General features: G+C 45.1%; 3 protein-coding genes across 5 annotated transcripts; 1 reads left to right on the top strand and 2 right to left on the bottom strand.

Annotated features, from left to right (window-relative positions):
• The first annotated feature begins 6,242 nt into the window (after window positions 1-6,242).
• Window positions 6,243-26,123, top strand: PRDM4 (PR/SET domain 4). Its single transcript, XM_082310730.1, has 11 exons — window positions 6,243-6,319; window positions 7,951-8,084; window positions 8,732-8,917; window positions 10,990-11,784; window positions 14,874-15,023; window positions 16,251-16,369; window positions 17,133-17,218; window positions 18,395-18,522; window positions 19,084-19,398; window positions 21,953-22,121; window positions 23,550-26,123. The coding sequence occupies exons 1-11, from the start codon at window positions 6,309-6,311 to the stop codon at window positions 23,857-23,859; spliced, it is 2,403 nt and encodes an 800-aa protein (XP_082166856.1). The 5' UTR covers window positions 6,243-6,308; the 3' UTR covers window positions 23,860-26,123.
• A 113-nt stretch (window positions 26,124-26,236) lies between these two features.
• Window positions 26,237-45,268, bottom strand: PWP1 (PWP1 homolog, endonuclein). 3 transcript variants are annotated; one of them, XM_082310731.1, is made up of 15 exons: window positions 45,129-45,268; window positions 44,986-45,044; window positions 42,483-42,637; window positions 41,965-42,050; window positions 39,484-39,580; window positions 37,833-37,943; window positions 36,947-37,077; window positions 35,495-35,568; window positions 33,299-33,395; window positions 32,339-32,400; window positions 30,425-30,536; window positions 29,296-29,386; window positions 28,338-28,459; window positions 27,761-27,866; window positions 26,237-27,036 (listed from the first exon to the last, which is right to left on the bottom strand). In XM_082310731.1, exons 1-15 carry the CDS (start codon window positions 45,192-45,194, stop codon window positions 26,921-26,923), a joined length of 1,485 nt encoding a protein of 494 aa, XP_082166857.1. In that variant the 5' UTR covers window positions 45,195-45,268; the 3' UTR covers window positions 26,237-26,920. The 3 variants fall into 3 exon arrangements, with proteins under 3 accessions (XP_082166857.1, XP_082166858.1, XP_082166859.1); XM_082310732.1 differs by lacking the exons at window positions 44,986-45,044; window positions 45,129-45,268 and adding an exon at window positions 44,393-44,879; XM_082310733.1 differs by lacking the exons at window positions 41,965-42,050; window positions 42,483-42,637; window positions 44,986-45,044; window positions 45,129-45,268 and adding an exon at window positions 41,266-41,434 and having other exon boundaries at window positions 26,243-27,036.
• Window positions 45,269-64,361: 19,093 nt separating this feature from the next.
• Window positions 64,362-242,306, bottom strand: ABTB3 (ankyrin repeat and BTB domain containing 3). Its single transcript, XM_082311354.1, has 17 exons — window positions 241,201-242,306; window positions 139,945-140,094; window positions 126,001-126,205; window positions 114,049-114,201; window positions 99,966-100,131; window positions 96,505-96,594; window positions 93,215-93,316; window positions 92,010-92,103; window positions 91,765-91,900; window positions 89,889-90,109; window positions 88,261-88,439; window positions 76,240-76,345; window positions 75,323-75,425; window positions 73,470-73,551; window positions 72,388-72,456; window positions 69,546-69,659; window positions 64,362-65,686 (listed from the first exon to the last, which is right to left on the bottom strand). Exons 1-17 carry the CDS (start codon window positions 242,153-242,155, stop codon window positions 65,477-65,479), a joined length of 3,135 nt encoding a protein of 1,044 aa, XP_082167480.1. The 5' UTR covers window positions 242,156-242,306; the 3' UTR covers window positions 64,362-65,476.
• Window positions 242,307-247,350: the final 5,044 nt, after the last annotated feature.

Below are 247,350 nucleotides of genomic sequence, written 5' to 3'. Positions count from 1 at the left end.
GGAAAACTGCTTTCTTCGCCCCAAGAGAGGCTTTTTCAAGAAGTGTTTCACAAATTGAACATGAGCATTTTCAAAAAATCTTCAACATTTTGCGTGTTTCTGCTCATTGCAGGAATGTTCTGGCCATCACTACGAGCACCTGCCTCAGATAAACAAATATAACGGTGACGCCCTGATTGCCCCCTGTGTAGCTATTACTAGATGTTATTGGCTTACCTGATGGACCCGACACACTGCTTTAATTGGGGAGCTGAAAATCCCTCTTGGCTGTGCCAGATCTGTGCTGCATCCTCCAGTTTGCCTGCAGCTTGCCGAGGAGAAGAGGTGGACACAAGACAAGGCCTTTTGGCGATATAACGACATAATGTTCTCATCCATGCCTTTCCTCTACAATATCCTCTTGTGTTAGGATCTTCTTCTGCAGCAACTGGAGGGTCTTTGACTTTTCCCACGTTGGTGTTCAAAAGCTCCATAGCTATATTTTTTTCTGAAAACGCATCTTCACAGTTAACTGAACTTCTTTTTTTTGCCACCAACAGTTTGGTGAGTTGAACGTTTGGCCTGGGAGAGCTGTGGGAAGGGACAGACATGAAAAGGTACAGGCACGTAGGCTCTATTAAAACTGTTCTTTTGCTCAAAGTGAAAGTTTCCGCCCTGTTCAGTCTCTCATGCCAAACTGCCTCAGAAGCATGAGTAACTGTAACAACATCCTCCACTCCGAGAAACACATCTATGTCTCTGCTGAGTCAGAAACCAGCAGCAACGATGTCAGCGTGCATTTTCAAGTCAGCCTTTCTATCTTTGCTGGCCTATTCCGCAGCTGCGAAAAACAACGGTAATCTTCAAAGTATGATGAACGTACAGGCAGAGCATTCCAGACAGACATGAGCGAGAACAATCCTGGACCCTGGTGTATGCCAGGGGCAGGATCAGCACCAAAATGGCTCAAAAGCCAGGGCAACTATCCATCTACTTTCGCCGCCGTCACTGACATTGCCTAGCTAGAGCTGGTGTTTGAAGCTGAAGGTTTTGTAGCATTACCTAAGAGTTAGCTAACGCATTTCATGAGGGGTTGAGATCTTTTCCAGTCACAACTAAATGACTTTCTAAAATATGTGCCATAGCTCAGATGGAAGGTATGGGTGTGAGGCAAGAATTACTGGGGAACGCCCCATGGTATGTACAACTCATTTCAGATCAAATAATCAGGAGAGCCTTTCTGCCTTTTACAAAATCTTTGGAAATGGTAGAACAGTATGGGCTTTTCAATATCACTTGCACTATAAGCTTTGCTGTCAGAAAGGTCTCAAAGTAGAAATGTTTTCAGAAATGAATGCTTAAATGAAAATAGCTCATTCACTGTAGCACTGAGGTAGGCCAGGACTTAAAGTTTTCTTAAAACAAAGAGGATGTTGGCCTGTAAGCAAATACCTGAAGTAGGATAAGGACATTTGATTTGTGTCATCATTAGATTTAAAACACTATTCTCTGGCGGTATTCCTATAAGGAAATGGAAGCATGCCTCTTGGGGGGTCTCAAGTGCCAGAATGTTTCACAGCTCTCCATGACCTTGCCAGAAATCTAGCCATGTTCAAAAGGCAGGGTTACGTTTCAGTTCTGTCATGCAAATGCACTACTCCCTGCCGCCAGACCTCTTTTCTATGTTTACTGTAAATGCAGGTCCCTGGCACTTCCCAGAGTGTCAGAATTGCACCTGTGCTAAACAGACATCTGCTCTTCCTACAGAAAAATCCATGTTGTTAATCCTTTAGAGAAATACCTGAAGAAAAATTACAAGTAAATGTTATTTGTTAATCTGAGTGATTGAAGCTGATCTCATATCAAATGGATTCTGCAGTCTGATTTTGTTTCTGTGCAAGAGAAATAAGAAAATATGCCACAGGCTTTTGTTGAACGTTCTATCTTGTTGACAATCTAATGTCACTTGATCGGAAAGGGCTTTGCCCCTGGGCAGGGAGCCAGCACAAGGCCAACACACCATCCGTCTCACTGAAGGTCCTTGTTGAGAGCACGAGCAGAATTAAAGCAATGTATCGTTCTCCTGCCAACCTCTGCACAAAGCAGACCCTTCTCAACCTGTCTGCACATGCAGACTCAGTGAAAGTAGCACGACTAGCCCACCAAAGGGTAAGGCTAATACACATTCTTTTTAATTTTAAGAGTAAGTTAAGACTACATGGATAATGTCCCTCTTCTAAGAAAAGCCTTTGATCTTCTTTCTTACACTGTTTCTCCAATTAACTCCTCGTCACACCTTTGCCCAGATGATGCTTTGACTCCAGAATGCAATATCCTCCATGCTGATAAGAAGCAGATGGCCTGGTTTACTTTCCAGGTGGTACAAATCAGGTGTTATTCGCTGCTCTACAATGGCAGAGAAGTCCTGCTTCAAAACTATTGCAAGAGGATATTCAGGCTCTGAGGTTCTGGAAGTTGTGCTGTTTCTATTTATATTGTATGTTTTGCTTTGGTTTTTTTTTTTTTTAATACAAAGTTTAAATGGGGACTCTGGGACATTCCTTACATACTCGAATGCCTGTGGCATTCAAACAGGTTCCCTTCCTTCTCTCCTTCCTTTTACTTCACTGTACGCACTTAATTACCCAGCCAAAACTAACAGAAAATATTTCTAACATACCTAATAATAAACCATTGAGGCATCTTCTTTCCAGATATAACTTAGTTGTGGTTTTAATTGCATATATCCTAACACAATATCTACAAGAATGTAATCTTTGTACAAAAGAACCCCCAACTTGTTCACGCTCCCACAAGAATCATGAATAACACTACTGACATTACACAGTGCTTGCTTCGAATTACTTTGAATTACTCAAAGCCACAGATTGTCCTTGACACTGTGTCCCTCTGCATCTGAAATAAAAGTAATCAGTGGAAATATTCTAGTAGAAACACGAGAGTCAGCTGAACACATGCAAGCCCACCTATTTCCCAAGAGATGATGTCTCAAGTATTTTCTCTGTGAACACATTACTGAGAAGGAAGAAGAAGAAAATACATCAGGACTTTAAAAAGAAACCCTCACAACATTTTGCATTTATTATATTTTACTGTGCTGTAATTATACTAAATTCTAGTATTTATTATACATATCATAGTTCGTCTCGGCTGTTGCGATTTATTAACAGATATGAAGTTGTGAAATTAACAGTTTCTCATGTTAACTGCATACGACAGAATTACAGTAATAACTGCAATTTAGACTGAGATTCAGGAACACAAGATTGAACAGTTTTGTGCCTCTCTAATCCTGTTTTATCCCTTAGCATGGGCCACCACTCTCCAACTCTATAGCTACAAGTGAGAGCTGCATCTAACCTACCCAGGTTTCATACTGTGACTATCACCAAAATATGGGCCTGCGAAGTGCTGACAAGTCAATAAAAGGTGGTGAGAAATGTGGATTTTTGGTGTTGGCTTCAACCATTGTTTTTTGCATAATCTTCGTCCAGTGTAATTCTGCTCGCTCTGAGAAAGAGCCCAAGGGCAGGTTTGCGATAGCAGAAGAGAGCTAATGGTGTCGAGATGCGGGCATGGCCCGGCGGGGACTGCCGCGCATGCTACAGAGAAGGACTAAGCGTGCTTACTGCATCTCTTTCCCCTGTGGTTTCATAAGTCTCCCTTATCTTTCAGTACGTCTCTAGGATCTGAAGATAACTTGAAAAATAGCTCTGTAATTTGTTCCTCACGCAGCAAGTGCCGCTATAAATGTCAATAAACTAAGCTTTCAGGGGTCATAGTGCAGTTGTCTTATCAAAACACTTCACATATAATAAAAGTGTTTGGTATATAAAAAATATCTTCCCTTGCAGAAGAAACAGTTCTCAAACGTGTTTTATCACAATACCTTGGGTGTGCAGAGTACATCTCTGTAGACTCAGATTAATTTCTCATTCGGTGACACTTCATATTATCACTGGCTTCCTTTGATACTTGTGCTTTAAACTGGTAGTTAAGATATCACTCGTTCAAGGGAGTAAAGTGACTACAAAAAAAGCTGGAATCTCGGAGGACTCATGTTTGACAGTAGGAGAAAAGACTCTTATCTGCGTATGACTACATCCAATCTGGTTCATAGGCTCAAAGTATTACTTTCAGCTCAGATAGTTGAAATAGCGCAAGGATTTCAGCGCCAGGGCAATTCTGCGGTAGAATTACACTATCATAATTGGCATTAAGACAAGCTGAGGGCTTGGGATAACCTAGTGTTTCAAGACAGAACTGAAATGTACTGATTATAACTGCAAAGTTGTAATGATGACAACTGAAAATGTAAGGTCTCCAGTCATCTCCTATGTATTAGGGAATGCAATGTGAAGAGAGAGACTTTTGGGCTTGTAGTCATTCGCTGGAGTTTATAGGAAAGATGCAAAGTATTAGCAGCAATGATGTGACTATGTGGTACTACACACATCCAAATGAAGCACAGATAACCTTCCCCATCACAAGCTTAGCAGTCCTGAGGGCTTGAGTTTTTTCTTGACTTGATGAAATAATGTTTGTGGTCCTATTCAGATATACTTGGTCATGGTTAGAGTAAGGATTATCTGGCTTAGTGGAGAACAGGAGAGGTTGTGGGATACGTGGTAAACTAAATGAGGTCATTCTTTTGGTCACGAATGACAGAGACCTGGATTTACTTTGCCTAAATGTAGTTCTCTAGAAGTTATATATTTAGATTAAACTAATTACGCAGGTCCCAGTTACAGGCCGTAGACACAGAGAGGCAGCTCCAAAGGGGATTCTTCTCAGACACCTCCCTCAGGGTGGAATGAAGCACTCTCTGTGGTAGACTTGTCCTCTCCTTCAGCTACAGAGAGAGCTTGAAGAACCACCATATACAGGGTGTCTAACTTTCTGACAGCTAAAGCCAAATGAGGAGAGCCTGTTTCCACCCCTAGAAGAACCGATGGGTTTGTACTGAACTGAAACGATGCTTCCAGATCCTACATTTAGGCTCTTTAGATCAAAAGGGAGCGGGCCGAAAAATACCGTAAGTTTCCTCCTGTGCAGACATCTTATCAAGGGAGGTCTCATTAAATGAGGCATCGTTTAAGTGTCAGACACGATCAAACTACAGAAGCACATTGCGGTGTTTGAGGAAACGGCTGTTCACCCCAGCACTTAAGGAACTTGTAGATTGATCTGAGCAGCGTATGTGATGAATATCCACGTGTCACGGGCAAAAGCGAGCTACAAAACTACTTGTGCACATGAAGAGATTCCTTTGCAACGTAGCCTTAGCCAGAATTGTACATATAAGCCGTAGGTAGCTGGGTAGAAGGTGGCTGGGGAGTATGGGCTGATGGTACCAGAGGCCGTGAAACACAGCCCTCTAATGACAGCACATACAAGGGCGCGATGAGAAAGCAGGGAGGTAGCTGGGACAACCGCGTGGAAAACCAGGAGCAGCCGTTGCGCCCTTCTGAGAGAAGCGGTATGCGAAACCACGGGCCGAACGGCAAGGGCTGTCGGGCAAGGGCTGTCGGTCGGCCGGTCAAGGGCTGCAGGCCGGCCGGCCAAGCCGGGGATGACGCCTTAGGACCGGAGAGTGCCAAATGCGAGGCTCCTCCGACGAGGGAGAACCGCCGCGTACCCGGGCAGCTCCCGGGCTAGAAATAACGCGGAAATGCGGCGGGGAGGTGGCGGTGAAAGGGGCCGAAAGGCTGCCGAGGTTCAGCGAAGCAGGCCGACCCGGCCTCCAGCGCGGCGGCGGGTGCCGAGCCCGGACAGGCAGCTGGCAAGGGCAGCGGGGCCGGGGAGCCTGCCAGGCGGCCAGGGATGGCCCGGCCCGACAGGGAACCGGGCGGACGCCACAGGCACCCCCGGCGGCCCCTCCGCGCCAGCACGGCGGAGGCGGCCGGGCTCGGGCCGGCGCCCAGAGCCGGGCCCGTGGCGGAGCCCGGCGGCGGCAGGCGGGAAGCGGCCGAGCCCCGGGGCGGTGGCGCCGCTTCCTGGATGTAGCGCGCGGCGGCGGAAGCAGCCCCCGTCCCCTCCCGCCGCCGCCGCCGCCGCCGCCATCACCGCCGGCCGCCGCCTCCTCCTCCTCCTCCTCCGCGCTCCCCCGCCCGCGGCCGGGCCCGCGCCGCTCGGGGCCCCGCCCATGAGGCGGCGGCGGCGGCGGTGGTTGCGGCCGGGCCGTGGCTGGGGCCGAGGCCGGGGCCGGGGGCAGGCGCCTGCCCGAGGGGCGGTGGCGGGCCGGGGCTGAGGGCCCTGATGCGGCTGCAGCCGCGGCCGCTCCGCCGCCGGGAGAGGCGCTGGGCCCCATGCACCCCAGGTGAGCCCCGGGAGAACGGGGGGCCGCGCGAGGCGGGCGGGACCGCGGCCGGGCGGAGCGGAGCCCGGGTACCTCGGGCCTTGCGACGGCGGCGGGCACCCCGGCCGAGGGCGAGGAGGGGAGGGGGTCCCTAAAGCGTTCAGCGCCCCCCGCAGGGCCCGAGGCTTGGCCCCGGTGCTTCGCCACCCCTCGGTCCCGGGGCGAGGGTGGTGGATCGCTCCCTCGGGCATCACCTCCCTCCCGCATCAGCCGTTGGGGCCGGGGAGGCGGGGGATGCCCCCTGCCCCGACGGGTGGCCGGACCCCTTGGCGTCGTCCCTGCGAAGCCGTCCCTGGCGGCAAGCGGGGCGGCTGGCGAGGGTAGGAGAGCGCGCGAGGCAAAAACTGGGCAGAAGCGAGAGGCAGGTCGGCGACTCTGTTTGCGTGGCGCAGACCTTGGGGTTAACTTGCGTGAGTTTCGTGTATTTGGCCGTTTTTCCAGGGTGAGCGGTACCTTTCCTTACCTTACCGGAGTGGCAATCCAAGCTCCAGCTCTCCGTCAGTACCGCAGAGCTCGGGCCTGCTGCATGCAAAGGGCACATGAGAGGCTTGGGCCAGTGTGGAGACTGTTCAGTCTTGTTGCCAGGCTTGTGACCACCATGGGGGCAACCGGTCTTTCTGGCCCTACGAACCGCTGCTTAGAGCTGACGTGTGGGCAGGAGTGCCAGGGTGGGCAGAGCGAAGGCCGGGCAGAGCTTGCAAAGTTGTTGACAAGTGGGAGGTGACCGTGTCTCCTTGGTGTCCCCACCCCCATGGACTGGACCCCAGAGGATGGATGTGCCCCAAGCTGGCATGTTTCTCCCACCGCTGGGGTTTTGGGTTGTTCAGCAGCCTGGCAGTTTCCACAGCTCTGCAGCCACTCGTGTGGTATGTGCCCGCTTGAGTAGCTTGAGAGGTGCGGGCACTCAAGAGCTACTGGTTGATCGCTCTGAAATAACATGTCATCCACGGTGCCAGTTTTTTATGTGATAGGAGCATGTGCCATGTCTGTAGAACCAGACTGAGGCAACCTGTTAAAACTCTATACAATGGCTGTTCCGCAGAGGTGACTCTTGTCACTATTGGCCTGGTTCAAATGGGTGGTGAATTAGATGTTTTGTGTCCATTACCAGTTTTAAGTGATCTTTCCCCCTCCTCTCCCCTGACTTTGGTTTTTGAACATGAATGTGGTGCCCAGAAGTCATGAAATATAGATCAGATGCCGTTGTCTGAGTAAATTGTGACATTCAGCTTGCAAATCGATCTGTGTTCACAGTACTTTAATTGCAGTGGCTTTGACTACAAGGAGTGAGACTTTGTTTTCTGGATGGCAAGGAAAAAGCTATGGTCTGGTTGGTTTTTTTGAACTGGCTTTCTAATCCTGGTTATTGCTATCCAATATGATCAATATGTATTGATCATGATGTGATCACAGTGTGAGTGATTGATGTGCTTTGTGCTTAGCTTTCTAAGGCAGAGTTTTTATGTGTAAACATCTGATTTTGAGTTTGTTTACTCAGCCCTTCCTCACCACAGTACAGTCAGTAATCAGGAATGCTCTTGCTTCTGTTTCTCTTTCTTTTTCCCCTCCCCTCTCTGTTCCCTGCTCCTCAGAATGAATGAAATGAACTTGAGTCCTGTAGGGATGGACCAGCTGACCTCATCCGCTGTGAGCAATGCCCTGCCGGTCTCAGGGAGTCACTTGGGGTTGGCAGCGTCACCCACTCACAACGCCATACCAGCAGCAGGTAATGGGGAAAGCTCCGACAAAGGGTATTGCAGCTCACACTCTGTGTTTTACTATCACAGGAATGTTTGTAACTGGGTAGCAGTGCTTCTTCTGATAGCAAGTCATGTTTTTAGCAGGTAATGAGGTGATGTAGAATTGGGGAAGGGTAGACCATAAACCGTTGCTTATGGGGGCAAAGCAAAAGGGATGTGTACTTACCAGGTTTATGCCTTAATGGGAGTCACATTTTGTTCTAATGGGGTGGTTTGCACTGTGGTGGTAGGGTGGTAGGAGAATCCTTTGAAATACTGACTGTAGCTGCAAATCTGTCTCCATCTATGTCCATCTTCACTCAAAAAAAAGTAAAGCAAAACTGTTTTCCTAGCTCTTTTTTTTCAGGGGGCTACACAGACAAAAGTCCATTACAATTGTAAAGTACAAGCAGGCCCTACGTAATGTATCCAGAAAAGATCTAGCCACATTCAGGCATGCCTCTCGGTGCTGTGATAACTGTGATCCTTTCTTTGAAGCTTGCCACCTTACTTTGGCAGTATCATATTGTACTTCCATAGGGAGCTCCTGAGGAATTAGTAACTTCTTTGTTAGCTTGTGTGTTCATAAGCTCAAGTAGTTCCATTGAAGTTAAATGGGCACTTTCTTTTGCAGGCTTGCCTGTTGCAATTCCAAACTTGGGCCCCTCCTTGAGTTCCTTGCCCTCTGCTCTGTCTCTGATGCTCCCAATGGGTATTGGGGATCGAGGAGTGATGTGTGGTATACCAGAGAGAAACTACACCCTACCTCCGCCACCATACCCTCACCTGGAGAGCAGCTATTTCAGACACATTCTACCTGGTAAGTGGTCTGGTGCTGATGGATGGGAACAGAGAGAGAAATTGTTCTAAGAGCCACCTGTTTCTGCCCTGAAGCAGGCAAGACTGACTCTTTTGCAGCGCTGTAAATTCCTGGAGTTTGTCTGGAGTCTGTTGTGTTTTTTACACACCTTTATTTTCAGGTCTCTGTTTCTATGTATGTATATGAAAAAGAATTGCAGGGTATTTTCTGCTTAAACCAAACCTCTAGTCACTCCTCCTGCTGATTTGTTTTTAAGGTTAACAGAAAACAAAGCGTGTCAGGTTTCTGTCTCAAATCACTTTAGTTCGAAAACGGCTGCTTTTTTTTCTCCTGTAGTCTGAAGCAGTACTTGATATGTGCATGATGGTAGGTTACAGTAGTTCAAGGCTCAAAAAGAGCAAACCATCAGCTGAGGAGTTTGGGCTCTTTCCCACCCCTTTAGCCCATGGCATAGGTTTTCTTCATTTTTGTTCAAGGTTGGTTTCCGAAGTTACATACTGATTTCTATCTTGATTCCTCTCTCTCTCGTGTATTTTAGGGTATAAATGTAGAATTTTACATGTTAGTATATGAAGACACAGAAATTTGAGCTTTAAATGTAGTCCTTGTTTTGTTTTGTCGCTAAGATTGACAGGGTGGAAGGGGGTAGATAAACTTCTTCAAGGTCACACAGTGAGTGTTGTTGGTTCAGCCTAGCTTAGGGAAAGAAATATAGCAGCCCAGATCTTGTCAACTACCTGATGACTAGTGGCTGAACTTGCCAGCTGCTCAGGAGTAACCTTTCCTACTGCATTACATGCCTGTCCATTTTGTGGGCAAAAAGTAGAGGAGGAGACAGTGCATTTGAGGACTAAAAGTATTTGCCATTCTTCTGAGCTGGAATAATTTATGCAGAAATGTACTTTTTCTTTCTAGGCTGCTTGATGTTTAGCCTGATGTTTCATAGGACTCTTCTGTCAGTCATCTTACTGCCTTCAAGGATCCTCCTTGTTCAAGCCACAGGGCAGCATAGCATGCCGAAATATTTGATGCAGCTTAGCCATTTTTAATGGGATTATGCTGCAGAAAGAGTATCCATGCTTGCATGCTTGTAATAACGGACATGTTTGAATGGAAAACTTTTACAGAACAAATGGCTTATAGGGTTCAAGGCCAAAAAGAAGCATGCTGACTCAGATCTTGCAGAATCTGCAAAAATCTGTCTCTGCTGGAAGTACTGTTTACTTGAATGTGCTGATGTATTTCCTCTAAAGATTGTTTTTTTTAGCTTTGTCCAACAAGAGAAGTTGGTAGTATGTAAATACAGTTTAATATTTCTTTGCATCTTAAGTTCCAAGGTTGTTTGACATAGATGATCTTTCCAGAACTACCAGAAAAGATGTTAGCGTTTCTGATTTAAATTTAACTGGGCTATTGTTTTAGGAGAAACAAGATACTTTTCATCTAAGGAAAGAGAGCAGATGACTCACGATACCTTTGAGAGACCTTATCTTGGTCCTTCAGAATTGCAGTTGATGATCTCTGAGATGGACAGTTGTGTCACTTAGTCTTAGAGGAAGGAAGTAGTCATTGTTAAAACTAAAATACCGAAGCAAAAAGGGTGTATCCTGGAGAACTGTTTCTGCTTCTCCTAGCAAACATGAATGAGGGATTATCAAATGTTAGGTTCCACTAGCAGTCCTTCATCCTTTGTGAGCTATTTCTTGAGAATGAAAAATTATGCCTAAAATGTGAAGAACCTCTTTCTGATTCAGTCTCTGTACTGAGGAGCCTAGGTTAGATGCTGCCAGAAACTTGGCTGTTCAGAGTTTGACAAATAACTGGAGATTTGCTTTGTTGGATGGAAGCTCTGCATTTGTTGTCAAATGATACTTTGACAAGAGTGCTGGGTTGGCATATGTTTGTGAGCCATGTTTTGGAATTAGTGGTTTTTAATTGGGCATAATGTAAAGAGCGTGTCTTCAGGGATCTAGGTCTTAATGTACTATGCCACGATGATCGGGTATTTTTGTTCAAGATTTGAAAAATGACGTCATCTCACTCTCTCCTCTTTCCCCCTCTCATTCTATCAGGTATCTTATCTTACTTGGCTGACAGACCGCCACCTCAGTACATCCATCCCAACACTATAAATGTTGATAGCAATCCGGCATTGTCAGTCTCCAGCAATCCCTCGGCCCTAGATCCCTACCAGCCCAGTGGAACCGTGGGGCTGGAGCCAGGGATTGTCTCCATGGACGCCCGCACAGTGAACACGCATGGTGCTCAAAATCTGCATCCTAGTGACGGCCACGACGTAGCGCTGGATACTACAATCACTATGGAGAGCGTTTCGAGGGTAACCAGCCCCATCTCTACAGATGGGATGACAGAGGAGCTTACGATGGATGACGTAGCCGGGGATCATTCGCAGATCCCGAATGGCTCCCGGAGCCACGAACCTTTAGCCGTAGACACGGTGGGGAGTAACTTGACATCGGACGCTGTGGGACATGGTGGTGTCATTCCCATTCACGGTAGCACTTTGGAACTCCCTGTCGTCATGGAGCCCGACCACATCGCCGGGCGGGTGACAGGAATATCGGACAGCACACTAAATGACTCCATTCATACTGTGGCCATGAGCACCAACTCCGTGAGTGTGGCGCTCTCTACCTCACACAACCTAGCTTCCCTGGACTCGGTAGCCTTGCACGAAGTGGGCCTCAGCCTCGAGCCGGTGGCAGTGTCTTCCATAAATCAGGAAGTAGCCATGGGGCCAAGTCACGTGGATGTGTCTGCAGACAATCTTGCCTTCGTACCATCCTCTCTGCAAATGGAAGACTCCAATTCGAACAAGGAGAATATGGCAACCTTGTTTACCATATGTGAGTGGGCATTTCCTACTTTCTTGGGGTAGGGTTTGTTACGTAGCTGTTGTCTGGTGGATGACAGGACTCTTGTTGCTAGTCTTACAGATTTCTGGTGAAAGAAACTTAGTTATTTAACAAGTCCATGAAAGTTGGAACATTTGTAGTGGCAGATAAACCTCGCTGAAACAATACTAGTAAACATAATAGGATGTTTTAGCATTGTTCTCTTTGTATCCATCTCCCATGTTTCCTTGAGGTTGGCAGCTGAGTTCTTTTACGAACCTCTTGCTTTTTGTGGATATGCTGATGTTATACTTTGCAATGAGACTTTTGTTTTTTAAAGTGACATCACAAATGACTCTTCTTGCTCCACTAAAAAAAAAAAAAAGGCAAAAAACACCACCACAAGCCATACATTTCATTGAGTGGGTATAGTTGTTGAGTATGACGTTATGCGATTTTGCAAGATTTTTATTAAGCTGCGAACAGTCATCATGAAAATGTCCTCAAGAGGACCTGCTGGGAAAAATGAGCAGAGAAGGAGGGAAGTTTTTAGTATTTCTAATTATTCTCATCAAAGGACTTCAGTCCAGAGGCTCGTTGATCTCCTAGGAAGAGAGGAGCACTCTGTCAATCCTGTCATCATTCAGGGAGTGGTGTTTGAAAGCTATGAAGTTCTCATTTGCTGGGACAGAGATTTGAACTTCCACCCACAGCACGTCTGGCTTCCCACCACTGAAGTGCATGGCCGGCTTTTATATTGCTGAGCGCTGCTCTTGCATGCAATCTGGCCCTACAACTGCCAGAGCCTTATGACAAGCTTTGCCTGCAGAAAATTTTTTAAGAAATGGAAAGAAATAGTGCCTTGGTTAGCAATGGGAGAGGTGCAGTTTAGTGCAAAGTGCCTAGTCAGACATTTGAATTGAAACTTTTATTCTGGGGGATAAAATATAACTTAAAATCAGATGGGTGTAGAACTATGATGAATTTACATCTCCTAGAGGAAGAGTTTTACAGTTGATGCACTCAGAAGTTCTTACAAGCATCTGTTGCATGTTGAACAAATAATGATCAAAATACTATGATATCCAACATGCTCGTGGTGAAATCACTTCTCTTACTCACCTAAGTGAGATTTGATGTGCCAGCTTATTGTCACTATACTTAAAGTAGTCCTCAACTGTTTCCCAGGTGATGTTCCCCATTGGTAGGATGTTATAATGGCTATTGCATGCCTAGTGCTTTCATGTGATTTGCAAAAAAGATCTTTGACTTGGGAAGGTTAAAATTTTAACTTTTTGTTGTCGTTTTTAAACTTCTCCTGAATAAAACATGAATTTATGTTCAGACAGGTGAGAGCAAGGAGGAGGTGGTGTTTGAGACTCTTGGTGGCTTCTCCTCACTGAGATGGCGGGAATCAGGGCCTTTTTCAGAAAACTTTTTACACTGGTCCTAAGCGGGAAGAAAAAAGTGTGCCTTTGCTACAGTCTTAAGTGTTTGTGGAACTTTTAAGTAGCCCTTTTTGTGATCATCTTTGCTTACAATTCTGGGTACCCAAATCAGAGAAGTAATCACTGTGATTCCCCCCCCCCCCATTATTTGGCAAGGACAGAAATGGAAAGGAAATGGTATATTTCGCTTCCTGTAGAATGTAGGATTTTTTTTTCAGCTTCTTAAAAACGTATGAATCCCTAAACCTTTCCAAGTGGTAGTGTCACATGCCTAGAACTTGCTTTTCTTCCTCTTTGCCTCTCCTTGGGGTTAGTCCACAGACCTGTAGTGGTGTGTGCTAGGCAGTGCTTAAAAACAACTGTTTATTCTAAATAGTGTTTCTCGTTACTCAGGTCTGGTTGTTGTTGCTGTACTCCTACATGTCATCTGTGCACATCAAGCAATTCTTATATAGGCTCTACCTAATAATTTTCTAAGTACCTTCCTACCTGTAATTGTGTAGTTGCTTAAACTGTATTTTGTATGGGGTCAGATTCTGGTACCTTGGTGTATGAAAAGAGTGTACCAAAAATCTCTTCAAACAAATAGGAAAGGAGCTGCTGTTAATGCCTGCTGAAGACTACTTCTATCTCTTATACTGGAGTTGGGCCATCAAGAGGCCAAAGAAGGTCTTTGTGGAGATTGTGCTTAATTAGCTGAGCATCTTTCTTCAGAAGAAGAATGATTTATCAGGAGGGTGGTTGCTGAGTAGGTGTTGGTTGCTCCATTCATAGAAAATTAAAATGATGTAGTTTTTCTAGATGAGAGCATTTTATGCTGTACTTTTTCCTGAATTTATTAGACTGAAGACTTTCAGTGGTTTGTTTTTCAGCAGTACTTGTGCTGAATGACAGATTGGGAAAGTGATGCTACTGATTCTTCTTGGGCTTTTGGTTTTGTTCCATTCAGTGGCATCCCATAGAGGTGTACCCTATGAGTTTATTGCAGTAGGTCCTTCAAAAGCAGCAGTGAGGTCAGGTTTTTGCTGCCGTGAAGATTTGCAAATTGTCTGAATTTAAATGGAGATAAGGGGATTTGTGGGTTCAAATTAGAAAAATTTTAGAAAGAAGACCTTACTGCTCCTTTGCATTAATATCCTTGAGGTTCTACATGCAAGAAAACTCTTGTGTTCCTGGTAAATTCCAAAAACGTAACCAGTTAGAAAGTGTTTGGTTTGGTATGGCTTGGATTTTTCTGCCAATAAATGTCATTTCACTTGTGATCAGAGAGAAAATGGTTCTTCCATCATCAGCATTACTGCCAGCTCTGGGGAGACTACCATCAGTTTTGCAGTAGATTTGATGAAGAGTGGACTCTGTCCCATTGATAGGTTGCCCCTGTAGGGATAGTCTAGAGCCTAAACAATTGAGTTACCATCAGGAAGGCAGGTGGAGATCCTCATATTTGATCTGAATTGGATAGGAACTGTACGTTGGTGCCAATCTGACTGTATCGTTCGTATTCTTCTGAGTAAAACCTAGTAAAGCGGATCAGTTAAACCACATAGAAGCAGCCTTTGCCAGGAGCTGAGCTGAAACATCGGTAGGGAGCTGATTGCACCATGGGGGCTGTTGCATCTTTTTAATCTGTGTTGTCCCTTCCCCTCTCTGCAGGGTGCACACTGTGTGACAAGGCATATCCATCGGACTGCCCAGATCATGGGCCCGTCACCTTTGTCCCTGACACCCCGATAGAGAGCCGAGCCAGGCTTTCTCTCCCTAAGCAGCTTGTCCTCCGGCAATCTATCATGGGAGCTGAAGCGGGTAAGAATCAGATTACTATGTATTTCTATGCAGCAGTTTAAAATACACTCATTGCCTGAAATCAAAAACCGTAGGGAATATAATGCGGGAAAGAAACACTGAAATAAAGAGGTGGTTCCCTCTTCTGTAATCACCCTGACTTACATTGTGCAAGAGCTTCTTGTCCTCTGGTTACTGCTTAGACTTCAGCTAGACTCTAGGACTCTGCTGCCACAGAGCGTTACTGAAACACTTGGTATGGTCAAGCACAAGCAAGGTATGGTGTTTATTTTTATTGTGTGCTAAACAGCCCAGGCACAGTTTTGATAAGGAAATGTTACAGCAATTGGAGTTTGGGGGAAGATAACAATTAGAAATAATGGAGGAGATTTCTGTCTGCTTGTTCATCAGCTTGGTTTGCCACCTGTGGGTCTTCTGGATACTCTCACTGGAGAACTGATCACGAATGCCTCTTTTCCTCCCCTCCCACCCCCATTTACATGTGGCATGTAGACTCCGACCTTGTCATTGGATGTGGACGTTGTTACTGTATTTCACACCATTGTCACCTGGAAATCGAAGAGTACAGTGCAATACCCGAAGGATCTGAAGGCTAGAGAAGAATGTGATTATTGGCTTGCTTAGCAATGCTGCTTTTTGAGAGCAGATTACATCTGTTCTTTTCAAGCTGCACTAGTTTCCAGTTTATTCCTAAAAGTTATTCAGTGTATTCATGTAGACCTATATATATATAACTGTTTAATAATAAATAATATACACGCAGGAATCCCTCTGCCCATGACAGAAATACAGCTGCCTCTGGGGAGAAATGCAGAAGCTGCTTAACAATGCCCAGCAACAATTCTGGAAATGCCTGGGGATTAGGTAGGCGAAATGTAGTTACTGAAACTAGTATTTTCTGCTTCTGCAGAAAGTGCCATGAAAACTTTAACTGGTACAAGTGGCTAGGATCTTAGTTTTATAGCTTACTAAAAAGTAAATTACTTGCTTTTGACAGACAAAATAAATATTTGTAATTAAAACAAAGCGGCTCCCAATAGTGTCATGTGGTGGTGGTGGTTCTTGTCTCTGCCTTGGGTGTGTTTTACATGTGAAGTAGAAGCTTTGATGATCTTTTGCCTAGATATTACCCCTGGAGCATTATCTCATAAACCTCCCACCTCTTTGTTATGCATGATTAGTTCTTAAAATAAATGATTTCTGCAGATTTTGGTCTTCTACTGATAGGTGTGTGGACACGAGAAACCATTCCTGTAAGGACTTGTTTTGGACCTTTGATCGGGCAGCAGAGCCATTCTCTGGAGGTGGCTGACTGGACAGACAAAGCAGCTAGTCACATCTGGAAGGTCAGTGGATGTTACGGCTCACAGAGTCCGCAGGCATGCCTTTATCTGGTGAAAGCCACTGCATGACACAGCAGCTTTAACGTTATCATCCTTGCCAAAAATCAAAATTAATGCAGTTTGATTGTTTAATACTTAATATCAGCCTAGCAGAGCTGTATACCATGTAATATGCTGATAATCAATCCTGACTTACAATGAACTTCTTTAATGCCTTTTCTTCTCAAGGGCTCTATGTGGTTTCCTGTATTTGTGTGGAGTTGCAGTGGAGATGATAGATTGTATATGAATTACTAGGCAGCACTTGTTTGTTTGTTTTGTATCATTGTTTATCGAAAGTTCCCCCAGGTGATGAATGATTTGTTTTAGGAAAGCTGCTTTAAAGCTTTCTTTTTCACATCATTTCATGTTCAGAAAGTAAAATTGATCTCTATAAATAAAACATGTACTGTTTGCCCAGATATTATTATTCACAAGAGTTGATTTGTAAGAAAAGCAGCCAAATGCATTTCTGCTGGGAACTAAAGGTGGTGTGTGGGAAAGATGCTGATAAACAGTTTTTCTAGCCTCCTGGGTAGCAGAGAGGTCAAGATTCCTGTGTGAAGGGGAAGGTAAGGAGTAAGAACAGAGCTGTGGTCTTGGTAATGGCAATGGAGGCCTCCTGGCTTCTTCTAGATAAATACATCCTATGTTAAAGAAAGAAGCTGGCTTTCACTGCATTTGTTGCTGTGTTTTGTCCTAAGATTGCATTTGTTTTTCCTGGTAGATCTATCACAATGGCGTCCTGGAGTTCTGCATCATTACAACTGATGAAAATGAATGTAACTGGATGATGTTTGTACGCAAAGCCAGGTGAGAACCACCTGTACTGTGCTAAGTAGCTTGGAGTCTGAGCTGCAGGCTCATAGGAGGCCGTGCTGGAGGATGTGCACTGCTGTCCTGACTGCCCAGATGGGTAATGACCTCGGGACCAAGGGACCTTCAGGAGTTACCTAGGCATCTTGGACTGGTGGGGAGAATGAAACAGAGCACCCAGTGGAGAACGTTACAGAGAAACCAGTATGCATGCTGTAGTAAAACAGCCCCAAACCTGCCCACATACTTTGTTTCCCTTGTTCTGAAGCTTTAAACCAGGTTCTTTTTGCGTTAGCTTACTGTGTATTAGTTTGTTATTGCCTTCCCTCTGCCCCATTCTTTTTGGATGCAACTGTGAAGATGACATTGATTGTCTTTTTGATTTTAATACTTTATTAGCAAAGTGTCCCTGGGTTCTTTTGGCCAAGTTCCAAGCTCTTACAGCTCACAAGAGCTGTCCTTTTCAGTCCTTCTGGAGCCTGTGATGAAAACTGTCCAGACTGGCTTCAGTATTGCTCCATGCATGGTCCACTGAGAAGGCTGAACCTTTCCTATTGCTCTGTGACACAAAGTAGGTTTCTCCTGCAATTAATTTCATTGTTCCCGTATGCAGAAGTCAAGAAGTTATTGCTTGATCTCCCACTGCAGTGGGGCAGAGCTTTTGCTGGTTTCAGATACTGGGAACAAACATATGCAAGATACAGCTTCAGAAGATGAATTATCTCGTCTTGGAAATGCTTTTCAAGAGTTATTTTTGAAGATAATTTTGCTTTAAGACTTTACTGATATTTGTTTCTCCCTCATGTGTTCTCTATTTCTTAAGGGGGTTAATATGAAAAATATATATATTTTTGTAGTTTCTTAAGAGATCATAAACTCTCTTCTCTCAGCCCACTCCAATGTCTATTAATAATTTTCTCAGCAAGATATTGCAGTGGTGTGAAGAATGTATCATTTGGTGGAGCAGATTGGCTCTCAAGGTCCAGTTCTCCTTTCCTTTCCTTTAATAAAGAAGGACAGAAGTGACAGACATGAAAGTTTTTATAATGTGCTGACAAGCATTGAGGTTGTCTCATTACCTATTTATAGGAATTTCCTTCTTTTTTTTTTCCTCTCTCAAGAAGTCATTATTTCTTGAGGGCTTTTTTTTCATAACTCTCGTTATTGCTATAGGAACCGGGAAGAGCAGAATCTGGTAGCTTATCCACATGATGGAAAAATTTACTTTTGCACCTCTCGGGACATCCCGCCTGAACACGAGCTTCTCTTTTATTACAGTCGGGACTATGCACGACAGCTTGGTAAGTAAGCGCTCATCTTTGTTGGCTTTGCAGAGAGTACTCAGCTTGAATTCTCTTTTAGTGGAGTCTCTGGGCATGGTGACATGGGAGGGCATTATGTTCCTTCTCAGTTCCTAGTGGCGCATGTCATAGTTTCCTTTTACATCTCATGACTGCAGGAGTACCATCGCATAAAAGAAACATTTCACTATCTAATTCCACTGATCAGGAGTAAAAGATCGCAGTTTCAAAGAAAAAGGGTTGGTTTTCTTCTGTTCACCCATCTGGTGCTAAGAGAGTTTTGCTAGCTGAAGATGTTCCTATCCTCCCCCACCTTTCTTTGTGATAATTTAGGTTTGTTGGAGTTGTGCTCAAAACCATGCCAAAGTTTGGCCCCCAAAACATTTGAAATGGCCTACAGAAAAGAGCTGAAAAGCAAGCACTGGAGCTGAAAGGAACGGAGGTGAAAACCTCTGCAGCTGGCTTTGCTACCACAGACAAAGCGTTTTTCCACATGGATCATGCTCACGCTCTGTTAGGCCTTGCTGTGCCTCATTAAAAGTGATGCTTTTGTGCCCAAAGGTGTCCCTGAACATCCGGACGTGCACATCTGCCACTGCGGAAAGGAATGCGCTTCCTACGCGGACTTCAAGGCCCACCTGAGCAGCCATATTCACAACCACCTCCCCAGTCAGGGGCACAGCAGCAGCCATGGGCCGGGCCACGGCAAGGAGAGGAAGTGGAAGTGCTCCATGTGCCCCCAGGCTTTCATCTCCCCTTCCAAGCTCCACGTCCACTTCATGGGGCACATGGGCATGAAGCCGCACAAGTGCGATTTCTGTAGCAAAGCTTTCAGTGATCCTAGCAACTTACGGACACACCTCAAGATACACACAGGTAAGGGCTGGGGACTTCATAGAGATGCCTGTGCTAGTAAAACATTGGGGCAGGACCTGCTCTCTCTGATCCCTTGGCCAGCTGGCAGGGCATAGCTTGTGTCCATAAATCTGTGTTTCTAAGAGCTTAGAATCGTACAATGTTTTGGGTTGGAAGGGACCTTTAAAAATCATCTAGTCCCATCCCCCTGCCATGGGCAGGGACATCTTTCACTAGATCAGGTCACCCAAAGCCCCATCCAACCTGACCTTGAACACTTCCAATGGTGGGGCATCCACAGCTTCTCTGGGCAACCTGTTCCAGTGCCTCACCACCCTCATTGTAAAAACATTTCTTCTTTATGTCCAATCTAAATCTATCCTCTTTCAGTTTAAAACTGTTGCCCCTTGTCCTGTCACTACAGGCCTTGGTAAAAAGTCTCTCTCCATCTTTCTTATAAGCCCCCTTTAAATACTTGAAAGGCTGCAATAAGGTCTCCCCGGAGCCTTCTCTTCTCCAGGCTGAACAACCCCAACTCTCTCAGCCTTACCTCAAAGGAGAGGTGACCCAGCCCTCTGATCGTTTTTGTGGCCCTCCGCTGGACCCGCTCCAACAGGCCCATGTCCTTCCTGTGCTGAGGGCTCCAGAGCTGGACGCAGGGCTCCAGGTGGGGTCTCACCAGAGCAGAGTAGAGGGGGAGAATCCCCTCCCTCGACCTGCCTTTCTAAGAATGGCAGCATCCTGACCATCTATAGGAATGATCTCCAGTCCATGCCGACCCCAACTAATGCCTGGGCACTGCCTGAGAGAGCGCTGGTTGGCGTGGGACAGGACCGTGCTGGGTTCAGTGGTGTGGGTGCTTACAGAACAGTATGTAGACCTGTGTTCTCTCTGATTGTGCCATGTCTAAAAGCATTTGATGAGTTGGAGTTGATTACAGTGGGGAAGAAGTGTTGGCCTTCGCATGGGAGACAGAAACCCTTTGTTTCCACACAGCAGATCCAGTGCTGGCAGCTGTGATAAAACAAGGGTTCCCTTCTGCTCATGAGAAAAAGCCAGCTGGGTTTGAGAGCTTGTAATGTGGACAGTTGTCCACTTAAATATGGAGCTGAGATCTTTCTCCTCTTTCCTACTTGAATTGTTTTTCATCTTAAGGAAATGGCACAAGACTGAAGTTGCTGACTGTGGGGTCAGACTGATGTGGATAAGGCTCAGCTCTGCCACTTCTCAGAACTGAAGTCTGAACATGCTGTTGACTTCTGTAGGCGTTTGGGTATCACTAGAGGCTTTGGGGATAAACGGAGAATTGCCAGCAGATCAGTGAATGAGAGCTAAAAGTGGAAAACAAAATAGTGAAAAGTAAGTTTTTCAGCTGTGTAAGAAGAGTGGAAATAGGAAAAGGCATGGATTTAACACAGAGCGAGGATAGGGGAGAGGGTGAAGGTCAAGTACAGGCCAGCAATAGACAGTGTGGATATTTTTGCTTCTTTTTTTTTCAGTAAGGTTGAACTAGCTATTGGGAATCACTGAATGCAAATCACAAAGCTGGAAAGGGAATACAACTAGGAGTTCAGTGCACGTGAGCCAAGCGTAGGAAGCTGTGGGCCCAGTAGTGAGGAGTTGTAATAAACTGGTCAAAAGTACAAATGTGGTATACACGACTACAGAATACTCAGTGGGACAGGGATTCAAGTGGTAGTCAAACTTAGTCTGAAGTCAGTGGCGGGCAGGGGTTTTGAACTATTTCTGACAAAGAATAATGGAAGAACTACAGACAAGTGGAAAAATGCGGTAGAACATTCATAAAAGTTATCAGAGAGCCAGTGAGCTTTGTACCTGTGTGTTTGTTAGATAAGAGAACTTGTTTTTCTAGACAAAGGCAATGCAGTGCATCAGATATGATTGGGCTCCGGTAAGGCATCAGATACAGTTCCTGTGGGAAATTAGTGGCAATGGGGACGTACTAATGTACAGTAACGAGATGGCTACCATGGTTACTATTAAAATGGAGGCTACCATTATTTTTACTCAAGAATTCATCTTGGATAAGCCTAGTCTTGTTAAGTGTTTGCCTGAATCTCTTTGCTGCAAAATTTACAAGTCTACTGGTGATGTTTTGATATGCAGAACAGGGAGCTACAGTTGGTGTAGACAAGAAGCAGAAAGTCTGTCTTACAGGAGAGGCTGACTGACCACAAGCATGGGAGGAAGAGGAATGAGTGGTGCTTAGAAGGACAAAGTGCAGAACCGTGCATCACATGAAGGGTTCAGTGGTTCGAAAACGTAGCATGAAGTGGGTTTTTTGGCTTGGGGGCATGGGGTGGGGAATGAAAAGATTTGGGAATGATGACGTGAAGTCAGATGCCTGTTTTTTGCATAGCTAAATCTAGACTGTAACTAGGTAGGCCTTTATGCTGAGTTTGAAGGAACTGGAGGAGAAAACTAGTCCTGTTCACAAGGAATCTGCCTTTCTTCAGGGTAAAATTTTATTTTTCAGAAGTGGTCAGGCTTGTTTGCTTACTGTATTTCTTGGGGCACTGACTGTCAATTTGTGGGTGTACGTATGTAATCCTAGGTCAGAAGAATTATCGCTGTACCCTCTGCGACAAATCGTTCACCCAGAAGGCTCACCTGGAATCGCACATGGTCATCCACACCGGGGAGAAGAATCTGAAGTGCGATTACTGCGAAAAGCTGTTCATGCGGAGGCAGGACCTCAAGCAGCATGTACTCACTCACACGCAGTAAGTGATCTCGCAGCATGCGTTGCACTGGCCAGTGCAATAAATAACGAAGCTCAACAGCCCAAGAGAGAATCTCTAGTTTGCAAGTAGTTTGGCCTAGGGAATACAGGTTCATCCTCTAAAATGACAGAGAAGTCAGTCTGGACAAATTCCTTGTTACTGGCTGAAGTTGTCCTATTCTAGTGTTTGCGATATTTTAATGACACAGTAAATTCCAGGTGTGCACCTTGTCTTGTGAAATGGCATTCTGGAGTGGTCATGATTTTGAAGAGAGAGGGGGTTAGTTGATTTACCTTTAGTTCTTGGCTGAGAACTGTTTCCACATCCCAACATGACCGTGAAAAATCATAAACTCCTCAGTGTGCCTCTCACCGAGTAGCTTGCTAGTGAAGTCTCCCTCTCTGCTTGCCCCAGGGGTGGGGTGCAGCCACTCCCAGCTCTCACCTCCCCCCAGGTCTCATTCCTGCACTTGGTCTCCTGCTCCTCCTGCAGGGAGATGCCCACCCCCAGGTCCTCCTCCGGTTATCCAACCCGTGTCTCTCCCAGCCCCTCAGCTCGCTGCAAGGCCAGAGCTTTCCTTTTGCTGTGAGAATCTCTCCATCCTGTTCAGTTACTCCCAATCCAAGGTCCTTCCTTCAAGGCTGCTTGCCCAAAGCTAGTCCCTCTGCTTATTTCGTTTTCAGCATCTGGTTCTTGTACTCACTTGGAATTGATGGCCACTTCTGTCATGCTGTCTAGGAGACAGCATAGTGCAGCTAGCATGAGCAAGAGAGAGGCAGACAGACAGACTTGCTTTGCTGCTTGTTCTTACGGCCAGAGCCAGGAGCACTACTGCTGGGAGGTGTTTTGCACAGTCATCTGCAGAATTTGACTGTTGCAGTCTGGTAAGCCTCTGCTTAGCATTTACAGACTGAGGGTTATTAACACTCAGCAGCTTTGTTTTTCTTTTTTGTTCTTTTTTTTTTCCTCCCGTTTATGCAGGGTGGGAAGCAGGGAGACTAACCTTTCCACCACCGCAACATCTCTGCCCCTGCCAAAACGGGGAGCTTAACCAGAGTTTGGTCTTCCTCAAAAAAATAAACAAACAACCCTTGTAGAATTCTTTCTTCTTTAATTTATCATCAGGAAAGAAAAACAGTTGCTTGCAAGCTAGCAGTTAATCCAAAAAGCCTGACTTTTGCCAGTGATGTTGGGGGGGGGGGGGGGCGGGGAGCAGAGAAGAGGGGCTTTGCTTATGTACCATGTGAGAGAAAACCGAGCAGTATTTACACTGAAGTACACTTCTGATCTGCTTCTCCTTCACCCACACTGAAAGATTTAGGAGTAAGACTGACCCTTTCACCCTTCCTGTCACCACCACCCCACCATTTAATAAAGTATCAGCCGCCTTGCGGCAGGAGCAAACTGTAACCTTCCCGTGTCTTGCAGAGAACGGCAGATCAAGTGCCCCAAGTGTGACAAGCTGTTTCTGAGGACAAATCACCTGAAGAAGCATCTCAATTCACATGAAGGAAAGAGGGACTATGTCTGTGAAAAATGCTCCAAGGCTTATCTAACCAAATATCACCTCACTCGCCACTTAAAAATATGTAAAGGCCCCACATCCAGCCTGTCAGCCCCAGAGGAGGAAGAGGAGGAGGATTCAGAGGAGGAATTAATAGACTCTGTGAGGACTGAAGACTGTAGGATTAACAATGGAGTCTATTCAACAGGTGATGCCCTCTCTGGACACAAATGAAGAGAAGAGAGAGGGAACTTTTCTTGGATGTTAAAACTGGGGAAGGAAAAAAACCTCTTCCTTGTTTTCCCCGTCAGCAGCGTATGTCAAATGAGGAGTTTTCCTTCTGTTTTGGTCTCCGCACTACCACCGCTTAATAAACTCTGTAGCCAAAACACTGAATAAGAATGGATCATGCACGTACAAGTGAACAGTTGCTAAGAAGGAAATATGAGGCAAGGAGATTTTTTTCACGCTCACTGTGCATACTTCTTTTCCAAATCACTCAAATTAATCCATCCAGCGCGGGGATACATGACACACCTTGCATAGCCCTTTGAGTTAAGAGCCACAAACCAGAAATGTAGTCAAATGATTGCCGTGACCTGTAAGCCAACTCTCCTTAACTGCCAAAGCCGTGACAATAAGAAAAGCAAACAAGAAAAATGGTGGTGGCAGTCGATGCATTTTTCTTTTTAGTACTTTTTAATTGAAGGATGTAGTTTGGCACAGAGCAAAGACTGTCAATGCTCAGGTTTCCTTCTAAAATTAAAATAAAAAAAAAAGCTTTTGTTAAAAAAAAAAAAAAGCCAGTGAAATGAGCATTTGCAGACAAAGCAATTACCCCACCACAGAACATCAAAAATTGGCTTTTGGAGAACAGTTGTTGCCTCTTCTCACTCTAGTTCACTAGAACACGTAAGCAGGTGAAGAGGTGAAGACTGTATAGGCTCAGTAAGGAAGAGGCTTACAGCTGATCAGACAGTGTTTACAGTATCTATTACTTCTTGTGCTGTAGACCTTTTGCCACCTAGAGTGATGGGAGGGTTTGCTGCTAATACTATTTATGGAATCAAGATGTATTTCATTCTGTTGTTTTCTTTTAAAAAAAATTAAAAATGTGGCTCTTTTCTAATGTTCTTTTTTAATATTCACACATTCTGGGAAAAAAAAGGTTTCCTCTTTCCGATACCGATGCTAAGAGAAATAACACCCCTTTTTCATCCTCTGCCTCTCCCAAGCTTTCCTGGGATGAGGTATGGGTAGGAGCACCTCCACGAACAGGTGCAGCGAAGAACTTGTCTTTAAACATTGCAGATTTGCTGTGTAGCGCCTCCAGCTCTGCTGTAGAAGAACAGTAAGCTGAGCTCTGTTCTCTGACAAGGTAGCTGGAGGGTCACTTGTTCAAGAGGCTCCAGTTCTTGCCCCAGAAGGCCCAAGTTCAGCTGTACTGCTCCCTGTATGTTGTATTTCTGAGAGAGCTCCCTGGGTTCTTCAAACCTGAAAATACACAATGCCTGCCCTCCGACACCAGTATGTGAATAGAAAGCTCCAGAAAGACAGGATGAGGGATTTTGTTTAGTCAAGGGAAAGATGTGTTGCTTGCAGTAACGCAATTTCTTCCTAAAACAAAAAGCAACTTCTGGAGCTACAGTGCCAATTAATACTAGAGGTAGAGATAACAGAAATTACTACCCTCAAAGAGCTTAACACAGAGCACTTACTTATTTCAAATTAAAGCCCTGAAAATCTTGTGGCTTTTCAGTGGCGAGCACTTGAACAGGTGGTTCTGGCCCTTTCACCTTCTTAAGCTTCACAAAAGCAGTTGTTTGTTTGTTGTCCACACCGTGTTCACTATTGCTTGGCAGAGAGTGGGTTGAGCCAGGAATCCCAACACATGTAAAATTTTCTTGGTTCCTGCAGAGCCATGCTAAACACCTGTCACCAGACTGAGAAACAGCTAAATTGGATTTAGAAGCAGCCACTTAACTTCAAGGGATGGGAAGGAAACCTGCAGCCCTGCCTCTTCCCCATCCGCAGCTTGTACTGATAGAATTTATCATCTGCTTTACCTCACCAGAAGGAGTTACAGTGAGCTGGGGTGGAAAGCTGTGGTACGATCTCGTCGGCTACATGCGCTGACACGTACAGCTGCTTTGATACCAGTTGCCTTAATACCCAGGGCATTTTTGCAGCAGCAGCAGCACTTTTGACACCTTCCAGCACGTGGAGAGGGAAGCATTTCACAGGAGGACAAGAGTAACTTCTGGCCTGGGGTAAGGCACTTGGGTGTTCATTTTAAACATGAGGAAATTGAGTCACATTCCTTGACCAGGTTCCTGATGCTATAAACGAAGCGTTTAAGTCAGTGTTAGGCTGATGATACTCAGAATGTTCCTCTCTGCCTTCAGGTTCCAGGCAGCAATGCCTGGGAGGAGTGAAGAACATGAGTACGTAACGTGGACACCTCTCACCAGTGACCAGCTGAGATCCCTACCCTCGCTTTGTGTCCTGACAGCCTCTCCTCCTCTCCCGAGTAGTAGCTCCTTATTTCAGTTCAAATTCTCTTTATATATATTACCTTTGGAGCCTGAAGAAAAACCCAATACAAAGGCAACATCCATAAGCTCCAGTGCTGTGGAACCAGGAAGAAGAAACCCTTGATCTGATGGGATACAGCTGGGATATTTCTGGTTTGATACTGGTGATCTGAGGAGTTACAGATACATTTCAAGATTCTACTCAGGGACTCCAACTTACTGCCCAAGAAATACTCTTAAGACTTAAAAAAGTTACACAGAAGAACTTTTAAAATCTGTATTAGAAATCTGTAAATCTAGCCCTAAATTAAGGATAAATTCTCTATTTAGACTTGTCATTTCATTCAGCTTTTGTTTATTTATTACACAACTGTTGTCTGAAGTATTTTTCCTTATGCCTTTAGAAGATATTTACCTTCTTTGCAGTATTCAGCAAACTTCTGGTAGGAGCAGGATGCTTTTCTAGTGACTATTTCATTTTATATATCAACTTTGCACATAGTAGCCCCTGTTTCAGGGATGATAATCTCAGGCAAAAGTAAGTGACTTTTAATCTTTCAAAGGCAGTAACAGAGGCAGGAACTTCGAACTGCTGACTTAGAGCTTAACCACGTCACCGTGTTTCTTTGTCTGAGATGAAGAAGCCGGCAGATTGCAAGACACTAGAGTCATTTCTATGAACTCTCACCAAACAGAAGGATTTGTAGAACGTACATGGTCGCAGTCCCATTAATTGCTTTGATTTTGTGATGTTTGGTCCATCATGATTCCATTGCTGTCTCCGAATCGTTGCTGCTACTGCCGGCCACGGAGCTGCCAGCCACAGAACTGGCACTAGCCAGAACAAGTCTCTCTCTGTTTCCAAAAACTTCATTCACTGCAACAGAGAGGGGATTGCTTACATGTTATCGTTCCAGAGACAAGAGTGGTACAGCAGGTACAGCATGGCGAACATCACGGAACGGGATGCAGTTTTAAAGCCTTACCCCGAGTAGGGAGTTGAAGTTTACACGTCAGAACAACCTCCCACATATGATCCTTAAATTACAAGTCCTGTTATTTCTCCTCCAGAGCATCTCTAGAGGTTTCCCTGTGCATAACTGCTGTACCTAAGTACTGTGAAATGGATGAGTTTTGTAGAGCAAAACATTAAGTTTAAATAATTTATGTCTGGTTTTAGTCTCTCTGGTTTCCACCAAGCTCTTAAAAGCCTTCTGCAAAAATTCAGGCCATTTAGTTACACATAGCTACAACACTGATCAAAACCAGTCCTCACTTATATTCCTATAGGTCCTCAAGAATGTAATACTTGATTACACCAGGAACATTAAGAAAAAAGTAAAACAGGTATTTTAAGAAATCAGGTATTATACTTCAGCTACAAGAAAATAAATCATGTGGCAAACAGTTCTCCAAGTTAGAAAAAAACCCACATTTTTTGAAGCTGAAAACTTTAACACATATGCAGTCTTGAGGTATTTAAAAATATTTAAAAATATTAACCTACGGTTTCTCTCAAAGCCACAATACATTACTGAATATACAAATACACCCTGGGGGCAAGAGGAGAGCCACAAGATTCAAAGAAATGAGAATGTTACCTGCAGAAATCTTGCTTATATCCCAAACACGCAGCCCTTGTCGCTCTCCTCCAAAGGCAAACACAAACGGGAAGTCAGGGCAGCAAGCTGCACAGAAGAGAACACCCTGGGAGGGAGGCAGAAAGAGGAGGATTTTTTTTTTTTTAAATATCATTCTAAAATGAATTTGTCATCTGAAAATACTTTCACCAAGCAAGTTTTGACAATGTAAGCTCTGTAAGTTTCCTGACACTTGCTTTGTAAAGACACAGAATTAAAGTCAAGAGCTGCTAACTACAAACAGTAAATCACATCTTTGTCTTGAACCTGGCAGATACGCGTTGGAGTACCTGAAGTACTGCTTAGAACATTGTATCTGGTATTCAGGTCTGAGGCTTTGAAGCGGTCTGCCAATTACATGTTGAATTGAATACTGCACTGTAATGAGCATGATTTACCCAGAATACACAGGTGTGATTTTTTTTTTTTTCCTAAATGATGTTACATTATGTAAAACAAAATTCAAGTTAGACAAAAATTAAGCAGACATAGTTTATATATAAACCTTCCTGGAATCAAGAAATGAATATTACTCTACCATTTTCATATTCCTGGAATGGATTAAACTTGGTCTTTCTCCCAGGATATCCCAAATTTTCACATATTTGTCAGCAGATGATGTCACAAGGCACCCTTTGATCTGACTGCTTAGTTGTAGCCCTGGAAGATGAAGAGTGCAGCAGTGTGAGAGCACCAGGTAACCACTGTTTCACAGAGATGAAGATAGATACATTTTGAAGTGAAGTCATGAGAGCAAACTTAATATTCTCCTCACACTAAACTGTTCCAGCACAAAGCAGCAAAAACTTAATTTTAAGTTTCATGCTGCCACTGCTCCCTGTAGCGAGAGCAAACTGACTTCAGGTAGGCCTGGTTTGTCTCTCAGTCCAACAACAGTAACAGTGCAAAAGGTGCTATTGTTCTGCTTCTTACTTCACACAACCTGGCTTCCCCAGGTAGTTTTCTTCATTCATTTGCCAAAGACCATCTCTTTTGCTATCCAAGACGACCTCATTTTAGACTCCTCATCAAGTGCTTCAAGTCGCTATTTAGAAGCTCCTACACTGATCAAATAATTAAAGTAGCCTCAAGGAGGCAGCGTGAAAACCTTCCCATGTGCCATACCTAAACCATCTCCAGACTGAATGTCAGTATAAAATAATTATGGCTAGAGGAGGTAAAAATGATCATGGACCAGATTGCATGGTTTTTGTTCTTCCTCACCCAAAAAACCACAGGGAGTGTGGCCCAAGTGAACAGATCTGTTTTGACACGCTTATTCATGATATTCACTGAGAAAGTTCACTGTTGTTAAAATACTTTGCTTACAGTGGCTCCTCAGCAGAGATCCGTTTCATGCGCCAGCTGCCCATGATTAATACGCACAACTCTGATCTGCTAAGCAAGGAACCACCACCACCCCACTTCTATCGGTTTAAGACACCTTCCAACCGTGCCTCGCCACTGGGGACAAACACAACACACGCACAATTTACCTGACACCTCTTCATCGTGAGCTTTCAAAGTAAACAGTGGCTTATCAGAACGAGCATCCAGACAGTACACAAAGCCATCCTCTGTGCTTGCCTAAGGAAACCACAACATTTTAAAAACAAACCGCCGTAGTCATTCATTTGGAAAAAAGCTCCTATGAAATAATACCCACCCTCTATTAGATCCCTGTGATTGGAGACAGACTTACACTACTTCTCAGCAGGGCACATTACACAGCGCACACAGCTCTGCATCCCCACAGGTAGACTCCATCCAGCTGGTGCCCGACCTATTCTACGTACCTGAACTATGCTGCAGGGATTTACATAGGAGTCTTAATCCTGTGCAAATTTCTTAAATTGTATTTTGAAGATGGTTGCACTACTAAGCTTGGCTTTCTTGTTAGGCAATGAAATACAGAGCCTTTAGTCTCTTAACTGTCAGTCCAAAGTGTCTGGAGCCATCCTGTGGCTGCATAATAGCCCTGTGCAAAGCTAAGTGTGATTATGCTGAGAGATCAACATCGTAAACCCAACAGAACTGAGCAACTGCTTTTGTCGGCTGTATACACAAAGCAACAGAGAACTAGACAGCCATTGAGATAATAAAAAAGATCTGTTTTTAAATTCTGTTTAAAAGTTTTATAATAAAAATCTCGATAAAACCAAGGTATTTTTACTCTACACCAGACAGGAGGATAGTGCCCTCTAGCGCTGATTTAAAACACTGACTTAATATTCAGGATCTTGGTTCTAATCAGCTACTTCTCAGCTGCAATTGCCTCATTACATGGAACACAACAGCAACTATGCAAAGGAAAATATATCCCAGCCACTGAATGCTCTAACAACATGGCAAAGAAGCCACCTCTGGAGTAAAAACACATCAGCATCAATTTCTTTTCTACTGTCATAATGAAGATACCAAGTAAGTAGCTGGTCTCAATATACTTGTTGAAAAAACTGCTTAAAAACCATCCTCCCACACACTCCATTTTTAAAATACGTAATGCCAACAGTCCAACTGTCCATCAGGTCCATTATATGATTCAGAAACATTATGAACACAAAAATACGGGTTAAATGAAATGGCAACAGTCAACAGACCAAGAACAGAAGAGCATGTACTCACTAAGAAATTACAAGGTGAAAAATGATTCCAGGTTACTCTTTCAACCTGACCACTAAACCGCCACATGCGATGGTTATCTTGTGGGTTTCTGCAATCATACAGCACAGCTGATCTACGGGAAAAAGTGATAGGAAATTAAGAAAAAAAAAAAAAAAATGGCAGAATACTTCATGAAGTTTGTTTTACCACTGGCACCTACAGAAGGTCCATGTGAACTATAGTTCAAAAATTAAAATGGAAACAACTTCACTATTTAGTCTTCCAACTCAATTACAGATGAAAACGTCTGAGATAAGCACAAGCTTTTTCTATATGCTTCAAAGTTTCATCTTGGTTACAAACAGCCGTTCTATTTAAGCAAAGAGAGCTCCAATTTGCTCAATACATAAAGATACTTATCATACAGGAGACCATAATTATGCAAATATATCACTTAATTATGAACAGACTTCAGTAAAGTCAAGTAATGACTGTTCAAAATAATGCACTAATTAGGAAATCAATTTGCAATACATATATAAACATTTTCAAATATGCTTTAATTAAAAAAAAAAAATCTCTTTACAAGTGGTTAGGGAAATGCTACTCCAAAGAGAGAAAGAGCAGATAAGAGTTAGTGGGTCCTTTGGGATTCTTTACAGGCTTGTGCTCAGCCCAGTGGCGGCAGAACCTGTCCCAACTCAAAAAGCTCCTGGACGCAAATGCAAGAAAGCAGTGATGATGTCACTCTCACAACATCTCACCACAATTTACATCCACAATGTAACCCACTCCCACTCTATCCTATAATTAAAGCCAAAGAAATGCGATCTAGATTTCTCAGCTCTTTTACCAGGCATTTTGCAACAATGGGTTTAGTACATATGCAATTTTTAACGGTCTGACTTTCAGGTTACGAAGGCATCTGCCAATAATTATTGACTAGCCTGTGGTCCTGGGAAGCTTTACAGGAAAAACCCACGAAGGCAGTCTGCTAGTTCATAGACAGCGGACTGGCTTAGAGGTGCCCATGGGCTCAAAGGGCTAGCTAAAAAGGGATCGAGAAGCTGGTCTCAGTGTTTGGACTTTTTTCTTATTTTTATGGAAGGAAGTCAAGGGGGACGAAAGTGGACAGAAGCAGGTTACTAACAACAATAAAGGGTTTTTATCCGACACTTTTACTTAAGCAGATGTAGCAAGAGCATAATACAAGCCAGAGAACATAAAGCTTGGCTAAAGATTGACAAGTCTTGAAATACTTTAACACAAGGACAAAGTCTTAAAAGCAGAATAAAAAAATTGATATATATAAAAAAATCATGGTTATAGAACAAAATTAAAAAGTTACCCCTAGGAGACAGGAGAAGAGAGGGGAAGTTTTTTGGCTGGCAGGGCTTATATAAACTAGCAGTTACAGCACTAGTCCAAGTGCCCAGACACAAACCATTTCACAGCATCTCCAAGCTGCAGTCACAGGAGATGGCCTGTTAAACTTTGGCTATGGCATGCCCATCAGTAGAGGCTGTAGGGAGCGGACTGGGATTTTAAAGTCCCTCATGCCCCCACCCTGGTCTTGCAGTTTGGCAAAACCTTGCCGAGTTTTCACAGGAAGGACCAGTGACACATTCCCGATGCAGAAAATGCCATAAGGCCAAATTAAGAAATAAATTCAATTTGGAGCAGATACCTGGCACAGAAAATGTCAGTCCAGATGGTTAAAGGATTTGGCTAGTCCTGAGAAAGAGGTAAGGAAAACTACATTTTGGCCACATACAAATCTGGTTACCTTACTGGAAAACAAATAATAGTATTACTCAAATTTGGCACAGTTATAAGCAAATCAAAAGGAAAACATGAGGCAACTTAACGGGCTTAATTCAATACTAATACCCTCCGTACGTGTAACACTTGAAAATATTACCCTGACGTACGTACTTATCATAAGATCCAGAAATAAGGGTCTGAGTTTCAAATGGATGAAATTGCACTGTCTGGACCTAGATAACAGAAGATTTTATTTTAAAAAATAAGCATTGAGATATAATACACATATACAGGAATTTTCTTTGAACAAACAGAGCACAACCCCCCCACCCAAAACCAGAACATTTCCCCGGAAAAAACCCTCCTATTAAGCTTGTTGATACTCAGATTTCTCATAAAACAGTCCAAGAGATGCACATTATTTTTATTTCAAACACCCCCACCCAATGGAAACAAGATATTTTCCAATATAATTTAACTGAATGGAACCACATGCCCCCTTTTCTGCCCTAGATATTAAAAAAAAATAAGCTGGAGGAGGTAAAAGAACAGCTGCTTCCAGTTTGGCAAAAAATGCAGATGTTAGCAAAAAATTAAAATCAGGAGTTTGCCAAGGGCAGCGACTTTGTTAACAGCAAAATAAGGTTACAGCTATTAATAACTTTCACATTTTAATTACTATGAGATGAATTTGTTTCTGAAGTACCCATTACTATGGTATTTTAGTATCATTTATTTTAAACCTTTCTTACCTACAACAAACTGTAACTGACACTCATTGCTTCCTTTAAGAGAGAGTTACAATTTGACCTATGCTCAGAGATCTACTTTTTGTAGCTTATACCAGCACTATTAGTTTCCTAACCATCACGGCTTTCACACAAAAGGCATTTTAAAAACTGCTGTAAATCTCTGCAAACTTTCTAAAGGGTAAGTTAAATGACATTTTTAAAAGCAAATACGGCGTTGTTCACCAAAGCAGCTAATTCAGAAATTTAAAGAATTCTGCACAGTTGTTAGAAAATTACAGAATTGTTGTTCTAAAGGTTCACTACCAAGCAGCTAATGAAAAACTGAGGTTATTTTTTCTCTGTATTTTACAGTGGAAGAAACATAGCAATTATTACATACCTTGTCTGTATGTAGCATCAGGCTGGCTGCTGGCTTACCCACAGACATATCCCACAGAATCACAGTATTGTCAGCAGACGCGCTTGCTAAAACATTCCTGATAACGGATCAAAAAATAAGGTTTAAAAATCTTTATACAGATACAAATAAATAACGGTCAAAAATCCAAAATACGTACAGAGCCTGATTCTGAGATCAAGTACACTCTGGTCTATAGACTATATATCTCAAGCCTGAGGGATACCTCCCTGAAGGTAATTCTAAGTTACAAGTAAAGACTACAAACAAGCTGTATTACATTATATTAGTACAACACTTATTATTATAAGTGACAGTTTTGCTTGGATCCCCGCTCCCCGACTTAAAATATCATTACTGGAAGATTTCTTGAACAAAACAAAGCAAGAAAGGCTTTTAAGCACTTCCATTCCTTTGACATTAAGATAGTATTTTTAAACACTACCTATGCAACTTAGTTTTATTTGCATATGCATACAGCCAAGAGCCAGACAAACCTGTTTTTAAAGTATTTTGCTCTCCAATATCTGAGTGTTTATATCACTACTGAAGACCCAACACTACATCCTTCATAGAATGCTGAAAGGAACTGCTAATATTTTAGTTAGTTTACAGACCCCACATTTCAACTTAAATTTGACCAATTGTGTTAAAGCAATAAACACACAGTTTAGAAGTTTAATCAGAAAAAACCTCAAAACATTCCCAAAGGCCTGTCAAATACAGAGTACAATTGCTACCATTGCTCTTAAAAACAGATCCATTACCTCAACATGCTGTTTCTGATTGAAACCGCTCTGCCCACACCTTTTTCTTTTTTTTTTTCTTTCCCCCCTAATACTAACCAAGTGTTTCTGACTGAAAGAGCTAACATTCTTCTGGAAACACTGTTCTCCCAAACAACGTTAGAAGGGAAAGTTAAGAAAATGCATAGTGAAGGCTATGAGAACATTTTACAGTAACATCATTATGACCTCCAGGCAGAAAGTTATTTATAGAGAGCTGTCACAGTATGTCTTGCTTAAAAAAAACATCATCAAAACATTTAAATATAGCTGCTCCAAGGAGCTCCTTGTTTTGCCCCTGAACTTCCCACTTCAAGGCTGTTTTTATTTCCTGAAAGATCATCCAGTATCAATGAGTTCGTAACTCAGCACATTACAGAATTATGCATTCCAGACACTTAACTATTGCAGCCGTAATTTTTGTGACTTGTTTCTGTATTATCACCAGACAACCGTTTCTAGGTAGATGAAAGCTACTCTTTTGTAACATTGATGGAATGATCGCTACCACACTCTGTGCATATGTATAATTGAAGAACAATAGACAACACTCTGTAAATTAAGAGTGCAATTTATGTACATTTACTGCACGTCTATGTGCGTGTTTCCTTCTTCAGTATCTAGATAACAAGCATTTTAAGTGAAGGCTTACACCTGCTCATCAGGAGTATGCGGACTTGACTATGCATATCTTCAGAGACATTTACGACAGCAGGAAAAAAAAATTTTTAAAAAAATCAGCCCATGTCTGACTGGAACAGTTTCAAGGCCCATGCTGAGGATCCTCTGACAGCTGAACTGTTAAAAAAGACCTAAGCGATAAAAAGCAGCAGCATCGTCGCTAGTTCATTCAGGCAACAGGGAATTCTCTGTGCCTAGGATAACCCAAAGGTCAGAGGCATTTCTATAACTGTGCTATCAAGGCTTTTACACTCTCTTTTCTGTTCACAGCACTGGGGAAAAAGCCAGAGGGAAAAAAACAGCGTAGCAAGGACTTCCTTCTATAAATCTACTTCTATCTGTTGAAATGGTGTTTTAGGTCATTGGCAGATTGGCACGGATCAGGGCAGCCCTTCTGCTTCTCCAATTTGTGCATCTAACTTAAATGTAGCCTATATATCAAATGGCTTAGACCCACCTTAGCCCCGCCCTCATCTGGACAGCTTGCAAATAAAAAGTGATCTGCAGCAATATATAGGTTTTTAAAAAAATAAATCAAGACTTCTAGTTGAAAAAAAAAGGGGGGGGGTGTATTTTTGAGAATTGATTCATTTCAGCACTGCTTTCAAGTTCAATGTTATACTACACAAGATTTTGGATTTGTGTGAAAAATGTATGCCTAATTAAGTATACAAATTTGTAACCGTCCATTGTTATTCAAGTATTCTTTTACCTGCTTTGTTTATTCCATGAAAGATCAAGCACCGCATCAGTATGTCCTTTCACTGTCTCTTCTGAAGATAAACTCTGTGTATGCAGACACAACATACTTTTGAAAATTACAGCTTCAACAGAAATCAAGCATTACAACACAGTAGTATGAACTCCTTAATGCCTTCACAAACAACTTCATGTTTTAAATTATTCTCACTTGCTGCAACAAGGCTTTTGATAGAACTGTCTCTGCAGTACCTGCACCTCGCCTCCTAGCCCAGATCTCAGATTCCTCCATTCACAGCTGGTGGGCTTACAGAACTGGTTACTCCTTTCAGGCTAGTAGAAGAAATTTCATTGTCTCCAGCTAATGTGCAGCTTCTTCAGCTTCTTTCTAAACACTCCTGGAAGTTCCCTCTCCCTTCTCTCAATTAACTGAGCTTTAGGTCCTTGTAACTGCCAGCTCCCACAAATTCTAATTTAAAATGGTTAAGCTTCAAAGTTCCCTGGGACAGCAACTGGAAGCCATCCATAAGCCACCCCATTCCTCTTCTGTTCTTAATTCCAGGCTTTAATTATCCATACAGAGAACAATTAGCATTTCAAATTGAGGTAACATTTATGAATGGTTTCTTCAACAGCAATTCTGATAACTCAGTGATTTTCAGAAGCAAGTTTCACAGAACGAATTCCCCTTCCAAGGATATTTTTTCTATTGTTTTTAAAACCAGGTCTGAGAGCTCAACAAGTAAACCCCCTTCACAACTACACAGAGTGGTTCTTTAGCTGACTAATACTGCAGTACTCCTTTATTTGGGAAACCAAGATTAGCTATATACCCAGTGTTCACCTTCCCTATTTACTCTAGTGAGTCTTTAAGCACTTCCTGAAGCATCTACTATAAGCAAAATCCAGAAAATTTAAGTTATGTTATCTTCCACGCTTGTTTTACATACCAAAGAATTTGGACAAATCATAACAACACATTCAGGCATACAACGAAGGTCAGATTCATCTCATGTAATTTAGCATCCAGTCTAAACCTCAGTCTTCCTCTTTGGTAGTTAAGGTTTTCTCTGCAGTCCACTGAAAGAAACTCAGCCATTCTCTGGGGGTGTCTCTATGCATTCACCTTAGACAATCTCAATGACTAGCTTTTTATCTATTTTAGATAGATAAAGCTAACAGAGGTGAATCCTGAGTGAACGTATTTTGTTAGTGTCAACCTTGTCCTGTATTGCTCAGTGCCTTTTTAACTCTCTGAGTCACAGGAAAATACTAATTTTAAGCTATTGCAGACGACCATGACATTATCTTCTGTAACCTGTCTAAACACTATCTGTCAACATGACAGGCGGAATTAAACTAGATTATCTATTCTTTTTTCAGTGTAGGAAAAAAAGGAATAACGACATTATCCTTGCTCTAAGTTTCCTCCATCCAACCAGATAAACCATTCTGCAATACTTACTTTCTTTCCTTTCTTTTTCTTCTTTTTCTCTTTCTTGCCTCCAAGAGAAAAGACTGGTTCTAAGGATTCTACTATATCAAGGTCCCAAATGTCAATAACTGGGGTCATGTTACCCACTGCAACATAATTTCCTACAAGCAGAAACCCAAATGCAACCACATTTAGAGTTATGAAACAGCGTATTTGGCAATCCAGCTGTTGCTTATTTCTTTGATTAAGTAAAACTTATACTTATGTGCCAGAATCTTCTATTTGGCCATCCTTGATGATTATAACTGACAAGGAGCAATTTAAAAATATCAACTGACAGCAGATGTTGCCAGAAAAAAAATGTACTTGCTCTCCAGTACACTTCTGCTTCAGTACAAGTAACTGTTCAAAGAAGCTGTATAAAGTTCCACGTTTTGTTTGCTTTTATAAGGAAAGAAAAAAAAAACAGATTCCCTGTGCTATGGGGGGAAAAAAAAAAATAATCTGTAAAACACAGGAAAAAAGGTTACTAAATACATAAATATATATAAACTTTGCTGTGTTTTACAGTTAATCAACTGCATTGGCCATAATGACTTTGAACAAAAGCAACCTTTCATTTGCAAATGCAAAATAAAGCAGATTAGGGAAGAGCTTGCTCTGGTCTGTAATTGACAATAACTTAATTATTTGTAATAAAACCAGTGTTTTAGTCAAATCACTTGTTATGGCAGCATCACTAAGATGACTGTATCACCAAACCAAAAAAACTGATATTCAGTTTTTCCATCTTAATATCTTGGTTGTATTTCTGTTCATACCACTGGAGGAAATTATTTAGTGACAACATTACATTTATATACTTTTCAAGCAAAAAATATTTAACTGGACATTTACAGTATCCTTCGTAATTTACCTAGTGATTCATCAGGACTAGGATCAAAATTCAACCACTCCAGACTTAGAGGGTAAGCAGGCAAGATAATATCATGATGTACGTAAAATGAGTTCTCTTCATGATTATAAACTGAAAAAGAATTGAAGATATACAAAACATCAGCGAAGAGGAAAAGCAAGCACCTATAAACAGTTCATTTCTGCAAAAGGCAGATGTGGCCTCCAAGTAGTAATGTTATGCCTCACAGAATTACACAAAACAAACATGCTCCTGTGTACTTTAGATAAAGAAGTGGCACGTTCAGCAAAGCTTAGACACTTTATTCCAAGCATACTTCGCTACTTTGTTTGTAAGATCACTTCAAAATACTTTCTACATCAGGATACATTAATGAGGGTTTAGACATTCATTTTACAGCATCAGCAGGTTAAAAAAAAAAAAAAAAAAGAAATAATTCCAGATGCAATCAAAGGGGAAATTAAGGTAAAAGAAAAACAGTTTTCAAATTAGAGGAAGCTGAAGAAGTCTGATGAAGTTGCCTTAAGCAGGTTGTAACTGAGATACAGTAAGAGTTTTGGTAAAGCAGCCATATACTAAACACAGCATTCCCTTTAGCCAGCTATTTTTCTCCTTATAATAAAAGAATTTACTAACTGGATAGCAGATAAAACCCATTAATTATTTTAATAAAATGGTATCATCACACGCACAAAATCACTGTGCCGTTTTTAAGTGCACGTGACAGATGTTCAGATACTAACCACTCTTCAGTTAACTAAGTAGTCTTAGTAATTAACTCACAGGGCTACCCAATGTTATAAACTGCAGAAGCCTGTGCTATTGTTTTATAAGTTTATACAGGGAAAATAACACAGTTAATAAAATTTCTAAACACCTCCAGATACAGAAAATGCCAGATGCTGGTATCTGAAGAGATGCCTTCAAACACTTTGGTCTTGCTGTTTTCTTACAACAGAATACTTTGCTTGCAGAAACATGTACCATGGCAGAAGTAGCCAGAAACGTTCCCCCAAAGAACCACCGTAAGAAAAGATGGTATCTTCAGCACACTCAGTAGTACTCCTTGCTGCAACAGAAAAATCCTTTACAAAGTAAAGCTAAACCCATCTCTAGAACAAGTGGTATTCAGACCCAATTAAGGTTCATCTCTTCTAAAACTAAGATGATAAAGGCGCTGATTCTTCTACTCCTAGCAGTGGAAAGCACATTTAAAGAAGCAAGGAGAAAGCAAGGAAGAAGAAAAAAAGAAAAAAAAAAAAACAACAAAACAAACCAACAACAAACCACTAGAGGAAGCTTGCATGATATGGAAAGTAAGACTGTTGGGAAGAAAGATCATATGTTCAGAGAATAAAAATCCCAGAGTATTTCTAAGTGTCATTAGGAATAAAATAAGGAAAGAAAATGCTATACAGCCTGATAAAGGCACACTATCCTCTAAATAACAGTAACTGCACATCAAATACTCCAGTTCTGGAAAGTGGCTAAAGCACCATGATGCAGGAAAGACAACAAAACACACAGGGCAGATGGGGAGAAAAAAGACTTTGAAAAAAACACCTCCCCCCTTCTACACAACCATATGGAACAGGATAGGCAAGACATATTCCTGAAGTTCACCGTAAGGAACAAATCCTATGTTACTTACCGTGGACCTCCAAACTACAACAGTCTTTATCAGCTCTGCCACAAAGGACAAGGTTGTCACTGGGCTTAATCAAAAAGTCCTCCTGTTCATATTGATCCTGAACAGCAAAAAGGAGAGACAACGGATGTTGAGCAAAGCACATAAACGCACAAAACTCCACACGTTCAAAAGGCTGAATCAGTAATAACTTCTAACCACAACTGAAAACACTCAAAACCCAACACCCTGCTGCCCACCCACCTAAAACCATCTTATGGTGGTAAACAGAGAAAGACAGGAACCAGACTCGATCATGGGGAGATTGAATAGTTATTGTATAGACTGAAGGACTGTTTCTGTGGACCTAGGTGGATTTAGAGAGATGTTTAATTACCAAATATGAAACCATCTTTTGAGGCTACCATGATGCAGCCCACTGCTGAAAAGAGAATCACCACCAGGAGCCCACATACATAGCTTATTTCCCTTGTGCTCTCAAGCCTTGAGCGTTTATGTGGCGTAACAACTTTTTACACAATAAGCATATTGTAACTGCTTCTCACATGCAGGAAGCAATTCCAAGAGCATTAAAGCATTGTCTACTTTCTGGAAAATATTACCAGAAAAGTACTGCCTACAGCTATACTGGGCATTCAGCTGTACCAGAACAGATGTAACCTCTCATCTAATTTTCATTGTTACTGAGGAATGGAAGGCATTCGGGGAATTTTTGTTAGTGGAAAACTAAGAACCGTACATAAAAGTCAATAGCCTTACGCAAACAGAGTACCATCCTTCAAAAATACAACACATACAAGGCTTTTTGGACTTCCTGTTGCAAGCTTTTAATTTCGTTTTTATTCACTTCAAGCATCTTTTCAATATTTGAATTCTATCAAGTACTGCAGTTCTTTGAATTAATCAACTTAATGCTGCACAGTACTTAGTCTTCAACAGTACTAGTAGTAAATATCAAAAGACAACATAAAATGCATGTTGAAACACTAGAAAGTATTCTCCTTCAGAACTTGAGGAAAGGACTTGAGTGTAGGAAGAAAGGCCTGAGAAAAAGGTGTTCACTTTTTCTACGTCTGGAACAAAGTTAGCTTTTCTGACACAGAATAAATGCAGCTCATATTCTCCCTGAATCCCTGCACAAAAACCTCTTTGACTACAAAAATCACTTTTAAAGCATTTCTCTCCTCTACTGGTACACAGGAGCAAGAAAAATCATCAACCAGCCAGTGGAACACAGAGAAAACATACAGTGCCTCAAAGTGCACGTAGCAAGTGAACTTGTTGTAAAGATAAGACGTATGCCTTCCTCCTTGAGCTTTGTTACGGTATGTGAAGTCACCATAACAACTCCTTGTCTGAGACCACACGTGTTTGACAAAGTCTCCTGACACACAAACTAGATGTTGTGGTAGAAGCCTACAGCTACTCTTTTCTTTCAATCTTACTAGCTTTGTAAAGAATCCAAAATAGGACAGCACCCAGAAAAATCTCAGAATCTTTATGCTTTGAAGAGGCCTCAAAAATTCACCTACTCCATCACCCTGCCCCAGATGATCGTAGTCTCTCCTAGTTGCTCTCTAGATTACATTGTCTCTTCTCACACAACCTCACCTTCTAACTGATTTCTGGAATCTCTCCATGTAAAATAAGTCAATTAAAAGTTGCAATCTATCCTTCTGAACTAAACTGCGGGATATTCTCTGGACTCCCTCCATATCTCTTCTGAAGAAGCACTCAATATTCCAGCTAAGGCAATACCTATGTTAAGTAGAGTAGAAGGATTACCTCATGTCTTGCATGCTGCATCCCTGCTCACCAGAAAAAGACAAACAGGCTGCATAACAGGACAGTGCTGTTGACGCAGTTAGCTTGTGTTAGACTGCAGCCAGAGACTTCTTCACCCCCTGCAGAGCTCCTACAAAGCCAGCTCCTGCAAAGATGTTCCCCATCGGATACTTGGTGGAAACCAACACAGGCAGAAACAGTCAACTACACAGTATGCTGTGCATACACGCTTCATGAACAGGGACATATTTCTTCATGCCGTACCCCTAATCTGACATGTAGCCGGAGTCCACCTCAGCTTGGTTTCTTCCACAAACTGGTGGAAGGTGTAAGTCTTGCAATCTGGGAAGTTTTCTAATTTGGGTCGTTAGTGGCCTCAGATACTGAGATTTGTTATTTCTTCAGGCATTTTCTGGGTCCTGGTAGACAGGTGACAAACCACCTCCACATACAGAAGCATGTGGCTTAAATAACGAGCCAGTTCACCTTAACATCTGACTTAAACGTAAAAAGCACAGGCAGAGAGGACTGCACAAAGCAACTTTAAAAGAAAAGAGTTCCATCTGATCAAAAATCTGGCACACACTTTTCCTTTGGAAAAGGACTGCAAGCACTTACAGACCCTAAGGCAGTGTGGAAAATTTAAATAATTTTTAAGTTTATGCTGTTTAAGATATTTAACATTTTTATGGTACTTACAGTGGTTTTCAGAGTGACGTAAGGATCATGATCATTACTCCCATATACTGCCAGAGTAGCCAAAGAGTCTCCAAGTGCTAGATCACCTAGATGAGAATTTCAGAACATTTTTATACATGTCAATGACAGGTGAAGTTAGAAACTCCTGTACCAATACCTGTATTACAAAATATCAGGAGTAGGCTAAATGAACGTCTAAGTTCCAAACATAAGAACCTCAGTAAGCTAAACTGCTTAGTGCTTTCAGGGACTTCTGCTGCTCTGCTCCAGCACTACGGCAGGGGGAGTGACAGTCTTTCCAACACTACTCTCGGTTCTAGTGTCAGGGAGGGTGACACTGAATCCTTTCACTCACTAAATGACTTCCGAAACTGGGACAAGCAAATAATTAAAAATGTGAATTTCCAGCATTTGAAACATAGCGCTGTGTAGTTTTAGGATACTAATGTCTTAAGTACAACAAGAAGTGAAAAGCTTCTTCACTTACGCTGCATACCTGACATTCAAATTTTTCTTACCTGTGTATTCCTCTTCATCATAATTTTCCAAATCATATTCATCCAGTTCATTATCAGACAGGTCTTCATTTTTATGAGAAGACTTAGCTCTGCCAGGAACGGCTACATTCATGTCACATGCCATCTGGCCTTCATCGCTACCATCAGCGCCATCCCTGTTTAAAGATACACAACCCTGAGAAACTGTGACAGACGTTTAGAATGCTTCCAGGTAACTGCTTAGGGGACTGCTAACAAGATTTCAGCATACAATCCTGACTGTTCACAGGGGTTTCAAGTCTTTAGGCCAATAATTCGGAAATCCATTCACTCCTTTCCTATCCTTTCCCAAAATACAAGGCGCCATTATTCTCAGGCTTCCAGAGAAAGTTTTTCCTTCAAAGTTTTCGTGACAAAACGTGGCACCAATTTTGCTTGACAGAGCTAAACTGTGTGTCTAAATCCCTTTCTCTTACCTTTTTTTTTGTGGATATAATGCTCTCAACCTCACTTCTGTGCATTTGCATGTGTCCAATCCATTCCTTCCTTTTTTTTTTCCCCACCCACAGGCCCTATCATGTGTGATGACTCTTCCATTTCTTCAAGATTTTTAAGAACTTATTTCCTCATACTTCCCATACTTATATTAGGAGAAAAAACAACATCAAATTCACTAGGTAGGGACATACTGTGGATTACTTCTTATGGGGTAAACTATGCAACACCTAGAAAATGCAGAACTTTCGTGGCAACAATTCCATATGCAAGGAATTCAGTAGAAGGAAGTGTACATTAAACACTGGCTGAGGACCTAACCAACACCTCAGATGTCTCAATGGAGAAGGCTCCATAGGAACTCATTACTGCTGAATACACTGTATTTCTGTCCTTCTGCATGCAAAATTCCCAGGCAACAATGAGCCAAGACAGTTCTCACAGACATGTTCTAAAGTACATATCAAAAACCTATTTTTATAATCTGTTCAGTACAATAAACACTTCACGTTACCAGTTTTTACACTAGGAAAAACTGGTAACAAGACAATTAGAGATTCTAAATCTGAGTTTGATTTGTGATCGTTGCCCAGGAAAAAAAGTGACTGATGTTGTAACAAATCCTACAAAGTACCAGATCTTATAAAGAGATCATAAACCCTTTGATTGTTGCGGATGGTCTTTAAATTTCTGTGCTGAGGTTTAACAAAACACATAATTACAAACAAACAGCACCTCAAATCTTTCCATGTTTTTGAAATTGCAAGAGAAAGGAATCCACTCAAAAAAACAAAAGTTCACATGCATAAAGGAGAAACGAGTAACACCACAGATAACAGAAACATTAAACATAATTGGTTAAAAAATTAACATGAAGTAAGAATCTTCCAAACATTTAAGATGAGTTTGGAACTACTGAAAAACAAAACCAGAACAAAACACATTCTGGGACAAAACACTCTGTTCAGCAATAGTCACAGATCCATCTAATAGAAATCGGGTGGATAATATTCACCCAACTATAGAAGCTTTTACTGCTACCTGTTGCATCTGTTCAATCATACGTACTGTGGTATAACCACACACCCTACACAGCTGAAGCAGAAGCCTAAATCTATGAACAGATCTAACTGAAGAAGGCCAGAAAATGGAATAAGACCTCAATACCTCATCTTTTTCTAGACAAAAGAGAGCCATTTCTTTATTGTCATCCATAGATAATGTTTCCTAAGTCCGTCACTTCTGTTATTCTTTTCATAAGTTTATTTACCTTTTGCTTAAAAGCAGAGTGACAAAACTTAACACAACTACACAACTAAGGACTTTGAGTGCTGAGTGGAGAGCCATGATGTCTCCCGTTTCATATGTGAACCATAAACACACCCGAGTGACGTTTTGCCTTTTTTGCCAAAGCATAAATACCAAGTCATTCTGACCTCCACTGCGGCCTCCAGACTCGCTTAGACTGTAACGTCTCACCCTCAGCATCCACTTTTTCACAGACAGTTTGGGACTTCCATCTCGGTTTGCCACACATCCCTGAAGCACCCATGGTTACGAACCCAACTTCTTATTTCCTCAGTCTAGGTGGGAACGGCAACTCCAGCGAGGACCGGGCCCCGAGCGAGCACCTGAAACGCCCAGCCACTCTGACAGCACACGGCTGACAACTGAAGAGCCGCACGGGAACACAACCCATGTTGTCTTATCCTCGACGAAGGCCGGACAGACGCCATCCGACGTTTCTCCTTTCACTCTCCGGACAAACGTCACTCCCGGGACGCCAGACTGACTTGACAGAGCGGCTTCAGGAGGGACTCGTGCTGGCTGCCGCCCGTCTCCACCGCTCGCTGCCGCTTCCCGAGCCGGGCCTTCGCCGAGCCCCGCGGCCTGCGGGGCGGGCTGGTGCCCGCGGGCGCCCCCTCCCCTCCACAGCCCTGTCAGCGGCGAGGCCCGGGGGGCTCCCACCCCCTCCCCGGCCCCGGCCCCGGCGCCGCCCGGCCGCCCCCGCCCCGCTCCCCCGGCTCACCCCAGCCTCTCCTGGGCCTCCTCGATGAGGCCGTTCAGCTCCTCCTCGCTGAGCTGCACCTGCGGGGCGGACACGGAGAGGGGTGAGGGCGGGCGGCGGGGGCGGGCGGGGGTCCCTCAGCCCGGCCCCCACCCCCCACCCACCTTGTCCGGCGTTTCCTTGGCAACGCCGCAGCGCACCCAGGCGGCGCACGTCACGGGGCAGCTCATGGCGGCGGCGGCACGCGAGCGGTGCGGTACGGTGCGGTGCGGTGCGGTGCGGTGCTGCACGTGCGAGCGGCTGAGGCGCGCCACGAGTGACGTGCCCGAGAGGAGCTCCGCCTGCAACAGCGGAAAAAACGGAAGGGGCGGTGACAGAGCCGCGTGAGGTCATCTCCGAGCGCCGGGAAAGCCCGGAAGGAGGGGCGGGGCGTGGCTACAGGGGGTTGGCCTTCAGCGGGGCGGTTGCTATGGGGCGGTGCATGAGGGGGCGGGGCCTGTGGGGGCGGGGCCTGCGCGGCCGTTAAGGGGCGGTGGGCGGGCGACCGTTATCCGCCGGCAGCGTCGCTGCGCCGCACGGGTTGTTTGCACCCCTGAGCCAAGGGGCGGTGAACGCTGGGTTTCTGACTGAGCTGGCTGGAGACCGATTGCCTTCAGCAACAGTTGCTCTGGTTTTCATAAAATTGATTGCGGAAAGGTGCTTAGTTGCTTCTCTTAATTAGCCCAGGCTGTCACACTCGGTGCCCCTGCCATCTTTCGCCGGGGCTGGGGCCAGCTAGAGCTCCAAGACCCATTTAGTAACAGAAATTAATGCTTTGCCATGTAACAGGTCCTTGTGCAACCGCTCCTCCTGGGTGCTCAGGTGAAGCAATGGGCTACCCCATCTCCAGGCTCTTCAAGTCCTTCGCTTCTCGCGCTGGCTCACGGCTTCCCCCACTTGCGGGGAGAGACCTGCCCCGCTGGTGTTCGCTTCCACTTTGGCTCTGAAATATCCCAGCAGCGATCCACCAAAATCAAAGGTTTAGAAAAACCTTTTTGTTACTGCTCTCTAAAATGTATTCAAGGAAAAGAAACCAGCGCGCTGAGCGAACGGCGAGAGGGAGTCGCGGGAAGCTGTGAGGGACTGGCGTCTTCACAGGAGGTGCTGCTTTTTGCCCTCCCAAATGTCAGCGTCATAGACTAGCTGGCTCATTAAATCAGAGAAAATGGATAAAATATCAGCTGGACTATACAGGAAGGTAATCTCTTACTAATATGCAGAGATCACTGCTGTTTCCATCACTGAAATCTTAATTCAGGGGATAACTACAAATTACATGGATGGGAAGCTGAGGTTAGGGGAAGGAACGTTTCTCCTGGTAAAGCTCAAGGACTTGGCAACCGAACTTCAGCTTGGCAGCTAGGATGGCTACATTATTTCATCCGCATGTCACTAGACAGCACCACTGTAGCATTTTTATTATTTAATCCTGATTTTTCTGTGGTTCTGGTGAGAGAGAGAAATAAATATCTGTCAAAATATTGCTACCTCTTATGCCCCCCCTCCCCCCCCCCGTTCATTTCACCCATTTGCTGCATTTTGTCTTCATGTAGACACAAACATACTGAGGCAAAAGCTGTATCTTCCCAGCTATTCCTTGTAGTACCCTGTAGCACAGGCACCCTAGTCCTGCCTGGGTTCTAGATAATTACCAATCTTGCATTTTGGTGTGCTTGTCTTTCTGCTGGGCTGTTATTATTTGCTTTGCTGGTCGCCTTCTCTTACAGTGTTGAAGAAATCCTTCTTGTCCTCCCATGCAGGAGTTGGCTACAGTTTGACTGTCAGTCTCCCTCCAGATTCTGAGGGAAGTTTTGTGTAAGCGGATGCTGTTCCCAAAGGAGAGGCAGAGGCGAGTGTTATGCAGCAAAGTGGAGGAAAGCAAGGTTACTTTTCAGTGACTGTGGTTCCTGGATACGTTTTTTTGCAGATATATACATTTACAGTGTGGAGGTTTGCAGAACAAACACTTGAGCCAGACTTGTTTTTACTGAAGCAATACCCAGAGGGGGCACACATGCTCTACCTTCCCTCCCACCACGTACATAATCACAAAATAGCAGTGTGCCGTGGTGAGGCTCAACAACAGAAGTACCAAAAAAGAAACTTGGAGAAGGACAAAGCAAGGAAGATAGGTAGCAACTGTGCACATGGATATTACAGCTTAGAGAGCTGCAGTTACTGTTAAGAATTTTTCTTCTCTTTTGAGAGACAGTCCATAAATGCTGGGTGATTCCAATACTTCTTTCCATCATACACTTGCTGGGGATGTGGAGCTGGCTCTCAGGGTCTTCTTAAGAAAAGAAAGACCGTTCTATTAAACATATTAGTGTTCCACAGTGCCTTGGCAATCACAGAGATGGGATTGAAAGAGTGGTGCCCCAGGCATGAAGCTCCCTGCAGACACCTGAGATGATAGTAACGATAGCAACTGAGCTCTAGTGCAGCACAGCCCACTCACCCCAAGGAACCATCCAGGACAACTCATAGGTCATAACACACCAGTAAAAAAATGGTCTTCTTGGTATTTAGGGTCCAAAGATGACTCAACCACAGAGGTGTGAGGCTTGGGAAAAAAAGCAGATGTTCAGTTCTTAATTTGGATGGAATTCTGACACAACTGTTGGGGGAATTTTGGGATGAACCCAAAGAGCTGTCCTAATCAGGAACAAGGCTGTATAGCTGACAGAAGTCTCTCTGAATCTCTGCTAGGTGGAAGAAATGGCTGTGAAGAAAGATACGTGCAACAGGAGACAAGGACTTGAATGGCTGTTTCAGGAAGGGTGCGAGGACCAAGTTCGGATCCTGTGGAAATCAAAGGCCTCTGACCAGAAGAATTGTCATCAAACATTCTCATGCCAAAGCCTGTTCCGGACTCGCCTTGGGCCTTTTCTAAAACCAAGCTGCTAAAACTTGAAGGCTTAATTTTTTTTTTCCCCCATTCATCAGAGATCAATCAGATACAGCAGTATTTCTCCTCCAGAGTTGGTTTGTGCCTGGAATCTCTCTTAGACCCATTTCTTATCCTCTGATGAGCAGAGCCGAGTTTCTTTTTCTCCTGAGAGACCTCAGCAAAGTAAGGCAAGACTTGATAGTAGTGATTTTCACTGCTTCAGTTTAGTTACTGATCCTGGTGTCAGAAACTTTTGCCCCTCTGAAGTGAAAAGCACTACAACATTGCTGCTAATTCTGGATCCGCATTTGACCTGTCCCTACATACTGCTTTTCACCTGAGGATGCAAGTGCCAGATAGTTTGCATCAAGAGGAAGTGTGTTCTTGTGTCTTGTTCAAGGTGTCGTCATCCTCATTCCGAAAGGTTCAGCTGGATTAAGTTACCTAGCTAAGCAGAGCAAACTTTTGTTCTGGCGTGGATTTACCAGGTCAAGAAAAGCAGGGTCAGTGGGAAAAGTCAATGGCTCCTCCAAAGGGGTGGGCCAACTTCTTTTTTAGGGGCTGCGTCAAGGTGCCCAGAGAGCTACAGTGTTCCTCTTCACACTAAGTAAGGGTGGAAGAGACAAGAGAGCTGGTTGATGACAGAGTGATGTTGAAGCAGCTGGTGCCAGCAGGCTCTCCAATAACTATTTGAAAACTTGAAGAGCTCCAGCATCCAAGGCTCTGCAGGGACCTTGATATACCTTGAATCATGAAACCGTCAGAGACACTGTAAACATTTCTAATAGGACAGCTGGAAGGTACTACAAGGCCATGAAAAGGTTCATACTGCAAATCATACAGGCTGTAAGCAAGAAAACAAAGGGAATTTTATGTGTTTTGAGAGAAGTTATGCTGTAGGCTTATGGCTGTGGTTCAGCTGACCTCTTCGGATGAGAAGAGGGGAAAGGAACTGATACGCTAGCATGGCATCTCACTCAAAAGAAAATTTCTGTTTTCTCAAATGAGCTGCAAAGTATTAGTGTTGCAGTCCCAGAGATGCTGAACAGCTAATAGCAAAGTCACAACATGAAGAAATCCTCTAACTTAGGAAAGAAAGAAAAGAGTACTTAAGAGTGGCTTTGAAACACCAAGGGCAGCCATAAAAGTCCTCAAGGTTACCTTTTGATTCTCTATTTGCATTCCCTGTGTGTTTCTGTGAAATACCGAGCATGAATAGTGGGAGGAAACCAAAGGAAGATCAGATCTCAGTAGGGCAGCATCTTGTCAAGGGAGAGTACATACCCTGTTTGCACACAGCAGCATAGCCTGGAGGGAAGAACACTTGAACTGCTAGCTAGGCATAAAGTTAAGTTTTCAGGTAGTTGAAACAAGGCTGCTTTGGTTTTCTTTCATCCATCATCTCCTTAAGGAGTTCTCTGGAAGAGCACCAACCTCCTCACTTTAAAAGATAAAACGTCCTTGTGCTAAGGCTTATTCTTCCAGATCTTACGTATTGCTTTTGGTGCTCTTTGCTTAACTTTATGGGATAAACTAGGTCCGTCACTTATCTTTTAACTATGTATGTCTACTAATAAGTGTGATCTCAATGTGAACCAGATACACATTAAAGGCATTAAATCCTTATTGGGATACAGCGAATGTATTATCGGGGCAGAGAGGCATGCTTACAGAGCATCTGCTTCCCCAAAACGTGTGCTGAGAGCTTGGGAGTGAGAATCCCATCACCCCTGCAATGAGAGCTGTCAGATAGTGCTGGAACCAACATAAAGGAAGAGAAAGAAATATCCTCGGTGCCCTCTCAGCAAGCTGGAGAAAAGATGGCTGGATATGGAGAATAGTCACGTTTGCCGCATACAGCCAATAGAGAAAAATAACTTCAAATGCATTGGTCTACCAGGATCCCAGAATAGAGAGTTGAGAGGAAAAGAGGTGTGCGGGAGACGAAGAACCAAGGTGCACATGAAGGCAGGACACAGTCAAGGACCTCGCAAGCTGTTCTTGGCCAACTTACGCAGAGAAAATGAAGGAAGTTGAAAAGCATAGAACGATACAACATGCGAAGGATCTACTAGTAATGGAAAGTCAGTAAACATATGGGTATGGGGAAAAAAAACATCTGGCAGCGTTCCACGTGCTGGGACTCAGCCAAGTTACGCGAGTTCTGCTCCGTAACGCTTGTTCTCACAGCAGGCGGGAAGTGGGGACTGTGTGCCTTCCCCAGACATCGCTACGGCCTCCAGCTCCAGGCTTTGCCAACCGGAGGCCCACAGTGTCAGCGCACACTTGGCTGAGCACCGGGAGAAGCGGCACGTGCGCCTGTGGCAGGGCTGCATCACGCCTCTGAGGGCAGATGGACGCATCAAAACACCTGAAGACTCTCACCCCTCCAGCACCACAGGAGCGATGGGAGACATTAGGACCAGTATTTGTCTCAACGGTGGCACATCTTTATTTCCTCCATATCTAAGTATATTGTTCAATACCGGTTGCTTCAAGTATTCATTATTCCAGGAAAAGACTCCAACTTCTTACACAAGCCACTGGGCTTATAGAGCAGAGGGGCTGATAAGCTCTAGGAAGGTAGCCAGGCAGTAGGGTTGTGCTGGGTACGGCAGCCTCCCAGCCTGCAAGGATACGTGTGCAGGTTCTCAGACATCATTTACCTTGTAGTCTTACATCTTCATAGCAAAGGTTAGAGATAGCCAGCCCACACGCCTACTCTGGAACAACATTTTCCTTGAAACATTCGTTAGACAAAGTGAAAGCCACTGCAGAAATGTTCATTAAAATATAAGGCTCTGTTGACGTGGAAAAATTTAGCTGATACTGCTACACTCTAGAAATATGCCTGTATAAGCCACTATGCAGATTTAAAAAAAAAAATATTATTTCCGAGTGGTCTAAATGTTCCTGTTACTTTCTAAGTAGTTAAACTGAAACATACAATGATCTTTTTTATGTTACACAGATGCCTCTGCTACTGATTCCATCAGTAGACCTACATCAAGTACTTCTGACAGTGCTTTTGCCTCAGAACAGAACCTGAGGCTCCTCTAGGTGAGCTCTAGTGTGTGGCAGTGGTGGTTCAGACATTGCCGCCCATTTCTGCCCTGTAGAGGAGAAAACACAGCAGTGGGCAAAACGGTCTTAAACCTTAATTAGCTCAGCGAACGTGTGTCATAGTCCTCAGTCTCTACATGTTAAGATTGTCCAGAAAAAACTCAAAAAAATTTGAACTGAATGTAGCAAAAGCACAGATGAGTTTACAGAGAACCCAGGGAAACAGTGTTAACAATTATAGCTGAACTTCCCTCTTTTTCTCAGTGAAGAGTTAACTCAGATGCCCAGAAATAATGTTTTTAAATTGTTCTGGTTGGGAAAAGAGAGATTATCCAGTTTGCTACATTTTTTTCCCAGATACTGGGGAGGCAGGCAAGAGGGCCTAGATCTCTTACAAAATTTTGACAACTGTAGGTTCCCTACGAGCTGCTTTTCAAACTCTGCTCCTGGACAGCCGTGTTTGCAGAGCCCAAAGGCACCTGATAGAGCCACGATCCTGGTCTGGACAGTCACCCGGTCTGGTGTGAGCGCCGTCTCACTCGCACGACTCACATACGGGCCATACGTGAAAGGTTATTACCACCTTTTGCCTCCTGGACCACCCTGTTTCTTAATAAGCTGGTACATCATGAAGAAAGGACTTTACTCCAAATCCACTAAAACATACAAGACAGGAAACACTGTAAATTAATTTAGAAATGAAAAAGTAAAAAAAATGCTAAAATAAAAATATTTTTCAAAGCCTGATTTTTACGCTCATGCCCAAGTTAATCGGTTCCCTCTATTTACTTCTGCCTTCTCCTTGAGACACTTATTTGTATGCACTTGCAGCAATGTTGTATAATGAAGAAGCTTCCAGCCTTTCGGGTCTTCATGCATCCAAACTGTCCGGGTACCATGCATTTGCAGATGCTTAATTTTAAGCACCACAGAGCTCCATTCCTGGGTCTTACATGCCCATTTTTTTGCCAGGGCTGAGAGAAAAGTTTTTGGGAACAGCCTCCGTGTCACTTCTTCACACGCACAGCAACTGTGCTGAGGGCAGCGTATGGGGGAAAACAGCACCAGGGCTTCCAGAGGTAAAATGCGTGTGGTTTCTGGGAGATGGTTCTTGGGAGAACCCCAGTCCTGCTGCTGTCTGAAGTACCTTGAGAAACACCTGAAGAGGAGAAGAAACAACAAAAACACTCACAGCAGCCATTTCCTAGGCTAGAAAACAATGGAATTTTTATTGAACAGAGATGGCTCATAAACACGCTCAAAGGAGTTCCACCTGCTGTTCAGCAATATTCATTGCCATCTGATAATAACCTATGGGGGCAGCTGTATAAAATAGGAATAAAATACCAAATTGCTATATTCATTAATAACTTTGCCTTCCAAATACAGAACCGTATGTTATTTCAAGTCTGAAAATAGACCACAATTGTTAGCATTTAAACCAAACCTTTATGATAACAAATATACAAAAAAGGCAGTCAATATATTAAACATTTAAATCAATAGCATACATTTCTCAGAGGTAAACATTGAGCAAACAAAGCCACCAATGATGTTCAGAAATCAGGTAAAAGTTTCAAGGTCAAGCTCCAAACACTGTAGCTTTCCTAAAGCCATAGTGGTATTACACTTTTATCTAGCCCCTAAATTGAAAACTATGTAGCACGGACATTTGAAAATATAACATTGGCTATCCGGCAGGAAAATGGAAGTTTCTTAAGTCCTCATTGTATTTATACCGCAGCACCTGCAGAGACAAAGGGCAGTAGGAGTTAAGCACTTTGTTTTGCAAGGTTGGGGTTTTAGTTCTGTTATAGATGAGGGCAGCAGCGTCCTCATACCAAACATGAATTCCAGCACTGACGAAAGAGAAATATTGGCCTGACAAACTGCATGAAGAATCAGCCTTGCAACTTGCGTTAAACAGAATGGGACTTGTCTACCTGCCTCTTTACTGAAAGCCTGTGCTATTTCTACGGCACAGAAGTCTCCTTCAGTCGTTGATCTAATGCCTGAGTTTGAAAGCTTGGGATACATACCTACGCTCAAAAAGAATGTGACAAATTTACTATCAATAAAAACATATTTTAATGCCAACGACTAATAAAAGTTCATATTGCAATATTGCTCACAACATAAATGTACAATTTGCACAAAACATGGCTCTTCAACATGAATATTTTGCAAGCCACAATATATATATATAATATGTATAATTTCTTTTCTTAAAGAATTATATGCCAGAGTGCATGCAAAGAATTTCAAAGCAGTAACACAACAGGAGCAATCACTTGTTTACAGGTTACTGAAACCATTCAATACAGAAACACCGGGATATCAGATAACAGACAGACAGATAGGTAGATGTATGTACACACTGCTTTTTCGTGGACCTTCCCGCGTTACACCAGAAGTGTGGGTTTCTTATAAGCTCAGGTTCCTATGAAAGACTGATCCAAACAGGGCTCTGAATGTTCTCCACACTCTTTGACCATACATCACTTCTGTTGGAGATGACAGCGAAGGAGGCACTTGTCCTTTAGCCAGGAGCAGAGGCAAGCAATCTTCTCCACAGCCAACATCTCTTCCAGTTCCTGCTCCTTCATTTATAAGCAGTGGGTGGTGAGCGTCCATCCATCCTATCTCTTGGCTGATCCCAAGCAGTCTCCTGCAGCCTTTACAGTTGGAAACCCAAGACTGGAGAACCTGGATCTCCTAAACAGCAGTGCACAGCACCGCCACCGTTCTAGTCAGATATGTACAAAGAATGACACGTAGCCTCTGGTTTAACATTTACATAGAGTATATACAAATAAAGCTATTCTATCAAGGTGCAAGTTTATTATTCTCTGGTGTGTTCCAATGAAGATTTCTTAAAAACCTTTATACAGACGCACCAGGAGAGTTTACACAAAGCTGACATTTTGTCATAGTTCATTACGTAGGCTTCGTTCTGCAAGCTCCATAACGGAAACTCCCATTACTTTCCCTTGGAGTTCTGCCTATGTACAGGACTGGATTTGGTAGACTACAGTCATGTCTAGTATAATTTCCGTGACTTGAATACATTTTTAACTGGGGTGAATTGGCACCATGTGGGTTTTTTTTTCCCAGGAAGTCATCAATCTCTGTGAAATGAAGCAGGACATGTAACTGGACATCGGGGAGTTTGCAGTTCATGTGCCCAGTCCAGCGTTCCTTGCTTTTGGTGGGACTGTGGTATGTGAAGTTTGGCCCTAAGGGTATGTCTGGAAGTCCTTGGCACTATTTTACACTAGCTGACGGCAGGCAATGCCCTCAAACAAACTTAAAAAAAAAAGACCAAGTGTAATTTACTAAACAGTAAACATCAGACTGATCCACTAAACAGATGGATATGGAATGCAACTTGTCTAAAATTAGAATGGTTGATGTTTTCTCAGGCAGGTCTAAATTCATAAAAATCTTTCCCACCCCACGCAGGCCTCATTCTGCAGCATGTCAATATATGATGCTTCTAATAAAGTAATGGGAAATGCAAAGGCTGTGATCAACGAGCAGAAGGAAAGCCTACCCTCTCCCATTTCTCTTCAGCAAAAACCTCAAAATTGTGCAGCTAACTCATGTAACATAAGTACATGTTTATTATCCCTGCTGAAGTAGGGCTGCTGTGTGCAATGACAGCAGGATTTGGCCTTCAGCCTTTATGGTGTACCAACCACAACTGTGCAGATGACTGGATGGGAAATTATATCTGCTAGTGCATTAAAAAAAAAACGTAGAGCCTTGCAGTAACTCCCATTAAAGATTCCCACTGACTTCATGAGAGAGAAAGAGAGAGTAGACTTTTTAACAAGTGCATGTTATCCACCACGGGAGTTAAGTTTTTCAAAAATCTTTCTCCAATACCATTTTCCTCCATTTTGTAACTTGATTATAATGAGGCATTCAGAGCAGAGGCTTTGCACATGTCCTCTCAAGCTAAGGGGAGTATTTCACACTAGAAACAAAGATCCAGTTAATTTTTCTCTTTTTCAGAGTAATACAGTAATAAAAACCCAACTTGCTGGTTCCACATGCTGCCCTGCATTTGCACACTGTTAACAAAATGACATCTAGCAATGACAAATGAATCATAATCTCACTGGAGATTTTAAAAGGATCAGCATCAGACAGAATGGGGTTTAAGATAACCTAAGGTGCACTCAGAGAAGACCGTTTCAGAGTTTTCCCAACATTTATGCTAAAGACCTAATTATGTGATAGAACACGTAAAGCTTTCTGATCTTGCTGGCTGAATACATTATACTCAAGGGAAAATTATGTTCATTTTAGAAACAATAATTAAAAAAAATCGAAAGAAATTAAATACAAACACACATTTTAAAATAATGTTTCAGTTATGGACACAGTGGACAAAACCTGCCGCTTCAAATTATGGCTAAGCTCCTCTATTTTTAATACGTTCCCTTCTGCCTCCTTTCAGAGTGCCCCCAGTTAGTGCCTTCAGTGGCACGGTTTGCTCTGGAACGCTAACGGCACCAAACAGGCAATTTTCAAAAGCATCTGACAGACCTGAGAGACTGACATCTTCCAATGAGCTACAGATGCCTATCTGGCTTTTTGAGGAAAACTAGTTGGTTCCAGAAACATTTTGTTTTTCTTAGCGATACTCATTCTCTGTTGAAAAACATCTGCTATCCTCTTGTCTATACTCTGACTCTCTGCTCTTTTAGAGGTTGAACATTCATAAATGGAAAAGCAAAGGGGAAGAATGTTTCACCTGTGTTGTCAACTGTAGATGACCTCAAACATGCCTGTGAAGTCACAAACCAGTATTTAAGCTGCATCTGTGGGATGGAGGACAATATCTCTCTGTTTGTTGACGATTACTGTTGGGTCGTGTGATCTTTCATTTATTTCTCAATAAAAAATGAAGTGAAACCTTCCCATAAAACCCCAACAACGGAGGGCAGCAAACAAAACTACTCTGCTAGGAAAAAACCCAACAAACTCATAACAATTGTAACAAATGCAAAACAATCATAACCATTCCTGGGTTTATATTACACAAATTAGGAGTCTGCCTAAAAGCTGCAAAAAATCAAGATGAGCTCGATGGTTCTGCACCATTCTAGAAACCATCTTACTTCTAGCACGTTCTTTCCTCTTGTTTTCATTTTTCCCTTCTAGCTTTAACTTCAGAGACACCTCAGAGAGAAGTGGGAGTGGATGTGAAGAGGGAGGAAGGAAAGAAATAGTTGTCCCACAGACAGTGCCAGCTCTTCTGTTTTTTTCAGGATGCTCGCGCTGGGATTTCCCCATTCAGCTGTTGTTTTCAATGGCAAACCTAAAGATACAAGCCCAGCCCTTCAGAAGTGGATGACAGAGGATCTCTTCCCCATTTAAGGATCAAGATTGTGCTTTCTAATTACAGATATGCATTTGGCTCGGAAAGTGTGAGATGCGCAAAGACTTCAAAGGTGACACAGTATGAAAGAGAGATGGAAGACCGACCTAGTCCACAGACTGGAAAATCAATGAAAAGGCTTCCAGCAATTTTAATGGGGCAAATTTCATCCTGCTTTCATGTTTGGTTTGTGAATGTTACAGCACAATTTTAACTTGTGTTTTTCCTAGAATGTTCATATATCCTTCATTTAACATGTAGATTACTTCTTGAGCCTTGTATCAAATATTTATAAATGCTAAACTAGGTACAAAGTGAAACCTGTTTGGGAAAGTGGAGCGGAGGGAGGTTTCGCTGCACTAATGGATATTGCATTAATGCTTAGCATCAAGGAAGGCTGACTGCCATTAACAAGAAATCTCATTACAAACATGATTTCACGCCTCATAACATATCCTGTAGATCTATTTACTGTCCATCTCTCGAACATACAAACACACAAAGATAACTATGGACAGAAAACCCAAAGCATTTTGTATGCTTAACCTTTTCTTCCCAATAAAAAAAACAACACAAACCAAAAAAATCACAAAGCAGCAGAAAATGCACAGCTTGGATGATATGGAACAAAGTTTTTTACAACACCACTTCTGTCCTGAGTGACTTAAGATGCTTTCCAGACTTCAACCTAATCAACAGCCTGCTCTGAGGATAACTAACGCATAAGTGGTATGACAACAAGCTTTCAGATGAGTGGGACTGAAGGACACTGCAGTAACCCACCTATTACCGTGGGGGGTGTGTGTGTGTGTGTGTAGGAGAACGTTATATTTCCTGTGTTTTTTTTCTGCTGCTCTTCATTATATGATGATTCAAAAAATGCAGGATCCGGATCCCTCTGCTGTGTGATAGTTGGCAGAGTGAAGAGAGAGTGGGGGAAAAGAGCGTTGACCTTATCTTGGGGCTGTAAACAGCAGAGCTGCATTATCCAACCTTCCACATAATGCTGAAGAGATCAGTAGAAGGAATGTCCTGCATTGCAAAGAATGGGATTTACTTACTTATTGTATACATAATGCTCAGGGACCTCTGTTCCCCACTGGTAGAGCACATATGGCTGTACAGCAGCCACAACACTCAGAGAAATACGGATAGGAAGCAACATACTGGTCAAAATGTACTGATGGGACTTAAATAGGTCAAGTTTTTCTAGTTTTAATTAGAATTTATCCAGGAGCATGAGGTCAAAAAGCTCCTGGATACTCTCCTTTAGTCCTTGTATACTTCAATGGATAAACATGAACTCACAACTCAGGGAAGACAGCGCATTTTGCCACGTCACCAAACAGCACAATTAAGTCACTGGCTCAATAATTGCAAGGCAAAAATCAGTTCCCAAGTTATGGAACCGACTGTCCCAAATTGGTCTATCCGTGGCGTACCCAGGCTTGACCAGGTTAAGCAGGGTATTTGATCAAGCGAATGCTTTGATGCTGGGGAAGCAGCTTTCACTCCGATGAGACTCCAGTGGCTTCCTGTGCTCCCCTCTTCTGCCCCAGTGAGGCACAGCCAGCGCTGGGGCGCAGGGGGCTTTTGACCATGCTCAGGGAGCAAATCTCAGCCCGCAGATGTGCAGTGGGCTCATTAAAAGCTACACAGAACAGAGAGAACCAGACTTTTGAAAGGCGTATTTGAAAGCCTCTCACACAGTAAGCTATAGGATAGTCAATTTATCCACTGCTGGGAAGGGGAAAGGGTAAGGCTGGACTCTCTTGAACCTGTGGCTTGAACATGTCCAGATGTTTTGAACCACGTTAATCCATCCCTGCCAGAACATATGAGGTGTTAAGGCTTTGACCTTAATTAATTAAAATGACCTCCTAACGCATTGGCTTTTTCTAAGGTGGCTTTTTTTGTGTGTGTGTGTCTGAGCATCTCCATTCTCTAATGTGGCTTATTTTAAACCATGAATGATTTCTGATTGGGTATTTCAGAGAGTTTTTTTCCCTGTCTTTGTTTGCTTTAGAAAGGCAATAAGAAACAAGATTGCCTCTCACTGCGCTGGGCAAAGCCGAGTAATGGAAGTTTTAATGAAAACACAGCAGCAGAGATGATGGGAAGTGGAAAGACCAAAGTTAACCACACACAAAGGGGTTCAGGCAAATTCACTCTTGCAGCTGCGGCAGCGGAGATATTTATAAGGACAAAGAAAAGCTACCAATTGCTACAGCTCCACGGCAATATCTGAGCAGTGGGGCAAATATCTGAGCAAACCCTTTGTGTGGGCACTGAAGAGACCAGAGCCAAATGGGCTGGTTGGGGATGCCAAGCAAGGGGTGGGAGATGGGGCTGCTTCCTCCTCTCCTCCTACCCTGTCTTCTGCCCTCCCCTCCCCTTTGAATGCATGGAAGCTCCGAGTTGGAGAACAAATGAAGCAGGAAATAGGGAACACTATCCCTCTGAAATCCAAGGCAGAGATCTGGGGTTAGACATTCAAATTCTTGTGCCTAATCGTTTTCCCTTACCGAGACCTCTTTGTCAGCGTACCATCCAACAGGAACAGAAACCAGTGCCTACTCTATGCATGCCTGTTCACACAGTGCCATCACCTCTGCAGGTTAAAATAAAAAAAAAAAGAGAGTAAAACTGTAAGCCTGAAGAAGGATAAAAATGCCTCTCCAAAGGAAAACAAACACCAAAATTGCTGTTCTGGTATATCATGTACAATCAGGTGGACAGATTTAGCCAGCTAAACAGAATAGCTTACAAACCTCAAGATGTTTGTAGAATTAAACCTATCTAGCCAATGCAACCTCTCCAGTAAGTTGCTGCTGCGTCTCCTCTGCGTTCTAGTGACAAGTAGTCCAAGCAAAGCACAAAAAGCATCACCTACCGAGTCTACACTAACTTGAGGAGAATGCGAGACACCACATTTGAACCCTCTGCATGCGCCCAAGATAAATACACACTAGGCCACCCATGGCTGTTCCATGCAAGAAGCCTTGAGCCAAGCTGAAAGAACGACAATTTAATGGCAACACAAATAAATTGCATACCCCCTCCCATCCACACTGAGCTTGCTTCCCCAGTTCTAGGCTCACTGGAGGCAGCTGACAAATGCCCATTAGCTTCTGTGGGTTTCCAGATTTCCCCTCTGCTTTGGGCACCGCATTCATTATGTTTTCAGCAGCGGTCGCATTGAACTCACGGACCATTGACTCACAGCTGAAGACTCGGCTTCACTGTTTTTTGCCCTTGGAGGCCAGCTATAAATGGCAGGTCAGGTGCAATCCTACTGAAATGTGATAATCTGGTCAGAGCAGGCAGCCCCAGTTTTCACCCACTGAAGATAACGGGCCTTACCTCAAAATAAATAACATGTTAAAAAATAACAAAACATTAATTTTGCTATAAATGTATGGAAGATGTGATTGGAAGTGCTGTGAGTTAGAGATATAAATGTGCTTACAGGCAGACATCTAAAATTAGCGATGTTCTCATCTATGGGGTTTCAGATACTATTTGAGTGCTATTTCAAGGCTAACTTCCTGCAAGCTAGTTTATGAAACATTAGGACAATTCCTAAGCAGTTTTTTTGATGCTTATGTATTTCAACATCTCTGGGCCAGGGGATGAAAGCAACATCAGGCCCTTCATTTCTGTAAAGCACTTGCAGAGCCTCACACGAAAGACACTTTATCAAACAAACTAACTTCAAGTCTTTGACTTTAGATAACTCTTGTTCATAACGTATCATCCACTGACTTCAGAGGCAGCTTTAGTGAATGCAGGCTTCAGGATGTCATCTTTCAGCAATATTTTTAAGACAGAGCCAGCTCCTGAGGGACACTGAATACCTCCAACTGACTTTGACACGTTCTGCAGGTTCTCAGCTTCTCCTAGGATTTAACCCATAGGCACCAGTACTAGGAACAGCTTTTTCTTTAGGATGGCCTGAGTCTTGCCTCCAGTATACGGATGCCTGAACTTTAACACCACCTGTATTTTTCCTGAACATCAAAAAAAACATTTAAACAGGGTCCTGCATACCGGAGTCCCACAGACCTAGTTGCATTGCATGCCGTAACAGAAATCTCTTCTGATTTTGGACAGGGATGGGAAGGGAAGAAGAGGTGCCCTTTCTTTTTTCTCACCACACCATCTCAGAGCATTTATTTCAGTACAAACTGAGGATTTCCCTTTTTCTTTTAATCTTGGAAAAGCAGCACATCATGCTACGCTCTGAAACAGAACTAGAATTTCCGAAAGCCCCCAGCACACCACGCACTGCAGCCCATCCAGGGCTTGTGCAATGTCTGGTACGAAGCCAGCGGCCAGTGGACAGTCAATACAAAAAGGCTCAGTGTCAAAAGCAGCATGTGGAGGATTCAGCAAGCAGCTCTCATTAGTGCCAATAGGAGCCTGGGTACTAAGCCTTCACACCTCTTTAAAGATGTTTGCTCTGTCTTTAATAGACATTTGCACAAATCTACTCCGAAGCTGAGACCAAGCAGGCAAAAGTTTTAGCTGGGGGAAAAAAGTCTTCGCAGTTCCAAAGCTGGCTCTTTTCCAGAACGGAGAGCATCTGGCCACCAGCTGTGTTTAGAGGACAGCAGGCATAAGGAAGAGATCAGGGGAAAATCTGAGGAACAAGTAGACAGTGCTGAAATTTGTGAAAAGAATACCAGCCTTCCTCTCTGATGTCCAAAACCTTTGCCCTCCGACATTCCCCATCCTTTTCTCTTCCCAGCTCTCAAGCCAATTTTTGGAAAATCACCCATTCAGGAGAACACAGATACCCTTTCCAGGCTCGGGAAGGGATCCAGCAGGGCTCTAGAGTAAAAACCTGGGAAGTGTGGAAACTGGCAGCACGTGAGGTGAAGTGGACATGTGAGGAAATTCTGGAAACTAAGGGAGGACCTCTCCTGCAGAAGGAAAGATCTGCAGTGAGGCAGGGGCAGGATGCCTGTAAGTCCTCAAATATTACAGCAGTGGATTAGTATAAAAGACAGATGGAAAAGAACCAAAACAACCCTTCACTCATTACAGGCTGGAAAGTTACAATTTAAAAAAAAATAAAAAAGAAAAAGAAAATCACAAGTTTTTCTAAGGATGTCGTATTTTTTTCCATTTCACTGAGATTGGGGGCAATATTTTCCCCTCAAAATTTGTAAATTACTGCAACTCATACAAAGACTGAAGAAGCAGAAGGCTTTTTATTTTCTAAGATGATATTATCATCTCTCTAAAAAATGCTAATAAAATGCTCTGCTGGAAAGAGCCTTATCTGATAGGGACGGTATTCATGGGCACCCACTGAAATTCACACTGCTTTTTAGATTAAATTGACAACAGAGCCCTTCCCCCCAGCCCCAGATTAATGGAATGAAGAATCCATGCATGAAGCCACGTATAATAAAGCTTGGAGATTATGAAACAGGCTAGAAGACAGGATCAGAATTGCAATTGATCTTGATGAAGTGGGGAAATTGCCCCAGTTAAAGCAGAACAAATTCAATAAAGACAAGTTGAGAGTGTTACACTTCGGAAGGTGTAGTAAACAAATGCACAAATAAAAATGGGAACTCCTGGGAAAGCAGCAATGAACCACCCAGGAATTATAACAGAAGACAGACTAGATCAAAGTCAGCCATGGGATGTTCTTGTAGAAAATATTCCGGGATACATTTTCTGATATGCTTTACATAAACCACAGGAGACAGTTAGTTACTCCGCTTTGCTTGTTACTGTATAAAACCCCTGCTGGAGTACTGCATTTTGGGGAAACTGGGGAGTCATGAGGGGAATGATAGCACAAATCAGAGACACAGAAAATACTAGCAAAGGAACTAGGAAAGACTATACTAGTGCAGAAAGCAGGATAATTCCTCTCATACACAGAACAACCTTGTAAGAAGATCTTGTAAGATCATCTGTTCTTCCTGTCAATCAGGGCTTGAAGGAAAAGTGGTTCGATTTGCAGTGAAGAAATTCCAAATAGTCTCTTAGGAAAACCTTCTGATCACGGGGGTGGTGAAGATCATGGATCCCCGTCACTGGGCCTTTCAAGAGCCTGCAAGCTGCATGTTGTCTGGCGTGGTTCAGTTAGACCTCACCCAGCCTCATGGCAGGAGAGGTGGACTAAAATCACAGTTTTCAAACTCTGGTCTGTGGATCCACAAAGGTCTGCTGACTGCTTCCAGGAGAAATGAATGCCAGGGTTACACAGGGGCTGGCTCTTCTGCTAGCAGAAGTGATGGGGGTCACAGGTTGAAAAAGAATTGAAAGTTGATTCTTTTTTTTTTTTAAGGTTCCTTTCAGCTATACAGCTATGACTTTGGGATTACCAGTGTTGCAAAGGGCAAAAATTATTCCCTTATAAATCAATAGCCGCAATCCCTTCCTGTAACAGCTTTGAACGACAGCTTCTTGGGGCTTGTTCTCTCCTGCCATTTGCTAGAGACCAGCAAAGAAGATCTGGCGGCAGCGGTGGGTGCCACACGTTCTGTCGTGCTCGGCCATCCAGATTCACAAGCCCCCGAAGGAGCAACGGGACACGCGAATGTGTGGGCCGAGGCAGCTCTGCTGGCAGACCGGCGCAGTGTGTGTTTGGAGGCAGCTGCGCTCTCTCGCTAGAGCCTTTAGCTCGCGTTTGCCTTTGAGTGCCCAAACACGGTGACCACACAGTTCATGTACAGCTACCAAAGGACATATTAAGCCCTTTATCTCTGAAAGAAAACCAGTAAATGTTACCACAGATACTTCCAACTCATCAGAAGAACGACTAGCACACAGTTATCAGCGTTTCCTTCCTAATGAGTCCCAGGCAGGTTCCTACAAATGCTCGAAAGACATCACCTTCCAGGGGCAGCCTGCGCACACAGGACTCTACATCCCCCTACCAAAGCACAGTTAGTATCTGAGCTAGAAACAGGGGCACAACACTTGTGGCTATCGTTACAACATTAGACACCAGACTGCCTATCCACAGGTATACCTGTGGGCATGTTTCACAGAAAAAAGCTACTTTGCCTATGGATATATGCGTATGCAACTCCTGATGACTTCGTTGGGCGCTACGCATGTACCCAAGGGAAGAACTTTAGTATCATGATCATTGTCTGAAAAACTTTGCTATTTTAAAGCATGAAGCCGCAGGGTGAGGTCTTCTCCTATCTAGTTATCATTGGTATGGAAAGATGGGTTTCCATGGATGAGGAGGCACACCAAATGACAACAAGCACCCCTGCATGTTGCTGTTGCATCAACCATGGTCTCGCTTCTCTAAGATCGCAACATTCACACAGAAGTTGCCATTACCTAAATGTTCCAGACAACATCTTATGTGAACATCTACTATGCAGAACAAAAGAAGTCTAATTGTCTGACCTGCTGTGTCTCTGCGGCATTACTGGCAGTTTAGACATTTTTGTAATTTGTTGCAGAAACTGTAGAGGCTTTAAAAGACCAAGCACACAGGAGGATTTACACCTCAGAGTCATAAAACAGCTTCCTACCGTGTTGATAACTAAAGCCAAAACTGTTCTCCGAGCATGCCAAAAGCTATCAACATGGAAGAGCACCCGACGTAGATACTTCAACAAAAGAACAAGAGGTTAACATGCACTGTCAAAATAAAACTTCTAAAGTCTATGAACTGGGCACAGTTTCTGAACGGCATGCTAGAAAATAAATATATTAATGTCACTTTGCCATGGAGAAGGCAACGTCTTTGCCTACTTCTTGCTGTGGTTTTCAGAGACAGAACATCAGGTATGTTGTTGCATGTAGCAGATTTGTCTTGCTAACAATATGCTGCAAAATAAATGAAGCTTTGACGTTAAATCACACCCCCCATCCCACCCTACCCAAACCCTGCGTTGCAGATAACCTATACATTCTCAGGATACAGTGAGAAATCATTCTATAGTACATATTTAATTATAATTTAAAAAAGTCTAACTCAGACACAATCTCTGGCCAGTAGCAAATTATCGACACATTACTTAAGTAAAGACCGGTTATTATCCCTTCACTGTAACAAACAGAAATCAGCATCTCAAGAAGGGTCTCCAGGGGTATCATCACAATCAATCGCACCAAATTAAAAAAAAATATGCTAATTTCACAAATGAAGTTTGACAAGAAGTAACATTGCATTTGTCTTGGCGAAATGAAGCACGAACGTAACATTTCACAGGTACAGTTACCATGCAAATGCATGTTGAGTTTGTCATTGTTTTTAACCCCAAATCACGAGTAGCATGCAGTTCTCCTGCCCCCCCGCCCCCCAACTACTGTATTAGAGATAGTCTGGGTAATGTACCTCTTTGGTGTAACCATAGCCTGTTAGGCAAGATTATACCACCCTAGGAAAGAATACAAGCAGAACTTGATCATATGTATGTTTACACAATGTACATTTTTACCATTTAAAAAAAAAAACAAAACATGTTACATAGATTCTCAAACACAGCTCTGTTGAAAATGAAATTTTAAGCTTAAGAAATAGTTTTTAAACTACAAGGCCACCCCATTTTTTTGTAATGAACAATTTAAAAAGTTCCCACCCCTAAAAATCTGCCAGTATATTTCCTCTGCTGTAACAGTCTTACCCACTCTCTAATACAGTTGATCTTTGCTCAACAGCAGTAACAGTCCTTACATTTCTTAAATGTACTAGATAATGGACTCCGGGATAGATATAGTTCTTAAATGTGTAACACTGGAACAAAACCGCCTTAAATGATTAATCGGGGTATTCCCCGGCACCACCGCTCAGGCAGGGGCTTCTGCTGTTCACTGATGCGAGTGCTGGCTTTTGTTGGCATCGAGCTCCACGACCACGCACGTGCGTTCAGAATTTGAGTACAACAGCGATTCACTGGATGCTCTTGTATCCCGTTTGCTCAAAAACATGGAGGAGCTTTGTTTTCTGTATTCCCTCATCCAAACGGGGCTGCAGCCCCAGTGCAGGACCTTTGGCCAACACAGAACTATTTGGATGTGAAGTAGAATCTTTTAATATTTTGTTTTTGTAGTTGTTTAAGCAACTGCAACGGGTTTAAGCAACTGCAACAGCAGACTTAACTTGCACGGTCTTTATTAGAGGGTTACCGTCTTCCTCAGCTTTATACAATGGAGCCCTTTGAAGAAGACAAATGAATTGACTGAATCCTTGTGGCCAACGTCCTCTGTAAGTCCTGTAGTACATTTTGACCAGACGTTTCTCCGTTCTTGTCATACAACAGCTGTTTGAAAGCTTCGTTTTCAATGAGGACCATCATATTTTTTAGAAAGTAGCCTTCACAATAGGAAGATAGTTCTGTGACTCCGAGAAACTACAAGAAGTGAAATTAGAGAGAGATAACCATTCTGATAAAACCCGCTCAACAAATACAGTGCTTAAGAGCTGCACACAAACAAATTCACAAACTAAGCCTTTGAGACAGGCACAGTAGCACTTCAAGATATATGCGTGGGAGAGGAAGGAGTTAATCAAACAGTATTTTATACTGATGATGCTGATCACAATTCCATGTTATAAGGCAATGGCTGTTAAGGAAACAAACTTCAGGGATGAAGCTTTGCTCCCTTGGAAATGAGTGGGAGTTTTACCACACAGAGTTCACTAGACCCATGATTTCATTCTAGAAGTTACACCCTAAAACTATAGGTTTGGGACAACTTATGACAGACCAAGTTTAATGAATGCCATCCTTAGCAAGGGTCAGACACATGATCTGCCATGCAAAGTTTCATGCTTCAAGGAATCTTTGGAGGAGAAAAGGAGGTTTGCAGAGCATGTGGTTTGGAGCTGTCAGTATCCTCTTACGCTGAACCACGTCTGGGTAATAGGCAGGGATACTGTAATGTGCGAGAAAACCTTAACTGTGTGAGCAAAAATGTATAAGCAAACCTTAAATGACCCATACTGGTCATCTGATGGGTGACCTGTACTGGTCATCACCCACTGGCTAGATCCTGTGGTCATACAAGGAGTATAGCCATGATATTCCACTATAGGTGTAATTCTAAGCCATGCAGGTGTAGAGAGCAGTGCTCAGCCCATCCTCCTGCCCAGGTACACTCCTGCTGGGTCCGAGCTCTGAGTAAAGCAGGAACCTTTGGCTGCGAGGAGAAGCCTGAAGGGCCAGAACTGCTGGGTCATTGCATAGCTTTGGGTCCGGACTGGAACAACTACACAGCAGTGTCGCCCACCACCACCTTAACATCACGTTTGGAACTAAGAATGGAAATTGCTAAATAAATAAATAAAATTAGAGGGGAAAAAAAAAAAACAAACCCAAAACTGATTAGGACTAGGTAGGATCTGTCTTCCCAAGGAAAATGAATGAATTTAACCTGATTTCAAACCATGCGAGTTTTCATCAAATTATGAGTGCATTATTTTGCACCTGGATGTGAGACCATGTGTGAATTTGTATTCTTCTCTGAAACACTATTCATCCCTATTCATTATTTCAATATATTTATGACGTTGAGGAAATAATGTACTTTTCTTTTCTTTTTCAGATTTGTTCTGAGGCCCAGATTGCAATCTGTGCAAGGGCTGACTGTTTTAGGCATGTATTTGAAACTCCAAATGATTTTGTTGGGAGTTCGGGGGCATTCATGTAAAACACATGATTAGTGGTAACTAATCAATCACCATTATAAATCCAATTTTCCCAGTTACTTCATTTCTTTCTGGAAGTAAAGAACAGTGACAAAGGCTTTGAAAACCGAAACCCTTAAAGTGATACTAATCAACTAACTGCCTTTGTAGATGTTGCAATTTTAAGAATGGAAAGCCCATGCCACAGATGATTTTAATACTCTCGATTCAGCTTTTAAATTGTAAATGTGACCAAATCCACACTGTCTAACCTTCCTACCAGCACTTCACCTCTTTAACACAGGGTCTCAATCTCCTGTTCCTACAGCTCCTTTTACACAGCTCACCACCCTGCTAAACACTGTTCTACAACCTAGGCCCCCACCACATACAGCTTTCCAAATCTGTGCTCACTTCGTGCTATGCTTCCACCAAATCATATCTTTCTCCCCATTATGATGACAAAGACTCCATGTGCTCCATGTCTCTCTGGGCCAACCTGCTGCACATCCCCATGTGGAAAAGCAGGTCACAGCATCACCCGAGTTCCTGCAGGTGCAGCTGAGCTTGCAAAACAGCAAGGACTAGAAACGGTACCTACGACAGGAGCAAGTTACTCAAAACCTGCTCCTGGCTGATGTGGCGGTTCCTGGCTTCAGTGCCTCATCATCTTATTCCCATCCTCACTGCAGTCTAACACGAGCTTCTTCCACACTTCAGAGAGCAACATGGAAAGGCAGACGGCTGGCTGGCAAGCTGCGCTCAAACTGCCTGTGAGCTCCCTTGGCTTATCAGGACCATCTGGCCTCTTCTGCCCCATCCCGTTATCTCGTATTCACATAACAAACAAATGAAGCTGCTGTGTGACTGGAGCACTCTGGGCAGAATGATCTGTGCTCAGATGAATCACCTGCACATCACACAAACCGGGAGCAAAAAGATGGAGCATCTTCTCTGCTCTGCAGACAGCGGAAGAGAGAGGTATCTGAACTAGATTTAAATGTGCTAATTCAGGTCCTGCAAACCTTCTATAGCTACAGCAGTATGAAACTTAGCCCTTGTAATTTACTGGAAGCAGGGTAAATTAGTCCATGCAGAGCTCTAGTGTAATGTGGCTTAACTAATTCCAGAAGTCAAGATTACATTCACATCTCGCTTGGCTATCTCTGCAATGCACTTCCCACACCAGTGCAAACATGACTCTGGCCATAAAAGCCTCTCAAGTACACCATTTCCACTGACTCCGCAGGCACTGAGATGCAGGCACAGAAAACTTGCAAACTTGGGCCCTTGCGGGCAAACAAGGAGCTGGATTTAGCCACTGCGTTTGTTCAGTCCCAGCATCGCCAGTGTACAAGTTGCTAAGACAGGTCTAAAGCTCGGTGTAAGAACATTCTTCAGTCAGGATGTAAATAACAGCCACGTTTCACAATTCGAAGAAAACATGTGATTTTTAAAACAAAATTATTCGTTTTGCTTTTAGTAACAGTAATACAAATCAAGAAGTTCCCACATGAGCTAGAAGATAAATCAAATGTTTTTCAAAAGTTTCCTGCACTGCTGATTTTTTTCCCTATTACAATAAATAGACCTGCAGATATACCTCATTTCTTATTCATTTTGTAGGTGGAACTTCATGCTATTTCAAATACTGATTGCACGTTATCTGTACATCAAGACCTAACATTACTACTCTCTGTAGGAAATACCTGGTGATGGGAATGGAGGTCAGATCTGCAGGGGTCTGGAGCAATCTGCAGGATTACTCTGTTCAATCAAACCTCCATGTCACGCTGCACCGTTTTATCTTTCGTGCAGACCATGTAAGTTATAGAAAAAAGTCACCTAAGGAATGCTTTAAAAATATTTCATTGCAACTATTTGTGTATCATTTCCATCTTCCAAGTGAAAGACTAACCACTAAGCACACAAGAGAAGGAGAAAAACTGAAACTAATCAATGTGGCAACCACCTCCATCAATGAGCGAAAATGGGTTTTCTAGGTCAAAAAATGCCGTGCTTTTATGCCTAATGACTTAGGCCCCCTCACAAGCTAAGTAAATAATTTGATTCCAATAAGAAGCTGCAAATCTCACCTCTCCAAGACATAAAATTCTCATTACCATTCTTGCACAGCTCGGAGACGTTGCACTTTGACAACGTGACATTTTTATATATTGACAAGCTGTCACCAGCATTGAGTATATCACCCCAGCGGGCTTCAGGCAGGAGGGAACAGGAAATTGTAAAGGGAAAATGCATCTTGGAAGCTGAAAGAGAGGTCTCATTCAGTTAGGTGATTCCTGTTGAATAACTCAGCAGTTTGGGTTGCCATGATAAGGGATAGGTCTGCCCCGTGGTGGTACGCTCAAATTGAGTTTGAAGCACTTAGAGACGGGGGTGAGCAGTGGCCACAGATGCTCTACATTATTTAGGACTGTCACTATACTAGGTACCTATTAGCCACTCAGTCCCAGTAAATAACAAATCTTAAATAAATAACAAACTCTCACTACTTATAAAACTGACCTACGAGTATGACGACAGACAGATAACATGCAAGCATATGTGGTTATTTTTACCTTGGCATGATTATAAATATCCACGCAGTTTTCTGTATTAATGCTTTTTGCGCAAATGATCTCACAGTGTCGTTGTAAAGCTTCAAGCTGGAAAAATTTAGCAGCAGAGAGAAGCTAAAAAAAAAAATGCAAGGAAAAAAAGTCAAAACCGCTGAGTGATACAGAATTGGAGCTTGCATCTTTACTGTTTCATTATATTTTTTTTCTCTGCCCCTGCTTCAGTTTTCATGTAAGTACTGACAAACAGTCAGAATGAGAAGGCTGCTTGATTGCTTCAACCCTTTGCAGTCCCCTTAGACCGCGCTGTGGGAAGCTGTACATGGAGAGACCACCACAGGCTGCTCAGGTCGATGTGCTGACTTTGGGATGGTGGGGGGTGGCGTGTGAGAGAGAAAAAGGACATGGCAGCTTGGAGAGTCTTTGGTCACTTTGCAAACATGACTCTGCGAGGAGGGATCTGCAATTACATTCCAGGAAAAAAGGGTTCTGCTTCAACCATTCCCCCGGCTCTGCCTGAAACAGAGCACCTGGGCTGGATATGGGGATGCCAGCAGAAGGGCCAGGACCAAGAGTATAGAGGAATTCAAACCAGATGATGACAACCACACTGGGCAGTCTTAAAAATCAAGAGAGGCAATAAACCTCAAATCTGTCACCTCAGCAGGCTCAAGGAAATGGAGTCAGATCTCCATATACTCCTTGCTCCGGTGCGAGGCACTGCCTGGTTAACACTCATGTTAGTGCCATGCGTCTGTATTGTTGCACTACCACAGGTCTCCTGCCATCGGGACTCAAGCTGACCTCCCTCTTTGGTGCTGTGTCCACCCCATGGCTATGCTACCCGGACTGCCACTGCCTTGGGGATCTCTGCAAGCCACTGTACACTGTGGGCATGACCTGAAGCCTGTGGGGTGAAAATAGCTTAAATTTTGAGTTCTCCAACTGATTTCAGTAGTGCTAAGATTTCCCCTATTGCACCCTTTCTGTCCTTTTACAGCTGGGAAAAGGAATTTCATTTTCTGCATTTCCATGGTAGGTAATCATCTCTGGCTCTCTGCTCTGGCTTAGGAAGCACGTTGGGGTTCTTCACTGCTTGATACCTTGCTCTAACCCAGCCATGTCTCTTGGGCTAAGGTGTTTAGGCATTTATACGGCCCTTATCATCTAGGACTGCATGACAAAAAGTTATCCTGTGAATCCCAAAAGGGCTCTCATGCCGCTAGGTACGAGCACTGGGGAGCAAAACCCTGAAACTTTCATGACATTATTTTGACTTCTTCTATGCAGTCCGCTCAAGCTCTGCTTTAATCCCATAAATAAAACCAAGTGCTGGAAATCTGCAGTGCTGATGTGATAGCAACCAGCTGGCCCCAATTATGAATTGCAGCAAAGATTTCTGTGGAGTATTTCTGGTGCTTCTTGTTATCATATTTGTAATAAGGCAAGTTGCTAAATGCAGTTTTGAAAGATAAAGCCAAATCCTATTCCAGCTGCCTCTGTGGCTCAAGCAGTCACGTGCTGGTTTGTAATTACTTTAAACTGTGAGGAACCGTGGCCAGATCTGTTATCAACAGATCAATCAATCAGTCATACATTCTTGAGTCACAGAAGTTTTGAGATGTCACAGAAGTAGAGCAAGCAGCCAGCTGAACTGCAGCACAAGCTTTTTAGCAGCCTAGGTGATAAGACACGCATCTCTATAAAGCCATTGCACTGCTTAGTCTGAGACTCCTTACTTCAGAACGGGTTAGGAATTCAGGAGCTTCTTTCAAAACTATGAGTGAAATAGAGAATCAGTAACCTTCTCCTATAAAGCTCAGAAAGTCAGTGCGCGTACGCTTAGTTAAAAATCCACTGCCTGCACTGAAGAGGGATAATTACAGTCCAGACTAGTACCATCCCCTGGCTGCCAGCAGGGTTGGTTCAGCTGTCCCTGTACCCATCAGAATTGATTCACCCTGGCTACTCGTACCCCAAAGAGTCGCTCCCAGTTTCTTGTTAGCAGTACTTTGGTAAAAGTCAAGCCTTGCACGGACACCCCAGACACAGTGTCATAGGGACAGACTAACTAATGTAGGCAACAATGAAACATCATGGTGGCAGACTACAATCTGTACACTGATGCTTATCAGCTGTTTAAGTAGCTCTGATTTTAGTATTTACTGGCCTGTATTCCTTTTGCTGCCATAATTTGGTGACTGTCAAGAGGAAAAACCCCTGAATGACTATCAAGAATTTGCTCAAATATCGCTAAGTTCTGTATAGCCGGAGTTGTTAGGCTGATCATAGCTGGAAATGACAGCATACAGTATGTGGAAGAGGATGACTTAGCATCCATACAGGTTGTGGATGTGTGGCTACACTGAAGGCTCAGTCAGCTCCAGTTGGCTTGGTCTGGCTTTTGCATCTGGGCGCAATGGCACTGGATGTTTTGCATCCAGTGAGAAAGGGGCAAAGAAGTCTCTGTATCTCAGGGAGCACCTTAAGGTTTTATTCAGAAAATGTGACAGTCGCATGCTTTGCATTTCCTTGAAAGAGCCTCTCAAAGCATCTAACTAAGTATTTTTATTTCGGATTTTTTTTTGCTTGATGATCATAATTTTTCTAGACTTTCTTCCCTGACAGTCAACTTCATACTGGCAAAAGCCACCATAACAGGCGACCGGCAGAGAAGGAGACAGTGTCTCTTGCAGGACTGCGGACAGCCTGGGCACTCTGGGTGAGGCACTGCTGGCTCTTACAGGAGTGCTCATGTCTTGCCCAATGGCCACGTGCCCTTGGGTGAACGGTACAGACATCACTTAGCATTGCTCCCACTGCAATTAAGATAAATGTCTCTTACCTCCATAATTTCATTATTTTTAATCAGGAGTGACTCTGCACCTCCATAATAAAGATACTGCATAACCAGCTGTAATAAAACAAAGGGAGTGTTTATAAAAAGCAATCCAAGACATCAGGGAACATGGGGTGATGTAAAGATGGCAGGCAATACCTGAGGCTCTCCACCACCACCAAGGATTTGTAGATAAAAATGGCCCAAACCTCCTGATTTCAAGATATATTTGGTTACTCTCTCTCTCTCTGCACAGTTCAATGTTTGCTTCTCACAGGTAGTCTAACACCTCAACCCTCACCAGCCACATTGTCTGGACTTTCTGGTGAGCTCCAAACAGTTTGCAGGAAGCTGATTAATTCATTCTGAATTTTCAGTGTATTTCCCAGTATGTTAAATACATCATTGATTCAGGAAAATATAGCATATATAATGGTTATTCCCTTATTCCTTCCCTGGCAATGGCAGCCCCACCTTCACCCAGCTGTGTGTGGGCATGCATGGATGATGAGAAAAGAGTGGGGGAGGCTTTGCACTGCAATACAAGCCAGCTAAGATCCCTCTGCAGTGAGCTTCCAGCAAGCCTAGAGTTATTGTAGGCAGCTGGGAATTATCTGCAGTGGTAACAGTCAATACCTGGAACTGTCTGAGCTCTGGCTCAAATAAAGGGAAGCATATACACGTACACATTACAGATACAGAAAGCAAGCTCTGTATTTTCATGGCAAAAAATTGACTGAACAATACTGCTAAGGAAGGGAATGAACCGTGTCTCTTCTGAGCCTGTCCATTAAATACAGAAAGAGCCAACAAGAGAAAAAAAGAATCCAGTGCTTTACCTTGGCACGCACTGCTTTGTCTGCATACCCCGTGTAAGTGAAATGCACGGTATTGTATCTGGTCGGGCACGGCATTTGCAATCAATAGTACTCCGCACCTTAGTGTATGAACAGAGATGAAGCCTGTGCTCATGAAACCACTACCCTGAGCTATGTGTTTACCAGATACATACGTACTAATTTGGACAGGGCATGTGCGATGTTCCTATTACATGTTCCATTCAAATTCGATGTGAGAACTGACTTTACCTGAAAGATGGGGTACTTCACATAGTTGATCTCAATACAAGCACTATCAGATGAGGGCTTGCTAGACAGCAGTGCTTTAAACCTAAATAAAAAGGAGCAAGATTGAAATACCAGCCCAATTATCTCTGTGAAAAAGTACGGCGAAGTCAAAGGACAGCATCAGCTCTTGCAAAAACAGTATGCTGAAATGAATGGATTTGTCACCGAAAAGCATCAAGAATTAGACACTGACATAAAATAAAGTTCAAACCAAAAGGAAGAAGCCTCTCTTTTAGGAGATTTCAATTTGAAATTTTGGAAAAATACATCTAAGATCACAATAGAATAAAACATACATAGGAAATTCAGACACCATAATGATGCATATTACAAAACCAAAATAATTTTTTTTATGGTTTTTTTTTTTTTTTTTTTTTTTCTTGGAAGCAACATGATCTTTTAGGAAGATCTGCAACATTTAAAAACTGCACACCTTCTTTTTTGAAGGAGATAAATTTTGGCCTATGTCCATTATGCTGCTTTAAAAAAATGTTTTGGAACACAACAATAAAACAACTACACTAAGACTTTTAATGCTTCTATGCAGGCTCAATACAATCGTGTAAGAAGAGGCAGGACAGAAAACTGGATAGGCTGCTATTCTCTGATTATCAAAACCTGAAATTCAGATACAAGTTTCAGGAAAAAAACACATTTTAAGTTAAAAATTGCAGATTTATGTGAGACATATACATACGCAGAAATCTAATTCTCAAAACTAGATACTCCCATTTGATCAGAAGGCAAAAATGGGAAATGCGCTCTCAGGAACATCTGCCCTTGTACTTCATCTTTTTGATAATTCATCTGACCTTCTAGCAGTAGTGTAAAGCTTGGCTTATCTATCAAGACCAGCATTTGCTGGATGGTAACCTTTTCCGTATCACAACTGCATCTTGTTAATTAAAAGATGGGTAACATAGACTTGCTTTTACTAGTGTCAAACTCTACTATGAACACAATTTAGTAGGTTTAAAGCTGGAGTTTGGAACGTGTTTGTACCTCTACCAATACGCTCTAAACCAAAATACCCATTTCTTAATCGAAGGCAGGGTCAGACACTGCAGTTGCTTTATGCAAATCTCTCTACTCTGCGCTGTGGGTTGGCAGCATATCCAGCATCAATTCCCACATTGCTCAAACTACCCAAACTCAGTGGCTTGTCCTTGCCACATCTTGAAATAAGCCCTTATGGAGGCCCAGCTAAATTTGTTTAAAAGCACACCTTTCAATTGTAAAGCTGTGTACAAATAACGTTTGTGAGCAATTTTAAGGTTGGGTTGAGCTGGGTAACCTGCGTCCAGCCTTCTGAGCACAGGGAACAGACTGTAAATACTGCCTTTGGATACAGTATGATACGTTTCATAGTTATTTAATTTTATTTGAAAAATGTCAAATGCTCTCCAGGAACTGTGTGATAGTAGCTTATTTTTCCTGGAGACTGCCTACACTGATGTGAGGCAAGATTTAGCCGCTCACAGGATAAATGATTATTAAGAATCAAAATATTAAGACTTCTCTATGATTAAGAGCTGGATGCAGCAATGAGCTCCATGCAAGTGTGCCTCAGTGGAATGAAATCAGATGCATGGCCAGAAGCATGGATCATTTACTGGGTGGGAATCTAGTGATGGGAGTACTTGTTAAACGTCCTGCAGATCAACCAGAAACAAGCTGTTGACATGTTCTGCCTAGGAACAACTAAGATTGGGCCATTAGCCCTCAAAGAATCTTAACGACGGGGGGGTGGGGGAGCAAAACCACAAAATTAAATTCTACTTTGTTAAAAACCAGAAACATCTCTATATTTTTACCTTGGTGATGCAGTAAATAGCAACACTCTATGTGCATAAAATGGTCTTCCTTCCACCAGAAATGTAACATCTGACATCTCTTTGTTGTTAAGAAAATGGGGATCTAGAATCACAAAAAGAAGGAGAAAAAAAAAAAAAGCCAATAATTTTAGTTTGGAAGAGGTCATGAATGTACAGAATATTTTCCTGTTTTGACAAAAGAAGAGAATAGCATAAAAGGATATCGTTTTTAATGAGTAAAGCTCATAAAGCTATTTTGGACAGCCTGAGACAGAAGCCCCCCAGACAGCCACGTGGAGTTCAGACGAAGGGAATTCAAAGCTTTGAAGTGTGTGAGGACCTTTGCTGAGATGACAGCCAGCCGTCCCCGCCACGCAGAGCTGGCACAACCTCCCAGCTCTGCTACCCAAAGCAAACTGCAGCTGAACGGATGCTGGAGGACCCTACGCTCATTTATACCCTATTACGCCCCTCTCCCTGTGCGGGGAAGTCTTCGTGCCAAGGGTAAGAAGGTCCTGGAAAACCACTCTGGTCTTCTCTCGGTCACATTAAAACAAGCCGGGCTCTGTCAGCAGGGCTGGGAGGGCTGTGCTGCTGCAGCATCACCCACAGCCAGCCATGGCGGTTTAAGATGTGGAAAGAGGTTTGGCTCTGGGCCCCAGGCTCGCATCCCAGCCTAATTAGCAACACAGACAAATCTTTGCAGATTTACAGTACCACTCCAATGCACCTGATGACCCTGCTGATTTCAGCAGGAGTTTCGGGTCAGGCTAAGTTTGGGGCCCTTCCTTTTTCTAGTTCTGCCTTTCAAATTCAGGTTTTTCTCTGACTCGTGCCCCCTCAAGCACCCGGCCAGCAACGCAGACTTCCCACAGCTCTCCTTGGAGAACCAACATGTATCTTCAAGTCACGCTTACCTAGGCGAGAGGTCTGCTTGCGCTTAATTTCAACGAGCTTTGGAATAGGGTAGGGTCCATAGCAATGAGTGAAAATGACAGAGAGCTGCTGGCTGATCACTTCATTCTAAGCAAAAGAAAACAAATATATGCAATGTAAGCTTAGTATGCAAGTTAATATCAGTATGCAAAGGAGATGTTACATTGTTCTCAAGGGTTGCCTCTTTTGAAGCTGAAGAATGTGATTGCTGAAGCTTTATTAAAAATCAGAGCTTAGGATTATCCGTATTTGTTAGAAATTGCAATTCTCATTTACTTGATTGCTATGTCTCCTGTAGGAATCAGTTAAAATGAAAAGTCCTCTCCTTGGACCAGAAGTGGTCTCTTCCTAACAAACCCCACAGCCCTTGTCCCCTCTGTAGAAACAAAGCTCCTTTACAATAGCGATTCCATTTAATTTGCAGACTCACTGTACTGGAAAATGACTTTTTGTTGCTCTTCAGAAAATGGTCATTGGTCATGTTTTAGAAACCCAGAGCTACCAAACAGATATGGGTGCACAGCCTGCGTGCATTTCCTACACACAGCAGTCTCACAAACAGACCCTCCCTTGCAGAGTGACAGAAGCATGACAGCCTGTCCCTGAATCTCCTCATTCAATCCCAAATGTTTCATTAACGTGCCCTTACACCACTGGCACTGGCCTGGGCACTGCTGTCCTGAGGAACCCACCAGACCTTCACAGAACCAGGTCTGGCCCCTGGCCTTACTCATCTCTGCCCAGACTCCAGGGGCAAGGCACCCACAGGACACTTTCCTAAGCGCCTAAGCAACTTGAGTATTCGTACGCCTAAGCTGCAAGGATAGCGAAATGGATTTAGTGCTTAACTACCTAAGTCACAGCTGAAAGCAGGATTTAAAAGCTTTGGCAAATTCTGTCCCACTCTTTGCTGGTAACCGGAGCAGGTCTAGCCAAGTTCAATGGTGCCACATGGCTAATTCATGACGATGTCTTTTAACTACCCTGTTGGCTGGCGATTCCCTTCCACACCAGGAAACTGTGAAAAGGCGAGGCACTTAAATATGAGGGGGTCCAAGGCCAACAATCTTAATATAAAAATTTGAGGATTGTAGATGTTATACTAAAAATATCTCCAGGCTTAAAGAGCAGAAATTGAAGCTTTCTCTGAGCACATTTCAGCCCAGTTCTAACAGCAGTGCTCCTTAAATCCCACAAGGGACGAGGAGGAGTAGCAGAGATCCTGTAATGACTCCCTTACTGCATCTAATCAAATGGGGTGGGAAAGGGTAGAGCTGTGCCCTCACAGGCACACGCTGATGTCAAAGGAAATTACATGCGCTCGCCCACAGGCAGGAGTTGGCTCCTATTACTACGTCAGATGTAGCATTAAAAGAAACACTAAGATAAGAGAAATACTGATACTAAGAGACACCATTTAACACGGCGCAGGGACCAGCCCTCAGAGAGGGGCTCGCCGCTGTCGCTCCAAGACAAGGAGGACGTCCTGCACTGGGAGCATCTCTCTGTTCAGCATCTTCCAGCAGAAGCTCTGCAAAGCGCTTCACAAACGGAGTGAATCACAGGGCAAAGAGAAAAGGAAGATTTAAGGCCAGATTTAAAGAAGGAAGTGACTCAGCCGCCGGGAGGGCTGGGGGGGGAGAGCTCTAGACAGACAGGGCAGAAAGAGCAATTGCTTCTCTGCTCGGAAGGGCTGTGCCAAAGCGCCACGGCCGACTGAGTCAGCCGGGGAGGAGCGCGTCCGGGGGGATGCCGATTACCAGCAGGGCAGCTCCCAGTTGGATCCAGTAGATGCTAAGAAGTCAGTAAATGCAACGGAGGATGGGGATAATTCCGCAGTTCAGAGCGGAGGGAAGCTTCTGGAGAGGAGAGAGGTATAATTGGAAGAGCAACACTCACCTTTACCCGCACTGAATAAAAGCAGAGGAACTGCACTAAAGCACATAGCTACTGGCAGCTCCCTCTCGAATCTGCCAGGGTGCACAGCTCCTGTCTATGCCACTGTGGTTTTAGTGGATCCATGAACTCACCAGTCCCAGCCACAGCTGTGCCTGGGCAATAGCTTTGTAAAAACACACATATAAGTCAATAAAGACAACGCATCTCCTTCTTCCAGGGGTGCCCATGGGAATGCACCGATGGAAAGTCTGGGTCTCGACCTCCCAGTGCTTCATTAGGAGCTGGAGGTCTCACTCACCGGTCCAAGCCATGGCACCGCGTACCGGGACGCCCAGGTGCACCAAGACCAGGGAAGAACGGGCCAACCGCAGGCACACAGGTGCGAGAAGGGGATCCCTGCCCATAACTCCAACCAGCATGATGAACAGGTCACGCACACAGAAACTCCATGGGAGTCTGCCTACACAGGTGAGGTGCTGCCAGCTCCCTGGGTCACCAACGGGGCACGAACCCTGTGGTGTGCAGATACAAGCCCATTGTAAAACCACCTTGCCACTGACTGCCCACAAGCCTGTGAAAAACCTGGTGTAAACTAAGCTCTAATTAGCTCAAGATGTGATACATTCACATGAGAGATGCTTAAAAACCCTAAGAGACAGGACAAAGAGCAAAAAAGCAGCATCAAAGAAAGCAGGGCCATCAAACAGACGGTGGCTCGATGCACTGCAGAGCTTCAGAGCTCCAACACAGGACACTGCTCTCATTTGGCAGAGAGGAGGCTGGAGACCTTTGGCTTCTGTTGATAACATTAAACACTTAGATTGCATGCCACTGGAAGACCAAAAAATCTGCTCAGCTAGAAAGCTGAAGCATGCGCTCATTTAGAGTCATCGCTAACAAACAGCAGCAAGTTTTCTCCCCGAAACACAGGGAGGGGAGCGGTGAGCTATTACAGCAGAGCAAGCTCGCTTCCCACGCCACCCTGCACACAGCCAAGCTCGCAGGGCTGTGGCCCTGGATCTGCGCCCCGCAGAGCCTCTGCTGTCTTTCCCAATAAACCAGGCAGAAAGAAGCAGCAAAGAGGAGAGAGAAAAGGGATGCTTTTGGCTGCAACTGGATGGCTGGGGAAAAAAATTGGCTTTTTTTAAGCCAAATCCTGCTCTTGGAGCAGGCTGAACTGGGCTGCCTGTGAAGTAACTGGGAACAACTGCAAGAGTCCACAACCTGGGGCACCAGTATTGCTCTGGCAGAGAGGAGGACATGTCCAGCCTATTCAGTCTCCCCCTTCGCAAAGTGCCTGTGCCAGGAAGCTCAGTAGCTGCCCTGGTTACCACATCCATCCCTTTTAAGCACCAAGCTGGATAATTCTTCTCTATTTATCCTACCACCCTACCAGCTGACTGTGAAAGAACAGCTGTAAGACTCGCTGCAGCAGTTGTGGGCGGTGATATTAACACTGGAGGAGCAAACTGAAGTTTGTTTTCTTGCTATGGTTTGATGTTGGAAAACATTGTGCCAGGATGTGTGAGACTGAGATCTGGAGCGAGGCCAGCTTCCTTTCAGACATGGGTGATCATTCGCAGTCAAAGGGAGATGATGTGCATCTTCTGCTGTGGGAGGGGGAAGAAAGCTTGGCATAGGATATAATAAAAATATTTACCTAGCCATGGGGTAGTTTACAGATAGGCAAGAGGGAACAAGGAACAACAGTGAATCTTCTGAGGGAGATGGTGCTTCCAGCAGAGAGTTGGTCAGTGAGAAAGCAACTTTGCTTTGTAGATACAAGCAGTCTCCTGACTTAAAAGCATTCTTCAGCAGAGATCTAAAGGAATTCCCTGCTCCTGGTGAGTGCACTTGAACTGTGAGGGGAATTCATACATTCTTTTGAAGCAAAGCTGAAGGTTTTCAAGTTGCTGGAGCAGAGATGACTATGCGATTGATCTGAAAAGAAGTGAAGACCTGGATGGGGAATGCAGAGGTATTTTTTCCTAAATGTCCATCTGATGAAGATCTGTGGCAGGACTCAGGAAAGGCTCCTCCAGACTTTGGCACATACCCTGGGAGAGCTTGCTCCATTCCAGCTTACCCAGTTCAACCCAGGCTAGCCATTCTGGGATGTGATCCTACAAGGTACTGGACACAGCTGGGAAATACATAGCCGGTTTTCTTCAGTAGCTGTGCAAGATACATGTCATCTTGGTGGCTATGCTGCAAACTCTCAAGGGGAAAACTCACATTGGATTCAGCAGTTAGGCTAAGGTTTTGCTCTTCTCTGACCACACTTTGCTTCAGCTGCCTCTTCTTCGTAGGCTCCCCCATTCCCACACCACATCTCTCTGGACTGCTCAGTTCTCCTTACTGGCCTATACATATCCCACCACCTCCACGTGGCTGCCCTCTACAGCGGTAACAAGTAAGGCTGCTTTTCTTTGCCTCTGAAATCCCAAGTAGTACTTTGGCTTTTCCTTCTATTGATGTCACCCTCATCAGCTCAGCCTCATTAATGCTATTTTAACCTAAGCGTGCCAGGCTCTCAAATTCCTCTACCACAAAGCCCCAAAACCAAAAGCTCACCACGTTAGGCAGAAAAGTTAATCTTCTGGGCTCGGTGTCTGCCTGTTAATACACACCTCCCCAGCACACAGAGAACCCATGCTGCTCAGGGAACAGGGGTGCTGGCAAAGGTATCTTTTCTCTCCCTGGTCCTGAGGATGGTGGGGGGGCCCAGCTCTCTACTAAATGCAGAGTGCCAGAAGCGCTCCTTCTAGTCACCCATTTCACACGCGGTCCCCACCAGCAGTTCCAGCAGTGGCAGAGTCTCAGGATACCCCAAGCCCATTGAGGACTCATCCATGAACTTCCTTTCATGACATGCTGGAATACCCTTGAATTATTCCTCTGTTTATGCTCCCCACTTCCCAGAAAGAGACAATAAAGAGTGAAGCAACGCAGAGGGCTTTTCGCAGACCCCCAGGCCAGAGCACTCAAGCTCTATGAGACTTTCTTTGCCATCTCTCTGAACTTTTTCCATCCTTGCCTAGGTGTTTCCATTATGGTCCTCGCATATAATTCACTTTTGCCAGCTGCCTCAAAACTGATTAAATGCCACTTTAGAGGGTCACTCCTAGATGATTAAGCAGCATACACGTAATCAATATTAGTCAACAGTTGCAAAGGTAGGGAAGCCCCAGAGGTTGGAGATACAGTTAGAGGCAGTGAACTGAGTAACAAAATGGGTTTTGTTAGTGCCGGGCTCAAGTCCTTCCACTGCAAATACAAACGGAAAAGAATTAATCACAGGTAAGGCACAAATGGACCCTTCAGTTAGCTTCTGGGAAAGCTGCCAAGCCTCCCTTTCAAAAGGCTCTTTATACCACAGCTGTGCATTGTATGTAAAAAGCTCAGATCCCCGGGCACAGCCTAATCCCTGGGTGACAGCCCAGAAAAGGGCAGGTGTCACATCCATGGCATTTATTTATTGTAAATGAAGAAACAGCTCCTGCCTCTGGCAGGGAAACATTTTAGAAGGCAGACAGAGGGTAGGAAAAAAAAGTCAAACCTGTGTTAGTATGAAGCTGAATCTGTGTTATGAAAACACGAGACAGAGTTAACAGTCTGTTATTAACATGCCACTCGGTACCTGGCGTTCGCATCTCACATGGAGAATGCACGACGTACATGTGTGGATAACTCGCGTCCTGGTTACTCTGAACTGTTTAGACACAGAAGTACTACAAATGACAACAGGCAACATTACAGATCGCTGCAATTACCTGAGAACAGTGAAACCTGCCTTAAGAAATCACTCAAAGTCCCAGACAAAAGATCAATCACAGAGCGCAGGCTGGGCACTAGCTGACACACAGAAGGGCATTAGCCACTCCATGAAACCTATAAGTAGGCACTTTAGCATCCTAGAATGTCTTCAGGGTTATTTTTAGTGCACGTTTGGTGTGCCTGTCTCCTCTGTGGAAAGCCCACATTTTTCTTCAGTTAAAGTATTTCAGTTGTCAGCCAAAATATTCCATTTTCAGGTGTTAATTTTGTCAAGAAAGGTAAAATATTATGTGGAGAACAAATATTCTAATGAAACCTGTTATTATAGTAAAACCTCAATTTTCTGTTGAAAAGCAGTCTAAACAACGAAGTAAAATTTCACACAGCATGGAGGGGTCTTTCCTGATCCATCTCCAGGCCAGAGAAACATACACAGCACTCTCCCAGGGGAGGGCTTTCCCCTAGGAGCTAAGCATGACCCAGTGCCCACCCGTGTGCCATACAGGGTTCACCTCTCCCCTCTAGCCTAAGCCCTTCCTGCAGAACAGGGTAGTCTGGCTTCACACAGCAAAACACATCTTCACTCAAGCCCATCTTAAATATTCATTTCAGCCCATTGTGAAGCAAGGGACAAAAAGGGCAATTTTCTAGCGCCTTCATCTTCCAGTGTCATTTTCTAGATCACGTGCAGACCTAGGGGGAAAGCTGATGTTTGCTGAGCATCATGCTTGGACTTTGTAGAACAGACGCATGAGCCGAGTCTGTTGACATTCTCTGAGGAACCTCACCCGACATTTGTTTTAGAGGAATTAAATCCAGAAAAACCACAGCAATAAAGAAACAGGATACCCATCTCAAGCTTCAGCTTCTGAACATTTTGCTGCAACAGAGCAGTCAGGTGTTTCAGCCTTTCCTGCTGCTTTCTGTTTCTTGGAGATGTGAAAATTCTTTTTCAGTAGTTACTGCATCTGTGACAGAGGCTACATGCTGCTATTTCTGAAAAGATATATTTTAAAAAAACCCAAACTTTACTTTCTAAGAGTTTTGGGATTCTAAGTGGCTCAGTCACTGCTGAAAGAGTACTCTGGCTTTTAAATTACATAGGCCAGGTTTCTCAAGATACCCACAAGCCTGAATCCTCTTCGAATTTTAAAAACTGGTTATTGTTTTGAATTGTTATTCGTTCTCAATAACTGTCAACACCAGATTGATGGCTGCTATTCAAACAGCTCAGCCTTCCAAAAGAGCCTGTGCACTCCCGCAGCTTTTTTCAGCTGCAATTTGTAGACTTTGTGAAACTCTGCAGGAATTTTAAATTCTGAGGAAACATCTTTGCAAAGTAGTTTCCTGCATCTTTCAACAAGCCTGGCTGCACAGTGTGACCAACACCTCACTAATGGGCTAAATTTTAAATAGACTACCTTGTTATTGAGGAAAAGGATGAAGAGAAACCTGCAGAACCCAACTGAGGAAGGGCAATGAAGGACCCCTCCCACGACTTTTCAAGCTGATTTTGTCTTGGACAACACACTAGCAGGAATACTTGTAGTCCTTAGCCAAGTTTTCCTGGTGTGAAGCATCTGTAGTGCCAGGCGGAGCTCCAGACAACGCTTCAGCACATGCGCTCAACGCACACGGAGACTAACGCACACACATTGGCAACGCGTGCCTGCAAAGCATCCAAGGGAACAGCAAATAGCATCTCCTTGCCCACACTATGGGGAGAAAGTTGTAAGAGAAATTATTTGGAATTAGAAGATTGTATTTTTTCTCAAAAAATTAGGCCAAGGACAATCTGATCTAAATTGCTCTTTACACAGAAAAAGCAGTGGATGAAACTGGCTCATAACCTCCTACTACCGGCAACGGTGCTGGCTCGTCTGCATGGATGGAGCTGGGTGATTTTAATGACAATTCAAGCTCATGCTGAGCTCCGGAGTGGAAATCTAAAACCAACCTCCTCCAAAGGCCAGACGTGTTTAACTTCCAAGGTTGTGGTTTTGAGTCTCTCTCTTTTCAGGTTGTGGAAATGTCAAGATCAAACTAAAACAGCTCCAGGATTGTCGTAGACAGGGGACAAAGAAGCATCCCACACGTTCAGCACGTTATCATCAAGAGAACCTCCCTGCAAAAATGGAAGAGCTGACCTGTGAGCCCCACCTTGGGCACCACAAGCCCGCAGATCTAGATGCAGCCTCCACACAGCTCTTTTAAAAGTCTCTATTTAAGAGGGCCCCAATGTCCAAGCCGTGGTCAGCTTTCAAACACATCCACTCCTCAGGCAAACATGGTCCTCCGACACGGGGCAGGAGGGCAATCCAGCTCAGAGCCAAGCTCAAGCAAAGCAAACATCAACCTCAGCTGGAGGCAAAGGAGAGCCTCCAGTGAGAAGTTTGGGGACTTCCCCAGGCCACGAAGGGCACGACACAGATACTAACAGGCAGGAATTTGGCTGCATCTTCCTATCCTTCTTCTGTAGCAAGATCTCCAGTGTCATCTTAGCTTTGAGGGACTCAAATCTGCTCTATGCATCAGCTAAAGTTTAGCTCAGGGCTACTCACTCCCAGAAGTGTCTCTCTGGGTTTCGTCTCATGCAGCCCTGTCCAAACCACTTCTAGCAGGCTATGCTTGTGTGCTTGTCTGCCAAAGAGATTCAATCCATCCCAAAATGGCAGTGCCTTTCCTCCTCATCTGGTGGCCAAAATCCACCACCACCAAGTCATTGACAGTTTTAGTGTCAGAGCTTTCCCAGTTTGAGTTTTGTTTGCTCTTAGGAAAGTGCCTTAAACCAAGCTCTCTGTGCCCTTTCCACTGATGCTGCTTTCTCCAGAGTACCTCGTTTCTGGTCTTTGGTTTGGTAATGACCCAAGCTCACTGCATGACACCAGGATCTGTGGGGGGAGCGAGCACAGAGCAATTCTCTGCCTGTTCTCACAGCTCTGCCTCGCCAGCATGGAAATACTGCCACTTCTTTGCTCTCCATCCAATTCTCAATGGTGCAGCTGATAAAGACATTTAAAGGCATGAAAGGAAATGAAAGCGCTCCGTCCCACTGGAAGCCACCAGGAGCTGGGTATCGAACCTTCATTTGTGCTTTTGGAAGTCTTCCTCCAGGGCTTTAGTGCAGCAGCGAACAACCGATGTGCAATCTATTCACTGTTCTCCCCCGCTTATTTCACAGCTTGAAGAGAGGCGATAAACCTAGGGACACTTCAGCTCAGCCAGTTTTGCCTGATTTGCCAATTTTTGTTGCCGTTCTGTGTTCCAGCATCAGGACTTCTGCAAATTTTATTTTTATTTCTATTGTCAGTGTCCCAGCGCATAAATGGGAGCAGAGTGCCATCCTGCCACCCTGTAGGACACCAGCATCAGTGCTGGCTGGTGGCAGAGCTCCCACATAAACCCTCACCTCTGGACCCTCTAGGAGCAGGCATTTTAAAAAACATCTGTAAGACAAAAGGGATTCTATATATCCGATTGTGTTCTTGTAGGTATTGGTTATTTTTTCTTTAATCTTTTCATTTTTGTACTATCTGGCCTTTTTGCATGGCCTGGGAACCTGCAAGAACATTTTGTCTGACAGTACAAAGTAGAAGGTGGGGGAAGAAGGCGTGCTTCCTACTCTGAGACCTGCCTTATGTTTCTATGTGATTTTTGGAGAGTTTCTCTGGCCAAATTACTCAAATTACAAATTGCCGTCTGGCTTATCCAGGTTGTCACAGCTTCTGAGGCTGAGACTGTCACTCTATGAGGCACTGAAAATCTTCCTGTTTAATTACCTTGGTTTCCCTCTTCGTAAAGGGAAGATAAGGTCTTCTTCCACATCTCAACTCATTAATACTTGTAAATTGTTCTGAGATTATGGGATAGCTGGAACTATTTATAGGAGTGCAAAATGTCATTTCTATTAGGTGCAAGTTGCCATGCACTTAAAATATACTGAGCATCATAATACGTAGCAAATGGGACATCTTGTTTTACATCAGCCAAGAAATACTAAGCGGCTCTGTGCTTCCTAGTTGCTTATTTTATTCTTTTTGCCCTGAAAAACTCATTAAGGAAATGTACTGGGCCAGACTGTGATGTTTAGCAAGAGTCATAATCTCTCTCGAAGTTCCCAGCCTGCAGGGAAAAGGATGTCCATGTGAGCAAATCAAACTCCTCTCCCGACAGCTCTACAAAATGCAGAGCTTTACAATTTGCTGTCAAAAGAGAGGGATGTGAGCCACAGTTACGGTCCTTCTACACCTCTTAAAGGAGATTTCCATTCTGTGGGTATACGTAAAGAACAGTCTCGGCTCTCAGCCCTTCCAGAGAGGGGGAACAGAAGACCCTTTGAATCTCAGCTTTCCTTGGCTGCCTTCTACGGAGTGACCAGGAAGAACTTTTATTGGCTCATTCTCCTACAAATGAATTTATTTTGATTCCTTCCAAAGGGTTGCATAGAGTCTGTCCTCATTTCTGTCTGGGAGACTTTTGTGAGAGGCCATTTGGACAAGGCCGCCGCAATAATTCATGCCATTTGCAGACAATTTGTAAACCCTTACAGTGTCCCAGAATGATTCATTATTTTTCTAAGAATATGAAGCAGTGTATGTGTGTGTGTTTGTGAATATGCATGCTCATGAACAGTGAAGACAGGCAGCTCCCCTAGGCCCAGAGGCAGGAATAAAGATCAGCACCGATTTCTTCTTTGTCGTGTAGGGTTTTTGTGGCATTTCAGTTGTTTCACCCTTCACATTTTAGGTTTTAAATGAACCCAAAGCAGAAGGTAGCAGTCTTATTTGTTTCCGTGTCTCCTCCAAAAGACTCTGGAAGACCCAGTCTACCATGTCCCGAAGGTATAATCCTATGTAAATAACTTACTCTAATGATGATCATTGGCTTTGGCTTCAGCCACCCAGGAGAAGAGCAATTAAAGCCATCCCGCATCCTAGATTACAAGGTCTAAACTTAATCTCCATTAAGTTTTCAATACGATTAGTTTTATATCAGCTTTCAAACCAAACAGCACCTTGATGGTAGTTTCTGGATGAACATACATTAACCCAAGCGAGTTCAGAACAAGGAATCTACAAATCCTAGGATTTGGAATGATTTCCTAAAAGCTATCTCAAATATTCTCCATAAACACCCATCCAATACAAACTAATCCCAAAGGGAAGGCTCGTGGGAGCAAAAATCAGAGCAATTGCCAGAACAAATGTTCAGGATTTGCTTGGGACTGTAGTCCAAGCCCTCTTTTGCAGCAGGATACAAGAAATAAATCCATGTAGGCTTTCCCTAGCTGTACCAAGTCTGGAACCTTTTAGTATTGAGCACCAGAACCTCTTCCCTTTTCACATGATTTAGGTTATTGCTGCAGGTGCTAAAAATTATTTGCTCCCTGCTGTTACACATACAGTTGGGTGAGAAATGTCATGCACTTCCCAGTTAAACAATTAGAAGACCATGCCAACATGTGTTGTGGTGCATGAGAAAAATAACAGCAATCCAATTCTTTTGATGCTTTTCATCACTAAAATGATTTTCTGGCGACAGCAAAGCTGACTGGGCATTCCTTGGGAGCGGCTGACTGTCAGGGGGACCAGTAGAGAAGAGACTGTTGGTTATAACAAGTCTTGAAAGGAAGTACCCAGCCTTCAGTAGGTAAGACATTTTCCTCTCCTTGCCTGCCTCATGATCATCCCCTTTGCTATTATACTTGCATACCCAATGGTACCTCCCTCAAAAGGTTTTCTTAGTCTGATTTTTCTGGCTAAGAAAATGCCAGCTGAAAGAATAAACTTGAGGAGGCTGCAAGTACAAACACTCACACAGAAGATTTTAAAAATTATCCTGTTGTGTGCTTGTAGAAACCAGTCTCCCCACAAGTTTAAGAGTCCAAATCCCACATGAAGGGAGGAGAAAGTCATGTGAGAGGTTAAAGAAATCCAAAGCAAACATGAATATTAGCTTTGTTGTACAGTCCTGCAAAACAAGCTGGGTAAAGTTACTCTTTGGGTTGGTTTGGTTACCGACATCTCTTGCTGTACTGCAGTGACCCTTTTGACTTTAATTTCACCACTATGCATCAGCTTCTGTTGTCTCTCCAGCTTATTGTTAGCATCAGTATTAAGCTGTCCTAACAGGAGATGTGATTAGCTTGTGTGGTTTTAAGCCATGATTCCACAGTGAAAAAAAACTGAGATACAAAATACAAATAATAATAATCCTATATAGTCTAAACAAGCTTTGGGACAGCTGTGCAAAAACAATATTGCAAGCTTTGTGTCTTATGGGATGGGAATGAGGCTGAATTCTTTAAAACACATAATTTATCCTACCTTGCTGGCTTTCAGTATCTCAAACATCAGAGGCAAGCCTTGTGTGATGAGCTCCTCTGTGTACTCTTCTTCCTGAATGGACTTGAATTCCTTTAGCAAGCACTGGATGAGGGGTCGTCGGTGCTGCTGGAAGGACGTGCGCAAGGACTCCAGCCACGTGTGCAGTGTCCAGGGAACACCTACAGATGGGGGACAGAGCTCATTCCCAGCTTCAGAGAAAGATGTGCCCTTCTGCTTTTTTACCTTTGGTTATGTTAAGATTTTAAGCAAAAGCTGCCAAATAACCCTAGAAATCAAATTCCTATTTATCCCTGATTGAGAAGGCTGGTGGTTATCAGGACATCCCAGACCTAATGCACAGAGGCTTTCCTCCAACTGCTAAGAGAAGACTGTGGTCTCTCTGCTCATCTAGCCTTCAGCTTCTCTGCTGAGACTGCCAATTTGTGGTAATTGCTGTGGTGCTCTGTGATGCAAAAACCTTTTGGAAACTAGATTTACATTAGCTCATTTGTTTGAATGTGGCCCTGGAGAGTCATTAAATGGTAAAAAAACCAATTTTGGTCACTACCCACCTGGATTCAAACTGGTGGTCTTGAGATTAAAACTTTCTTTAAGCGCTACCCCATGTCCTCTCCTGATCATTACTATTTTCCCTAAACAGCACTGGGCAAGTTAAGCAGATCAGCCTTTTCAAGTAGTTTGTCAAGGCAGAACCACTCTCCAGGAACTTAAAGGGAACTGCTCCCATGCACTGATCGAGAAAGCACACAGAGCTAATGTACCTCTGCAGGCACTAGGCTGGAGGTGACCTAGTTTCTGCTCTTGCAGAACGGAGTGGGAGGAAACACAAGCGTGGCGTTTGGCTACAAAAGCTTTTTCCTTCCACTTCAGCAAATGTCCAGCACCTGGAGAGCAGCCCCGTTGCTCTCCTCTCCCTTATCGCCCGGTGCTTTGCCTGCTCAGCCCAGCCGGTGAGCCACCGCTCAGACCACTGCATGCCCCAACCCACGGCAGATGTCTCCAGGGCTGGAGCGGTGCACCAGGCAGAGGCGTGCCGGGCACCCAGGTCTCTCTCTGAACGCAGATTAGCAGGGATGGTAAACACACAGTCCAGACTGATTCCCCTCCATGCTACCCAGCCACCCTCCCCACAGGCAGAAGGGACTTCCCAACAGGCTGGTATGATGTTCAAGCTCTGCATTGGCACAGTTAGCACATGGAGGAGCCAATGCCCCGCTCCTGCTCTTTGAGGCTCACAAACCTCAGAAAATAAATATGTTTTCATGGTGGAGTGCTTTACGGTGGAGTGCAAAAGAGGAGCTGTTGGAGGCGGCCTGCGGGAGCTGAACGCTGCCCCAGAGCCTTAGCTAATGCTCTGCCAAGCAGCAGTGAAGATGGCTGCCAGCAGAAACCACTCCATCCTGCAGAAAAGTGCCAGTGGCTCCAGAGTGGGGTATGCTGTGGAGCCAAAATGGGCTGGGAACCTGCCAGGTCCCCCATCACCTTCCGCTTCCACAGGAGCTGAGGAAGATGCAGCTACAGTTGGTTCAAGCAACAGCCCGTCAAGAGAGACGCGTTTCTTTGAGCGGTCCCTCCCCGGAGGGAGAGGAGAGGGCGCCAGGACTGACCTATGCTCCGTATGTCAATGGTCACATCCACGTAGCCGTGCTCGGCGCTGTGGTACATGGCCTCCTTCAGGGCTTTCAGCTTGGCCTTGCTGTTGCGGCTGGCGCAGAGCGGAGCTGCCGCCGAGTCAGGCAAGTCTGTCCCCTCCGCCAGGATCTCCTCCAGCGACAGAATATCGCTCTTCTCCTTCTCCGGCTGAGCAAGCAGCTTACGAAAGACGTTCCTGTCAATCACAGCACGACAGAGAGAGGGAGAGAGGGAAAGAGAGGGTGGGAGAGCAGAGTCAGCGGCTAGGCTTTCGTTGTGCCCGAGATACTTGCTGCGATGTGGCAAGTTAGGGCACCTATCCAGGAATTACTCCAATTAACGGCAGGAGCAGCTGAGAGCAGACCTGAGGCAGTCACCGCTCCTGCTAGCCCACCTGCATTGCCTGGGCCACGTCTGCAAGACGCTGTTGTCGTGACAGGAACCATACAGATGTCGCACGAGTGGCGGCATCTCGTGGGCACAGAGACCCGTGAGCTAAACGTGACTCAAGACTTCTTCCCACAATCAGGGAAGGCCGAGCTTGTCCTGAGGACAAGCTCTCAGGACTTTCACCATGGAGGCCACTTGAGAAAGGAGCTGCCTGGAGCTACCGAAAGCACCACCACTTGATTAACACTCAAAGCAGTCTGGGAAAGCTGGAGCAGCTAGACATTCAACAAGGCCAGTCAGGGCAGGTTCGAGCACATCTGGGACTACTCTGCAAAACCACTGATCCAGCTGGGCCATCAAATAGCAAAGCCCAAACTCAGAGACTCGGTGCCCTCAGGTTCATACCAGCGTAACCTCATTGATCTCAACAGAGTCACTCTTGGTTTCTGCAGATGTGAGAAGAGAAACCAGGGATGGGCTGGCTCCCACCTCAGACCCCAGCGTGGGGTGGCAGCGGGGCATGGCGTGTCCCAAACAAATTTGGGGCAGAGAGGGAAGGAGGAGGGAGCGTGCGTGAGCAGTGTACAGGTAGGAATGCAAGAGCCAGGGCCTGTGACAGGCACAGCCAGCAGCCAAAGCTAAGGAGAGCCCCAGGTCCTCCTCGGGCACGCAGCTCCCGCTCACGCCGGCTGGCAGCAAGGCCAGAGCAGTGAACGTGAGACTCCAATAACCAAACTGTCCTCTCTGTCCCAGGGATCCCTTGCAGGCTCCAGATGGGCAGCGTTGTGCAAACCCGCCCTGACATGCCGTTAGCATGTTGTTAGACTGGCAGCTTGTCTCTAAGCAAACAGACGGTAGGTACTGTCTCTAACCTGTATCTATGTTCCTCTGGATGGCTACAATCAGAAAAGTAGGAACGTGAAGATCATAATACTAATCCATTACACTGCAGTCAACTCCTGAGCGTTGCAAGATCATGCATGCCAGGTGCTCATTTCATTACTTTTTTTTTTTTTTTTTTTTTTTAGATTTGCAGCACACATACAACATTAAGGCACATGGGACTTTACAGTAAACACAGATGCAAAAACTCTGTTCTACGACAATTAAGGTTGCAGCAGTACAGACACAATCCGCCCCAAACCTGAGAAATATGTCAACAAGAAACTCAGAAGGAATGTCTTTGGCATTCCTTCTGCTGTCACATCAGCTACCGTTTAACAAACATCACATTGCAACACACCACGAGGAGTCCCCTTCCTTTTTTTTAAAATCAGCTATCAAAAAGCAGCTTGTACCACCAGCTGGTTAAATTCACATGCTAGCAAAAAGCCTTACATCTCTGCTCAGTTGGTGGCATGTTCAATTGTTCATGCAGAACTTTCACTCCTCTGCTCAAACCGGATGCCCAGGCAAAAAATAAGCACTTGAAGGATGCCACTAGACTTGTTCCCACTCTACCTGTGTCCATGTGCAGCAGCCTGACTGAAAGAGTTCATGTCACCTTGAGGAGTCATGGAAATGCCGTTCCTGTACATTGTTCCTATCATGGGGTCAGCTCCTCGCTCCAACAGCAAACTGACCAGTTCAAAATTTCCTGCAAGTCAAGAGATGTATTTTTACTTCTTTTAAAATCCAGTATTTGCTCACCTAAACCACAGATCCTGACTGAAGAATTCATTACAGTGGAAGGAGAAAGTCCTTACCAGCAGCTGCTGCCAACTGTAAAGGAGTTTCAGAGTAATTTTCCTCTCCATGCTCCAAGGAACCTTCTACCTTTGCTCCAGCATCCAGCAACAGCTAGAAAGAAAATTCACCATTTAGAGCAACTGGGGGTATCACAGCCTTCAGAGTTCATGAACAGTGACGAATGAGAGTCTAATGCTTCTTGTTATCTGCAAACCAGATAGGATGGAAACAAGTGACATGCAAATTCTGCCCATTGTTTCACAGAGGCAAACTGATTCCTTTTTTCGCTCATTTTAAGCTGCCAGACACCAGGAGCACTAGTGTCCAACTTCAGAGCCAAAAAAGTGTAACCCAGTGTTTCTGAATGGGAAATGGGGTAAGGTCAGTGTTAGGAAGTAATGCGCTGAAGATGGAAGTCCTGAAAATCAGCCCGACAAGCATCCTTCCTTCACGGTCTTCTAGAAGCCCAGCACCATCCTAAAATGGATCAGATTTCAATTGCCTCCATCTTTTATATAAAGACACGGCCAAAAGAAAGGCAATTCTTAAGAATCAATCGCAGTCCAAAAGCTGTGATCTCCATCGGGGGACACTTCCACATGAATAACAACAACGCTGAAAACAAAAGTGGCCAAGGAGAGCAGGATGGAGCCTGCGCTCCAGCCCCCTCTTGGCCATTTCTGTCTCGAGGCCTTCACAGTTTTGGCGCTTCATTAACTGTGCCATAGACACAGCTGTTTTGAAGAACGAACCTTCTCGACTTTTGAGATGCCAAAGCACAGAACCAGCATATCCCACGCAACGCCTCACTGGGGTAAGGAGAGCGAGTGCTTCTCCCCCTTGGGAGCAGCGCAAGGGCTGTTGTCCACCTCTCCCCCACCAAGGCAGCGGTTTTGTGTTTGCTAGAATATTATAGTGTAAGAAAGTGTAATGAATGAATAAACAAACATATAAAACAAGTGGTCAGGAAGGAGCACAAGGAGTTGTCAGACTTTCTTTGGTGCAACTTTGCTTTAAAACTGTCCTGTTTAAACCTCATATTGGTTAAGGTTTGAACACCGTATTCGTTATATAATAGGTCTATTATATATCAGTACACTCTAGAAGAAGCAGAAGTAACCAATATGAGTATGACAAGAGGATACTGGTTTGAGATGGATGTAATTAGAACTGAAAAGGAGAAACAAAAGAATGAGATGCAGGTAGGGAAATACAATAATACCTGAACTACAGGAATATGTCCATGCAACACAGCAAATGTCAGAGCTGTCCAATGGCGGGTCTCAGGGTGGACGGATGGGTATTTATGAGCAGTACTGACAACCTACAAACAAATTAAAGTTATTTTTTTTTTTAAAGACCTATACGTAATAAAATTCAACCTGCCTGAAAGCCAGGCATGTGAGGGACTAAGTGAAATAGAAAACCTGGGAAAGGTGCTTTATAAAATGATTGGCTTCATTTTTTTCCTGCAAAAATTTTCTCAATATTAAAACTGTCCATGCTGAGTTGACAGCTTGAATAGAGTTCATACCAAATGAAGTCTTTTTACCAACTACTGTAGCTCCATCTAAACCACTGGCCACCAGATACTTTTGCACAAGGTCAAAACATCCACAGCTGGTTACAGCAGCACACACTGGGGAAGCAGGGATAGATCAGGACGCTCTACAGCTAAGGACCACTCCCACTGACTTCTCCAGACCATGTATCAACAGTCCCGGGTCTTGGGATTGCTCCAGGCCCAAAGAAATTTTTTCCACATAAATCAGTATGACTTTTGTCACTGCCGTCATGAAAGACACAGCACGAGCCCTGCGCTAGAGTTCACAGATCTGCGTCCAGGCTCCTCCTCTCCCACGGGAGTAAAAAGACAGCTGAGAAGTGATGGGGCAGAGTGGTATTTCAGAGATGTTTTACGAAAACTCCTTTTTACTGCTGTCTCCTGTCTGAGTTGAGTTAAAAGAGTGGGGTGGTGACAGTTAAAAGAGATGCAAACTATATCCTTAGAAAACAAAATGGTATTTTTCACATTGCTTGTTCCGTTTTCTAAGCCATAGTGCCTGGTGCCCCTAATGTAGACATTGGGGAAGATGAATAACCACTCTTTGCTTCAGCTTCCCTGTCTTAAAAATGGGGGTATTAATATTGATGAGGTTCACAGAGATGGTAAAATCTAATGAACGTTTGCAATCCGAGACTGCACACTCGGACGGAGTGTGACACTAAAATTCAAAATCTTATTATTGATCTTCAGAGGAGGACTAAAATTAGAGTAAAAGATGCACCATCTCTCTGTCTCATCAGCCAGCCATGCTTTCGCTACCTTGTCTGAAGTACTTTTATCCATGTAGGGGAGCAGGGCCAGTTATTAAATGCTTGGTTGCATTAGCAGCTCACATTTCCAAGCGCCACATGCAGTGTTTTGCTAGAAGTGCATGACCAGGCCCTCAGTCCCAAGGACATGGATGAGGGCAAAATCCGAAAAGCCCATGCAGACCCCCCAGCTTGCCAGAGGAGTGGATCTGCACCAGCACCTGGCTGTTATCGCCCAGATTTGCCAAAAAGAGAGCTCAAAGTGCCAACAGGAGAAGTGTGCCGGTGTCTGAGCACAGGCATGGGGCTTCTTTGTGTCTGGGATTGCTCAGAAGGAAGAGGATTGAGCAGCTTGAGCCTTGGCATTTAGGCGGGGGAGCAAGAGCAGCGGAGGGTGAGGATGGGCAGGGTCCAGAGAACGCATCCAGCTCCTCCTCCAGCACGGATTCCCACCACTGTTCGGGGCAGCTCACAGCAAGCGGCAAAGAAAATGAAGTCATTTTAACTCCTTTGCTCCTTTTTTTTGGTTAAGAGTTCTCTCCAGTCGACACAGTGTTGGCAAAAGACCTGTGGTTGACCAAGCTTTTAAGGCCTCAGCTGAGACTTGCTGAGCAGCTACGGGTCCCACTGACTCCACAGCGAATTGCAGCTTCTCAGCACATCTGGAAATGAGTCCATTTTCGCTAAAGATGGGCAATCAAAAGGGGAGGCACCCAGCATTTGAGGCTACTTTTGGAAACATATATATATATAACCGATTTGCAAAGTGAAAGGGGGAAAATGATGCAGGCACCTGACAGAGTATTTATTTTTGTTCATGGTTGATTTGCCTTTTTTTTGCCATAATTGCCCAATTTGCACAGTTGGTTGTGGTGTGCACAAATCATCTTATAATTGCACACCATAATTATTCACAGTTCTTGTCCCAAAGTGTTTTCATTTGATTTTAGAGCAAACACTCGACAGAAATGAATCAGGGAGGTTCACATTCCTCACTGGAGCTGTTCTCTCGAATGTCAGCAGTTTCACGAAGACAAAACTGTTTAAATTTGCATTTGGTTCAAGTCTGGAAGATTACTGGGGCAATTGGGAGGACTGCTCCTAATGAAAACTTGTCCTAGGAATCAAATAATGCCATCTCACCTCTGAGCCACAGGCAGGGTAAAAGGAGAGATCAGTCTCCACGCCCATCCAGTCTTTGGTGTGCCTATCGAGAGTGCTAACAAGGGTTCGAGTATTCAATTATTGCCAGCTCGAAGGTGGTGTGCTTGAATTTGGGAAGAGGTGAGAGTAGAACTGAAATCATCAGCTGATTTCACATAAGCCACCGACCAGCAATCAGATAGTAACGACTATCAGGTCCTTACAGGTGACATCCATTTCTACTTTTAAATTAGATTTTTTTAAAGCGCAAAACGTCTGGCTGAAAGCAGTGACTACAATTTATCAGCTCGCTCAAATCCAAACAGAACAGATGGAACACAGATAAGTGAAGCAGACAGCTTAATTTACTCATGACCTCAACAAATTGAAACTGGAATCATTAACAAATAGTTCTTCTGCAGATTTTCAAGCGGCTCTTTAAAATGTACATACCTGCATTGCACAGAGTCGGACCACAATCTGCTTGGTGGACAGATTGTGTAAATTTGTGATGTCTATTCATCAAAGAGACATTTATATTCTGGAAGCTTCAAGCTCCTCATCCAACAGTTTTTAGCCCAAGGCACTTTGTAAAACAAAAGAGTGGAACCTACACTGCACTTGTGTGCTGGGGATGCTTAGCTGGAACATCCCAATGCACAGAAATGCTCAAGCTTTGGCAGGTTATCAGATGGGTATTTCTTTTACCCTCTTCATTTTAACTCAGCTGAGATTCAGGGAGTCCTTCCAATATCATTAGAGCTGTGCTCCATGCTGGTGCTAATGCCTGTATTCATTTGCAGTGTGCAAACACAACTAAATCAATATTACCTGTGGGGTAAGTCCAATGACTTGACCTCTTCTGTGCAGTGAATCCCAATGTTAACCTAATGCAGTTTGATTTCACTATTCATTTCAAATGGTGCCGTCCAGGTTAAGACAAATTTATTTTCTTTCTAATTCTTGGGATTTTCCCTCCGCTACAGCTTCAAGGGGTAGTTTAAGATGTAAACAAATAACAGAACAAAGATACAACCAATAAAAAGTCCTCACCTCAGCATTCAGATCTGCTCCAGCATCTAGCAGCATCTGCACCATAGCCTCATCACCCCTGACACAAGCATACATCAGTGGAGTCATGCCCTAGTCATTTTTTGGAGTTAAAAAACAAAGGAATTGACAAATTTAACACAGAACACTCTTTGATTTTTTAAACAATTATTTAAGTATATATCATCAAGACTAACAGTATGTATTTAAAGAAAGCCATTACCTCTGTTACAGACATGCCCCTCAAACTAGCAAAAGCCAACCATTTTTGTAAAATCTCCATTTTTGTTGTCACTTGGGTTGACTGTTTTTGGTTTTGTTTTTTTTTTTTCCATGTTATCCTTGGCATCCTCAGCATGGTGCGTGAAACTAGGCTTGTCAGCCTCACCTCCATCTTCATATATTAAACAAAGCATCTTTGCCTTTGGGGCCCCAGCAGAGAGATGTTTTTATCAAAGAAACTGTATTTCCACTGGTATTTTGAAAAGACAATAATTCTATTCAGTTTTCTATGATCACAGTTTCATAAAATCTAACTTTTTAATTACCAAGACCCTTTAAAAACATCCCAAGCTCCTCTTCAGACAAGTTAGATTCGGGCACAGCTTTTTCAACACAGATACCATAAGGGGCTGGAAATGTAAAGGCTTTGTATAGCACTCCCTAGCAAACAAGGACTTCATTTTAAATGAAATGCCAGACAGCATTGTTCCAAGTTGCTGGCTCTAGGAAAACATGGCCCTGTTTGGAGGAAAAGTAGATTAAGTGACCCTTCACTACAGAACCACCACAATGCAACTTGTATTAATCTGTAATACCTGCTGCGGCTGATCACCATTTCCCTTAAGATAAGTATTACTGTGGCTGTGGTAATGAGTCCAGATGAAACCATGAAAAAATCATTAAATCTACTGTAAATTATAACAGAAAAAGCTGCTTATTAAATACAGTAGGGGGTGTTGATCAACAGCCACCAGTTGTTTTGCAGTAAATCTACCGCAGCACGCAGCTACCTCTAATGCATGTTTATAGCCTACCTTGAGGTCCCCTGATAAATTTGCTGTCAGACGATAGCCTGTTTGCTGTTTAACCTGAGCGCTGCCGTGAAGTGAAATTATTTTCAGGGAAACTGGAGGTGCCCAGCACAGCCAGACACAGAGCCATGACGCTGCTCTTCCTAGCAAGAGCCCAGCATCACTATTTTTGCTGAACTACCCCATTTTTCCTACTTCAATGCAGGGCTAAAGGTAGTGGGTGCTTAGGTATGTAAGGGCTGCCCTTGCAGAGAAAATATGTTAAGGTTTGTCCCTGCAAGGTACTTAGAGCCCCCTTGAAACACACTGAGCATTTCACAGGATCAAATCTGCAGTGTACGTATGGAGATACAGAGTAAGGGAACAGGCATTTGGGGCCTCATGCCATCAGTAAGAAAAAACAAGTTCACCCCAGGCAAGGAGAGTTCTTGGGTGACTTAAAGTTTACTTGCAAAGAGAATTTGAAACTACTTCAGCTACAGTCAGTGGCAAAACATTTCCTTTGGCAGTCAATAAACACTACAGGAACAAACAGGACCATGAGAATTACAAAAAATTATTTTTGGGCCTTGAAAAAGGGGGATGAGATGGCAGCTTAAAATTAAATACATGTTCCTTCAACTATTATTTCAATTTCTGTAAGTGGCGTCATTCGATTATTAAATCAAGTGTTTAGCACAAGGAGTCTAATCAGATCTGAAGAATTTGAAAGCCCCATGCTGGGGCTCCCCCCTGCAAGATGCAGCACGTGGGCAGCTGCAGCGAAGAACCCCACTGCAATGCCCAGAGCAAAGGGTCTGCCTGGGGACCACATGGGACATTTTGGCCCTGCCGAAGCTGAAGGAGGACTTACCACTGACTAAAAGGGGCCCAGAACGCCATGCTGCAGTATCGGGGCTTTAAGGAGTTAAGGAGTTTCTAACCTGCCCTCCCCTTGCACTGCTGCCCCTGCTGCTTTTGCCTCTGCCGGTCCCCCAGCCTTGCGCTGCAGCATTGCTCAGCCCCCCTCTCTTTGTACGTGGGAGGAATGGATTTTTAATAAGCCCATCCTTAGTGTTCAACACACACACAGGAACATGGTAACAACGTGTACAATCAACACTAAGAGCATTTGGGTTTTGGCAAAATAAAAAATGGCTCTTCTTCTTTCAGCCTTGTATCACTTAGGGCTCTGTCCTACAAGATGTGGGATCCTACAAGATGGGGGGTGTTTGATCCAGCGAAGCATTTAAGCACAGGCTTAACTTTCACTCAAATAGGATGTAAGCATATGTTCAGAGTTAAGCATATGATTAGGTACTTTGATGAATCAAGCCAGAAAGTTCCCAGGTTTCAGCCTAGAGGACAGAGGAAATATGCTGTGAAAAGTTTCCAGGTTCAGACTAACTTAAAATAATAATAATTTTAAAAAGTATCATGTATGAACCTTGGAATGAGCTCTCTGATACAATCTTTTGGGGAGGAGTACTGCTCTTTTCTAAAGCTCTTCTCAAAGAAATCCACAATATGGACTCAGACTGAAGCTCGTGAACAGCAACATAACTCACATTCCCACAGCAGCGTTCATCTCAGAGGACCTAAACCCACTTACAACCCAGCTCCTGTCCCAAGCGACCACTTCAGGGGTGGCAGCCACCTGCTTCTTGCCAAAGGGGATGTCACAGCTCTGGGAACGTTCAGTGGCACTTTCACCGGGGGCACCAGAAAATTCAGGGAAACTCCATTTCAAAAGGAAATGGTAAAATCTGTGGCCATCGTTTCCCTCTGGGAAGGGGGAACCACCTCGGTGAGCATCACAGTCCAAGAGACTGCTGCCAGTAGGCAGCCACAGAGGCAGGTTTATTCCCGGACACAACCACCAGCCTCATGGAGATGTAACTCCAGGGAAATTTAGGCTCCTCAGTTGGTGCACATTGGCCACGTTGACTAATGGAGTGGTGACATTGCAGAGAGACTTTCATGTCTAGGTGGTCAGTTCAAACTGGGCTCAACTCAGTTAAAGACTGCCAGCGATTAACTATTTCCTGACAGGGTTTGATGGTGCACATGACAGGCATTGCAGACCCCACGGCAGTGTTAAGTGGAAGGACATTCACCTCACAAGGCCCTGCCCCACACCACTGTTCATGGCACTGAAGCAGTTTTAAGTATTCAGATCAACGCTAAGCTCTCTTGGGATCTCCTTCTGGCTTCAGCCAATTCAGTTCACTGTTAAGATGACTTAAGGGGATACATTCGCCTCACTACTAACAAATCAATACAACTCGAAAAGGCCAAACTTAACATAGATGTTCACCTGGTGGTGCTTTAACTCAATGCAAAGTAATGCAGGGAAAGCATGTTTAGCTGAAAGCTAGGGCTCATTTTCTGTGATAAGCAGGCAAAACTGTCATATTTCACAGTTGCTTCTTTACATTTCTATCTCGTTACCTGTTCACTCATGCTGTTAATCCCATCCGGCCCCAGCAAGGATATAGCTTGTTTAACCAGATCTGTTCGGCCACAGTTGAGCATCCGGAAACCCAGGTCCTGCTTGAACTTCGCTTCAGTAGCAACTGCATCCAGTTTCCGAGACGCACAAAAACAGTCGTCGATTCTGTGGATGTGAGAAATAAACTCCCTCAGAGGACAGTCAGAGGACAGACCTCACTGTCCCTAGGAAAATAACACTTTGCCCTATCTTTGAAGGATGTAGGTCATGCACATACTCATTCTCCTTTGACCTGTATGTTTCAAGGGAAGTGCTGAATGGGAAATGCTAATGCAAGCTAATGGAGATTGCCCTTGGTCTATCTTTCACGGGACAAGCCACACATTTTATAAAAAAATTGGGCAAAAAACCACAGCTTTCACTTGATTTTGCTTCCCTGTTTAAGCAATGCACAACGCATTCTCACCCCAAGTTGTCTCTCTGCATGGCAAGGTGATCCAGTCCCCCTGCTCTCTGAAAAGTTTCAGTGGCTTCAGTAAGCTTTGAACTTACATCAAATGGATGTATAATCACTGACAATACAATAAAGGGAAAACAATGTCACTCCAAACACCTTCAAGAATCTTACCAGCACAGCCCCTGTAATGGGGAAGCCTTTTTGGAGCAGAAAGTGCAAGTCACAGAATCACAGACTGGTTGAGGTTGGAAGGGACCTCTGGAGGTCCTCTGGTCCAACCCTCTTGCTCAAGCAGGGCCACCTGCAGACAAGCAGGGCACCATGCGATCAGGGAGGAAAAGGCAATCTTGCCAGGTAAACGTGGCAAAATGCCACAAATCCTTGCTGGCTGTGCATAACAGATGGGATGTCATTCTTTTAAGGTCTTATTCAAAAGATCCCCAAACTGTAAACTGCTCAAGATATCCATTTCAAATGGAAGAAGGGCTAGGAGTTATTTAGCCAGGATGTGAATCTGCAGCTCCAGAGAGAGCCAGGCAATTGCAATCTGATGTTTATCCAACTCAGTTTCATCTTATTAAAAGACAGATTTGCTTTTGTTTCATGCTGAGGAGTGTCTGGGGCAGAGGGTGGAGTCCAAATCCACAGCACTTTTGGTGTGAACTCAGATAAAGGACTGTTCGGAAAAACATCACTTTCATTGTCCAAAAATGCTAGGTCAGAAAATGAGGGGCTACTTATGAATGAAAAACAAAATAAAGATCAAAAGTGAAAAAGTCAAACATACATCAAATATTTGGTTTCTATTTTATATGTTAAAAAATGCAGCAAACCAAAAGAAAAATATGAACAGTACATCATTATCATTTAAATTTCTTCTTCAAGATGCTTTATCAGAGCTTTATAAAATATATAACACTGCTTAATATTTAACAGCAACAGGCAATGAATATACTGTTTATATAGAAGCAGTGGTATGTAGTAATAGCTACCACCCTTCCTCTTTGAACAGAGGAAGGAAAGTGAGATGAAAAATAGAAAATATTTTGATCAAAGCTTCTGCAGGACTTAGTACTGAAACTGGCATCTGAGCTCAAGCTTGCTCTCTGCTGTGTTGGGCCATGACCAGTCTGGAAGACAACAGATATTTTGTTGATGTTCATTCTGCGTGCTCAGTTTGGGTTTTGACTACTAAAAAGTTGATGTCCTAAGAATGCAAACAAGGTATGCCTGGAGTATCATTACCCAGGGGAACGAGGATGGCGCTTCATGACAACAGTGTGCTGCAAGATTAATGCACAACACTCAGTCACAATAAACACACTGTAACAGCAATAACAGATTCCACACCAGTAATATGCCTACAACAGAGATGAAGAAAACAACGCATAGCAAGGCTGGGTTTTCTGCAGTAGTTTCTGAGCAAGTTTAAGGAAAAAGCAAAAACAGCACAGATATGCAGGGCTGAGCTCAATGACACCAAGATCCACAGGAGCAATTGCGGCTTTAACACGTTCACACCGTACGGCACATTGCTGACACAAGAACTACAGCAACATTTGGTACTTGTTACCCCCATAGCATGAGATGTCAGAGATCATCTGTGCCCTCCTTTACCATACGGCATAGATAAAGCATGCTCAGAAGTTCGGTGGTGGGGGTTTTGGTGCACGGAGAGAGAGTCTGGACCTCCCTGCTCCAGCTGGCCATTTCCAGATGACTCTGGTCTGAAAACGAGCTGGTTCCTCAGCAAAGTGCAGCTATGGAAAGATCTAGACATCCTCTGAGGACTGCAGAAGTGTCTGCTACTATGAATCATTGCCTGTGTTAAGTCACTGCTTCATCATTTGTACTGAGGTATATAACATACACTGAACAAAATGGGTCAAATTCAGCACTGGCAGAAACAGGCAGAGCTTCACTGACGTCAGCCCAGCTTGGTGCATGCAAAACACTAGTTGACTATCTCCTCTTTAAAAAAAGCAAGATTTTGACCTGGGTTGCACAGCCACACAGGGAGGAAGGAGGAACAACGACCTACCTCACCTATCATGTATGGGCTGCCCAGATCTCTACCCTGGCGTGGGTTCAAAAATTACTTCTCCAAGTAACTCCTCCATGAGTTGGCTCTGGTCCCCTAAAAGCACGTCAGTTCACCTGCTTATGGCCAAGGAAGGGGACTCATTAATTACTGCTGATATTGGGCATGAGCAAATTAGTACTCCTTAATCAAGTTGGGGGATAAGGGTCCAAGGGCTCCGGGATGCTACAGCTGTACAAACACTGCAACACCAACACCGATGCAGAGGAGTGCCTGAGCTGCACAGCCACTGGGCAGCACTGACGAAAAGGGATCTAGACCAAGTACCACAAAGCAAGAAACCATAACTTAGTGCCATTACCAGTGGCCCGCTGCCTTTTTATATCCCAAAAAGGACCCATCGTGAGTGAGTTATAGCCCCGATTTACAGGCAAAGGACACGATATGGCAAAATTTGACATAGGTCATTGCTGGTGCCACCACTGTCATATGTTGACAAATAAAATGGATAATGATCTAACTGGGGAGTTCAATAAAACACGAGCATGATGCAAGGAAAAGGAACAGGGGATGCATCAGAAGAGAAAGCATAGCAATGTCTCGAAAAGCCAGAGAGATGAATGAGTAAGGGAAAAGGAGATTTAACATGCACAGGTAAAAAGCAGTGAAGAGACAGATCAAAAGTGATCAGGAACTACAAGTACAGAATAGGAGAACACAGCATCACTTTTAACACTGGAGAAAGCCAACTGGGAAGATGGTATAGCAGACAGACTGAGCAGTCGCATTTCAAAATGAAAGCTGAAAAATAAAAAAAACAGTACCCAAATCCATCAAAAATCAACACTAAGCCACCACAGCACTGCATTTGCTCATAAGTCCTCTTTCATACCATTAACTGCATGATGTTGATTCATAGAATGATAAAATCGTTTAGCTTGGAAAAGACCTTTAAGATCATCAAGTCGAACCGTTAACCTATCACTGCCAAGTCCACCACTAAACCATGTCCCTAAGCACCACATCTACCCATCTTTTAAATACCTCCAGGGATGGGGACTCCATCACTTCCCTGGGCAGCCTGTTCCAGTGCCTGACTACCTTTTCAGTGAAGAAATTTCTCCTCATATCCAATCTAAACCTCCTCTGGCACAACTTGAGGCTGTTTCCTCTTCTCCTATCACTTGTTACTTGGGAGAAGAGACTGACCACCTCCTTTCAGGTAGGTGTAGAGAGCAATAAGGTCTCCCCTGAGCCTCCTTTTCACCAGACTAAACAACCCCAGCTCCTTCAGCCTCTCCAACAGGATTTGAGGATTCCAACAGGAGCAGAGGGTCTTTGCTCCATATTACACTGTATAAGGGGATGCTGCTCCATCACAGACACCATGTAGAATCACAAACACTAAAAGATGCAAGATAAAAAGGAGGAAGGGACTAGACACCCAGGCTTGACTCACTCAAAACTTCTTAACTTTGTACTGCAACAAATACACTGACAAGCTATGAAGAGGTGGGAAAAGGATGGGAAGAAGCTTGAAAAAGAAGGTTGACGAGGAACGGTTAAGTCAGCTAAATATATAGGGTCACTTTTTAGAGTAGTGAAACTGTGCCTGCAAAGCAAGGGAAGGCAGCGTAGGTGCAAACAGAGCTGGAAACCTCCCCAGCTACACAGTCGGTTCACGGCCCTTTTGCCAAAAAGTCTTTGTGATCTTTCCAGTCGCACAGGAGGCTGACACTGGCCTGACGTCCCCTCCAAGGCCACCCTGTTTTTTTGCCAGATTCTGTCGGCTGCCAGTGCTCACACGGGTCGTCCTTTCTCCAAGACCTCACCCTGCAGAAAAGGCACTTTTTTATCGAAGGGGCCACGGGGGGCCAATGCTCTTCTCCCCCGCCTCTCCCTGGGGGCACTCTCAGGATGGCAGGACATCACCACCCTGGATGCTAGCTGCGTCAGGTGACTCTGAGGTCCCCGAGAGGTGATACAGTGACAAAGGCAGGACTGGCCAGCATCCTTCAAGGCTGACAGCCTCTCTCAAAACCATTGAGGCTGATAGCCTCTCTCAAAACATTGAGCCCGTTCTGGATTGCCCTCTTTAGCAACCTGTGGGGCTGGGCAGGCTCCTTGGCACTACCACTGCTGTACACATGCTCCCACTCCCAGAAATGAGAAGTAATATGCTTGAATTAATAACATACACTGATCACACTCCTCGTGCTCAACAGCATACCCAGCCCTCTAATGCAGGGGTTCAGTGACACAGCCTGTAAACTCCCTAACTGGTCCCTCCCTACCTTGAATCAATCAAACAATTGCCTTTATAAGTAAAAGGAAAATTAGAAACAGGTGAAATATTCTTGATTTTGTATTTGTAGCAAAGCTGTGACCACATTTTTTAACTTACAATGCAATATAATTTTCTCCGAGTCCTCTTTTAACTCCTCACAGACATTGCTTCTACAGCGGTTATCTTCAAGATCATTACAGTTGCCACTGCAGATAATTAACTTTACTGTGGCTTTATATGGGGGATGCCATGGTAACATTAATTATTTGCAAATGGTCACTGTCAAATGCTGCACGGTGACCATGACACTCTATCATAGTCCAAAATACTCAAACCTCTGAAAGGAGTCAAAGATAATCTTCTTCATTTATAATGGGATCTAGCAGTACAGCAAATTATCTTTTCCCACACTGACGTTACGAAAACATAATGCAGCACTTCTACAGCAACGGTTTAAATGCAAGGTTTGTTTTGGTTTGGGTTTTTTTCATTTTCACTCGGACTGGCTAAGATAGGGTCTGTGTGGATCTTTAATAAATTACTCATGGATTGAATACACTTGGGAAAACGGATGATTCAAAGGCAAAGTGTTTCCATCGTAGCTGATAGACACAGCAGCTCTCTTATTACATAGCTTTTCAATTATTTGTTCTTTGGGAGGGGATTATTGCTATAGTCAGTAGTAGACAAAAAAAAAAAAAGGCAATGCTCTGTAAATGTTACCAAAAAAAAGTAAGAACATCCTAATCATGTTCTAAGTTCTATGTGCTGGCATAGCACACTAATAGTTGATTTAAAATAAATGGAGCGCAGACTACGATGAGCAGCAGGACAAATGCTCCCCTCCACTGAAAGGCACAGATCATCATCATGATAGCCAAGCACCAAAACCTTGTTTGTCCACCTGGGACTCCATCACCAGCCCTTTCAATTAAAAGAATGATAATCTATTAATTAAATCCATCTTTTTTCTCTGTGGAGTTTATTCAGTCTGTCTCTGTCCTAAATATGAATGAGGTCTCGAGTCAGAAATTATAGTTCAGCTGTTTGGAAGTCTGGAAGGAGTCATATTTTAGACAGCAATATACATGCATTTGCAATGCTGAATTTCTTGGGGTCAGGGATCACAGTTTTGATCTGGGTATGCACAGCCCATAGCACAAAAGGGTCCCGTTCCTTGCCTGGGGCTCTTCAGTGAGACTACAGACACAAACAGCAATAGCAGGAGCGGCAGACGATTTGATTTAAATTTGTGAGCACTCTTTTTTCCAATGTGGTGCTTTAAAAGGGACTATAATGCTGATATTAATAGGACTGCAATCTAAATACTATATTGAGACAATTATTTGCATTTTTAGTTTTGGAGAGAGGGAAACTTAAGCACAAACATGTTGATCAAAGTGATAAAGAACACTGCTTTTTAATACAGACATAAAATATCTCAATTTACTTTAAAAAGGAGCCAAATTAAGACAAGAAAATAAAAATACTCTAGATACTTATTAGCCAACCTCTTATTCTCAAAGGCCTGAGAATAAACTGGTTACAGATCTGGAAAATACATTTTAAAAGTGATGTCACTATCAAATCAAGACCCAAATCTGTATTTCAAAACACTCTTAATATTACAGTCCCATGCATATAGGCCAGCAACCATGTTCAAAATTGAATGTGACTTCAGATTTTGAACAAGGCCAACATATCATAGGGAAATTTCGGTACAGATTCATCTTTCATATGAACAGATAGCACAAGTCTTCACTAATGAGTGGAAGCCAGTATGTTATCTGCACACTGATTATTGTATTCAGGAATGTATATAGAAACAGAGCATATGAAACACTGATGGATTTGCTCGCAATGGAAAAAAACCAAGAAGGCTGGATCCTAAAGCCTGTGAAAAAACAAATATGTTCTGTCCTAAAGGGCAAGGTCCTCCCCTTCAATAATTGTTTTATTACAGTTGTCTTCAAGCAGCCAGTTGGCAGTAGAGGTTGAGATTCACCTCAGGAAACCTGTACTCTACCTTTTAAGTAATAAAATCTCCTTCATCCACTGGCATCATGTGCCCCAAGGGAATGCTGGATTTTGTCAAGTAGCTTGTTTGCTACCACTCGCTCGTTTGGCATTTTTGTGTCTAATTGCGGCAATAGCCACGGCTGGTGTTAAAGGATTAGTGAAAACTTGTGGGAAGAACAAGGACATTCAAGGAGCTAGGCAAACACCAAACGTCCCTCCTTAAAAATGGCTGTATCTAATTAAACAGCAGGATTTCTTCGCAATATTCTACTCCCTCTCCAGACACTCAGCCCCTGACCCAGTGCATTTTAAGGGAGAGCGAAGAGCAGTGGAAATATTTTTCTGCCTTCAAATCTCTATTTATTAAAGTCTATTTATATTTTCATGCTCTAGTACAAGCACAGGATTTCCATAAATAAAGCATTAAATGCAACTCTTCCTCTTTCACTTTCAAGTTACAACTGCTTTTATGTGGTATAGTATTAAGGTGACACGGCAAATGGTATAGACTGCTCGGAAAGAACAAAATAGCACATCTTCCCTTTATGTTGCTGTATTTTTCCTTTGCCACAGTCTTAAGAAAACTCTCTAGAATGAGCCAAGGATGCTCCCATGTTAAATAAGCTTTACTCTTGAGTTCCTTAATCCTGTTTTCCTAGAGAGCCTTCATTAAGAGGGATGGTCCCAGACAGAAAAGCAGACTTAGGTATTCTCAGGCCAAGGCTAATTGGAAATTAGGACTGATTCTCCATTACAGACAGGTTTTCAAAGGCACTCAGACACTGCACTTGCCCGGAGACCTTTCCGGATCAGAGCTGTAAATGCAACTCGGAGCCCTGGGTGAGGCTGCGACAGGGCAGCGGCTGCGGGAGCATATGGGACTGGAGGGTTAACAAACCCAGTCCTATGCTGCAGCAAGGCTCGGATCCATCTACACTTTCAGTTTGAACTTACTCATGACCTGTTAATATCCACATATTCTTGTGTCCACGCTGCCCTTTAAATAGGGCCCTTTAAATGCCCGCAGTGTTTACTCCTGATGTATTCCTAGAAAAGAGTCACACGTTCCCTCAGCACCCGCTTTGCTGCGCTGAATGAGCCCCTTTCTTCTAGTCTTCCTCCATGAGAACATTTTGTCAAAACTCAAATCACCCCAGCCCAGTTCTCTGTACCTGCTCCAATGTGAGTATTTTCTTGATCCGGACACATGATTTGCAATTCCACATCACTTCCTACCGCTTCCACATACAGAGGCACCAGTATTTTCCTACTTCTACTGGAAATTCCTCTCTTGTTGCATCCTCAAAATGCATTTGCTTTTTTCATGGCTAAGGAAAAAGCCACTTCGGTGTTTCACAATCATTCTGAGGTAAAATACTGCTCTACAGTTTTTACCACCACCTTTCCAATACGCAGCTCCCAATACAGTATATATTATACAGTATATATAGTGTATATGCTACATACACACTGCAGTACGTATTTTTCTAATTAATCTCCATGTGTTTGCCTTCCATTTGTGGAAAACCGCATTTCACCCCATTTCTTTTGTCCCAGCCCTCAAGGTCATCCACTTTTTCCTGGATGATTTCCCAAACATCCTCTGTCAGGACAATGCCTCTCAACATTGTGGCATCAGCAAATTTTAGCTTCATGAGCACACTGCCAAGATTTGTGCCAAAGCCCTTTCTGAAAATTAAAAAAGACCAGTTTTTAAGAGGGAGAGCTGAAGATCTCTGCTTGTAACTCCACTGCAGCCAACCCAGCCCTTGCCACCTCACTTGAAGCCAGCCTCTGCTCACTTTCCAATTCCTTTACCAATCCCTATCTTCTCTGGCTTAACTAATAGCTCCCTGCATGGACTGCATCAAATCGTTCACTCAAGTCCAAATAGATGAAATCTACTGAATTTCCTTGGGGTAGAAAATCAGTTATCTTATCAAAAAGTTATTAGATTAGTCTGGCAAGATCTATCTTTAGAAAATCTGTGTCACATTTTATCCCATTTTTCCCTCAACAACATGTCTTTAATCAGTCTTTGCCTGAAAAAACATTCAAAGGCCTTGCACTAACAGCCTGGAATTTTCCTCGGATCGTTTTTCATCCTTTTCAAACGTTGGGCATTACTGTTATTAATCCTTAGAGTTATAGCACCACTCCGGGCTTTGTTAAAAACATTTCCCTCTGACCCTCTGATTTCATGAGGCATTTCTTTCTCATCACTGGGATAGAGGTTATCTGGTCACCCCAATTTGAGTGCATTAAGCTGCATAATTTGTTCTCCTTTTGATTACTGTTTTTCCGTTTTCATAACCTTTTTGCTTTTATTTATTTTTCCTTTTCCCCCAAGGATTTTCTTCCCAAAAACAGAGGCAAAATATTCACTTAAGTTCTTGGCTGATGGCCTCTGTTGGCACTGATGCACACCTTTCACAGGTGCCTCCTCAAGGCCAGGACTTAAAGATACCAACTTTACCTCTGTACTCCTGGAAGAGAGGAGAAAAATGTGTTATGTCCATGGTCAGGAGGAGAGATAGGACCGAGACTCACAGCCAGCCAGAGAAGAAACGGGATATTTGCTGCCCAAAGGGTGAGCCCAGCACCCCTGGGGAACCCAAGGATAACTCAGAAATGCTGCTGAAGTGTATGAGCAAGCAATTAAAGGGGATCAAGTTATGGCTCTCCATCTGTACACAGGCACAAAGCCCTGTCACACTGGCTCCTGCTCCCACCAGCTCTGCCTCCACCAGCAGTGATGCTGCCACCTCCAACTAAATTTGACTGGAACATAATGGGGGGCTCTGACCACACCAGTGGGGTCGGCATGCAAACCCCACCGCCTAGCTCTGTCCTCTGGAGAACAACCCCAATGACCAGGGACTGCAAACAAGGGACTGCGATGCACCCTGGTGGTACCAGAGCCTGAGGGGTCTCCATGGGTTGTACATCAATATGGGATGGGGCAAGAAGAAAACAGATCCCTGAGGAACTCAACCCATGAGGAGCCTGATAGCAAAAATGCCATTTCCAAATGCTGCCCTTTGGGTACAGCTGCCAAAAATGACTTCAGATCTCTTTACAGAATTGTCCTGGGCTCCTCCTGCCAACACCTGCCTCCAGTGAAGCAGCTGTGGCCTGTGGTGGACGGTAATGAATGCCACAGGGAGCTTCTGGTAGTCACTACCAGGAGTGAAGATACTGCCCACCTGATTCCCTTCAGCAGATGGCAGAGCCCTTCTCGGGGGCGAGGGGGCTTCTTGCCAGGCCTGGAAACACCCGGGAAAAGCAGCTTTCCCCAGAGAGGCCAGAAAGTGCATGACTTGGAATTGAAGAGGTCTGAGGCAATGCTGAGGGGAGAAGAGATTATTTCAAATAACACATGGGATTTCCCTTTATGGAGGGCAATTGCAGTCAGGTCTCCAAGACTGCCCCAAAGTGCATTTTTCTTCAAGTTTTACTGATTCTGGATATCCGAATGAACATGTGTGCCTGCACACACACTCACATCCCCGACTATATCCTTCTTTTAACCTCTGACTGGCCAGAAAATAGCCCCTTATCCAGTCAGGTGCAGAAGTGACCATGTGACAGTCCCCAGCATGACATTACCATGTCTCTGAGTTCAGTTTGTTCCAGCATCTTTACATCCTCCAGGATTGCCATGATATATTGCAACCAGAAATGAAGCCACTGACCCTGACAAAAAGCACGGCAGCCTTTGTGCTGAGCAATACAGGATGTTTCTCCCTTGCTCTGTTTCTCTGCCATCAGCCTCCAGGCCCCAGATGTAGTCATCCATTAGCAATCCTCCCCAGCACGTCTAACAGATTGTTATTTTTTTTAAAACAAATGTCCCACAGAATAAAGGAAGAAAAGACACGCAAAGAGCTTCTTGTGTTTAGGTGGAGTAAGTGGAAAGGGACCCCTTGCAGATGCAATGATGAGGAGCACCCAAAACCAGGCATCTGCTTGCAGCCAGCCAGACCCAGTGCAGTCTGAGAAGTGACACTACCTTATTGCAGCAGAAAGGCAGGTCAACACAGTTTTTACGACCATGCCCCTTTTTGGCAACAAATTACCTTCATCCCTGATGCCTTCATTAATAAAAGGTGCAGAGCACCCACCTTCACCAGATTTATGCCAGCAGAGAGCTACTTTGCACACAGTTCTCTACTGACTACATCCAGCTGCCTCAGGTGGCCCAACAGGACCTGGGTACAGGTGAGGCTCTATTTAAGTCTGGTCTCCCATTATGACAAAGAGTATTTTGGACACAACTTGGGCTTCTGTCTCAGCTAGCTGTCGTGCATCCAGCAGTCAATCCATCTGTGAAACCTACCTCCTTGCACAAGGTGGAGACAACGACTCTATTTAAAGCTTCCACTCCTGAGGGAAGGGGAACATTTATATCCCTGCTCATCTCCCAAGGCTGGGGAAAGGGAAGAAACTTTCTGGCATGTCTGCTGCTGTAAAATGAAGAGAGATTAGGAAGGAGACAGTCAGCTCCTGCCTGATTCCAGCTTGCCTCACTCCTCTACCCAGAGCAAGAGCAGCTCCTCTTTCAGGAGATGAAAACATTGCAAGAAATTAAGGCGAAGGATTTTTAAAAAAAGATCAGAAGAGGGGAGAAAGAGAGGAAGTACTGGAATGAAAGGCAGGAAGAAAGCAGAGATCATTTACAAAGCCGCATATCGGGAACCTCACTGCTGGAGTATGTGATTGTGCTGGGAAGTGTCACAGGAATCTGCTGGGAGACCTCCATGCTATAGTTCAGATAAGAAACTGAACATTTGGTTTTTATCCGAACTGATCCTGAACTTCATAGCCTTTGAGATCCTGCCAATCTCTCTCTCTCCCCCTCTCCCCATATGCGTGTATTTCCAGCATGGAAGCTGATTTTGCTTTATGCGTTTGCAATGACAGGTCGTGAATCAACACAGTGGAATGATGCAATATCACATGGGACCATGGGAACTTTTGGGTTCAGGTCTCTATATTTTAGGGACTAAAGGAGACTGCTAAGAAAAGCCTAGAAATTGAACCAGTTTCAAGGTTCTACTTATTAAGCCGTTTCTATAAAAGTCACAAAATATATCAAGCTTACTGCATTTAAAATCCTCCAGCTGTCATCCGTCACACAGCTTATTTTGAAAAGCCATCCCCTGCAAAGTTGTCCCGTTTTTCCCTCCCTCCCAGTGTTTGCATTTATGGAATTGATGCTTGCTGAGGAGTTGGTAGATGGAAACCCTCCCTCCCTAATGGGGAGGCATGAAAGGCTGGTGCTCGGCTTAGTGAAAAATGAGAAGTGCTGAGGGTCTGCACTGAATACAAATAAAAAATTACAAGCTGCACGGTTTCAAATTAACATCCTGATGCTTCACATTATTCTTCAGAAAAGCTCAGTCCTTCCTTTGATCTCAGGATTACAGGCAGCCGGGGCCTGATTCGCAGCTATGCAAAGAACCTGCTGCACTACACTGGCAGTAGGCACAGACCTTAAAATAAAACCCGAAGTACACAGACACTCATTTGTAGACCTCTGCCAGTGCAGTAGAGTGAGATCTTCATTTTGGGACATCGGGGGTGAATCGGGCCCCTGCAGTCAAGTGGGCACATTGCAAAGTCTGGTCTCGCTAAAACCCAGAATTTGTCTCAGGAATGATTTCTCTTTTCACTCCCATCTGATTAATCCCAGGCTCCGCTCTTCAGGTGCGCTCTCCCTTGCAAGACAAGCAGGGCAACAGCTACCACATATATTCTTTATGAAATGAATTCTTGATGGCAACTTTAAACTAAATGCTGATTTGTTCCTCATAATTAATAAATTCTTATGTGGCATAATACAACTCACCCCAACTTCAAATTATTTTGAAACTCATGGAAAATTGTCCAACAGTTGATGGCATATACACACTGACAAAATATAACTTTAAGAATGGTATAGTGTGATTTTTTTAAATCCACAAATCTTTAACTGTATCTACCTTCATTTTTAAGACAGAGGATGTAGAGTAGAAATATTATTGCCTAATTTGCAATCCTTCTTTGCAGTCCTACCTAAATACTGGAACAGGTATTAAATTAATTGTGCCTTTTCAAAACCAAGTGCTAGGTCTTCAGAAAGCACATAGTACCAGTAAGTCCTGACATTTCAGTAGGGATGCAGAACGCTGCACTTCTGGAAATGAGGGCCAAGATGGTCACACCAAAGGGAAGCAATTACAGCCAAGATCTGAAATCTGAAACGCTCAAGATTTCACTTTCGAAATTCAACATCTTTCTTCAATTAAATATTGAATAGCTGCAACTATAAAAAGCCTCTGCAGATCTCGAAGTAAAGTATTATACTCTCTGGTAAAAGAGCATGTCAAGGCCAGAGTCAACAGAAGGCAGCTGCTCCGATGCAGGTTGTCCCCAGCTAATCATGTAGATCATCCCTCTGCTTTCTGTGTTGCAGGAAAGAATGCACCTACTGCTGTATGAAGATGCAAACTGCGGAAAATTGGGTTTTATGTACAAAATTTGTGAAGCAATAGCAGTGAGTAATCTCTACTTTGGCAGATTCAGAATGCCTTTTCATATGAAAATCAAAACCAAATATATTCTTGACTCCAAAAGAGCCCTAGATCATGCTTTTATACCTGTACATAACAATAAGGCAAAACAGATATTAAAAACATATCCTGGCAATAAATACTTTAAGATTTCATTAGAAAACCAAAAGGTCACATCTTATAGACGAAAGAGTCAAATTATCTAGGCTGATATTTACAACTAATTTGAACTGACATTAGCATGAAAAACACAATTTTACTGCAAGAGGTAGTCTTACCTATAAGTTTAAATGTGCCCTTTAAGCATTAATGCTGAAAACAAAGCACTGAAAAATATCTGCAGCCCTGCCAACTACATCTCAGTATTTTATAGCAAAGCAACATGAAGCAGACAATTAGCAGAATATTTCAGCCTCTCATTAGCAAGCAGAGCCTAATAGTAAAAGAAAAAAAACCACCACCATATGAGCTCTGACGAGCAGATTGCGGGCTCGATCCAGCTGTGAGATATTCAGGCACCCATTACCATGCAACCGGCTTATCCATGGATGTGAGCAAATATCAGAAGCCGATTTTGCAACGCACACAGCGGCGAGCCCGAGCATCCATGCACCTCTCAAGGCAGTAACAGAGCCCTCTGCCTGCCTGCCTGCTCGCTCGCTGTCACTAGGAAAGAGAGACACATTTTGCACAAAGCAGCTGATTTTTTTTTTTGTGGACTTACTTTAACTGTCGAGGTTCGCAGTCAACTCCCGGCAGTAAGAGCCTCGCTGCCTGCCGTACGTCATCGCTGTCCACCGAGAAACTGCGACGGTGCCCCGCGTGAGCCACGGCAACCCGTATCCACTCCATCAGGGGAGGCAGCACAATGAACGGCCTGGCAAAGCACACAGACATGAATGCTACAGTACACTAGCATCAAAATAACAGGTATACAGAGAGACAGGGCAGTGGGGGGTGTGTGTGCATGTGTATGTATGTGGGAGAATATATATATACACAGAGAGGGAGAAGGAAACAAGCAAAACGAAAGTATGAGAGAGTGAACTGGCTCAGCAAATTTCAAGCAGGTCTAAATCAAGATGTCTCACCCTGTCTCTGGAGCAGGATTATTTGAAAAATGAGATTCATGACCCACGCTCATTTATGGGGCTCCTCTGAGGTCTGTGCACCCGCCTGGCAAGCTCTGCCCGTCCCCCCGTCCCCCCCCGCCCCATCCTTCACACAGTGTATCCCAAAAAGAGGGCAGGAGCCTGGCACAGGACCACGTCCTGCTCTGTCTGACGCGCTGGGCTCCGTACGCTCCCCAGCCACTTTGCAGTAGGGACAGGAGAACGAACCAGGGCAGAGAGAGGGGATGCCCCCACCCCAGGATGCCAGGGATAGAGAGGTGACGCGTGAGGAGGTCTCCAGCATCTCCTATCAATGCAATGTGCACCTTGTGCTCAGCACTGAAAGTGGGGACCTTTGCAGCTGACCCCGCTGTATTATTGAGGTTATCTGTGAGCAGCATCAGAAATCAGACTGTTTCGTTTCACTTTTAGCAGTATCAAACCACTACACCTTTGGGTACCAGCTCTTCTGCCACTTGAGCAAAAATACACAAAACCACCCCCCCAAAGTGGATGGCGGGACTCTGGGCCACAGCCCCCACTTGAGCAAAGCATGGACACTATCAGAGGCATGGTCCTTCACTCCAGAAGACCTGGACAGCCCCATGTCCTAGCGAGAGCTGCCCAAACCTTAGGTGAAGCACACAGCATACAGTTTGTCCCATCTATGCTAAAAATTATTTGGGGACCAAGAGAAAAATGACAAACCTTAAATGAGAACCATAGCTTCAAGTCCTAGTTTGGAGATAAAAATAATAGAATATCTGCAGCTGAACATCTTGGAAGGTCGCTGCCTGTTAGGTCAAGGTGGACAAAATCCCCAGAGCAATGCAGGCTGCCCAGTGAGTTTTCGTGCCTGCTTCATCTCCTAGCTGGGGTGTCCAAAATGGGTGTCTCCTCCATGGCTGCACACAGCAGACAAAGTCTACGTGGGGAAGGGATGAGGAAGGGTAGAACAAATCATTCTTTATAAAAATATAATATAAAGTTCTAAAAATTGTAAAATCATTAAAAAATAATAAATCTTTCCAAGAGCTACTTGAAAACTACACTGAAAGTCCTGTGTTTACTCAGGGCTGCTGAAAACTATTTAGACACAATGAAACTGTTTAAGGCACAGTGTGAAGTAGATACCATGGCTAAAGGATGTTAACAGTGTTAACAGAGATTGCTATAACACTTAAAAAAAAGAAAGAAAAAGAAAAAAAAATAGAGAGAGAGAAGGAAGCGACAAAACTTGTAAATGACTACTGTCCTGAAGGAATGTCTGTAACTAACCTGCTCTTAACGTCTTCTTCTGAACCTTTTTCTTTTGTCTCATTTCCTATGTGACTCTCTTTCCCCTCCTCTTTAACTGTATATTCCCATATTCCCTCTGTTTATTAGCTCAGTGTATCATCCTAATCCTGGAAATGTTCCTTTTAGCGCAGCAGCATCCCCTACTTTTGATCCCTTCACTTCTCCTGCTCCTTTTAATTTGATATTGCTTTCCCTTGCTTGCCTTCCCTTATGTGCTCCCTTTTCTCGGAGGGAAAAAAACAAACAAACAAAATAAAGTGAAGTCTGGATTAGGTGCCCAGTAGGCAAATAGTTTACATTTTAAATATATAACTTTACCCAAAAAGGATCTACACCCTGAGAAAAACGATTTAAGAGGATGTTGATTCTGGAATATCCTTTTCCTATTTATAGCTCTTTATGCCATTTATTTCTCTTTTGAAGACTTGACTTTACATAGCTCTGATATTAATAGTCTTAAGGAAGGATGATGAATTTCAAGAGCACCGAAGGACAGAGAAGCCCTGAGGCCACTAACTTTCCCTGGGTCGCCGGGTTCCTAAATCTCACGGGCACTTAAAGGAACAACCTCCTTTTGAAATATGACATCTTTGGCTGACTTGCCACTTTCATCATTATTCTATTCAAACACATCGCCATCACCTCAAGACCAGGCTCCGTTTGTTTCCAAGGCTTTTTGCTTTCCCCAGACCTGCCATGGCCACGTAAGGAGGCAGATAAAGACAGAACACCTTCTCCCACAGCTCCTGCAAAACGATTTCCATAACCCAGCTCATCTGTCCTGATGGTGACGGTGGCGGTGGCTAGAGGAGGGAGAGGGGAGAACAGCAGAGGTGTATCTGCTCCTGGAAGGTGACCTGGGAAGCAGGTCACCTGCTCTATGTGTCCTCGGAGCAGAAGGGATCCTCCCTCGTGGCGTTAACTAGCTGGGGACAAGTGATCGGTGGGAGTTGTTTTCATCACTTGCTGAGCAAACAGCGGAAAGGGAGCTGCAAATCACACTAGAAGTGTAAAAATGCATCTAGTTACCCAGAAAACTTGGTGTCAGGAAAACAATTAAAAGGAAACTCAATTCTAGGTTATGGTTTGCATGAGTGAATGTGGTCCGGATCACAGAAATGAAGATAGGCTTGTACAGAGCCTTCCCATAACATCTGCCGGGCGAACAGAAGAGCAGAGGGCCATGTCTGAACAGGGGATTTTGGGGTTCACGCTTCTTCTCCTCTCTCATGCAGGTCAGAAACTCACCCAGCAGAAGATCTGCCCCACCACATTAAGGAGCATAGCAAATAAAATTATTTACAGGAACTGTGATAATCGCACTATAAAATTGCATTTTTTTCCTTTCCTGGTCTTGCAAACTTCAACCGAGAAATAGAAATGAATGTGGCTATTTGGTGCAATAAATCCCGAAAGGGAAGAGAATCGGTGTTTGGCAGAAGCAGGGTGATTTTCTCTAAAGGCCCATTTCAGTCCATACATGAGGACATGGAGTTCACTCAGAATATATTACATTCCTTTTTCCGAGGCAAAAAAAAACCCCAACATTACTGCATTATCTGAGCATGTCAGGGAATTTGTATTTTGAGAAGAGAACCAAATATGGCTGAGTGTAATAGGTTAAAAATACCCTTCAACAGTCTATGCACCACATGAAGGGGATTTGGTTTTTTTTAAATGCTGTTTGTGTGCCAAAGGAGAAAGACGAACACAAAGTTATAGGGAGGTGACAACCCACAAGATGTGACATCAGCAAGACATATTTCACTTCTCAAATGACACTGTGCAAAACCAGGTTAGGCGAATGCACCACATCATTGGCGTATACATTGATTTATCTCCTCTGTACAAAGGCAGGTAACAACCAGGAGAGTTCGGTACTTTTGTGTTCCAGAGCAGACACGTAGCAGGTAAGTCACCTCGTTATATGTTTTGGAAGCATGCACCTTAATTAAATTAATCTAACCATGGTAGGAATGTGCTGGGCTTGACTCTGCCCAAACGATGTGGAAAGTCAGGAGCAACTCAATTGCTGCAGAAGCACCTTACAGGGGTGCGGGTCAGCGAGCACTCTGATCTCCTCCTCCAGCCCATCTCTATCTCTGCTTAACTGTAAATGCATGCTCCCATCCTCTTTAATTCACGCAAGTTCAAAGTTAAGCATGAGCTTAAGTAATGTCCCAAATAAAGTATGGATTTTGGCACAGGCTTGTATTTTCCTGAACTGTCATCTAAGGGAAAAAATGTGCCAGATGGGGATGCAGGGAGAGGTCTCTGCACAGAGCAATGCCCATCCCACGCAAAAGAGCTGGGAGGTGGGGGAAGGATGCCAGCAAAAAGCAGATCCCAAAGGGCTGGACCCTTGTGGGCACTGTCTCCCCAGTCCTTGGCAAGGGGACAGCCAGCTCCTCTTGGAGCATGCCCTCCCCAGTTCCCTACTTGAACAGAAAAGGGAATTATGAGCACCCCACAAACCCTTACACTGCCGGTTCCTCCCTCCACACAGCATCCCTCCCTGTTCCCTCCTGCCACCCAGTGCCCCTCTCACATCTATTTTAGGACAGCTCGGGGACCTGTGAGCTCCTGTGCCTTGCAGACATCTGCAGGCAATACCCAGCAGGGATGACTGCTTGCTTTCCTCTCCCGTCCCAGATAGCACATGTCCTTCTCCACACTGCCCTCAGACATGGCAGCTCCCTGCCAGCACCCACCCACGCCTCTCCCTGGCACGCTCCCCTCCGAAGCAGGGCCAATGATCCCGCCGCACCCAATCGGACCTCAAACCTATCTCAGATTTTGCAGGGCTGATGTCCCTGGGGCACCTGAATTACAAAATGTCTCATCAGGAAAGCAGATGTTATGGGAGGGGACCTAAACATAAGGCATAACCTGCTCCAGTCGTGCCATCTCAACCGCAGAAGGGATTGCCTAAAACCCACGCAGCACTCCAACATGTGCAGCAGTCCTGGGCTGCCCACCATTTCCCTCCTTGGCTTGCTGGCGCAGGGAGATACTAAAAGTCCTGTCAGGCATATACAATAGCTCAGGCTTTTTCATCATCATCATCATCATCATTATTGTTATCAGTGGCAGTGTACCTGTATATAAACAGGAGGAATTTTGGGATGGAAGACCATGAGAAATGAGCACTGTAAAATGCAATAGGGTGCTACACTATTTTTGCGTGTGTCTGTGAGGAGACCAGTGAAGCTCTTTTTGGACACTACCTCCTGCAACGCCAGAGTTGGAAAGCACTACAGCCAGCAGTCCTACAAATCCCAGCTCCCAGTAACCCCTGGCCCTGGTTTTCCCCTGTCCCTACCACCTTTGCAGGTTACAGACTCCCTGCTGCCCACTGACCACAATTTCATGGTCCACCTTGCCACCCTGTCCTTCCAGAGCAGGGCCACCACGCACACCCACCCTCTTCTTCTTGACTTCCCCACAGCTTAAGCAGTTCTTCCTCTCCCCAGTCGCTCCCTCTCCCTTGCAGAGAGTAATCCACCTTTTCGGTGGGACCTCCCTGTCCTGTCTCACTCTCTCCTCCCAGTTCCCGCTATTGGGGTGACACCTCCTGAGCTCCCCTCGGGCGGGTGACTCCTTAATCATTTTTGCCAGGCGATGAGAGTCCCAAACGAGGGATTCTTGCCCGTCACCTTCTCTGGTGTGCAGACTTAAACCACCTTCCCGATGGCATGCTCATCACCTCTGAATGTTCCTCGCCCAGGCTCAGTCCCCCTCCACCGCCGTGGCTCACGAACCCCAGGCAGGCCACCACCCTTCGCTCACGGCAGAGCCTGCAGCACGCACCAGGTGCAGGAGCTCGTCAAGTGCGCACGAGAGATTTCCCCAAATAATCACGGTGCTCAAAGAAAAAAAAATCATCATTTCAAGTGCAGCACAGCAGCCTCTCTATTTCCAGGGGCACTTAACATTGCTCTTCTTCAGACGGTGAGCCCTTGCCCCACCACAGGCACACACTCACTGTATGTATTAAAATCAACCGCTATGGAGAGGACTGGCTTGATGGTCTGTATCACGATGGGAACAGAAAAATTCCTGAGGGCTAATCCTATTCAGATATGAATTCCCACAGCCGCCTCGTGCTCTCCCTCCCTCAGTTTCACCAGCTGTGAAGTGTACGCAGCTGTATAGACCTGATCTCACTTTAACTTAAATACCTTCTTTATGGTTCAATTATTGCAATTGCTTTGAATTATTTCTGTTTGCAGGATCCTTTAGCTACTGAGGAGGATGCTGTTGTGCTACGTGTTGAGTTTCTTCACTCACTCCAGCCAAGGAGAGGTGACTGCAAACCTGCATGGCAATGGCAGCCAAAGTGCTCCACGCAGGTCACTCTTGGTTTACTGATTGCTTTTGCAATTTCAGAGTTAACAGCACTTCTGAGAAGCAGAAGGATGTACTTTTGCAAGAAAAAGCCTATCTAGACAAAGGTAGGGAGATGTTTCTGCTTGCAGATATGAGTCAGCAACTTTAACATCAGGAAAAGACCTTTTCGTTTGTTTGATTTTATGTTTTCATGGGTGGTTTTTAAAGAAAATCCCAGCATACGAATTGAAAAGCATTCTCACTTCTGAAAGTTGTCATTTAGAACATATGACAAAACCATATATGCAATGCTAGTCTGTATTTAGCGTTATTGGAGGATAGAAAAACATGTTTCTTCCAATGTTTAGCATACATTTCAGACGGGTTTCTGGGCTGCAAAACTAATATTTTATATTTACACCGTAAGCTACTTGTCTTCCTGGCGAGGAAATACCTCCTGATGCCTTCAGAAAGCTGCCAGTCCCGCTCCCGCCCAAGGACCCAGCAGCACCAACTGATGCACCATGCGAGCCCACGCAGCTGTCCCACGCGAGGCAGCTCCTCTGCCACCCTAGAAGCCCAGCCATGGGTGACCCAAGTAGCCAGTCTCTGAAAAAGCCAATTCTGCATTTTGTTCAGGCTGAAGGATTAATTCTCCTTGCTCTCACACAAGCCTCAGTGAGACTGGCCTAGGCGGAGGGACGGTTCACCCTCAGGCTTTCATGCACCAAGACATCGGTGCTCCAGAGTCCGCACAAGGGCATCTGCAAGTCACGTTTTTTGAACTTGCATCCAGTGTTCAAATGTGCCTCTCCTGCCTTAAAAACATTAATGGCCAAGACTTGAAACACAACCAAGTCACAGTGATGACTTGGCCAGCAACCACAATGGGGAAATATTTCACAGGCAGCTTTGACATCAGATTTGACATGACTGGCTGTGGCATAAATCCCTGAAGAGACACCAGCGTTGGGAGCGCGGCACAGAACAGCCCGGGTAACAGGCTGTTCATGCAGTGCTGCACGCAATTTTCTCTTTTTAAAAAAATCCTATGGCCATCCCATGGACAGCGTAAGTCTAGCTTGATAAATTGGATGTAGAATACAGCCCCAGCCCAGCACGGATATACCATCTGACAGCCAAGCTACGAATACTGTCTGAACTATTTCTTGTAACGTGCAATCTCACACGCTGCAGGCAGCTGCCAATATAATTTCTGAACAGATTTTTAAAAAGCAAGAAGTTTGATATTTAGGATGCAAATCTAGAGGATTTACCTAAGGATGGATTTGGAATTTCTTTTCAATGGCTCCCAGTGAAATCAGTCCTGGTGTTAACTTTGAGTTCAGCGAGGCCACAGTTTTACCATCTGAAGTTTCCAATTAAGTAGTGGATAAAACTATATAGGGTTACACAGAGTACATCTTAGTGGTACATCAAGCACGTGTAATGACTTCTTCAGATATACGTTGCAAGGTGAATAAGTTTCATAGCAGGACTTCACATTCCCAGTGCTAGCGCTTTATCTGTTCTTCATCAGCATTCCCCATCATTCCCTCCACTCTCTGCTGGCCTTTGCTGGAGACTGCCCTACCCGTGGAGTTTGTACCGCGTAATAATTTAAATCAGCGACATTTCCCTAGTTATCTTCTTACTGAAATTGTTCTACGGGTATAATCTGTACAACAGACACAGCTGTACCAGTTACAAAGGTGCTTTGGATGAGTTCAGGTTATTTTATAGCAGTGGAACATTCCCCCCATTAAGAGGGTTGTATCATATTAATTAGCCAGGTACACTAATCCAAAGCATGAAACAAAATTCAGATGATAACCCAAACCCTTCCCGTTAATCACAAAGGACTACAGGCTATAAATTGCACGTGTGCATATGTGGGGGACAAGTATATCGGGAGGGCGGTGGTGTGGGGGTGGTGGTGCGTGCGTGCAAGGCAGGCAGAAAAATAAAAAGCAAGCAATAGCCTGTGGGAGTTTCCTAAGGGATTGCTCCACATACAGGGAAAAGTAGTGAAGGGAAGTGAAAAGAAGGTTAAAACCAGACGCGTATCCATCAACTCAATTAAGACTCAAGGGGAAAAGCTAAAGGCTGCTGGGCGGTACAGGGAGTTAATGCTCCTCCAAGACGGAGCGGCAGAGGAAATGCTGGAGAAGGAACTTTGCTGCGTGTGAGCAGAATTAATGGGTGGTTCTGGACCGGCTGAGCTGCTGAGCCACCGCTTCTCAATGAGTTGTTAATGGGGAACATGGAGAGTTAGGAAGTAATGAGGACTCTGTCAATACAGCTGTGGATAAAAGTGGGTAAGGAACCACTTAAGGAAAAAAACCATCACACAAATCTGCAACTACAGATTCTGCGCTTTCCGGTGCTTAAGAAATTACTTGCAATAATTTTGGAAGTGTTATAGAGGCCGAGAAACAAAACACAACCACAGGACAGATCCTTTTATTAAACCAGAAGCAGCAAGCAAGCAAGAAATATTGGTAACAGTGGTCTCATGTACAATTCCTTCCTTTTTTTAATTCCCAGGAAAGCAAAAGAATGAACAAACCTAAATAATCTGCAGCCGCCCACAGGTGTAGGCACCAGAGCAGCACTGCTTCATAGGCAACACCCGGCACAATATAAATGTCTCCATCGCATCCCAGCTGGGTCCATTAGGGAAGGGGGACCCCACAAACAGGTCTAAACCCCCTCCTGTACCTCCACGCCTGCCAAAATACCCGTTTACATGGTACCCAGGGCCATTAGATAACCCACTCCAGCAGGACTGGCTTGTGTTGGTGCCAACAACACAGCCAAAAAAATCAGAGGGCTTCTGCCAAAGTGACCCGATTAAAAGAAGAATATGAATTTGGAGTGGGAGGGGTTCACACACCCATCTGATGGTTGGGTTTGCTGGCATTAGGAAGCGGGGAATCTTTTCTAGGTTTTCTGAGCAATCCTCGCCACTTTCCACCTCCTCCCCCTCCCATGAAAGCAGGCCCCCTGCAAGAGCCTCACTGTATAATCATTTTCCCCTTTTATTTTATGTAAAGACAAACACTATTAAAAACACGGGACATTCTTGTTTCTTTACCTCCATGAAGAGCAAACACAGAGAAACGTTCCCTAGAAAATACTCCCTAGAAACAAAGCACCAGATTTATTCAAAGGTAAACATCCCATTTTACGCGTCCCCCAAGACTTTGAGGGAGGTACCGCTTTCTGTGCTAGAAAGTGCTAAGCCAGGCAGGACCGCCACCGTACCAGCTTCCCTCCTGTACCCAACCTGCAAAAGGACACTCCCTAATTCAAACCAGTTCAGAGTCGAAATTCAGGTGGGCTGGAGATGGGCAGGAAGGACAGGAGCTGCTCTCATGGGGCCACCGAGCCCTGCAAGCGCCAGGGGAACTCTCTGGCCACATCCCACAACCCTCTCCACGCTGGCCATGCACGATCAGGGAGGAGGGGGCCAAGACAGTAGCCAAGTTGGCTTCGTGTAAGCCAAGGACAACCCTCATTTCATGGAAATACTGCCTACAGCCAGATCCACGCGGTCCTGGCTTCTCTGCACCAGCTGGGACACAGAGAGGCCAAGGATGGGGAAAGACGCCTGGATCTCCTTGCTTCCTTCTGGGCTTCTTCCAACATAAAAGCAGTTGCTGCAGTTGGAGAAGACGACTGGGAATACGGCACGTAGGTATGGCACAAAGCTTGCAAATATTCTGCATATAAAAATGTCACGTTTAACAAATCCACTCCCCCGCAATGCACAAAAACTGATCATGGAAACTGAAACCACCAGAAATAATTTGCACCACAAAGCATGCTTGCATGTGAAAAAAAGGATGGGAAATAGATAGGAAGGCGCCTCAGAGCACTAAGGAGAAGTCAGCTTCACTGATCTCTTCTCCGGGCAGCACAGGACAGTTGCGTCCAGATGATGAAGCTCCAGAGCACAGCCCCATGGAAATATCTAGGCTCACGCTTAACCCCGCATCGCTCCCACTCCGGCGCTAAGTACTAATGCATGTTTGATTAAGCAACAGGAGGAGTATCTGCTCCTTCCAAAAGTGACCACAAGCTCTTGGCAATAACACTGAGTACTTGCTCTGGCCCTAACCGCACACCGCAGTTGTTAAACTGGCCTGCCAAAGGAAGACGCCTTGCCAGACAGAGTATTCAAAATAAAGCAAAGAAGAACAATCACTTTAAATAATCAGTGTTTCAAGTGCTCTAACGAAGAGAACATGTATTAAGGTAACCTCAGAGAAAGGAAAACCTATTAAAGCAAATGTTAAAAGTGATTTTTCAAGTATTCCTGCCCTTTTCACTTTCCACACGGACGTCTGCAGATATCTTACAAAACCAGAGCCTCAGCTTTATTCACCTTTATATTCCCACTGGTTCCAGTGGCATTACTCCCACAGATGGGGACCACAGATCAGGTGAGGGTTATTTTCTAATTTTGGTTATTTTTTTGTGCATATTAACCACTCTTGGACACAAGTTAGGCCTTCTGCAATAAAAAGGCTGGATGACAAACCATGAAATTAAAAATAATTTAGAAAAATGAGAAAATTCTGGATTCTTATCATCTCCCTTCTGTTTTTGTCATACTTTGGAAACAATAGAGCAAAAAGTGACAAACAGTCCACAGAGCGACCCAAACTTGAAAAGAAACAAAATGCCATCCAAAGGCAAATGGCAAAATTCCCAGTAACATCATTAATGCCAGAGTTTCATCTTGTATGCTTTTCTGTGAATCCATATAAAAGTATTTCATTGAAGATACATTGTATACCATTTATGATTACACATAGGATGAGATTCTCAAATGCTGCTTTTCAGATGCAGACGTCATACTGAAACAATAACCAAGCCCCATATGCACGGCTCCCGGGGCACACGTGCAGATCAGCGTTTGGCTCGCACATACAGCGCGATATATACGTCGGGATGTAACCGTGGAGCCCAGCTTGAAAAAGCAGTTTGCATTTGCACCACCGTGATACCCATCCTAAAAATGAATACCAGCACTTTTCCAAGCACCAGCCACTCCTCTCGTCTCCATATTGGGGAAGCCTGGTTTAGGGCTGGTGAGGAGCATGGCAGGGAAATAGCACAATGTTCCTCAGCACACAAGGGGAGGCTTCTGTTACTAGAGGGTTTGCTGCGCTTTTGACAGGAGATGGCTTTATTTTCTTGGCCAGCAAGCTGTCCCAGTTGCTTTATGCAGTGCCCGGGTGCAGAGCTGCCCTGCGCTGGGCACCCCACCTGCCTGCCGGCATTTGGTAACCCCATCACCGGCTTCAGTGGCATCTCCTTCCCACCTTACAGGCAAACCCTGAGTCAGGACGAGGCCTCAGGCATGCCTCCCCCGCCCTGGCCATCCTTGGAAGGGGGACAACAGCAGCACAGCCATAGCCTGCCACGTCCCCGGCCAGGGCAGCCCCGAGGTTACTGCTGCACCCGGGTACTTGGCACGGCTGAAGCCCAGCATCTTTAACGACGTCTCCTTTCCACACACTACTCTATTCATTTTCCACTTCCCCAATCGCAGCTGTCGAGCCCTATTAATGCGTAGAAAAAACACATTTGAACCCAAACCTGCTAGGCCAGAAATAGAAGTTCTCATTTTCTTTTCCAAAACACAGAAGAGCTGAGCAACAACGAAAGGAAAAGGAAATCTCTCCCGAGTGCACATCTGGAACCAATTTGCTGTATGTAGCCACTGGGTGTCACTTTTGATATATATTGGGTCAGCCACGCAGCACTTCGGCGAGAGAAACGGATTTCAAAAACGTGATCCTAAACCAAACCAGACTGCTCCACGGCCTCTCACGCGCAAGCTGTAATTAGCAATTAGCCAGCCAGGCTGATTTATTAACAAAACGTCTTCACCATGACATTAAGCACCGTGCAGTGGCTCTTACCTCTCAGTCTGCAGCGTGACTTTTGACGGCTCCACGTTGGGGTTTTCCCACTCCATCTGTGGGCAGTGCATGAAGTAGCAGAGGGTGTACAGAGCCTCTGGCTCCCAGTAGAGCGATCCCTGCTTCTGGTGCATCGGCGTCCCGTTCCCGTGCTGCTTGGCATTGAGGGGCTGGAGGTGGTGCATCGCTCGAGACACCAGGTCACCTGGAAAAAAGCAAAAGCTGGGTGAATGCCAGGCTTACAGCTGCCTCTCCCCAAAGTTTTCAAACCAAAAGGCGTGCCAGATTGGTTTTCCCTTCCATTTAACCTCACATATGCAAACAGTAAAGGATAGGACAGGATTCTGTGCACTGCTCGTCACCGCGTTGGGCTTTGCCTGATGGTTTATGCAGCATGGCGTGACAGACCTGGGCTGCAGACAAGCCCCCTATGGCCTGCAGGAGACGGGTTTCTGCAAATATGGTGTGTAGGCAGCGCCAGGCTGGCCCATCTCAGCACCGCCAGGAGAGTCAGTACGCCAGGGCTGGGGTCACAGCCACCTGCAGGCAGCCCCTGCAGGTTGCCAAAACCCCATAGTCCCAAAAATGACCAGCGGCAACAATGAAGAGTGGCACCAAAAGCCACATGCTCCTGGGCAGAGCGCAGCAGGGAAATGCAGCCCCTTGCAATGAGGAAGGAGGCAGTCAGATAATGCACAGAGCACTGCAGGAGAGTGCAAAGGGACACGTGGGTGAAGAAAAAAGGGGACAAAAAGTTGCTAAAAGACGATATCAGAAATGTGCAACCAAAATTACAATTTGTAAGCCCAGGCCAAGCCTGGAAAACTTCATGTTAGCAGAAGAGCGAAATCTGTGAAGTAGGCTGACCCAGCCCCTTGGGTTTCCAGAGCACAGAAAGTGGCCCAAGAGAAAGATGCTTGTCATCTCCCCTGCGCCGACATGGTTGTGGGCACTTCCTCACAGGGCGGGTATGGGAAACCAGCCGCAATATGTAGACCAGGATCAGCAAAACCAGCAAGTGAGATTAGCAGGCAAATACACGGGCAAGCAGCAGTGAGTCTCTTAGCACAATACTCATTGTAACTAATTAACTAAAGCATCTCCCTCCGAGGCAGTGAATTTTACGTTTGTTGACTAGTGACCACTCTATCAAAGGCAGGGAAACAACTGTGGTTATAAACTGCCTGTTTTCACATGTTCAAATCACTCCGAGAGTTCTTTGGGGGGAAATAATGATCTTGGATCAAATCAGATGGTTTGTTTTAAATGAAAATCTGAGCAAGAGCCCTTTGGGTCATTCTTAAGCTACACAAAAGCGAGTGATGGGGAAAAGAGGACATAATTTCCCAGTGTTAAGAAGTCATCACACACTTTCTCTTATTTGCTTTTCCCAAGTGACCACTGAGCACTGAAACTTGGAAGGAAAAGTTGGAAATGTATACCCAGGTAGGAACATGGGGTGGGGGGGGTGAAGCTGAATAATGAACTCCTGGGCAAAGTTAAAGGAGAACCATTTTGACTGTGTGAAAGGCAGAGTACAGGGTTTTTTTGCAAAGTCCCACCCCTGTGAACACATCACAGCACATCACCTCTCTCCAGCCTGACTCGCACAGAAAACGATGATGCTGCTGCTGTGATAATGTGCACCAGGGAGAACAGAAACATCTCATTGAAAAATACTCAGCCCAGTCCTCCAAAAACACAGCCTTAAAACCATGAACAGAAGAAAACCGCTGGCATGAGAAAACTGCCGAGTCCATGATTTCAGGGTTTTGACACAATTTTTTGCTGCACTCTGCAATATTCCTCTGATTCAAAGCTTTCATTTAAAAATAGTTTCTGTCTTTTCCCTCCGCCAGGAAATTGTCATGATAGGACCAATCTTGCAACCCTGCATGCTCATAATTTCCGAGAGAAGCTGTGCATGTGGAAAGCCTGCAGGATCAGGTCCACAGCAGAAACAGATGTGCCTCTAAGACGACTCCCCAGTCCTGCACAAAATTATCTGCAGGCAACCAGAAGCGGCAGTGAAGTCTGGGACCCCCTTCAGTCAGCCCACTCTGTCACAGCAGACGTGCACTGCCAAGCCTAGCACGGGCCAATTTAACTGCTAGCAACCTTGCTGATAGCAAAAGTAAATTCCTCTCTTTTTCTCCAAAAGGCAAAAAAATTGCGTAAAAGTGCTGGCTGCAACATCCAGCCTTAACAATAATAGCAAAAGCAGAGAAAAAGGAGTTATACTAGATTCAGCCTTTTCAGACCCAAGCCACTACAGCACTAAAGCATGTGGTTTAAGTTAAGCACATGACTAGTCTTATTGCAGTGTATTGAGACAGCAGGCACCAGAGAATGCCTCTGACTTCTGTACCGAACGATGAATAAAAACCAGGATGCAATTTAGGCCCAGATTCAGGCAGCAGCATTACTTCATCCCCATTCCTCCCCGAGCGCTGGGGCGATGCAACTTCAGTGACACATCCAGCGCCAGAGGAAGCTGCATGGTGAGTAAGGAGGGAAAGCAGTAGCAAGAATGATGTAGGCAGGGTGGGCAGCTCAGCATCGCTGCTGATGTGAGGCTGGAGGAACTCGAGCCTCATTGAAATCAATGGCAAAGCTCCCATCCATTTCAATATGCCCAGAAGTTCACCATTTTATTCTGTATTTCCTCAACTGTTTCTTAAGAAACCCAAACCAATTCATGCCATTAAAGCTGAATTAATGTTTTTTATGTTTAAGCCTCATTTAATTACATTATATCAAGAACTGATCGGCTTAGATCTTGCTTTTGCCTTTGCTATGTTATCTGTGGTTACATTTTAAATAAGTTCTATATTAACAATTATTATAACATTCCTCTATTAGAGACAACTCAAGGCTTAAATAATCAATACCTATAAAACATCGAGCTTCGCAGAGGACAGTAAGTCAGCATAAAAAGCTGCATTATGATCTTGGTACCCAACAGGCAGAGCACTGGAGGCAGGACAGGAATCTCTGCTATTTCATTCTACAGTGAAACATCAGACAAGCCACTGCATGCCCTGGTGCCCTTTTCCTCCTACAGCTGCATCCAGTTACGGTGCAAATTCTTCAGGGCAGAGACTGCGTCTCAGCTTATCTGTGCACCAGGATCAGTGTCGACAAGGGAGGAGGGTGCCAAAAGGTGCACACACGCACTGTATGGTAGTACTTATGCACACGCTGCAAAACGTAACGTAGTGTAACATCTGGTTCAAGATGCACGTGTGTTGTTTCAATCTCTACCACGCTTTGCTGCCTCTATTCTTCCTCGCTAATATGCTTTTGCTTCTCCATTTTCTTCCACAGAATATCCAAAAAGCTGAAATTCTCTTTGATCCTGGTCAGGGCACTCCAGAGTCCATGGATGTAAAACCAGCTCAATGATGGGACTCACTGATCTGGTCTCCAGCAGTCAGCCAACTCGAGTCTCATCTGGGAAACTCAAGCTACATATGCTCTCCTTGCCAGCTGTAAGCGCCACAGTACATCTCAACACTGAGGGTAACCTTGAATTTGTGGCCAAGCATAGAGAGGGAAACATAACTTTGTGTTAGCCATCTCTGCTCTTATGAGCCGTGTTCAGCTACAGCAATGCTCTGCAAGCTGACGTTACCTGCTCGCAGCATTGCTGGCTCTTCTGCACCTTTTTTGGCCCTGAAAACTTGTCTCAGAATACATCGAGTGAGTGCATCTGGAAGGCCAAGAAATTCCCGAGTGCATCATTGCTCAAAAAAAACCATAAAAAATTAAAATTCCAGCAGTTGACTTGATCCTGTAACTGCAGGGGTGCGGCTCCCGAGGGCTGCAGCATCATGACACAAGGGCTCGGCGGGGATCCCTGCCTCGCCATCCCCCGCGCTCATTCTCGCCCCTGTACCACTGCCTGCAACCCATCTGAGGAGCAGCCTGGGGAGCCGATTTGCCTGACAAAAAACCTTGCCAATTTTATTTTGTTTTTAATTTAAACCAAATAAACACTTCCACAATTTATGCAACCTAAGCCAAACGAGCCAACGCACAAACTGCTCTGCTGGCAGAGCCACGGAGAGGAAGACATCACGTTGTGTGGGGTAGACACAAAATAAATGAACAGCGAGGTGGGAGGATATTTGAGGATATTTTTATTGCCAAAGCTGGGAAGCCAGAACTGGAGGGCAGGCTCCCAGAGGGCAGCAAAGGTGGTGGCAAGCCCCAGGCTGGCACTGCCTTGCAGCCCTGGATTGGGATGGGGAAGAACTCTGGCAAGAAGGCTCCACACTGGAGCTTGTCAGCCCACAGGAGAAACGCCGTGCCTCACGTGCCGGCTAGCAAAGGACCCATGAAACCATCACCACACCGCAGTGTGTGGAGAGCTGCCACTGTAGCTACCAGCATTTCATCCTTTGCATGACTAAAGCAGGGCTTGCCCATCACCGCTGCTGTCAGTTCAGCACAGTTTATGAACGCAAGGTCCACATACATTTGATTTAAAGACTGAAAATATTACGTAATGCACATGTTGTGACATAGGCCTGGTTTCAGGCAATACTAAATATTTAAGGAACAGCGTCACTGACTTCAAGCCAAAGATGTGATGTGACAGGGAAAGTTAAGCGGCGCCAGTCTGTATGGGGGTGGTATATTCAACAACATACTGCACTCAACTGGACAGCTCGAGCCCTCTCCACAGTGACCAGCTAAGCATGTTTTTTTACCATGTTTAGCTTAGGTAAAAGCTATTATCACCACTCTTACTATTTTAGAGCCCAACATTTAAAAAATAACACATCCATTTCCAATTTGGTAACAGAGGAGGGGGAAAAAAGTAGAAAAGCAAAAGTAGGAGAAAGAAAGAGAAAACGATAGATCTCCAGTGCCCACTTCTGAGAAGCTTTCTGAGGGATTTTATGGTCTGTCATGATGGACCTGATCTTGCAAACGTGCCTGTTTAGGAGCAGGCTTGCTGCTTTTAGAGGGATAAACTTCCACAGCCTAAAACATTCAGCTGGGTGTGTGTTTGCACACCCATGACCCAGAGGTGAATGACGCTGAGCCGATCCTTACACGGCCACTCCCTATGACACCAGCCTCAAGTTTTTCTTGTTCCAAAATCATGTCCTAAAACCACAAGAACAACTTAATCATGATATTTTTACACACCGAGAACAAGCCACACAGTTCTTTGGCCTGTGTCTTTCCTTCAAAGCCCAGGGGAGGGACGAGGATCTGTTGGCACCGCAGCCCTCTTCCTGCATGATGCCCTGCTAGGGCACCCTGCGAAGCAGCAGCAGGCCACGTTTCCAGCATGACAGCATCCTGCAGGCAGCACCCATCAGTTTCATAACGCTGGTCTAACCATCCCCCCAGCTGTCCCTGACTCCAGTATGTGTAGCCTGCTCTCGGGAATCATGCCCTGCAGTGGGGCATGTTGACAGCAGCAGTGTTGCAGCTTTGCTTTGCTACCTGGATGAATATTTTCTCCTGCATGAGTGGGACAGAGCCACAGACTGGAGTCACGGTTGTCCTTCAGAGCCCTTAATGTCCTCCTGTGTCCTGTCCAGACCATCACCAGGAGAAGTTTTGGCCAGGGAGCTGCACTCCAGATGACAGCTTCCCCGGCATGGCTGGTAGTTCCCAAAGTTTGCCTCCTTATGAGCACATGAGCCAGGTGCAAAACTCACTTTCTTGACCTGGATTCATTTCACACCTCAGTATAAAAGTCTTGGGTCTACAGCTTTTGCTCAGGACCAGTTCTGGGGAGACTGTATTGAAAACATGAATTATAACCCTGAAAATAAACCAAGGTCTATTCAATCAGACTGCTACCTGGTAGCCATGGCCATCCTGCATCCTTCCCATATGGTAGCTAAGTCTCTCTCCCTTTCTCCCTCCCTGTTGCCTCTGGTTTCTACAGCGAAGCGATGCATTGCTACAGCTCACCCCAGCGTATGCCTGTAAGCACATGAATGTGGGTGAATATGAGTAGTTGAACTGTGTCTCCTGTACCATGGCAGACTGCCTCCAGCCATCCGCTCATTCAGCCGCCTGAGCCATCCCTACACTCTTCATTTCAGCTGCACTGTTCCTCCATGTTTGCTCTGCCTCTGGTGTTGCATCAATCTCTATGTTTCAAAAGTCAGCTGAGCAAAAGCTGCTCGAGCAAAATCTTTCCTGAAATGATTTATTGAAGGTCTTTCTATCGTTAACTCAAGGTGACCCATCTATAGCAGGAACGGAGGGTGCTAGAAGCTAGGGTGGGTGCACACTAGAAAGTGTTTAATATGTATTTCACTGTGCACATGCTCTTAGCACGAAGTATCTTCAAACATAAAGCTATGCTATTCTTGGCATACAGTATATTCCAGATTCAAGAGCCAGCTGCCTCAGGCTGTGGGTGCGCTTGGGGTGCTGTAACCCAGAGTCAGTGAAGCATCCCACTTGCAACAAATTGACTGTTGAGCACACCTTGCAAAAACCTCCCCATCTCTGCCATCTCCGGTTGCCCACGTCATGCCCCTATGTGAATTTGCTAACCCAGGCAACCTTTTCTTCTCCTAACACCCATTCATCTCTCCCACAGAAGAGCAAATGAAGGAGCTGTGGTCCCAAACTCTCAATTCAGCACCAAAAGACAGGATCGGGATAGGAGCAGCCCATTTCCTGACAGTGGCTTCCCTGCGGCCTCCCACAGATCGTTTAACCTTTTATCTCCACTTATCCCACCATCACAAGAAGCTTCTATTTATATTACAGAGTACGTGTTTGTGTGCAATTTAGTGTTTGCAAAGCCTTTGAAGACTGAGAAATTAGGGATTAGATATATCACATAAAAAAGCCACAATAATAATTAAACCTTCTCAAGTTCGCATACATATTATAACAACACTATCACCTTCAAAATCTCCAATCCAATGTGGCAAGCATGATGTTTGTGTTTGATTCCCCTTAAACCACGTCAACTCCAAACAAAACAAGCTTTAACTCGGATGAGCTATTCATCTGCCCACCTAATGCAGAGCCTTCCCTCTGCAGACCGCCACTGCCTTATGGACAACCGTTCCTCGATTTTCTTTGGCCTGACATAGACCCATGTCCTCAAACTCTGAATTTAAGAGTCCCCCATGGCTGAGCAGGCCAGCTGAAGAGTGCTCACCCTGGCCTGACTGATTGCCTGTGCTCTGCACAGCAGGGATGGAGGACTGCAAACCTAAGGAAAGGAAAATGCTGTTTTAACCCCAAGCGTGCTGTGATGCACAGGAGTTCAGGGGTGAATAGGAGTCTGCACCTCAAGCGTGATGTATGCAGGGGAGTCCTGAGCCGATATATTGGTGTATCAGGGAAGGGCAGTGGAGCTCCAGCATCCCCCACCCACCAAGGAGATGCCTTTTGCCTCTAACCATTAAACCTGAGTGGGCTCAAACACACGAGGTAGAAGCCCCAGAGGAACAGAAACACCTGCATGAGGAGAGACGCCAGCTCAGCCCCCAGGAAGGCGAAGGGGGCTGAGTCCCACCCCGTGGGGGAAGCCCCCAAAGGAGCACTGACAGCAGACTGGGACCCTGGTAAGCGATGGCTGCCTCTGTTCTGCCCCTGTAAGCCAAGATAGAAATCCACCCCCCGGTGGATTCACAGGGCAGTGAAAGGGAAGGTGAAAGCTTAGCAGTGTGTAGACTGGTATTTTCAAATTATCCTCCCTCCCGCTTTGTTCCCATTGATAAATAAATGTATTTCTTTATGGTTTATGATAATGGTATCTCAGGGGGAATGGAAGAAAAGCAGGAGTTCGTTTGGGCCTATTAAGTAACCCATAACCCTTCTTGTGCACAGATGCAGACAGCAAGTGGAGGCTCAGGTCCATCACTTGGAGGGGTCTGCAAGGGGAACGGAGTAGCTGCTAGGAGAGCCTGCAACCAGCTAGCACATAATGGAGGCAAGAAACTACCTACCATTTAAGCACTGCATTAATCCTTCTTGTGTTCTCTGCTGGGGGGCGAAGGGGCACCTCAACAACTTCTCTTTTTACCTTTTACAACACAGAGCGGATGACGTGTGGATGGCAGCGAGGAGAAACTGCAAACAGGAGGCCCAGAAAGTGGTGGGAGAGCAAGGACGTAGAGATCTTGTGCAATAACCCAGCAGAGGGCCCTCAAAAACTAGGAAAAGTATCATCACATCTGGAGAGTGCCCACACAGGCTGCCAGTCTATGGCAGTTCCTACACTGAAGGGAGCATGACCATCTGAATTGCAGGTTTCGGCTAGCATCTCCACTTAGCTCAGCACCGCGCTGCCTGAACCAAACCGTTCACAGGGAATAAGCTTTGGCCTTTCTCTGCGGTGCTGCTTAGCCTGAGAAAAATATCTGACAAACAAGACTTTTGTCCTGGCAGTAAATAAGCAGAGCACTTACAACAACCCTCCTTCTGATGCCACCCTTCCAGCAAGCACCTTTACCCTAGCATTTGCTTCTAAGCCCAAGTTTAACCTCTTATTTACAGGACATGAATCCATTTGTACAGCTCCTGCAGTGCTCCTTCCTGTTGGTTGCAGAGGATTGAGACTAGATGAAAAGGCAAGGGAGGAGATGCCGACTTTCATCATCTCCTCAGCTAGGGCTGCGAGGAGAAATGAAAAACAGTATCGGTATGTGCAATCACATTCCTACTTACACTTGAGCAGTAACCCTTCCTTTCATCCCTAAAAGTGTGCCAAGATCTACTGTGAGGCTGTAATTTTGGAAATACATACATTCAGCACTGCGGAGGCAAAGAGAGGATGATGGGGAAGGGTGGCATTTTTCCAATGGCAAAAAGGAAAACCTTACTGAGACCTGAGTGGTGATGTGGAGGAAATACCGACCTAAACATCACATCTGGGAGCTGCTCTAAGTTAAACACTGTTTAAAGGCTAAAAAGCTCTGAGATCAGCAGTGTTAAGTTGCATCTGTATCTTTAGATTATCCTAGTTTAAAATAAAAATGCCTACTTGTGGTTAACACTCAGAGTAATACCACCACCGCTGGTCACCATGTTTTGCACAAGACTGGGTGCCCAACTTCCTACCCAGGAAAGCCATGGCGGATTGGCCATCGTTGGACTCAAAGCAAGCCCCAAACATTCTTCTGCTCTAACCTGAAGACACGTGTGAAGACACGGTTTGAATGACATCCTAAGCCACAGTTTACCCCTCTGTGCAGCTCAAGAGACACAACCCTTCTGCAGCATGGAGTGGTGATCCCAGCTCGGCCCTACACCAACACCTTACGGTCTTCACCCCAAGGCACTGAGGGAGGAATATTTCTTGGTGCCAGGATTGGTGCCCAGTGCCCCCTAGGGCTCTACTCTCCCTTGTTACCACCTATGTGCACACGCAAGAGAAAGAGGGTCCTCCTTCAGCCAGCAAAAACACCAGCAACCTCCAATTGTAAGCTTCATCCCTTCTACATCTGGTCTCCAAGATGGCAGCGGTATTTTTAGATGGGTGATGAATAGGTGTGTTGGAGTGTTATGCAGTTAAATATAATATAAACGTCTGTGGATTGCAAACATGCATATAAAGAAGTTAGGAAAAATATTCAAAGGTCAAAATGCAGTATCATGGGATCTCTCAACAGCTCTCCCTAATATTCCTCTCTTTTTCTATTCAGTCTACGTATTTTTCCCTGTCTGAAGGGGGAGGAAATAAACCAGAACTAAAAATCTAAAAGAATTCCCAAAACTTTTTTGGGGGGGGGAACAACCAAAACAGATCTATTCCTCTTCTCCTCTAGGTCTGGTCTGGAAATACAGGCAATTTTAGGAAAACAAAACAAAACAAAACAAAAACCCAAACAAAAACCAAAATGACACCCCCAAAAAAGTCTTGTGAAATATTTTTCTCTAAGATTAAACAGTGAAATACTGTCAGGCTACTGTCTAAAATCCTATTATTTTTTGCTGTGCTTCAGTTCTTCCCAATGTTCTCTATGTAATAAGCATTTCAAATGAAATTACATTATTTTAAAACACACTGTAGTAGGCAATTACAATTCCTGAATACTAAATGCCAATATAACATAGGCCAAATTTATTGTTGTTCCTTAACTTTGTGCCATGTTCATTATATTTTAATGAATAAGGTTTCACATTAATTTTTCAAGCCTTTTCCTTGGAATCACACATTACCACTGTAATTGTGTTGCAGAATTAGGTCTCTATTTACATTCTCCTCCTAAGACCTGGAGACAAAACCTTGCTTTGATTTTTCCCTTAAGTCAGCAACACCGCCTCTTCTTCCTATTTTCGGGAGAGCACCCCAGGGCCAGCGGCGCTACCTCGCCCGCCGCCGCCAGGCAGGGCAGGGCCGTCCCAGAGACGACCAGCACCCGCTGCCTGCTAAGCCCAGGAGATGTGAGCAGAAGCACCAGGCAAGCAGGGTTTGGGAGGGGACCGGAGCAGCATCCGCGAGCCCGGTTGCACCTGCCCAGTCATGAGGACCCCTCAATGGCAGCCCAGGTTGACCTCCTCTTCTGTAGCATTCCCAGAGGGTGCTGCCCTCTCTCTACGGTTGTGTCCACCATCCCACTTTTCCCCAATTTTCTCTCGCATCTTTCACCCCCCAGGGAGACACAGCTCACCCAAATGCTCTTTTCTAATACACTGGCAGCATTCATGAACAAACAAAGACAGCAAATGAATGAGAGCATCACGTGTAGAGAAAGGTAAAGGTACCACAAGATGCAAGGCTTTTCACCTTGTGAATCTATTTTCCACCTGAGACAAACACAAAGACCATGAAGAAACTAAGAAGATTTGAGCTGAAATACAGGTGCCGGGCAGCAAACGGGTCCTGTTTGCCAGCTGTCATCCTTCACGAAACAGATTCGATTTCCCATCTCAAAGCCTCCAGCAGCTCGGCAGCCGGCCACGTCGCTGCGTGCAAGGATGCTGGGCAGAACTGAGAGCAGGGGAAGCCTTTCCTCCATAAGCAGGCGTTTGTTAATTCTAGTTATTCTGCATACTTGCAACGCTTTAATAATTAATGTTGATAAACTATAGGAAATATCATTCAATTAGAATTGCTTTTTTTTTCCTCTGAGATAAAATTAAATTGCTTTATTGCAAGATCCCTCTTTGCCCTTGTCTTTTGTGCTCTTATAGAATCATAGAATCGTCAAGGTTGGAAAAGACCCTTAAGATCATCGAGTCCAACCGTTAACCTAGCACTGCCCAGTCCATCTATACCATGTCTTCGAGCACCGTATCTATCTGTTCTTTAAATACCTCCAGGGATGGAGACTCAACCACTTCCCTGGGCAGCCTGTTCCAATGCTTGACCACCCTCTCAGTGAAGAAGTTTTTCCTAATATCTAACCTAAACCTCCCCTGGCGTAGCTTGAGGCCGTTTCCTCTCGTCCTATCACTCGTTACTAGGGAGAAGAGACAGATAGAAGAACACAGAAATGAAGTCCTGGCTCCTGGGACATTGCAAGCTGGCGGGACATTGCAGACACATGCTTGGGGACTGCCCACTCTGATGGTCAAGCCTTTGCCCTTGCTACTTACTCCTGGTTGGCATCTCTTCCTCCTCCCTTCACAAGTGCTATGCTCTTAATTCCCTCCTAGTCAAAGAGTCTCCCCCCCCCCATCTTTATTAATCCCCACAAAAGGAGGGGCTTTTACATACCTAACCTTTTCCTCATATCCCACTTTCTCCATATCCTCTTCCCTCTCCACAGCACCACTTCTAAAGCTTTTCATCCCCCTCACACCACCAGGGCAACGATAAATCCTCCTTTGCCTACTCCCTCCCCACCAACGCACCCTGATCCCCAGGTGTTCCCCCCTGGCTTCTCCCCGCTGCTCAGCATTTCTGCCCCCACGCTGTGGTTCCCCAGCCTCCCTCTGCAGCAGAAGCTTTGCTGTAATCTCCAGGTCACAGCCTCCACTGATGCCAGAGACAGATACACAAGCACTGAACAAAGAGAAAACTCTTGTTCTACCCCCACCCCTCCCTTTTCCTTCCATTTTAGGATTTTTTCCCCCAAATCCACAGGGTTCTGCCCACTGACACGCCACACCTCCCTCCACATTTCACAGTTCAGTTTTGAACTCTGCACCGGCGCTGCTCCATGGCAAAGATTTCTACCCAACTGAGTATTGAGCCTTGGAAGCTTTGCCAATTACCACTCCTCCTACTGCTTCTTCCCCAACATGCATCTGCTTGCAGCGGCTGGGGAGGTACCCTCGACGGTTGTCCAGAGGGCTTTCTGGAGGGTTACCAGCATGCTGGAGGTGCCAGCCTCTCTCTGACAGCTGCATCTAACTCCCACTGATGCACTCTTTTCTTTGAGTTGGCCACCCTGAAGAGTGTTTTGCCTGTGTTTGCAGTCAACAGACATACAGAAAGGAAACCCTATCAAACAAGCATTTGAATCTGAGGTAGACCTACTTAGAGATGATAGTTTTCTGGAAATCAAATGGGGGGGGGGGGGGGGGCGGCAGGTAATTAAGGAGTCTGGCTTTTTGGGTTCTGTACAGAGGTTCAAAAAAATCCACAATTTAAAAAAAAAAAAAAATTGAAATATCCACAGATTACTTATTAAAACACAACCATATATACTTGAACAAAGAAGGCTGTATCATGCATAATTTAGTTGGCACACAGACAGTACTGTTGTGTGTTTCATGCGCGTGAAATAAATAAGCATAAATTACTTAATTTGAATAACACCAAACACCTGATTCCAGAGACAGAGCAACACTTCACGCTAAGGCATGTAAGTGCTCTTGGCTTGTTGACGTTTCACCAGAGCAGAGAAAAATTAGCAAGCTGAAAAAAGAAATTCATTTTGTGGCTTGCAGACAAACATCCACGGTGCCTCCACACGGCTCCACACGGCTCATGAACAGCGCCTAAACTAAGCCCTGATGATGTGATGGAGCTACAGAGGAGACTCCCGTTACTACAGAGAAAGCCAGGAAAATGAACATGAGATCCTTAGGCATGTTCTTTACAACCAGAGTTCAGTAATAAGAACAACAATAAGTTGGGCTGCGTGTATCTTCATAGATTTGAGTCTTTCCAATTTCCCCTCAAAATTTCGTAACAGAACTCAGGAAATAAAATACTTGACATTATTTCTGACAGACCTCAGCAAAAAAACCTTTTTTGCCTGAACGTTTCTGTTTTCCCACCCATAGCTTCATATCTCTATACTGTAAACATGTGATTGGAAGGCTTCTCTCTTAATAAAAAAAGATTTTAAAAAGGCACTTCTGGTAACTTTATCTCCATGTCACATGAGGATTCACGTGGCATTTGCCTCCTACAATTTATTTGTGCTGAAACCAAAGCTTTCAGATTTTTAAAGATAGCATAGGTTCTCACATTTCCTAAAAAGTGTTTTGTTTAATAGCAAATAATTTATCTTCCAGGCGCAAACTCCTCTGCTGCAGGTTTGAGTTGCGGTTCTTTCCTCTGCTGGAACTGGAGAAGGAAAGGCAGGGCGAAGGACCCTATCTAACACAGGTGGAACTAGCTCTGCTTTAAATTTGTGATGATATTTCCTTCACTTACTGAAACCTTCAGCTTTTTGCTTGCCCATCTCAAAACAGGCATCCCAGTGAAATGAGACAGGACACCAATACGACAGCTGTTAGCGAGTCTGGCCAAGCCGTGAGGTGCCCTCAAACACAACATAGGGAAGATGAAATAAAGCATGTTTCACCTTCAAAAATGAAAGCAGTGTATGCAAACAAGTCATACGCATTGCTGTGAGACTGCGCGAGACTTCTCTCCTCCTATGGCTTCAGCTTCCAAACTGTCCGTGGAGCATAAGCATGGCTAAATCTGCCCCAACATTACACATGCCCCCTCATCTCTCCTCTGCACAACCAGGCGATGCAATTGACTTTGCTTTACTTCGAGGAAAGAAACCCAAACATTATCAACAGCCTTGTACTTACTGAGTTCAGCAATGCTCCCCACGCGCGTAGCAAGTAAAGACTGCTCGATGGTCCTTAGCTCTGACTGGCTGAACATCTGCACTTCCCCCGGCTTGTTTGACCTTTGCTGGTCTTTGTGAAGGTTCAAGCTGTCCGGCAGGCAGAGAACACCTACAGTGGATAAAAAGAAAGGAGAAGCCCAATGTAATTTCAGCCAGTATGGATGACTTTGCTGCCACCACCACATGGATTTGGGGACATTCCAAGATGCCGCCTATGTGTGCAGAGCTCAAAGACAATCAATATCTATAACCGAATGTCACAGATGACTCGTGCTCTCAGAAGTGACCCTTGTTAACTCTTCTGAATATCCTCAAGTCACTTACGATGTCACTTAGGGATAATTCTTACAGAAAATCCTAGAGAATTGCCCAAGGAGGAGGTCAAGAGGGTTCCAAAGAAGCCTCCTATAAACTACTCCGAACGCATAAATATTTTTTAAAAAATCGTATCTGAGTGACAGAATTCTTAAACATTGGCTTTAAAATTATATATGAGACAGACAATACATTTACAGGATTTTCCTGTAAGGGAACTCCACCAACAATTGCCAAAATAATGGATAGCGTCAAGATGCTCGCGGTGTCATTGATGGACTTACTGAATTTCTTTTGTAAGTACAACTCCTGGCAATTGAACTGTTTGGGCTTCAAAAGCCCATTATTCAGAAGCCCTTACAGCTGTGAATTTTTGTGGGGCAGGGCATAAGTAAAGCTACTGACATAATTTACATACACATTCATTCAGGCACAAAAGTCACTTTCTGCCATGACATCTAAACCCTCAGGAGTGGATAGAGGACACATATTTATTAATCAAAATCACTGTCATGCTAAAAACCAGAACTGATTTACAAGAACAAATGCTGCATTACCATCCTTGGGTAATAGATGCATGGAAGTCCAGCTTGGAGAGCAAGCCCTCCTCCCTTCCCGCGGTCTATAAACAGCCAGCTATGGCCACACTCTCCAGAGCATCACCTTCCCAATCCTGCTGGGACACACACAGGGGGAGACCCGCTGGAGGCAGTGAAATTGTACCTCTTTATAATGACTAGATTTCATCTTATCTCAGATTGTGTGATATGCAATAATTACCTTTGAAAACAAGCCAGAGTAGGAAATGTATTTTTTCCATTAGCTTTTACTATTCCTTCCTTTTAAGCACAGGGAAGAGGTTCTGCCCTATGGGCCAAGCAGACTTTACAAATTACATTAAGGAAGAGGTACGTATTTAGTGTTTTTCTTCACAGGAAAGAACTTAGTTAGTTTCCCAGCTCAGTAAATATATGGCACCTAACTCTACCAATCAATAATTCTGCCAATAGGTATAACATTGGAGGTCCTGGGCAGAACGTCTACCTTAACCCCTGTTTGCTTCAGTTATGAAAGAGCCCCACAGACATCACTGCTCTGGAGCACTGCAAGACCAGGTGACACACCTGAGAGGGGACGTTTCTCAGCCACCTTGTTAGCTCCACCAAACTGCTCTGGATTCCCTCCTCACATCCATCCCTGCAAACAGTTCAGTCTAAAAGTTGTATTTGCAGCACAGACCTGAAAAACATCCCACCCTGGGAGGAGAGAGGCGACGCAGGTTCAGTGAGCACGTTCAAAACAAAAAGCAGGGGTATAAATTGGGAATACCGGGACCAAAGATCTTGTCCACCATGGCCATGAGACAGCAACCTAAACCAGGATCACCCTCTGCACGCAACAGCAACACCAGAACAAATTCCCTAATAGCCTGTTTGAACACTGGAGACAGAGGAGCAGGAGCAGCCATAATCCCAGCCCTGGCTCCGTTCCCAGGGTTGTAACAACCACAGTAAAACCATATGCACGTGTGGAAGGTCACGAGCGAGGAACACGACTCACGAGGAAGCGCCTTGGAGAGAAAGAGCAGGACATCTGACACAGCAACAGGGAGGAAAGAATTAAAAGCAGAAAGGTAAGGGATAAAAAGTGACAACGGCTTATCAAAGAAGCTCTCCAAATTCTCCTGCCGTCGCTCAGTGGCTGACTCGCATAAACACTTGGTGCACTGATCAACATTTATATTCTGGGGATGTAGAGAGCTCAAGAAGTACAACACCTGGATTTAAAATGCAGACTTGCCTGCATATTTTAATAAGTATTCTCTCTTGGAAATCTCTCTCATTTATTTAGATTATTCTTTATAATTTTAATGGATAGAAATTAAGGCAAAATTGGAAGTCTTCCCTGCAGAAAACAGATGTGTAACTGATCTAATACTCGAAGAGATTTCTAAAATCAAGAAATAGAGCACAAACAGCTTTATGGCATCTTTAAAAAAATGAATATCCAACAAGAAAATCTTTTTCATTGAAAACACACCTTAAGTGTGGGAAAAAATACTGTTTTAAGATACCTTTACAAATAACATTCAAATGGTTTAAAATCATAATATGTAGAGGAGATACTTCTCTGAGTGATTAAAACAGTGGGATATAGACATTTTATTCTCTACTTTGTCTATGAGTCCGTTCCCACAGCCGGGCCTTTCCCTAACAAACAGCCCTGATGATTAATTACTCTGTTCTCTAGCGTAGGGAGAGTATTCTTAGGTTCTTGGATGAAAAGTGCAAATGAAATGCAAAATGCGCCATTGTTCAAAAACTTAGCAAATTATAGGATACGTAACGCCAAAGGGTTTTAGTTGGGTTGGAGATTAGTAAAGGCATGCGATAGCCAAACATCTGATATTTATATGCCAGCTTCAAAACTATAATTGACCACAGCGGGTGACCAGTGGGGTGATGGAACATTGTTTATAACTCTCATAATTTTGCTGGATCAGATCTGGTTTTTGCCAGTATGGAGAAAAAGAATTCTATGGCTCAGGCATGCAACTCTGCCAATCTTCTACCTTCAACTGTTTTCCCAAAAAATGATTAAAGAAAAGTGAATAAAGTGCTTTTTAGAAGATAAACCCACTCTCTTTTTGTCAGTATTTGATGTAAAGCTCAAACTCACTTGATGAAAGACTATGGCAGGGAATTGCTCCCTGGCAACAAGAGAGCATGCCAAATCGAGGGAAGGGAAAAAAGGTAAAAACTTTGTGATTATAAATAACTATTTTTACAAATAGAAACATTTAAATAGGCACCACCAGCTTTTACTGGTTGGCTACAGTTCAACTTCCTTATTTTAATTCTCTGCCGACTGGTATTATCCGTTTGCTTTTTCAGCCATGTCTTCAGCTGTACTGTGTTGAACTTGATAAACAGGTGAGGACCTCAGGTTTCCAATGGCCTGAAAAACAGGACGTTTTTTCCCTTGTTTTCTCACTGTCACTGCCAGTGCTATCTGTCATTCCATACCAAAGATTTCTCTGCAGTATCTTCAGAAATGAACGGCAGTATCTGTCTTTTCTCTCGACTGGCACTGTTCAATGTCCTTCCTTTCTGCACGGTTACTCAACCCCATGCACTTCTTTGCCCATTATTTTATCCCACTTCTTCCCTCCGATTCACTGGAGTGGAAATTAAGCAGTCACTTGCTGCCTGATGAATATGGGGCCAGACTCACTCAGTACGCCCCTGGCTGCTCCGTGCCACCCAGAAACGTACAGCAGCCGTACGTTGCATCTATCACTGCTGTGAACCACTGGAGCAAGGTGAGACAACCAAAGCGCTTAAGTGTATTTGGATTTTGTCACCTCTTTCGGTGCTTCCCCTCGTCTGTACCCTCCTTGGGGCAGGGATCTGTTTAGGACTTGTCTACAAGGAGACATACGGGCCATACCTGAAACTGCTTTATTCACTTTGCCCTTGGCCTCAGGGTACCCTGCAGTCTGTAGGTAAACAACTGAAGAGAAACGCAGAGAATACATTTTAAAATCAGCAGGATGCCAAAAAAAATCATAGTGACAAGCTCCTAATGCCCCCCCTCCCAAATCTCTAGAGAAAAAACAACATCATAGGGAAAATCCGATGCACAATTAATACACTCCACATTTTTCCTGCCCTCTGGGCTCAGCTTAAACACGAGCCAAACCTCAATCCCCAAGGACTTAAAAATCCCAAACCAAAGAAGTATTGCACAAAATGACAAAGTGAAGACTGAAGATGCCCAAACTTATAAAAGAAGTAGTTATTTTAAACCTTCATGCAAACTCATCCGAAGCCAGGGGAACCTGGTAACTCTCTTCCAGTTTCCCCACACACATTCCCACCTCTTGGGCTTCGTTGATGTACAGCCCTCCATTGCAAGGCAGATTTTGGCACAAATATACATGCATTCCTGCATACTCATTTCAGAGCTTGCCACGGAGCTGCCCGTGCTGTCCTTTTAGCGTGACAGAAGTGTGCATGCATCACACAAACATCCCAAACTTGGTGCCCGGCAGCAGCCCCAGCAGAACTTGTCCCTGCTACTCAGTGCCTCCCCGGCAAAACAGCCTGAAGGACCTGATGGCCAAGAGTAACTCCAACACTGGACACAGCAGTGGTTGTGTGACCTCTTTGGCTTTCAGGGCAGGAAAAATATGGAGTTTGTAGCCCAAATGTTACCCAAATACAGAGGAATCATTAAAAAAAATCTAAGCCCCCTCCACTGTTCCTCTATTTAGACAGATATCTGTACTTATTTATATACCAGCTGTTGCAAAACATTTGGTTGCTGAAGTGCTGGCACCTACGGTGCCCATGCTCCAGGACTGGCAGTTGGACTCCACTTTCTCTCAGGCATAGGAGGCTGCTGGCTTTCCACAGACCATGTATTGCTGTTGGCACCGCGCAGCTATTTGCATCGTGCAAACGCAGATCAAAGGGCAAACCAGCAAAAAATAAAACAAGCAATCTTTTGTATACCACCATGAATGACTACACAATGTGGAAAGCAATAAAATGGCAAGTCTTTTTATTGGAACGGGCAGTAAAAGTTCTGGGCAAGGCTGTGTTGCACCCTCAAACATCCCATAGTTTGGTCCCAAACCAGCTTTGCCACCTAAAGCAGCATTTCAACAGCGAGTCCATCTCAGCAAAAAGAGAATGAGAGAGATACAGAACTTAAACTTGCAGTTCCAGTTACTGCAGGTCTCAAGTTACTGCTCCAACCTTCCTCTTCTCATCTATTGTAAACATACTTCACTACCACACACCTCCTATATTTGAAGCTTTTATTTGTATTTCAAGGAATTTGAAGACATTTAATCAAGCTATTGTTTGACCATACAGCAAATTCACCAAGACCAAATGATATCTCAAGTGTCACTTAATTCCGTTTTTTTTATATATATATATTTATAGATGTATGTGTGTGTGTGTATATATATATATATGTGTATGTATATAAAAATACACACACACAAAGTGACAGACCAAGGCAAGAAAGGAAAAGTCTGCACTGCCTACATTCATGGGCCTTTAATACCTAATGTCACTCATGTTTTGAATTGTTTGCCTCCTCCCTCTCCTTTAGTATTCAAATCCCATGGTCTAAACCAAAACAAATTTCCAATGGCACTAAATTAATAAAAATGCCCACTGGACAATGTGATTCAAACGATCTGTACTGAGGCATCTAGCAGAAACCCAACACAAATGTGTTTGTTTTGACTAAAAATATAAGTGCTGTAAATACTATAAAACATTCTTTGCACACTTCAGTACTACCATTTGTTCCTTTGGAAAGGGTGCCAGATTTCTCTCTATAAATTAATTTAGAGTCTGGATAGAAGCATGAAGGTTTTGCTGCTCTTGTTATTTTTCTTTAATTAAGGGCTCCTACTTTCGAGAGAAAATAACTCAAAGTATCTTTGACCTCCCTCTTTATCTATCTATTACATCTTAAGCAAACGTACATATCTGGAAAACAGCTTATACTCCCACTGCAAGAGAATAGCTGGATCCTACTAAGAGTTTATAGAAATTAAGTGTGCAGGATAGGTACCAGGCAAATTGCTCTACAAAATGAGCCTGAAAATGGTAGTTAACCCTGAACAGTCCCCAAAACGTGGCACCGCACGTTGCTCAAGTAAACGCTGACCTTACATAGGAGGACATTTAGGAGTAGGAAATCCACTCAATTGTCATAACTTTTTTTATTTTTTTTACACAGGAACATGGGACTAGAAGGTCTCTGGGTCCAACCTCCTGCTCTCATAAAGAATTGTGAAGTTCAAGAGCTCACAACACATCCAATCAAGCAAATCCCTTTTCTTCCACAAGCTCCTGCACCAAAGTATTTCCCAGCACCAGAGAGCATTCTTGAGATCTCAGCATAAAAGCCTACGGGAAAGAAATAAAAGGGTCAAAGGTACTGCCAGCTGCCTTTGCAATAGCAATACACTTCACTACATGCAAACCCCACATGGTTGGTATTCTGACATGCAGAAAAACTCTCCTGACTCCACATTTGGTAATCGTGGCAACCATGCGTATGTGAGGATGATGCTCCATCCAGGTACACACCAGATTTTGAAGCACGGTGTGGGAACACCAGCACCATGAGCTCAGCATCCCGACACCAACACGCAGGAGCTGGTGAATACAAAGTGACAGAAGCCACCACATAGAAGCTCAAACTCGTGGAGAAACCCTATGGCCTCTGTTGTTTGAAGCGACCTGCACTGCGACTCCTTAGCTCAGCCTGTCAACCTGACTGGCAAGACAGATGGAAAACATCTTGACTTCTTACAGAAATGAGACTATGGGGAAAACCTTAATGCTAATCGTATCAGCCAGTGTTTTCAGTTAACGGAAGACCTGGAAAGCATTCAAGGCAAGGAGTGCAAAGTGTCTTCTTTCCACACATTCCAGCCCGGTTAAATAACAGGGAGTGGCTTTGCATGGGGAAAATGCAAAGCGCTTGGGAAAGCTAGGTCGTGATATAAAGTTTCCAGAATCGGAGTCTTAGAGTAGGCAGAGCAGCCCAAATGAGGAAGGGTGGAACAGGCACAGGAATCAGATGCAAGAGACTAAAGGGACATGACTCTGTGTGTCTTCAACACCTACTACCCAAAGACGTTAATAAGCATTACCAGCTTTACGCTTAGCCTCAAGACACTGGCGTTAAGCAGGTAAGGTAATATTCACGTCCAATTTATAGATGAAGTGAAAGTAAAGCACTAGAGAGCTCAGTAACTAACTCAAGGTGAAATAAGAAGTGTCAGAGAAAACCAGGAAAAGAGCATACGGCCTCTACTTATGCAGTTTAACCACAAGAGATCACCCTTTCTCTCCTGGAAAAATCAGTAGAAGAGCAAATGAATAATGCTTGAAAATGAAAGAACTGAGAGCCCAACAAAATCTGCCAAAAAATTATCAACAGCAGCAACCACTGACAAATGACAAACAGAAGTTGTACAAACTCTGCAGATTTTGGGTTCTCACCAGCAGGAACTTCACTTCCAGAACCACTGGAAGAACGATCCTCTGAGCTATGCATGGGCAACTTCTTTTATTTCATCTGGCCAAGTTTGGAGGTTTTGTCTGAGCAGTCTCTGGCTCCTTGCAATTGGAAATTTTAGTAACTGTATATCTGCAGAGCAGTTATTTCCAAAGACATGTGATCGTTTTCAGGGCAGTATCCCAGCTGAGTTGGGTTTGATTTCATCAAAAGGCAGAATGGATGATCATCATCCAAAGCAGAGAGCACCTCTGTGAGATATTAGAGCAGATGTTATAGGAAGAAGAGATAATAGAATTATATTACAACACGCAACTGTGACATCTTTTCTTGTAAGGAGTTTCTTAGCACAACACATTCTACTTAATTAGGACATCCTCCTTATTAGGATCCTTCTAAGGCAATCATTTTAGCCTAATGATAATGAGTGGCAATCACTGCTGCTTAAAATGGCATAGAAGTAACAACAATTCAACTAAATTAGGATATATTCTGCTAGTACCAAGCAGTTAAGTGGTGCACAACCAAGTGGAACGCAGGGTGGGTTTGATTGTTTAGGCTATATACTACAAAACAAAGAAGAACCAGAAGATTAGATCCCACTAAACATAGAAACTAAGCTCCCAAATCACCAGCTACAGCTTTACATTTATTTTTATTAGCATATAGAGAAAGCAAAATCTTGGTCCTGCCAAAATCAATTGCAAAACTTCAAAATCCTCAAAACCACCACAAAGAAATAATACAAAAACAGTGAACGTGAGGCAAGCCAGTCCACAAGCAAGAGAAGGAACGAAGATCCATATCCTCATGGTTATCCCAAGGTCTCTCCCAGTTTCCTGAAGTGGTCTTTGTGGTACTGCTGCCAGGCAAGAAACAGCAGGTGCTGCTTACCGGTGTGCATCCGTGGGCAGGACAGACAACACATGCACTGACGGCACGGCAAGCTGCGCCTGATGCAATGGCTGTATCCCCCTCCCTTTCCCTAGCAAGGGGACTGATGTGCACTGCACGCCTTCACCTACCTGTGATTTTCACCACCTCTCTCCCCATGGATCACGAAGGGGCATTTTATCAACTTCACAACAGGAAAAGTGCTGAACAGCATACTGTGCTCAGCCACGCTATTCCACTGTCACCGTGACCATAAAAGTTTCAGTGCAAGTTGTGATTTTTTTGGCAGAGATGTTTGAGCTGACACCGCGCATTTATTTCACGCCGAGTACCCATCAGCTCGAGATTACCCTGCTCTAAGCTATGCTGCCCCAGAACTAGTGATTTGGAGAAGAAAGGTTTTTTATCACACTCTTTGACAGGAGGCATCTAGATACAGAAAATAAAATTTAAAAATACCAGTATCATCTTCCTTCTCTGCTACACGCAAATAAATAATACATGCAGCAGTCAGTATCCCGATACAAGCAAGAAGCTGATAGATCGTGGGGAATTTGCAGAAAGAAAAGAGCATGATGAACGTGTTGGCAGTACCAGCTAGCGAGGAAGCTTGGAGAAATGTGGATTTGATGATACCCAGTCTAGCCACGAGATGCCTCTTCCAGCTACTGGCAAGTACTCAAGATGGCAGACACATACTCAAGGGGGAAAGGATGTGCACTGGTATAAACATGGACTCTGGGAAAGCACAGGAGTACTAACTCATGCAAAAATGGATTTGGCTAAAAAAAGGCACAATCCCCTATTAGACCGAGAGTTTGCAGAAAGTCTAAGCCTTTTATGTCAGTGAAAACGACAAAGAACGCGTTAACAGGTTTTATTTTACGGAAAAAGGCCTGTCAGCTGATAACAGCACAACAAGAGGATTCGGTGATTCATAGCTTAATATGCTTTCCCAGAGCTTGTAATTTCCTTCATTCATTACCGTCAGCCCCCCGAAATGCCCAGCCGTGACAGACGACTTCCCCTTCAGCAACTGTGACGTGGCCATGGCCCAAAAGCCCAACAGCGCTGAGGTGGCATCTCTCCTAACCCAGTCTGGTCTCCTCCACTATTGGATAAACAAAACACCAGCAGGTAATTAAGCATCATCGGATAGGTATACCCTCAAATCTCTTTTTTATGAGCTGTGAGTTTCTTGTAACGATACTGTTTTGGACTTCTCGAGAAGAGAGACTGAGTGTTTAAATTGCAAATGAATAACCCCATGCAAGCACGTAATCCCCCACTTTTTAAGACCTACTATCCAAACAGGCTCCTGTACCAGGTACTGCAGCTATAGTAAAGTGGTACAAAATGCTTGATCCAAAAGAGCGTTTCTCCCACTGCTTTCTGTGTGCCACCATTCCTTTGGCATAGGCACCATTCATCAAATGCCTTCAAGGGCTGGATCCATCATTTCAAAAATGCCAATGTGCTTACAATTTCTGAGCAGTTGCACTGAATACTATACAACACACTTGGCAAGAATACTTTGACTATCTTAAAAAACACCTCCTCCACTTGCTTCAATATTTGTAAAGATTAGTATGCTTTTTACAGGAGAAGGAATTGTTTGCCAAAATTCCTCCTTCTCCTTTGGAACATCATCAGCTTGTAGAAACCCCATGAATAATAAATACATAGCAGAGCAGACACTCACTGCTCAGACTGAGCACAGGGCATTCCCATCACCGTTACCAACTGTACCCTTCGCATTTCACAGGCGGGCATGGTGGCAGCAGCTGGAAACGGGATGGAGGGGAGTGGGAAGAGGCGTCTGTGGCCTAGGGAGCAATCGCCGCCTTGTGCTTGGGAGCTAGTTATGTATGCAAAAGCTTATGCAAGCCATACGTCAAGGAATGAGGATGGTTTGCAATTCAAACTGGTGAAACACCTGACCTTACAAGGGTGGGGTGACTGGCTGATGGGAGAATAACACCCCTTTCTGGGGAGCTGGGTGCTTGCTGTTTGCTCTCTAAGTCATCTTCCACAAACACCAAAGCCTTGGGCTCTAGCCCAGGGAATGCTGCCCTAATATCAAAAATCAGCTACCAAAACGCATCACCATCCTTCAACTTGGAACGACTAAATCATCAGCCCCAAAGGTTTCTGGGAGGGCACTAGGGTATGCGATTAACTAAAATAATAAATAAATAAAATGACTAAAATCTGCAGTCAGTAGGGCATAAAGCTGAAAACACAGGACATGTAGGGGCTGCAGTGAAGCCCCCGGGACTATAGGACACAGGTGAACAAAACCGCCCTGCTGCCGCATGTTGCCGTGCTTCAGTGGGGAAATGCAGGCAGCCCTGGCAGAACTCCTACTGACTTTGTAAGGGTCGGGATTTTACCCCTGAGCAATGAGTTTTGGGTAAACTGGAGCGTGCGGAGCCCACAGTAAAGGTTAAGTAATTAGAATTTCCTTTCAACTGCTTGCACAGATGAATATCAGATTAGCCACTCCCCCCTCACCATAAAAGCCCGCGCTTAATGAAAGTAAAGAATAAGATGTTTTAGAAACACACGCTTTTATTTACTGGCTTTAGGGCAGCATCCCATCCCATCCAAAGCATTTACTACGCTCCCTCCCACCCTGCTAAACACGGCACTGAGCAGAGCAGGATAAAAACCACCTGCCCTTGAAGACATATGGTACAAGACTACGGCGATCTCCTGAGCTGTTGACAACCGCAGCGCAGGACGTGCCCTACAGCCCCCTGCATTCCCCCCCCGCGCCCTCCCAGCCAGGTTTGGTGCATCATCTGGGGTGTCCCTAGGCAGGCGAGACGTTCTCACCTGCAAACACCTGAGCTCAGGTACTGACAGCTGTGACCTAGGTGGGACCAAGGTACCCAGCTCCCATCTTCAGCAAAGGAATAACCCTCTGTCTTCAGCACACGCTTCAACGGGGTTTTGCCACGTATTTAAAGCCAAATACTCACCTAAAAATTTCACTGAACTGGAAACCCTGGATGCCAGCCAGATGACAGTCCTTTCTAAAAGTAACCTTTACATTCTTCAAAAATTCCACTTGGCTTACTAAATAGAAATGGCTTGTTAATAGCATGTATTTCACCATCCAGACCTTTGATATAGACACCTACAACAATAAATCAGCTCTGACCAGTAAAGGTTAACCTATACACACACACACACACACACATATATATGGTAAAATCATTACAGACAATGAAAAAAATTTACAAGAGACGTTAGACTATGCCGCTAGCATACTTTTATGACCGCTTGCCCTGCAGATTGGCTGGCTGAACCCATTTCAAATAATTCAGGCTTTGCAGAGCTGATGGACATCCTTTTCCCCACCCAGCTATAACACAAACTAACTGTGTTCAAGTGCATGAGCTCTTTTCATGCTACCAGTTTAACTGAAAAAGACTTTTAAAATTACATTACAGAGGTTTAATACTTATTTTTGATTCCTGCAGGCTATCCATTTGTACATTCTTAATTTTATGATACCAAGGGGGAGAGACTCTTTATAAGGGCAGATAGCGATAGGACAAGGGGGAACGGTTTCAAACTGAAAGAGGGGAGATTTAGATTAGATGTTAGGAAAAAATTCTTTACTCAGAGGGTGGTGAGGCACTGGAACAGGTTGCCTGGAGAGGTTGTGGACACCCCGTCCCTGGCAGTGTTCAAGGCCAGGTTGGTCAGGGCCCTGAGCAACCTGGTCTAGCGGGTGGTGTCCCTGCCCATGGCGGGGGGGTGGAGGTAGATGATCTTTAAGGTCCCTTCCAGCCCAAGCCATTCTATAAAAGATACACAGTTTTCTTCCTAAAGTATCTCATTCATTTTTTGAAAACGATGCCCTCTATTACTTTTTCCAGACAGAAAAGGCTGCATATTTATTCTCAGAGCGGTTAAAGGTCAAACCCCGTTTTCATTTATGCATAATCTTCGGATTTGAACCTCTGCATTATTAATCTCCTCTACTTTTTCACCTAGACATTCATGCACAGATCCACAAACACCAAAAACCTTAGAGTAAAGGAATATGATCATCTCTACAGCAGACCGTTCTTCAGCGCACCGAACAGACAGTAGTTAATAAAGAAACAGATGCTCGCTATTTTATCCTTCTGGTTCCATGTAGTCTTTGGCATGACTTTGACACGACCACATCTTATCCATCCTCTGCTTTGAGTAAAGCACGATGCTGTTCCCCATGGGCTCACCGCTTCCCACGGGTGCCCTCAGAGGGACAGAGCCGCATCCCCAGCGGTGCCTCAGCCGCTCCACGGCACTGCTTCACCAGCCCTTCCCCAATACTCAAGCACCAAAACTAGGGTGGGGAGCAAACCGCGGAGCAGCTTTTCCCCCACAGCCTTGGTCTTGGAAATGGCTGAGCCAAATCGGCTGAAATTTAAAAAAAAAAAAGGTATTTTTAAATCATTTTGGGGGAAGCGACTGCCCTAGAAAAAGCTAAATGCAGTTGGAACATATCAGAAGCAACTGAAATCGGGGACATATAATGATCATCAGCAGGTAGCCGTAACAGTAGGCCATGCTAACTGCCTTGCCAGCTGCATCTCATCTGCTGATTTTATTTAGCCTTTTCTCTTTTAAGCAGATTGAAAGAAACCAAACAGTATTTGGAAACTTCCAGACATGGCTTCAGTGGGTCAGCATTACATAACTGAGAAGCTGACTAAGGAGCAATATACGCTATGAAGGACATAGAAATAGACTACAGATAGAGAAGAACCCCCAAATAATAAACCAATACAAAGTAAACTCTTCATCACACTCCATTTTCCCAACAGCCAACTAAACTCCATTTCCATCACTCAGGTACCATCCCCAAACAGCCGCCTGTTCATGACGTCATTTCTTCCCTCATCTCACTTGCATACAGACCTCCACCTCATTTTTCACTGGCTGTGCTCATGACAGCCACCTGCTCCATTCCTCAGCATCTTTTCCAGGGCTACAACAGAGAGATGCCCCGTCCTTTTACTGTGAGCATCATCTTATACCTGCAACAAACCAACCCCATGGTTCAGCCTGGAAGTCCTCGCCGGAGGTGGTTACAGAGACTAAACTGAGTAAAGCTGTACTTAATCCAGTCACATTCGTTGTACATAAGCACAACAAAACACTCCTTGGTTCATATTTCTTAATATTAACAATGATATGAACCAGAAGGAATTATAAAAGTTAGAGAATTATGAAGATCATAATATTTGGAAAAGACAGATTCAATGAGAACTACTATTTCATAGCATAAAAGCACACCATGAAATGTTAATTGCAATGCACAACACTGCAAGACCTACAGGAACTACAAGCAAGTTTTCATCATCTCAGCAGCACGTCATGAGGAAAATGAACAAAAATAGACTAAATTTCTAGTTCAAAAATAAAATAAGTTTGTAATTAATTATTTTAATTATATTCTAGTGAACAGGCAGAACTCTGCAATTTAAATCATTTGTAGATCCATAGCCTCCAGCCATGAGCGGACAACACACTACCACTGACCCTAGCCGCGGGGACTGCTACAGCAGGCCAAGAGTGACCTATGCGCTTCATTGAGAAATTAAATAGAGTTCATATATACATATATATACACACACACACACAATGTGAAATCAAAGTAGGCATTTGCATGCACCGCACTTCCCAGAGAGTACACTCTGCTGGAGAACTGTCACGTGCTTTGAGCTTGTTTGCCTAAAAATATGTAATCAAGAAAGTAATTCTTAACTTGCTGCTAAGAGTTTGAATACGCGTTGGACTTGGCTGTGCAGAGAGATGCCTGCAGGGCCACCTCCACACATAGCCCTCTTGGTGGATGCTTGACAGAGCCAACAGACAACATGCAAAAAAATGAGTTACAATGCCTGTCCCCTGTGTATCTATGCATTCATTTTACCTCAAGAGTTAACAGGTAATAGGATCCGACTCTTCTCCTAAAAGCACCTGTTTTCGTGGGAGGGCTTAGCCACAGCACAGCACTGAGGATGCTGCCGTACAGGCATCTGACAGCTCCTGAACATAACGCACAGAGCGCTAACCCATCAGCAAGAAAATACCGTAATTAAGTAAATCGATGCAATTTCTCTCATTGCTGTGGTCTTTTAAACTAAGTTTTAGTGCATTGAGGGACAAAAATATACTGTCTGACTACAGACTATTCATAGGCAGAGCTAAACTCTTCATTTAAATGGGAAACAATATCATTTTCTCTTGCACTATTATATATATAAGTTACACAGACACAACACTTGAAAGACGTGTTGCATGTGGGTCATCTTTTCTGACACGAGGTTTGCGTAAGGAAGAAAGAGAGTTCTTCTGGCCCAAATACCTCATGTTAATCATGTCTCTAGGTGACTAATGATGGATTTAGTGGACATTCAAAATAGTTTGTTGAGTAAGAAAGTTGCTTCTTACGCTGGCAGAGGTGGAAGCAGCCTCCCTTCTCCCCTTCTCCTGCAGTGGAAGGGTACGGTAACACCAATATTCCAAAATACGCAGGTCACCATGAATGCAACTGCAGTGGGCAAAGCCTTCAGTATGAGAACGGAAAGACCACATTTCATGAAGAGGAATTTTGACAAAACAGGTGAGCTGCTTTTTTTTTTTTTTTTTTTTTTGCATGTGGAAATTGTTATTCTTGGTATTTCCAGAGCACAGCAAAGCACTGAAACTTTTTCATTTATTATATCCATCAGTTCCTTCCTCAGACACTTTCATCTTTGTTCAGCACTCAGGTGGTATTCTTTGTCCACTAAATATAGCTAGGGAATTTGATAATTTTTTATTTAGTTTCCAAAATCAATTGTGCATGTACACCCCACCGGTATTGATTTAGCATATAATCACGGGTTCTTTCCCCACCTCTGCTTAAACAGCCACTACATCCAACTTTGAGTTCCTGACCATTTTTAGTGTCAACTGACAAAAAAAAAAAAAAAAAAAAAAAAAAAGTGTCCAACTTAAATGGTTTAAAGGGATGAGTATAACAATCATGGCAAAATCAATGATGATGTGACAATCTGAAAGTCTTTGAGACCAGTTCTCAAAATTACAAACATTGGGAATTCAGGTTTTACCCTACATTCAACCCCATATACATTAGAAATTCCACCAGTTCACATTTAAGGAACTCCAAGTAGCCTTGACTTTGCCCTGATCATGAAATGAAGGGGACAACTGGAAATTCTGAGACAAGGTTTTCTTCTTCAGATACAGCTGGGAAGAGGAACTGGAAACTGTCCTTTAGTTTTTGTTATGGACTGATCATAAGGCTGCCATTTGCTAAGTCTATCCACCAGAGTTTTTATGCAACAGATGTTTCAGAAGTGATCCGATTGAGAAAGGGCAAGTCCAGCAGCATGGTTTTCCCCAGCACATTCCGAGACAGAGAAACAAGATGAAGACGCAGTCAGACTGCCCTGCACTGGTTTCTCAGGATCCATAGCCTTGATCTTCATCACATGCTTTTGAATCTTTCCAATATGAATTGTTCATACAGCAAAAAAAAAACATTCAGGGATCTCCACATCATGGTGGGGGGAAAGAAAAATATGACTCCTAGAGACACTGCTTGCAGCTCTAAGGAGAAAAACAGTAAAATATTTTTGGGATTACTTCAGAATCATGGGAAATACGTAGGATGAAGCAATGGCTTTCATGGGCAAGTGGAAGTATGATTAAAATGTCCTCATGCACATAACTCAAGAGTCAGCACAGAGCAATATGATGTAGACAAGAGAGATAAGAAGCTTGTGAACGGTGGTTTATCAACAGGACATACAAGATTAATGCAAGCAGCTATCGAGAAGGAAAACAATAAAAACATAAACAATGGAAAATAATCCTCACACTAAGCCATTCTGCATGCTTTTGGGGAATGAACTGACAGCTGAGTGTGCAAATAACATTGATGTGATCTACCATCCTCTTACTTTTTATGAGTTAATGGTAACTGTCTGGTGTGCATGGCAGCAACACGTGAGGACAGCTCTGTTGAAGCAAACGCCAGTTTGCACTTAATTTTAACTGTACAACACACCTTAATGTAGGTGCTTCAAAAGCAGACTAACCAAGAAATGACTCTGAAGCAAAGCAAGGAGAGACATTCAAAAGACGTAATACTAACACAGAGGAAGATTACACATCTTGGGGGCAGCTAGAACATGCGGGTCTTCATCCCAAGAAGACAACGTCCGGGACAAAAAACAAGACAATGTCTTGTCCAAAGACAAGAAATACATTGTTAGAGACGAACCTAGACTAGGTGTAAACAAACACATTTTTGTCACCTCTCAGCTGGATAAGGGCAGTTCATCTACTGATCGTGAAGCCTTCAGGCCCTGGCAAGCCCCAACTCGTGCAGCACATCGCCTCAGCCACGCAGGCTCCTGCAAGCGCCTAAGCCACCACACTTCCCCCAGAACTAACAGTCCCATGGTGTCCCACCACCTTGCAGTCCAGGTGCAAGGTACTTGGCTAATAATAACTACTTATTTGGCTAACATCTTGTTTGGATATCAAATCCAAAGGCCTGTGGGACATGATGGAAAAGCTGCCGCTGAGGCGAGCGGACCAGGGATGTCTGAATGTGGAAGGTGACTCCCGTAGGCATGCAAAATGCCTGCTGTGCCAGAGCTCGGCTGGTGGCAAACACCAATGAGCTGGCTGCCCAGGGAAATCCTGTTCCAGCAACAGCTCCCCACCGGTATGTCTCCGCATGTGCCAACACCCGCTCTTTATTCAATTCCATCCGCTGGTTTATTTTGGCCACCGACCAAATCTCCACATGCCGTAGACCACAGCCAGGAATCCGCGAGGGCGGCAGGGGAACAGCACGGGGGTGGATGGCACAGCCACACCGCTGCCAGCCCGAGAGTGGGGAAGCCAGCACTGCCACCGAGCTGGGCTGGCTCCTCATCGCTTTGGGAGGGCTCTGCAGCGATCACAGCCCATGAGAATGGAGTGACCTCCTTCATCCCGCCAAGGGATGTACGTGACATCTGTAGGTGCTGTGGTTTGCAGGCTGTGGTTGCAAGCAGGCAAGCACGGAAACGGGCTTGTTTTTTTGCAGATCACACGGGCAAGGGCTGCGCGGGCATGCTTGCGTAGCCGTGCTTGCTGGTGAGCATCCTCTGGCTTTGAAGAGCCATCAGCACAAACCAGCCCTGCGTTGGCGGGGGTTTGTAAAGCACATTGCTGGGTTTGCTTTATCACCACAGACTCAACGCTACTGCAGATGACTCTCATAAAATGAGATACATTGCTGTAATAAAGGAAACAATATTTACCAAGATACTTGGAACTTTATTTTCAATATATATCTTCAAAGCAATTAACTAATATTAGGGCATTAATTTTCCTCAGACCTCTGTGATAAGGGTGGGTAAGGTTAGCCCTCTCTTAGTTTACACAATTAAGGTGTAATGCTTCAAATCTGCCGCCCTGAAGGGGAGCAGAGGTACCGGTACCTGCAACGAAACCAGAGCCCAGGTCTTAATGCACCAGCCCAAACCCCCTTCTCTATAAGAAGTGAAAGAGCTGGCAGCAGGGTAAAGCCAGGTGCAAGGCACTCCCTGGGAGAAGCCATCAACGCAAGGCTCACCACCACAACCACCAAGAGCACACAGCACGAACGATGCACCCAGCAAACGTTTTAACATGTAGACCCAATGAAGGTTTGTTAAAGAAGCAATGCTCCACCTCGATGCCACTCAGAGTGGCTTCACCCCAGCGTACGTACGCTGACACTGGGGGCACTGCCCCTTATTTCCATCACTGATGGTCCCAAATCAGCCCAAAACACTCATCATGACAAAGAATGAGGGATATCCAGAGGAGCATGCTGCACAGGCGCAGCGGCATAGGAAGACGAGCTTTGCTCCCAGGGGGAACGTACGCCTTCTACAGGTCTCAGGATCTTCTACAGCGAGCATAAGCCCCCCATAGCACACCTCCAAAATGAGCTGGGAGCCAGGAGTCCCACCTCCAGTCACGGTCTGCCATGGATGCCTGCCTGGCCTCCCTCAACCCCACTGACCTTCGCATGCCCCGGTTTACCCCTCTGTAAAATGGGTGATGCCATGATGACAGCTTGTTTCAAGAACATTTGGAAAGCACCTTGAAAAGTCCTATGCTACATAAACAGCCCCCTCACACCCCCCCCCCCCATGTTTATCGATAAACTAATTCTCAAAAGAAACAGTGAAAATGGGAGCTTCATGGTGGCTTATTTAAACACAGGGGGACGATTTGGCCTTGGTAGCAGAAGGGAGTGCGCTCTGCTCCTCAGGTGCATTTCAAAGACACCTCTGCTATGCAGAGGTGAAAATGAAGTGCTCTCCCTCACCCAACACTGTGGACTTTAATAAATCCAGATGTCTAATATTTCAATTCTTAAACCCGTGCCTTGTTAAAAAAAAACCCAACAACAACAACAAAAACCAAACCCAAAGTCAAAAGAAAAATGCAAGGAGGAAAGCACGGTTTATACTCATTAAAGAGCTCACTGAACTCCACAGCCTTCCTGGGAGAACTGAAGGAAAGCCGGGGGTGGGGGGGGGGGGGGGGCGGGGAACAAACCCAAAAAACCCAAAGTACAGACATTTCAAATTATACAGAGCAAATATTCAAGGGCAGTGAAATGTTATGAGGTAGCTTAGTAGAACTGTTTAACAGTCTCAAAGATACTTTTAAACATTTCATTATCGGGAAATCCAAATGTCAAAAAATCCAGAAATTGGCTTAAAAACAAATACATTTTTATGAGTAAAACTGGAGCTCTTTCAATTGCTGCTTTATTTCCACAACTTTCAGCACACACTTTGCTCTAGTCATGTTGTCAAACTTATCTCTTCAAACAAGGAAAACAGAAATTACATTTTCCTGCATGTCAGAGGAAAAGTTCTCAAGAAAACCCAGCATCCTAAGAGCTGGGGCTTTAGGAAAACCATCAAACAGGCAGAGACCTTTACTGACCACATCAGCCATGGTTCTTAACTGGATCCTCACTAGTATCTTAGCCATTCAGGCTGAGATTTTTAGTAGCACCTTTCATAGATTTACAGGCAATAAATCTATCAAAGCCTTCTGCTTTTCTTTCATCTTTGGGGGGGGAATTATAAAGAAGAATGCCAAAGAAAAGCTCCTGGCATTTGCAAAGGAAAGGGAAGACAATGAAAATAATTCAGTGCTAGGAAAAAGAATCCATATTGATAGAGCTGATAAAAATATGAAATATTACAAATACCCCTTGTCCTGTGACTGTTGCATGAAATATCATTTTTTGGTAAGCTGTCCTGTGACCTTATTATTATTTCTTAAATTGCTCCAACACTTTCAGCTTTGCCAGTATTAACACAGAGAAACGCCTGCAGGTTTGGGGACGGAGGTACAGCCACCAGGGCTGCGGGCCAAGGGCTGGAGCATGGGCCCACCGTCCCTTGCCGCTGGAGCTGGCTGGTGGGACTGGCGAGCTCAAGTGCTTTGCAGAATGAAATAACCCCTATCAAGGTCATGCTTTGAATGCAAACATGCCAGAAGGAACTTAATAGAAATTAATGATTGTGTAAAACATGGTGATTTTAAATTTAATATACAGCATTGCGATTTGAAAATTTAGGCTTGGGTGTCACAGCATTTCCTTGGTTTCAGCTTTTTCTAAGGATGTAAAAGCACCACCTTCTCGTTCTTAAGAGAAAGTTTAATGAAAACGCCAAGGGACAGTGATAAATTACTTTAACTCGACCACTGATTTAGCAGAATATTCTTAACCAGATGAAGCCCACAGGAAACAGGTTTCAAACAAGGCAAAACTCATACGAATTTTATCATCACCACAATAAAGATCAAAGATGGCAGGACTTCTTTATTTGCCAGCTCATCTGCTTTTTGTTTTTTTTAAATCCCACCATAAAAATAATGTACCAGATCAAGCCCTCCATCACTACAGTGAAAAAAGAGAAGTAATGCCAAGAGTCACTAAGACTACAACTGAGCAAAACACTCAGGAAAATCCCGTCCCCTCTCTCATTCTTTTCTGGGTATAACTAGATCTCATCAGCAGCTTGCTAATCACTCACTTCCAAAATCCCAACAGGAAGCGGCGGATGCCAAGGGAGCCGTCCGGAAGGCGCACGGCCCATCCAAACAAGACCTCTTGCTCTACGGCAAAACACACTTATCTCTGCAAAGCTTTTGTTTAGCCACCCCAGCTGAAAACACATGCGGATGACAAGCATTTACAAGTAATTTAACCTAAAATTCGTCGTGGGGTTTGTTAATCTTTGCTGGAAACACCATTTGGCAACCATACCCAGCCTCAGTGACGGGCACTCCCGATAACACGCAACAGAGGCTGGCAACATTTTCCATGGCAAGCTTTCATACAGATTGCTAGTAATTTTTTCAGACATGCTTTTCTCTGTCATTTGATGTAAACTTTACATCAAGTTCAGTAAACTTTTGTTTAGTGAACTCAAGAAACCCACTTTAGTAAAAAACATGAAAGAAAAATATCCATGAAAATCTGAAAGACGAAGGGAGTGAATAATTTGACCTGAAAGCTCATGTGTTGACCAGATTTTCACTGTAAGACTAATCACTGAAGAAAGCACCGAACGGCAAAATTCACTCATCATAAACTTCAGAGATTTCAAGAAAGCACTTGACAGACTCCATCACTATTCACTCTGGAACATCTTGAAATGTTAGGCTTGCCAACAAAAATAATTACATCATCAAGCCTTTATACCAAGCTGCAGCTTGAATACTTAAAAGTAAATGCAGATTTAAGTACAGGGTTCAACATAAAGGCTGGTGTCAGATCAGCAAGAATTCGCTTACTTCTGTAGCTGGGCACTGCAATCGACTTCCCTGGGAAAACAAACATAAACGTAACAATATACGGTTTAACAATAGTCTCATTCAAAATCCAGCCATTGCTGATGTCCCCAAGCCTTCCAAGTGTGTCCTACCCAACACACAAGACTGACAAAGGCCAAGAGCTGGATCCAGCACTGGAGGAAGATGGGGTTAGCAGCCTGCTACAGGAGAAAAAATGTAATTAAACCACAACTCCTTAGAAGAAGTGATGCAGTTTATACAGTAATTGGCCGTAATTCACAGTCATCTGGGATAATTCCACCAACTGAAAAGAGGGTATTTGTGCCTAGCATCTTAAAGAGGATTCACCCATTAAAAAAATGATCTATGGCTCCAACTCTTGAAGACTACAAGTCTTCAACTCAAAATGTTATTCCTGCCTTGACATACAGACAAGAAAGCTGTAAATCTGTGAAGGGTACAGACAAATGCTGTTAGAAGCAAATGTATCAGAAAATCCTGGGTATAGCATAAAATGAATTGATAAGAGATGCAAGGATTTGCTCCAAGGCTGTCTCTTATCTGTAGGGTCATCCAGAAAACGGGGTGGAAACATTTAGCAAGTGTTGTAGGGATGCAACTTGAGCAGAAGAAGGTGGTGGTGGGGGAAGAACCTGGAAAAATGGAAATGACACTGAAAGTTTTGCAAGCACAGGTGGGCTTTCTGAAGTAGTTCCTCCTTGTCTTCAGCTACAGGGGCAGATAAAGAGCTGCATCATTAGATCCTGGCCGAAGCAAGGCAGACACCACAAAGCAGTAATTTTGCTCGTGTAACGGCATCTAGACTCTGGGCTTTTTGCCGGTCAGGCTTTGCCAGCTGGAGGCAGTCACTCTTTGCTGACAGCCGCACCAGCAGGACTCAGCAGCACCAACACGGCCTCAGCCTGCGCTATACCTTGTCCCCAGCAATCGCGGGCTGCCGCTGCGCTCTCACACGTGCAAAAATACAGCCCCATCTTGCACCCTTGAAAACGATAATTCACAGCAAATTGCTTGCTGCCCACAAGCAAGCACACAGGGAATAGCAATAAATCTGTCCCCTCATACAACTGATCTTTGCTGAACTAAAGGTTTTATAGAGCTGCACTACAAAAATGGGGGATACTTAAAAGTCATCGCTTAAGAGACAAGGAGCTTACCAACTAGAAATGAGATGTGATGTGAAGGGATTCCTTCTTTCTGTTCTTACAATTTTAATGTTTCTATAAATGTTTTACATACAGATACTATCTGTCTTTATTGTAAGGTTGTAAACTATGAAGGCTAATTTTAAGAAAAGAGTGAAAGTTTAAAGGAATATAAATCCCCCTAAATGGCAAAGGCAGTCTATACCTTATAATATACTGCACCTACTAGCAATCCACTAGCATTTAACTGACCAGTGTGAGCATGACCTGGACTAAAATTAAACTTCACAGCCCAGTATTACATGGCTGACAAAAATTGCACGTATTTTAACATATGCACCAAAGAATCCTAAAAACTCAAAAAAACCCCACACATGCAGGAAAATGATTGTACTCATTGATATATAGATAACAAAATATAGAGACAAATTAATACTTTTGGGTTGATAATTCACTTACGTTACAACATATATTCCACACACAACTCAATGAGAAAACTTAATTTTTTGGAACAATTTAGTTAACTGTATGCCCAAACCACACCAAAGGAAAGCTAAAGTCACAAAGTCAAGTATTCTAAAATTAGGAATTGCCAGATTAAATTTACTAGTGCAATCATAATTTTATTCTCTTGTGCACGTGCACTACCACACATGGTTTTATTCCACTGCTAGTTTTTTCACAAAACTGACAAGAGACCTGAAAAAACTACTGGAAAGTTGGAAGGACAGTAGAAAGATTACAGCGATTAGTTCCTGATTCTAGAGTAAAACAATAACAAAGAAAGAAAAAGAAACCCAAACACCCACTGCGTTTCCTTCTCCTCGTGTCACTGAGATGGATGGCTTCACATCGACATGTTTCCAGCGTACACTTAGCCACCTTTTCTCTGGCTGAACATCTACAGAGCGGTACCTTCTCCTGGGAGGAAAAAAACCCCAGATTTTCCATCTGTACCAGGTAATACTCCAGGGAATATGGAAACACAGGACAAATATGCTTTTGTGAAATACTGCTCTGCAAGGCCAGAATTTCGTTCACCTTAAGTAGGACAGTCGAACACCCAGTAAAACCCAAAAAAGGAAGCACCTGAAACTACATCTCACCCTTTATTCACTCGCCTTTAAAACGATAACCTCTCATTAGAGGAACATCTCATTAAATAGCCCATCTGGGTCATCGTGCAGGTTCTTTGCTCTAACAGGCAGCACAAAACCCCGGAGAACTCGGGGACGGTTGATGTCCAAGAGTTTTTTCTTTGCTGCACTGAGCAAAGATTTGCCTGGCGTCTCTAAGGACCCTGACGGCAAGGAGGTTGGGAGCCTTCAGTTTGTTCTCTCCATCATTAAATCTCCAAGGGAAAGCGCTGTCTTTCGTTACCACCATCATTAGCACTTCCTGGCGACTGTGAATTCAGTTCCTTGAATCACCTGTCCCAGCTCTACTGGTAAAATCCTCTGGAGGAGCTTGCTGACTCCTTCTAACTCCAGGTAAAAATGTTTGCATTATTACAAGTTATTTAAGAGGATCTTTACAAAGCACAAAGAGCACACGTTTCAAGGACAAGGTTCACCAACAGCATAGGGTGATGAGCATTATGGCACTGTTGCAGTCATTTTTTTAACACCTAAAGAACCACTTGCGGGTCCATACCTCCCAAATCTTATGTTTATTTGAGGTCAGAAGCAGGGGTGACTGAATCAAGAGTGGTGTTTGTGTCCTCAACAGCAATTCTTTGGTCATTCAATGATCCTCTCTGACCTTCCCACACGATCAGTAGTGTAAACTTCACCTTGGTGAAACACCTGATGAACAAATTGAGAAAATCTGAGAAGGTGCAATACAAAAAACAAAGTGTCTTAATGGCATTTCATTCCCTGAATGCCACAGAAAACAGAGCACGGCTTGTAGGCCCAAAGGCAACAGATATTCAACTGCCCTTCTGATCATCTCCCATGTATTTCCATGTGTAGTTGCAAGCTCAGGCACTCTCAGCTAATACTGAAAACAGACTGAGAGAAAATTTAATGCTTCATAACCTTAAGACGGTAAATGCTTCCAGACCAAAAGGATGTAGACTCAAGACTGCTTACACCACAACAGACCCTTACGGATGTTTTTGGAGCATGCACATAGTAAACAAACAGCCTAAATGTCAGAAAACCTGTTGATTTAAGGTAAAGAGAGGATGCAGTTACCCGGCGGGACAGCAGCTGGATGCTGCTGCAATGCTGGCACACTTGGATGAGGACATCAAAAAAAGCCAAACCTGACACCTACAGCTTTGAAAGCAGGAACAAAACAACACCTTCCTTAAACAGACAAGGAAGCATAACTTAAATTCCAGCTTGAGATTCAAAGCATCTTAATAAAGCAGTGCGCACACATGAAAAAGCAAAATGTTTTAAACCTTAGAAAGTGCCTCTTTGAAAACTTGTATTTTGTTTTTGAGAAGATGCACTTTGACGCTCATGTTTTACGCCACCTTAATTTCTTTTGCTGCTTTCTATTTCATTCAGGGAGGACAAAAAGGAACACGAGTGGCTCAGACCTGGAGACAAGTGCCCACACCACTGGTCTTTTTGCACCTTCAACGGTGTGCAAGAGCAAATACCCCAGATATTTTCCAACTCTCCCCCCGGCTGAGACCAGCGAGACGTGCATCCTCTCCTGGCTCCAGCTGTGTCCCTGACACCACGACCACACCAGCCTGTCTCCATCTGCTCATGGCAGCTCCCCAGCTGGAGACAGGGACTCCCCGCAAGCTGCCAGCTGAACCCGACGGAGTCGCCCAGACGCACAAATGGCCAGGTTTTGCAACTGGAGCGGGCCGGGGAGTGGGCAGATGAGCAGGGCGATTGATAGCTCTGCAGGGGGCTGTCATTTTTGGCAAGATGTTGTGAAAGGATCAATGTAGCTGGTGCAGGGAAAGGAGCTCTGCCGACGGTTTGACCCTCTCAGTAGGTAGCCACCACGCTGGCCATGACCGCCTGCATTCATGGGTCCAACGCTCGGTGCCGTTTCCTACTGACCGCACACGGCATTACACCAGGGATGAGGTTGGGCCATGGTACCCGTGCTTCATTAACATCCAAAGCAAAAACTATCCAGAAGCGCAGAACGTTGCGAGTCAGGCCAAATCCTCCAAGTTGAGTGGTGTTTTTCTCGGCTCACAGAAGACTGAGGAGGCCATTCATTAGCTGCAGCCTTCACCCATTAGTTTTGTAATCTGCAAAGGCAAAATACTGCTGAGTACTCACATTAGCAGGAAGTCTTAATGAGGGTAAATGCTGGGAGCGTGCCTCAAGAAAACCAATTTCCTCGCTTAATTTGGACAAGGTGAACCTGACAAGAAGATACTGCAGTTAATACTTACTCCATCACAGAAACTCAGCGCAGATGGAGGCTGCTGGCTTCAAACTCAGGGCTCCTCTTTTAAAAGCAGCCCCCTCCAGGAGACCTCACCCTTTTTTCTGTGGATTAGGTTTATCTGTCCCTCAAATGAAGGTCAGGGAAAGGTGAGGTATGCTACGAGGCACGATCCCACACGAGACACCCTCCCAGAGCAGGTGTGCACTGGGAACATCTTGCTAGGACAGGCAGCTTACAGAAGTGGGCTTTTCTTAACACTTAGACAATTTCAACTGCTTCAGCTAAAGAGCAATTTTACAGTTCCACCTCTCCTTTTTTCCCCCTTGTCCACCTTAAGCAAAATAATTACCCTGACAACAGACATAATTTGCCTTTACATCCGCACTTACACATGGGGCTTCTGCTGGCACAGATAGCCCAGCCAGAGGTAACACAAAGTTTAAGGATCTGGTAAATTTTGCATACAAATGCAGCCAGCACAAGACAGACCAGGCAAAAGTGGTGCAGGGTTTTGAGGAATATGGTCCTGAATGTCTGAGTGCTACCCGTCACACGTCTCCATCATCCCTTGTTTCTTTTTCGTGTACAAAAAAGCAACTTAAATTATCAGGAAACCTGTTTTCCATGCAAACACAAGGCAGATTCACTCATTTAATGAAGAATGGCTTTCAGATTATTTCTGGCTACCAAGAGACATGGACTCTATTCTTAACTTGAATAAGCCCTAAACTTCCAAAATTACCTCAGGAGGAACACACAGGCTTCCGCCCTGAAAACATATGCATATGTATATCTTTGCTTAATTGAACTGTTACTCATACGTATAGATGTTTGCAGAGCTGGGGCCTCCACCTCTTTGTATTCAAGTTGCTTGACAAGTAAAATGCAAATGAGGTAATGTGCTGCAAACGCAAATTATGTACTATTGATAAAAAGTTACAATTCAGCACAGAGGGATTTAAAGAGAAAATATTGAGGCCTATATTGAAAGAGCCGAAAAATTACAGATTTTTTTTTTAATGTTTTACGTTTTCTATTTATTCTATTTATCTCTACCTATTAAACATTTTTCTATTTATTATGCCTTAAAATGGAGCACCTCACCTTGGTTGCCAACTTCAAACTGCATACAGATGCTGAGACACTATTCTGCCTATCAAGACGTGGTTTTCACTACTTTAAATTAAAAAATTCCCACAGAAGGCACCAAATCGGGGCGATGGTGAGAAGGTGAGAGAGGCAGGAGTGACTGCTGTGCTGAAAAGCTCTGTTGTGTTCGGCCACATATTTTTCTCATTTGTTTAGTCTGAAATTCCTCCTTCAGTGACTCTGGATTTGTTACCTTTTCGGAAGGCACCAGGAACATCTGGACTCCATATGGCTCGCACGTACTATGTGCCAAATGAAGCTATATTCTGTTTTCTAAACCCTTTATTTCTCCCAGTATTGCCACCAACGAGGTTTTAAATATCTCCACAACAGACTACAACGTAACCTCAGAATCACTCGGTTTGTTGACACAAATTCCATGGCAGTGCATCAACTGTGACTGGGTTAGCTGGCATTTTTTGCCTTGTCGTCTTCTTTTTTTTTGATTTCTTTTTTTTTGATTTTTTTTTTTTTTTCAAGATTAGGGTAATACAAAGGAATATATAATGAGAAGGCAGTTTAGCAGTAATGTCACCTGCACTCAAGGAAGCTGTCCCACCAAGACAGAGGAGGGAAACAGGTCATCCTGATGGTCCTTGCATGAAGAATTACACTTCTAGATAGAGAGTTCAAATTTTCCTTTGGTCTCCTAATTTCCGGCTCTTGATGGCGCTACCTTGAGTTTTCTTCCAAGAGAGTAACAATTTTTGAAACTCAAATATTGAGGAAAGTGGCATAACCTTGTAAAAGTATTTCCCTCTCCCTTAGCTAAAAAAGAAGAAATATAGCTCTTACTTGCCCCCTCCCTGCTAGACATTTCTGCATCACAGCATCTCCCACAGGTCTCTCTCATATCCACCACTGTTGGAACTCCAGCTACTGGAGAGACAAGGGGCTGAACTGAGGTTTCTGCCAGCCAAACCCACTGATGCAGAGCTTTGTACCACCTTGAACCTTGACAGAGGGTTGTTTCGCTATTCCTCACTCTCCAGGAGGGATGCAGAGACCCAGAAACACTCCACTAATTATTTGGATACTATGCCAAATCCAAATGGGATTTGAAATATTGTCTCCGTTCTAGAATAATTGGCAATCTGTGTATTTTTTTCCTGCTGTACACCAGGTTGATTTGGAGGTGTTAATCTCAGCAAGGAACCCACTCAGGTTCTTTACACTCAAGGAAATATCAAGCCCTGGATCCCAACAACCACTACATTGCATCTGTCAGTGTTAGAGACATCATGGTTTTCCCCGAGTCATTATGTTCTGCTTCGTCATTAACAAAGTCCATCTCGGTATTCAGGCACTAGACTGAAATGGGGAAGACTGGGGTCCACTTCTACAAACTCCTCAAGGGGCCCTGGACAAGACATCTGTGTGAACCTCCAATCTTCTCCTGGCCCTCATCTGCCAACAAGACACTGGGCTTGCAGGGAAAGGAGCTAGTCTTTCACAGTGGAAAAAAAAAAAAAAAAAAAAAAGAAAAAAAGAAAAAAACCCCCACAAACGTGTCTACCGTAATGCAACCAGCAGCAGCAGGACCTTCTGGATAATAATATAATAAAATCAGTGACAGTCACAATAGCACCTAGGTTCATTTGGTAGATGGGCTATTTTCAGTGTTATTCCCTAGGTACAAGGCAAAACCACAACAGCTTATCCCAGTATCCCAAATGCCAACGATTCAAGTAAAACCCACCCTGTGCTCCTGGTGTGAATTTACTACGGCAAATCTTCCTTTTCACAAATATATCTCTGTCACTAAGGTCATATTTAAATTCTGCAATAATCTTTGCATGAATTTACCAATGTACAGAAGACTGCACCTTCCTTTTCTTTCAGGCCAAGTACCTTCAGTGCTATTAACCTCCTTGCCAATAAGGATAACAGTGCTTAAAGATGTGTTTGCACACAAGACTATGTATTTACCCCGAGCTGTCTGCACACGTGTAGCTGTTACACTGTGCAGCACAGCACAAGCACTTGCATCCCCCTGGGCGTTGCGTAGCCCTCCATGCAGTCAGCAGCAATATTAGTTCAGCCTTCACAATGTGATGGGGCAGTCACCCCCCTGCCTTGACGGTGAACCCGGAGGGTAATGCACACCACCACTGTCACAGCAATGCTCCTGCGTGTCACCGGAGCAAAAGCTCGCCCCAGCTGGGATGGTTTCAGTGGCTTTACTCTCCCCTTCCCAGCTCTGCTGCGCACCAGACGTGGGAGCCGGGCTACGGTGCTGCGGGACCGTGCTGCATGGCTGGGTGCACAGGCAAGCAGGGAGGCATAGGGGGCACAGGGGCTGCACCCCCCCTCCGCTGCAGGCTCCTCCTGCCCTGGTCCCATCCAACGAGCAGCCTGACAGGCTCCAGCAGGGCTGCCCGCAGCGTTAAACATCTACAGGACGGAGCCCTTGCTAAGAAGACACAAATGTCCGATGGCCCTTTACCATGTTTACTGCTTACTAGAGGCTGCACAAGAAATGCTGCTTCACCTCCAGTGCTTTCAGCACCCACAGATCTTCTGACCTCTGCTCCTGGGGTTCAGACCTGAAAGGTGCTGAGTAATCAGGCTCTCATCCAGGATGACGCTTAAGGCACCTCCTTGAACTCTCCAACACTATTTGCACCTTATGAGCTTAAAGGCTTTGCTGGGTCAACACTTCCAAGCTCTGACACCAGGTACACCTCTTTGCCACCATCCATGCAAACACAAGCAACGTGCGCTTCTCTCTCGCTCACGTGCCCACGCGCATCCCTGTCCTTCCAAAGCACACAGCAAAACAAAGAGCTGCCCGCGTGCAAACATCCCCGAGAGGAGGAACCATATGTGGCAGATGCTGCTGCATTGCTTAATGCATCATTTAAAGCCTTTTGGGGACTGTACCGCCGTGATGAGTAATTTGGCTAGAGTATTATCCAGAGATCGTACTGTGTGGATTAGGGCACTTTGAAGGTCACTAGCTGGGTCAAAAGCAAGAAAGCCCTGCTAAAACCAGAGCTTACCATCAGTATAGAACCTGCAATGAGAATGAGAGCAGAAATGGGCTCTGCCATGCCAAAATGTTTATTTCTTTCACTACCAAGCCTCCTTATGTACAGCCTATGTATAAAACATACTGCAGATCTGTCTGTCTGAAAGCAGAGGCTGGCAGCACCCTGTCTATTCGCATCCGTATCCGACCCCGGCTTCAACTACTCTGCCAGCTGGGCTGGGTACGAAGTCAAATGCAAGGAGGTTAGCAATCACAAACCACATCTCCACCACCAACACCTTTCAACTGCCCCACGGCAACGCAAACATCACATCTGAAAATGAGATGAGACAATCTTAACTCATCTTTAACAAAAAAGAGTCTCAGGTCAGTGGGGACGGCGACTGCTCAAGTGCCGCCTGGATTTACACAGCTGTAAACCGTGGCCACGCATGAACCCAGGCAGAAAGGCAAGTTCATGAATTATGAACAAATATGGCGTGCCAAAACACATCAATCATCATCAGTCACGGACAAGCCAACCGCCGTCAATTCATAACGTTGACATTTGCACTAAACTTATACAAACAATCAATCCAATCGCATGGCTGACTGGAAAAGGAGATGTCGGGTTTATGTCATTTAACACTGGACTTTTCACTGAACGCGAAATGCTGAAAGTAAAATAAAATTGACGGAGGGTCAGTGCTCTAGTCAAAAGTCAGATAACTGGCCTTTGCCCACTAGAGAAAATAGATTAATTTACCCGTTAATTCTTCTCTTTAGTGCTGCCGGTGAAAGCCAGGCCAGTAGCCACCTCCCCATACACGTGAAAACCTGAAAAGTTTGTTTTACTCAGCAGAAAACCTGCACTCTTCTCACAAGGAAGAGCACGAGAGAAAAAGCTATGAACGTGAACATTTTTAACTAGGTAACGAATGTTTTAAATCAATACAACAAGTCTGTACAAAGGAGCCACAGGTTGCAGGCTGGCACTCCTAAAAGTAGTGGGGCAAACAATGCTTTCGTGAGGACTTTTAGAGAAAAGCTTGCTTATTGGCATGTTGTCTTTAAATTACTATTATCAGCTATTAGACATTATTTAGCCTCCTAATTTCCTTCATTTTAGGACTACTGATTTTTTCACCAGGATGGCTTGCAAAACTATCTAGCGTCATGCTTCTTGCACCACGGCTACGAACTGCAGAGCGTCTTGCACTCTCCTTTCTAAGGCAGGAACAAGTATTTCCTGACAGAGTGTTTTGGTCAGAGCGCACTGAAAGCAGAGGAAACTTCTGCGGTTTTCTTTCTCAACTGCCGCACAAAAAAGGACTTCCTTGCGTTTGAAATGAAAAGGGAACACACACCTTCCAGATAGCAGAGTGGCCTTTGCTATAAACACAAGGTGAATGCAGCTCTTGTTCTAAAGGCTGCACGGTTACCAATAACAGTTTTTCTTGAAGGCTTTAAAACAAAACAAAACAAATTAAAAAAAAAACCCAACCAAACCCAAAAAATGCTGCCGTTCATTCACCAGAACGCTTTTGCTCTGCGCCTCGGATCCGTCACCGCAGCCACATGCCAATGCAAAAGCAAACCATTTCTACAAGCACAGAAGGTGCCCTCTGGGAATGGGCAACCACCTTGGCAAGGTGTGCGATTCCCACCACCCAGCAGAGCATCCCGAAATCACCCCCTGACCCTCAGCAGGGTGATGTGCTGCTGTCAGAGCTGCAGAAGGAGCCACCTGGCCGTGTGGGTGTAAGGCAGGCGTACCCAAGTCAGTGCGAGCACGCGGATATAAAGGTCTCGATGAGATAAGACAGCATCTGTAATATTTGCTCTTTAGCCAGCACTCCTCTCCCCTTCCACTACCTACATATAAAATTGGGCGCTGATTCAGCCAAGCGCAAAAACACCCACTTAAATTTCAGATGGTAAATACTGATTATAGACACACTACAAGTAGTATTGTTGTTGTTAAGGGGAGGCACAGGAGTAAAAGCAAGCGCAGTGCTGAATCGATGTCTTGATCTCTTTTTACTTGTATCTAATCCTACATCTGAGCCAGACCATAAGCCTTGAGCACAGAGAGAAAAAGCGCTCTCCTGCAACTTGAAGATACGTCCCACACAGAAACAGGCACGTGAGAAAAGGGTTAACTATTTATGTAACATTGGGTACAACCTCAGGTTTCACTTCGTACTTGAGATTCAGAGCAACTCTAAAAAAAAAAAAAAACACAAAAAACCCCAAACAAAACAAAACTGTCAGATATTCTCCCTCTCTCTGGGAAAAATTAAAAAAAAAAAAAATTAAAATAAAAAAAAGGTGGGAGTGGGGGGAAGGTGAGGGACATGCGTACGGTGGCTGGAGCTGCATGATGGGGTGGTGTTTCTAAGGTCGGGATGAGGCCCTGGGAGCCTCCCAGTTTTCCACTGCCACTCCGCGGCAGCCGCAGGACCAGCGTGGCCCCACTCATCGCCCTCCAGCCCTGGCTCTAGGTTCCCCTGGGACTCTGCTCTCCAGGGCTTTGCCTCTGAGCACCCTGCTTCAATTCTGGACCGGCAGTTCTGCACGGTGAACGAAAGATGCCAACAGCATCTCCCAGACTTTCCTTTTCCCTGGGATGTGGGACCTGGCCACGGGACTTTTCTTGCCTGTGAAAGCAGAGCCTGCCCTTCCTCTGCCACGGTGACGACTGCCGAAAGAAGGGCTCCAGAGTCAGGATCTTTCAAAAAACCTTATCTGAAGGGGCAGGAAAACTTTGCTGACTGTTTGAGCAGTTAAACCATGTGTGTCCCTGGCTTCCGCGGGAAGGAGGAGAGCTATGCAAGCCCTGTGGGACACGGAGAGCGGCCCTTCGCTGCACCCAGCTCTGCGCAGCAAGTAATTAGTGCGTTTTCAGGTCGATAAGCTGTGATTGATTTTCCTCTCACTTACCGACGTAAACTGGGAATAATTCCATCACAGTTGATGTAAACGTTAGTATAAAATGGGTTTAAGTTGGAAAAGCGCTGGGTTGACTGTGTTACTATATCAGAAAGCCAGTTTCAAAAGAACAGTCTTTATTTCCTTGTAACTCTGTATACATCAATAAAATTGCCATAATTATCTTTATTTGTTCTAATGCCGTTGCTCAGGTTCAGACTGTAATAGGAAGTGCTTTCAAGTCAAAATCCAAAGGCCCGTGAAAATCCATAAGTTTCCTTCTCACGTGCCACAAGCTTTATTTCTGCAGAATACCCAGGCTGAAGGGGTCACCAGCTGTAACATATCCAGCACCCTGAGAGATCCTCAGGCATGAACACCGTCACCTTCCCCACCTTCGTGCTCCTCCCTCAACAGAAGTGGAAGTGCTTCTCCTGTTTCCTGTAAGGATAGTCAGAGAGACTCTCCTTTCGAACACGAAAGAGGATTTCTTTCTGCTTAAGGCTCACAAAGCAAGAGCTGATGTTTCCTACTAGTTGTAAAGAAAGTACAGATCCTTTGCCACGCTCAAAAAAAAAAAAAAAAAAAAAAAAAAAATTGGTGGCTTAAATTTTATATATGAAAGGCAAGTCCCCATGCCAGGATCTGATGCTTGCCTTCTGCTGTGCGCTCATGCGGGATGTCCCATGCCACACTCGGGTAAGGTCAGAGCCATGCCGGGGTCCTGCAGCGAGGGATGTGGAGGGGCACTCGGACGGGGACTGTGGCAGCAGGTCACCCCGCAGAACCAACAGAGGATTTGACAAAGCCTGCGTTTAACAGACAGTTCCCACCCCCATAGCAGAAGAGGAATTTTTTAAAATACTCTGGAAAAAAATGAGAAAAACTTCTTGCCGTACTTTGAAGAGGACAGAAGATTTTCGTGCCTGCTGCTGAGCAGAGCCGGGGCATCTCTGCTGCCTGAAGCCCAAAGTGAGGTGCTCCCATGAAAAGTTTAAGTCCACAGTTGCCATCAGAAAGAGATTTGTTCTCCAAAGGTTTCTAAAGCTAGCTGCTATTTTCTGTGAGATTATCATCATCATCATCATTAAGTAAGTCTGTTCAATGCCAGTCCTGAAGAAGACAGAACACAAAGCTCGAGCTCTCCATTTGCGTCCCGTTTCTCTCAGTTTAAACAAAGTACATAAAAGCATAACAATGCTACCAAACGCAGATACGAAGCTTAGCAAAACACTAGACTGTCCCACCAATTATTATCTCTCAGTAAGCCAACATCTGTGGGATCACTCCTGGGCCTTTTAATTTAGCACATCTTCTAATTAAAGAAAGATTAACTGTACTTCCAATAATTGCTCCTCCTCCCTCTGTCAGGCTCAGGCTCCTGTCTTCCTCCCAGGCCCCCAGGGAGGGCGGGCTAACCAAAAACACATCCACCACAACCCCTCTCCCACCCGCAGGCAAAGCCCCAGGGCACCAGCTCCACCACAGCCCCAGCTCTCCGGGAGAGCGTCTTCTGAGCATCTTCAGCTGAGTCCCAAGCAGGGCAACAGCTGGACGAGCATGCTTGTTTTCCACATGCTCTTCTCCCTGAAACCCAGGGGAAGAGACCTGGAGCCTTCACTGCTTCTCGCAGAGCCAGTGGTGGGAAATTTGCTTCCTCCTTCCAAAGCTTTGGTCAGGTGCCCAAACTTAAATGGGAAGAATCTTGACATTTGAGCCAAAGATCGTGCAGGCAGTCTTGGATGAGCCCACAACCATCTACTCATGCCCAACGCTATCCCTTGTCCAAAGGGACCTGCCATCTGACTCTGCTCATCCATGGTGCTTCCCTGCGACTCCCCAGAGGCTTCCTCAGCAGCCCCTGACCCGCGGCTGTTTCCAACCAGATATTTCAGGCACCAAGTTCCCATTACAGGCACCACAAGGTTACATGCCTACATTGGTTTAGGACCTGCACCTCAGATCAGAAAAGCCTGTCTAAAAACTCGTCCTAGCAGCAATGAAACCAGCCATGCTGGCAGATGGTCTGCACACCACACACACAAATACATGCCCCCAGCCACTCAAGGATAATAATGACGTCCTTATTTGCAAAAAATAGAACTAGGAAAACTCTCTATCTCATTTATCTTGATGAGGGAAAGCACCTGGTGTTAAGCAAGTTTCAGGAGTGGCAAGTAAGAGACCGACCCTCCTGTGGCCCTGGCACAAATCCCACCCCTGCTAATTTCCTGTGGCAATGGATGTCCCAGCATGCTGTCCCTTGAAGAAAACTGCTGGTGAACAGCTGGAGCCAGCAGTGACCAGAAGAGGGTCTGCTGAAATTTCCACTTGTGGAAACATCATATAGAAGAGCAATTCCTTTGACAGACACAGTAAGGGGAAAAATAAACCAAACCACCCTCTCCCACAAAGTGCAAATATTCAAGACTGACCCAACTGCCGGTGAAGTCTCTCATAGATGGTGTGTACAACGACAGGAGAACCATTATGCTTCAGGAATGGAGGTTCATCGTCTGTCTGGCTGTGGCACAGGGACGGATGACAGACAGACTGCACAGGCAGGGCTGTTTTACACCTCCCCGCGCTGCCAGCACACGGCAGCTCCAGTTGGTGCTCTGCCTATTTATTTTTTTATCTTGTGTTTGGGAAAGGTTTTACTGTACACAGCTCTAGCTTCCACCAGTGCTAAGAGCTACTCATTTGGTGTGCTTTAAGAGTGTTTTTAAGAGAAATTCGAAGAATGCCTGAGGAGGGCTACTTATGATGACAGGGCTTTCAACTCACCAGGTCCCGAAGGACAGCCCTGGACTCCCCAGATCCCCGCACCCCCTCTGGATCCCTATGCGCACCAGCCTCAGCAGCCACAGATTGTATCTGCTCACCTGCTTCTTCTGATAGACAAGTAGGCTTTTTCCCCCCCATGGTCAAAGGGCCATGAGCACATCTGCTAGGCTCAGCCTGCACCCATGCAGCTTTCTGGCAGCCCTCCATCGCACTCGCTTGCTCCCCAGTTCACCAAGAGATTTACTTCCTTGCCAGGAAGCGCACAGAGCTGGAGAGGATCCGGCAAGGGAGGGTTTGGGAAACCTCCTAACTACAAACCAGGAGATGAGCCCGGACGCTGGGAGCAGCTGCGTGTCTGGCCAGGCATTCATGCTACAGCAGCTGCACAGTGCAGGGTTTTAGTAGGCTCGCTCCTACCCAAACCTGCTGTGGTCTAACCCGCAGGCCGATGTGCAGGTTGGGCTCAGCCCATGGCAGCACACGGCCCCAGCATGGGCACTCTGCCACTGAGGGGGCACCAGGGCCTCCTTGGACCCAAGGTGTGAGCTGGTCCTCAACTACCTCCCCATCACCAGAAGTGCCCCGGGCTCAGGGCCACCCTGCCTCAGTCACTGCCAAACTCTGCAGAGCTTCTGGTTTACAGTTCTTCTGATATAAGCAATAAGAAGCCAAAATCAAAACATATTCAAACCTTTTTCTTCATATGGCTTACCACCAAAATGGTGGCTAGCCAGCCCAGGAATACTAGTTCTCCCAGTAGAAGGGACATGAACAAGTCACCCCACCCCATGCCATATCAAGTTTGAGATCCGTAGCGACCACTAACTACACCAACAGCAATGTACCAAAGGCTTATTCTTATGAAAGCTCATCAAAATGAGCAATAAACCCACTGCACTCAAGAGAATTTGGTCTCAGACAAGTTTTAAATTTCTCCATAGAATAAACTCTCCCTCACTCCCATTCAAAATCCATGAAGAGAACCACTTCATTAAACACTGCTTCTTTTCTATAAAGTTTTGCAGAAGGCAGAGAGGGTTCACGTCGGATCCACTGCAGATTTTGGGTGTGACACTGGTGCGCTTGCTGGTCATGGGTCTCACATTTGCAACCCCATGAAATACCACCTTCTCCCTGCCACCCACCAGTCTCCTTCCCTTCCCATTTGATCTGAAGCTCTGTGATACACTGAATTCACTTCATGTCTGCATGTGGCAAACCTAGCGTGACATACCTCCTGGGCAAGGCAAAGGCTAAGTCACAGCAATAACAAAGGTGGGCTGTGAATCACTCCTGTCCTGTGTGGAACAAGATTTTATTTCTCCTCTTTTTCCTCCTCCACCCATCATTGCAAAAAAAAACTTCCAGTACAAGACGTGAGGCTCAGTATAGCTCTGCTGCCGGCAGGGTCAGCCCTCAAGCACAGATTACCTTTGCTCACAGATGATGCTCTGCAAAGAGAAGTGTCTCGACGACAGTTTAAAATCCATCTTTCTGGGCGGTCTCCCTGCAAGGCTGAAGTATGAGCCTTTTGCATGTGGGAAAACAGCGCTGCTTGTATGCAGACAGCTCCAAACTACAGCATTTTAATGAAGGGCTGGAACATGTTCCAGCTTGTGTAGTAACAGCGTGTAAAACAATCCCTTTAAACACCTGCTGGCGGTACCTACCCCAGCGCAGCAGCAGGACGGGGAGAGGGAGGCTCCGCGCTGCCGCGGCTTCCCGCCACTGACCCCTTCTCTTGCCTCGCCCTGCTGAAAAGGAGGGGTGTGTGGGGCAGGGCTGGGAGCAGGCAGGGGGTCAGCCCTGTCCCCCACGCACCCGCCACTGCGTGTTTCACTCCAGGGGCCACCCTGTACTGCCACGGCCTCCCCGGGCAGAGGGGAGACCCCGGGAACCCGCTCCTCTTCCTTCACCTCTGCCACAGCCCTTCTGGGGGCTTCGGCCCTGCTCTGCGCATGGGGATGGGCGGGGAGCGGGACACCCCCCCCAGAAAGCTGCTGCACAGAGCCGCCTTGCTCCTGGCAGGAAGGGGAGCCGGTCAGCGTGCTCCCAGCTCCACCAGTAACACCACACCACTCCCCGTGACTTAAATGGGATGGCTGGGTGCCTGGCAGCTCTGCAGGCCTGTGTATCTAACAGTCATCTCAGCACCCCACTCTGCAGGGACTGATAAACATCATCTTAAAAAAAACCAACCAACCAAACAAAAAACCTAAAACCCCTCTTTAAAAAAAAAAAAAAAAAAGTATTACCAAGGAATTGAGCTTTCTCTTGCACACGTTTGGTTGGTTTGGTTTTTTTGCGGGGTGGGGTGTTGGTTTTTTTTAACCAAAAATATAGTGCCTTCATTGTGCAACGCCAGGTGTGAATATCACATTTAACATTTAAGGAATCTGAGACTGTTTAAAGGGAAGAGAGTCTGTTTTACCCTACAGGCACAGAATTCAGAAGGGCAGACAAGCCAGCTCCAACCTACACCAGAGTAAGCATGGCTGCGAACAGCATCACCTGCACCCAGGACATCACCTGCAGTCGTGCTGGCCAATCCTGAGGTCAGCACTTTACTTATTTTTTAAAAGAGAAGGGGGCGAGAAAAGAAAGAAAAAAAAAGGCTCATCTTACCTTGTGACTACAGGCACAGAGCTTGGGGCCTTGATCACACACACATTAAAGGCGGTGAATTCATATTTACAGGGCAATTTTCGTCTTCTTACTCGGCTCAAAGCAGAATGACTCCTCCTCTCTATCCCTTAGCAACTCCTACTCCCCAAAACCTAAATCAACCTGTCTGATTTTTCTTTTCTTCTTTTTCTTTTCCTCAGTCTTGGAAGTTTGGACTAAAAGACAAAAGGAAACGGTTGACAGAGGAACTAAAAATGGAAATGTGGAACCTCATTAATCAACACGAAGAGCTCTCAAACATGAAGAAATCCTGACAAGGGAACTTGTACAAACTCCAGTATACTGCTTCAGACATCCTATGTAAATGTATATGCAAATGTATATCTTCCTGAACGGTCTCAGGGGGCACATGCCCCACATGCCTGGATTTGAACTCGAAGGTGCCATCCCTGGTCCCTGGCCATGCCTCCCCGCTTCTCCAGCCGCTGGACCGCCCCGACAGCACATCCCCTTCGGCGCTGCAGCAACGACCAGGAGAAAACATGGCGACCCCGACCACTGCCTATTTCTCTACGTGGCCTTTTTTACCTATTTGAACTCACAATCCAGGGGAAAAGGACAGATTATAAAGCTTTCCAGTGGAAATCCATCCCTGAATTGTGGTATTCTCCCTCTGCTCTGCCTTACTTGCTCTTACCCATAGCTAGACCAAAATACAGCCAAATTAAGATCCAAAATCCTAAAACAGGACACGGGCAAAGGCTTCGGTGAAGCTGAGCTAAATGTAACCTTTTATTCTGTGTTATAACATTGCTTTGTCATTCACTGGCAGCCAGGAAGAATGCTGCTCCTTTCCTCAGAAACTTGCCCCAGTCTGAAAATTGTAAAATTGCAAAATCCCTTCTGTTCTAACCCGCCTGAATACAGCCAAGTTTCACTGTGAGGTTCAATCCATTAGCTGATTAAAAGCTGTAGATCATGCTGTCTTGGACACATTCAGGCCATTATGAATAAGACCTGTCAGAAAAGCTTCTAGCACAACCAGTATCTTTGAAATTGCCAGGGCTACAGTTAATAAAACTTTGTTCAATCGTTCATGTTCAATCGTTCTTCAAGCCCACAATACCAACAGGCAAAGAAATTTATGGTATTCTTTGAAATTACATATTTAGAAGTGAGTTACAGGTACAGCAGCTTTAATTCCCAAACAACAACAAAAAAGTTATCCCAAAAGAACACCAAAGCCGTTTTTGTATGGCAGCGAGTCTACTTATGAGAATTGCACAAAAAAAAAAATTAGTGATTAATTCCAACTCCAATTTGCAGATTCGCTTCCTACAGACTAAGCAAAACTTTGAAGTTTCTCTATAGACGACTTTCTTCATATCCATCTGTTTACTCCCATCACTCCTAAAAAACATTAAAGAAAACACCCTTCTAGCCAATGCATCTAATTATTATTGACCGCTCTTGAAAGCCATCAGTCTACCAAGAGCAGGATTCAAAATAAGAAAAATCAGAACAAATAGCAGAGTTTTTCAGGGTTTGCAGATAAATGCTGACCGCTAAACATCAGCCGCAAATGTTTTTCAACATTGCTACAAGAGCTCTTTCCAAGCCACCTCCCCATATGCCAGCACTGCCAGGAACAGTCCCTGGTATTCAGCAAGGCACTTCCCTCATGCTTAAAATTCACCTCTGCCGCCGAGGGTGGGAACCTGCACACCCTGCACACCTCTGGAAGGCCCCACCTCTCCCGTGCTAGCACCAAAATGCCACTATCTGTAGCTAAATTAGGCGAGTAAATTAGGAGAATGCAACTGGTTTTTGAACATCCCTAAGCTTACTCGGCTGTCGCCTCTGGCATCAGTTCTCTCTTGACAGGGAGAACAAGAAAACCACTGGGTCTCCTCTGCCCAAGTAAATTCCCCCTCATTTCTGTCAACTGAGAACTTGGTCCTTATAAAAGCACTCTACAAATGCACCTGGATACGTCACCCTCTTTTTATTAATGTCACGGCAAGCCCCCTATTACAGAAGATTTACAAGATTTTAGAGGCTCAGCAAACCTCCTCACTCTTTCAAACTTTTCTACAGTAAGTCAGTCAAGATTTTTCATTTGCACGTTACAAAGATATTTAAGCACTTGCCTTTTAGAGCAGCAAAACCTAAATCTTCTCAAATTGCTAGCTGCACATTATTTACCTAAATAATTTATCCTTATATGCTTCACATGATCTTCGAAGAGGCTGTAAAGGTTCCCAGTGTATTCAGCATTCATGGCCAAGAAACAAACAGTTTATGCAAATATTTTTAGCTCAGTTTTCCTTTGCCAGCTAGTTACCATGTCCCCATCACAAGCTCACAGAAGGCAAAGAAAAGACTTGGTAATTATTTATGACTCCTCCTTCACCTGCCATTCTGAATGAATGGTACCCTGTGAGTATTTGCAAATGTTCTGTGACCTTGTGAATTATTTTATTGTAGGATGAAGAAAAGCAGCTTTTCAAGGTGACAGGGAGTCATTTACAACCTGCATAGGCTGGCAAATGACTGACTTAAGTGCAACTCCACACACATATTAGTGTTCTTCACGTGGTATTATTTAAAAATGTATGCTTAGTGTTAAAACATCCTCCACTTTCAGAAAAGCAAAAAAAAATACGGGGGGGGGTGGGGGTGGAGTGGTAGATTACTTGTAATCGTGGCTACACTTGCTCTTGACAAAATCTTATCCTGCAAAATATTCTTGGTCTTACTACCCCATTTAATAATCAGCTAACAATAAAGGTTACCAGATCTTGTCCATTTTGAACATCAAAGAACTTAAATAACAGTAATTATCCCAACTGACAGATCACAATCAAAATATCTAAAACTGTTTTTTTTTCCTGCTGAAACTCTGAGGATGAAGAAAAGTGCTTCTCCAGGAAAGGGGCTTAGAGCAGAGCCACAGAATATGAACAGCATTTATTTACTTTTGAAAAGGGAGGGACTTTCTGGGCAACAGGAAGGGTGGTTTTAACCCTTTTTCACTCTTCAGTTCCTAAAAGCTTTCCAGTGGCACCACAGATGAACAAGTTCAGTTTAATGCCAACCAGCTTGCTTGTTTTTAGACTTATTTTTGCAGAGACCTCATAGGTAATCCATTGTAAACTGCCAAATAGATGTTAAAAATTACTGTGCAAAAGGGCTGGGAAGCAAAGCAGCCACAGAAGCAAATCCCATGGGGGACAGGTCAGATAATGTCCAACTACCATGGACATCAAAGGAGAATCCAGAGTTTACCGGATTGTGTGATTTTTTTTTTTTGACATTTAGACTTTTTCCCCCCCTATACCCACGATTTCTATGCATGTATTCTGTTATGCCCTTGCTGATGACCCGCTGTCACCTGAAACTGGAAAGAAAACACAGCATTTATCTCAAAAGGAAACAAAAGAAGTGATCACCAATACTCCTAGAAGCCTCAACCTTCAAAAATAAGAACTTGATTTCTTAGGGCACCAAGACTGTGAAATAAGGACATAAAAAATTAATATAATGACAACTTGACTGATAGTACCAAGTCTATAAAATAAAGTTTTCAAGACTCATGAGCTACTTCAGTCAACCAAACATGCTCCTTAGTTGAATTCATATATATCTAACAAACTAACGTTACCAAAAAAACCTAAATCCATGCCATCTGCACTCGGAACAAAAAAATTGTATAACTGAAGGACAAGGACAAGAATAATCAAAGGTCTGGACCTGTGAAAGAAGAGTGAAGTGATCAGATTTGCTCTGAGGTCAGCAACACATCAAAGGTTGCTGCAAATAGAAACTAACCGATTTGTTCTCTGCAATGACAGTGCACAGAACAGGAACTTATGAGCTCAAACTGCAGCAAGGAAGATCTAATTTAGGCACTAGGGAAGGCTTTTTTCCAATGGTAAAGATAACTCTGGGCAGGTTTGCTGAGGGAGCCTGGGGAATTTCCCATGTTGAAGACTTTTACAAACTGAACAGGCAAACTCTGCCAAAAAATGGCGAAGATATCCTACTGGGTGGGGGGGGGGGGGGGGACACACTCCCAGAATAATTGCCAGAGCTATTCTGATGAGTGTATGATAGATTCCTGGACTGAAAAATGGCAAACATCATTATCAAGAACAGAGATTGGGAGTTCCTCCTGTTTGTGGGTGAGGACAGGAGGAAGGACAATACTGACTGAAGGGTGGAAGGACACCATTTGCTTTCAAAACTCTCGTTGGCTGGTAGTGCTTAGGCTTAAGATGGTAAACTAATGACTCCATTATTACATAAATGATTATCCACAATACGTGCATGGCTTGTTTAGTGCTAAACACAGCCATATTAGAGGTGAAAGAACATGAACAAGGTTTTGACAAATAAACAGACAACAACGTGTAGATCCTTCTGTCTCAGGACCTCAAAGCACTTCAACCAGGCTCCCGCTGCAGGTGCTGACATTCCCACTTTACACAGAGAGGTGAGGCAGAGCTTGGTTTTCTGCCTGCAGCCAGGTCGCGGAGACAGGAGGTACGGACACCCCAGATGACAGGAGGTACGGACAAAGCTTTCACGATCTTCCCATCCTCCCAGCACTGTTTTAACCATGGTGAGATTTCCAGCTGATATAAATCCACTGACTTCTTGATGACTACCTGAGGTCACAGAGCATCTTCCCTAAACTGAAGAATGGCAGGGACTTTAGAGGGTTGAGAAGTAACTCACTAGGGAAAAAAAAAATGGGTCTGAAATCATCTGACCAAAGGCTTTCGCTGGCTGCCAGGAGCTCAGCAGGCTCTGGACCTGCATTAGCTTCCAGGTCCATATGTCTGTCTCTCAGGTTTTTCCACTAAAAACAGGGGTTTAGAAGACAAGAAAGCCACCATTGATGAACATGGGAGCCCAGGATACGGGCAGTGTTTCAGCCACCTTCTGTCTGCCCTCTGTTTTGTATTAGAGGACATTTATTTAAAAAAAAAATTGCCACGTGGGTGTATTTATAAACGAGTCAAGTAGCATTTCCACCCAAATCTAATGCTAAAATTACAAGTACACTTCCAGCTGAAAGGAACGACAGCACAGCTACCTTTGCAGTAGCATCTGCTCCAAGCACTTGCGTGTTTGCTGTCCTCAGCGAACAAGACAATACTGCTCTGGTGCAAACGGAGGCTTGGGAAAGGAGATAACGCCCCAAACCATCATTTTTCAGGCTCACCAAAGAGCTGGTACAGATTCGATAAAACAACTATTGAAACACTCTGACAGCAGTCAAAAGAGAAATGTATTCCTTGAGTCTCATTTCCAAGTTTATGAAATATGTTGGACTAACAATCATTCACTGCATACTAGCAACACTTTAGAAAAAGACCTTTTGAAAGCCAGTCACCATAAGTACCGAGGGTCACTCACTGCCCACCATGGCTTACTGCTCATGAGGACTTTTCAGATGACTCCAAGGCACCAGCCTTGTCACCAGAAGCTTTATTTGTACGGTGCTGAAGAAACACCAAACCAATGTATTGAGTTTGTCAAAGGGACAAAGACTTAGCAGCACACATGCTGCTAAGACTTAGCATGCCTTGTGCAACGATGCTCAGCTCCAGGCTTTTCCTGGAAGACATCACTTGCTCACACTGGGTACCACTTTCCTACATGGTTCTGAACACAGGTTTCAGCAGGATCCCGAGAATCAGGATAACAAAGGCACCCAGTGTGCCTAGCGGGCATACTGGGTGCCTTCGTTACCTTGGTTCTCGGGGTCCTGCCGCCCACCAACGAACACTTATCCGGCCATTCCATCCAGGTCCCTGCATGCAACGTGACCACCATCCTTGCAGGCACCCAGCTTTCAGGTCCAGCATTCCTCGGCACCACATTTCAGCAGCAGGCTCTCAAATGAGGACAGATCGCAGCCCTGTTTTTACCCCTGGAGGTTTAGCCTCTGATGTCTTACCTAATCAGCATGCACGCTACGTCTTCAGACTAGCCGTCTGAAGAAGTCTTCAATACATTTCAATCACTAGATTGCCCACAGAGCTGTTATCTTCCTACCTATTTTAGCTGCTGGAGTAATCTGACAACATATTTTATCTAAAACCTCCTCCAACCTAGTAAGATTTTACCGCGTGCTGCATTCGGTACATATATAGCCATGAAACACGGATTTCCCTTAGATATTAACATTAGCTCTTCCTACCCAAGGGATCGCTCCTGACAACATGGTAAAAGACATTTTCCTGTCAAACCTCTGAATACGGAGACATCAATGCTATCCTTCAGGGTAGTCCTCAAAGTTTCCAAGCTGCCTAAGGAGCAGCTGCTCATCAAAGATTTTTTTCCCAGGACAAAAAACTTTTTCGAGCTGAGAATTAAATTTAGTTTACCTTTTTGGGATCTCTCTGTGCCTGGGAAGTTTGAAGCTTTACAGGCACAACTAATAGCAGGGAAACTCAACATGGGATACAACAGACCAAACAGGACATATTTTTCTATTTCTCTCCCCTTTCCCTCCCTTCCTCACCCCAACACGTCTCTTACCACCTCCTCGCAAGTGATGGGGTGGTAGATGATGAGGGGGTCCCTCCTGAATCTCAGAATCTAATAACCCCCCTCCCCCCGAAATCAAAACATCTCAGCAAAATGGCTCAGCTTCAGCAAAACAGCATCGTTAATTATTTAGAGGAAAAGTGCCAAAAATATTCCAATTAGACTCAGTCCTATTATCCTCTTGCAGCTGCCTCTGCTGAGGAACTTCCAGAGCTCTTTACCCTGTGTACCTGAGATCTTAAAACTTTTCTAAAGGAAAATTAATAACAAAAAGCACCTGAGTGCCTGTCTGAAAACTGCAGCTCTGGACCACCTACAAAGATGTGGCACTTTGTGCCCTGTGGCCTAACACTTTCTCTCAGTTGCAAGTATACACTGAATCCAATAAATTTATGTACAAGTTTGTGTCTTCCATCATTCTTGCTCGTCTTCTTAAGGATGCTGCTATTTTATGTGCTGGTTTTGGACATCAACTCAACATTTTAAAAAAAAAAAAAAGCTGACAGCTAATTTAGTTTAAGTTTTCATCGCTCACTCTGATGGATGGGATGGGGTGTCCAAGTCTGACTTGGAGAATGTGGTGCTTCTTGAATGTATTCCTACATCCATAAAGGCCGTATTATAATCATGTCAACATTAATACTGAGCCTACTGCTACCTACTGAAAAGTAAAGGCAATATTACTGAAGAAAGCACCTATGGACTATGAGATATGATATAGTCATCTTGGCATTTTTCTGAATGATAATTCAGTTGTCTCCATCCTAGAGATAAGCAAGCTTTGCTCAGGTCAATCAATCTGTTATCAAACATAATACAGCTATTTGGAGTTCCAATTAGCAATGAAGATTAGGTGAACATCAGTTTAACTTTTTATGTATTTACATATAATTAATTTTCATGTGAAATGTTACTGCATTAAAAGTCTATATGAATGCCTCTCTTTGATTGCCTTGCATGGCACTGCACCTTGGTTTTCGCTCATCTAATACAGCTTTACTGAGTGCTCATGCAACTATTTGCTTATTCTAAATGCAATGAAAATTAAGATTATTTCTAACTGTTCATGTTAAATGTCCATTTGAAGATTTCTCGTACCAAACCTCTAGACCTGAAGTAGGTCAACTAAAGTACAGTTTTTCAAGGGCTTTGCTCAGTGATTTTCGTGGCTATATTCTCAAAATCAAAAATACCACCCAACATGGACAAGATTTCAGACCCTACCAAATCGTAACTATGCAATGGGTTTTATATTAAGTAGCTGCAAACCCAAAAGCAGGCCAAAAGAAAATCATTACTGTCATTTATTAAATCAACAGCATAAACTAATCGGAGAAGGTCTGTGTTTTGAATTACACCCGCACTGCACCTTGTGGAACTGCACCTCAACTTCAACAGGGTTTCTCTGCAATGCCGCAGGCTAAACCACCACCACCACCAGCAAGAGACTGGTAACACAACCCATGGCACATCTTACTGCTACTTCTGCAGTCTGGAGAATACGATCCATCCTCAAAACCTTTAACTGCAATAAGATATTTCCAGGTACTTCAACAGAAGCTAACTTCTTGAAAAGCACACCTAACATCACCGTTCTCTAAAGCTCTTCCCTTCAGACATCATCTATTTATACACACTTAGGCATCGACTCTAGAAAGTAAACTATAAGCTTCTGCTTGCCAGGGGTGGGGAAAAAGATGGGGGGAAAGCATGCTCTGATTTGAAATCCTGTATTTTCCTGTCTTAGCAACGGAAAACGGAGGAGAAAGACACACATCTCCGCTCAGCTCTCCCAGCCCCATTGGCCCATCCATCCTGCCTGCGGTCCCACGTCCCACAGCTGGGGCACCCCAGGTCCTGCCCCATGAAGTGCCCAGCCAGGACGGCTCCATTCCCTGCACCAGCCTGTGGACAGGATCCTTCTGAACTGAGCACCATCATTCCTGACCTGGTCTCTCTTGTTTGGTCCCTGGCTATCAATTGCCTCTTGCGAGAAAACACCTTTACGAGCTCCTCCAGCTGGGGCAATGCCTTTGGGACTGGTTCTTTCGCTATGCACCACAGCAGCTCCCCTTTGAACCTCAACCCCACCACATGTGCCAGAAAAGCTGTCCCCACAGACTCTTTTCATAAGAACAAGTGATGACTCACTGAATTAAAGCACCCTTAGTCCTAGTGGCTACAAATTTAGAACAGAACTGCAAAGATTTCTGCTGAGCTTCAGCCTGCCCTTGATTTGCACCCAGCCTTGCAGAGAAGCATCCCAACCCAAAGGAGGAAGGATGCTTCACCCCGCATCACCCTTGTAGGCGAGCAGTGGGGAGGGCAATGGGAGGAGGCTCCATGCAACTGGAGCTTGGCAGGGAGGCTGGCCAGGCCCCCAGGGGAAGGAAACAAACAAAAAAAACCCTCCCCTTGTTCACAAGCTAGGTCCCCAGGGCTGCTTGCAGTCACGAAAACCACTGTTCTGCCCCCGCAGCCTCAGCCCTAGAAGTGGTGTGGGGACAACCATCCTCAAAACCCTTCGCCACTGCTGATGGAGAGGACCCACGGATAGAGTCACTACCCTCTGGCAGGGTCTCCTGCCCCCCCTGCCCGGGTCTCTGCCACGGCGCTCAGCTGCTCTTCTCCTCCAGGCAAACATTTCCATTTCCTCATCACACCCGAATCTCCTCTACAGTCCCTTCCCCAGCAAATTTGATTAGAGCTACACGTTTTCTCACCTCCTTTAAATAAAGAGTGGCTTATTCACATCCACAGTTGCTCTCCTATACGTTTGTTTATCCAACTATTTACACTGGCAAGCAGTCACCCTTATAACCATTACAAACTAACCATTGGCGAGACCAAACCAGCGTGTTGTCCTGCAAACGGCTGCGGCCCGCTAGTCCTGCTGCAATAACCAGCTTTTTGCACATACTTATTTAAGCTGACATTTCTCCCGAGCGGTTTCATTATCCTGACCCTCAGCCAGCCAGTCCATCCCCCCTTGGGAAAACTCTGCCTCCTTGATTACCTCGTTCCTTTGACCCGTGGCAGGTCTGGTCCTGTTTGCATTAAGCCTCCCCGGGCCATGTAAAACCAGGGGGAGGATGGGGGGAACCCTACAAGAGGTGCAGGCTTTATATGCTAATAAGTCCCACCTTAGCGCTTGAGGGCTGACAGGCAGCGGGGTGCAGGCAGCATTGCTGCAGGGCAGGTTTCGGGCACGAGCAGGTGCATGGGGCCGAGAGGCATCTGTGCACCTCGCTAATGGTCTTCAGACAGGACGTTCCAGCACCTCCGATGTGACCCATTAACGACTTGCAGGATGCAGTAATGAATACAGGGCAAATAAGTCAGCGCGCACCCAGCAAGGCAGGCTACTGAGCCCGCACTTCGAAGAGAAACCTCAAAAATTAGACCTTTGCTGTGTTAAAAGTATTGGCAACAGTACATAACTGTGTTTCCATACATTTTATAGACATTTCCGTCACCGCTACCGCTGACTGTGCCTGTATTTCTTGGACTAAACTACAGAAACCACCACCGATACGGCTGTTCCAAGCCTATAAGGAACGGAGTGCGTGGTGGGTTTTAAACAACACCCTCTCTATGCTATTTATTAAATTACCGGGGTGGTTTTCCAGAGACCAATTTTGCCAGTCTTGCTCTTTGCTTCAGCAGTGCTCCAATCAATTGAGAAATCAAGAGTCAACTCTGGGATCAAGGAATTACTTAGACAAATGGAAACCTGGAAAAGGACCTGAAAATCAACCAGAAAAAGGACCTGAAATTCTCCCTTAATCACTCTTTCAATACTATGATGATAAGAGGCTTATTTGCGCTTTTTTTCATCCCTTTTGAGAAGCAAAGGAAAAGCAGTGAAACAAAGAGTATCAAAACCAGGTATGAAATGTCACCATGAAAATACAGCACAGTTATGCGCAGATAAGCAAAAAGAAAATACCACTGATAACAGGTGTTTGGCAGGGAGGGGATTGTTTTTGCACTGCAGAGAAAAGCAATTAGAACTATCTAATATCCCAACCACTTTCAAAGGGCTGATTTGTTTGATTTTTTTTTTTTTTTTAATGGTGGCAGGGCTAAGACAAATTTTGCCAACATTCAAAACAAGTTTTTGTGATGCTCATAACACCTTCCCACTGGAAACGGAAGGCAGGTTGCTCTCCATCGGCACATACCCCGCAGGTCCCTACCGACACATGCAGCACCCGCAATGCATCCCTCTCTCACCCAGAGAAGAAGCAAGAGATTTTTTTTTCCCTAGATAATCTGAGGCTTCTTGGGGAAGCCGATGTAGTATTCACTAAAAATTTCTAACACCCGTTAAATTATTGCTAAAGGTTAACATTTAATATTCCCCACGAGAACGGTTGTGTTTTGTTGCCCTTCAGAATAAACGTTTGTGGTAACATCTCTCTAAGCGCAGGTTCCCCCCCACACACACCCCAAAGAGGAAGAGCAAAGAAGAGGGATGGGGACCTGCCCTTCCCACTGTTTTCCACCGTCAGCTTTAATTTTACTGTTTTGACTCAGTCCTCAGCACCTGCGGTCATAAAGAAAGTCCTCAACACGACATAGCGATGGTGAGACTGGCTGGGGCACTCCGAGTTTACTTTTCTTCAGAGGGGATGGGGGACACCCCTTAAATGTCAAAGAAAGGTTAGGGAACACCAGCTTTCAGCCTGAATTACCAGATGGAGTGAGTCATCTCCCCACTTTCACATCCGCCAGCACAGCCCTGAGGTCAGCAATGCTGCGGATTTTACGCACAATGACGCAAAACACCTCGGGGCTGGACTTTCCTGAGGGACGGAGCCTGCTCCTGCTATATACTCTTTAAGGGGGCAGCAGCTATGGCACCCCATGGAAGAGCAGCCTAGTCCTGTGCAGTTTCTGCTCCCCGGAGCTGTGGCTACAGGAAAAATATCCAAGGAGTTCTGCACAGATGTCCTTCCACCTGTTTTTAAACTCCTCATGCTGCCAAGTCGAAGACTTTTTCAGCTATGTGTTTCTTTTTAGGATCTCTTCTCCTTTTCTTACTTTGTGGAGAGCACAGAGATTTAGCGCCCTTGCCCTAAGCGCTCCTTCCAAAGGAGCAGCAGAAGAAATACCGTGTGTCCCAGGGGAAGGAATTAAGCTAGTATCTCACGGCACGCATCCTTCAAGGTGATGCTGACAATAGCGTCTGCTGTTAATGCAGCTGCAATAGCTTCTATATATCAGTGCCGGTACCCAGCTGGAAACATTCAGAAGCATCGATCCCAAACTTCCCAACACCGGCACTAAAATTTATGGCTGGACTACCTCCTGATCATCAGCGTGCACATGCTGCCTGCCTGAGATATGAATATTTGCCATCGCCCCCGCCCCCCATCAACCACTCTTGCTCCTGCAAAAGTAGTTCATTTAAAGTCAGTGGGATCTATGAAGCAAATTTTCAGTATCTATTCCACCCTGTTGATAATGTCTATAAATTACTTGGAGAAACCAGCTGTAAAATTGCTACATTGCTGATGACATGAAACTGAAGGGAGTAGTAAATACAAAGCAACCACAAGAGAGATCCAGAGGGATTCAGATCACTCATGTAACTAGGCCAGTACACTGAAAATTAAATTTACTGTGGAATAAACGTAAACTATTGCTCAGTTACTGGAAAACTGCAGAAGCAAAAAACCTGCACTTCTGAACTGAAGCACAAGAGAACAGGACCATGAAATAGCAGAAGACACCCATTCAAAAATCTCTCTTGAAGGGAGAAAACTAATCCAGCAGAGCTGTCGCTGTGATGGGATCTGCGGTAGCTGGGAACAGCACAGCCCTGGCAGGGGGCTGAGCAATTTGCTGATCACACTCCACTCGGAGGCTATAGGGCAGGTATGAGAGCAGGCTGCACGAGAAGGCTGCAAACAGAAAACATTCCTTCTTAGCAGGCAGAATTGCTGTTTGTTTGCCAGCCCCACCGAAGGCAAAGCAGGGATGGGACGAGAAGCTCCCAGACCCGCTGGCCATGCCTGCGGCAGCCAGAGGCAAACCCCGGGGAACCTGAGCCCAATGAAAGCTCTGAACTGAGAAATGCACTGAGGCAAGGGAATGCATGAAGGGGTTGTGGATATAAATAACAGCTTCCCAGATTACCTAAGTAAGGACTAATTTGTCTCGAAAAGGTATGCAAAATCACCTGTGCCTTACTTCATGCAGCTGTTAAACCCATAAGAGCCCAGAGGCTGGAGCTCAGGGAGAATGGGAGCACAACACAGCAGCCTGATGGTTATCGGGGCAGCTCCACCACAGCTGTGACACTGCCCAGGCAACGCTGCAGCACCAACACTGGGAGCTGATGGAGCAAGATGAGGGCACCTGCCTGCCCCGTGGACCAGGAGCCCGTCAGCGAGGGCTGCTCCAGCAGGGATGGCCACCACGCAGCAGAGGGGAGGAAAGGGGGATGCTGATGCGGGGGGAAGCCAGCTGCCAAATCTGGTCTCTTCCCAGCGTGACATTTTTCCAAGGCTCTGCATTTCACCTACTTCGTGCAGATCCTCACAAGGACGGGGAGGAGGCGTGCCTGCCACCAGGCAGCTTCTCTGCCAGACCCCAAATCCCTGCCCCCAAAACATCTCACCTGCGCCACGCAATGTATTTCTCCTTAATCTCGCTCTTGGAAATATCTGAGCTATTTTGGTCGAAATTCCCTCCCACTCCAAAATTCAAATAAAATATACAGAAGCAATGGTTTTGTTGACCTTCTTTGGGAAATTTCAGCACAGGGATTTACAATTTGGCAACACAACAAACAGCCAATAAAGTCCCAAAGTGTAAGAAGTCAGTCAAGAGACTTGATTTGTAGGCATCATTCCCTGCATTGCACGTTACACTGACATTTTAAAACTACAGAAGCAGAGACAGGATCCCCACTGTAAAACATGTAAGAACTGTCTAGCGGCTACAGAGAAGTATGTGCTGCGCCTTAACGTGACAGATCACCAGGTTGATGCTCCTGCCTCCAGCAGCAAGCAATACCTGACACTACAGCAAAAGGTGAAAGGCTTCAGTGTTGCCAGGTCCTGAACAATCCCGTAACGTGCCGGGTGCCCACAGGTGCTCAACACTTCCTCGGCCATTTGCAGGACCAAGGCACCCAGGCGACTGTGCAATGCGGCAAACCATTTCTCCTCATCTCCAGAGAAGCAGTTATATCCTGAAGCATGAAATTTGTTTAGCTCTATTTTCATATGCATAACAGAGTGACTGACATAAAATTATGTAATCCCTAAAAAAAAAAAAAAAAAACCACAACAAAACAAAACAAACCCCCACACAAACAAAAAACCAAAAACATTTCAATGCTTGACTCAACGGCATCTACCGAGCATGAGGGAAGAGAGGAAATTTAAGGAAAAGATTAATTTTTAAGTGGAAAACACAGAATGGCCTCAAAAAGTAAAATGATTACGATAAAGAACAATATTGAAAAGGTAATTAAAAATGTTATTAGACATAATTTCAGGAGAACAGAAAATGAAAAAATAATCAGCGTTGATAAGCCAAATCTCTCACTCTTAGATGTTCTTTCACATGTGAAATTTTATTGTCTATAAATCTGTACCACATTTTGCAATACAGAACAGAAAAAGCTTATTTTTTTTTTCATTTTCCATTTTCTTTTCAGAAATGTAATATGGTTAGCTGACTGCTTTAGCTTAATCATTGCCTCTCAATCCAAAATTTCCCAAAGGTCTTTTCCCTTCTTTACTCAGGCTGTGCCCCACCGCGGCAGCCTGCTCTCTCAGGGCAGGGACGCTCATGCCTCCCAGGTCCCCTAGGGTCCCTTTGGAACACATGGCCACCCTCAGCCCCGTTTGAGGGAGGGAATGAGGTTTCCAAAATGTTGAGTCTCTCCGAAGTGAATGAAAATTGACAACGAGACACAGGGTCAGAAGGAGCCAGTGGGCACGCTGCCTCTCGCCGGCCCGCAGCCAGGGAGGATGGGAGGGGGCTGGCAGGAGCCTGGGGACACGGGGACAAACAGGGGGCACAGGGGGTTTGGCGAGGAGGGATTTGGGATTTCCGTGCTTGGGTGACACAAGCATACACAAATCCATGGGGAAAGCTGCTTTTAACAGCTAATCGCAAATTACTCGCTTTCAATCTGAGGCTCTGCTGGTTTTTCTCCTTCTGCCCGACTTTAGCTCCTAACTCCACACCAAGCACCAAGGCTTCTGCTCTAGGACCCCGCTGAATCACAGTGCTAAATTGGGAGGTCTCCTGAAACGCGTTTTGCCTTGCAGTGCCTACTGCGGGATTTCTACCAGCAGTGCCCAGTGGAGATAAAAAACCCAGCAAGCAAATAAAGAAACTGACGGGTTTTTTTTCTCTTCCTCTCTCCTGATGAGATTTCAAAATAGACATCAGTTCATGAATAAAGAAAAGGTCGGTATGGTTTTGTTTCTAAGATAATGAAGTTTTGCGTATTTTTAGTGCCAAGGAAAACAGACACATAAGAAAACAAATGAAAGCAGCATGGATGCTAAAATTTCCATTTTCCTGAGCTCCACCGCCTCTAGGCTGTGGCTGCGTCTTCCCACGTCTTCACAAAGGGATCGACTGGGTCTTCCTGGGTGCCCACGTACGTGATTTTAAGTCATACTGAAGTCAGTGGGATGGAGGCACATGCTTAAATGCTAAATTTGAACAGCTCAGACCCCCAAGGACCTTAACTCAGCCCAGGGCCTCCTTTCAGAGGAAAAAAATCAAAACCAAAGGACGATCGTCGGACCATGAGATCTCCCATGCTGCCATAGCAGCTGATGGGGATTTAAAGGCTCTGCAGAGGAGGAATAAAAAGATGGTAGGAGAGGGTTAACGTCTGTAGAAAGGCTTGAAATGTGGCAATCAGAATAACTGCATTTGTATGAAAAATGCTACAGATTACCAGCTTTGCCACACAGGTAATTGAGTCTTGGTTCTTTGCAGCTTACAACGAAACCAAAGAGAAAGGTGAGATGGATGGTAATTGCCACAGGTGAGAAGTCTGGGTGTAGCTGTGAATATACTGGGTCAATACTAATAAATGCACCAATCTATATGGTTTCTGACACGAGACACTCTACTCTCGTGTTTGCTGAAGCCGAACTACTACCATCTCTCACCCATTCGTTCTCCCCCCAGAAGCAGCAGCATGCAGGAGGACACCTTTGCCTGAGCAGGGCTGGTTTGTTCAAACACACATGGCTACGCATGCATTCATGCCGGGGCACCTAAAGACATGCCCCTCATGAAAGCTCAAAATCCACCCCACGGCACAGGACAAGCTCACAACTCTTCCACAAGCAGACTTGGCTTTTAGCGTGGCAGGTAGCAACAAAATAAAACGTCTACCCCAACAAGCAAGTTCATGTTTAGGATGTTAGCTAATACCTTTCCAAGTCTGTTGTCTACTCAAAAACTGTCCTTACCAAAGGCCTGACCTTACCAGAGCTGAGTGCATCCAGCTTCGAGTGAAGCCAACACCTATCTTGTTGGCAACTTCAGTTTAGTAGCATTAAAAGTGCTTGTGTTTCCTCAATGAAGGGAAGAGCTGGTGGACAGGTTTCTGAGGGAGCAACATTAACTTCTATAAGTAGACTGCACTTCCAAAAAATAACACCAAAAAGATCCGTGCGTGTGTTTGCATGGAGCATGGCTCCCTTCTCTGGTCCCAAGCCCATAAAGACATCTTTAGCTCTCAGATGGTGGATGTCTGCGGGAGCCACGCTTACGGAAGAAAAAGAAATGCTCAAAAAGTATAAATGGAACCATTAATTTCTCTCTGTCACTAGCATTTTCCTCACCGCCAACCAAGTCAACATCTCAGTAACTATTTATTTACACCCACAGCACCCAAGGATTCATTCCAGAGCCATTGGAAATAACTTCCAAGCCCTTGCAAACAACTCGCACTTCTCCACTGACTACCAGGTCACCCCTGTTTGAGGGTCTTTAAAGACACAGCTCCTGACCTGGAACTAACGCCTCAAGCTCCAGCTGCCACTGCAAACATCTCCTTCAGTGCTCTCGGTTCACTTTACCACTTAAAAACTCACTTTGAAACGATCTAAACTTACAAAAGTTGAAGAGTTACATTTGTGGAGGAACGTCGCTTGGGCCGTGTCTCAGTAAAGCAGGTACTGAGCTCCTGCTGCCACCACTGGGACTCCAGCACGCACCTCAGACCCAGCAGGTGCTCAAGTGTTTCCTCGATACTGGGACCTGGGCTTAAAAGAATTTCTAGCCACTGAGCCACCCGTGGTAGTGCCCACCAGCTGTGCCCAGCAGGGCACAATCACCCCACGAAAGCCAGTCCCTGCCACCAGAAGCCTGCAGGATCTACAGTGGAGGTCCTATGGCCCTTCCCAAAGTGATCTTCATCTTTTTCCCATTAATTCCACCTAGTTTTTCCCTTGCTGCTGCATTCATCACTATTTATGTCCCAACTGACTGCAAATAATTGATCCCTGCCCTGCTCTGAAACTGGATTTTTTATGTATTTATAGATACTGCGTCTCTTTGCACATCCTAAAGCTAAGGCTCATCCTTAGCCTTTTCTATTACAAGCCTTCTGCTTCCAAATCTTTTCTTTTTTGTTATGTTTTTCTTGATCCCCTCGGCCCATTTTCTAGTATACCCATTTAGATTAACAATGGTGCCCAGAAGTAAATATAGCACAGGAAGCAGTAACGGCAGCAGAACGCAATAAATTACCCTGCTTTGCATCTGATGTGCCCGCTACTCACTAGCAACCAGCAACTTTGGATGACCAACTCTGAGGGAACCGGGAGAGGCTTGGCTTTCAAAAAGCACAATACATCACCTCTTTGAAGCACACGGGGGGTTTTTCCACAAGCAGTACCCAGTATCAAGGATCACTTCTGAAATAAAAACAAAAAAAAAAAACCCCAGCTGGTTATTTTAAGCAGACTTCCCACAGCTGGAGATGGAGGTTCGAACCTCAGTTCTCTGAGGACCACACTGCAGGAATGCTCAGGTAACCCATCCTGAGCCCCTGACTCTTCTCTGGGCCACTAACTCTGTACTTAGCATGCCTTTATATTCTGTATATTTAAATATTCATTCCTGCCTGAATCATGCTGTGTCTCTGCTCTCTCTTTTTTCAGCAGCTTTAAGCCATTTGTCTGATCACTCCATAACAGACTTCCTTTTAAACAAAATCAATGAGCACCTTTTTAATCTATAAAACACATTTTGTAGCATACAGACCCCTTCCAGGGCTGCCCACGTACCCCAGAGGTAACTCACAATTTTGCATGGACTTAAGTCCATCCCTGTTCAATGAAGTTTTTCTCCAGTTTGAAGGCCAAGGACTCCCTCACCCTTACTAAGCACAGTGTGGACAAATCGGCAAGCCAATGCACAGCCCAATAAATGGGGAGGGGAAATCCATCCCTTTGGTTATAAGTCAAACAAAGAGCAGAGCTCCTAACTACCAGTAAAATTAAACCAAAATTGAAGCAAAAATAACCTGTTTTTTTTTTCCCAGGTCGACCTCTTTGAGAGGAAATGAAATATTCCCATCTCCATCACCTACTTTCACCAAGTTGTGCATCCCTGCAGAAGTAGTACTGCAGGTGCACCGTGCCACACAAGTGCAGCGAGCCCCATGCTCCTGGGAAGCTCTCGTCATGCTGTATGCCCACACCTCTGAACGGTCCACACTCAAGCTGGACATCCAAAGACGTGCAGTACAAGACATACGCACTATATATCATACGTATCCACTGTAACTTCTCTGCATGTGCTACGTAGATGGTCTCAGCATGCACAACAGAGATTTCAAAGCATCAGGACATGCCCAGGAGTGTCAGGAACAACAACAAATTTACAGTTCTCATTCCAGCACGAATCCAGAAAAAAGGGACACATCTGGAAAAATCTGAATTTAAAGTGACTTCTCACTCATGTTGATAGAAGAAGAATGTCACAGTGGGATAGGCAGCAAAGAGCCTTCCAGAAAGACAGAAAGGCCAAAAATAGTACCCTTTTCCCGTAGCCAGGAGGCAAAGAAACATGCCTACTAAGAAGCACCAGCGCATCTCCAAAATTGCAACTATGGATAATACGTTCTTCTAAAACAGAAAGCATCATGCTAAGGATCATGTTCTCTTCGAGCAAATCAAGGGATGCTGTACACATGTACCACACAGACCCACTACTGCAGTGAGATTCCGGAGGACCTCAACACTATGTAAAACCTTGAACCATAAGTACTAGGGAGCCCCTCCACATGCCAACAGGAGGTAGGACCTCTTTGTCCACCCAAATGAGACCCTACCAATGGCTACTGCACACAGTCTCAGCCAAAAAATCGCATTCACATGCCTCCCTCAAACCAATGCCACCATATCCACCTTCAATCAATAAATCCCAAGAAGTGGTACTTCTGCCAGTCCAGCACTCAGGGCCACTGCCATCGCAAAGCTGTTACGACATTACGTTCAGACATAAGATGGAGAACAGCCTGACGCAGGCACAGCAGGCAACGCCAACGCCATCTCAGAACAACCCTGCAACTTGCAAACTCGAAGTGCCAAAGTTTGCTCTGAATATTCAAGATACCTAAAGGAACTGCAGTCCAGAAAGGCTTATTAGGGTACATTTTCTAAATTGCCGCTCACCGAGTCTCCCCCTTAAATGAACACTGTGGATAAACTACAGTTTTCTACAGAACCTTTATTGCCTGAAATGCACTTTTCCACAACTTACTTTGTATACTTTTAGCTATCATGGCATGTAGAAAATGCTCACCTCCTTTGGCAGACTCGTCTCCGTCATTTTTACCACCAACAGTCTTGTTTGCTTTAAATAAGGACAAGCCCCAGGTAAAAGCACTTAATTATAGTGCTGTACGGTAACCTGGCATCTCGTGTGATTCCTGTATTTGCAGACTCAAGACATCAGTTTTTATAGCATATTGTTAGTCTTCAGATAATAAATGTATTTCATGTCTTTGATTACCAGCTACTGCTGCTTCTTACTTAATAAGGATTTGGGAGAAAAAGGGAGTCCATGACAAATGCACCAATATACATCAAGAAGCTGTGTCTTTGTATTTCAAATAAGAGTTTAAACGGTACATAAATCCTTCCATCAGCTGTCTGCGCAAGCATCAATTTATCGCTGGCGTACGAGGGGGTAACAGGGACCTGTGTCTTCGGGGGATGTCACAAAAGAAAGCTTCCGCACAGGTCCTGAGCCCGCCCAAGTCAGCCAGGTCTCCACAGCCTCTCCAGGCTGAGACCAATCTAAAATCCACTCAGCAGTCACAGCACGAGCAGAAAAGCGCTGTCATATCCCTTCATATAGTTTCTCCATGACATGGAGGACCTGCTTGAATAAACTAGATGATACTCCAGTACATCTTCCATCAGTTAATCCTTGGGCAAAGCTTATGTTTCAGGGGCAACTGTGGCAACAGCACTAGGATGCTAAGGCTAATTATTTAAATAAAAGACTGTCTGAACTGCATTTATAGCAAAAATGTGAAGTTCGAGTTTAATATGTTCTCCAACACCTTCCCCAACATGCTGTACTTGCCTGGCCAAAGCTCCTTTGACACACATAACCAGTACCTGGGGTCAGGGGCTCAGATCAGCCGACCACAAAGGTTTTAAACTTCATCTGCCAACCGCCCTCTTCCCCCCTAATGTGTGACTGGCTTAAAAAGCCTAATGTATATATTTTCAAACCATAATTCATTTTATTTGCTGTCAGGTTTCTAAGCCTCTGGAGCACACATGCTTCCTATTTTTGAGCTCCTTTGCACAGCCACGGCATCTAAAAACTGACATGTGTGCGGTGGGGGTGGATTTTGAAGGAAGGAGGAAAATTAAACTAATGCAGCAATTCTTCTGAAATCCCACTGTAGTAGCTGGGGCTTGCCAAGGGGTAAGGAAACAGTCCCTGAAACACTAGCAATAAAAATCACAGCAGCTGGCAATAGTGTCACTATTCGAGATGCACAAAAGCACTGGCATCCAGACCTCAGTAAACTGGAGGTCTGCGATCATCACCACCACATAGCATTGAAAAAGGAAAAAACCTGTAGGTTATATACCAACAGCAGCATGCTTTCAATGCTGCTTTCTTCTGCCAAAAAGGAAAGCAGGTTTAAAATCCACAGTCAAAGACAGATTTTGTGGTCACGTTTTCAGTCACACTGGTTCTGTCCCCAGCACCATCTGAGCTGATCTGAACCAGAACGATGTCAAACCCTTCTGTTTGTCTTGCTATTTCTTCTTACTCTGAATTTCCAAACTCTCCCTTGAGAGGCCAGGAATAACCGGTTAATCAAAACCACCGTGTGGTTTGGGATAAAAAAAAAATGCTAACAGCAATTTTTTTATGAATCTAGCATTCCTGCTTGCAATCCACAATAACCCCACTTTAGTTACATGATGGTATCGCCCTGCTCTGGGTGGATAAAGAACTCGTACTTTCCTGTTTACATTCAAGTTATCAGCTGATATGCTAGAAATAAAATAAGTATTTAAATCCTTCCTACCCAATTCTTTTAAAACATCACTATATTAAAGGTTACAGCATTAAATAAACAGTGGCCCATGGCCCCAACTAACCAATGCTTTCCACTGAAAAATTCTGCATTTTTTGTTTTGTTTTTGAAGGCAAGTATATAACTATTAGCTCCTTGGTTTATCCTTGTTTATGAGAAAAGTTGTTTTGAGTAATCAGATTAACAATGTTGCAACTCTAACTTAAATTTTCATGGGAAAATGATTTATGTGCTTCTATTGTTGAAGACTGATGGAAGACGTGAACCAACCTCTCTTTCACAGCTGCTGAATATGCAGAACCTCACTAGAACTGGTCTACTTGATTATATATCAATTTATGTTTATGTAAAACTTAATATGAATATATCTTTGCCTTAAAGGCAATAATCTGTTCCCCACACACATAATTTCATTCTGTTACTGAATGCCTCCCCTAATAAATAATTGCAATAATTAATTTTTATAAAAATATTCTAGAAAACTCTCAGGCCATTTTTAACCAGAGAATTTTGACATTACACTTGCCACATACAAATGCTGCGAAGAGATATACTGTTCAGCTTTCCAAATGTAAAGCGTTGCAGTGGCTAACTGCTTGCCCACCCCTTTGGGCAATGTATTTCTGTAACCTTCCCAACCTTTACACAAAAGAAAGCAAACTATTCCTGCAGAAGGTAAAACAGGGAATTCTATACAGGATTCTCCCTTCTTCGAGAGTCTCCATCCATTAGTCATCCATGAAAACTTTATTATCTATGACTTCTCCTTCAAGGAAGGACCTTTTTGAAAATGTAAGAATATCCTGAAGTACTGTTTTAGAGGAAAAACAATAAATAGAATATTCAAGATCAGTAAAGCAGCTTTATGCACAAAACTCACATTGATTTTATTAGGTTACAACCCAAGGAAATTCCTGTGTTGGGGAAGAACCCAACAACGACACAAGTGCTACTGACAGCCAGATGTGCAATAGCTAATTTTTGGAAAAGAACAGATCCTCCAGAAGTAGTGGCATGGAAAAATAAAGTATGGGAAATCCTTTCTTAAGGGAAAATAAAAAATAAAGAGTAGACAGACAGGTGTAAAGCTGAATCTAGCTGACTCTCATAATGTATGGTTTTAATTTTTTTTTTTCAGAATGTGAACAAAATACACGTGTAGTAGAAAACATTTGCTGAATACAAATTACATTTTTAAAGGTAGCAAAAACAATTATTATAAATTTAAAAAAAATTCTTAAATTAAAATTTCCTGTGAGCTACAAATGGTCTAGCCTGAACTTTCAAGATGCCTCATTTTTTTTGGCTTTCTGACAAATTCTCTTATTCTTTCTCCTCATCAGGCCATGATTTTCCTTCTGCCTCCTTGTTTGAGACATACCTCACAGAGCTAACATGTAAGTGGCAGCCAACATCCTTCCATGTGGATTTATACAGGTCACATGAGCAGGAAGACATTCAGTCCTCCACCATCATTCCCGCTTCCTTTTTCCCCTCACCGTATCAGCCACTTGTTGCAACTCCATCATCGTATCTTGAAAGTTGACAACCAAATGGGACAGACGCAAGCTATCACTCAGCCTTCTGCCTCTCAATGAAGCAAGAGGGCAAAGGGGGAAATGAAGACGAGCCAGCAGGCAGCCATGTGGAAGGATCAGCTTCAAGGGCTGCCCACCTGCAGGCTTCCCATGCGATACCCAAGAGGCTGCCTAGTGCCCGAGCTCTGCATCTGTACAGCACATCCTAGCAACAGCTCCCTCCTTCAAAAAGTTGTTTTGCAGCTGAGAGTAACACCTTCCATGATGAAAAGCACTAAGGACTTGATAAAGGTCAACACTGCTGTGCCCATGGTGAAACGAGCTATTTGCATGACCTTCCTCCAAAGCACCATCAACATGGAGCTGTCTGACTTCTTGGGGTTTTGCAGGTGTGACAGCTCACTTAGACATCATACATTAAACTCCAGCACTACTGCACTGGGCTCCACAAATGAGATGGAGTACCCATTCGACTATGCAGCGCACATACCTCTGAACCCATTCCTGGTGTCTGCAACCCAGCAGAAGGCCATCACAGCCAGAGATGGGACTCATATAAGCAGAGCTCTCCTAAACAACCTTGTATGAGGAGCGCTATCCCATGGACTATAATTTAAAGTAAATTTTGGCCAGAGGTGGCTCAAGCTGTCCTTCCCTCCGCATGCACTGAGCAAATCCCAGCTGCCACCTTGCAACACCACCGCCACTCAGGCGTTCCTCTTCAAAGCGCTTCCCGAACGCTCGCTCATTAATCCTGCCAGCACTTCTGAGAAGCAGACACCTCTGTTATCCCCAAATTACTGGCTGGGAAGCCAAGGGAGGGAGTTGTAGGCTTGAATATTCAAGGAGACCGTGAGGCATTAAGGGTGGCATTCAGCTGCCCTAAATTCCCAGGTTCCTGTACCTAGACGCCGATGGCCCTGGAGGTTTCTGGAGGGCAGCTGAGAAAGGGTGAGTGAAGGGCAGGGCAGCTGCAGGCACTTCAGTGAAATTAAGCATCAACACAGTCCTCAACATCCAATTCACACCCTTAGGCTCCTTTGAAAACCCCAGTGCTGGAGGTGTCCTCACAGGGATGCAAAGATCAAACTTCTGAATGAGAAGCCCCCAATCTCAGCCTTGCACTCAGGACCACACAGCCGTCCCCTCTTCCCATCGTCACAAAATAACACGAACCCAGGCCTCCACAGGACAGACACAACAACGCACCGAGATCAAACAACCAGGTGAGTAGACACCTGTATGAACTCATACCAGTAAATACAGGTTGCACATCTTCAGGATTTCAACCAAAGCAAGAATATGAAAGCTCTTCCCATGGCCTGAACAATTCACCTACACTGGCCAAAACAGGTGAATTATGCATTTATTTGCTGAGCAGGAACACAGGTTCTTTTTCTTGTTCTTTCTGTTTAACACCCTCGACTGGACAGCCCTTGAGCAAAGCGATCTAAATTTGAAGCTAGTCTTGCCTCCAGCCACGCGTTGGACTAGATGCTCTCCAGCAGTCTGCTCCAACCCCAGTTCTTTCCTGACTCTCTCTGCCACAGCACTGGGACACTTTTGGCACCGGTGATTTGCAAGGCTCAGAGTGCAATGCTACAAACCATGCACCCGTCCACAGCCCACTCCTCCCTTTGTGCTCCTTTCTGGTCTTGAGCTGCTGAGTCCATGTTCCCCTTAAGCTGCTATAGGGAACCGCTCGTTCTGCACCAAGGGATCCACATCTGAAGGCAATTCAACCCTTCTGAGGGTTGACTTAAATCACCATTAGGTGAAAAGCTAGTAAAATGATGCATTTTGGAGAACGAAAGCACACATGCCACAAACCCAGGGAGCTGGAGTAGCTTCAGGCAACGTGGCTCACAAATGAGCAGCAGACTGAAGAGCATACAGCTAGGAGGAAGGCAAACAAGGAGACAAAAGGAGAGAGAATGAAGGAAGCTGCAGAGAAGAGCGAGGATTTTCCTTGGTCACTATACAGAATAAGCCAGATTGTCAACTGGTGCAAACTGGTCAGACTCGTCCCCGTCCGCAGAGCTAGCCACGCTGGGGATGGATGAAACACAACCGTCGGTGATGCGGCTCTAGGAAGGAAAGCCAACTGGTGTTTTGCCAGGACACGCACCCAGCTGCTGACAATGCCGACTGTGGAACATCCAGTACCGTTTTTTCCCCCGTTCTTATTTAAAGCATTTCTACAAGGAGCACAAGCTTCCGTGCCCGGTGTTCAGAAGTCTCAGTGATGAGCACAATACACAAGTTTTTACAGCAAAGAAAGAAAAAACAAACGAGATCGATGATCTTCTCTGGTCTAACCTTTCCCTCAAGCTGCACTCATCACTGCCGGCACATACAAATCTGGCGCACATGAGGCTGGAAGATCTACTGCAACAAGCTTTCTCTAGTCCTGCACTAGTTTAGTATTTCCAAGCAGTCTCTGTGCCTAGTGACACACAGAGTACTTGTCTTCTCACATCGCACATAACACGGCAGGCAGCCGCTCCTTAAAACGGTGTACTTAAATACAGCTGATGTGGAACAATTACTATCCTGTAAAACGTTATAATGGAAGAACTACCAGAGCCTTTTAGTACAATTCCAGAAACGATACAGCTCCTTCTGCCTTCATATATTAATTGCACTGAAATTGCATCCAATGAGTCCATGCATATTTAATCAGGTCTGGGGCTGCTGAACACACTGCTATTGCATGGGGTGTTATCAGCCAGAACTATAAATTATTAACTTTGCCAACTGAACTTCTGCTGAATAATTTTAGGTTGTCGGTGCGTTGTTTGAGGCAAAGCTTGCTTTGTGTATCCCTTTATCATTAATATTCTTCCTGGGTTTCCTGCGGCACTGAAGTGCTGGGAAGGGTCACTGCTCAGTTCAAGACAAGGCCTCCTGGGAGGATGCGGTGCCTCAGACAGGCTGTATTATATGCCATTGCTGAATATTTTCCTAAGCAAAGCACCTCCTCTTGGGTCATGTCTAATCTCATCACTAATTATACCTCTTTGTTAAGGCCAAAGAACATACCTGGTAGTCATCTTTATTAGGCAAAGATTAATAAATAGACACGATCCTGCTTTTCAGCCTTCCAAGTAACATGTGAAGCACGGCTAAGTGCTAAGAAAAAACATGGGGAACAGATTTAGAAGCCAGCACAGCCCTCCCATCCAGTAAACGAACCTATGCCTTCACAAGGCTTTGCTCATTGAACAAAATGAGGTTCTGACAGCTCCGCTTTGCTCCTTGTACTCTCCACTGAGCTCACAACCTGCAGCCTGTGGCAGGCACATGCAGCTGAGCCCACCGGCTTCGCCCCTGCTGCGGCAGGCAGTGCCGGGCTCCATCGCCACCTCTGCTGACGGCTTCCCAAGTTGCCCCTGCCATCGCACCCCGTTTGCTTCCATCCCTCTCACTGCCATCCCACCAAACAGCACCCGACTTCTGCAGGCACCTGGCAGGCATTTGCAAGCAGGGTGCCGGCACTGGCTGCTGGCAGGGGTACACCGGGGCAGCCACACGCTGCTTCTGCAGAGTGCTGCGGTCACCTCCTGCTTACACTTTGCTCTGCAGGGAGCATAATGGATCTCTGCTGATGCTCGCAAGAGCCATTATAAAACATACATATAAAATAAGATACATAACAAGCAGCCATGTGTGGGTATAGGAGGGGTGCTACCCAGAAGTGATGAGGAGCAGAGCTGTCAAGCTCTTCTTCCCAGCTTTCCCACACTTTTCATTAGGGACAGCGGGGTTAAAACCATCAACCCATTTGCTAAACTCTTTTTTTTCCCAATTATATCAGGATTTATTCCAGGCTGCCAGCCCCCAACTACATGCATTTTGACATTCTCAAAATAAATGCACTGTTGAGGCACAAACTATGTCTATCTAACATTAATTATTATAAATGCTAATTACTCACTAACATGAAACACTCCCCACGAAAGATACAAAATACGTATCTTTAGCTGTCAGCCTGCGCAACAGCTGGTGGAGCTGAGCGTGGCAGGCATCCGCGTACCAGGGGTTCTTCCTGACAAGGAGGCAGCCTTACAGCAAGGGTCTCACACGCAGCATTACAAATCAGTAGACCTTGGGGAGAAAAATGGAAATTTTGAACCAAGGAACAAAGCCCAGATTGTATGCAGACGAATGTTTGCTACGGTGCCATTTATTGAGCAAAGCTGTATGTATCAGCTCATAGTTGCTGTACCTCCCTCTAAACAGACACTCTTTACCAAGAAAAGCGAAGGCAATCCATGTTATCGGCACTGTTAAGTACCATACGAAAGCAGTGCCCAACCTACTGCTTGGTGAACTGAACTCAATGGAAGTCCCATGGAAACTGGCACCCTGGACCGTAATCCCCCATGTGCATTCCCATCACAAGGTTTACATGTCATTTGTGTCCAAATTCAAGGAAACCAGTAAAAGGAATCACCCTAGCTCGGCTGATGCAAATCTCCTGGCCTGCGCAGCCCTCAGTCAGCCTAGGAACATTTACATGCAGATTTAACTGGTTTGTTACGGGCTTTGTCATGCTTTCCATTAAATGGATGCAACTTGGGGTAGGGCCAGCTCCCACCCCTGCATCCAAGCGATCCCACTGACCTCAGTGGAAATCCCACGCAGAAGCCCACCAGCCCAACCCTGGCCCTGGGGAAGTCCCACATACAGGGCTGCTTCCAGCTGAGCTACTGCTACACCAACCCACCCAGACTGCAGGTCACAGTGGAGGCCGAGTACACAAGAGCATAAAACCACATTTCTGGCACCTGGCAGCCTACGGAAAGCAATCCCATCGATTAGTGCCATCATGCAGGCTCATACCACCATCTCTTCTTCTCTCAGGGGCAGCAAACACACCATTCAGCGGCTCTCCCAAAAGTCAAAGAAAAAACCTCATTTGTTACCCACCAGCCATATTCGGTCAAAGGATGCTGGCAGAGCAATTTGGGTACACAGCAGCAGAGATGCCTGCAGGGGCAGCAGGCTGAGCGCCAAGCGCCCCAAGCTAGAGAACAACTCAAGGACAGTGCCTGAGGCTGGGGCAAGCAGGGCTTCTGGTTGTGTTCAGCAAGGAGGGAGACTTCTTGGAGGCCAGTGGTGGTCCAGAGGTGCAACAGCTGCCCCCCCTGCCGCGCATGGTGGCCACAGAGCCCTGGGGCTGCCCAAGGGACAGGGCAGAGGAAGGAAGGGCAACGCGGGGCGCGGGAAAGTACAGCCAGCAGAGAGCGGCACAGCAGGCTCCCCGGGGAAGAGGGTGCGTTCCCTTCTCCTGGCCCTCTCTGCAGCAATTTGGGATGCAAACAAGGTCTGATGGGGCGTGAGAAGAAAAGGTACTGAAGGAAGAGACACCAAGCAGCAAACTGCTACAGGGTCTCACCAACCAACCCCACCGCCGTCCTGAAGCTTGCACAGACTAAGACCACCAGTGCCAGCTGCAACGTTTCTCCAGCTGTTTCCTGCATCTGGGGTGTCACCCCCCTTTAAGCTAAGTTGAAAACACGGCACCTCAACAACCGCTCTGAAATAAAATGGATCTCCCTACCACAAGATCCGGTCACAGCCCTGTCTCCTCACTGCCAGCCGCTGTTCACACTCTCCTCCATGTGCAGCACCAAGAGCCACGTGTCCCTTAATACCCGCGTGCTGCGACACAAGAGTGCTAACACTCAAGTACTGCTGCACCAGATGTCGGATTTTGCAAGGTCATCACCGAACACAGATTGGATAATTTGCACCACTAGCTAGTGCCATATTTTGCACGTAGATAAAATATGTTCACAAACTCCCAGCCAAAACAAAAATCAGCATTTTGGGAAGAGGAAAGCAAGGAGGCTGAAGGCCAAAGGGCAGGCAGGAGCTGCTGGAGGAGGTGAGCAATGGGAAGGTGCTTAACTGGAAGTACAGGGAGGATGGACAGAGGGCTCGTTGAGGAAGCCAAGAGGGGCCATCACGGCAGAAAACGCTACATCAAGAGAAGACAGTAGCTGAAGACCCACTCCATACAGGTTTGGCTCCTGACACTGAAACATAGCACACATTCAAGTCACTCTTGGATGGAAGAAGAGGAGGGTTTGAGACAACCACAAGTAAGGAGAAGTACGAAAAGTGAGCTGAAGCGATTGAGGTACAACTGGTTTAATTTTCAAATACAACTGTGCAATCGAAGCACCTCCCATCTGGGGCATGTGGTGAGAAGCCACCCCAAGCCCGCTCATGTGGTTCATGAGGTCACCAGAAGCCCCAGCTCAATTACATCCTTCTTTCGGAGCTACTTATTACCATAATACACCATATCTTCTTTTCTCTTGGCTCATAAGTACAAGTATTTTAAAAGGCCTACAACCACACTGCTACTTTGACAGCTTTTGAGAACAAAAAAAAAAAAACAACCAAAAACAAAAACAGGAGAGAGAGAAGGACGACTGCCCACCTAACAAGCTTGTCTCCAAAACACAGGTTTACAACACAGAGCCCAGTTTCTGCCCTGACATGCATTTGTGCTCTAACACAAATTTCTTTGGAGTACCATGGCGTAGAAGTGTAGATGATTCACCTCACAGCATTACACTTTTATATAGAGGCTGTCCTCTTTCCATTTTTGAAGAAAAGGGTCTGCTGTTCAGTAGCCAAAGGCTAAGCCAGATAAATGCTATGTCTTAAATCCTGAATTAAAGATATTGGACAGATGGGACATTAGATACCCAGGGGAGGCACCAAGAAAGACCCCCATGGTCGCATACGAGAGCAGCAGTCAGGATCCAACCAAAACCCTTTGCGACAGAAAAAAGAAAGCACTAGGAGGCAAAGATGAACGCTTGGTTCAAAGCATGACCACTGTATTAAAGGGAAGGGTTAAATTCCCATCCATAACGAGTTTACCCTGCTGAGGTTTACCTTACCCTGAGGTTTTTGTTCAGGCAAATGCCTATTGATTTCATCTTCAGTGCAAACTTCGTGATCTGGCCAAAATACAGCTTACGAAGGATTACAAGGTTTGATTTGAGAGTGTATCAATGACAGCATGGGTTGAGCTTACTTAATTTAGGAGAACAGGAGCAAGCCTACCCCCACAAGACTGAAAGGCTGAAACCCAAAAATCTATATAGGAAGATGTGCTGCAACCAGAAAGGACAGGAGAAAAAAAAGTGGAGATATCATTTATGGTTACTTGGAATATGCGTAACTATTTCCCACTACTGCCAAAGGGCTGTGAAACCACGGGAGGGGGAAGCCAGCTGGATAGGTGGGACAAAACCATGCTCAGAAGAGCGTGCAAGTACATGGTACAAGCTGAAGCAGAACAACACGTCTCCTAAGCTGCCGCTTCATTTTCTGATAGGCATTTACCTCTGCTAAGCACAATACAATGATATTTTGGTTCCCCAAAACAAGTAAGGGGGAGGATGGGGGAGGAGAGAGGTGGATTTCTTTATTATGGCTGAGAAAGGGGACAGAGGGAAGCGAGATTGCCAGTGACAACATAAAATGCTGCACAAACATACACAAATAGCTCCTTTTTAAAAAAAAAAAAAAAAAAAATTATGTGCTTTGCTCATGGCCACAAAAAGCACTGCACTCAGCATATTTATGGTCTGTGTATTAGTTTTCCACATTAAGATGACTGCCAGTGCCTTCCAGGGCTCTGAAAACTTAAACTCTCACTGGAACGCAGCTTCTGCTGATTTATGTTTGCATCATCTAACCTCTGTGAACCTACACTGGTATCAATGACTAAACTGCTCTAAAACAGGATTGTATCATTTCTAAGCACAAGCAATGTGTGTAAATATTGGACTTAAGTTTCCAGAGCATTCCAGCCAGAAAAACTAACCCTGCATTCGAATGGTTGGAACTGGAAACAATATGCAATTTTTTTAAATAATGCATAGAATTTACTGTCACAATTTGCTAAATTTATACAAATACATATGTTTCTATACACACTTGTATGCATGCATGTGTATTTACTGTATCTTTACGTAAGAATGTTAGGGATGCTTATGTTTACCTGTACCTGCATTTTAAGAACCCTTGCAATGCCCCCAGTCATCTCATACAGAAGCCAACTTGTGCCAAATACAAAAAAGAAAAAAAGAAAATCAAATCACAACAGCCTCATCTTTCAGTGCAAAAAATTTTTGTTTGTAATCAGATTTCAAGCATGTCAGCCTGTTGAATGTAAACCTGTATAAAATTCATTTTTTGGAAATAAAAGTATTACCTAGCTCCTGCCATAGTGCTCAATCTAACAGTTGTCCTTGGTTCTGCAAGGAGGAAGAGTTTGCCCATGGCCACAGCACGCTCCTGGGAGATTAGACCTCTGGGGTTCATCTGATTCATTGCCTGACTTCTGCCAGGCCATGTCCTCTCTGTGTGCCCATCACAAAACACTTCACTGGCCCAGAGGACTTGCCTGCAGAGCTGCAGTATGGCATATACTCTCGACTCTTCATACCCGGCTCCTTCCTGTTGACCTCCAATTGACTTTTCCAATGGGGCACGGCTGCGCTCGTCTCCGGAGCCATCACATTTCACATTGGGATGGAGAGTGCAGTTGGTTGCGTATCTTCTGCTCTTGCGCTATTTTGGTAACCTTGCCGGGACACTTATCTATCAAGTGGAGAGGGCACTATATATGGGAGCATCTACCAATGCATTCAAGTCTTCCAGCCCATAAGAAGCAATCTGATCCGCACCCCACCGCATCAGCAGCCAGTAAATGTAACTCCTGTTACAACAGCTGACAGACAAAAGCAGAAGTAACAGCACACCAGGCCACGGGATCCCCGGCAGGTGCTTTCCTCCGCCAGTTGTTGCACGAAGAGCAGGAATGTTTCCCCGGCCCGGGTCCGCTGCTGGTGAGAAAATACTTCCCCATCGCCCTCAAGAATGGAGCGTGCAGCACGGCTTTGGATGTCAAGGTGAAATAGTTCATTTCAGTATGGAGTATTAGGTCCTGTCCCTCTCCACATCCAAGCAACCCTGCAGCATCTTGAAGCGTGGGGCCCAAGCCAGCTCCCAACGAAGTCAACAAGAGCTTTTCCAGTGACACACCCAGGAGCTGACCACAAGTGACCATGAACGCTGTCCCAAGAGGCTGGAGGAGTAGGTGGACATTTGGTGGTCAGTCACCACCATCCAGGACCACGCACTAACTCAATATACAGACATTGACACCCTTCTATACGTATACAAAATGCACTTCTCCCATTTTGACAACTGCAGTTCAGTTTCAGTTACTGATAACAAGCAGGTAAATGTAATATAGCATATTAAGTAAAAATAAAACAATCTTTTCTTCAGTTCCCCTCTTGGTAAATTCTTTCCTGCAAAGTGGAAGGAGGCTAATTTTCTCTTCATGTGGGAATTATAAAGGCATGCAGATTAACACTTTTACTCTATTTTCTTGTAAAAGCTGCCATTTCTCATAAGTTGTATTGAACCCTAGGCTCCGAGTTTGAGAAGATGGTGCTGCTCAATGCTGTGAAAACAATAAGACTGTGTGTATGGCTGTGCAGCGTCCCCTGCCCTGCTGGAGCTAAGTAAATTATAACCTTCACTTCTTTCAGAGGAACAGTCCCAGCTGCAGAGAAATGATTCTTTCAAATGACAATATAAAATGATATAGTCAAGCTGCCCGACTTCATTCCCGGAGAGATTTTTTCTCAGGATGCAATCTGGTTCAAGTGGAAGGAGTTATCTGAACATTGCATCAGAATACAGAGGATAGAGCTGTTAGCAGCGGTTTCAACCTCTTGCAGAGAGCGTTCCTCAATATACGTGGAAACACTCACACACAGTTATTAAAAAAGAAGAGAGTCACCCTAAATGTTTTTCTATGTCCCTGAGGGGCTCCCTGAATGAATAAATATTCATTCATACGTTTCAGCTGTTGCAACTGCAGCAGGCCTGGAGGGCAGGATTTAAACTCAGGGCTGGGGGAGGAGGAGGGGAGCACCCCACCATGAGGAAAATGAAGTGTCATTTCCAGTGGACAGTATTTGGGCCCTGAGAAACTCAAGGTGGTTGCTCCATCACAGCAATGTCCTGCAAGATGTGGTCACCAAGCCTGGTCTCTATGGCTCAAGCCACCAAGAGTGCTCTGCAACTGAGTCAGGCCTCAGTATCACAGAAAAGTCCTCATGTTTGGGTGCTACAAAAACCTTCAGTCTAGCTGGGATGCCACATCCTGGGCTTGGCTTGAAGACAAGATCAAGGAGCTCAGAAAGATGATAACAGATAGAAATATTCATGGCAATTGGAGAAAACGTGTGGGAAGCAATGTAATGTGGAGACTGTAGCTGAGGGGCACAGACCCCAGCACCAGGCTAACCTGGAAGAGTTTTGAGGTGCTGGACAAAAGCTGCCCAGCAAGAAAGTCCATCTTGCAGTGAAAAAAAAAAACCACACATGGTTTGAAGACATAAGCTCTGCTGCTGGTGCTGTGTGTGTGTGTTGTTTGTTTTGTTCTGTTTTTTGGGGTTTGGGGTTTTTTGTGGGTTGGGGGGGGCAGTTAAAGAACACTAAGCAAAAAGACATTCTCAGTAGCTGGTTGAGGGAGAGAAAAGACAGGGGTAAAAACCATCACATCTTAGGATTTCTATGCCCACATGTTTTTTAACCTCGGTGTATACTACCTCCCATCAGGAAGATGATGTTCCCTACTTCTACAAAGGCCAGTCTCCACCATACACAGGTTTGCCCTGACTCTTCTACGCCACCACAAATACTGTGTCCATCCATCTCCACCGGTGAGCCATTACCCATCCCGTCAGAAGCAGCCACACTTCACCAGGCAGTGCAGCACACAGGAGGTATTTTGGCCACCTTGAGGACACGAGGACTGGCTGTACATATTGCACAGGCTGCTTTGAACACATCCCAGCTGAGTGTTCAGTTTAGGAGGCACAAGGAAAGGCAACCAGCACTAGTTGTCTCAACACAGTTGAAGGCAATGCTGTACCTAGTGGTACTACCGGGGAGAAAGCAATGGTCCTCCCTGTCCGTTTGCACCAGCAAATTCCCCAGTGTCACAGCCCACAGGCTGGCCAGTCCTCACAGAGAGCAACGCTGGCAAGATGGGCTGATGACAGAGAAGACTACAAGTCAAATAGCTGATCACGTCTTGCTCACTCACTATTCATATATACACGTTCGTCAAACTGCTTTTTGAGTCATGTACCTCCTTCCAGCCAATGGGTTTGCTCTTGCAAAAGCATGAGGACAACTGCAAAACAACAAAGCAATAGTATCACAGGTATTTACTAATACCTTCACTGACATTCACATAAAGCATTTTGCAATATTACAGAGGAATGGGGGGAAAAAAAACCCACACACAATCAGCCTGTATTTATGGGGGCTTCTAGTTTCCAGTATAAGACACAAACCAGCACCCCAGGGACTGGGCTGCTGTATAGCGTGAATAAAACCAGGGTAAACCTACCTGTCTGGCACATGTGAGAAGGTAGATGCTACCAGGTCCAAATCGGAAGCCTACAATCCATGCTTATCTTGAGTTACCCTGCTGGAAATGACTAACTGGGCTTGGGCTAACTCTTTTCCAAGAAGAACTCACTCATCACTTAACCTTCACCAGCTGTGAACTCCCAGGAACAGGGAACGTGACCTTTACAGGATGCAAGCACACAGGAACGACTGAAAGGGCCATAGGGCACACATTATCAGCAAATGCACCTGAAATGTAGGGTAGTTTGAAAAGAGAATAGCAAGTCTTTGCTGGCACCCTGGCCACAACCCTCAAAGGCCCTACCTTCTGTGCTTAGCCCTTGTCTCTCAATGCTTTGATGAGCAGATAGGGGATCTTTTAGTTTTTTTGCCATGTGAGCATAACAGGGAAAAAAAAGCAGCAAAGCTTCCCTTGTCAGGCCATTCATGCAACACAGGCAGCAAGAATTAACCCACAACAGCGGTGCGAACGGGTTGAAAAGGGTCTGTTAAGGCTGGAAGCACACCCAAGCACCAAAGCAATGGATCAGCAGGGTGCCCCCTCAGCCAAGAAACCCCTCAGCCAAGAAACAAGACATCTAACATCATTTCCTTTTCCACTTTCCCAGAACCTTTGAAAAATGGCATAAAATGAAGAAAAATACCATTCCCAAAATGATTTCACTTTTAAGCTGCTTGCATTACAGAAGAACATACAGTAAGTTTAAGCGTGACTTCCAGCCAGAGCTAGTTCCCAATAGCATAACCAACATCAAGAAAGAAATCCAAGTCCTTTCTCATGCTGCCTCAAGTACAAACCAGCTTATTTTATCCCAGTGTACAGGAATGCTAAGCAGGTCCACTTAAGAATGCATTATTTGCTCTTGGACATATTCTCTTGTAGTCCTGGAAGGCAAATAACATTTGCTTTCTGCAACACATCAGACTGAATACTCGCATTTGATTAGCTAGTTATGTGAGGTATCCTCAGGCTTTCTCTGCTCCTCTGCATTTTAATAATCTCTTTTTAATTTCTGGCTGATAGTATTTTCACCCCAAGTGTATTAGTATTTCCACACACCTATGCTAATTCCAACACCGCAAGCGTCTGCCCGTTCTTCTTCACTCTCCTGGTCTTCCTACACTTTCCGTCTCGCAGCTGCTGCCACTATGTGAAAAGCATGCCCAATTTGCCATCTTCAGATAACTGAACACATTACTCTTACTTTGTCAAGGCCACTTGTTAACGCATAGAAAACTTCACAGAGACGGCATCAATATTCTTTCACACTATACAGCCATGTCTCAAGATTTTTCATAGCTTGAGCATAGATCTGCTCAAACTATGTAACCAATCCATTAGTGCCATATGAAAACCATTTTTTAATCTTCTTTTTCTGCAGAATGAAAAATATCATAATGCTAAGCTTGAAATAAAATTATGATTTGTACTTTAATTTTGTAAGTATGTATTTTTCCAGATTTTGCTTTAAGCCCCCATTGGTGCCTGCAATTCCTTGAAGCATTCTTATACTACACCATATGAAAATAAACTGCATTTATCCTCTGCAGAGTCAATCTGCACACCAACAATAAACACCCTAAGCCTGCCTCTTTTAGTATGCGAAACTCTGACCTCAGATGTATATGCAAGGTTGCCACTGACTTTAATGAAGACAGGAAAGTATATTTAAGGGCAAAATTGGTAATACAGCCGGGTTTTCCTCAATATTTCACATAACCACACCATCAGATTCCTAAGGGCCTTTTTACCCAGGCCTCTGTAATGAGCTTTTGTGAGCTACACCTCCCAGTAAGCCCCTTCCCCCCTTGACTCCAAATTTCACAAACCTTAATTTAACTCAGAATAGAAACAGCAACTCCAGAGACCATTTCTAATCCCACGTATTCTTGTGATGCAGCTTTCTAACACATTGCTCTTTCATAGCCTCTGCTCACCCATTTGCTGCAGCACACGGAAAACAACCCCAGCCGGGCATTCAGCTACCCCAGGGTCAGGCGCGTAGGGAAGCTTTAAGGCACATGTCAAAACCATAGATAAAGCAGGGATTTGGGGCAGCAGCACATGATACTGCCCTTAGAAGACAACTAAAAACCTTGTCTCGGGTGATGTACCCATCTCGCAAGCCCAGCTCACTGGATGGGGCTCACCTAAGATGGCTAACATCACTCCAGGACTTTGCCACCAGCTGGCAGACATTTGCTAGTATAGTTCCTAACGTATGGAAGTAACCACACGGATGCTGGATTTTGAGAAAGAACAAAGCAAACTAAAACATTCAGCCTGATGGAGTGAAGTCACTTTCCAAAAGAGGCTCCTCCGAAAGCAGCACTGCTAGGTTTATGTTCCTTCATAAACCAAACCCACATTAGGCCTCACTGAGACCAATTCTACCCCGGTGCCGAATGACCCGTTTAAACAATGAAGCCCATCACAAACCAAGGATAATTAACACAATGCAGAGTTGCCTCTCGAAGGCGTTAAGCCCGGGGCCGATGAAGGCAGAGATCACTGCTGTGGGCCGGCAGCCCCTGCAGTGGGGTCCACCTCCATGCCAGCACCCATAGGGGGCACGAGGCTACGGTTACTCAGGGGAAACTGCAGTGCATCCCCACCTCTCCTTACTCCAGAGAGGCCTGGTCTGCGGCCCAAACCCTTAAAGTTCATCAGCTACCCGCTTTTTGCCTCCTCCCCTGCCTGCTGCAGCTGCCCCGGTTGCAGAGCAGGGCTCAGGGCAATTCTCCCAGACAGCAGCTTCAGTCCCCATCCCTCTTCCAAGCTCAGAGGGAGTATGGTCTTCCAGGGCATCCACTTACGTCCTACTCCTCCCCTGGCCCCCCAAAAACATTCCCCTCCTTCCATAACACAGGAATAACAAAGCTTCACTGGCTCATAGGGCAATAGCAAGGAGGCAAGATGGGCTCCCCCCAGCAGCAGGGACCAGGGGAAGCCCCTGGACATGTCCCAGGCACGGGGCAGCCACACATAGGTTCAGCTCCTGGGCACAGCGCTCGCTTTAGGAGGGATTTCAGGTTTTGCAGATGCCTGCTGCTGAGAAAGCATTTCTGTTGTGCAGAGGGGTGGGACAGTGAGTAAGAGCCCTTCAACACCCAGCACAGCTTTGCACTGCTTCCCTGTTTTCTGGGTGGAATGCCAACTAGAGATAAACTGGGCTTCATTACATTATAAGTTATGATAGTGACACTGCAGAAAAAGAAATGGTTTTTATTTCCTCCAGCTCCCTGCTGTAGTTTCCATCAGGCACAGAAAAATTCAGATAGCACAACCATTTTCAATTCAAGTGCTCCTGCTGTGCCCTCACCAGGACAACTCCCCAGGGAGAAGTTTTGCTATTGCCAGTGACTGATAATGAAAGAATAAACACCATACTACCCCACTTCCAGGTGCTTGGCCTGATGTTTCAAGTAACACCTGAAAATAAAAAGCAAACAACATTCAAAACTCCACCATCTTTTTCCAAAATGCTTGCAACCTCTGCATCTGATTTTGTATGTGCTCTTTGAGATGAAGGTTATTTGAAAGACTTACATTCCAGGAATGGTTGCAAAGCGTGCAGGTTATCTACGGTGCTACTTGCACGGGTTAAAAATAGCAGCTGATAACACGATACAACACTTCTGCCCTGTTCTCAAATACCAGAAGTGACAGGCAACGTAAGAAAATATTAAGGAAATGCAACTGGATTTCACATTTTATTTCATTAGGAAGACCAAATCCAAATCTTACATTCAAATCCTAGAAACCATGCAACGCCAAACCATCATCACAGCCTCAGGGCATTGCCCAGTTGAATCTGACACGGACATCACCTCAAACTCCCCTTGCACAAAGGGGCTTCCACAAAAGCCGTGAGATTCGAAGGGTTACTAATCTGCCGCCCTGTTAAGCTGTGGGTAAGCTAAGGCACGGACAGGGCTGGTAACTGGTAGGTGTTAAATGAGTTGAGCACCTTGTTCATGCTTCTAAGAGCAAGCATGTTGCTGCCACACTGCTTCGATGCGGTGCTGAGAGCAGGCGAACAGGGTATGGTCCCCCCGTGCTGCTATGGGGTGAGCACTGTGCCCACTGAAGCACAATTTCCTTTCACAGACTGGGGGACACACACACACGCACTCCCACAGTGGGTGAAGCAGATGAGATGACAAAAAAAGTCACTTAAACTAAATAACAGTTCACTACTCAACTACTTAAACATTTTTTTCAGCAGGTCAGAGCCTCCGACAAGAGCCTCAGTGATTGTATTTCAACTCCAGCTGCAGCCATGTGCAGGAAACAGTGCTGGAGCTCCCTGCGCTAAAACCAGGAGGATGTCCTCGGTGCAGCTTCAACACAAACCTGCTTGTTTTCATTGCCAAAAAACGTGGACAGAAAATAAAACTTTCAGTGCCAAGCACCTCTTCTGGCTTCAGGGTAGTGACAAAAGCAAGCCATGCAAAGAAGGACACGCTATGATAATAACAATTTAACTCTCTCAAATAAACGAGCACAGCAGGGACAATTCAAAACCATACAAAACGTGTAAACCAGACGGATTTCAGGAAGGATCTCACCCGCCATTCAGCAGCCTGATGGACTGAACAGCGGTTGCACTAGGATGGCTCTTGGTCCTCAAATCTCATCCCACCCCTCAATAATGACATCTTGTGCTGGCCTCTGGCATGTCACTTAGTCTGCCTTCCTGAGCTTTTCCATCTATAAAATGGGAATAATCACATTTAATTTCCTTGCAGAGCTGTTATTAGGGTTAATTAGCTAATGTTTGTACACTGCTTTGAAAAATGTAGGAGTGCTCTCTCTCTCTCCTTCTCTCTCACTTTCTCTATATATAAATATATGATGTCCTATTATCATAACCATCTGTGCCAGTGGGAAATTTTAATTGCTGAGCTAGCTCTTGGGAAAGACCTGCCATTCTGTAATATATAGGTCAGAGGACTTTGTGAACTGTGAAGGTAACAATAACACGTTTCAACGGGGAATGCAATGAGACATGAGGTAATGCTAAATTCGGTGCTAGCAGGGAGGTGTTTACTAAAAACCTGGAAGAAAAATCTTGGTGGCCCTTCTGCATGAACCAAGTACTAAGGAAGGGACCCACAATCTCTCTTCAGGGGAAAAAAAAAAAAAAAATATCTTCAATTAAAAAAAAATTGAGAAAACTGTAACCTGCATTTCGAAATGCAAAGGCTAGGATATCCTAAAGGCTAAACTGGAAGAAATACATGTGAAAGCCATTCCATTGCTAGAGAGAAACAAGTGGGTCAAAATAAATGGCTCCTCTGGCTCTTGGCATGAAGCAAGCTCATTTCTTAAATGAGAAAAGAAACAAGAGAGGAAACAGAAAAGAAGTTATGAAGCCTGAATATACGCTGGAGGTAAAATATTATAAGGCAGAAAGTTAAGGGGACAAATAGTAGGGTTTTTGTTTTGCTTTTAGCTTGAAAGAGTAATGGGAAACAAGTATATGTTTTTTATAAATATAACCAAGGAAAATACAGGGGAGAGAATGGGTCTATTGTTGAACAAGGCAGGGGATCACATAACAAGAATCCAGACGGATGAAGCACTCAGTAGTTATTTCCCTATGTGTTCTGTACAAAGGACACAGAAGTATTAAGCAGGAGATAAAATTCATTATCTAGATAAGCCTGGGAAAAAAAAAAAAAATTAAGAAGAAAAGAAATGTGAAAGTATATCCATTTAATCAATGTGCCAAATTCTTTCTGTAGCAAACATCTACTGAAGTCAATGGAGTTAAACAAGGGATAAATTTAGCCTACATTTTATAACTCAATAAGACCAAATGACGTGCACAGAAGGGATCTGAAGAAACCAAATATACACTGAGACCATAAAACTGCTGTTGAGCAGTCTTGAACTCATATGGAACTAGCAAGATACGAGCAGTCTGGAGATAAACAGTTTGTAGAAAAGAGGTAGGACATGGGGATGGGGTAAGACATAGAGTTAGGAAATTCCAATCAACTCCTTTATTAGAAGAAATAAAATACACAACATAAAATAGCATGATGAGTAAAAGAAAGGTTCAATAAAGAATGATTCTGCCCAAAGAAACCTGAATGTCTTCCAAACATGCAAGTGTCTCGGAGGGAACGAATCCTAAATTAATTAAGCAGGCTTTACTACTTATTCCTATGGGATTACAAACACACACTATGCTTTCAACAATAACCCCACAAAACCAGAGAGAATGGGAAAGTCCTAGGTCATAGTCTACACTCATCTACACTGGTGTAAACCTGGACAACATTCACTGGCTGCCACAGATTTAGCTCAGCAGAGCTGGAAGCCAAGGCTGGACCAGGCTTGGACCCAATCCCTTCACAGTGTGAACTAATGCTCTTAGGAAAGGTGCTAACTTAGCACACAGGGATAACAATGTTCTCAGCTCGTCTTGGAAAGCAAAGGTGCACAGCATGCCCCTGCACACTGCCGTTCACACCAGAAGAACCATAAATAAATCACTGAGCGCAGTCAGACCTCACGCTGCCGGACAGAGGAGCTGGTTATGAAGACTGATTTGGATGAACTCAAAACCGAATTCAGATTATTGACTCTCTCCACTGGAGACCAGCATTACCACCGGGAACGTGCCTGGAGATTTTCAGTCATTCATACAAATCACAGATCCACATCTTCTGTTAGTGTGCTTACTGTGAGCTTAAATAACCCAGGTGTTATAAGAAAACTAGTCAGTCAGCACTTCAGAACAAACGTGTGTCGTACATATTTTTTTTTTTCCCCACAATATTTTAATGCAAAATTCTGCCTATTTACATTATTGGTAGAAGAGGAAGAAATTCCTATAGCACCCACAACCTTTACGCAGAAGCACTAGAGCTCCAAATGCTATCCATGTGAAGAACACTGTATCAGTGTTTTTACAAAAAAATGACTTAAAGACCAGAAATATCAAGCAAATTTCATGATCAAGTCACATTTACGAAATGTACCAACCAGCACCTGATGACAGGAAGAGGGCTGATGCACATCTGCTCCAGCTCTTACAGCCTAGTAAGAAAACCCATTTTACCTTGACAAGCACCAAGGAGGTCACCAGGCGATGGAGAACCATAAACTTGGGCGAGGACCAAGCAAAACCATGCAACAAGCCAGTAGAGACACACACACTCAGGAAGGGTAAGTCTTCATTCAGGCAAAACGCACAGTTAAGATGGTCATGCCAAGGCTGTGGGCACGTCAGGGGGAGAGAGGCACAACTGGGGTGATGCCGCCAAGAGGATCAGCAGGTTTAGGAGGCACACGGGCTTTGAGGAAATTTGTTTATAGTTCAGAGAGAGAAGAGGAAGTGGAGACAATTTACATGTAATTGAAAAATAGCAATATACAGCAGCAAGGGGATGGATAATGTACAATAGATGAAAAGTCATAAGCAGCTTGAAATAAAGATTTCTATAGCTTACAGTAAAACGGTATCAGACCAAGCTGCCAGGGTGCGGGCTTCCTGGTGCTTACCCAAACAGCTCCTCTGCTGGCACCGCACCTCAAAATTGCTTTTTATTTGACGTTATCTGCCCTGCCTGTGGGGGGTACTTTGTAAATAAACAATAAAACACCAGTAAGCAACAGCTCCCCACAACATCATAAGTTGTTCCCTTCAGGGAACTCCCCATCACGCCCAACTCATCCCTCGGCCTCCCAACCAGCGCCTAACGCACACGGGAGGGGACTAGGACGTCCATGCCATCGTGCCCTTGGCTTTGAAGGGATGCAACGCCTGATGCTTGCCACGGCTTCTGCACAACCCGCTCAATAGCTCCAGCAAGCTCTAGGGGGTTTCAAAGCCAGGCCAGGGCTGCCGCAGCAGCTGTCAATCAAAAGGCCCACAACACAGTCATTTCTGCTTCTTGGAGGAGTAACTACAAGTGCCTGTTGTGCACTTTGTGTTTTTTAAAGGTGGCTTACCTTGTTGAGACAGGAACAGGAAAACAAGTTTATTCAGGCTCACCCATTCTTTATGGAGTTCATGGCCCTTGTGGAAATACCTACCTTCCCCCCACACACACACTGCTCAGAGATGACAGGCATTTCCAGAGCAAAGGCTGAGGGGGCGGATTTGCAGGACATCTACCCTTAACCTGACTTCATAGGAAGTCCTGGGCCTTGCAGAGAGGCTATTTCCAACTGTTGTTTCAGCAACTCAGGGGATAAGTCTGGTGCCAGGTGGCTTAGTCAGGGATTATCAAAAGCTGGGCTGCTCCCATGTCTCTTTTTAGCTGGCTGTCTCCGCTCTCGGTTCCTGGGACTCCTTCTGCTTCTCTGAAAGCAAACATCAAGCGTCCTTCCCACAAAGCCAGGCGATGTGGGCTTAGAGACGATGCCAGGTGATGCATCAGGAGACACTGACCCCATGCTCTTAAGAAATCACTGCACAATGGTGCCGAAACCCCAGTCTTCCGGTGGCAATGAGCCCTGGCACCAGGTGTCCTACTGGCAGTGTCACCAAACGAGCTGCAGACGGAGGGCACCCCCTTCCATTGGCCTTGATGTTGTCTTCGCAATTTTCCAGGGCTCTGGTCAACACCAGGAGCTCTTGCAGGCCACAGGGCTGGAAAAGCAGAGAGCTAAGAGGAAGGCAAAGTCTTTGGAAATACGGTTTTAGTAACTTTGGGCCTGTATCAGCATGTGTCTTTCAGCGACAGTACGTAGACTTATTCAAGATGATCACTGTGCATTTCTCTTTTAACCAGCTGCATGGTGTGATGATGTTTTGAAGTAAGCTGGTGCATGATACATATTTGGCAACCGTTTATGAAGAGGAGAAGAGGAGAAGAGGAGACAAAAACACTCATCCTAGGGTGCTTGCATCTCCTCCACTGGCGATGTGGTGCTGATTTGCTCTGTCCCGTAACCTCCCAAACTAGTCAGATGTTATACACATTAAAAGCTTACATCTAACCCATATGTCCATGCTCAGCAGATCCAATTTACCAGCATCAGATCTGTGGCCCCAGTTAGGAAAGAACTTTTATGGCTCCTCCCCTGTCCCTGCACAACACAAGTTTCAGCCCAGCTGAAGGATGAGATAGAAGAGAGATCGAGAGAAAATGGAGGCGACTCAGCCAATGGAAGCCAAACTGCAAAAGCTAGAAGCTGTAAAATGCTATGGACACATTTCATGTCATCCTAAAACAGCAGAACCAAGAGCATCTAAAGAGCAAACTATTTTCAGCAGCACTGACAGGAACTTGGAAATTAAAATACCAGACTATGAGTGCATCCACTTGGTTTGCTGGCCCATATGGCCAAGGCAATTATCTCTACTCATTTCACCTCTCCGCTCACTGGAAAAAGGACAGATTTGGAAAGAAGGATGGAAAAATACTGCTTAAAAAGGAGCAACAGTTTTTCACAATCTCTTAAAACATTTAAGCATATATTATCTCAAAAGGATATCAAATATTATGATCATAGGCCATGCTAAACTGTGCCATCTCATAATGCGCAATCACCACCGTGCAGAACCTGTATGGGGTAGATCAATCGCCCAGCAGGGTACCAGAGACATCAGAGAATTCTGGGGCACCACAGCACAGCAGGGACAGCCTGCTGCTGCAGTTTTGGAGAACTTCAGAGGCTTAAAGAGAAAAAAAAAAAAGTATGTGACTAAATGCTCCCTTTCCTGTTGCTGTTTGCACATTATTAAAGGGACAACTCCATTTTTAAAGCACTTCACAGGTCACCTTCAAGAATGCACCATGCATACCCATGCTGGCTTTTGATTTCCTAACCATCCTTTAATTCTTGACGCGATTGCACTGCACAGCCTGGTGTTGCCAACTTTCCTCTGCATCATGTTATGACTTACAGCAAAAGTGGCTACCTGTAATTCTCCACAGCTATACTTGTAGGTATTTCACATTTTTAAAGCCACGGAAGTCCAAAACTCTGGGGAAATAGCAGGAGGGGGGAAATGGCTGCTTAGCTCTAATTCTAAGTAAACACCACCTTCTGGCAGATGCCTACCCTACGGATGATCTGTGGGGAGCACCAGAGACCACCAGCAGCACGATGACTCTTAATTAGTAACAAACGGAAATGAGAATGTATGGAATGGGGCCTGTGCCCATGCACAATAATTAGTAACATGCTGCAGCACGCGTGACATGTGACACTGTCACTCCAGCAACCTCCCATTTGGTGAAAGAGGAACAAGGTTAGACCTCCCAACCCAACAGGCGGTTTTAGTTTTGACAATTTACTCGAAGGATGCATCACAGTGACGGCTGAGGAACATCCAAGCTGGACCTTACGTCTCAGGCAAAAAAAACCCCAAATAAGCCCCACTACTTCCCGCAGCCTGTGGATTTTAAATGAAACCTCATGATCCAAATTTAGAAGTAAAGCAGAAACCTTGTGAAGAAGCCACTTGTTGGGAAAGCCTGGGAGTGCTGCCTTGGACATCATTAGGAAGGTGTCTAGCAACAATGCAGGCAAAAGGCCACGCACAGCATGCCTTCGAGGAACGACGGCACAAGGGACACTGCTACCCGTGTGTTAGGAGAGACAGCTGCCGCTATTGCTTCCAGTCAAATGCACTGCAGCTCCCGTTACCGCCAAGTAGTGGAGAGCACTTTTATGTGTCATCTTCACCCACCGTTAGCTTTAACAATGCTTTCACCTCCACTATTTACACGCTGAAGAAAGAGAGGGATGCTGGGAAGACAATTCACCCAGAAATACCTGCTTTTTAAGAACCCACCCTTCTTATTTTCCTGAAGCATATGCATGGGTAAGAATAGGCAGCCGGCCTCGATAGCTGGTAAAGCTCTCAAACACTGAACAGATTTGCTGCAACCTTCCTGGGCACCGCACAAAGCCCATCCTTCCCTCCAGACACCCTGAAAGGTGTGGGAGGAGAGCCATGCAGTGGATATGCTGTGGTTTCTAACCGCATTGCTCTAGGGATATTGCACTAGATTAGGGGTGGAAGGGTTCCCCCCCTCCCTGTTCTGTGTTTCAGTCTCAAAAATCAACCTAGCCATGAGTTTACTGATGAGGACAAGGGAGGAGGGAATGTGGCAGAGGGCAGCACCTAGTAGCTTATCACCCACTATAAGCGCAGCTGCAGAGACTTGCAGTTGGCACAGCATCATCCTAACAAGAAACATGGGACTATCAGACTCGGATACAGCCGCTACTTGAGGAAGAGCGAGACAGAAGGAAGCTTTAATTCCCACGGAGCTCAGTCGGTGCAGAGTCACAGAAGAGGAGGGCTGGAAGAAGCCTCCAGAGCTCACTCCACACACAAAATCAGTGAGTGCTTTTGTCACAGGAACATTATTCACTCCTTCCTGCTTCCCTTTTATTTCCTTACAGATCACAAACCCAACAGACATCTACAATGACTAAAGAAGCAATTACAGGCATGCCACCGAAATACTGCAAGGACAAAATTACTCCAGATTCACGGTACACCCTCACTGCTTGCTGACAATTGTATTTGGTACAGGCCTGACTGATCCCGTTGAAGCCATATCAGCACACACCCCGCAAGGCGGTGGAGCGGCACCGTGCCTCAGGTACCATCAACACCTTGCAAACCACGGAGTCAGATGCTGAGCCAGGTTTTCAAATGTGGGCAGCACAATACCATTAGCCAAACCTGTGCAACTAACAACTGCATGCTTTTCTTCGAGGCGTATCAACAGCTGACCCCACTGAAGACAGGATCTAAGACATCTGCTACCCACATTTTGAGGGGGTCCTGAGCTGAGTGGGTATAGAAGCTACTTACTGTGGTGTTCCTGAGCAACCAAAACTGAAGTGCAATTTAGTTGGTCAATCAGATGTCTTAATTTCCACAACGCTCCTGACTAGATGCATTTTCTCTTCCACATGCACGTGCAATTCCAGCTGCTTGGCCTTGCAGTAGACAGCAAGCAAATACAAATGCGGACATTTATATCTCAGGCAAATTCAGATTCGTGCAGTGCAAGCATATGTACCCTCATACAGGCACATGCATTTTCCAGCAGCTTAATGATTCATTGCAAGGGAAGAGTCTGTTTGTTTGTTTGTTTGGCTTCAGGAACAGGTATTGATCCTGACACCCAAATAGCATCTTCTCAGAAGAGCAAAGTTATTCCCCCTTGTCTATGTCTTTTTTTCCCGGATAGATGTCTCGGCCTGAAATGTTACACTGATTCCAGGTGTCTTTAGAGGTTCAGTGCATGTGTGCAAGAACAGAAGGGGACCATCCCATGTTCCCACAGCACAGTAATTGCTACTCCTGTGGGGATCTGCCCTTCTTTGCCACTTTCCTTAATCCTTACTTTCTCTCAAGGAATTACTCAGGTATGTGCAAGACAGCAGATGATGCATAAATCTCCCCTCAGTTTCCACTGAGTTTAGACATTCACTTTGCACAAGTCAGAAAACGTATTTGGCTTTTTATTATTTTTATTTAAAGGCCTACAGAAAAACATAAATCCCTCCTTCCTTTTCTGGAGGAGCCAACAGCACTCGTTAAGCCTTCGGGTTCCCTCTGCTGCCATAAAAAGGTGCAGAGTTTCTGAATGCGATCAGCTGCTGTGCAAAGGCCTTGCTGCAGTCTCGGAAAAAATTCAGAGTTCATGTACCTCCCAACGGAGCCTCCTGCGGGATCGCTCCAGCCTCCCGGCACTGCCAAGCTGAGGCAGGAGACGGCGCTGGCAGCAAAGATCACCTCTGAGCAGAAAGGCTTTCAGAGACCCTAGTCTGGCTCCAGGTCTTTGGAAACAACTGGGCTTCAGAAGTCACTGTCTACACAATGCACGGAGCTGAAAGGAGCAGTCTGTGTCTGCAAGGAAGATCAAGAAGTCAAAGTACTTAAGCTTTTGCTTTCTACTAGGCTTCCAAGATACTGTCCTTGAAGACATTAAAGCCAGGCATCCTGCTAACAGAGACAGAAAGCCAGACACCAACCAGCGCATCTCCTTACAGGCCTATCAACCTCCCCAGACAGACTCACAACTAAGAAAAAAGGGGAGCACGGAGAGCCCAGCTACCCAGCAGCTCTGCATGGTTTCCACCTGGCAGAGCCCAGGGCTGGAGCAGGGCACTGAGCCAGGCCGGGCATGCCAGGAGACGTGCCATTTCCATATATGAAGGCAGTACCCACCCCTGCTTTACATCTCTTCCAGCTTCCCAAGAGTCAGGGGAAAAAAGCTCCCACAGTCACGCAGCTGATGCTACACCAAAATGAGAGGAATCAAATTGACTACTGCCATAAGTAGCTACAGCTGCACCTACCAGCTGGTGCTCTCCTGCACCAACAGTGAGGTGACAGCAAACCTCAACATCCCCAGACTAAAATACCTGCACAAGTACAAGCTTGGTTTGTGCATGCTCAAGGGAGGTGGTGCTTCCCAACGCTACATTTACACATGTAAAACAGAGGCAAATTATCGACTAGCTGTCAGCTTATCCAGCACCCTGAGGCAGCAAGACTGCCTAAAAGGACTCCCTGTCAGAGAATCGCTTGCATTCACTGGGAGACGGCATCGGGCAACCTGATGGCAACAGGCTGCGGCATATTTGCTAGACCTGGATAGCATCCCTTAAGCTGCCCTTGCAAACGGATGGCATGCCAAAGTTGTGACATACTACATGCTAATGTCCCCATCAGTCATTCCATTTTGAGGTATTTCAAGCATATGTGTTGTAAGGACAGCTTCAATCAACAGCAGCACTTCAAACACAAAGGCTGGTATCACTGGAAATTGTCTAAGGAGGGAAGCGCTATATGAAAGTTCAACTCTAAGACATGTTTTTCTCCGACAAACACGCTCCAGGAATAGAAACCACAGTAAAACACGGTGATTAACAGAAGGATGTATGTATCTTTTCTAGGTCAACTCTCAATAACTTGAGAGGATACCAGGTCACAGACTCATTTAGTGGGTTGTGTTTTTTTCTTTTTTTTTTTTTTTTTTTTAAACACAGCTATATTGACTTCAATGGAACTTTTCCATTCGTCAACCACCAGATCTGCCTGATAATATATTTGACCTAAATGGAACTGAAGTAGCTTTCTCTCACAATAATGATAAGCCTAAGGAAGATCATTGCAGCATGTCCTCATCAGATATTAGGGAGCAGAAATTTAGGAAAGGCTTGCAGCAAGACTTGAGGCCATGAAACTAAATTCTGCTTTCATTACCAGCTGCTGAGTTTTAGGCTTGGACCTGCAGCTCAGAGTCTATGGACTGGGTAAGGGAAAAATCAGCCAGTATTTCCATGCTTCTCTGTAATTTGAAACCACCGAGACATATCTCAGGGTATAAATCACACAGCTCTATAAATAAAATAAATTATTATTTTGTACTCCTTGGAAGAAAGCTGACACCGAATTCATGTAGCAAATGTAAGAAAAAATAAGCCTGGCCTGTGGCCCAAGCACATAAGAAGCTCCCCCTTGTTCCTGGGGAGGAACCTCCACCACCACCACCACAGGCTGGCTATGCCCTTGGGGGCTTATGGCTACAGGTAGTCTACAATACACTAAACGTCTGTCTGAACATAGCACCTTCAGGTAATGAGGTGAATGTTTATTAACAGAAAGCGCTACCAGCAAAATTCCAGCAAATTCCCGTGAAAGGGCGAGCTCCTCTTCTCAGGTAATTAAATGGCAAATCTTCCCAGTAAGTCCCAGTCCCAAGTTCACATCACATGGATACCTATGACTGCTTCTCTATGCTACATAAAATGTCCCACTTTTTAAATGCACACTGTCACTTCTGCGAACTGAAGTATGACCTCTCCCTGCACAGTCTTTTTAAAACAAAGCTGTTACATACATGTGAAAAAGCAAGTAACCCACTACCAGAAAATACTTACTTTTGTATAAACCAATTATCCTCTGCAGCACAAAGATCAGATAAATACAGTTTTAAAAGTGTGTGGTTATGAAATGATTGAATGTATCATTTTGGCTCTTTTATAACAAGATAAAACTGAAGAATTCTTTCATTTCATAACAGGAAAGAAATCTTCTAACAGAAAACTGTCACTTAAAATCCCTTCATAAACATCCTGTTCGGTTTCAAAGTGGGGGACAAAGGTGCATTGTAAAGTGCTTTAAGAAATTTATTGCCTTCTATTCTGGACCCGCCCCCCTTGACAATACATAGCAAAGAAAGCAGGACACATCTTGGAGCCCACTGATACAAAACCAGTGAGAGCTTTGCCTGCCAAAGACATCGGGATCCTTGGGGGTGCCTATAAACCACCATGTTTGGAGCCCGAGCTGCAGTTCCTGTAAGTCTCCGTCTTCTCTACGTGACACGAGCATGACTGTTAAGTGAGTTTACAAGACATAAGAATGAGCACATGAAGACCATTTCTCAAAATCCTTGCAAAACGGGAAGTTGCATTTCTTACCTAGTTTCTAAGCAAATGAGATTTACATGGTTGCATGTGTCTGCCAGTCCCTCCACCGCCCCCAGCAACCTTCCAGCTCACGGGTAGATTTCAGCTAACTCTGGCCAAGGACTACGGCACAAGAGATGGCTACTGGCAACTGCGTTTCTGCAAGTGTTATGGAAGCAAAAGATCTAGGAGAGACTATACTGTTTTCCCCCATGGAGGGGAAGGCTGGCAGCAAGCTAAACCTTTGTTGGGCATTGGAGAAGTGAGATAGGAGTGTTGAATGACGCAAAGATGGAAAAAGCTTTCATCAACCCGACCCAAGTGCGAAGCCCTCCTCATCACTCCACCCCTGGGTTTTGGCCACAAGAACAAATAATTCAACAACTGAATAAAGCATGGAGTCTACTTGCTGTCTCGGCAGCCCATCCTGCCTCACAGCTTGCTCAGCCCTCCCCAGGGCTTCCTCCCCACGCCATGCTTGGGTACCACACAAGGGGCCACCATGAGCCAGCCTCCTTTCTCAGTGAGATCAAACCCTTCCCAGAGGGTACAGCACTCAGGCAAGCACCACCAGCCCCTCGGACAAATTCAGTGCTGTTAGAAAGATGACAGACCTCCACCAAGACCTCAGTCCTGTCATTCACAGTCCCATGGGGAAAGACGTGGGGGCAAAACCTTTAAGTCGGCAGCCCCTCCATGGCACTTCTGCCCCCAGTCAGTACCCACAGTTATCAGGGAGGCACAAAACACAGGCCTGAGAAAGCTGAGCACCAGCCTCTTGCACACTACTAGACAATGAATGGAGAAACCCACTCCCGTCATTTTCAATTAATGAGCCACATTTTTATTTTTCTGTGGATTGTCCCAAGGGAACAGGGTAAGGCTACTGGCCTCCTTGCAGGGAAGAGGCTAAGCTCAAATGCCCTGCATCCACTTTTAAGAGAAATTGTTCAGAGCACTTAATTCCAATAAAGCCACAATTAATTGTGCTACAGTATCAGTAAGCACACTGGTTACACCATTAAAGCCCATTATTTTCCCTCCAAGACATTACATTACTACATTATTGATGCGGCAGTCCAGTGTAATGAAGCAGTGCTTTGCATCCTTCTTCCTCCTGAACACCAAGTTCACAGTGCTATAGCACCGATGCCAGATTTACTGAGGGTTTTTTTTCTCCAGTAGGTCAAAAATTCCAGTTAACAACCTAAAAAACAGCTGCGCAAGAAGTTAAATACCTGTTCTTAATCAAATGCAAATGCTTGGGTTTCTATTTGATACAACTCAAAATTACAGCTATTTCTAAATACCCTGCTTCGACAGTGAATATTTTTACCTCATCTGGACAGACTATTTTCAGAAAGGCATTCGAGAGAGATTAAGCCAGAATGCAGTAAATTAGCGAGCTGCTTACGTAAATACTGAACTTCTTTGAAGTTAAGGGGGGAAAACAAAGCAGCTATATCTAGGGGGTCACCATTCCTAAGGCAAAGAGCACATATGAAAGCCAGGGAAGGAAGATTGGCCCGTGTCAAAATTGCAGAAGAAAACCTAGAGAAGTTATCATGAAAGGAACTCAGAACAGCAGATCATTCAGTCCTGCGGCTCTTACTCATTCACAGGACTACTGAAGGGAATAAAGTTTATTCGTGTGAACAATACTGCAGGAAGGAGCCTGTGTTTGCAGAGCGCCCGGTCAGCAGCGAATGGTTCTGCAGCGCAGAGGAAGGCCAGGAACGCCCACCACATCTTGTGCAATGCCTGGGAAGGCTGTCCAAGCGAAGCTTGGGCTAAAGCATGAAACAGTGTCTTAAATTACTAATTGCAGAGGAAGTAGAGTATTAATATAATCTTTAGAATGTGCATAACCCCAGCATGTTCTTTCCCAGTCACTCCCTGCAGTATTCAGCTCCACAAACCCCCAGTAGGTTGCGAAAAAGAGAGGGCTCTTGAGAGTTATTTTAAATTTACTCTCTTTCAGTTTCATTTAATCTTCTTGCATCCTGGCTCTCTACAAAAAAAATAGGTGGCTGATCAGTTCCCGCTTTGCCACTCACTCTCTTGCACAGTGCAATCACAGCTTCCCCTGGGTGCCTTCTTTGTGGACCAAATAACGCCACTCCGGTTGACTATCGCCATACCGAAATATTCCCCCTGCCCCCCCCCCCCCCCCCAGCTTTCATTATCTTTTCTGCTGTTTGCTCTATTCTTTCTCTTTCTGGAAATGAGGCTACTGAAACTGAACTAATTACTCCAGGCTCAGAGGATGTTTTATGCAGGTGCTGAATTGTTCTCATTTTTCCTTATGCCACAGCCAACACTCGTGTGTTCAAATATCGACAACTATTTCAGTGTATCAGTGCCATGCCAGCAGCACTGCAAACCTTCATGGGGAACAAGATCAGAACCTGGGCCCATGATGCTCCTCAAGCCACAGTCAAGGAAAGTCCTCATTTTCTCAACCCCTCTTCCCTTAAATGCTGTCCTTACCCCCAAAATGGATGTTTTCCCAGGGGCTCATCCAACTCACACCCTACTAGGCCACAAAACATGTGAATCGCAACCCTAAAGAGCCCAGCATGCCCACAGCACCTTCTCACTCCAGCTGGGGATGTCTCAGCAGCACTCTCGGGAATGTGCAACATGGATTGCACAAGCTGCCCGTGGGCCGTGCAGCTCCTTTCGACAGTACAGGTCTAACTCTGCTCAGCAACTAGCTTTGTAGCCAGTTTTGCAGTTTGGGTGTGTTTGCACTGTTTGCATGAGAAGAAGCTATTAAGCAGGCAGCAGCATTCCAGGTGAACTCCCAGGGAGTCTCAAAGCATAGCCCTAGGTTGGGCAAACCAGAGCCATGTAATCTCAAGGTGACACAGACAGTGGTGAGGGTGGCAGGGTCCCTTCCAAAGGAAAACCTTGCCACGGCTGCCCCTCCTTGCTCCAAATGAAAGATAAGTCACCTGCGACAGCGGCCGACGTCTGAGCACCCAGGGCCAGCCCAAAACCTTAGAAAACACTTTGTGACTCACCAGCTCCTGCCTCTCACTGACACAGTCTGTAATTAAAGGTGTCTCGATAGAACCTCACCAGTGCCGATAAGGCGGTGTATTCCCACCCATCTGATAACTGCCAGGTCTCTCCACAACCTCAAGCCCCATCTCGAGCCCTTCTCTCTCCACCACAACCCTGGTCAGCGGAGAGGAGGCAGAGCCTGCAGACATCAGCATCCCCATCTGCTCTGGCGGTTTGATGGCTCTCATCACCACAGGTCTCCTTATAAAACCTGCCAATTATCCCACGCATACACAGTTTCTATGTGCCGAAAAGAGGTGACAGCCCATATCCTTCCTGAAAATCAATTAGACTATCTGTATGCTTAAGGGGGAATAAGCTTTGGCTAGGGTATTTTTCTCTTGTTGTATTTAATCTTGCTTTAGAAGCTATTCAGCCACTACAGTTTAACTGCTGATGTATGTCAGACAGACAGCATCACCGACTTACCTACCTTGGCTCCCAGCTTTTGGCTGCAAGAAAATTGCCACATTAAGTTCAGCATCCTTTGCATTAGATAGGTGTTTATCTCATTCCTACCTTTAAACCTGTAAAATAGTTTCAATTACTCGTGCCTGTCTTACCTGTGATTCACCAAACATGCTCTTTAAGACAGAAGGCAAGGCATTATATGCATTCACACAGGCAGGAATTTGTCATTAAAAATAGCCTCCACGTTGCTGGTGTCTGCCCCTGCATTCCCTCAGCTTGCAGAACGGTCACTATCCAAAAACCATTTGATGCACAAGGCAATTTTTTGTGAGCACAGTGGTAAACGCACAACAGCAGGTCCTAACTGCTGAGGGGCAGGTTTGGGGTTTTTGTTTTATTTTTCTATGTTAAAGGAACTGTGTATTTTGAAAACCCTCCTCCTTACTGAAAGTCTGCCAGATAATTAAACTGAAGCTCTTATTTTTAAAATCTAATTTACTTTTGAAAACATATGCTGCTGGACTATTTTTAGGATTTTTCTTATGTGGGCCAGCAGAAATAGGCTAGCCAGTTAGCATGAGGGCTTATAGGCTGCGCCAAGCAGTCTTTAAAGCTGAACACCATGAACCAGTAAAACCATGAAAAAAAAAAAACAAACAAACCACATTTTCCTTTCAGATTAGGAATAAATATCTACAGTGAGGTACTGATATTGATCTTCAGTTTTGAAAAAGTTTATTTTTAGCAAAACTGAATCTGGGCCTACAGCTTTGACTCAAGAGTTTCTTTAATTTGTTCCCAAATGCAAGAGTTCGTCCTGGTGTTTGAGGGGCTGTCCTCACCACCATTATCAGTGGGAATGTTGCCCAAATTAGGAGTACAGGATTGTGCTTAGCAATACCTTTGGAATATCTTGTATCATACATCGCTCCATACAAAGTGTACGCTAGAGAAGTGAAATAACACCAGTAGCACAAGGATAATTTTTCTGAAGTACTGAGTTTTGTGACCCTTATTTTATAGGCATCAGGGGAAGTAACAGCATCAGAGGTACCTGCATCTGGCCCCTAGCAGTTTTGTGCACTATACTGCAAACCAGAGCAAAATAATCTACCTACACGGACTTACAGTGAATGATTCAGTGAAACTAATTTCTGTGATATGCTGGCATGCAAAAAAATGCCTTTGTATTACAAAAAAAATCTTCTTAGCATCCTCCACAAAAAGCATCTCAGTGGGTACCCAAAATGACTCTGACCTCCGAAATCTCTCTCCTTTCTGTTGGCAGCTCTTCCCACCAAAGGGCTGGGAGTTCAGCATCAGTCCCCGGGCATCTGGCCTGCCTCACCGGTGGCAGCTTGCCTTGCTACCGGCCACATCCTCTGCTTTGAGGTGACGGAGGAGCAAAGATGCTTCACCCTGGGGTGAAAGGCCTGCAGCCTGGAGACTGGATACGGCCCACAGCCCCACAACCTCTGTTTTTCCCCATTCCCTGCCGGATAACATCCCTGGAAGAGTTTGCAAGGCTTGCTCAGCCCTCTGCAAGGAAAAGCCGACCTTCCCAGACTTTAGCTCCTTGTTCACAGCCAAACACAATATATTAGCAAAGGCACTACAGCCCAGCAGTGTTTATCCAAGACTACCACGGGGCCCGAGAAACTGCAAAACACTGCAGGGTGCAAAGTTTCCTCCAATTATTTGACCGCCTTGAAAATGCAAATGCATTCACCATACCTCTGCTGCAACCCCGGCCCTGTTCACTTCCCCCACCTGGGAGCAATATTTCATAGCAGTGCAATTTAAAAGCAGGGTGTTTTTATTAATTTTAAAGCCTCAGACCCTCGCAGATCCAGGTGCTACTCCACAGCACTCAAGGACAGAAATCCGGTCCTTGAAGAGGCCTCTTCTCTAATCTTCTCGGGGATTCCAGTTTGCCTGCTCACTCACGAGTCTGTCCCGAGACCTTTATGGCCGTGTGAAGTCCATGTGCCATTCATATGAGCAAGATCTATCCACGTAAGGGCTCTGGGAGCAGGCTGCAAATCTGCTGACCCAAAGGTATTACCCGTCCCTCCTGGCTCAGCTGCAACGCCTCCCTGTGCTCCTATCTCCTGGCGAGCATCCCGCCTCCCACACATCCTGCAGCACCGATCCCTCCCTGCACTTTCACTTTCAGCTGCCTCACAACACCAGGGAAAAAGAGCTTGTACCTGTCTCCCGTGCCTCCATACGGAAGCATCGTGAATGGACGCATCAACGTCACTGCACAACAGTAGGAAGAGCCCAGCCCTGAAGTGTCACGGCAGTGAAGTTCCCACCAAGCAGATGTTACGCTCACCGACAACAGCCAGCCATGCGCCACCACGCAGATTTATACCAGGTCTGTGTGAGAGCCTCCGGGATCAGAATCTGGCCCAAAATTTTTGAACAAGTAAGATGCCGTTTAACACAGTGCTTGTAAATGGCCTGGAACTGAGCGGGGGGAACAAGTCCTTCCTCCCTTACCCACCTCTGCCAGCTCGGTTCAGCAGGGGCACGATCACCTGCCCTGAGGCCTGCTGGTACTACTGGTGTAACTGTCTTCCTGTTCCTTACTACCAACCCAGCATCATTTAGCTCTAAATGAAATCACAGCACATTTCTTTTCTTTATCAGTGATGAGCCAAGAGAATCCCCGTGGGAAACTCCAAGTGTCCTAAGCACCTTCTCAGCCCCCGAGCTGGTCCACGTATTTACCGCAGGATGCCAACAGCCCTCTTACAGTACCATATTATAAAACCACCTGGGCTGTTTCCAGGAATAATTACACCAAAAAAAGGATACTGCTTACTATGAACTGAGCATAGGAATCAAGAGAGAGAATAAAATACCATCAAGATGACAGGCACTGCTTGAACAGAGCCCAAGAAAATGGGCATGTCCCGTAAGCCGTGCTGTGCAACTTCCTCCTCACCCACAAACTGCCATGGTAAGGGAGTGTGATGACTCGAAAGCATCAGTTCAGTATAATAGGCTAAATTAATTAAAATAACCAAGACAAGCATCTGCAGCCTCAGCAAGGTATCAGTATAAGCGCCCGTAACCCATCCATGCTGCTGAACTGATCCACACCAACGACAGCTCCTTGTTCTTCAGCTGCTCCCAGAAACACGCTCCTCACTCCTGCTACCAAAACGAGCTGACAGCTGCCTTCTCACTGACTCATTTCACCTGATCAGTGGCCTCCTCTCTTCTGTTTTCACAGATGAGAGATGTAGCTTTACGGAAAGCAAAAGGAGTGACTGACCACGAGATTATATCTCCTCGCAGCCTACAACAGCAGGATTGCTGTATTACCTTCTGGGAAAAGGGGAAGCTTACACGCTGACAGACAAATGCGGCCATGCTGAGCCCACTGATAGGAACTCTTTGTTGTAGGAAATCCCTGAAAGCAAGGACAGATTGAGAGCTGCATTTGAGGCTTCAGCTGGCATAGTCCCCTATAACATCTGTGGGATTTTTTCAGGCTGTCCCCATTGAACACCTCTGGCAAAGTAACTATAGGTTAAGCTGACTACACAAGCTCTGGGGTAATTTTGACTCCATCCATATATCTTTTAAAATCTTTAAAATACTTATCAGGTGCCTAACAATTACAATTACAGATTTATATGGAGATGGTACAGGAAGTTGCTTTCGGTGAGGAAGAAAACGAAGAGAAGAGCAAAGGAACAAAAAAGCCCCTACTTTTTCGTTACACCCTGCTGAAACCTCCTATGCCCAGGACAAAGGAAAACACCCTGCAGACAGAGCCACTGGTGGGAGCGCTGGGACAGACAGACTGACAGGATGGCACCGCTGCCAGGGCTGGACACGACGGCCCAGCCTGGGAGACTCAAGAGAGGCACCAGCAACGTGTTGAAACTGGGAGGAGACCGGGAAAGCAAGCAGGCACTGATGCACGCTGTGAAGATCATATAGGAGGTTTGGGAGGCGACAGCACTGGAAAAATCGGTCCACCACACCAAGCAGCTGCTCATTTCACTGCTCAGCAGTTAATGCTAACACTTGGTGTTAAAGGAGGTAAGAGGAACAGTCTGCCGGGCTCCAAGCAGCCGTCTCAGGCCAACCTGCTCGGGGACACAAACGGTGGCAGCGCTGCTGCTCGTGATCCCCGCAGCAAGAGAGCACGTCCCGGTGACAAAATCCCCCATCCATCCCCTCCTTGCTTTTTCTGTACAGTCTCTACCGGGCCAGCAACAGAGCTATTCTGGGTGGAAGCTGCTAGTTTCAGCAAGCCATCTGAAAGCAGTCCCTGCTCTTTTTGCACTACACATTGGCCAGAGGAAATTACTCCAGGCAGAGGATTTAGATCCCGGCGCCCACGCGCTCCAGGAAACGGCTCTCTTCTCTGGTGTCACGGAATCGAGCGCAGCTTTCTCCCTTCACACCTTCCTCGGGATAAGGTCGGGGGAAGACCATAAAGCTTTCCTCTAGCTTCTGAGAGGAGAACCAGGCCCCTGTCCAGGACAAGGGAGAAAAGGCTCAGGCTGTACAAGTCCCCAGCTGGTGCACCACTGGGTATTTACTCTGGACCACATGGAAGATTTCTGACTGATAACCGACAGCTTGGTTCAATACGCACTGCACGAAGGCTGACACACTAAACGTGGCTACGTAAAGTAACTTTGAGCAGCTGCAGAAGAGAGAGCATTTGCAGTAGCATTAGGGAAAGCTGCAAAGTTGTCCCTAACGCTCACCTGCACCTTGTGTCACCAGCTCACAGGAGGGCTGAAGACTACATGAAGCCTGTTACCATTCAAGCAAAAAAAAGCCAGGAACCCAACATACTGCTAAAATTACACTGTTATTCCCCTAACATGCTCCTTGTATATACAGTCATATTTCCCAATCATAACGCCAAAGCCTCATTTACATCAGAAACTAAGTGGTATAGCTGCAGCCCTAAAACTCCTTAGCACGGCCACAGCTATAACTGCTATTAAGGTACTTTCCAACATGATAAACAGAATAATCATATTGGCATACATCATCTTTATGATTATTCTGGGTGTTTCTGGTATAACCGTTTCTGGGATTTTATTTTTTTTTTAACGTTATACTCATAACTGAAACAAATTATATGAATAAAAATGTCCAGAGGGAAACAAACTTTCATCAGCCAGTCAGTCAAACAGCAGCCTCCCACTGGGTCTCTACTTCCCAGTCTCACCATTGCTCCTCAACCCTCACAAGGCAACAGAGGTCTGCAATGAGCGCAAACACGCTGGCGTCCATCTGTCCCACTCCTGCTAACACCAGGTGTTCAAGCAGCCCACCCCATTCCAGGGAAGGAGCATGGTTTCCGCACTGCCATCCCAGCTCCCACCAGCATCAGTGGCCACAAGCCACAACTTTTCACCCTTTGGGCAGGCAACCCTGTCTCCCATCCAGAGAGGGTACAAATGCACAACTTGTTTAGAGAGGCTGTGGAAGTTTGCTTGGGAGGTTTGTCAGGTAAGAGAATCGAGCAAAAATACATATTATTTGTTGTGCCGCTACTGATGTCAACCTCCGGGCAAGGGACTCAAGTGCCCAGAGGCAGATAGGAAAAACACAACAGCAGAGACCCCAAAGTATAACATACAGGCACATATAAGAAATGTCAAACCGTATTCCAAATTTTTTTTTTTTTACTAGTGAAAAATAAGAATGAAATATAATGCGGGGAAAAAAGGATGTTCTTAAAACTGCAGTTAAAAAAGCCCAGGAAGAAGGCATGAAATTCCATTTTGTGCCCAAATATTCCGCTATCATCCTAGCTGAAATAAGCTTTAGATTAATTTTTACGTTGCCCCTAAAGCCATAATAGCATCTTGAATGGTTCAATTACAATAGCAAGCAGAGAAGTAACAAACAGATAACAGTATGCTTGCCAGTAAGGGACAGTAATGGTCTCTTTATGCACACACACACACATATGTATACATGCATATCAGAACTTATAAGCATCAACTGATTTGGTTAAGCTGTGCTAATATATTGGTATTGCTTATTTGCTTGGGGTCCCTGTAGTTCGCCTGGATTAGGAGAAGAGGCTGAGGTTAAACTGAGGTTAGCTGACACGTGTCAGCCAAGCCTGACCTAATCCTGGGTTTCTTCCTAGTTGTTGTGTCTTCCTCTCTAAATAATATTAAGAATAGGAAGAAACCACAGGGATGCAGTTGGGTTCCAAATAACTATTTTTAGTAGCTGTACACAAACAGACAAGGCCGAGTTGTGCACGCCGGCTGCTCCACAAAAACCTCTTCCCCGTGATCCCTGGCTCCCTGGCTGTCTCCCTTGCAGCCTCTGCCCTTCCCACCATGAGTCCTGCAACACAAGAGAAGGAGACCCCCAAGACTGCAATGAAAACAACCTGTTTTCTAAACTCTATATTAATCTAAGTGTTGTCTAACACTATTCCTCTGCCTGGTAAAAGAGGACCTCTGTAATACAGTGTAGGTGACTTTGAGCTACTTGGACCTGCCATCCAAGCATCCCCCATGAAAATTAAATACGTGTACCTACTCCTATGATTTGCGCTGGATCCAAGACCTGGGGAAACCTCCCAGTCATCTCAAAGCAGCTCTCAGATCTGGCCTAAAAGTAGGGGTTCGATGAGCAATAAAGGAACAAAAATAATATAGCTTAAACCGCAGAGGTGCCAGCTTTTACTGCCTTTCATTGAGTACATAATATTTTGCTTCCACTATTTCAAGGGAAATAACACTCTGCGCGACTGTTAAGGGGTGTAAAATGTGTACTATGCTGTTCAGACAGAGCTCGTAATTGAAACATTTGAGTGCCAATGAAATCCCAAACGTAAAGTTTTTAATTTTCATTCAACCATGACATTAAAATTCTGCTTGTGCGGGGGGGGGGGGGGGGGGGGGAATTACTACCTCAGAGTGCTTTTAAGGTCTATTCTTTCTGATATAGTAACCAGGATAAACTCAGACAAGATGCCAGCAGCTGCTGGCATACTCCAGGAGCTTGCTCCTGACACCGCTGCCTGCTTCTCCTTTGTCATCCATGCTCCCATACCATAGAAGAGGCTGTCAGGAGGCTTATCAAGGAGATGTGGCCTGCTGCCTGCAACGCACGAAGGAGTGCCACCACCTTCGTCCACGTGCCTTCAGCCCTGTGCACAAGAAATGAGCAGGCACCTGTTAGAGAGCAGGGCTCCTGTCGAGGCAGCTGTCCGAGCTCAGGCCAGATGTACCCGAGACAGGCTGAAGCCCCCAGAGAAAGAACCGGTTCAGACATCTTTGTCTGAAGGCGCATGACCATCATTTATAGGAAGGAGGTTATCTTGCCATCCTGATCTTATTCAGCAGCTTCCAAGATGACTGGGTATGACATCAGGCTAAAAAACCTCAGCTGAAACCACTAAACACTCTGCACAGCTGACAGAGAAGCCCTGAAAGGCTGGTTTGTGTCTTGCAGATCCTCAGACCATCTTCCCCAACACTCGTGTTCACAAGTGACATTAGAGCAATCTCGGACTACATCATACACAAACCCATGTTCCTCACATACTCAACATCCCGTGATCTTCACGGGTTGCCTGTTTCGCTGTCCAGATGGAGTTTAAGGTGTTGAGTTTAGCCTGGAAAATTTTTAAAGGTTTGACGTTTGTGTGCCAGAGAGACACTGCCTCTCCCCCCCAAAAAACACCTGCAGAAAAGGTCCTGCTAGGGGGTCTGCTTTTGCACTGCTTTTCTTTCCCCCCCTTCACTCAAATCATATTGGCTGTGGTACCTTCAGAAAGGACCCTGCCACCGCTTCTCATCCACATCTGATGGACCAAATCCACCGATTTCAGTGCCTGTGTGTCCACGTGCCACCCAGCTGCGGAATGGCACCCGGATTTATCGAACCTCCAGAGTACAAGACCTGTCTCTTCTCCTGCAGCAGTGCAGAGAGATGCGAGGAGAAGTTTGTTACCTATGAAGTTGCTTTATCGTGGTGTTTCAAGTACTGAGTACAGAGGAAGGATGAACTTGTGGTTATGCCACTATAGAGAGATGTAGCTTCCAGCAGTCCGAGCCTCCTACCACAGATTGCCCAAATAGTTTCGAGCAGGTCTAATAATCTCTCACATCAGATTTCCCCACCTTTTAAGTGCCTGAGAAGGAAACATTTGCAACCGACCATGGAGCACTCAGACATCAAAATGGTGAGGACTATATAAACAGATACATATCTCACCGGTGAAGAAAGAGACTGATGTGTTTAATGGTTTATAATGGCTGTTTTAGTTGCCATGAAAGTACTTCAGAGCATGCAACGCGTCCTTGGATTAAATCTAAATAAACAGCAATAAAAAATGGCTTTTATTACAAGAAGGCCTGACTCCTGTTTGCACCTGTAACTCTAAATACATATTAACAGGATGTCAAACTATGTATTTTAAGATGCTAAAGAGCAAAACAACATTACAGCCATTTGCATAGAAAACAATGACACAGGGAGAGAGGTAAAACAAAATGGACAACTTGCTTGGGTCTGATTCGAACATCTCAGAAAAATGCCATTTGCTCGAGTCAGGACTGAGCTACCAAGGAGATTTGTGCCAGGTAAAGCTACAACAAAATGGAGACAAAAACTCCGAATCGGGTCCCTGGAAAGGAGATAAATGAGGGCCAGAATGAAGTTCATTTAAATCCACCGAGCTGATACAGAGGGAGTCAGAGAGAGACGCAAAACAAAATGAAAGGCTCGGTAGGAGCCTGCACAGCCAGTGCTGCAATGTCAGAAACACAACACAGTGCCATCTGAAACCCACAGGCACAGCACCAGGACTCGAGGAGAAAGCCAACGGTGGCACCCCTGGGGAAGACAGGCCTGCCCGCAACAGCGCTGGAATGAAGCGCAAGGGTCCCGCAACGCACCCCCCGCCAGCAGATGCGTTTGCCAGGGGAGGGTCAGCAGAGCCTCTGGGGAGGGCATCCACGGCTGGAGTAAAACCGCTGGAGGGAGGAATATAACGGAGCCGCATCTATTTACAGCAGGGAGGAGGATTTGCCCCTTTCTTTTGCTCCTGCTTGGCATCCTCCTTTGGGTCTCTTATGGGAGGGAAGGTGTCTTAACACAATAGATAATTAGCTGTAATGCATCCTCTGTGGCTATAACAACTTAACAGGGTTTATCTGCAGACCTGATCTAGACTTCCAGTTATCCTTGTTCTCCCAGTTCCCTTCCTCCCCCCCAATATTTGCATCTCAGCTTAACAGGTATTTCGTATTTGAGCTCAATAAAAGTGTCTGCATGTGCCTGCGCACGCTTAGGAGAAGACAGGAGAAAGCCACCCGACTGTAAGTCGGATTCCCTGAGACGCGGCTCGTTTCCATTTTCCCTTCCCTGGCAAACAGAGGGAGCTGAAATAAGAAACGTCAACTTCGCGATCCTGCTCTACCGAATGATAACTCATTAAAAATATTGGACTCTTCGTTTAAAAAGGAAAAAAAAAATCCCCAGGAAGTTGATGCATCACCGTGTTGCATCTGTGTCAAGCTCTGGGTAAACAAGCAGCAACATGAATGAAATCTGTCCAGAAAGACTGCATTTCAGCGCCAACCACGCAATCTCTGGCCAAACCACTGCATATGTAACAAAGTTTGATCGCGCTTGCGAGCGCTCAGCTGCGCTCCTGCCATTTCCTGTGGAAAGCTGAAGCTCCGAACGACGCCTCTCCCCCAGCCCTCGCCGACAGCCCCGACAGCCCCGACAGCCGCCCGCCAGCCGCCCGCGGCCCCGGCAGAGGGCAGCTCCCTCCCCGCGCTCCGGGCCGGGCACCGCCGGGAAGGGGCGAACCCGCCCCGCTGCCCCCCGCTCCCTGCCCGGCGGCAGGTGCCGCGGCGCGCCCCGCGCCCGCAGGGACGGACAGACGGACGGACGGGCGCCCGCCGCGGGGAGGGGGGGTCCCGCCCCGGCGCAACAGGTGGTCGGCGGCGCCCGGTGCCGCCCCGCGGCCGCACTCACCGCTGGCGTTCTTGCCGCAGATGAGGTGCTGGTAGGGCTGCAGCAAGCCCCAGAGCTCGGGGTCGTTGTTGACCGTCTGCTCCAGCGCCTCCAGGGTGAAGCGGGGCGCCTCGCCGCCCTCCTTCTCCTTCTCGGCCGGGGCGGCGGCGGCGGCCGGGGGGCGGCCGGGCGGCGGGAGCGGGGCGGCGGGGCCGGCCAGCACCCGGGCGTGGATGTCGCGGAAGAGGCTCTCGGTGCCGGCGGTGAGGTAGATGGCGGCGTGCTCGTGGATGCGCAGGGCCACGCGGCTGTCCACCATCCAGCGGTAGAACTTGCCCACGGAGAAGGCCAGCCCGCAGCGCGCCGACTTGCCGCGGCTGAAGCGGTCGCCGCCGCTGCCGCTCATGTTGTAGAGGGAGAGGGCGCCGAGGGCGGCCGCCGTGCAGCGGGCCGCCAGCGTCCAGCCCAGGACGATCTCCATGGCGCTCCGCACCTCGTGCTTGGTGCACTTGGCGAAGCGGAGGCTCAGCCGCTGCGCCTCCCGGGCGATGCGCACCAGCGCCCGGCTCACCAGCGTCGAGAGCCGCGCCGCCGCATCCCGGCTCCCGGGGCTGGCGGCGCCCGGCGCCCGCGGCTCCCGGCGCGGCGGCGGCAGCAGCAGCGCCTCCACCTCCTCCAGGCTCCAGGGGACCTCCTCAAGGTCGGGCAGGAGCCGGGAGCACTGCTGCCCCGCGCAGTCCAGCACCTCGGAGTCTTCCGCTAGGACGGTGTTGACGGTGTCGAAGCTGTTGTGCCGACTGTGCATGGAGTCAGTTAGGTGCGGCCAGCAGCTTCCTCCATAGGGGTACGCGGGGTGCGAATCCGAGCAGCAGAGCGACAAGTTGGAGGAGCGCACCGAGTCCGCCGCGCCACCATACCCGGAGTCCAGCGTCAGGTCTTCCAGCGTCCTCACCGCCGTCTTACCTCTCCGGGCCATCGCCGCACTTCATGCTGCACCCGCGGGACCCGGGCGGGGAGCGGCTCACGGGAAAGCGGGGGGGAAGAGAACAGCGAGGGGGCGCGGCGAGACTCGCCGGCCGCTTCGCCCCGCCGGCCGCAGCCTGCTGCTGCTGCTGCCGCCGCCCCGCTCCGCCAGGCGCCAGCGAAGCGGCGGTGCTGCCCGCGCCCCGCTGCCGGCCGCGGCCCCGCTCCCGGCCCGGCTCCGGCTCCGGCTCCTGCACTGCGCCGCGCCGCCGGCCCGACACCGCACCGCAGCGCAGCGCCGGCCAGGCGGCGCGGGGGGGCGGGGCCATGCAAAGCGCCGCCGCCTGGCGGCCAATGGGGCGGCGCGGGGGGCGGGGCCATGCAAAGCGCCGCGCCTGGCGGCCAATGGGGCGGCGCCCCGCGCTTGGCCGCGCCTCCCCCGGCCTCCGCGGGGCGCGGAGCCGCGCCGCACCGCGCAGCGAGGGGCGGGAGGGGGCGCGGCCCGGCGGGCGCTGCTCCGCCGCCGCCGCTCCGGTCCCCGGCGTGTGCGGTGCCGCCTGCGCCCCCCCGGGGCCGCAGCACCCTGCCGCCTGCGCGGGGCCCCCGCCCGGGCTGCAGCCTGCGCGCAGGCAGGACCCCGCGGTCCAGTCCCGAAGGCGGGGACTCGGCGTGTTGCAAAATGACGCCTCGGCCCGGCGGCACCGCTGGCAGCCGGGTGCGCGGCGAGGGTCGGGGAGGAGCGCGGCCTACCGCGTCCCCACGCACCGCGTCCCCTGGCCCTCCCGGCTGGAAACAGCGAGGTGTGATGCCCGTCTGCGTGACATCCAGCGCCAGCGCTCCTCGGGCACGTAACCCGGAGCCCTGCTCCGGCCCTCGCGGGCTCTGCACACCAGCAGTTCCCTGATGCTGCTCTGAACAAGTGAAAGGCAGCACAAAGAGCATGAGACAGTCGAGATGTTTTGAAACCGAGCAGAAACTGCCACGTAAGAATACCAGGCATCACTCGAGTCAGGAAGGGCGATTTCCAAATAATTAAAACAAGTACAATAAAGCCCTTAGACATTCTTGAAATTAACCCCCTACGTATCACCAAGGGTTTGACAAGTAAGATTTGTGTTGGGCTTAGGGTGCATTTACTATGCACATTAATATTTCTTGTGCAATATGTGGACAACTTATCCCCAACTGATCTATTTTAATCTTACATTGCTAGGCTTTAGCGTTATTAGGAGTTGGCTGGCTAACAACCCAGGCAACAGACTGAGAATGTATATGCTCGCGCGTTCTGGTTTTGAAGAAATGTTATATCCTTTTAAGTGTAAAATACCAGCAAAATTCTATCCCTTTAAGGATAAAAGCCTAGCAAACACATTTCTCTATCATGCCAACAGAGGCGGCCAAAATTCTTGAGCAGACAAGGCGAGTCATGTAAGAGATTTCCCCATCCAAGTGAGCAAAGCCTGGCGATCCTTCAACATAAACTTCCTACAGGAAAGGCACAAACGCAACTACAGGTAGGCTCGTTTGTCAAGCAGGCTGGGGAAAACTGTGACACCGCCGAAGACGCCGAGAGGGGGTTGCCTTCCAAATGAAGTCAAGTGCTGTCAGAAACTGGTTTCTCAGCATAGCCTCGGTCCTTCCACAAGACGCACTATGCACAATAGGTTTCCACAGAAATCCTAAATGCTACCATATCTTGATAAAAAATAGCAGAGCCGAGGGCAGGAGCAACCTGAAATAGAGCCACTGTCATGCTGCAAGTAAGAAGTTGAGGCCTACGCTGCCAGCAGCAACTTGTCTTGGGGGGGGGGGGATCATGAAAAATGAGAGCATGCCTTGAGAGTAAAATCCTATGGACTTTGTGGCCATCCAACTGTACGTCTCGCAGTAGAGCCCTCTGGTGTCTTCAGCTCTTCAGTGCAGTGGCTGTTCAAAAATCACATCTCCATTTGGTAGGAGAAGGAAAGCACCACCAGGACCAAACCCCTCGGGATATTTATTTTTCTAATAAACTCCATTCATTTGACTCTGTCCCTATGCTTTCACAAAGTGGTGCAACTGCTCACACTGAGTGCACCTGACAGCAGCTCAAACTCGGGGAAAGCCCAAGTTTGGGAAGTTTTGTAGCAAACAGTTTGTTGGGCTTCACCCAGAGACGAGGTGGTGTCCAAGGAGGGTGGAACAAGTGAGCTGGGTGGTTTGCTCACCAGCCTTTGCAAAAAACGGTGCTTCAGAGGTCAACACCAGCCTAAAGCATTGTTTTTAGGCTACAGCATTGAGACGAACAGGAGAAATGAGAAGTGGACAGTTGTCTCAGGCTGCATGCACACTCAGGCGTTTGTATTACCGACAGAGCTAGTTTGTACTTCAAAAGAGGTTGGGTCTTTTTCGTTTTAATTTGGAAAGCAAAATATTAGGCTTTACTAGAGATTTTGTAGTCACAGCGAGATGTGCATCACCTCGCACATGGCTGATTCCTGGTCACACTCTCAGTTCAGACGATGTTGCGACACTTGGACACAGCGAAGGCATGTCGGCAGCACCGGGCTGGTTTAAACTTTCGAAAGGAGCAACGAGAGCTTCTGACTCATTTCTTCAGGAGACTAGTTACCTTCTCATTGAAAGGGCTGGAAGTTCAGATCAGCGCAGAGTGGCCATTCTAGAGATCTCTGGTGATCTTCAGCACCTGAAGGATCTCACCTGCCGAGGTGCAGATGCCCCGGCTACTGCATCTTGGAGCGAGCTTCAGCGTGATTTGGAAGGGCATCTGAAAGTGCTCCTGAGACAGGGTGACTTCGTTCTTGAAGCCGCCCTGGGAAAAGACAGGATCAAACTGTCTGGAGAGAAACACACCCCTGCAACAAGTCCGGCGCCTGCATGGGATGAGCTCCGGAGACAGTCCTCAGCTTTAATCCAGAAAGGGCACCACACCTCTCCTGCCTTGGGCTGAAAGTCAGGTGTCTGCAGCTGTACCCCACTCCACGAGCCTTACAGCTGGGGCCATTTGCCTATTAGACAAAAACATCCACCGAAGAAAACAAAGTCCCTTTATATGTCAAAGGCTAGGGGGGAAACAATTTTCAGCTTGTTGGAGACATGGACATCAGTTATCCTTACAGAGAATTCAGACAGGGACTGATTACATACCATTTCAGGATTATAAGTGCCAGCAAAAACTCTGAAAGAAGAAACTTGAACTACGTTTTAAAAAGGTGCTCAGGGCAAATTTAAGTGAATGGGAAGTTGGAGTTTGTATGGGAAGAGCACTAAGTGCACAATTCTTTCCTTCCCCACCCAGTCAACTGCCCGCAAATGGCATCTGCTTCAGAGCTATAGGGAAAAACATGACACCAAACAGGCTGCCAGACAGAACAGGAATGTACCTAGGATCAGGCCACTCCATGGAATTTCTGTATTCAAAATTCAATATGTGCTGCACTGCAGTAACAGCTCAGATCAAAAGCAGCGTTCCCAGGATCTCCCAGCGCTATCTCCAACTGCTAGGAACAAGCAGTGAGGCTTATGAGGGCCTTGCCTATATTGCTGGGGAAGTTGGAGTGCTAATGTTTCTAATCACTGGGGGTTAATTTACAAAGCAAGGCTGTAATCCCGTACCTGTAAAGCAGGTGTGAAATGCGCATCCCTGGCAGAGAAGCCTCTGGGGCTGCAGCATGTGTACAGCCTGCTGCCAAGACACCGCGGGCCCGTCAGAGAAGGAACTGAGCAGTGGCATCAGGTAGCATCGTCCCTGCAGGGCCACCGGGTGACTGCTGCCAACTCTAGACAAGCAGGGAGGTGACTCTGGAGTTGCTCCTCAAACACATACAGCGTCAAAAGGAGTGGGGATGAGTGACACAATGAGGCCACCAGCTCGCTAGCCTGAAGGGAGGCACTGGTGGTGCCTCCAGCGTGAGTGGGAGGGAAGGACGTGGCGGCTGGATGCCATACCACCCGCTTTTCCCCTGGTCAGCCCCATCCTGCTGATTTCAGCAATGAGCTGCATTAGGACCCCCGGCAAGGACTCAGCAGGAGCTATCACCCCACAGAGAGGGCAAGGTTCAGCTGATCGGCTGCTTCTCTTGCGGACACTGAGGAAGAGGGCTGCCCCTGAATTTCTGCCGGCTATTGCTTAGCCAGGGGCATCCGCCCAGCTGTTCTCATCTGCTGTGCAGAAGCTGCAGCTCCTGCTTCCCACTGAGCTCAAAACTCTTCCCGACTTTCTTCCTGCAGTCCCCACACCCCCATGCGCTGAGAGTGGAGGCCAGTTAGAGATGTGTAGACTCGTGCCTGGCATGGAGGGGAGCGATTACTCTGGATTTCTCAGAAGCTGCTAACTGGGGACACTTAGAGAAACCACCGGCCAAAACCAAACCTCACCGCATATGAGGACGCTGTGGAGCCCATGGCCATGGTACATTTTGGAAGCCAAAAGCATAAATGAATTCAGAAAGAGATCTGACAAATTCCTGGAGGCTAAGACCACTGGTAATTGCTGAACACAATGATGCACATGCAACCTTCATCTCAGAAAGTTTCTCAACAGCTGTTTGCCAGAAGCGGGGAGGTTACGCCAGGGGAAGCAGCACTTCGTAATCACTCGGTCCCTCATGGGTCTGTCACTGGCGGCTGTGAGAGACGAAAGGCTGCGCTGCAGAGACAGGACCAGAGCCCCCAAGGCAGTCCTTTGGTTTAAGCCCTTGCTCCCACAGCAGCCAAGGGCATTACCACCAGTTCACAAGTGCGGCTTGGTTCAGAGGTCTGCACAGCCACCGCCGCAGCACTCGCTGTCTTTACAAGATGTTGGATCTTGTCCTTTGTTCTAAGGAAGGATCGACTGCGACGTCTACACGAATCCTGACAGGTTTTAATCTCTTCTTTTCTTAAAACCATCCATGATGAAGACTCTGCAGCTTCCCTGGATGGTCTGTTTCCAAGTCCAAATAGTCTCACTGCTCAAAACAGCCTTCCTAATATCGAACCTAGCCTTCTCTTTGCTACAAATGTAAAGAATAAAAAGATGCTCCCATACTTTGTTAGTGGACTGGACTGGCATCTGTGTCTCATTTTATCTTAGGCGGTACTAAAACCTTATAGAGCCAAGCAGAATATATATGTTGTTATCCCCCAGCCAGCAGATGTAGGTGCTTCTCACAATTCGCTATACCACTCAAAAAAGCACAACAGTGTTTGCATGCTTTATGTGCAATA

This window comes from Platalea leucorodia, assembly GCF_965183815.1.
Source record: "Platalea leucorodia genome assembly, chromosome: 4".
Taxonomy (NCBI): domain Eukaryota; kingdom Metazoa; phylum Chordata; class Aves; order Pelecaniformes; family Threskiornithidae; genus Platalea; species Platalea leucorodia.
Note: the sequence above shows the minus strand (reverse complement) of the source record. Positions and strands in the feature narration are given on the sequence as shown.

Coding starts and splice junctions, on each gene's coding strand:
- PWP1 (XM_082310731.1), bottom strand. CDS start 45,194: ATGAGCTGCCCCGTGACGTGCGCCGCCTGGGTGCGCTGCGGCGTTGCC. Junction 45,045..45,128: donor CCAAGGAAACGCCGGACAAG/GTGGGTGGGGGG, acceptor TCCGCCCCGCAG/GTGCAGCTCAGCGAGGAGGA. Junction 37,944..39,483: donor TTGTAGTTTGGAGGTCCACG/GTAAGTAACATA, acceptor ATTCTTTTTCAG/TTTATAATCATGAAGAGAAC.
- PRDM4 (XM_082310730.1), top strand. Junction 8,085..8,731: donor CAACGCCATACCAGCAGCAG/GTAATGGGGAAA, acceptor TTTCTTTTGCAG/GCTTGCCTGTTGCAATTCCA. Junction 15,024..16,250: donor TATCATGGGAGCTGAAGCGG/GTAAGAATCAGA, acceptor TTCTACTGATAG/GTGTGTGGACACGAGAAACC.
- ABTB3 (XM_082311354.1), bottom strand. CDS start 242,155: ATGGCCCGGAGAGGTAAGACGGCGGTGAGGACGCTGGAAGACCTGACG. Junction 96,595..99,965: donor TTAACAGCATGAGTGAACAG/GTAACGAGATAG, acceptor AAAAATGACTAG/GGCATGACTCCACTGATGTA. Junction 92,104..93,214: donor GACATATTCCTGTAGTTCAG/GTATTATTGTAT, acceptor TTTTCTTTCTAG/CTGTTGCTGGATGCTGGAGC.